This window comes from Heteronotia binoei, chromosome 2 (genome assembly GCF_032191835.1).
Source record: "Heteronotia binoei isolate CCM8104 ecotype False Entrance Well chromosome 2, APGP_CSIRO_Hbin_v1, whole genome shotgun sequence".
Taxonomy (NCBI): domain Eukaryota; kingdom Metazoa; phylum Chordata; class Lepidosauria; order Squamata; family Gekkonidae; genus Heteronotia; species Heteronotia binoei.
In genome coordinates, this window is record NC_083224.1 from 205,323,894 (window position 1) to 205,612,251 (window position 288,358).

At 46.7% G+C, this 288,358-nt stretch overlaps 2 protein-coding genes across 3 annotated transcripts; one reads left to right on the forward strand and one right to left on the reverse strand.

Annotated features, from left to right (window-relative positions):
• The first annotated feature begins 28,746 nt into the window (after positions 1-28,746).
• Positions 28,747-66,009, forward strand: LOC132567765 (repulsive guidance molecule B-like). The gene is made up of 3 exons (XM_060233457.1): positions 28,747-28,907; positions 48,013-48,494; positions 65,085-66,009. Exons 1-3 carry the CDS (start codon positions 28,799-28,801, stop codon positions 65,754-65,756), a joined length of 1,263 nt encoding a protein of 420 aa, XP_060089440.1. The 5' UTR covers positions 28,747-28,798; the 3' UTR covers positions 65,757-66,009.
• Positions 66,010-83,072: 17,063 nt separating this feature from the next.
• On the reverse strand, positions 83,073-242,688 carry CELF5 (CUGBP Elav-like family member 5). 2 transcript variants are annotated; one of them, XM_060232897.1, is made up of 12 exons: positions 242,344-242,688; positions 209,640-209,722; positions 150,703-150,751; positions 127,113-127,241; positions 125,670-125,749; positions 114,401-114,547; positions 92,950-93,091; positions 90,218-90,364; positions 88,789-88,851; positions 85,430-85,513; positions 84,693-84,836; positions 83,073-83,248 (listed from the first exon to the last, which is right to left on the reverse strand). In XM_060232897.1, exons 1-12 carry the CDS (start codon positions 242,594-242,596, stop codon positions 83,121-83,123), a joined length of 1,449 nt encoding a protein of 482 aa, XP_060088880.1. In that variant the 5' UTR covers positions 242,597-242,688; the 3' UTR covers positions 83,073-83,120. The 2 variants fall into 2 exon arrangements, with proteins under 2 accessions (XP_060088880.1, XP_060088879.1); XM_060232896.1 differs by having other exon boundaries at positions 150,700-150,751.
• Positions 242,689-288,358: the final 45,670 nt, after the last annotated feature.

Genomic DNA, 288,358 nt, shown 5'->3' on the forward strand with positions numbered 1-288,358 from the left:
AAAAATTTGGAGGCTCTAACCGGCCACCGTAAACTCACAGAGAAGCAGTTTCGGTGGGCAGGGTTTTTTTCTAAGTTTGACTTCAGCCTGAAGCACATTCCCGGAACAAAAAAATTCTTGGCAGACACCCTCTCATGCCTTCCCCAGCACAATAGCCAAAAGGTGGAGGTGGTAGATTCCCTGATCTCCCCCACCCAAGTAGCTGCTATTGTGACCACCCATTCTAAGTCAAAGCAAAATCTTCAGACAGAGAAGTGGGGGGGGGGGGACGGCTGGCCACAGAAACAGAAAACGAAGGGGAAGACCTGTCAGAACTTGTAACTTTCCTATACGCTGTTAGCCTAAATGACTCCATATTGAAAACAAATACTAAGCCAAGCAGCTTGCCCGAAATGCTAACCAGTCCCCATGTTCTGTGTGCCTGTGCATTTCAAACAAACTGTGATCACTGAAGTGTAACAGATAGCCCAGGGTCAACATCTGCAGATGGCCTTTGAAGCCAGGCCGGCCCGCACTTTCCCAGCGGGATTCCATCCTCCCTGCCTGATAACAAACCCTGAGAAACAGACTGTTGTCTCCACCCATGTGAACGATCGTTTTATTGTTGTCAACAGAATCACATAAAGTGTATTGAATACTGACTGTTGTTATCAGTGTTATTCTGCACCTCAAGCTCTGGAGTTCTCGAATAAATGCCTATACTTGCAACTAAGTCTTGGGCTTTTCTTGAAGTTCTGCCAGTTCTGACAAGACCAGCCAAGCGAGGTGCAAAAGGGGGAGGATGGGTTTTGGTACAAAGATGGCAAACTATACGTCCCCAAGAGCCTCTGGCGGGGCATTTTAGGTATGTAAAGACACTACATTTGATTAACAGGCAATTTTGGTGGCCCTCTATGAAAGAAGACATTTCTGAATTTGTGGCCTCCTGTCCTATATGTCTAATGGCCAAAAGGAGGGGAGGGAAACCACCGGTCTGTTGAAACCTCTGGAAACCGCAACACGGCCATGGTCAGTAGTGTCAATGGATTTTATAGTAGAACTGCCAGCCTCGCAAGGGAAAACCGTAATTCTGGTAGTAGTGGACATCTCAAAACAGGCGCACTTCATCCCATGCACTCAATTGCCAACAGCCAAGAGACTAGCCTATCTGTTTTTCCATCACATTGTGAAAATCCACTCATTCCTAGATAAGATAATTAGCGACCGTGGCCCGCAATTCATTGCCAACTTTTGGCGGGAGTTTTGTAAACTAATGGGTATAGAGCAAGGTTTGAGCTCAGCTTACCATCCCCAAACAGACAGACAGACGGAACGGATGAATGCACTTTTAGAACAATATTTATGGTGTTATGTGAATCACCAACAGTCTAATTGGGTAGATCTGCTGCCGTTTGCTGAGTATGGTTATAATAACTGTGTTCATAGCTCAACCATAGCTTCCCCATTCTAAATTGTAAACGGGTACGAAGGCAAGCCCGTCCCGTTGTTACCAGGGGGAGAGAGAACCAGAGAGCCCACAACATTTGAGCAGTGGTGGGAAAAGTTAGGGAAAAGCTGGAATGGGATACAGGAAAACCTGGAAGCGGCCAAAAAAGCCTATAAGAAACAGTATGACAAATCACACATCCCCATGTGGGACTTTAAAGTGGAGGATACTGTATTTGTATCAACCAAAAATCTCCCGCTGAATCAGCCTTCGAAGAAACTGGCTTATCGGTTTTTGGGCCCATTTAAAATAAAGAGGGCAATCAATAAAGTGACAGTAGAACTAGAATTACCCAAGGTGTTTGGTAAAATACACCCTGTCTTTCATTGCAGTCTTTTGCGAATAGACCCGGGTGGTACTCCTTGGCACCCTTGACCACCAGCTGTCAGAACTTGTAACTTTCCTATATGCTGTTAGCTTAACCGACTCCATATTGTAACCAGATACTAACTCAATGTGCTCTTAGCCAGGCCACTAACCAGACCGCTATGCATTTCAAACAAACTGTGATCACTGAAGGGTGGCAGATAGCCTCTGGCCAACATCTGCAGGTGTCCTTTGAAGCCGGCCGGCCAGGACATCTCAGCAAGACTCCATCCTCCCTTGCTGATAACAGACCCTGGGAAACAGACAGTTGTCTCTAGCCGTGTGAAAGATCGTTTTATTGTTGCTGCCACAACCACATAAAAATGTAACCAATGCTAACTTTATCAGTGTTATTCTGTGCCTTCAGTACTGCAGTTCTCAATAAATGTCTATACTTTTGTAACGAAGTCCTAGGCCTCGTTTGAAGTTCTTCCAGTTCTGACATTATAACACTGATCCCTTTTTGGGAGCTTATCCGAACTGGCAACTTAGCTGGATGGCAGCAAAGGCTCCAGATAACGGAGAGCCCAGCACACCCCCGGGGGAAAGACCACTAGAACCCGGGGTGACTGCGGTGAAACGAAAAGTCAATGACCCAGCGCACTTCTCCACGGCAATTTTCGCCCCGAGGAGCTGGACCCCACAAAAGTCCAGCGCGCTCATGGAAGCCGCGGACGAGAGATACAAGGTGTTGGCGGCTGGAACCGGAGGGGACGACTGGGACCTGGAGAGGGAAGGGGCCCCGATCCCTAGCGGCGGCGAGCCGGCACACGCACTCCGCAACGAGCTCTTCCAGTGGGTGAGAGAAATCCACGATGAGGTTCACGAGACCCGCGTCCAGCTGGCCGCGGAGATGCACTTGCAGCTGGACGCAATCCAGAACCAGATCCGTGCCCTGGAGGGGGACCGATCCCCCTGGCCGCGCCCGCCGATGGAGCACCGGCAGTGCCTGACGGAGGAGCGCCAGGACAACCCGCGGCACCCCCCATCGACGGGGGTGGGGGCCTGACCGGGCCGCCAGCCCCGGCCCTCGTGGGCCCACCCGCCGGGCCACCTCCGGGCCCACCACCGCCGCCACCAGCCAGGCCCCAACCAGCGGGGCCGGCGCCAGCGGCGCCCGCAGCACCGGCAGCCCCGGTGGCGGGGGATGGAGCAAGGGTCCGCGAGCTCCAGATCACATTCGATGGGGATGGAGATGAGGTGGAGTACTTGCACCATCCAGTGCAACAACTTCTTCACCCATTGGGTCCGAGCTACCCGACGGAGGCAAGTTGAGTAGACCACGTCGCCTCCAAGCTAAAGGGGGCCGCGAGGAAGTGGTATGTGGGGCTATACACGGGAAGGAGACCTGAGCTGGCGACAGTGGCGGATTTCCTCCAGGCGATGCTGCGGCAGTACAGTGACCCCCTGAGAGAAGAAAAGGCCATCGAAGCCCTCCAGAGAATCGAGCAGGGGAACCGCACCACCCGAGAGTACGCTACCGTCCATGGCGATTGACGAGGATATTATAACCGTCGCAGAATCGAGCGAGGAGTCGTGGGACCCCGAGTCGGCGGGAAGCGACAGCGACCTGCTTTAATAGGTGCCGCAAAGCAGGTCCGGGAAGCGCCGGCACCAATGACGGTGAGAGTTACCGGGGAACTGTTATTTATGGCTGTGACTTTATTGAACCCCAACTTAAAGCGATTCATGCACGCCCGGGCCCTAATAGACTCAGGGTGCACTAGGGACATTATCACCCCCCGCCTCGTAGAGGCACTCGGGCTAGCCAAGTCCCCGTTACCCCACCCAATCCAGTTTGAACAGATGGACAGGTCAGTGATGAAAGGGGAGCCCTGCACCGAGGAGACCCAAGCGGTGCCAGTAGGGACCGAGGATCACTGGGGGATCGAGACGTTTGTGATAGCCCCCTCTTCCTCCTTCAATGTAGTGGTGGGGGCGGGCTGGTTAGCGAGGCACCAGCCAGATATACAGTGGGAAGCACAGGTTGTGCGCTTCCCAGACTGGCGGTGCGAGCACCACCGCTAGTGGAAAGAATGGGGTCCTAAAGCGCCACCTCAGAACGAACGGCTATGCCTGACCATAGAAGAGGTAAAATCGATTCCCAAAGAATACCGAGACTTGGGAAGGGCTTTTAGCGAGGAGGAGGCGGACGAACTGCCCCCCCCCCCACTGCCCGACTGACTGCGCCATCGAACTAATACCAGGGCAGGAACTACCAAAAGCCAAGCTTTACTCGATGGGCTGGGCGGAGAAAGCGGAACTGAAAAAGTTCATAGACAAAAATCTGAAGCGGGGGTTCATCCGCCCCGCCACGGCCCCCCATGCAGCCCCCGTCCTATTCCGCAAGAAGAAGGATGGCAGTTTGAGACTTTGCACAGATTTTTGCGGGATAAACGGGATTTCCATGTCAAATGCTTACCCGATCCCGCTGATAAAAGACTTACTAAGTACGGTGGCGGAGGGCAAAATATTTACCAAGCTCGACCTCTGCGAAGCGTACTTTAGGGTCCGGATCAAGGAGGGAGACGAGTGGAAGACGGCGTTCAACACGCCGATGGGACAGTTTGAATACCTAGTGATGCCATTTGGGTTGCAAGGGGCGCCGGGAGTGTTCATGAATTTTATCAATGAAGTGTTAAGGGAATACCTGTATAAGGGGGGGGTGGTGTACCTGGATGACATCATTATTTACTCCAAAGACCTAGAATCGCATGTACCGTTGGTTAGAAAAGTGTTGACCACCCTGTATCAAAACAAACTGTATGCCAAATTAACCAAATGTGAGTTCCACAAAACGGAACTAGATTACCTGGGGTTCAAAGTGTCGGGAGAAGGGCTAGCAATGGACCCCGCAAAAATCCAGGCAGTACTAGATTGGGAGCCGCCCCGAACCCGACAGCAGTTACAATCTGCCCCTCACGGAACTACTCAAAATAAAAAGGAAGGGGGAGGAAACAAAAAAGCCCGGGGCGCGCCTGGCATGGTCACCAGAGTGCCAACGCGCGTTCGATGAATTGAAAAGACTGTTCACAAGCGAACCAGTATTGGCCCACCCAAATGAGCTAAAGCCGTTCGTGGTGCAATGCGACGCCTCCGACGTCGCGGTGGGGGCAATATTGATGCAGAGGGACGACGAGGGGGGACTGAGACCATGCACATACATTTCCCACAAATTCTCAAACGAGCAGAGAAACTGGTCAGTGTGGGACAAAGAAGCCTTTGCAGTCACATTCGCTCTAAAAACATGGCGATCGTGGCTAGAGGGAGCCCGAGTCCCCTTTGAAATTTGGACAAACCACAAAAACCTTGAGGCGCTAACCGGCCGGCGCAAACTCACCACCAAACAAATATGGTGGGCGGGGTTTTTCGCTAAATTCGACTTTGTGCTCAAGCACATCCCCGGGACTAAGAATTTCTTGGCCGACGCACTCTCATGCATGCCCCAACATGACAGCCAAAGAGAGGAAGTGATAGACTCACTCATTCCCCCCACCCAAGTAGCGGGCGGAGTCACTACCCGGTCGGGGGAAAAGACAGGGACTCCGGAGCCAAAAGAAAAGGAACGCTTCGTGGCCAAAACAGAGGCAGAGGGAGGGGAGAGGCCCGAGGGCGTTCAGAAGGGGGAAGGAGGGCTGTGGTATTACAACGGAAAGATCTATGTGCCGAAAAGCCTGCGGGGCGAGGTCCTAACGCAATGCCACTCCAACCGCCTAGCAGGGCATTTTGGCTATGTAAAAACGCTCAACGTGGTCACCCGACAATTCTGGTGGCCGCACCTAAAAAGGGACGTGTCAGAATTTGTGGGCTCCTGCCCGACATGCATCATGACCAAACGAAGGGGGGGGAACCACCGGGCCACCTGATTCCACTACCCACTGCAACCCGACCATGGGCGGTGGTATCGATGAACTTCATAGTAGAACTGCCCCCTTCCCAAGGGAAAACAGTGATCCTGGTGGTAGTGGACACCTTCTCAAAACAAGCCCATTTCATCCCGTGTAAGCAATTGCCCACAGCCAAGAAGTTAGCCCATTTGTTTTTCAATCATGTGGTCCGGCTCCACTCCTTCCCTGATAAGGTAATTAGTGACCGCGGGCCACAGTTCGTTGCCAACTTCTGGCGGGAGTTTTGTAAAATTGCAGGGATAGAGCAGGGGCTTAGCTCCACTTACCACCCGCAAACGGACGGCCAGACGGAGAGGGTCAACGGGCTTCTAGAGCAGTACCTCAGGTGCTACGTCAACTACCAGCAGTCAAACTGGGTGGAACTCTTGGCATTCGCAGAGTACGGGTACAATAACAGTTTGCACAGCTCCACAAAGACCTCGCCTTTCCAAATAGTCAGCGGGTATGAGGGCAAGCCCTTCCCTCACCTCCCCCTTCCAGCGGGGGCCCCTGGGCAAACCTCTTGTCAGCAGTGGTGGGAGGGAGTCCGCCAAGGGTGGGAAGTAATACAAGAAAACCTGGAAAAGGCCAAGGAAGAGTACAAATGGCATTTTGACTGAAAGCACTCCCCCCAGTGGGAATTTAAGGAAGGGGAAAAGGTGTTCCTGTCAACTAAGAACCTCCCGCTGCCCCAAGCCTGCCGGAAACTAGCCTACAAGTATCTGGGCCCCTTTAAAATAAAGCGGGTGATCAATGAGGTGACCGTGGAGCTAGAGCTGCCCAAGCTACTGAGTAAGATCCACCCTGTTTTTCATTACAGCCTTCTTCGCAAAGATCCTGGAGCTACATCCTGGCACCCTCGCCCTCCAGAGCCACCTCCTACTCGAGTGAAGGGCCAAAGCCACCATGAGGTGCAGGAGATCCTAGACTCCAGGATCAGGCGGGGGGTACTGTACTACCTGATTCGGTGGAAGTACTTTCCCCCGAGCTGTGACGAGTGGGTCAAGGCCAGTGATGTATCAGCCCCGCAGCTGCTTAAGAAATTCCACCTACTGTACCCACACAAGCCCAAGGCGAAGAGCTTAGGGGGGGCAGTATGTCAGAACTTGTAACTTTCCTATATGCTGTTAGCCTAACCGACTCCATATTGTAACCAGATACTAACTCAATGTGCTCTTAGCCAGGCCACTAACCAGACCGCTATGCATTTCAAACAAACTGTGATCACTGAAGGGTGGCAGATAGCCTCTGGCCAACATCTGCAGGTGTCCTTTGAAGCCGGCCGGCCAGGACATCTCAGCAAGACTCCATCCTCCCTTGCTGATAACAGACCCTGGGAAACAGACAGTTGTCTCTAGCCGTGTGAAAGATCGTTTTATTGTTGCTGCCACAACCACATAGAAATGTAACCAATGCTAACTTCGTTATCAGTGTTATTCTGTGCCTTCAGTACTGTAGTTCTCAATAAACGTCTATACTTTTGTAACGAAGTCCTAGGCCCCGTTTGAAGTTCTTCCAGTTCTGACACCAGCTCCACAACCTATCCAGATTGGGAATCAGAGTCATGAAGTTCAAGAAATTTTAGATGCGAAATTTCAGCGTGGAGTATTGTACTATTTGATCAAGTGGAAGCATTTCCCTGCCAGCCAAAATGAATGGGTGGCAGAGCAGAATGTCTTGGTCCCTGATTTGATTAACAGATTTTATAAAGCATTTCCTCAGAAACCCCAGCGTTGAGTAAAGGGGGGGCAGTATGTCAAGCATGGTAAAATTCCAATGGTAATTAATGGTTTTAGGGTCCTCCATAAAGCTGGTCTATGAAATATCATGGAGGACCGAAGTGCTTTGGCTCTGTTATTCTTTCCCCCTTCCCCTTCTTGCTTTATTGCTTGTGAAGTAGAGTAGTGAGAAATGAAACTAGTAAGAGAAAGAATAATCAACACCTTCCCTTACATTCCTACCTGGAAGTGTGAGACATCTGGGAAAAGCAAGGACAAGATACTGTGAGAATGTAGGCAATAATGCTAGTTTATGTGTTAGAGAGCATCCCTCGCCCCCACCTTTGGGAATCCTTTGAAGTATGCCTTAAAAGAATTGTATCAATGTATTTCTAGTATCACTCTCAAGGACCTGTACCAGGAGAGCATATCGGTCTATCAATAAACATAGTTTTGTACCCACTTGACTCGTTCTTTGAAACCGCATGCTTGACATTTTACCCATATCAGCCGTATGCGAAGAGTTTCTTTTTAACAGTAGGAACTGACCATATGGAATATTTTCCCTAAGGTGCTTTGGGAGATATGAGTCAAAATGGAGGTAAGCCCTCTTATCAGTAGGTTTAGAGTCTTATTGAGTGATTGTCAAAAGTCCAATATACTGTTGTGTCTAGGAAGGAGATCTTATTGACATCTATATGACTGGTAAATTTAATTGCTGGATGGATTCCATTGAGCCAGTGAATGAACCATTGAGCCACTGAATGAACCTAGGAAAACTTGGGAAATCATTATAAATTATAAACAAATCATCAATAAAGCACTTGTAGAACACAATGTTTTCAAAAAAACATATTGAGTTGCATTACAGATGAAGTTGTCCTCTAAATGCATTGTAAAGATATTCACAATATTTGGTATGGCTGCACATCCCATCACTACTCCCCCCCCCTTTTTTAATTAAACTATCTTTTAAACCTGAAATATTTTTTCTCTATAACCAAATCTAGAAGATCCATCAAAAAATGAGTAGGAGGTGTTTTGTTTGTTCTCTGATCAAGAACATTGTGGATTGTTAATCTGATGACATCATGTGGGATAGATGTGTACAATGTCTGTACCTCCAATGTTACTAGAACCGATGTGGAAGGAATTGGTAACTTTTCAACCTTCAGAATAAAACCATATGTATTCTTAAGATATGTGGAGCCTTGAGCTACAAAAGGTCTTAGGAAATAATCAAGATGTTTAGCAACTGGATCTAGAGGCAAATTGCATCCAGGAATGATAGCGTGGCCAAGGGGAGGGTAACCTGCCTTATGTGTTTTTGGCAGAATATAAAAGACAGGTGTTTGTGGGAACTCATTTGTTAAATATGCCAAATATGTATCTATGATACATGGAGGCCTTGATTCTGATTGTTTACCACATAAACGGAGGCTTTGACTCTAATTGTTTGCCGCATAAAAATAAACTGTCTCTGTGGTCTGTTTGTGGATGGTCAATCAAGATGATGACAAGCCAGTAGTGTCTCTCAGTCACTCTACAATTCTAGCTGTTTGTATTTGTTTTTAATAGTTCTTCCCTGATTTCTATTCAACCATAATTTAACTGACTATAACTGACTATTTAACTGACTATAAGAATAAAAAAAGTTGTTGCCTGAATGCCTGGCTTTTGATACTGTTACTGCTCCATATTTGAAAGTGCTGTTGCTTATTGTACAGATAATTACAGAGAGTTAAAATAGGGGAAAAGAAAAAAGCAGACCTTTGGACTTCAACTCCCCATTGAAATTAGCAAAACACCTATGTATGGATGATTCTCCTTTGAAGGGAATAGTAAGTGTCATCTCTTCTCATTCTACCTACAATAGGTTTAATGTCTTAAAAGCAGAGGAAAAGGAACTACTACAATCAGCTCTGGACTTACACCTATCTTATAGAACTGATGAAAATAAATTTTCCAATACTACTAAGAAATATCCCCTGCTGTTGCTGCATAACTTTAACAAGCCAATCCCATTTCTCTGGTATTTTTTCTTGCTTCCACAACTGTGCATATAATGTCAAGCAGCTGAAAGCAAGTACCAAATTATAGTTCTATCTTCTTTTGGAAATTATTCCATTTGTAATTCCAACAAAAAAGTCTCTGCAATTTTCTTAAATTCATATCCCAATATCCTAGAAATTTCTTGTTGAATCATCTGCCAATACTTTTTTGCTCTTTCACAAGTCCACCACATATGAACATATGAAGTTGCCTTATACTGAATCAGACCTTTGGTCCATCAAAGTCAGTATTGTCTTCTCAGACTGGCAGTGGCTCTCCAGGGTCTCAAGATGAGATTTTTCACAAGTATTTTTTTCATGCCTAGACCCTTTTTTGGAGATGCCAGGGATTGAACCTACGACCTTCTGCTCCCCAAGCAGATGCTCTACCACTGAACCACCATCCCTCCATAATTCTCCATAGCATACTATTAAGAGTACACTGGTGTTCATAGTGGAAAGAGATTTAACGGATACATAACAGCACTGAGGAGATAGCAACACTTAGTAACTATGTAAACTTATATACCTATAACAAATATCTACTTACTGTTTTTCCATAATTCTACATAGCATTCTATTAAGCTAACAATGTAGATCATAGTGGAAAGCGATTGAACGGATTCATACCAGCACTAAGGAGATATCAAGCAATACTAAATCTATGTAATACCATGAAACCATAACAAAAATTGGCTTAGTATTTTTAGAAGATTAACTGTTTTATTCTAAACACTTTACAATGGCAATCTTTGTGGAAAGAGATTGATGGGTTTCATACGAACAATGATGATATAGAAATACCTAGTAACTATGTAATCTTATATAACTATTACAAACATCTACTTACTATTTTTCCATAATTCTCCATAGCATTCCATTAAGCACTGGTGTTCATAGTGGAAAGCGATTCCACGGATTCATACCAGCGCTGAGGAGATATCAAGAAATACTAAATCTATGTAATTCAATGTAACCATAACTAACATTCGCTTAGTGTTTTTCAAAAATTTACCGTTTAATTCTAATCAGTTTACAATGGCATTCTTTGTGCAAAGAGATTCAATGGATTCATACAAGCACTGAGGAGATAGCAACACTTAGTAACTATGTAATCTTGTATGTCAGAACTTGAAGAACTTCAAACGAGGCCCAGTACTTCGTTACAAAGTATAGGTGTTTATTGAGAACTAAGTTCATGAAGGCACAGAATAACTCTGATAACGGGGTTAGCAATGGTTACAACTTTATGCGGTTGTTACAGAAACAATAAAGCTGGTTCTCACACTTCCAGAGACACTTGTCTGTTCCCAGAGTCTGTTATCAGAAAAGGGAGGAAGGAGTCCTGCTGTGATGTCCTGAGCGGCTGTCTTCAAAGGACACCTGCAAACGACTCTTCCAAAGGTTTGGGCGGACCATAATCCAATATGCTGGTCTACAAAATTGCAAAGGAAATCAAGAAGATGGAGAATTAATGAGGATTTACTACAAAATAAATTAATGAGGATTTACTGCAAAATAAAGACATTGTGTCATTCTTAGAAAAGGAGACTGCAGCATTCTTCCAAATAAATGAAATGGAGGATATGGAATTTCAAACAGTATGGGACACTTATAAAGCAGTAATGAGGGGTATATTAATTACATTGAATAATAAAGACAAAAGAGCAAGAGAAGAAAGGCTGTCAGCACTGCAAAATGAAATAAATAAAAAAGAAAAGGACTTGAAAAAAAGACCAGGGAAGAAAAAATTAATAAAAGAAATTACGATATTACAATCCCAAGTTAAACATTTGCTGAATAAAGAATTAGAATGGAACTTAAAAAATTTGAAACAGAAATCGTTTGAAAGTGCGAACAAACCTGGTAAATATTTGGCCTGGCAACTAAAAAAAAAGAAAGAAAATAAGACTATAAATAAAATCATGGCAAATGGGAAAACAATAGTGGATCAAGAAGGAATTAAAAGAGAATTCTTTAAATACGATGCAAATTTATTCAAAGGTGTGAACATAAGTAAAGAAAAAGTGGAAGAGTATCTACGAAACATTCAGGTGGCACCTTTGACGGAATATATGAAAAAGACATTAAATGATCCAATAGAGAAAATTGAAGTAGAAGCAGCAATAAAAGCAATGCAAGAGGGTAAAGCTCCAGGGCCAGATGGATCTACATCAAAATTTTACAAATCTCTTAAGGATGAATTAACACCCAAACTGTTGAAGTTGTTAAATACGATAAGAGAAGAAGGGAAAATTCCAAAGACCTGGAGGGAAGCTGTAATTTCTTTGATTCCTAAGGAAGATGATAGCACAAATGTAAAAAAATTATAGACCAATCTCATTGTTGAATAATGACTATAAGATCTATACAAGAATTTTAGCAGAGCGATTGAAACAATACTTGATCAACTTTATAAACAAAGACCAAGCGGGATTTCTTCCTAAAAGACAAATAAGGGACAATGTAAGAGCTGTTGTTAATGTCGTGGAATATTATGAGAAGCACCCAGAAAAAGAAGTGGCCTTATTTTTTGTCGACGCAGAGAAAGCCTTTGACAACTTAAATTGGGACTTTATGTTTGCAGTAATGGAAAAAATTAATTTAGGGGAACAATTTATAAAAATGACAAGAGCAATATATACGGATCAGCATGCAAAACTGTGTATAAATGCAGACCTTACCAAAGAATTGAAATTGAGTAAAGGAACAAGGCAAGGATGCCCGCTATCACCATTGTTGTTTATAATGACCCTTGAAATTCTGTTACAACAAATTCAAAAAGATGAAGAAATAGAAGGTCTAAAAATCAGAAGATTCTCTTATAAATACAAAGCTTTTGCAGATGATGTAGTGTTCATAATGGAGAATCCGATTCAAGTGTCACCATTGCTGTTAGCTAAGATAAAAGAGTACGGAGAACTAGCAGGATTATACATAAATAAGGAGAAATCGAAATTCCTTTGTAAAAACATGCAACCAAATAAAATAAAAGAACTACTAAAGGTGACGGGTTGTGAAGTCACAACCAAAGTTAGGTACCTTGGAATAGAGATAACAATGAAGAACATTGATTTATTTAAAAACAATTATGAAAAACTGTGGTGTAAGATGGACAAAGATTTGATGAAATGGAATAAGCTCAACTTGTCTTTACTGGGCAGGATAGCTGCAATTAAAATGAATATTTTGCCAAGGATAATGTATTTGTTTCAAACCATCCCGATTGTAAAAGATGCAAAACAATTTACCAAATGGCAAAGGAAAATTTCTGATTTCATTTGGGCCAGAAAGAAACCAAGGATAAAGATGAATATCTTAACGGATGCCCAAGAGAGAGGAGGTTTCCAACTTCCCGATCTAAGATTGTATCACGATGCAGTTTGTTTGACATGGATAAAAGATTGGATAATGCTGTTAGACAAAAAACCTTTATGGTGAAAAGCACAAGTTCTGACATAATATACCTGTAACAAATATCTTCTTACTGTTTTTCCATAACTCTCCATAGCACTCTATGAAGCTAACATTGGTGTTCATGGTGGAAAGCGATTGATCAGATTCATACCAGCACTGAGGAGATATCAAGCAATACTAAATCTATGTATTTCCATGTAACCATAACAAAAAATTGCTTAGTGTTTTTTGAAAAATAACGGTTTGATTATAATCAGTTTACAATGGCATTCTTTGTGGAAAGAGATTGATCGCATTCATACAAGCAATAATGAGATAGCAATACCGAATAACTATGTAATCTTATATAACTATTACAAACATCTACTTTTTTTCCATAATTCTCCATAGCATTCTATTAAGCGTACACTGGTGTTCATAGTGAAAAGAGATTTAACGGAGTCATAACAGCACTGAGGAGATAGCAACACTTAAGAATTATGTAATCTTATATACCTATAACAAAAATCTACTTACTGTTTTTCCATAATTTTACATAGCATTCTATTAAGCTAACAATGTAGACTTTAGTAGAAAGCGATTGAACGGATTCATACCACCACTAAGGAGATACCAAGCAATACTAAATCTATGTAATACCATGAAACCATAACAAAAACTGGCTTAGTATTTTTTGGAGAGTAACCGTTTTATTTTAAACAGTTTACAATGGCAATCTTTGTGGAAAGAGATTGATGAGATTCATACAAGCAATGATGAGATAGCAATACCTAGTAACTATGTAATCTGATATAATCTTTGTGGAAAGAAATTGATGAGATTCATACAAGCAATGACTAGATAGCAATACCTAGTAACTATGTAATCTGATATAACTATTACAAACATCTACCTACTATTTTTCCATGATTCTCCATAGCATACTATAAAGTGTACACTGGTGTTCATAGTGGAAACCGATTCAACGGATTCCTACCAGGATTGAGGAGATATCAAGAAATACTAAATCTATGAAATTCAATGTAACCATAACTAACATTCGCTTGGTGTTTTTCGAAAATAAAGCATTTAATTCGAATCAGTTTACAATGGCATTCTTTGTGCAAGGAGATTCAACGGATTCATACAAGCACCTAGGAGATAGCAACACTTAGTAACTATGTAATCTTATATAACTATAACAAACATCTACTTAGTATTTTTCCATAATTCTCCATAGCATTCTATTAAGGGTACACTGGTGTGCATACTGGAAAGTGATTCCTCGGATTCATACCAACATTGAGTAGATATCAAGAAATACTAAATCTATGTAATTCAATGTAACCATAACTAACATTCGCTTAGTGTTTTTCGAAAATTTACCATTAATTCTAATCAGTTTACAATGGCATTCTTTGTGCAAAGAGAGTCAACGGATTCATACCAGCACTGAGGAGATATCAAGCAATACTAAATCTATGTATTTCCATGTAACCATAACAAAAATTTGCTTATTGTTTTTCAAAAAATAACGGTTTGATTATAATCAGTTTACTATGGCATTCTTTCTGGAAAGAGATTGATCGGATTCATACAAGCAATTACGAGATTGCAATACCTAATAACTATGTAATCTTATATAACTATTACAAACATCTACTTACTGTTTTTCCATAATTCTCCATAGCATTCTTTTAAGCATACACTGGTGTTCATAGTGGAAAGAGATTTAACGGATTCATAACAGCACTGAGGAGATAGCAACACTTAGTAACTTCGTAATCTTATGTAGGTATAAAAAACATCCACTTACTGTTTTTCCATAATTCTCCATAGCATTCTATTAAGCTAACAATGTAGATCATAGTGGAAAGTGATTGAACGGATTCATACCAGCACTAAGGAGATATCAAGCAATAATAAATCTATGTAATTCCATGTAACCATAGCTAACATTCGCTTAGTGTTTTTCGAAAATTAAGCATTTAATTCTAATCAGTTTACAATGGCATTCTTTGTGCAAAGAGATTCAACGAATTCATACAAACACTGAGGAGATAGAAACACTTAGTAACTATGTAATCTTATATACCTATAACAAATATCTACTTCTTGTTTTTCCATAATTCTCCATAGCATTCTATTAAGCTAATATAGATCATAGTGGAAAGCAATTGAACGGATTCATACCAGCACTAAGCAATACTAAATCTATGTAATTCCATGAAACCATAACAAAAATTGGCTTAGTGTTTTTCAAAGATTAACCGTTTTATTCTAAACAGTTTACATTCTAATCAGTTTAAAATGGCATTTTTTGTGCATAGAGATTCAACAGATTCATACAAGCACTGAGGCGATAGGAACACTTAGGAACATGTAATCTTATATACCTATAACTAACGTCTACTTACTGTTTTTCTATAATTCTCCATAGCATTCTATTAAGCTAATAATGGAGATCATAGTGGAAAGCCATTGAACGAATTCATACCAGCACTAAGGAGATATCAAGAAATACTAAATCTTAAAATCAAAAAGGTGGCAGAGCAATTTTTAAACTAAATCTTGGGGGAAAGCCGACAGGAGATGAAATGTCTCTGGTTCGGGAGGACTCGTCTCAAAGAGATGAAGGGTTGGCTGCTGTTGTTCTACCGGGTAACGGACCAGAGTTGTCCACTGTGAAGGTGACAAACAGTATGGACTGTCTGCCAGAGTCTAGAGGCGGCAGGAGGAAGGTGGCGGGCCTAGCTTGCCTGGGAAATTATAGATGTTTGTATGCAAATGCTAGAAGTGTTCGAAGTAAAATTGGTGAATTGGAATGTTGAGTGTTGGGAGAAAACATAGACATTGTGGGAATTTCAGAAACTTGGTGGAATGAGGAGAATCAGTGGGACACGGTGATTCCTGGATATAAGTTATATTGGAAGGATAGGGAGGGAGGGGTTGGAGGTGGGGTGGCTCTTTACCCCTTTTAAAGTTAAACGTGGTTGTGGCGGTCTTTTTGAACAACTCCCTATTTATACAAACGGTGAAATCAATAACATTATGGTCACTGCTCCCAAGAGGCGCAATCACTTTTACATCTCTCACCAAGTCTTGGGCATTACTTAGGACCAAATCCAGGATCGCCCCACCCCTGGTAGGTTCTGAGACCATCTGCTCCATAGCACAGTCATTGAGAGCATCTAGACCCTGAGGACTTAGTTTCTTTTAAAGAAACTATGTGTTTATGTACTGCTGATCCTAGGTTGATCCTAGGTTGTAACTGCATACCCTCATTATATGTTCTGTTTTTGCCATGTTGAGCACTGTTTCCCTCAGAAGGGAAGACTGAGGAAAAGTAGGAATTGAGCAGTTCCGACCTGTTACAATTTCACTTTCCTGCTCTCGCAATGGACTTACTATGTGTCAGACATTGAACTTCGAAATAGGCATGAATAATTTTGTTTCAAAATTAATCCATTTATTCGAGAACTAGTGGTCTGGGATAGAAGCAGATTGACTTTGATACATTCCAAGGTTACCCCTGGGTTTTTGTAAAAGATAATAACATAACAATAAAACCATTCTCACACTCTGAGAGACAGTTGTCTGTTCCCATACTCTCTTATCTCATTCCCAGGAAGGCTCCCTGCTGGTTACCGTGAAGCATACCATCTTCAAAGGTTTGGGGCGCCTGGAGATGCCAAGTGAGAAATTCATCCCATGGGATTTACAGTCTTCTCTCTGTGTTTGAAATGCACAGCCTTGCTCAGGGTTAGTAATAGCAAACAAGATGGCGTTAGTCAGGTCAAGAAACTAAAAACAGTTTAAAGCAGTTACAATGTCTGAAATACTTCCCCCCCTAAGCTTGTGCTTGGGGTTTGTCTGGGTGCAGTAGGTAAAATTTCTTCAAGAGTTGGGGGGCCCGTAGGTCGGTTGATTTGACCCACTCATCACAACTACTGGGAATATTTCCAGCGGACCAGGTAGTACAGTACCCCCCTTTGGACCCTGGAGTCCAAGATCTCTTGCACCTCATGGTGGCTCTGGCCCTTCACTTGAATAGGATGTGGCTCTGGAGGGCGGGGGTGCCAACACGTGGGTCCAGGAGCCTTGCGAAGAAGGCTGCAATGAAAAACAGGGTGGATCTTACTAAACAACTTGGGCAATTCTAGTTCTACTGTCACCTTGTTGATTACCCTTTTGATTTTAAAAGGCTCTAGGAACTTGTATGCTAGTTTCCTACAAATTTGAGGCAGGGGAAGATTCTTGGTTGACAGGAACACGCTCTCTCCCTCTTTGAACTCCCATTGCGGGAGTGTTTTTTGTCAAACTGGGCCTTGTAGTCTCTTTTTGCAGCCCCGAGGTTTTCCTGGATCACCTCCCACCCTTTTCCACACTCTCTGGCCTCCCTTCTCCCTCCTTTTCTGCCTCCTCTTTGAGTCGATTGCCCCCCCACGGCTCCGGCGGGTCCGTTTTTTCCCCCGACTTGGTAGTCACTCTACCCGCTACCGCTGAGGGGGGAATGAGGGAATCAATGACTTCGTCTTTCTGGCTCTTGTGCTGCGGGAGGTGGGATAGAGCGTCCGCTAAAATGTTTCTCGAGCCGGGTATGTGTTTCAGCACAAAATCGAATTTGGCAAAGAACCCTGCCCAGCGGATTTGTTTGGCTGTTAGTTTCCGCCGCCCGGTCAGGGCTTCCAGATTCTTATGGTCTGTCCAGATCTCAAATGGGCCCCGGGCCCCTTCTAGCCATGACCTCCACGTTTTTAAGGCATAGGTCACTGCAAAAGCCTCCTTGTCCCACACTGACCAATTTCGTTGCTCGTTCGAGAATTTGCGGGACACGTAGGCGCAGGGTCTGAGTCTCCCCTCTGGGTCTTTTTGCATTAATATTGCTCTGATGGCTACATCAGAAGCGTCACATTGCACCACGAAGGGCTTTAGCTCGTTGGGGTGGGCCAGCACGGGTTTGCTCGTGAACGCTCTTTTTAGTTTCTCGAATGCTGCTTGGCATTGTGGAGTCCAGGGAAGGCATGCCCCGGCCTTTTTCGCCTTCAGCCCCTTCCCCTTGGTCTTTAGCAGGTCGGTTAGGGGTAGCATTATTTGGGCGAACCCCTTAATGAACCCCCTGTAGAAACTTGCGAACCCGAGGAAAGATTGTAGCTGCCGTCGGGTTCTTGGGGCCTCCCAGTCTAGTACCGCTTGAATTTTCGCTGGATCCATCACCAAACCCTCCCCCGAGACCCGGAACCCCAGGTAGTCTAGTTCCGTCTGGTGGAATTCACATTTGGACAGTTTGGCGTACAGTTTGTTCTGGTATAGGGTGGTTAGCACCTTCTGTACCAGCGGCACGTGGGACTCTAGGTTCTTTGAATAAATAATGATCATCCAGGTACACCACCACCGCCTTGTACAGGTACTCCCGTAACACTTCGTTTATAAAGTTCATAAACACCCCCGGCGCCCCTTGCAACCTTGCATTACTTGGTACTCAAACTGGTCCATCAGGGTGTTAAACGCCGTTTTCCACTCATCCCCTTTCTTGATTCTAACTCAAAAGTATGCATCTCTGAGATCGAGTTTCGTAAATACCCTCCCCTCTGACACCGTGCTCAATAGGTCTTTGATCAGGGGGATAGGGTAGGTATTAGACATTGAAATCGCATTAATCCCGCGAAAGTCTGTGCAAAGTCTCAAACTCCCGTCCTTCTTCTTCCTGAAGAGGACTGGGGCGGCATGTGGTGCCGTGGTGGGTCTTATGAAGCCCCTTTTCAAGTTTTTGTCTATGAACTTTCTTAGCTCTTCCTTCTCTGCCCACCCCATGGAGTACAGTTTGGCGCGAGGAAGCTCCTGCCCTGGGATTAGTTCAATGGCACAGTCAGTGTCCCGGTGGGGCGGCAGTTCGTCAGCTTCCTCTTCGCTGAACACACGCCTAAGGTCTCGGTACTCCTTGGGGATGGACCTGATTTCCTCTACGGTTACACACAATTTCTCGTTCTGTGGTGGAGAGTTGGGGCCCCACTCCTTCCGCCAATGGTGGTGGTTGCACCGCCAGTCAGTGAAGTCTATTGTCTGAGCCTCCCACTGGATGTCCAGTTGGTGCCTGGCTAGCCACCCGACCCCCACCACTACATCGAAGGAGGATGAGGGGGCTATCTCAAATACCTCCACCCCCCAGTGGCCCAGGGTCCTGACCAGCACTTCCTGCGTCTCTTCCAGGCACGGTTCCCCCCTCATCGCTGTCCCGTCCATCTGTTCGAATTGAATGGGGTTGGGGAGCGGGACCTTAGCGAACCCCAGGGCTTCCACCAGGTGGGGGGGGGGTGATAATTTCCTGGGTGCAGCCCAAATTGATTCAGGTGTGCATGAACCTCTTCAATTTGGGGTTCAGCAATGTCACGTGCATGAATAGCAGTTCCCCTGTTATTCTCACCCTCAATGGTGCCCTCAGCTCCACGACCTGCCGCTCGGCACCCTTCAGTGCAGGTCGCTGTCATTTCCCGGCGACTCCGGGTCCCACAATTCCTCTCCCGAGTCCTCGACGGTTATAATATCCTCGTCAATCGCCAGGGACATGGCAACGTTGCCCCGACGGGGCTCTTTCCCCTTGCCTCCACTTTTCTTCGGGCCTCCAGGGGTGACTTTCGGCGTTTGCGGGAGCACTCGCGGTTTCTCCGGGCAGTTAGCAGCCAGGTGCCCTGGTTCTCCGCTATGGAAGCATCGCCTCCCAGGGGTTGGCGCCAGGCTGGTTCCCGAGGTTGTGGGTTTCTTCCCTTCTGGTTTCGCGGCGGCCTTTGGTGTTCGCCCCCCTTTCCCCGCTTGTTGTTGTTGGCGGCGCAGCATGAGGTGCTGCAAGTTGGTCTCGACTTCTCCCGCCAGCTGGATCCACCCCACCAACATCTCCGGACACCCCTGTTGGTAGCAACAGTCGAGGATGCTTGCATTGAGGCCTCGCACTTCATGCGCTCGCTCCACCCTCGGACCTTTGCGCAATGGCTCTGGAAGTCTGCTGCGTACTCGTGGATCGTTCTCGACCCTTGCTCTATTCCTCGTAGTGCCGCGAGCGCCTTCACCTCTTGGAGCGGGTCCCCATACTGCCTGGAGAAAGTCTGCCACCGTTGCGAGTGCCGGCCCTCGGGTTGCATAGATGCTTAAGAACCACTTTCTTGCAGCGCCCTTCAGTTTGGACGCCAGGTAGTCAACCCGGCTCGCTTCGGTCGGGAACATCACTCCCCAGTGGGTCATGAAGCTGTTGCACTGGATCGTGAAGTACTCCATCTCCTCCAGGTCCCGGTCGAATGTGATCTGCAGCTCCCTGCCCCTCGTGCCATCCCACGGGGCTGGGGAAAAAGGCGCTGCCAGCCCGGCTGGCCATCCCAGTGGTAGGGCGGGTTGGGGTCCCAGAGCGCGCGGCGGCCCTGGTACGGGGGCACCTGGCTGGTTGGGTTGAGGCCCACGGGTGGCCCCGCCGGCTCTCCCCCTGCCGGCGGCCCCGCCGGGTCGCCTCCGCCTGGTGGCCCCGCCGGGTCGCCTACCGCCGGCAGTCCCGCTGGGTCGCCTCCAGCCAGTGGGTTAACTGGTGGTCCTTCGCCTGGCGCTCCCCGTATCTGTTCCCGGATCGCGTCCAGCTGTCTTTGCAATTCTCGGGTGATCTGTACGTGGCTGGCTTGGACCTCGTTGTGGATCTCTCTCGCCCAGATGAACATCTCGTTACGCAGTAGTTCAGTCCCCTTCGCCGGCTGGCTCCTGTCTTCATCTTGGCCCCCTCTCTCGATCCCCGTTGCCGCATCCTCCTCCTCCTCGGTGCCTGCTCTGGCCAGCAGTTTGGTGAAGTGCCCTGCCGCCTCATGCATCAGGGCCGTCGAGGTTCGTGGCTTCCACTGCTTTGGGGTGTAGAGGAGTGTGGAAAAATGCACGGGTGATTTCGCTCTCCTCCGAGTTACTGTTACTCCCCGTGGTACGGTCGGTTCTTCTACTGGTTCAGTGGGCTCTCCGTTATCTGGTGCTTTGGCGGCCATCCAGCCGAAGTTACCAGTCTCAGATAAGCTCCAAAAAGATCAAACTCAAAATGTCAGACATTGAACTTCGAAATAAGCATGAATCATTTTGTTTCAAAATTAATCCATTTATTCGAGAACTAGTGGTCTGGGAAAGAAGCAGATTGAGTTTGATACATTCCAAGGTTACCCCTGGGTTTTTGTAGAAGATAATAACATAACAATAAAACCATTCTCACACTCTGAGAGACAGTTGTCTGTTCCCATACTCCCTTATCTCATTTCCAGGAAGGCTCCCTGCTGGTTACCTTGAAGCATACCATCTTCAAAGGTTTGGGGCGCCTGGGGATGCCAAGTGAGAAATTCCTCCCATGGGATTTACAATCTTCTCTCTGTGTTTGAAATGCACAGCCTTGCTCAGGGTTAGTAATAGCAAACAAGATGGCGTTAGTCAGGTCAAGAAACTAAAAACAGTCATCCAGCAAGCTTCCAGGGCATAATGGGGATTCAAATCTGGGGCTCCCAGATCCGACTAACTGCTTCACAATAGATTTTTTTAAAAAATCAATAGCTGGTTGGGTTTTTTTAATTGTTGTGTTTTGAATGGCTGCTGCAGGGTTCTGGGGCAAAGAACCTGACAGAGATGTTATCAGCCCAATCCTGAGAACCGCTGTGTAGCTGCGCTCAAGCATAGAACTAGCGTAGGCAGCTAAAGTCAGCTCTTAAAGGGGAGACGTTATGCCAGGCAGGAAGGGGGAGCGCGGGCGGACAAGCAAGAGAGAAGCCGTCATCATGGTGATTCCGCCCATGCCATGCCATTGGCTCGCTGTCAAGGCAGGGGTGGGGGAAAGACAGGGTCGCACAGGACCATGGGATTGGCCAGCCCATTGCATGTGACTGGGAGAGGGGGTGGAAAGCCTGCATCTGAGAGGCCGTTAATCCCCTCACACCCTCCCGCTGTCAGAGACTCTGTCAATGGCAGGCAGATGGGCAGAGGCATGTGCAGACATACAGGAAGCACAAACTGCAGGAGTTTGCTGCCATAGACAGTGGCCGGAATGTGTGTCTGGGAGTGAGCAGACCACCAAGTCCAACAGACAACCCCCCCCCCCAGAGACCTCCTGTGTTGCCCTAATGCCTCCTGCCATGTGTACGGAACACCTCCTTCAGGGGCCACAGAACTCAGCTGGATATGAGCTGCTGGGCATGCATCCACTTCATCAGCCCCCCCTTGTGAACTGCGCACAACAGCCCTCTGGGGTCAGGTAGGCCGTTAGCCTGGCCAGGCTGAGAGGCAACAACCCCCCCTCCCCATTCCAGCCACGCAGGGGTGCGTGGCGGCTCATAGCTCTCTCCCCACCCACTCCCAAGAACCAAGTGTGCCCACCCTCCCAGGCATTCCCTCGGAGGCCACTGACAGAGTGGCGGGGAGGAGGTGCCCAGGGAGCATGCAGCAGATGCCAAGCAGGAGAGACAACAGAGGGCACAGCTCATACTTTATTTTTACAAAACAGAGTGTAATGGTTTCCCCGGTGCATGTTGGGCAGTCTCGCTGGGGGTGGGGTCCATTCAGAGCAGCGGGCAGGAACAGCTGAGGGAGGGGGTGGGGTGCCACACACAGAAGCCTCTGTCTTGGATTCCCACCTGCAAAACAGAGACAGAGATCAAGAACACCTGCAGGGGCAGCAGCTGGAGAAGCGGGCTGCATTTCAGCCGGGAGCTCTCTTAAAAGGACGGTCCCTGACCCACCTCCCTGCTTCGGGGCAGCTGCCAGACCCACCCACCCCCTGTGCCCTGCCAGGGGTGGGAACGTGGCAGTGGACAGACCAAGGAAAGGGAGCAGGCAGCAGCACAGGGGAGCAGGACCAGCAAATGCCCCCTGCCTGAGCCCGCTGCCTGGTTCAAGTGCCAGAGAAGCCTGCACACCACCCGGTCTTGAGCGAGGGGAGAGGGAGGACAGTGGGGGTGCACAGTTGCACTTACCTAGCCATGGGCAACAGTCCTCGCACGCTGAGCCTCCAGGAGCCACGAATCTTTGGAGACCTGGAAACAAGAGCAATTAGCCCCAGGGGAGAGCTCTCACTCTCCCCCTCGCAAGTCAAAGATACTGTCAAAGCAATTGCACAGTGAGAGCCTATCACCAACGTGCCTGTCCCTTGCTCTAAGTCCACATGGCAGGGAGCTCCCTAGCAGAACATCTCACTGCGCAGGGCTGACCCTAACAACTGAGTTGTGCGAGGCCAGAGCGGAATTATTTCTAGGAGGGGGGGAACGGTGATTGGCTGCTAGGGAGGTAGCTTGTCAGCCCGGGGCGCAAGAGGATTGGTGAAGCAATTACACCACTTCCTAAGGGGTTTGCAAGCTCCCACGGCGGGGGCAACCTTTGTTTTTGGTTTCAATGAGTGCCTATATGCCACTGTTTTCGGAGACGTAACTTTGCACCTCTGGGGGGGGGGGCGTGTCATGACCTGAACTCCTTAGGGAGCTGCCTAAGCCTGGCCATGCCCCTGACTCGTCCTTCTCTTGCGCTGGAGCCTCACTCCATCGCACTTCTGCCAACACTCGGGCGCAGCTCTCAGGCACCGCTGCTCTCAGGTGGGATGGCGCTCTGGCAGCCCCACACCAGCGTAAGTCCCCTCCGCCATGGCGGAGCTGGATTTATGCCAGCGCAACTGCTACTTGCGCCAACGTAGTGGATCGTCTGCTCCCAAAACACTTTCTGCCCCCCCTTTAGGATTGTGCTCTGTATCACTTTATCGTTTAATTTCATTTATACCCCACTTTTTAAAATGTCATTTATACCTTAGTATGGATTCAAAGTGGCTTACATAATTCTTCTTTCCCTTATTTTTCTGATTTTCCAATATAATAGGTTCTCAGAATTTGCAGCTTTTTTTACAGAAGACTCTAGCCCCTGTCATTACAGATATAGCCCTTTCTTCTTATATCCTCACAAAGAAAAAGGAAGGAAGGAAGGAAGGAAGGAAGGAAGGAAGGAAGGAAGGAAGGAAGGAAGGAAGGAAGGAAGGAAGGAAGGAAGGAAGGAAGGAAGGAAGGAAGGACAGTTAGATTGTTATAACTTTTTAAAAATATAGCAATGTAACAATATGGTTGTTATAAAAAAAAAGAAAGATGTGGCTGGTCACTGCAGTGGGCTGGGGTGGGAAAACTGCTATGAGCTTGTTGCTGCTGTGTGGCAACAGGAGGACCCCTCAAGGCTAGTCTACTCTGAGCCCTGTCTCACCAGGGGATGTGGAAGGTACATGTGGCTTTCGAGGGAAGGAGGCAGAAGGCATTTTCCATGAAGAATTGTTTTAAAGATTCACCAACTGCAATTCTGGAATTAAGGGCAGCAAAGCTGTGTTGGATTTGTTGTTGCTCCATGACATGCCCATTTGTCGCTTGGTGCCCCCTCACACAAACAATGGCTTCATGTGTGAATGCACCACCACAACTGTTTTCAGGAGACACATGCATCTTCCACATCATATATGGGGCCTGAAGGGAGCTCACAAAATGCCTCCCAGAATCTCTGAAGCAGGATAGTAACCATGATGGCCTCCCTCAGCATCAGCTTACTTAGAGATAGACTGTGTCTACAGGCGGAGGATCTATTTACCTGTTTGTTTCTTTCATTTGTAAATTGGCTTTCTTACTGAGACCCCAAGGTAGATAATATAATTAAAACAAATTTAAATTAAAGTAGATTACATTATGTAATTAAAGGTATATTATGTAATTAAAACTGGGTTAAAATTAGACAGCAATATAAAAATAAAAATGCAATGCAATGAAAGAAGTCTGCAAAACTGGAGAGGAAAGGAATGTTCCCCTGTGCAAGCACCAGTAATTTCCGATTCTGGGGTGATGTTGCTTTCACAACGTTTTCACGGCAGACTTTTTACAGGGCAGTTTGCCATTGCCTTCCCCAGACTTTTACACTTTCCCCCCAGCAAGCTGGGTACTCATTTTACCGACCTCGGAAGGATGGAAGGCTGAGTCAACCTTGGGTCGGCTACCTGAATCCAGCTTCTGACGGAATCGAACTCAGGTCATGAGCAGAGAGTTCAGATCACAGTACTGCTGCTTTACCATTCTGCGCCATGGGGCTGCTAAATCTGGAGAACAAGGCAACATATGGAAGAAACAATGCAAAAAACGGAATTACAAAATTAGAAAACTACAAAAAAAAATGGTATGATGCGTACAATAAAAACACAATTAAAATTGTTTACACAGGGGATGTACTAAAATGAATTACAAGATTGCCCATAAGAAATAATGGGAGAGCCTGGATTCCCCATTGGATATAATTGGAAGATTGCCAATTGACTTGCATGGGCTCCATTGAAATACATTGAAGTACAAAAATGGCTGCAAGAAAAACCTGGAATGGATTTTCTAGGAAAGTCAAAACCCCCTACAAGTCTCCTGGAATGGGATTGCCAGCCCTGGGACTGGAACAGATGTTCTGGGTTTCAAATGACAGGGGGAAGGGTGGGTTGCCACCCTCTGAGACTGGATTGCAAGGGGACAGGGCACAATGCCAGGCTCTGGGACTGGATTGTCAGGGCGAAAGGCAGTCTGCCAACCTCCAGGACTGGATTGCCAAAGAAAAAGGGACTTTGCCAGCCTCCAGGCTTTACCCCTGGCAATCGAGTCCTGGAGGTTAGCAAACTACCTTTTCCCCTGGCAATACAATCCTGAGAATTGGCAGACTACCTTTTCCCCTGGCAATCCAGTCCTAGAGGTTGGCAGACTACTTTTTCCCTATGACAATCCAGTCCTGGAGGCTGACAAACTACCTTTTCCCCTGGCAATCCAGTCCTGGAAGCTAACAAACTACCTTTTCCCCTGGCAATCCAGTTTTAGAGGCTAACAAACTACCTTTCCCCTGCCAATCCAGTCCTGGAGGCTGGCAGACTAGTTTTTCCCCTGGCAGTTCAGTCCTGGAGGCTGGCAAACTACCTTTCCCCCTAGGAATCCGGTCCTGCAGATGGCAGACTACCTTTTCCCCTGACAATCCATTCCTAGAGGCTGGCAATCTACCTTTTCCCCTGGCAATCCATTCCTGGAGGCTGGCAAACTACCTTTCCCCCTGGCAATCCAGTCCCAGAGGCTGGCAAAGTACATTTTTCCCTGGCAATCTAGGCCTGGAGGCTGGCAAACTACCTTTTCCTATGACAATCCAGTCCTGGAGGCTGGCAAACTACCTTTCCCCCTGGCAATCCAGTCCCAGAGGCTGGCAAAGTACATTTTTCCCTGGCAATCTAGTCCTGGAGTTTGGCAGACTACCTTTTCCTATGACAATCCAGTCCTGGAGGCTGGCAAACTACCTTTACCCCTGACAATCCATTCCTGGAGTTTGGCAAACTACCTTTTCCCCTGACAGTCCTGTCCTGGAGGCTGGCAGACTTGCTTTTCCCCTGGCAATCTAGTCCTGGAGTTTGGCAGACTACCTTTTCCTATGACAATCCAGTCCTGGAGGCTGGCAAACTACCTTTCCCCCTGGCAATCCAGCCCTAGAGGTTGGCAGACTACTCCCCCCCCCCCGGCAATCCACTCCTGGTGGATGGCAAATTACCTTATCCCCTGACAATCCAGTCCTGGAGGCTGGCAGAGTAGCTTTCCCCTGGCAATCCAGTCCTGGAGGCTGGCAAACTACCTTTTCCCCTGGCAATCCAGTCCTGGAAGCTAACAAACTACCTTTTCCCCTGGCAATCCAGTTTTAGAGGCTAACAAACTACCTTTCCCCTGCCAATCCAGTCCTGGAGGCTGGCAGACTAGTTTTTCCCCTGGCAGTTCAGTCCTGGAGGCTGGCAAACTACCTTTCCCCCTAGGAATCCGGTCCTGCAGATGGCAGACTACCTTTTCCCCTGACAATCCATTCCTAGAGGCTGGCAATCTACCTTTTCCCCTGACAATCCATTCCTGGAGGCTGGCAAACTACCTTTCCCCCTGGCAATCCAGTCCCAGAGGCTGGCAAAGTACATTTTTCCCTGGCAATCTAGGCCTGGAGGCTGGCAAACTACCTTTTCCCCTGCCAATCCAGTCCTGGAGGCTGGCAAATTACCTTTCTTCTGGCAATCCAGTCCTGGAGTTTGGCAAGCTACTTTTTCCCATGACAATCCAGTTCTGGAGGCTGGCAAACTACCTTTACCCCTGACAATCCATTCCTGGAGGTTGGCAAACTACCTTTTCCCCTGACAGTCCTGTCCTGGAGGCTGGCAGACTACCTTTTCCTATGACAATCCAGTCCTGGAGGCTGGCAAACTACCTTTCCCCCTGGCAATCCAGCCCTAGAGGTTGGCAGACTACTCCCCCCCCCCCCGGCAATCCACTCCTGGTGGATGGCAAATTACCTTATCCCCTGACAATCCAGTCCTGGAGGCTGGCAGAGTAGCTTTCCCCTGGCAATCCAGTCCTGGAGGCTGGCAAACTACCTTTTCCCCTGGCAATCCAGTCCTGGAGACTGGCAGACTACTTTTTCCCCTGGCAATCCAGTCCTAGAGGTTGGCAGACTACTTTTTTCCCATGACAATCCAGTCCTGGAGGCTGGCAATGTCAAGTCTGCTCATAACTCTGGTCAAGCCTGCACCTAATCACTGGTTCAGGAGAAAAGCATCCTGGGTAAAGCCATACTGTATTCCATTGCTGCTAGCTTGAACTCTCCTCACCACCTCCTTTTCTTTGTTATGTAGTATTGCTTTGAAATGGGAATATGTGAACGGTTTATCTGTGCCTTCTCAGGCTTGGCACCGGGGGAGGTTGGAGCCAGAGACGCTCAAGGCCAAACCAGGCCCGAGAAAGAAATTGTAACATCGATGTGTGAATGTGCCCTGCATAGTACCCCTCCCTCAAGAATCCCTTTGATGTGTACCTTATATGAGTGCATTCTACTGTATGATCTTTAGTCTTTCAATCTTACTGTAATCGAGAGCCATGATATCAATAAACTAGTTACTTTGTTTCAACGAAGACTCGTTATTGAATCTACCGACTTGACAGGCAAACTACCTTTTCCCCTAGGAATCCAGTCCTGCAGATTGGCAGACTACCTTTTCCCCTGACAATCCAGTCCTGGAGGCTGGCAAACTACCTTTTCCCCCTGGCAATCCAGTCCTGGAGGTTGGCAATCTACCTTTTCCTATGACAATCCAGGGGCTGGCAGTCTCAATGGAACCCATGCAAGTCAATTGACAATCTTCTCTCCCATTATATCCAGTGGGCAATCCAGGTTTTCTCGTTGTTTTGTATGGGCAATTTTGTCATTCGTTTTAGTAGATCCTCACAGCCAGGGCTTTTTTTGAGCAGGAATGCACAGGAATGCAGTTCCAGCTAGCTTGAAGCCAGGGGTGTGGCTTAATATGCAAATGAGTTCCTTGTGGGCGTTTTGTATAAAAACCTGCGCGAAATAATAGCGACGTCAGGGGTGTGGTCTAATATGCAAATGAGTTCCTACTGGGCTTTTTGTGTTTATGTTTCCACAGAATCTGCGGAAGAGATCACTGTTAGTTTTTAGCTTTCTTTTTAATTTCATTTTAATTTGTATTTTATGATAAATTAAGTGCAGGCAGACTGATTTTACCAGGCCCTACAGGATTGACTAAAGCTCCGAGATCAACACGGCTTGCTTTATCATTGGCTAACCGCTATTCGATATGCAAATTAATGCAGGAACTCGCCAAAACTTTCAGAAGTATTGGCTGAAGATGCCTCCTTCCCCCGCCCCATCGCTCATTAGCGGCTTTTCTCAGATATGCCGTCCGATTGGCCGAAGGGTCCAGATTATGTAGATGAGGAAAGGGCTCCCGGTGCCTGGGTTAAGGTCTCACTCAGTCTCGCTTTCGCGGCAGCGTGTTTGGCGGGCGGAGGCGCTTCCTGCGAGGCTGATGGCTGTGGGGTTATGGGGCCGGGCAGCCTCCCCCGGGCGGTGGCGGCGGCGGCTCGAGGGTGGCTGCGGCGGCCGCCGTTGGCCGCGCTGTTCGCCTTGTGCTGCCTGCGGCTGTGGGCAGGTAGGCTGCAGCGGTGGAGGGAGGCGGGGAGGGCGTGAGTGGAGCTGCCGCGGATGGAACCGGGGGGCGGGGGCGGCTTTTGTTGCCGTTTGTGCGGCTTTGATCTCCACCTTTCGCGGCGTAGGATGGGGGGGGTGTTTCTGCGCGCATTTGCAGAATAGCTGGATTGGTTGGTTTGTTTGCCCTGAAGTCGCAACTGACTTATGGCGAGCCCTCATGGGGCAAGAGATGCATAGAGGTGGTTTGCCATCGCCTGCCTCTGCATAGCAGCCCCAGACTCCCTTGGACGTTCTGGCCAGCGCCGACCCTGTTTAGCTTCTCGGATCTGACCAGATCAGGCGAACCGCCCTGCGTGGTCTCAAACCCACCCTCTGGTGTATTTTTCAAACTTTTCTGATGGGGCGGGGTCCTCTGCTTGCCAGCAGGATTTGGGGGCAGTGTGGGTCTTTGTGTCTGCAGTTGAAAGGGGTGCAGACTGCCCTCTGCTTTCTTTCCACTGTTAGAGGGTTCTTCAGTGTGATCGGCTGGCCTGGCTTTCATTTTGGACACAGGATTGCTAACTCAGGAGTTGGGAATTCGCGTGGGGAGGGAAGAGCCTGGGGGAAGAGGAAGGACCTGAGTGAGTTAAAAGGCCATCGTCCATCCTCCACGGCTGGTGTTTTTCTCCAGGGAAGCACGGAAGTGTAGATCAGTTGTAATTCCTAGAGATCCCCAAACCCCACCAGGAGGTTGGCAAGCACAGGTGGATGGAGGACCTCGAGGGCAACTGTTAAATGGGACAGTTGTTAGTTTGGGGGGAGGCACCTGGAACCTGCTGGTTACTGGGCTTCTTGCAAAAACACCAAAAACTCTCTGTGCGGGCTCTCCTGATCTGGGAGCTGGAATAGAGGGACCCAGGAAGGCTGTAGTTAGGAAAGGGGGGAATGGGAGAAGGCAACCCATGGGAAGCTGTAACCAGCGAAATGGAACCTCCATATTTAGAAGTAGTCTATCTAAGAATATTGGGCTGGGGAAGATGAACAGTATTCTTAGAAGCACTTAACAGAGATGAATTATGATTTAATACTTGAGAGATGTGGGGGTCTGTGCTCTTCTTTTGTAAACTGAACACCATTTTGTGGGAAGCCAAATGTGGTGCCAAATGCCTGAAGATTTTGGGCTGGAGCCTTGGGGGGGGGGGTTAGAGAGGAGTGGGACTTCAGCAGGGTATAATGCCATGGAGTCCCCCCCTCCCAAGCTGCAGGTTCCTCCAGGGGAACTGACCCGGGGATTCATTGTGATTCCAAGAGATCTCCAGACACTTCTCCCCCCAGGGGTTAGCAGCCATAGACATCATGGTATGCAGGAGTCAAAGAGTCTCTTGAAGGGTCTGAGGGGAGGGGTCCTAGCCTGTGGGAACTGGGAGGGCTGGCAAAGAAAGAGTGGTGGTGGGCTTTTAGTTTTGTAAGTTGTGTCATTGTGCCCCAGGAGCGTGATGGAGTGACTGGAGTGGCAGAATAGGAGACCTGTGTTCAAGTCCCCAGCCCACCGTGGAAGCTTGAGATCTTCTTATTATGGAGCAGAGATCCATCAGTGGCTATTATTGTGTGTGTGTGTGTGTGTGTATTGGCCACTGTGTGTTGGACTGGATGGGCCATTGGCCTGATCCAACATGACTTCCCTTATGTTCTTACGCAAGGCTGTTGCTTGTGAGAGTAAAAGGGAGGAGGAGGAGGGAAGGCTGCTGTCAGCCGCTTTGGGTTTCCAAAGAGAGAGGGAAACAGGTTATAAGTATCTAGAGGAGGAACAAAATCTTTGGCTGTTGTGTTGTTTCCTGACATGGGAAGGGAAAGAGGGCAAAGCAAAGGAAACGGAATTTTTAGATTTTGGATTTTTTTTGAGAGGAGGATTGATTGGGGGTCTTGATATTTTCATCTTTGGGGGAGGGCCCTTGGTCCTTGAAGGAGGGTGGGGTGACAGCTTCTGAGGCTTTGGGGAAGGCAGCCATTTGAAATCAGGGTGCTGCATGAGACATTGGGGGGGGGGTCACTGCTCCATGGAACTGCCTGGAGGACAGTAAGCAGGATGGACCCCCCCTCCAATCTTCCGGGTGGACCTTTATTCGGGTGGACCCAATCTTCTGAGAGGCTGGTCTGTGTCTGGAAGTTTTGGGGTGCCCTTCCAGGGGGCATGGCCAAAGGAGGAAGTGGACTGTGGGGGGGGGGAGATTGGAAAGTTTAGCTTGAGGGATGTTATTCTTGCCCCCAAGGTGCTCCTCTGTTTATTGGCAACCCACTTTTCTCTCCACTTGGGACCAACTGGCTCTGGGCGTTTTCGCACTAACCTTAATCAGCAGCGACGCCGCTCTTCACCGCGCAGGATCGGCGCGGATTTCGCACTAATTGCCGTGGAGCACCCGGAAGAGCCGGAAAGTCCCGCGGCTTTTGCGGCGCAAACGGAAACCGCCAAAAACCAGTTTCCATTTGCGCCGCAAAAGCCACGGGACTTTCCGGCTCTTCCGGGTGCTCCACGGCAATTAGTGCGAAATCCGCGCCGATCCTGCGCGGTGAAGAGGGGCGTCGCTGCCGATTAAGGTCAGTGCGAAAACGCCCTCTGAGTTGGGAAACACTTGGAAGTTGGGGGGGTGGAGCCTGAGAAGGGCAGGGTTTGGGGAGGGGCCTCAGTGGGGGATTCTAGGGGGACTGATCTCTGTTGCCTGGAGTTAGTTGTAATCCCAGAAGATCACCAGCCGCCACCTGGAGGGTTGGCAACCCTATTTGCGACATGTTTCTCTCTTCCTCTGCTCCCTGCTGATAACAAGGAGACTGAGAGGTTGGTGAAGGTGAGCAAGAGTGCCCAGCTGCAGGGCACGCTGTGTGTTTCCATGGCAGACCAGAGATTCAAAGCGGGACTCCCGCATCCTTGTCTATGGCCACTGTACCAACCTTGTCTCTCTGGGTTAGAAGGAGGGGCATGGAGGGGGGTTCACTGGAGTCTAATATGCCAGGAAGTGGGGCAGGGTTCCCAGCCTCCAGGTGGGGTTTGGAGAGCTCCTGGAATCACAGCTGCTCTCCAGACTGCAAAGTTCAGTTCCCCTGGACAAATGGCTGCATTGGAGAGTGGACTCTATGGGACTACTTACCCCAGGTGCCACCCCCAGATCTTCAGGCATTTCTTAACTCAGAGTCGGCAGCCCTAAAGTGGGGCGGGGAAAATGTGGGGAAACTTGCTGTGCAGAAACCCTGTTGCCAGAGTGCTTGTATCAGCAGCCACAACAAGGAGACCGCATGAGCCAGGTACTTGAGGAAAACACCTAGTCTTGAATGGCAAAAGAACTAAGGACAGATCTGAGGATGGTTACACGGCAGCCGCTCTACTTGTGAGATTCCCAGAGGCATCCATCCCCAGTGAAAAAAGAACCACCCAAATTGGTAATTAATAAATAGTGGTTATTGATCTGATTCAGCAATAGCAACTGCAGCATTCATGTCAGTCTAATCTATCATGAGTAGAACACAGTTTGTGTCCTGTGGCACCATTAATACCAACAAAATTTACTTATGTGTGTGTGCACACAAAAAGCTTTGTTGGTTTTAAAGGTGCCAGTGGATTCAAACTTTGTTCTGTTGCTTCAGATCAACATGACTACCTGCCTGAATATATATCAAGAATAGGCACTCTGTATAATCTCAGAAGTACCATGGTCTTGCCAAAGGCATTTAAAACCAAGCTGCATGAAGTGAGCTGAAACCCCATTTGGGGGCTTGGTTCTAACAGTGAAAGTCATGCTGTGCCCCCTCCAATGGCTGGGGCCCCTTTCTGAGAATATGGGGGTGGACCATCCTGCAGATGAGGAGGTTTGTTTTTCTAGCACACAAGCAAGGAGAAAGAAAACAAGTCAAACGTGTTTGCAGCACAAAGACCCTTTCTGCCTCCCACCAGCTGGGCCGGCAAGCTGGCCTGGCACCCCTGCTTCTCACTGGACCGCAGGCCCCTCCTTCTCCAGGACAGGGTGCGACTGTGCGCTGCCCCCTAGGTGGGTGCTGTGTGGGCTGTGGCTCAGTGGCAGAGCCTCTGCTTGGCATGTGGAAGGTCGCAGGTCCAATCCCCGGCTTCTCCAGTTGAAATATCTGGCAGTAGGGGATGGGAAAAACCATTCTCTGCCTGAGACTCTGGAGAGCTGCTGCCAGACTGACCTTGATGGACCAAGGCAGTTCATGTGTGACTATGTGTTTTTGGGGGGAGGGGCTGTGGCTTAGTGGAATAGCCCCTGCTTGGAATGCAGAAGGTCCCAGGTTCAGTTCCCAACATCCCCAGTGAAAAGGCTCCAGCAAGAGGTGATGGGAAAGACCCTAGCCTGAGACATGGAGAGGAGTTGCCAGTCCAAGTAGGCCAGACTGACCTTGATGGACTGAGGGTATGATTCATGTGTCCCCAGACACCTGGTGTGGTTTCCTGGTTGCTCTGTGCTTGCAGTTATGTAAGTTTTTATTCCCATCCTCCTTCTATAGAGCACCCAGCAAAGTTCATTGTTCTTTGGGATGCCTGGAGGAGCTTAGTTTGTGAAAAGGGAGAAAGCAGGTGCTGTGAGTGGGGGGGGGGGGTCAACCCTGCATTACAACCACCCTCTGTTGCTCCTTGTAGGGAAGAGGAAGGTACTCTGCACATGCACTGTTGCACCATTGTTTATGATTAGAGTTTATGAGACTGAGAAACCATTCAGGAACATTGCTCTGTTTTTAACAGACAGATTTGTGGTCCAATTAGCAGTTATTAGCTGCAATGGTTCCATGTTCAGAGACAGCCTATTGGTCTAGTGCCAGAGCCTGGGTGGCAGAGGGAGGGAAACAAATGTAATTTTTGCATCATTTTAACATATCCTGTTAATGCTTCTGATTTGCTTTGGTTCTCTTTTCAGATGTCTGGTTGGTTCCAGACTTCTAGAATCCAAACACCACTGCATCATTTAATTGGTATCCAATTGTGTTGATTGTCTTGACTCATTCGGCCTAATCCACCTTGAGTGAGAAAGGTGGACTACAAAGAAGTTTTGGAGGCTTTCTAAGGTTGGCTTCAAACAGGATGGTTGGATCCAACAGGGTTCTTCTGATGTGTTCTACCACACTTGTTTGAGAGCTAATTTTCCCCACCACTGAAAACAAGAACATAAGAGAAACCATGTTGGAGCCTGCCAACAGCCCATCCATTCCAATACTGTGTACTGGTAGTAGCCAAAACCCAGATGCCATTAGAAAGTCCACCAGAAGGATCAGAACTCCAGAAGCCCTCCAGAAGCTGTCAAGAATCACTCCATCTTGTTCCTCTTGCCATATGTATTCAATTGTACAATGCTATGCTGTGCTTCAATGCTATGCTGCTTGCTATACCTTTGATATAACTGTAACTTGTTGCTTATCTGGAGGGAGGATGGCATGTCTGGGAATTGGCTAGTTGCTAGGTAACCAAGGTCAAAGGGCTGGAGGAGATGTGAACCATGAATTGATAGTGGGCACCTGCGATGATGAGAGCTTAGCAAAAACCCTGCACAAAACTCCCGCTTTTGCTTGGCGCGCTTTGGCTTGAATTATAACGGTCAGGGCAAAGGTTTATAAATTGGGGGAACTGACAGAGGGGTCAGTTCCGACAACGTGTGTGTATGCCCATGAAGCTGGAATAAAGATCTTGAACTTCAATTGTCTTTTCCTTGACCCTGGGTCTGACATTTTGTCGGAACTGTCTTATCATCCTGGCCTAGCTTAACCCCAGACTCACGATGGCTGATGAACAGGACTAGGCTACGGGGATTACTAAAACAGACAGTGAGGAAGAACCCAAGCCCGAAGGGTCACCCTGGTCACCGTGACGGTGCGAAGGAAATCCATGGATTTCCGGGACAGTATTATTGGAGATCTGAGAGAGGACCCCCAGCAACACCACCAACTTTTGGGGCTGCAACGCTCCTATCACCCCTGGGGGTTCCAGGGTGACAAAAGTCAAGGAGAGGACCCCTGGACTGGTGGGCCAGGAGATGCGACTGTGGAGTGGATGCAAGAAGCTTTAGCCACTCAAAGCATCCAGTTCCGGGAGGAAATGCAAGCCATGCACACCTTCATGATCCAAGAGATGCAGAACCTTGCCTGGCAAGTGTGAGTGATGGGGGAGTGAATCGCAGCTGCACCCCCCCGCAACCAACCCCTGAGGGGGGGGGGAAGACCCCTGATTCCTGCTGGGAGGGGAGCCCCTGCGGGAGGTGAACAACCCATGGGTGGCGACTGGATACCACAACCTCAACCTGAGCCAGAGGAGCCGATGGCGATGCCAGGGGGCCCCCGAGTAAGTGAAGCAACATTTGATGGGGACCCATCGGAACTAGCCTACTTTATTGTGACTATACGAGGGCACCTCAGCGTCTGGGCCTGTAACTTCCCGACGGGACAGTCGCGAGTAATGTACATTGGCAGCTGCCTCCGGGGCCCGGTGGACCAGTGGTATGTCATCCTATTTGAGAAGCAATCCCCTGCGCTGAACTCGGCCACGGACCTCCTGAGGGCTCTACGACGCCACTTTGAAGACCCTCTACAGGAGACCAGCGTGATAGCGGCCCTACAAGACCTGAAGAAGAAGATGAAGATGATATTGGATTTATATCCTGCCCTCCACTCTGAAGAGTCTCAGAGCAGCTCACAATCTCCTTTACGTTCCTCCCCCACAGACACCCCATGAGGTGGGTGGGGCTGGAGAGGGCTCTCACAGCAGCTGCCCTTTCAAGGACAACCTCTGCCAGAGCTATGGTTGACCCAAGGCCATGCTAGCAGGTGCAAGTGGAGGAGTGGGGAATCAAAACCCGGTTCTCCCAGATAAGAGTCCGCACACTTAACCACTACACCAAACTGGCTCTCCAGGGCGCTGGGTCGGTCCAAGAGTACCTCAGCGAGTTCAGGGTGCTGAATTCCAAGGTTCAGCGATGGGGCGACGTGGCCAGGATCGAGCAATTCAAGAGGGGCCTCAACTCTCACATATATAGAGAGGCCCTGAAGCTGGGGGAGCCTCGAGATCTGGTCAGGAGAACCCAGCTAGCTTGCGAAATAGAGGATCACAACAAGATGATTGCCCTCCATAAGAAGCAACAAGGGGGCCCCCCAAAAGAAGCTCGGGAGAAGACACCTCGATCCAATCTACCCAAGCACGCCCCTGAGCAGCTTTCGTGTGAGAAGCATGACCGGAGAGCCAAAGCAAAGTTGTGCTTCAAGTGTGTGTGGGGGGGAAAATCACATTTTCAGTGAATGCCCCAGCAAGCCAAAGGAGCCGCGGACCTCCACACCCCTGAAGCTGGAGGCTAAGAAGAAAACCAGCGGCGCCAGAGCCCCAACAGCCAAGGCCAAGCAGTTCCAAGAACCGATCCCTGAGGAATCCGAGGAGGAGGATGGAGGGGCCCAGCTGCCGGGAAACGACCCAGACCTGCAGGTCAGAGCCACGGCCGCACTACTACAGGTGAGATTATCCGGGACTTTGTATTATGTACCCATAACACTAGTACACCCCGTTATGAAATGATTTTCTTGCATCAGGGCCCTACTGGACTCAGGATGCTCCAAATACTTATTATCCCTGAGCTTGGTGGAAGTGCTAGGTAAAAACGGTGCCCCTTCAAGAATCCTATGTGGGGGGGGGGGGGGCGTGGCGTCGCACGCATAGGGAATGGACGCCTGAAAACAGAGCTCCATACTTACCCCTGCCAAATCCACTTAAGCAAGCGCCCAGCGTTGTTTGTTTTCTTTTTTTTCTTTAATTAGTATAGGAACAGTAGATGGTCAAAAACCCAGATCAAAAAGAAATTCAAGGAACTCTGTTAAAGACTATTTTCCAAAAAAGCCGAAGGCTAAGGCCTCAGGAAAAGCAAGCAGCCCTGCAAGCAAGTTGGCGTCGGGAGGAGGGGAAAACACAGCAGCAGACCTAGCTTCATTTCGTTCTGAGGTAATGGAGGCTTTTCAAAAACTGGAACAAAATATGACTGACAAAATATCTGCCATGATCCAGCCCCTTTCTGCTCAAATGGAGGGTTTCAAAACGTCCTTAGAGAAGGTGGCAGAGACGGCAGATTCTGCTTTTAACATGGCAAGTGCTGTGCAGGAGGACACTCAGTATTTTTATAAAAGAGATGAATGGGCCACTGATAAAATTATTGCACTTGAGAACCAACTGAAAATGGGGAATGTTAAAATTCATGGGCTCCCCGAGAATTCTGCCTCCCCCTCTGATCTAAAAACTCTTATAGCCTCCTGGCTATCGAAGGCATTGGGTTTTTCTGAATCTGATCTCTGTGCCCTGGAGACAGTATATAGAATTGGCCCATTGCGCAGACAGAAAACTTCGTTGCCTAGGGACATTTTAGTCCGTTTCTCTTCTGCCTCAGTTAAATCCAAGTTGCTGCAAAAAGCCCGGGCTATAAATCCTCTTCTGCTAGGAGATTACAACGTCCAAATTCTACAGGATTTGTCTTCTGAAACCTTGCAAAGGCGGAAAAATCTGAAGCCAATTATAGAAATCCTGAACAGGGAAAACATCAGATATCAATGGGTTGCTTCGTACAAGCTGCAAGTTACAGTACAGGATCAGTCATTTGTAGCTGCAGACCTTGACTCAGGCCTAAGCATGCTGTGCGATATGAATCTTCCTGTTCCCACCGGCCTTATGGAAGCAGCCTCCCATGCTCACTCAATAACTTCAGACACTAGATGGCGTCGTGTGCCTATGAACCGTCCTGATCGGCCTGTTTCTTCTAGAAGCTAAACGCTGGAACTGTTGCTATGCAGAAATCTTCCCCTTTTTTTTTGTTGAGGATTCCTGACATCCTTTTCCCCCCCTGACATATAAGCTTTGCCTACTGAACTGCTGATTTATAAGCTTTGCCTATGTGGTGCTTATGAAGCAGTGTCTATATACGAAATTGGGGGGTTCCCCCCCTTTTTTTCCCTTGTTATTTATATTTTTTGAAAGCAATGTTATGAATGTGAGGGAGTTATTAATTTAAATCAACTCATTAAAGGAAATCTTCTTGGTTGATTGGGTATGCATGATTGGAAGAATGGAGTGACTTGGAATATATGGTTTAAAAAGTAAGTGGAAGTAGGTGTTTGAATGGGGAGGCTGGGTGACGAGAGAGGGTGTGGGAGTGAGTGAGAGAGTGAGAGAGAGAGGGGGGGTAGATCTGAGTGAGAAACTTGAATAGTATGATCAGGGTTTTATATCAATATATTTCTTTCTACTGTGAGTTAATGAATTGTCAGGACCTTTTCCCTTCCTTTGTGAATTCTTGAATGGAAATGAGTGTGTGAGACAGAGGGTTGGTAGGGAATGTATGTGTGTGTCAGTTTGTGCCTTATGCTATTATGAAGGTTTGGAAATTTGTTTCCCTTACTATCACATCTCCCTACATAGGCTTATAAGTGGCTGAAGGATAGTTGGTGGGGAGTGTTTGGGGAGATCAGTATTTAATAGTGTTCATAATTCTGTTTAAAGTTTCATTGTATTTTTATCATAGTGTCTTAAGTCTCACTATAACTTTGTGATCGAGATCTGATGCTGTTACACATGGTATATTAGTTTGCCTGTACTTATCTTTAATTCACTAATCTGAGTTGATAAAAGGCACAGATTTTATTATATGTGGCTTTCTAGGCATTTTAGCCTTGATTCAATCAGCTTTATGTGGCCTTTCATTATAAAACTCTCTATACATTCGGCTCTGTTATTCTGTTTATAAATTTTAATTTTGCTGGGTTGATATTGTTAAATATAAGCATTTTTGGCAGAGAGGGAGAATGGAGAACTTCGGGGTTTTTTAAATAGCTCCATTTGGTAGTTGTTGCTAGTTGTGTGGTGTCTTCAGTAACGAAGACTTCCGCTTCAAATTTAACCTTTTAAGTAAGTAGTTGTTGTTTTCCCAAGTTTGGGTTAACAGAGTTGGAGGGTGAGTTAGTGGCTAGTGTCTGTTAATGCTAGACCATTGGTGTTGGTTATGGTTTTTTGTTTTTGTTATGGGCAGCATAACTGTATTGAATTATTATGGTTTTAGCTGGAAGTTTTTTAAAGCCTTTGATTTGAAATCTGTCCTCATACCTTTGAAATTTGATCTACAGGATTCATCTCGAGCTATCCTGGTGGCACCTGGGTTAAATGCTATAAATTGTAATAATTTTGATAACCTTGGTTATTTCCTCTTTCAATTATGGCAGAGTGCCACTTGAAATTTCTTTCTCTAAACTGTAACGGGCTAAATAATTTAATTAAGAAAAAACGGGTTGCCTCTGCCATCTCTCGTCAGAAACCAGGTATAATTTTTTTTGCAAGAAACTCACCTTAAGGGTAACCAGCCCAGGGTCTTCCAGTCCAAATTTTTTGCTCATCAATTTCAAGCTTATGGGTCTTCCAAAGCAAGAGGTGTGGCCATCCTAATAGGTAAATCAGTCCAATTCACTTTTGAAAATTCCTCAATTGACCCTAGGGGTCGGTATATTTTTATCAATGGGGTCTTTAATGGTAGCCCTTATACTCTGGCATCGGTGTATGCTCCAAATGATGGGCAAATTGCATTTATTAAAGATACGTTGTCACAACTTCAAACCTTTCATACAGGGCCCATTATCTTGGGAGGAGATCTCAACTATGTTGTCAATCCTTCTTTAGATAGATCTCAAAAAAGCCTGCTACCTCTATCTGCCAATAAACGGTCTCAATCAAAAGATTTGAATGGCCAAAATGATTTAGCTCAAGTTTTTCAATCCTATAATCTGTCAGACATTTGGAGAAGCAGACATCCAAAAGAAAGAGATTATACCTTTTTTTTCTTCTCGTCATCAAACTTATTCCAGAATAGATTTTCTTTTAGTTTCAGATTCTATTTCTAATCTTTTTTCTAAAGTAGAAATTGGCCCAATGATTTGGTCTGATCATGCATGGTTGGAAGGGTATATGTCAGGCGTTACTGACAGATCTTTTTCTTTTAATTGGAGATTGGATAGTAAACTTCTGTCTATGAAATCGGTTACAGATTCCATTGAAAAAGACATTAAAGAATTTTTTCAATTCAATATGGAGTGTGGAGTACCCCAGCATATAGTTCGGGATTCTTTCAAAGCTGTAATTCGTGGCAGATTTATGGCTATTGCCTCTTCGTATAAAAAAGAAAAAGAAAAAATTAGATCTGATTTGGTTGCCAACATTACCAAATTGGAAGAGAAATTTAAAAAATTTGGTAGCAAAAAAACTTATTCAAAACTTCTTATAGAAAGAAAAAAATTAGAATCTTTTGATGTCTCCAAGATTGAAAAACAAATGGCTTTTATAAAACAAAAATATTGGTTTCGAACTCCTCAATCTCTTAAACTCCTATCTTGGAAGGTTAAAAAGAGAGTATCCTCAATGGCTATTTCTTCCATTCGTTCTAAATCTGGTACCTTGAAACATTCCACTAAGGATATTGTAGGAGTGTTTAAAAAGTACTATTCATCTCTATATTCCTCTCAGCATCCAGCATCAGACCTTATTTCATCTTTCTTAGACACTCACTCAGTTATTAAGCCTGTCTCTCCTGAGGTTAAATCCTTTTTGGACAAACCTTTTACTGCACTTGAAATACAGGAGACTATCAAGTCTATGAAATCCAATAAATCTCCAGCCCGAGATGGCTTTATACCAGAATTTTATAATTTTTTTAACATTTTGTTGGCTCCCATCTTGGCAGACGCCTGTAATCAGTTTGTACAGTCTGGTTCTTTCCCTGTTACTTGGTCACAGGCAAAAATCATACTTCTTCCAAAGAAGGACAAAGACTTACTAGACCCTAGTTCATACAGGCCGATATCGCTCCTTAATTGTGATTATAAGATTTTTACAGCAGCCCTGGTGGCTAGGCTTAATACCTTTATAGGGAACTACATTCATCCTGACCAATCGGGCTTTATCCCACACCGTGAGTTAACGGACAATACTAGAATGGTCCTTGATGTTATTCAATACTGCTGGAAATTTAATATTGAGTCTTCTTTTATCTTGTCTATTGATTTTGAAAAAGCCTTTGACTCCGTTGAAGTTCCTTATCTTACAACCTTACTGCAGAAAATGAACTTCGGACCGAATTTTCTGAAGATAATCCATTCTTTATATAAATCGCCTTCTGCTATTCTTTCTATTAATAATTTGGATTCTGAAGAATTTAATCTTTTCAGAGGGACGAGGCAAGGTTGCCCCTTGTCTCCTCTGCTTTTTGCGATCGCAATAGAACCTCTTGCTAATGCTATCCGTGATACCAATATTATCGCTGGTATCCCTATTAGAAAGAAACAAATTAAGGTGTCTTTGTTTGCAGATGACCTAGTGCTTTTTGTTACAAAACCTAAGTCTTCTTTACCGGCTGTCTTTGATTTATTATCTGTATTTTCTTCTATATCAGGCCTTCGAGTAAACCCATCCAAAACCATTCTTTATCCCATCACAATTTTGGATGCTCTCCAAGACTCCATCTACTCTAATTATCACTTTAAAAAAATTGATAGATATTGGACATATTTGGGGATCAATATACCTTTGAAATTGGGAGATATTTTTAAAGTTAATCATCATTTATTGATTAAGGACATTCTTACCCTGCAAAAGAATAAAAATTCTTCACTCATTCCCTGGAATGAAAAAATTCAGATTATTAAATCTTTTATTTTCCCCAAATTTCTGTTTTTATTTCGAGCCATTCCTATTCTTATTCCTGAGGATTTATTTGTGGGTTGGCGTCGTTCGTTCTTAAGATATATTTGCAACAAGGGCTTGTCTAGAATAGGGTATGCAACTCTTATTCGTTCTAAATCCTCAGAGGGTCTGGCTCTTCCGGATCTGCATAAATTTTATGAAGCTGCCATTTTAGGTAGCCTTATTAGATACCATGATGCTGACTTAAATTCAGGTTGGAAGGCCCTAGAAGATACCTATCTAAATAACAAATCGTTTCACTCTATATTATGGGAATTTCCGAAGAATAGACCTCCTATTATCTCCTCCAACCTTTTTCTTAAAGCTATTTTTCAGATTTGGGACAAACGTCGCCTCTCTTTAGCCCCTCCAATATCTCCACTATCTCATTTTGTGGATGTTTCTTGGTTTCAACCGGGGGTTTTTTACAAGTCTTTTCCAATTTGGAAAAAATATAACCTTTATAGGTTTGTGGATATTTTGTCCAATGGAAAAATGCTCGACAAAAAATCTTTGGAAGAGAAAACTGGTGGGACAAAAATCCCATGGTTTGAATACTTGCAAACTAACAACTTGGTGACATCACTCTTAAAGAAATACAATTTCAATCGACCTCTTACTTTCTTTGAACACTTGCTATATTCTCCTTTTTTAAAGCGGAAGGGACTGATTTCATTTATTTATAAGGGTTTGCTAGACATTGATGCTGTTGATTTGTTATCCTATCAAGAAATTTGGCAAAGGAATAGTTCAATTAATTTTCAGGAGGATGTTTGGCAACAAATCTGGTCATCTCCTTCGTTTGTTTCAAAATCATTGAATATACAATTACAAACTCAAAAAATTTTGTTTTGGTGGTATTTAACACCTCAGAGATTAAGCCATATGGCGATAAATCATTCCTCCAAATGTTGAAAAAATTGTGGAGAGGTGGGCACATTTATACACTGCTGGTGGTCTTGCCCGAGGGTGCAGTCGTTTTGGGCAGTAATTGTGGCAAAAATCAAGGATATCACGGGCTATAGTTTACCCTTAAGATTGGAACTCATTTTGCTTGACTGTTGGAAAGATATTTCTATTACTTCTCTCAATAAATCCCTGATATCCCTTTTACTAGCTGCTGCTAAAATGGTGTTAGCCCAATTTTGGAAATCTCCCAATATTCCTCCAGTTAAAGCCTGGTATGCTAAAATCTGGGAGGTCTATGCTATTTGTCCAGATAGTTTATGCAATATAAACAATTCAGAAAGTAACGAATCTCTGATGTACAAGTGGCTTCCATTTCTTAAATTTTCTTTTGGTCCTGTAGATCAGATGCATACATGTATACCTGGTAGATATTATGACATTATTAATTTGATGTAATTAATATATGGACAGAGTACTTATTTTTTAATTCAGCTGCCAATTATGTATGTGTGTGTGAATGTATTTTGTTTTCTGCTGGTATGCTATGCTTATACACAAAGAATGATTGCAGATACAGTCATTGATTGCTTTATTTGTATGTTTATTAAATTCAATAAAAAAGTTTTTGGACAAAAAAAAAAGAATCCTATGTGTTTGAGCAAATGGATGAGAGCCCAATGAAGGGGGAGCCATGTAGGATGGGAACCTAAGTGTGCACCTTGGATGTGGGGGAACATCAGGAACCTCGCACATTCATTATCGCCCCGGCCGCCAAGTTCCAAGCCATCCTCAGCCTGGAGTGGCTGGCTGACCACAACCCGCTTGTTCAGTGGAGTAGGAGCACCATTTACTTTTTGGATCTGGTGTGCGAGAGTCACTGGTGGAATAAAAAATGGGGCCCACACCCCCCTCCCCAACTTGAGAAACTTTGTGTCACCCAAGTGCCCAGTTTGCCCCCCAAGTATCAAGACTCGCAAAAGGTGTTTGATGCCCAGGAGCCAGATGAGCTTCTCCCCCACAGACCCACTGACTGTGCCATTGAACTGGTGGAGGGAGAGCCACTTCCCAAAGCCAAGCTATATTCAATGAGTTGGGGGGAGAGGGAGGAATTAGAGATTCCTGGAACTCAACCTGCGTAGGGGGTTCATCTGACCCGCCAAGTCCCCACACGCCGCTCTGGTACTATTCAGAAAGAAAAAAGATGGCAGTTTATGGCTTTGAACTGACTTCTGCAGCTTGAACGCGATTTCCATGAGTAATGTGTACCCCCTCCCCCTTATACGGGATCTGTTAGGGGAGGTGCCCCAAGGGAAAATCTTCACTAAACTTGACCTCAGAGATGCTTACTTCCGTGCATCAAGTAAGGGGAGATGAGTGGAAAACAACCTTCAACACACCCCTGGGTCAATATGAGTACTTGGTCATGCCGTTCGGCCTTAAGGGGGCGCCAGGGGTATTTATGAACTTAATGAAGTATTGCACAAATATTTATATAAGGGCGTGGTCTGTTACCTGGATGAAATTTTGATATACTCATAAGACCTGCCATCACACATCCAGTTGGTAAGGGATGTGCTGCAAACACTGTACGAGCACAAGTTATTTGCCAAACTGTCCAAGTGTGAGTTCCACAAGATGGAGCTTGACTTTTTGGGATACTGCATTTCCATGGGGGCCCTGGGAATGGATCCTACCAAAGTACAAGCCGTGGTGGAGTGGGAGCCCCCTCGAACCCGTAAACAACTCCAGAGTTTCCTTGGGATGGCACATTTTTATAGGGGTTCATCAATAACTTTGCCGAGATCACCCTATCCCTGTTGAAAACCAAGGGGAAGGGGCCGCAAGCCACTAAGGGTAACTCTAGCCTCCTGTGGATGGGGGAGCCAAAAGGCATTTGATGAACTTAAGGCCTGGTTCACATCCGATCCCTGCCTAATATATCCCAATGAAAACAAAAGGTTTGCGGTCCAATGTGACGCGAGCAACGTCGCCCACGCAGCCATGTTACTCCAGGAGGGGCCAGAAGGCCAGTTGCACCCCGGCACATACCTGTCTCAAAAGTTCAGCCCGGCTGAACGTAACTGGTCAGTGTGGAACAAGGAAGCCTCCGCCATCAAACTGGCCCTAGAAAAGTGGACACACTACCTAGAAGGGACGTGGGAAGCATTTGAACTCTGGGCAGATCATAAAAACTTGGCCGCCCTCATTGCCACCCACAACCTCAACAATAAGCAAGTAAGGTGGGCGGGGCTATTTTGGCGGTTCAATTTCAAGCTGGGGCACATCTCCGGAAAACTGAACTTTTGGGCGGACGCATTGTCCCTCCTCCTTCAACACGATAGCAAGAGGGAGGAAGTTATCGACTCATTGTTCATGCCTTCCCAACTAAGCGCATTGGTAACCATGCATGAGCAAAGCCGGAAGGAAAGGGAGCCCCCTGACAGGTTCCTAACCGAACTAAAACAAGCTTTCCTCGACAGTCCCCCAGAGGAGGATTTACAATTAACAAAGATGGAGGATGGGTTTTGGCGCCGAGGGGAGAAATTCTATGTGCCCCCTCTTTATTCAGAGGGCGCATGACTCCAAACTGGGGAGGGCATTTTGAGTTTGTAAAGACAGTGCATTTGATTCAACGACAATTCTGGTGGCCAGGTTTACGTAAGTGGGAGAATATACAACAAGGTTCCCCACCTGTATCATGGCACAAAAGAGGGGGGGGGGTTGCCGCTGGGGTACTTACAAGCAACTCCCCATGGCCAAGCAGCTGACTCTGTTGTTTATCCAGCACATCTTTTGGCTATATGCCTTCCCTGCTAAAGTGGTCTCTGACCGTGGCCCACAATTCGTTGCCAAATTTTGGTCACACCTCTGTGAACTAGCGAGAATGGAGCTGGACAGATGGACGGACAGAAGGAACGCACCAACGCGATTCTTGAACAGTTCTTACGTTGCTGTACACCCTTCCAACAGGATAATTGAATGACTCTGCTACCCTTTGCAGAGTATGCTTACAACAACGGCGTGCATAGCGCCACTGAAGTGAGCCCCTTCCAAGCGGTGTATAGATATGAAAGCAAACCGTTCCCTGAACTTGCACCCCTCTCGTCAGCCCCCGCGGACTTTACCAAATGGTGACAAGGGATAGCAGGAGGTTGGGAGGTTATTAGTAAACAACTACAGCGGGCACAAAAAGCCTACACAACCCAATATGATAAAAAAAACACTCTGAACTTTGGGACTTAGCAGTGGGAGACAAGGTGTACATTTTGACCAAACACTTGCCTATTACACAAAACTTTAAAAAACCAGGGATGAAATATTTGGGACCTTCCCAATCAAAAGGATTATAAACAAGTTAACTGTTGAACTGGAACTGCCAAAAAATCATAAACATGTCCAGCCTTGTTTCCACGCCAGCTACTTGAAGAAGGACCCTGGACCCTTGCTTTGGCACCCCAAACGAAACCATCACCCCTGACTGGTTCGTGGTCAGATTCATCATGAAGTGCAGGAAATCCTTGATGCCAAAATCAAATGTGGTGAACTGTTTTATCGCATCAAATGACTCACTTTCCATTAAGTCAAGCCGAATGGGTCAGTTCCAAACTGTAAAGATTTAATTAAAGACTTTTACAACAAACATCCTAATAAGCCCAGGGGAAGAGGGTCTTGGGGGGGGCAGAATGTCAAGAGTCACTCCATCTTGTTCCTCTTGCCATATGTATTCAATTGTACAATGCTATGCTGTGCTTCAATGCTATGCTGCTTGCTATGCCTTTGATACAACTGTAACTTGTTGCTTATCTGGAGGCAGGATGGCATGTCTGGGAATTGGCTAGTTGCTAGGTAACCAAGGTCAAAGAGCTGGAGGAGATGCCCATGAACTGATAGTGGGCACCTGCGGTGATGAGAGCTTAGCAAAAACCCCACGCAAAACCCCCGCTTTTGCTTGGCGTGCTTTGGCTTGAATTATAACGGTCAGGGCAAAGGTTTATAAGTTGGGAAAACTTACAGAGAGATCAGTTCCAACAACGTGTATGTATGTCCATAAAGCTGGAATAAAGATCTTGAACTTCAATTGTCTTTTCCTTGACTATGGGTCTGACAGTTCCCCGAGCACCAAGAATACAGAGCAACATTGCCCAAGACACATAAGAGAAGCCATGTTGGATCAGGCCAAGGGCTCATCTAGTCCAACTGATCCACAGTGGCCAAAACCCAGGGGCTCTCAGGAGGCTAGCAGCAGGGCCAGAATTCCAGAAGCCCTTCCAACCGTCTACCCCCCCCCCCCCAAGCACCAAGAAAACAGAGCATCACTGCCTTAGACGGAGTGTTCCATCTGCCTTCTGGCTAGTAGCTACTGATGAACCTCTGCTTCAGATGTTCTCAATATGGATTCAAATTGTCCCGTAGGCATACAGTGAAGATCATTTGAAAGGAGGTTTTAAGACCAGTTCATTAACAGTTCCGGGTAGGGTTGTCAACTCCAGATTGTGGAGATGGAGCCTGAGGATGGTGGGGTTTGGGGAAGGGAGGGACTTCAGCAGAGTCCCCTCTCTAAAGCAGCCATTTTCTCCAGGGTAATGGATCTCTGACATCTGGAGAGCATTGTGATTTTGGAAGATCTTCAGGCCCCACCTGGAGGTTGGCAGCCCTTATGCTAGGCCAGATTCATGGAGCAGAAGCGTGAATCCAAGAAGGCAGCTTCATATGCTGTCTTGTCCTTGGCAATTGTGTGTTCTGAGGGTGTCATTTTTCAAACCACCATGGCAAAAAATCAGAACAAGCCAATGGCTTTCACCCTGTAGCTTGTAGGACTGAAGTCAACAACTTTGAGCAGGACTTGGTTGGGCTGATCTGAGACCTCCTCTATAGTCCTGGCACCAGTGGTACAAAGGGCCTTGTTCCTTGCCTGGCCTCCCTGCATGAAGCCCCCCCCCCGGTTGCTTTTCCATTGAGGGAACCACTAAAGCCGGCCGCCTTGTCAGGGTGGTGCGTGACTGGAGTCTCAGCTGATCCCTTTGGTGTTTCGTTCTCCTGCCTCTTTAAGCTGACAGTGGAACAGGGAGAACGCAGGATTATATGCTGGTCACGGCTGCTGTGGCGGGGCCATGGCTTGGCTTGGAGGAAAGTCCAAGGTTCAATTCCTGGGAGCATCTCCAGTTAAAAGATCTGGCAAGTAGGTGGTGGGAAGGGCCTCTGCCAGTCTGAGTAGACAATGTTGACTTTAATGGACCAAGGGGGGTCTGATTCAGTATAAGACAGTTTCATGTGATGCATTCAGGAGCAGTTCTAGCCCAGGCCAAAGGCATCTCTCACAGAATCTCATTGTTGTAAAACTGCCAGAATTGGTATGAAGGGACAGCAAGGTTGCCCTGGGTGGAGGAGAGTGGCTTGGTCAGTAGGCAAAGCTTGTACTACTGGTACTGCTGGATATCTCTGTGATCCTCATTGTGCTCTCTCTCTCTCATCACAGTGGATGGCCAGCCGTGCCACATCCAGCGCTGCAACACGGACTACGTAGTAGCCACCTCTTCGACAGAGGACACTCTGCCTCACACAGACTACTGCATGGCTTTGCGGACCTACTCCCTCTGCACCCAGAAGATGGCCCGCTTGTGCCGGGGTGATCTGGTGTACCACTCAGCGGTCTTCCGGATCAAAGAACTCTTTGGGCAGCGCAACTGCTCCAGTGAAGGGCCAGCCTCTTCCGCCAGAGCGCCCGGAGCCACTGACCCCCTGGTTTCTGAGATGTGCAACTACCAAGCCCGATTGGGTTTCCAGACAAAATTTGTTCACTGTGGGCTCTTTGGAGACCCCCACCTGCGGACATTTAAAGATGAATTCCAGACTTGTCAAGTGGAGGGGGCTTGGCCCCTCATTGATAACCAGTACTTGTCGGTTCAGGTGACCAATGTCCCTGTCGGGCTTGGATCTGGTGCCACAGCAACCAGCACGGTAAACAGCTTCTTTTTTTAAAAAAAAAAACTTCCCTGGGGATCTGGCATTCATTTGAGCACTTTGCAGGCAGACAAATGATGTCCTTTGATTTGGAATGCAGCCTTTCAGTCTAAATCAAAAGGAAGGTGGCGCCTGATACAGCCTGCTTGATAGGTGTGTGAGTAGATCACTCCAATCACATTGATGACTTTTGCTGTTGAACTTCCTTTGGCCCACTTTATGCATTCAGCAAAGCTATGAGTCATATTGTCTTCAGGAGGCAAAGCCTGTGCATGTTGAGAAGAAAGATTGTCAGTCTAGGTGTTATTTGGGGTGTTATTTTCCAATGTGCACTTCTTTTGGAGGGGGAAGAGGGGACAATGCCACACGAATACCCTCTGCTTTAAGGAATATGATGCTTGTGCATTTTTGCCCTCTGCTTCCTGCAGACATCTCAGGGTGGCATCTCTGTTTCTCATGAGCAGACTGACTGTGATGGCAACTGGGGCTTTTCCTGGTGGGCCAGTGACCTCCCTGCCTCCCCCCCAAGCTGCCCGGATCTGACCCAGTAGCAAAATGGCCGTGTCGGGCCCCTTTGATCTTTGTGTAGCACAGCAAAGTCTGTCCCCAGCCTGCCTCTCCTTTTAAGGGGCGGAATGTGTCTGCTTTGAGGACTGTTCCCCTCCCCACATATTGATGGTTTTGTAATATCAGTCCCTCATATTCTGTTCTGTGTGTTTGAATGTGCAGCTTTCATTCAAAGGATGTTGGGGTCGCTTAGGCCCCAGCTGCTCTCCAGAGCAAACAGAAACCTTTTGCCACCTCTCTTGTGAGTGGGCCTGTGGATAGGGGATAAATCCAGAGAGGGCCACAACTGAAAAGGCCCTGCATCATCACTCCTGAATGTGGGAATGGCACTTCAGCGAATAAGTTAGACATTTATTTGAAGATCTGTCTCCTTCCTTATATAATTGTGCACCAGCTACTGCCATCAGCCAGCCATCTCTTGCCTGTGCCACAATTTTGGGGGGTCCTGTCTAACATCAGTCAGAGCCTCGGCCTTTTCTGTCATGGCTCTGGCTCTGTGGGAGGGGCTCCCTGAAGAGGTGGGGGGGGGAGGCTCATTGGAGACCTTCAGGAAGTGCAGCAAGACCTCTCTGTTTGCCAGGATTTTGGAGGCAGTCTAAGTTGGCAGGTACCTTTTAAGAAGAGGAGAGATTTGCTACATTGTTGTTGGTTTTAATTTTTTTTTTTTACATTATTATTGTAAACTGCCTTGAACCATGAAGAAAAGGCTGCATATAAATACTGTAATACATAAATAAAGGCAGGAAGAGTTGTCCCGGAACCCATTAGGAACGTGAGTGCTGATACAATCGCAAGACATTTTGCATCCAATATACCTATTATTGTTACATTAATCCTTTAAAAAACCCCAAACACTTGGCTGGCATTGAATTCTGACTATGTTTTTGCAGTGGCTCTAATGGGATTTTGAAAATATGATCCTATATTGACCCTGGGTGATCCGGGCTGGCTGATTTAATAATAATAATAATAATAATTAATAATAATTAATAATAATAACTTTATTTTTATATCCCGCCCTCCCCCGCCGAAGCGGGCTCAGGGCGGCTAACAGACATGGAAATCCCACGATTCATATAAAACAATGTAAACAATTTTAATATCTCAATTATATAATAAATTAATTTAAAATAGATAAAATATATAAATGGGTGCTAAAATACTGCTCTTGGAAGCGAAGCAGAGTTGGCCCTGATTAATATTGGGACAGGAGACCACTCAGGAAGCCCAGGGTTGCTCTGCAGAGGCAGGCAAGGGCAAACCACCTCTGAATGTCTCTTGCCTTGAAAACCCTTGATGGCAAATATACATTTTGAGCTTCATTTTACAGTGACTTCTCTGGTTCCCTCATTTATTTATTTATTTAATTTATATCCTGCCCTCCGCACAAAAGCAGGCTCAGGGCTGCTGGTGGTGCCCCCTCAGTGCAGTGAAACTGTGCCTCTACATGGTGCATTTTCCTGCATCCCCCATTCCCCCTACCACTTGCAGGTGGCCTTTTTGTGTCCTGTTAAAATCAGTATTTGGCTAAATCGCTATATTCTTCTCCCTTCCTCCTTTTACCCTGGCAAGAGCCCTGTGAAGTAGACGATGCTGAGCAAAAGCAGCTGGCTATCTGAGCAAGAGCAACTGATTTGTGAATTAGAAAGGAAAGAGTCCTTTGGTTGTGGAATGGTGATTGCAGGAGGACTAGGGCACTGGAAATGCTGCCACTGAAGGTGATCTATACTGTTTTCGCACACAGCTTACCTCGCAGTCACAATCCTGTTCCCTCCACAGTGTCCGGTTGGATTTCCCACCATCTGCGCCGGAGTTGCAGGAAGTGCCGCGACTTTTGCATAGCAAACGTAAACTGCTAAAACCCATATTATTATTGGATATTATGCCTTTGTTGATACACCCTAAGATGGCATGTGCCTTTTTTTGTCACTGCATCACACTGGCTGCTCATATTTAACTTATGGCCTTGTTCACACACACTGCTACCCAGAAGTGTATCTCCCCATGCAGTATGTGTGTTTCTTATTTTTCTTACCCAGTTGTAGAACTCAGCGCTCATCCTTCTTAAATTGCATCTTGTTCACATCTACCCACTTTTCCAGTGTGTAGTGTATCAGTAAATAATATGCGACCTGGCGCAGGGGCAACTGGGCCGTCCCAGAAGCCCCAGCGCAGGGCGCGAATCTCCCCGCCCATCAACAGCTGTGGCGGGAAGTTCAACGGGTCAGGATTGGCCTGACCAACCCTGTAGGCTGTACCGGGGATTGTATATAAGTGGGACCCGGCCCGCGTGTTCCCTCTCTTGCAACGTGCTCCTAATAAACAATGTTGCCCTACTCTCGTCTCCGCTTCGAGTACGTTACACTGGCGACGAGGATGGGATTCTAACCTTATCGGCTACGACGGAGATCTTGGGCAACGAACGACCGGTCACGACCGCCGCCGCCACCATGGCCAACCAGGGCGGAATCACCGGCTACCTCGAGGCCTTCGACCCTGCAAATCCAGAGGGCTGGGAGTCCTACTCGGAACGGGTCGAGTTCTACCTCCGGGCCAACAAGGTCACCGACGCCGGAGCAAAGAGGGATGTTCTCCTGAGCGTATGCGGGCCTGCCACGTTCGAGATCGCAAAGGGTCTCTCGGCGCCCGCCCGCCTGGCGGAGAAATCCTACGAGGAGATCATCAGACTCCTCACGGGCCATTTCTTGCCACAGCCCTCACGGGTGGCTCGCAGATTCCTGTTCCACAGGAGGGACCAGGCGGCAGGAGAATCGGCCGCCGACTATCTGGCAGCCCTCCGCAAGATCGCCGGGAACTGCAACTTCCCCCAGCTGGAAGACACCCTGGCCGACCGATTCACGTGGGGCCTCCGCGACGAGAGGCTCCAGCAGAAGCTCTTCGCCAAAGAAGAGCTCACCCTCCAGAGCGCCTTCAGCGAAGCGGTGGCGTTCGAGAGGACCTCCAGGACCTTTCCCAAGACCCGGTCAGACGCCGTCCACCACGAGGAGCTGGACCACGACCGCATGGAGGAGGGAGAAGCCTACCAGCTGCATCGCCCCGCCGGCCCACCCAACAGAGCGGCCCAACGCCCCCGAGCGGCCGATCGACCACCGGCGTCGGAGAGGGTTCCAGCCACCAAGTGCGCCAGCTGCGGCGACTCCCACGATCGGAGAGACTGCCAGTACCGGACCTGGGACTGCCGGAGCTGCGGAAAGACCGGCCACATCGCCAGGGCTTGCCGGGCCAAGCTCAACCGCCGGAGGCCGACCACGCACCACGAGTCAGCGGAGTCCCACTCAGCAGACTCCACGTCCCTACAGGTACTGAACTTGCCCCTCGCCACCCCCGATAAAATTAAAGTGGCAGTCCTCATCGAAGGGAGCCCCTGCCAAATGGAGGTGGACTCAGGTTCCTCCATTTCCCTCATAGCGGAGGAGACCTTGAGGGAACTGTGCCCCCGGCAGCGGCTGCAACTACGGCCGGCGAACTTCATACTCCGGGACTTTCAGAAGAACCCGGTGCAAATTGCGGGGTGGGCGCGGGTGCAAGTCGAGAGGGGGTCCTTCTACGGGCCGCTGGACATCCTGGTGGTAAAGCGCCAACTTGCCACCCTGCTAGGGCTGGCTTGGTTCAAACCCTTGGGGATACGCGTGGAGGGGGTGGGGCAAACCTTAACGCCCAGTGGGTTCGGGGAGATTTGCAAAGAGTTCCCCGAAGTATTCGACGGGTCCCTGGGAAGCTACAAGGGGCCGGCCATCTCACTGCCCCTAGACCCCACGGTCAGGCCGATTCGGCTCAAGGCAAGGAGGGTTCCGTTCGCCTTGAAGCCCAAAATAGAGGCCGAACTAGACCGCCTCACAGCCCAGGGAGTCCTGGAGCCTGTGGACTACGCCCCCTGGGAGACCCCCATCGTAACCCCACTAAAGCCAAACGGGGAGGTGCGGATCTGTGCAGACTACAAATGCACGATAAACCGGGCACTGCAGGATAACCCCTACCCAGTGCCGGTGGTGAGCCACGTCCTGGCTGCCCTCGCGGGGTCTAAAATCTTCGGGAAGCTGGATCTGGCCCAGGCCTACCAACAGCTCCCGGTAGACAACAAGACGGCCGAGGCCCAGACGATAGTAACGCACAGGGGGGCCTTCCGGGTGAGGAGGCTACAGTTCGGGGTAAGCGTCGCTCCGGGGATCTTCCAGAGTATAATGGACGCTCTCCTTAAAGGGATCCCCGGAGTCCAGCCGTTCTTCGATGACGTTTTAGTCGCCGCCCCGGACCCCGAAGAATTCGGCAACCGCCTAAGAGAGGTGCTCCGCCGGTTCCAGGCTGCGGGGCTCAAAGTCAAGAGGGAGAAGTGCCTGCTGGGGGTTCCGTGGGTGGAGTTCCTGGGGTTCGCCGTGGACGCAGCGGGAATCCACCCCACGGAAGAAAAGACACGGGCCATCGTGCAAGCTCCGGCCCCCACCTGCAAAGCGGAGCTACAAAGCTTCTTGGGGGTCCTTAACTTTTATCACTCATTCCTCCCCCACAAGGCAGCCCTAGCAGAGCCCCTTCACCGCCTACTGGATAAAAAAGCCCCTTGGGTTTGGGGCAAACGACAAGCCGCCGCGTTTCAGGCGGTCAAGGACGTTCTGGTGTCCAACGCAGTGCTCCACCATTTTGACGAGGGCCTCCCCGTCATCTTGGCTTGCGATGCGTCGCCGTATGGGGTGGGTGCAGTCCTGGGGCACCAACTCCCGGACGGGAGGGAGGTGCCGGTAGCGTACTACTCCCGCACACTGACACCGGCTGAGCGCAATTACGCGCAGATAGACAAAGAGGCTCTGGCGATCGTGGCGGGGGTCCGCAAGTTCCATGAGTATCTGTACGGGCGGAGGTTCACCATAGCCACGGACCACAAGCCCCTCTTAGGTCTGCTGGCCCCAGATCGACAAACCCCCCAAATCCTGTCACAGCGCGTGTTGAGGTGGAATCAATTCCTCAACTCCTACACTTACACACTGGTACACCGGGCCGGCAAGGCTATGGGTCACGCAGACGCGCTCAGCCGCTTGCCGCTCCCGGAAGTGGGTCCAGACCCCGCCCCCGCACACCAGGTCATGCTGATGGAAAGCCTCCCAGAGCCGCCCCTTCACGCAGCGGAGGTCGCCAAGGCCACCCAGAAACATAAGACACTTGCACGGGTGCTCGACTGGGTGGTGAGGGGGTGGCCAGAGGGGAACATGGGGGAGGATTTCAAACCCTATAAGGCCAGGAGGGAGGAACTAGCGGCCCACAAGGGGTGCCTACTATGGGGAAGTAGGGTGGTGATTCCGCCCCCGCTGCAAAGGCGTGTTCTAGAATCCCTCCACGAGACCCACCCCGGCATAGTTCGTATGAAGGCCCTGGCCAGAAGCTACGTCTGGTGGCCGGGAATGGACGGGGAAATAGAGAGTTGGGTCCGCAGGTGCCAGACATGCCAGGAGTCACGGCCTGAGCCTCCCAGCGCCCCCGCCACTAGGTGGGAGTCCACCATGAAACCATGGTCGAGACTCCACCTCGACTTCGCGGGGCCATTCCAGGGGCAGATCTTCATGATAATTGTGGACGCCTACACCAAATGGCTCGAGGTCATCCCCGTAGGGTCCACCTCGTCCGCAGCCGCAATCCGAGCATTACGCAGGGTCTTAAGCACACACGGTATCCCGGACACCATAGTCTCGGACAATGGGACCGCTTTCACGTCCGCAGACTTCCAGGCGTTCCTCCAGCGATACCTTATTAGGCACATAAGGTCGGCCCCCTTCCACCCAGCCACCAACGGTCAGGCAGAGCGGATGGTCCGCACCACCAAGGAAGCCCTGGGCCGTATTGTACAGGGAGACTGGGACCACCGATTAGCGGCATTCCTATTCGACAATAGGATCACCCCCAACCCGGTCACAGGGGTTAGCCCGGCCGAGCTCCTCATGGGACGAAAGCTCATAACCCGGCTGGACAGACTACACCCTGACCGGGCGTCAGACACCCGCGAGAGCCCCGAGGTCCGGGATGCAGTCAGGGGTTTCTTCGCGGGCGACCCGGTTTACGCCCGGAACTACGCAAGAGGGCCCAATTGGGTGGCGGGCCGAGTGCTACGAGTCACCGGGTCCCGCCACTACGACATATCAACTGAGGGGGGCCAGGTACTAAGGCGGCACGTAGACCAATTGAGGCGCCGCACGCTACCAGAGGAACTGGCGGACACAGAAGAGGCAAGAGCCGGAGAGGAGCTCGTCGGGGACCGACCGGAGGACGCGGCCCCATCACCCCTCACGCCGGCCCAGGTAGCACCGGAACCGCCAGAGCCCGAAGGTGCCGAAGAACCAGTCCGGCCGCCACCGTCCGCACCAGGGTCCCCCGCAGCATCAGATGCGGTGGCGGCGCCTCCCCCACAGGACCTCCCCAGACGGTCCACCAGAGAGCTCCGACCTCCCGCATATCTGCAAGACTATGTTCATTAACCAGGGGGGGAGGGGTGTAGTGTATCAGTAAATAATATGCGACCTGGCGCAGGGGCAACTGGGCCGTCCCAGAAGCCCCAGCGCAGGGCGCGAATCTCCCCGCCCATCAACAGCTGTGGCGGGAAGTTCAACGGGTCAGGATTGGCCTGACCAACCCTGTAGGCTGTACCGGGGATTGTATATAAGTGGGACCCGGCCCGCGTGTTCCCTCTCTTGCAACGTGCTCCTAATAAACAATGTTGCCCTACTCTCGTCTCCGCTTCGAGTACGTTACACAGTGTTTTCAGATCTTGTTGAATTCTGTCTCTGTCTTCTGATATGTTCGCTGCTCCTCCAAGTTAGATGTCCTCTGCAGATTTAATGAGTAGCTCCTCCACACTAGGTCCAGAACTGAGCCCTGTAGCATCTCACTGGAACCTCCTTCTATTCAGATGAAATGCCAGATAAATGGAGATAAGATATGGGGTGTGTTGGGGGGGGGGTGACAATAGTCACACGGACACAAAAGCTCAGCATTCCTTTTGTTTGCAGTGCATTTTTGCCACCTTTTCCTGTAATATTCAGCTCTGCAGTGCTTAGCATCAGTGTGAGATTGTGGCATGATTGGGGGTGTTTTTCCCTGCCTTGGTTGTGTTATGGTATGCCATAGAGTATGTGCCTCAAGGTGACCGTTTTCTGTAGGGGAATTGATCTGAACTTCAGCTTTCCATCTCCTCCCCCCCTCCCTGCAGCTTCTACCTAGGAATAGGACAGTCTTTCTCCACAGTGTAGACTGAAGCAGGAGTGAAGTGACCTCAGCAGGTTATAATGACACAGAGTCCACCCTGCAAAGCAGTTGTTTTCTCCAAAGGAGCTGATCTCTGACATTTGGAGAACTGTTGTAATTCTGAGTGATCTCAAATCTCCAGGAATTTCCTAACCTGGAGTTGGCAACCCTATCCCCTTAGCCAACCATCTTGGGGTGAGACAGAGGGGAGGCAGGACAGAGACAGTGACAGGAATGACAGGAAAAGTGAGCCATGGCTCTGAGGAAATGCTTCCTGCGGGGCAAGGCCTTGCCGCCTAGTTGCATTATGGTGATGGCGGCAGCTCTTGGCTATTTTGGCAGCCTTCAGAGGCTGCCTGTGCTGGGAGGCTATCTCTGTAGGCCATTGATGGGGCAGCAGAGGTTTGTTGCCAGTGGTGACTGCAGCACCTTTCGTGAGGCATAGTACAGCGGCAGCCCTTTCTGAGGCCGGTCAACACAGTCCGTCTCTGAGGTAAGACTGTTTTGGCAGTTTGTTCAACATTCGCAGGTCTGCAGTAGGTGGGGGACAGGGGTGTCAGCCATTGGGAATCTAGAGGTGGTGATTGATGCATGATGGGCCAGTGGTTTGTAGAGTGCATGGAATAAACCCCTGAGCCAATAATTCCACCATCGGGGGATTATTTTATATTATGATGGTGATATGTGTGTGTGTGTATAGTAAAAAAAAAAAGGTAAAGATAGTCCTCTGTGCAAGCACCAGTCATTTTCGACTCTGGGGTAACGTCGCATCACAACGTTTTCATGGCAGACTTTTTACGGGGTGGTTTGCCATTGCCTTCCCCAGTCATCTACAATTTCCCCCCAGCAAGGTGGGTACTCATTTTACTGACCTCAGAAGGATGGAAGGCTGAGTCAACCTGGAGCCAGCTACCTGAACCAGCTTCCGCTGGGATCGAACTCAGGTTGTGAGCAGAGGGCAGCTTTACCATTCTGCGCCATGGGGCTCTGTTACTGAGTGTCACTGAGCCATAGTGGCACTGTGTATGCCACAGCTTGGTGTGGGGAGAGCCTCAAAAGCCCCCCAATAGGACCACAATGTTCAGAGGGGGCCAAGCTGGCCAACGATCACTCTGCCAAACCCCTTAGCCTTGTATAACTGTCAAATCCTGGCTGCTGTGATTGCTAGAAGTGCCAGTCAGAAGTGGATGAAAATCTCCAAGTTTCCAAAATGTGACCAGACTTTCCTTGGCTTCCCCATTGGCTACAGGGGTCTGTGACACCCAACTGGTGAAGGTCTGGATTGTGCCCTTGGGTATTTTGATCCACAGGCGGTGACACCCATTTTACATTGGTGCTCCTTTCATCTTAAAGCAGATGTACCCTTTAAAGGAATTCTTGTTTTTAGTCTGCTTTTTAAAAACAATTTTTAAAAAAGCTATTTAAATGTATTTGCAATTTGTTTAGCATGCCTTTCTCCCAAAAGAATTTAAACTGAGGTGACCCTTTAAAAAGATTCAAAATATATAAATAAGCCTATCAGAAAACAAAGTATATTCTACCAAAAGGTAACCCACTTCTGCTTCAGTACCTAAAATAAGCCAGAATAAACTGCAAGGGTTTTTGGGAGAGTCAGATTCCCCCCACCCACCCACTCCCACTGGAAGGGAGTTCTGCAGGAAGGTCTTGTGAACCTTCTCCACCTGAAGCTACTTGGCTCCCAAATATTTTCTGAATACTTGACTATTCATTGAATAGCAGTCAGATCCTTTGTGTCTGCATGAGGCATCTCCTGTACAAGAGAGGACACGCAGTGGTGCTTTAGAGCTGGTCTGGCATTGCAGGTCCTGTTGGCATCACCAGGGAGGTCTAGGCTCAGCTAGGTGGGTGATCTAGGAGGAGGTGCACATTTGGCACTGCCTCCCTCCCAGGGCTGCGGCAAGTGCAAAATGAAGGCAGGAGTAAACAGTGTATGGCACTTTAGAGGATGAAGGGTGTTTGATTGGCTGGGCTTTGGGGGCTTCTACATGACACCATAATCTGGTTGTCTCTCCTCCCAGGTTTCCAAAACCCATTTAGGTACTCTCTTTCCTAAAAGACTGAACCCAAAGTGAGTTTGAGAGGAGGGGGTGGGGTGAGGAAGGGCCTTCTCACCCACTGATATGCTGTTAGGTAGGAACGTAGGATTAATAATGAACAAAAGGAAAATGACTTAGAGGAACAATAAAATTACATGTTCCTACCTAAAGAAAGGAAAGGTCCCCTGTGCAAGCACCAGTCGTTTCCGACTCTGGGGTGACATTGCTATCACAACGTTTTCACGGCAGACTTTTTAAGGGGTGGTTTGCCATTGCCTTCCCCAGTCTTTTACACTTCCCCCCCACAGCAAGCTCCCCCCCCCCATTTTACCACCCTCGGAAGGATGGAAGGCTGAGTCAACCTTGGACCAGCTACCTGAATCCAGCTTCCGACAGAATTGAATTCAGGTTGTGAGCAGAGAGTTCAGACCACAGTACTGCAGTACTGCTGCTTTACCACTCTGCGCCACGGGGCCATGTTCCTGCCTAAAAGTCTTCCAAAAAAATCATCAGTAGGAGATATCTAGTAGTAGTACATATATTTTAAAAAAGAAGAAATGACAAGCCAGGACGAAACAAGGCGTGACGAGTAGGAGGGGAAAGAATGAGGGTTGCTTCCCATTCAGCACAGCAATGAGAGTGAAACTGGGAATTACACCCATGTGGAAGCAGCCAGGATTTGGTAGACAACATAGAACAGAACTTAATATTTGCAGGAAATTTTGTATAGGATCCTTGTCAAAACGATGAAGAGGATGGGCCTAAGTCTTTAAAATCTGTCAGTGAAAGTTTGCCTTGACCAAGTTTGACCAAGTGGTGTAAAACTTTCAATGCTGTTCAGTGTTGACTTCAGCAGTGTTCAGTGCACAGGGCCATTCATGGTCCATGTGTTCTCAGAACACATATGGTAAGCTTCTGTGCTTAAGGGGCACCCAAGAATATGTCCCAAAATCCATTGCAGTGCACAGGGGGAGGGGCCCCCGGCCCCCATGCATCAAGTCATCATGGAAGGGTTCCCCCCTCCACCCACCACAAAGATGTTCTGGAAGCTTCTTTGGAGAGTATGATGTACAGCAGTGGCTATCTGCTGCCATCTTGTGGCAATCAGTAATAGTTGCTTAAACATTTAGTGATTTTGCAACCCAGTGGCCTTAAGAGCAAGATACGCTATCCTGGAGGGCGATGATTGGACAGTGCATGAGACTGTAGCCTTGCTGAAGCAAAGAGAGTCTAGATCTGGTCAATAGCTGAACTGGAAACCTCCCAGGAGTCCTGCCTACAATTCCAAAGTGAAAGAAAGGCAGAAAAGAGATGCCAAATATTGAAACCTGTTCTTTGATGTTAATTTCTTCATTGAGTTGCATCTCATCAGGTTTCGTGTGTCACTGTTGCTCACAGAGATGGTGCCATCCAGAGTGAGAATTTTCCCAGAAATCAAGCAGCAGTTTCCTCGCTTAAAAGTCCTGTTGCTCCATTCACAAGTAAGGTCCCTGAGCCTCTGGTGTGGCAATAATTGATTGTTAAAATATGCGCAATCAGTTATGAAAAGAAGCCATGTTGCCAAAGTGAAAACAGTGTTAATTTATTTAGTTTTTATTTAGAATATGTGTAGGCCACCTCTTCAGAGACCGGCTAACAGAATGAATCAGTTAAACATTAGAAAGAACAAAAGCCATTGATAACCCAGAATTAAAACATGCAAGAAAAGCAGTTTCAGTTCAGTTCAGTTCAGTTTATTGTAGAACCATTGACCCTCACAAGTTTGCAGAAACCTCAGCTAAAAGGAATGCATACTATAGATCAGCAAATAGACAAAAAAATCATATGAAACCAGGATTAGGTAAGAAGATACAACTACAAATACTATGTGATGGCAAAAGTGGTAAGAACAAATATCTAAGTAGCATCCCCTCTCGTTGCCACATCACCTTATCTTCTTTGCAATGTAATTTCCTCAGCAGCTGGATATATATAAGATTCCTGCCAAAATTTGGCTCTGGTGTTGGAATATAATGGACAAAAAAGGATGTAATGAGGCAAGTCCTCAGGTACATGGGATCCACATGAACATACATATTGTGCCATTGGATCTGATTAAGGTGGCCTTCCAGAAGCGCTACTGGCATTGACTGAAAGCGTAACAAGGTAAAGACTGCTTTGAGTACATAATTAGAAATGTTAACTAGATAAGGAGTTCTAGTATGATCGAATTTCATTTGTAACATGGTGCTGCTTTTGATTTTAATATTAGAGAATGGTTGATCCTTGCGTCATAGATCTAGTTTCTGAGTTAAGAGTTATCAATTGGAATTCATAAAAGATCACTGCTGATGGAGTATCTTAAGAATATGCTCTTGAGAAATGCAGGGCACTGCGGGGTCTTTGGATAACCAGTTGAAAGATTGTTGACTAATTTTATTTTTATTTATTTTATTTTATTTTGCAGATTTATAGGCCGCCCTTTCCCATAGTAGGGCGGCTTCCAACATAATAAAACAATCAAAACAGTTTAAAACAATTAAAACAGTTAAAACAATTTAAACTTAAAGTGATTAAGCCACTGCTCACATTAAGGCGGCATGGATGGTGTGGACAGATCAGTGCAATCAGTGCAGGGAGCCCAGTTTAGATGGTAAGGACATCCGTCCACCTCAGCCATAGGCCTGGCGGAACAGCTGCATTTTACAGGCCCTCCGGAATGATAACAAATCTGGGAGGACCCAAACCTCCATAGAGAGCTGATTTCACCAGGTCGGGGCCGGGGCTGAAAAAGCCCTGGCCCTGGTTGAGGCAAGCCGGACGTCCCTTGGGCCAGGGATGGTCAGAAGATGGTGACTGGCTGATCGTAGTGACCTCCGGGGCTCATATGGGGAGAGACGGTCCCCCAGGTATGCCAGATCCAGGCCACGCAAGCCTTTAAATGTCCATTATAAAACCCTGAAGCGGATACGGTACTCGATTGGTAGCCAGTGCAGACTGCGCAGCATCGGCCGACTGCTCACCCGTACAGGCGATTCAGACAGCAATCATGCTGCCGCATTCTGCACCAGCTGGAGCTTTCGGATCAGCCTCAAGGGCAAGCCTGCGTAGAGCAAGTTACAGTAGTCCAACCTGGAAGTGACTGTTGCATGGATCACTGTAGCTAAGTCCCAAGGGACCAGATAGGGTGCTAGTTGTTTGGCCTGCTGAAGATGGTAAAAGGCAGATCATGCAACAGCTGTGACCTGGGCCTCATAGAAAGGGTGGCATCCACTATCATACCCAAGCTCCTCATCTTCTGAGCTGGCACAAGAAATGCACTATCCAGAGTGGGGAGCTGAATGCCTGATCTTAGCCTCCCCACGACCCATGTACAGAACTTACATATTAGTTGGATTAAGCTTCCGTCGGCTCAGTTGCAGCCAACCAGCGACTGCTTCCACTGCCCTGGTTAGATGGTCTGGGGCAGAGTCTGAGTTGCTGTCCATCAAGAGATAGAGCTGGGTGTCATCTGTGTACTGGTGACAACCCAGCCCAAAACCTCTGGCAATCTGCGCAGGGGGCGCATATAGATGTTAAACATCGTCGATGAGAGAATACACCACACTCTAGTGGGTGATGCAGAGAAGTCTGCTCGCCGATTGTCACCCTTTGTTCCCAACCAAGGAGTCTTGAGTTTTCAGTTCTTTTTCAGTATTTTCCGTATTCTTGTGAGCCGCCCTGAGCCTGCCTTGGCGGGGAGGGCGGGATATAAATAAAAGTTTATTATTATTATTATTTTATAATAGATGAGCCCAAGCCCTAAGTTTCAGCTCTTATCAAAGCAACTGGAGACCCCTTGGGGAGGGCTAAAATGTGCCGTATGAATTGATTCTGAATTACTTCAAGGCTGGTCAAATTACCATTCTTCTATCCCCACACTAGAGATAAGGTATAACCTTGCTATTGTATAGCTTCAGAGTTGGATCTGTAAGTCGTGTGTCCTTTGAGTAATAAAAGTTCAAGATAGACCCAACCATTCTTAATGCTGATGATTAGGGTCTCTCTAAATCAGGGGTGTCAAGCTCATTTGTTATGAGGGCTGAATTGGAAATAAATGAGACATTATTGGGCAGGGCCATGTGTGTACCTATTTAAGATTAGGTAGCAGAAATATAAACTTTGTCTGTGTCCTTTATAAAGTTTATATTTCTGCTACCTAATCTTAATTAACACAATTAAAGATTTTTTTTTTAAAAAAAATAAAACTTTAAACATCCTTAAAACATTAGCACTCATTGGTCTTAAAGGTGCTTTCTTGGTATTTCTCCCACGGGATTCAGGGAACTGGGCAAAGGAAGCTCTGGCTCTTTCCTTCCTTCCCCAGGGGACATGAAGGGAGAGGAGCTTAAGATGGAAGAGAGGCTTGGCTCAGTAGCTCTGCTGTGTGATTGAGAGAGCTGGCAAAGCAATCTCTGCCTCCCACCCCTTCCTCTCCAAGGAGCCTCAGAAAATTGAGAAAACAAAGGTTTTGTTCTGTAGCTCCTGTGTGATTGATGTTATGCAGAAGGAAGCAAAGAGAGAGAGAGAAGGAAGCAGATGACAGCCAGTTGCTCGGGGGCCTGATAGGAGCCCTCCGGGAGCCTGATTTGGCCCCTTGGCCACATGTTTGACACCTCTGTTCTAATGGATAACTATTGAAGGAGCTTGACAATTCATTTGGAACTTGGCTAGTGCTGTGAGAACGTGGTGGGGCAATAAAGAGTTCACCGGATTCACTACAAGTTCACTGGATTCTCAGCAAGAATTTTGAATTCATATTCCCCTGATGAAGCTATGAAATGGACTTATGTAGTCATAAAAATCCATCAGGAGGAATAATGTTGTGCACTGCCTTTATTATATTTGGAAACTGAATGGTTCAGCATTTGTAATAATTATATGTCTAAGCTCTGTATTTCTTTAGTCACTGGTATTTGGATATTGATGTTATTTACACTTGTATGAATTGTATATATAGATAAATTGTGATATATAAATTTTCTAACCATATTATAAGTTCACAGAATCAGCATTGCTGTCAGATGGCCATCTAGCCTCTGTTTAAAAACCTCCAAAGAACTCACCACCTCTCAAGCCTGTTTCACTCAGGAACTGCTCTGTCAGGAAGTTCTTCCTAATGTTTAGTCAAAAACTCTTCTGCTTTAAGTGGTTCTGGTCTGACCTTCTGGGGCCATAGAAAACAACTTTGCACCATCTTTTATATGACAGCCTTTCAAATACTTGAAGATAGTGATCGTATCACCTCTCAGTCATCTCCTCTCCAGGCTAAACATTCCCAGCTCCGTCAGCCTTTCTTTGTAAGACTTGATCTCCACACCCCTCACTATCTTCATTGCAGATGGTGTGCTGTTATCATTTTTAATGAAGATTACCAATGTTTACTATTGACATTTGGCATCTGAAATCACTCCAGTCTCCAAGGTATAAGGACCGATCCAGGTTCTCTCTTAATCAGGGTCTTTTTGAAAGAAAATAAAATCCAAATAAGGAACAGAAAAATCCAGTCTTCTTATTTAAAAAAAAACTTTTTAGAATAAGCTAAAATAATTTCCTCAATAATTGTGCTTGGCAGAAGAATCCACCCATGCTCCCTCCCTCCCAAGCAAAAGAAATCAGCAAGGCTGATTCTGTGAACTTAAGCAGATCATGTGGAGGAGGGCAGGAAGGGTTGCATCAGTGCTTAATTCTTGTGACCCTTTCTTACATGTCCAGGGAAATGCTGATTGCCACTTTGGGATCAGGCAGCATTTTTCTCCAGGTCAGTTTGGTCAGAGGTCCTGGAGGGTATTTTTGCCATCTTCTGAGCAGGTGTCACTGGGGATTTGTGTGGAGAGGTATTTGTGAATTTCCTGCAGGAACCTTGCAACTCTGTGAGTCTTTAGAAGTGTGCTTACACACAAAAGCTTATACCTGGAATAAAGCGTTGTTGGTCTTAAAGCTGCCATGGAACTCCACCTTTGTTTTCTCTCTCCCCTCTCCCCAAAAGAGGAGGAACTGCCCTAAAGAAGGAAACAGAAGGGGTTTGTGTGTGTGTTAGTAAGAGAAGGAGGGGAAAGGCTGCAAAAGTTGGCTCTTGTTTGGGACTTTAAAAATACTATCAACAGAAACCTTAAAGGTAGGATCTCTCAAAGGCTGGAATGTCAGCAGTGCCTTATCTGGGCACTGATCCTTTTGAACTCTGTAAATGTTGAAAATGAAGTGCCTTCTCTGAACACATTAAAGGACCATCAGTGGCTCTCAGCCACAAGGTCAAGTGGGAATACTCTGAGGCAGTCATACTCTGTATGTTTGGTGCTTGGGGGGGCCACAGTGGGAGTGTTTCTGGAGTTCTGGCCTTGCTGGTGGACCTCTTGGTGGCCCCTGGGTTTGGACTACTGTGTGACACAGAGTGTTGGACTAGATGGGCCATTGGCCAGATCCAACATAGCTTCTCATATGTTCTTATGACTGGGTGTTGGAGGTGTTACTTAAGATAGGTTTGGCATGGGAAAAGGCCATGGCTTAGTGGCAGAGCATCTGCTTGGCACTCAAGTTCAATCCCTGGCAGCATCTCCAGTTGAAAAGATTGGGTAGGAGGTAATGTGAAAGACCTCTGAGAGCTGCTGCCAGTAATGACCTTGGTGGACAGATGCTCAAACACTGTTATGTGCTCAACCCTCATTTTCAAAGGTGTAATGTCCCTTTCCCCCTTCTGTAGATCACAATGATTTTCAAGAGCTTCCCGGGCTGTTCTGAGCAGAGGGTGTACCAGGCAACCACAGAAGATTTACCTCTGGCTTTCACTGATGGCACGAGGAGTGGAGGAGGGCTGCGGGAAGGCTCCGGCAGTCTGTGTATCCTGGAGAAGCCGGACAGGAGGCAGGTAGAGATCCAGGCTCACCACATTGGCAGCACCATCATCATCCGGCAGGTGGGCCACTATCTCACCTTTGCTATCCGTGTGCCAGAGGACATTCTGGGCCCCTCTGAACACAGTGCTGACCTGCAGCTCTGTCTCCATGGCTGCCCCCAGAGCGAACGGATCCAGGAGCACTGGCTGAGCCCAGCCAGCTCCGGCATGTTCTGGCCGAGTTCCCGACGAGCCTACACAATGGAGACTGCCACCGAGGAGTGCAGCCATCTTCTGCCCATGGAGGACACGTACTTCCAGTCTTGCATCTTTGACTTACTGACCACAGGAGATTCTGACTTCTCCCTGGCTGCTTATGGAGCCCTGGAGGATATGAAGGCCCTCTACCACAGCCGGCTCCAATTGCTGCTTGCCTTCAGGGCTGCCAGTTCAGGGGGCAGGAGGTCCAGGCTGGGAAGAATCACTGCTCTTTTACTGCCTGGACTTCTTGCCCTCCTCTTCCTTCCTGTTCAGCTCTGAGAGCCATGGCCTTATCAGCATTGGGTCACAGCAGCACCATGTCTCAAATGGTTTGTGGCATGCCCTGCCTCCCTAAGTGGAAGGGGGGGGGAGACAAGGAGTTCTCCTCTCAGGGAGGAGTCTGGCAGTTACAAGTCTCTCCCCCCTCTACTCACCCAGAGTCTGTTCAGAACCATGAAGCCCTCAGTGTAGAAGGTGGACTTTATTCTGTAGGTTCTTAAAAAAATAAATTGGAATGGAATCATCTGACTGATGCCCGCTTGGGGACTTTGCACTCATTTTACTGGGCTGCTTTTTGTGCAAAGTTATGTTGCAAGTCAGTTAGCAAGGCGGACAGGGATAGATCAGGACCTTACAACAGCCTAGGAATAGTCCTATCCCAATGTTGAAAGCTGTGGCCTTCTTGTTGGAGCACATGGGTGTGATTTCTTTCCTTGCTTACAGTTCCACAAGAGTTCAGCAGCATCTTCAAGACTAACACAATTTGTGGCTGGGTAGGAGCTTTTGTGAGTCACTGTGCACTTCTTCATATACTCACAAAAGCTCCTACCTGGCCACAAATGTTAGTCTGAAAGGCGCTGCTGGACTCTGGCTCTTTTCTACTGCTCCAGACAGATGAACATGGCCACCCATCTTGATCTACAGTTCTACAGCTGTTGATCTGTGGTGCAATGGAGGAACAGGGATGAGGGGGAGGGACGGTGGCTTTGGGGAGGGACAGTGGCTCAGTGGTAGAGTATCTGCTTGGGAAGCAGAAGGTCCCAGGTTCAATCCCTGGCATCTCCAAAAAAGGGTCCAGGCAAATAGGTGTGAAAAACCTCAGCTTGAGACCCTGGAGAGCCGCTGCCAGTCTGAGAAGACAATACTGGCTTTGATGGACCAAAGGTCTGATTCAGTATAAGGCAGCTTCATATGTTCATATGTTCAGATATAGGTAAGAATGTGCTGCTGTTCAGAAGGTAGCTGGTTCAAATACCACTACTGACACCAATTAGACAGGGCCTCTGTCTCAGGCTCCTCCCTCCCTGCAGTATGAAAAGGTGTGATCAGGCCTGCAGAACTGAAGTGAGCCTGGGGAAGAAGGAGGAGGCAGATTTGCACCCAAACATGTTCAGAAATTGAACACTGAAAACAATGACCAGAGTTCTGGTTTTGCGTGGATGCTAGATTCCAATCTTTTGCTCACCTTGCTTCTGTGTGTTAGAAAAGGGGGCCAGTTTAATCTGCTGTGGAATGATATTTGCTGCAAACAGGGAAAAGATGTATATTTTTGTTCTAATGTCTGTAAATGTGTCTGTACATTTTGTGCAGTGTGTTGTCTCCCCGTCCTCCCCTAACATACCACATTGTGGCATGTTCTCTTTTAATAAGTTTAATTGATTTGCTCTATTCCCCCCTTCCCAATTCAGCTAAAAACAAGTACAAATTCCCATGGCATCTTATTTAAGTGCTGCAAATCCAGATTTCCAGGTGCTGTATCAGAGGTGCGGGGGGGACTCCTGAAGAGGGGATGAAAAAGAGATATGCCAGCTCAGTTACTTTCACTGTCCTTAGGCCCTGCAATATACTCTTTCTGAATGCCCTGCACAGACCTTGCATCACAGCAAATGCTTGTTGGGGAACTTTTTGTTCATAGAATCATAGAGTTGGCAGGGACATCCAGGGTCATCTAGTCCAACCCCCTGCACAATGCAGGAAACCCACAAATATGTACCCCAAATTCACAGGATCTTCATCGCTATCAGATGGCCATCTAGCCTCTGTTTAAAAACCTCCAAGGAAGGAGAGCCCACCGCCTCCTGAGGAAGCCTGTTCCACTGAGGAACTGCTCTAACGGTTGAGCTGGAAACTCTTTTGATTTAATTTCAACTCATTGGTTCTGGTCCTACCTTCTGGGGCCACAGAAAACAATTCCACACCATCCTCTAGATGACAGCCCTTCAAGTACTTGAAGATGGTGATCATATCACCTCTCAGCCGCCTCCTCTCCAAGCTAAACATCCCCAGCTCTTTCAATTTTTTCTTCATAGGACTTGGTCTCCAGAACCCTCACCATCTTCATCGCCCTCCTCTGGACCCGTTCCAGCTTGTCTATATCCTTCTTAAAATGTGGTGCCCAAAACTGAACACAATACTGCAGGTGAGGTCTTACCAGACCTTCATTGCCCAGTGACCTGTGAAGCATTAAGTATTTGTGAGCCAGTTTGAGTTCACCCTTTGCTTGAGTTCAGACCAACTCAAATTTTGGATTGTAATGATGTTGTGGTGGCCACAGGAATAAACAGTTTCAGAAGAGGATTAGATAGATTCAAAGAGATGTCTATCAGTGGCTGCTAGTCATGGTGACTGAGGGGAACTTCCAAATGCAGTCAGTCAGCCTCTGAACCCCAGTACCAAGAGGCAACATCAGGGGAAGGCCTCAGTCTCTGTGCCCTGTTGTTGGCTGACCACTGTGTGAGACAGGAGGGGGGACTAGATGGACCACTGGTCTGATTCATCAGGGCTCTTCTGATGTTAGCTTCTTATGTAGGCAAAACAGATGTTCATAAAATTATGTATAGTACAGAGAAAGCAGATAGCACAACCTTTTTCTCTTCCCATAATAGCCACCTTGGTGGTGCTTATGGGTATACATTTTACAAAATGTTACTAAAACTTCTGGGCACTCAAAGAAATGGATGGCTTATAAGATTCAAGACCTACAAAAGAAACACAATGCAGGTAAGGGATAGAGAACGTAGCCACCAATGAAACAATGGCCATTAGCTTCAGTGGCTCCAAAAGATACATTCATGGATAACATTCATTACTGTTAGACAGGATTATTGAATTAAGGCTCCATGTTCAGAAGTGGTATACCTGCAACAAGAGAGAGAGGCTTTGGCTTCCACACCTGGCTTCTGCACCTTCTGGGCTATCAGGATGGGCCTATAAGAAAGAAGACTCTAGACATGGCAGACCAAGGCCTTCATAAGCATGGCCTTGGGTCAGCCATAGCTCTGGCAGAGGTTGTCCTTGAAAGGGCAGCTGCTGTGAGAGCCCTCTCCAGCCCCACCCACCTCACAGGGTGTCTGTTGTGGGGGAGGAAGGTAAAGGAGATTGTGAGCCGCTCTGAGACTCTTTGGAGTGGAGGGCGGGATATAAATCCAATATCATCATCATCTTTTAAATTAAAAGTTGTTTTTTGTGATGGCCGCTAGCTTAGGAGGCTTACTCCAACATGTTTCTTTCAATGCTGTTCCAGTGCCATCCTAAATCTCTTACTCTTCTTATGAAGGCCTTGGTCTCTATGCCCTATTGTTGACCCTCCAGAGGAACTGGCTGGCCACTGTGTGAGACAGGCTGGACTAGACAGACCCTCATGGCTGGTCTGATCCAGCAGGGCTCTTCTGATGTTCTTATGAAAGTCTTGGCCTCTCTGCCCTGTTGTTGGCCCTCCAGAAGAACTGGTTGGCCACTATATGAGACAGGATGCTGGAATAGATGGACCCTTACTTGCCTGATCCAACAGGGTTCTTCTGATGTTCTTATGAAGGCTTGGGTCTCTATGCCCTGTTGCTGGCCCTCCAGAGGAACTGGCTGGCCACTGTGTGAGACAGGAGGCAGGACTAGATGGACCACTGGTCTGATCCAGCAGGGCTCTCCACCAAAGGAGGTTCCCTCCCCACTGCCTCATCCCAGTATTTACCAGAATGGACTGCCATCCCAGATAAGAAGGATGAGTACTTTGGACTTGCCACCTGCAGTACATGTGTTGAAAAAAATTAACCTGATGCTCAGTTAATTGGGTGGTGGTGGTCTTGGAGAGCCAGTTTGGTGTAGTGGTTAAGTATGCAGACTCTTAACTGGGAGAACCAGGTTTGATTCCCCACTCCTCCACTTGCACCTGCTAGCATGGCCTTGGGTCAGCCATATCTCTGGCAGAGGTGGTCCTTGAAAGGGTAGCTGCTGTGAGAGCCCTCTCCAGCCCCACCCACCTCACAGGGTGTCTATTGTGGGGGAGGAAGGTAAAGGAGATTGTGAGCCGCTCTGAGACTCTTCGGAGTGGAGGGTGGGATATAAATCCAATATCATCATCTTCTTCTTTTAAATTAAAAGTTGTTTTTTGTGATGGCCGCTAGCTTAGGTGGCTCTTGAAAAGGATTAGATAAGCTGACCGTGGTCTGTCATGCTAAATGGAACCTCCATGTTCAGGGCTGTAGCCTCCATCCAGTTTGTGGGTTTTCTGAAGGCCTTCTGGGAAGTAGTGGGCTGAGAGCTCATCTTAATTTTAGGTTAATCAACTAAACATTGCTTGCCTGACTGCTTTCCACTATCTTAAAATACATCAGGAGTTCCCAACACAATGCCCCTGGGCAACATGGTGCTTTCTGATGCCTTCCCTGCTACATGCCAGCTGTTTTCAGAAGGTAGATGGGGAAAGGTGGAGCTTCATTTTAAAAATGAAGATTTTTAAAAAGTTGTTGCAGCAGTTGTCAAGATCGACTAATAACGACTTGCTACAAGATAAAGACATCGTGACGTTTTTAGAAAAGGAAACTGCAGCTTTTTTCCAAATAAATGAAACTGATTATATGGGATTTCAAACAGTATGGGACACTTACAAAGCAGTAATGAGAAGACTATTAATCACATTGAACAATAAAGATAAGAGGGCCAAAGAAGAACGGTTGTTAGCATTACAAAATGAAATAAATAAAAAAGAAAGGGATTTGAAAAAAAGGCCAGGAAAAAAGAAGTTAATAAAAGAAATCACAATATTACAATCTCAAGTCAGACATTTGTTGAACAAAGAACTAGAATGGAATTTAAAAAGTCTGAAACAGAAATCGTTCAAAAGTGCAAATAAACCTGGAAAATATTTGGCCTGGCAACTGAAGAAAAAGAAAGAAAATAAAACCATTAATAAAATTATGGCAAATGGAAAAGCAATAGTAGATCAAGAAGGAATCAAAAGAGAATTTTTTTAAATATTATGCAAATTTATTCAAAGGTGTGAAAATTAGGAAAGAAAAAATGGAAAAGTGTCTACAGAATATCCAAGTGGCACCTTTGACTGAGTATATGAAAAAGATTTAAAATGACCCAATAGAGAAAATTGAAATTGAAGCAGCAATAAAAGCAATGAAAAAAGGTAAAGCTCCTGGGCCAGATGCATTTACATCTAAATTTTACAAAACCCTTAAAGATGAGATAACACCCAAACTGATGAAATTGTTAAATATGATAAGAGAAAAAGGAAAAATTCCAAATACCTGGAAGGAAGCTGTAATTTCTTTGATTCCTAAAGAAGACAAAGATGTCACAAATGTAAAGAACTACAGACCAATTTCACTGCTGAATAATGATTATAAGATCTATACAAGAATTTTGGCAGAACGATTGAAGCAATATTTGATTAACTTTATAAAAAAAGACCAAGCCGGATTTCTTCCTAAAAGACAAATAAGAGACAATGTAAGAGACAATGTTATTAATGTTGTGGAATACTATGAGAAGCATCCAGAAAAGGAAGCGGCCTTATTTTTTGTAGACGCAGAAAAAACCTTTGATAATTTGAGTTGGGACTTTATGTTTGCAGTAATGGAAAAAATAAATTTAGGGGAACATTTTATAAAGATGACGAAAGCAATATATACAGAACAACAAGCAAAATTGTGTATAAATGCAGATCTTACAAAAGAATTGAAGGTAAGCAAAGGTACAAGACAAGATGTCCGTTATCACCATTGTTATTTATAATGACTCTTGAAATTTTATTACAACAAATACAAAATGATAAAGAAATAGAAGGATTAAAAATCAGAGGATTCTCTTATAAATATAAAGCTTTCGCAGATGATATTGTGTTCATAATAGAGAATCCGATCCAAATGTCATCATTGCTGTTAGCTAAGATAAAAGAATATGGAGAGTTAGCAGGACTATATATAAATAAAGAGAAATCAAAATTTTTATGCAAAAATATGCAACCAAATAGAATTAAAGAATTGCAAACTGTGACGAGCTGTGAAGTCACTACTAAAGTTAAATATCTTGGACTAGAAATAACCATGAAGAATATTGACTTGTTCAAAAATAATTATGAAAAATTATGGTGTAAGATGGACAAAGATTTGATGAAATGGAATAGACTTAACTTGTACTTATTGGGCAGGATAGCTGCAATTAAGATGAATATTTTGCCAAGAATAATGTATTTGTTCCAAACTATCCCGATCGTGAAGGATACCAAACAATTTAATAAATGGCAAAGGAAGATTTCGGATTTTGAATGGGCTGGAAAGAAACCAAGGATTAAGATGAAGATTTTAATAGATGCCAAAGAGAGAGGTGGTTTTCAGCTCCCGGATTTAAGATTGTATCATGATGCGGTTTGTTTGACATGGATCAAAGATTGGATAATGCTGTTAGATAAAAAACCTTTATGGTTAGAAGCTCATGGGAATAAATTCGGCTGGCACGCGTATTTGTGTTATGGGAAGAATAAGATGGACGGTTTTTTCTCTCACCACTATATCAGAAATAGTTTATTAAACACTTGGATAAAATATAAGAAATATGGTGGCGAGAGAAAACCGCTCTGGATAGTGCCAGCAGAAGTAATAAAAATAACAGCTGAATCTGATGAAGAAAGAGCGATGTCATATAATCAACTGCTCAAGATTCAAGGAGACAAAATTGAATTAAAATCTGCAGAAGAGTTAAATAATAAGTATGACTGGTTTCAAATGCAACAAATTAAAAGCTTGATGGAAAATGATATTAAATCGGATGGAATCAGACGTGAGCAAACAGAACTGGAAAGGGTCCTGCTTGGAGATAATGAAAAATTAATATTGAAAGTATATAAATTATTACTGAAATGGTCTACAGAAGACGTAGTAAAGTCTCAAATGGTTAAATGGGCATAGCCTACTGCTATTTTATGTCATTTAACTTTTGCTGGTTTGGTGGATCATTGGTGGATCTGTATAATATGGCATGTATAATATGTATAATATTATCTGTATAATATAATAATATGTATTATCTGTATAATATGGCATGTAAAAGGAAGATACAAATGATCCTAAGGGACCATACACATCTGGGCCATTTGCTTTTTGAGATCTTACCGTCAGGTAGACGATATAGAGTGTTGAAGGCTAGGACAAACAGATTTAAGGACAGTTTCTATCCAAGTGCTGTGGTTAGGTTAAATGCAGGGTTATGAAGGATTATCTGTCTTAGATGTATTTAATGGTTTAAATGGTTTTAATGGTTTTATGAATGCTTATCCGTTTTAGATGTATTTAAATGGTTTTAATGGTTTAAATGGTTTAATGGTTTTAGATGTATTTAAATGGTTTATGAATATGTGTGTTTGATGTGTTGGTATGTTTGTGGAAGAGCACCTCATTTCGTTGCTCTCTTTTTGTTGAGAACAATGACAATAAATTCATCTATCTATCTATCTATCTATCTTTTTTAAGGTTTTATTATATTCTATAGCTAAGATGAGTAAAAAGATGTCGGATAGATGTTGGAAATGTAGAAAACACGAAGGTTCTTTCTTTCACATGTGGTGGACTTGTGAAAAAGCGAAAGAGTTTTGGAAGATGATACAACAAGAAATCTCCAAAATTTTGGGTTATGACTTTAAGAAAACTGCAGAGACTTTTTTGCTTGGATTACAATTAGAAAAATTTCCAAAGGAAGACAGGACTTTAATTTGGTACTTGCTCTCAGCTGCTAGGACATTGTATGCGCAGCTGTGGAAGCAGGGAAAAATACCAGAGAAATGGGATTGGATTGTGAAAGTTTTATCGTGGAGTGAGATGGACAAATTAACTAAAACTTTAAGAGACTATGATTTAGATATATTCAAAAAGGAGTGGAAGAAATTTAAAGGATATATGGAGAAAGAGTGGAATGTAAAAAGACATTGGACAATTTTCTAGTATTAATGAGAAAAGAAAAGTATTGAACTTTGATTGGTTAGCGGTACCTTTATAATTGAATTTAAATTTATAACTTCGGGGAAGTCAAATATTGGAGGGAGGGGGGGCTGAAATATCATATGGGTTAGTATAGAAAAGAGACAATTAAATATTGTAACCATATGTTATTAATAAATTGTTAAAACATGATAAATTGAAGCGGCTTTTCACAAGTGAGCTGGTCCTGAGCCACCCCAATGAACTCAAACCCTTCGTTGTACAATGCAACGCCTCCGATGTAGCCGTTGGGGCCATTCTCATGCAGAAGGATGAGAAGGGAAACTGAGGCCATGTGCTTACATCTCAAAAAAGTTTGTGGCAGAACAAAGGAATTGGTCAGTGTGGGACAAGGAGACGTTTGCAGTAATGTTTGCATTAAAAACATGGCGGTCTTGGTTAGAAGGGGCAAAAGTGCCGTTCAAAATATGGACCGACCACAAAAACCTCGAGGCCCTCACAGGGAAGAGGAAATTGAGTGAAAAACAAATCAGGTGGGCCGGTTTCCTCTCTAAATTCGATTTTGTGCTGAAGCACATCCCCGGCACGGAGAATTTTCTAGCAGACGCTTTATCTCGCTTGCCCCAGCACAACAGTCAAAGGGAGGAGATAGTGGACTCTTTAGTTCTGCCCACCAAAGTGGCCACCGTTGTAACTACACGGTCACAAAAGAAACGCCAACTACAGGGGTGGGGAATGGAAAGAATGGCAGCAGAGATCAAAAAGGAGTGGGACGAACGGCCAGGGGAAATCCAGAAAAGGGAGGATGGGCTATGATACAAGGGAGGAAAACTATACGTTCCTAAGGCCATGAGATTAGAAGTATTACAGTTCTGTCACTCCAACAAACTGGCTGGGCATTTTGGGTACATCAAGACCTTGCATCTGGTAAACAGGCAGTTTTGGTGGCCTTCCATGAAAACGGATATATCTGAATTTGTATCTACCTGCCCTATTTGTATAATGGCTAAAAGAAGGGGAGGGAAACCCCCAGGACTACTCAAACCGCTGGAGACCACCTCTAGACCCGGGTCGATAGTCTCCATGGACTTTATTGTAGAGCTACCGCCCTCTCATGGCAAAACCGTAATATTGGTGGTAGTAGATACTTTTTCCAAGCAAGCCCACTTTATTCCTTGCGCCCAACTCCTCACCGCAAAGAAGCTGGCTTATTTATTCTTCAACCATGTAGCCAAGCTACACTCAATCCCCGACAAGGTGATTAGTGACCGCGGCCTGCAATTCGTTGCCAACTTCTGGAGGGAGTTCTGTAAACTGATGGGCATGGAGCAGGGGTTGAGTTCCGCCTACCACCCACAGACGGACGGATAGACTGAGCATGTGAACGGGCTTCTAGAGCAGTACTTAAGGTGCTATATAAACCATCAACAATCCAACTGGGTGGATCTATTGCCCTTTGCAGAGTACTGCTATAACAACAGTGTCCACAGCTCCACCAAAGCCTCCCCCTTTCAGACCGTGAGTGGGTATGAGGGAAAGCCCCTCCTGCTGCTACCAGGGGGGGAAGTAAAGAAAGAGGCGAGCCCTTTTGATCAGTGGTGGGGCACGCTGACTAAGAGTTGGAAGGAAATACAGGAGAACTTTGAAGTAGCCAAAGAAGCTTACAAAAAGCAATATGACAAAAGCCATGTCCCTGTCTGGGATTTCAAAGTAGGAGACTCAGTGTTTGTGTCTACAAAAAACCTTCCACTCACTCAACCATCCAAAAAGTTGGCTTACAAATACCTGGGTCCTTTTAAAATCAAGAGGGTGATAAATAAAGTTACAGTAGAACTGGAGTTGCCAAAGATGTTCAGTAAAGTGCACCCTGTCTTTCATTGCAGTCTTCTTCAGAAAGACCCTGGTTGTTCCCCTTGGCATCCTTGGCCAGAAGCACTCCAACCTATCCAGGTGAGGAGCCAGAGTCACCATGAGATCCAGGAAATCTTGGACTCAAAGATTAAACATGGGAAGCTGTATTATCTAATTAGATGGAAATATTTCCCTCCTAGTGAAAATGAGTGGGTAGCAGAGAAAGATCTGTCAGCCCCTGACCTTATCAGGAAATTTCTATCTAAACACCCTCAGAGACCGAGAGGGTCAGCTTAGGGGGGGCAGTATGTCAAGATCGACTAATAACGACTTAAGACTGGGAGATCATGGCCTAAGCAATAGGCCCTGTTAAAATCATAATGGATCCACTGCTGCTAATGTTCTACCTTAGTTGCTCCCCTTCCCCCTTTTTCTTATTTTGATTTGTAACTGGTGTAAAGGAACTAGCCAGCACCTTCTCAGGGCCTGAGGTGGCAGGAGGCCTTGCATAACAATTCAAGAGCATTTGCTAGCCATCGTCTGAGAAAGTATCTAGTAGTTGTATGTGAATGTTTCCTCCTGTAAACCCCCCCCCCCCGTAGGAATGTTTTTGAAGTGTACCTTAAAACCCATGTATCAATGTATTGCTTTCATTCTTAGCAAGCTAGAGGCTTGGGTCAGAGTACCGGTTATCAATAAATGGGAACTTAGTATCAACTTTGACTCATTCTTGAATCCGTCGACTTGACAGCAGTAACTGCCACTGCAGCACAAGGATCTTCATTGAAGGTAAGCTGTGTGTATGCAAGAGAACATTTTTAAACAATGTTCCTTTTCAAAAAATATCTCTATTGAGCTTCTGCCTGAAATTTTGAAGAGTTACTGTAAGAGTTATGCAAGGCCTCATTCCCTGACACCTTGTTCCACCTCATATGGCAGCCATTTTGTGGTTTTGTACACCATACTGTGCCAAAATTCCAACAATGACCTCTGGTTCAAACGGGTTGGGAACCTGCTGTACTACATCTTCTTGAGCTAACCCCTCAGTCTATCCAAAGAAAAACAGTACAGAAATATAAAAAAAATCAATACTGTGGTGGGTGGGGAGCGTTTTCAAATAAAGCAATTCAGACAGGGCTACAGTTCAGTCCCAATATATTCAAATAAATGCAAATTTATTTACTAAAAGACATAAAGTTCTTTTTTCAGACCAGAACAAGGAGCTGGACACAGATGTCTGTTGGTATATTTCACCTGAAAACAGTTGCAGCAATAATTGTGGGGAAGGGGAGGAGGGGGCACTGAATGTTCCTCTTGGTTCTACTTAATATTTCAAATGTCTTTTTTTTTCTATTGGGAAGGAAGGAAAGTGAGAGGAACAGGTTATAGGTATATCTGTTTCCTTTTCAGAGTTCAAAATTAAGGTTCAGCTGTCATGTAGTTTATTCCATAGAAGAAATAGAATGACATTGTACAAATCACGTATAGAATCAACAGGAAGTGTAAAAAAACCCTATCTACAGTTGTAAACGTGGACTTTAGAAAACTCACAAACCATTCACACCTCATCATTCATTCTCCTCCTCCCCCCTGCCAGGATGGCAGCTGCCCCCCACCCCCATAGACCCTCTGCCCCAAGCAGGATGAATGATAGTTGAAGTGGACCAGGAGGGGCGGGAGGACCATTTTGGATGCATCTCCATCCCCATTCCATAAGGGCTGCTAACTGGTCTTCTACTTGTAATGCTTTTGGTATTTAAAAAAGGCTTTTCATTATATCTGGGATATAACCAGTATTCCTCACATGTTCTGCAAAATAACACAGTACTAAGACCCCAGGTTCAATTGCTGGCCTCTTGGGTAGCAGAATCTAGCCAAGGCAACTATTTGCAAGAGCTGTAAGAGAAAAACACCCTGACCTGGATGGCCCAGGCCAGCCTGAGCTCATCAGATCTCAGTTCAGCAGGTTCATCTCTTGTTAGTCGGATGGGAAACCACCCAGGAAGTCCAGGGTTGCTATGCAGTGGCAGGCAATTAGCAAACCACCTCTGCTCATCTCTTGCCTTGAAAACCCCACAAAGGGTCACTGTAGGCTGGCTGTGACTGGATGGCACTTTCTGCCACCGTCACCAGAGCAATAGTTTTAGTGTATTCATGGCCAAGGCAAGATTGGAACTTCTGCATTGCTCTTGTAACTGAGCGCTGGAAGGACCAAGACCCAAAGAACTCTCCGTGTGCTCACAGGACAACTTCTGGCCTTAGCATTTCCCAAATGGCAGCCCCACCCCTTGCTATGCTACTGAAGCCAAAGGGGAGTCCTTCAAGATCAGTTTCTGAAATGGGAAGCAGGTATCTTGCCCTTCAAAGGAATGAAGTCACAGATTCCATATGAATTCCTTGAACATGGCTCTTCAGTCACGCCCGTGTTCTGTGGTCAAAGGCTTTCTCTGCTGCTGATTTTAGGGATCCCTAGGGGGATTCTGAATTTGACCTGCCTCTGGAATACATTTTGACCCACAGTTCCTTCCAAGAAGATCAGAACAGTTGCTCTTGACTAGATTTCTAGTTTATTGTATTTGCTGCTCTAAACAAATCATATTAGCTTCAGGAGGGCAGTGGCGCTGGTCTGCAGGAGAAGAGACCAGCAAGATTTTTTTTTATTGTGAACTTTCAGCTGGAGCTTTGACTCATAAAAGCTTATCTTCCCCCACCCCAAACAATGCTCCTGGACTTGCATCTAGCTCTTATATTTTGGAAAAGTGAAGTATAAATCTTTGTGGTGAAATACAGGGAAGCACTGAGCCACAATTCAGCATACTATGAAGGACGGGTAACCGGCTAGAACCAGTGGATCTAAACAGGGCTGGGTGCCCTCTCTAAAAATGTTAAATCCCACATCAAGATAACCCAACTACTGCTGTATTCTGCAACCTGGGTAAATTACACAAATAATGCAAATTTGCATAATTTACGCTGCTACTCCTAGAGAGGGGAGGGGAGCGAAGCTATACATTGCCCTCAATTAAACACTGAAAATCTATTCAGTGAGATGGTCTCTTGTTTTGTATTTTAACAGGACATAGGCTATGCTTGTCTTCATGCCCATAGGGGTTAGAATTGTGGCGCACACACATAGTGAAGGTGAGTGATAAGGTTTATGCCTGCATGATTTTAAAATCCTGGGCTCTTCACAAGCCTTTTAGATCAGTTGCTGTTTAGGCTGGTGCTAAAATGAAATTGGGGGAAGAGCTGAAATCTGTCAAGCATGGCTAATTCTGATCAATAACTGATGGGTTTCTGGCCTGACACAAGCAGGCCTGGGTAAGATCATACAGAACCAAATGCTGTTAGTTTATTATCTTTTCCTGGCCCCTCTTTGTTTTATGACTGTTAATTACAGGGACCAAAGCAATCAGCACCTTCCCATGAATCCTCCTGTGGAAGGAAGCGCCATCTGGGCAATGCAGGGCTGAATGCCCGATAACGCCCTGGGAATGTATGTAGTTTTGATACTTTATGTGTGAACGCTCCCTTGCTTCCCCTCCCCATAGGAATCCCTTTGAAGTGTATCTTAAAACTTGTGTATCAATGTATTGGTTTCATTCTTCTCAAGCCAAGGCTTGAGCCAAAGTAGCGGTCTATCAATAAACGTAGTCTTTGTATCAACTTCGACTCGTCAGTGAATCCGCCTGCTTGACAAAATCTCCCAATTTTAGATTGCATCTATCCCACCAGCCTTCTGTTAATTGGCATTTAAAAAAAAAAAAAAAGCCCATGAGTTGAGATTTTTAAGACTGGAAAATTGACAAACTTCTCTTCCCAGGGTACGAGGTCTTTTTTTTTTTTTTAATGCTCCTTAAAAACAACTAGGAGAGTAATGGAACATGAAGACCTCCCTAATTTTCCCCTGGTTTTATAATCATCCATCCTGACCACTGGCCCAGAAGGAATGGAAATATCCAGCCACCTGACCCCAGCACAAAAAAAGTTTCATACTAGAAGACCTATTTTGAATGCATGCATGCTCCAGGTTCAGTCCCTGGTAATTCTCATGGCAGGATGAGGAAAGACCTCAGAAATGTGCCCCTGGTTAAAGCACACCAAACTGGCTCCACTGAGCCCTATTCTCAGTCAGTTTAGTGAAGCCCTATTTTTCAACCAATAGAAGCCCTTTTAGCCTTACAGCTCAATTGTCTTCAGTGCATCAATGGATCCACTTCTGATGCTTTCATGGCCCAGAGAACAGCTTGCAGGCACACAGGCACACACTCTCATGCACACAACAGGAATGTCTGAAGTATATAATCAAGTTCTGGCATATTTCAGATTAGCTGAGCGGAAGATTACGCCTAGCAATTGTTTTGTAAAGAGATCTTTTGGTCAAATGATTACTCTTGGCATATTGGGCATCCTAACCACAGAAACAATACAGTGTGCTTTATATCTGATATGGGACTTTGGAACAAGAGGACTGGGGGGGGGGCGGGGAGAGAAAGAGGGCAAGGCCTTCTCAACTGGGGCCTGAGCGGTGGGATATAAATCCAATAAAATAAAATCCAGGCATCCTATCTGCCCCATGGTGTTCCACCAAAAGCCTTACCAATGGCAGTACAGCTTGTAAAGCACAGTAGGACAGGGGAGGGGGACCCTCAGGTCCAGGATAAGAAGCTGTAACAGCATTGGGACAGGAGTAAAGTCAAGAGCTACTAAAGGACTCCCCCCCACGCACACACACATGGCCTGCACAGAGTCATGTGGCTGGCCATTTTGGGAACATACTAAGAAGGACCTTAGTAAAACATTTCTTAGTAGAACATACTAAGAAGGACCTTAGCAAAACATTTCTTCAGATTCCAGGATTAGCCTCAAAATATGGTTAGTCTACCAGCTTTGATGGCTTTTAAAGACAGTTAGGCTAATTGGTAGGGAAAAGGAGAAGAGAGGGTCTATCCAGGATAAGACAACAAATGGAATCTCGCTGGACTGAAGCAGTAGAACCCCAAGTCCTAGAGACTGGGGAGAACCAACCAGGGAAAGCTGCCTCCCTGAAGCCTCACATGTGAGACTCTGTCCTTTGCTGGCAACAAAAGGCTGTTCTTATCCAGGACTGAGGACTGGAGCTGGTTCATCTGTTCTGAAGCAAAGTGGGTGGGGCTGGTAGAGAGTGGGAAGCAAGGATCCAAAAGAGCTAAAGGGAGGGGAGAAATCTCACCTAGAAGGTGCAGAGGTCTGTCAGTGGGAAGGGGAGGCAAAGTGACAGGGAGGCTGACATTTCAGAGAAACAGTTCAAAAATAACCAGCCGGATCTTTGGCTGTGCAGGTCTTGACAGTTTGCAGTAGAGAGATGGATAGATAAAGATATCTGTTGCATACTGGTTGATTTGTCCATTGAAGAGGATTCTTCTGCAGCAAGAGGTTGCTTACATCAGCATGTTTTTTTAAGCATTCCCACTGGAAATGTCTAGCTGTGGAATAGTCACAGGAGTTTGAGTCTGTTTGGCAGTGTTGCAAGCCTTTTGTCTGTCTGTCTGTCTTCCTTATATGGAAACATTTGCACAGTTTGCCCTCTGTGAGATCCAGAGAATTTGGTGGCGGAGTAGAGGGCTCTTTCCTCCCCCCTCTTCTTTGCTTTCCAGAGCCAGGAGGCAAAGCCACATCATCGTCCTACAAAGGCACTTCCCATCCACGTCAGTTTCGGCTCGGAGGAGGATGGTGCTTTCTCTGCCTTATTCCGCCCTTGGTGATGGCAAAATGCTTCTGTTCTCATGGCAAGCCCTTGGCTGTCCAGGGAAATGTGATCAGGCGCTATTCTACTTCCCCCCAGCCAACCACTGAAGTTCAGTCCTGCAATTTTGTCTTCACTTTTAAAAAAAATAGAGTTACTGTAATATATGTTATATTATATATATATAGAATTTTCTATGTATATACATCTATTTTAAATATAACTCAGTGTTTGGTGGGTGCAGAGAGGTGCATCCGAGTCGTTTGATTGGTCCACTTACGCCATTCCTAAGCGGGGGTGGGGGGGAAGCTGTCTGTGGTCCTGAAAGGCCTGTGGGTTGTGTGTCCCCCCCCCCCCAACAAGTGGTGGCTCCTTTCCCAGTGGATGAAATTTAATTCCCCCACTCCCCGTTCTGAGAGGAGGTGGGGGATAACAGTTCTTGGATCTCTTCTTTAAATGAAAGAAATTAAGTAGAAGAGGAAGGTGACCTTCACCTAGATGGTAAAGAGAAGAAAGGTCAAAATGGTTCATGTTCCAAAAGCAGCAGGATGGGAGGAGGGGTAATTTTCCTTGCTAACAATTATGAGGAAGGCACTGTGGCTCCAGAAGAAGGCAACAAGGGATCCTGTATGGGATCTTGTTTACCACCACTGAACAATGGTTCTCAGGAAGCAGGGTAGGGAAGCTCTCTCTGAGCCTGAGCCCTTGGAGAGCCAGTCAGTTGCCATCTCTGACCTAAGGCCTGCAGCTCAGGAAGGGTCACCTCACCTCTTGTGTGTGTTCCTCTGGAGGCAGCTGTTTCAAAGTGGAAACCCCTCTGCCCCTCTTTCCAGAAACATGGGGCAGCTGCCGCTACACTGGGGAACTGTGCTGTGGGTGGCTCCCAAGTCCCTGAGTAGAATTGAGAATGCCCAGCTTCACACACCTCATCTCATTGAGCCTTGCTTGAGTTTCTCCAGGTAGATGAGCCATCTTCTCTTTCTGTTCTGCTGCATCGCTCTATCTTTTTAAAGTGCAAGATCTTTCCATCCCCAGCCCACCTGCCATGGGGGATTGGGGCATGGGAGAGGGAACTGTGTGAAATCACTTTCATGCAGCAACTGGTTTGTGTCCTCCACTTCCCAACAGAGGGAGAGGAGCAGCGTCTTGCCTTAAGAACCTAGAAGGTTAAATGAATCCAAATCAAAGAGCCCAATATTTAAATAATTGAATATGGAATATAAGTATACATGAATTATATAAAAATATATGTAATGATTACAAAATATTAAAAATTATTATAGGCCCTAATATAATTTCAATTTAGATTAAAATCATACAGTACTTTCAAACAAAGACCTTATCTGACCCTGACTCAAACACATTTTGGCCTCATGGCCTTCTTTGGTGGTCATAGAATCTCAGAGTTGGAAGAAACCTCCAGAATCATCTATCCCAACCCCCCCCCCCCCGAACAATGCAGGAAACTCACAAATACCTCCCCCCCACACACACACACCCCCAGTGATACCTGCTCCACGCTCAGAAGCATAATCACACCATGGTACCAGACTTCGCAAAAATATTACAATAAAAGTTGGAATGATGAATTAATCAATATCTGTGAATTTGGTAGTTCAGTTGTGAAATCTGGCCCATGGAAATCAATCACACCACATTGAATTTATTTTTTAATAATTGATGTATACTTATATTCTATATTCCTTTATTTAAATATTGGGCCCTTTGATTTGGATTCATTTAATTTTCTAGATTCTTAATCTTAAGGTTTTTTCCCCTTCTTTTTTTTGTTGGAGCTTCTTGCCTTACCTGTGTGAGGAGAGAGTCTGTCTCAAAGGCAGGCCCTCATCAGTAGGGCTGGCTGCTGTCCTTGGGCCGTTTCAGCTGCACCTTCAGTCTCTTCATGCCAATCTGGAAACCGTTCATGGCCTGGATGGCCGTTTGGGCACTGGATGGATTGTCAAAACTCACAAAGCCTAAATGACAGGATGGGACGAGAGAATTCCAATTCAATATATATTTATCTGCATTATCCATAGACTGCCTTTCCCACTGGGCTCAAGATGGACCACACCGAATGAGTCAATACAATCAACAAGATGGAACACTCATTAAACAATGCAATGGAACTTGAATTCTAGAAGCTGGGAACCAACCAGACATCTGAAAACAGAACTGAAGCAAAGCAAAAGTGTCAACATGACACATTAAAAGATGCAAAATCCCACAGTGGGATTTTAGTTTCAATAAGCTATACACAGTAGTACAGACCATAGTTCCTAATAAGTTTTCGAAGTAACTTTCTGAATCATTGCTAGATTCAAGTGGGTAGCCGTAACGGTCTGAGGCAACAGATCAAAGTTTGAGTCCAGTGGCACCTTTAAGACCAACGAAGTTTAATTCTGGCACACTTTCTATACCCAGAATTATACTTCACTTCTGCGGGGCCTTTAGCTGAGGCAGTGGGCATCCCCTTGCTACTCAGCCTTGCTACTCAGCCTTTCAGGGCCCTGAAAGGACTAATTGCATCTGCTGCAGTCTATGTCGAGGCACTGATTACTATGCTGAATTTTTAGATGGTTTTAATCTATGAATTTTAAATGTTGTGATTTTACCTGTTATTAACATATGATGAAACCCACAATGAGCCCACTTGCGGGAAGGGAGGAATACAAAACTTTGTTGGTCTTAAAAGTGCTACTGGACTTGCACCTTCTTTTATGAACAATCAAGCCTATTGCTTGTGTAGAAAAGCCCCCATTGAATAATTCCATTTCGCAGGAAGCCAGAAGAGTGGGAACCTTTCCAGCCTCCTCAGGCAGGCCACAATGGAGAAGGCACCTGGCAATTTTGCCCATTGTTGCTACAGTTAATCTTCAACAGAAATATCCTTTCCAGGCCTGCATTAGGGGTAAAATTTGCAGATGGGGTCCAAGATTGACTGGTGAAAACACTGCCGGAAAATCTACTGTAAACTCCTGGCCCTTGTAATCCTAGGAGTGAAACAGTCTGCAGACACTCGGAAGTGTGAAAATAAGAGGAATTGCTGGCCCTGAATTCCTGCAAGTGTTCCAGTTCACTAGAATGACTCATTATGCTTTCTGCAAGTCCTGACTGGATTCCATGCAATCAGATGTGTGTTATGAGTTATGTGCTGCTTAATTCCAGTCGCATGCAGGTGTGATTTGAATTGGCACCATGGCAAACAGGGAAGAAAGGGTCCTGTCTCCCCCTCCCTCTATTTTGCCAACCTAAAATGGCCCCAGGCTGCTGTGCACTGTCAGAGTACACCAAGGTTCCCTTTTGGAGTGAATACTACCCGCTTGGGACCATTTCAGGTTGGCAAAACAGAGGAAGGAGGAGACTCTTCCATGATGGTCTCCTATGCAACATGACATATACCCTCTCTTCCTTGCTTACCAAAACATTTGCTCTGGTTTGTAGCCCGGTCCATAAACACTTTGGAAGAGATGATGTTCCCAAAAGGAAGAAACATTTGCATCAGCTCATTGTCCCCAAACTCTTGAGGGAGGTGATAGATGAAGAGGTTGCAGCCTTCAGGGCCTGTCGTCAGAATGCAACGGGTTGTGGGGGAGCAAAACCCCACCCAGGACAGGAAGAGGAAAACAAACAGAAGATACATCATTATGCTCACATACATACATGCACCAGGCTCATGACTGAAACTGCAGAGGCAACGGGTGGAGGCGCCTCGCACCCTTTAATGGTCTCCCTAGTGTATTCCATCTTGCTAGGGTTGCCAGACACTCCCCCCCCTGGAGGCGGGGTCCCCTGCTACCAAGTCCTACATCCCCTTCCCCAATCAGCTGGCCGGCAAAGAGGAACTTACCCCCACAAAGAGCGGGAGCAACAGGGAAGCCCAGCCAACATGCAGCTACATGTCTATGTCACAGCCCACGTGACATGGAAATGACTTCATCACTTCTGGGATGTCAGGGCAATGATCTGGTATTTGGGCAAAAACTCTAAAGTAAAAGCCAATACCATGGAGTTTTTGCCCAAATACCAGAGCATCACCGCATACATTCTGGAAGTGAAGATGTCCCTTCCAGGAGACCTGGGCAATGACATGTTGGCTGGGCTTCCCTGCTGCTCCTGGTAAGCCCACACCCCCACCCCAAGCAGCAGAGACTAACCTTCTCGTTGCTGGTGCTGTAGTATCGGCAGTGGCTGTGGAATTGCCTGAGCTACTGGAGTAATGGTTGCTGTTGGGTACACAGCTGTGCAGGGTAAGACAGGACAGGAAGGGTTAGTGGGAGAGAGAGCATCATGAAAGGGACTGAGAGCAGAGACGGCCTAGACAGCATCCAGCACATCTTAGAGCTTTTAGCCCAGGGGTCTCCAGCCTGTGAGCACCTTTGGAATTCTGACATAGCATGGTGGGTGCAACCACAAAATGGCTGCCATGGGAAGTGGAGCCAGCTACAAAATGGCTGCCATAGCTTTCCTTTAGCTACCCAGTGACGACCTTGGGCTGTGGTTGCAGCTGCTACCAAAAAAACCTATTCAAAATATGTACAGCCAAATCTCTATCTGAAAGTTTGCTCAGCAAAAGTCTCACTTAGCTGTGCCCATGTTCTAAACACACTTGTTGGATGTCATGGGCACCAAATTGTGGACCACTGTTTTAGCCCTTAATTTGTTTAAGGCTCTCAATATTTAACCTTCTCTTTGAGTTAACAGAAAACAATTGAAATACTTAAAAAGCTATTTAAAAACCCACAAAAATTTAATCAAAATATTCTTGTTTTGCACCTGTGGCAGATTGCACAAGTCTGGATGATGGTACTTTGAATGCAGTGGCCTCCTATCCTCTGTGTGGCCTGAATTCTTGAATTAGAATCTTCAAGTACTTGAAGGGCTGTCATCTAGAGGATGGTTTGGAATTATTTTCTGTGGCCCCAGAAGGTAGGACCAGAACCAATGGGTTGAAATTAAATCAAAAGAATTTCCAGCTCAATATTAGGAAGAACTTCCTGACCGTTAGAGCAGTTCCTCAGTGGAACAGGCTTCCTCAGGAGGTGGTGGGCTCTCCTTCCTTGGAGGTTTTTAAACAGAGGCTAGACTGCCATCTGACAGCAATGAAGACCCTGTGAATTTAGGGGGAGGTATTTGTGAGTTTCCTGCATTGTGGAGGGGGTTGGACTAGATGACCCTGGAGATCCCTTCCAACTCTATGATTCTATGAATTCCACCCTTGGCCAAGGACAGATGGCAATCAGACAGTCCCTAGTCAAGATGTGCCTGAGCTACAGTTTATATTTGGGATCATGTTTAGCTTGTTGTTCTTCATTAAGTGTTTCCTGACAGGTGCTGGGCTGTTCCAGCATTCAAGATGCCACTTACACATTGCTTTCACTGGGAAACATGCTCCCACCCATAACTTCCTCCACTCCACACACACACACCTGGGCCAAACTTCATGCCCAGGAATTAAGAGCACAGGGAGAGGCCCTCCTGACTGTCCCACCAATCAAAGAAGCTAATCTGGTAGGTACTCAGAGAAGACCTTTTCAGTGTGGAACTACCTCCTCAGGAAGGTGCACCTGGTCCCTTCAGAGTCAGACTTCAGGAGGCAGTTGATGACAGTTTTATTTCAGTCTGCATTTAATTAAAGCAGACTGAGATTGTAATGTTAATTTTTGGTTTTATGTATTTTTATGTACTTCCTGCATTTTATTTTATATTGTAAGGTGCCTTGAGCTCCACGAGGAAGAAAGATGGCTAAAAAATGTTTTAAATAAATAGTAAACTAACTTCCCCTTTCCAAGAGAGCCTCCCTGCAGATGTGCCAACAGACAGGAGAAATTCCAGGGGAGGTCATTCTGCAGAACTGAAAGCAAAAAGTGCTTTGCGGCACTTGAAAGACTGACACAAACACTGGGGGAAGAAATTTTGGTGAGCCAGGGAGGAGGAAAAAATACTGATTTACGGATTGTTAAAATTCTGCCTTGCAGAGCAAGCACAAAGAGGTGTGTCCAGGAGATTTTTCCTGTATTTTTTCTTTCCACTGGGATCCTAAAAGTTGTGTGCAGATTGGGTGATGGGGGGCACATATTCATAAACAAAAGGGTCACTAAATTCTGCATACACAAAATGCTTTGCTAGATTTGCACATGTCAGCATTTATTTAAGCCAGTGCCCAACCCTGGCTGAAGATTTTTAAAATGAATTAAAAATGAAATGGTTCTTCATGTAAAAAATGAAAATGCACTTGGGGGGGGGAGTTGTTTGTTTGGATTCCTTTCCTTGGCTGTCTGAGTTAGAAAGAATTGGTGCAGAGCAGACTTCAGAGGGACGGAAAGAGTCAGCAGAGATGAAACTGACATTGAAGCTTTCCAGTCATCAAAGTCAAAGGACATGATGAAGGGCTCTCCCCCAACACACACACATAATGTTCTGACCAATCAGAGAACTGGGGACAGTTTTCCTGATTCTATGTAAATTGCAGTTTCCCAAATATCCTTTTCCTGCACTAGTAGAGCACCTTTTTAGCAGAGCACCTTTCCTCCTTGAAGGGAGGAAACGCAGGCAAAGATACAATTGTTATCTTCTGCTTAGTTAGTTATACAGATGCCTTTGATCATGCATGGGGCACATTCCAGCTTTTTATATGGGGAAGAAGCTGACCTAAGGTTTTTCTGCATTCTCATTTTCCTTGCTTGTGTGTTCCTGTCACTTTGGGGGCAGAGGGCCTGGTCTGCATGTGTTTCCCCCCTCCACTAGTGATCAGTTCAATACTGCATCACTGTATGTCCAGCATGAAAACCTGAGGTTTAAATCTGCAGGGATATATGCTGGACATAAATTGAAATACTGAATTGACCACTAGAGGAAACAAAACATGTGCAGAACAGGGGAAAAAACCCAAGGCAATAGGAACACAGAACACACAAGCGAGGGAAATGAGAATGTGGGAAAGTCCCTATTCTGATCACTCACAAGTGAAGTACCATTTTATAGTGTGGAGCTGAAAAGCGATCAGGAAGTCCCAAGATGAAACCCACCCATCACCATAGAATCAGGTGCATAATGTGCTGAATAGCACAGGGGCTTTGCAAGAAGTCATTCAAGCCACATGTACCACCACCTCTTCCATGGAAATGGGTGCTGACCAGAAACTTCAGGAGCTCTCAAAGGGACCCCACCCCCAAATACTTGCTTCTGGGCGCCATTGTTCAAACCCCCTGTGAGAATTTGACAAACTTTCAAACTCTAAGATTTGACAAACTTGCTAATATTTCCCCCCACAAAAAAATGGGAAAAGCAATAAAATTTAGAAGTTCTAGAGCTCTGCTCCTGTGAGCTCCTGCCCAAAATGAGGCCTGAACATGAGGATGTGAGAAAGCTCAGAGCAAAAATTGCCCTGAAGTCCACAAAAGCCAGCTGACCCAGAAGTCCCCAGAACCACGGGAAAGTATTTCATCTTGCAATTCAACTATTATGGAGACTGGCTGTACAATCCAAAGGAAGAGCACTGATTCAGCACTGGTACCTGCATACTGCTGTACTCCAGTGAACGCTGGATGCAGAGTCTCTGCTACTGAAGGGTTCTGAGCTAAAGAAGGAGATATTTAAGGGTGGGGGGGAAATGAAGGGTTTGAGAAGAAAGGGAAAATGGGCCTGCCTTGGAAGAACTGGAAGCTTTAAAATTAAAACTAAAACTGCAATGAAATTTCACACCAATGTCCAAAATTAGCCCTGGAGATAGTGAAGAGAGCTGGTATTTAAATACCAGGTGCTGTCTTATTTTAACCCCACCTCCCTTCCTCCAGAGAGTGCAGGACTCTCTCCATTTTATCCTCCCAACAATGGTAAGTTAGGCTAAGAGAACATCATTTCTCTCATGAGAGAGTGGGCATTCAAACCCAGGTCTCCCAGGCTCTGCTCCCTCACTCTGACCATGGTCCCAGGCCTCTTCTGGTCTGCACCTCAAATTATTAGAATACTGGGGGAAGGAAGGAAGGAATTTATCTGGATAAAAGAGGTATATGTGGGTATTTCTTGGGCACCTTTATTGCCCCAGTCCACCGATGGGTGCAGAAGTCATGATGTGCACAACAAACATTGGCATCTCCAATCCCTGACAGTGCTGGCCAGAGAAAGCAGAACTGCGTGCAATCTGCGGATTCCTCTTGACATGAATGGGGCAGTCCCCACTCCCATGCAAGAGATCTGGTTGCGCCACAGACCCATCCAGAACTCTGGCTCAAGGATCTGTGTCTTCTGGTACAAGCGTACCAAGTCTTTTGCTTAGTAAAGCAAATATTTTGTTGCTCCAATCTCTGCTCAGTCCTCTTGCCTAACAGCAAAACCTTCAAAACACAATGCTCAGATATTCAGCTTTGTAGCCCAGGTGTCAATGTTCAGAATTTTAGAATTCAAACTTTGATGCTCTGGATTCCAAGACACTGAACTGCCACCATCTAGCTGACTGGATTTTTATCTCACAGGAGGGAAAATGTGGCTCTCCCTTCTGTTTTATCCTCACAACAGTATCTTTGAGGTAGATGTGGATGAGAGAGATGCTGAGTAGTCCTAGGTCACCCAGCCGGTTTGCCAACTGCCCTGGTACAAAACCTGTCCTTTTAACAGATGTTTGAAGGAGTGTTATTTACCAAGTTATTTACCTCCATGCCATGAAAAGGTTCTGCTCTACATATGAAGGACAGGGCATTTTGCACCAGGCTTGTTGGCAACCTATCCTCCAGTGAGTTTCACTGAGTGGGCATTTGTACCTTGGTCTCCTCAGAACAGTTTCATTGATCCCCGGGGCCAGAATGGGGTGGTTTAGCTGGCAAGCAGCAGGCTGGAAAAATGGCCCAAAACAGAAACCAAACAGATGGGCCCGTAAGAGAGACCAAAAGGACAGAGGAAAGTCCTTTTCACCCAACAGACTGCCCCTTTCTCCTACTTGAGTTTACCTGCACAAGGCATAAGCCCATTGGTATAAACTGCCTCCAGGGTGGGATGAGCACTAGGGATAGGCACCACTCCAGTGAAGCTGTTGGTAATCGGTGTGACCAACCCCTGGACGGCAGTTGTTCCCAAGAGGGGAGGAGAGTGTAACCCTGCAGATTGGAGGAAGAGACACCAAGTATGAGGACAGATACTTTTTTTTTAAAGCAAGGGAGACAACCTGGAATCACTTCTGCAGGGTCCAGTGCAAACACACATTTCCTCTGTGGAGACAAACAATGAAAAACCTGTTTTTTAAAGATGCCATGTATGGTGTTTATTGGCTAACCTCCCTGCAAAGTCATCCAGGAAGCTCCCCTCATCTCCCACCCCCGAACAGTTTTACACTTTAAGAATAAAGTTTCCTTAAAAAACAAACAAATCTGAAGTAATAAAATAATGCCCTGACCTAGATAGCCCAGGCTAGGCCAAGCTAAGAGGGTCAGCCCTGGTCAGTACTTGTATGGGAAACCACTGAGGAAGCCCAGAGTTGCTACACAGAGGCAGGCAATTGGCAAAGCACCTGTGTTCATCTCTGTCTTAACCTGGATCGCCCAGGCTAGCCTGATCTCATCAGATCTCAAAAGTTAAGCAGGGTTGGCCCTGGGGAGTACTTGGACAGGAGACCACCAAGGAAGTCCAGGGTTGCTACAGAGAAGCAAGCAACAGCAAACCACCTCTGAACATCTCTTGCCTTGAAAACCCATGAGGGGTCAACCATAAGTCAACTGTAAATTGACAGCACTTTACACACAATTTAAAAAGACAGGCAATCTAGGGAAGCATGGGGCCAGACAGGTGTCTGAGCTGAGGTTCAGTTCCCTAGGGTCTTTGTCATTTCAACTGTGAGGCTGGAGTCTCTCTCTCTCTCTCTCTCTCTCAGCCTGACCTACTTTACAAGGCTGTTGTGCTGCCAACATAGGAGCAGGAGACTACATATGCCACTTCAATTTTTTGTGCAATATTTTTTTTAAAAAATCTAACAAATAGATGCATACCACCTCTGAGTTCCAACTTTAGGAATTATAAATCATTCTCACTAGGCTTGGATCTGCCGGAGTGTTAAGGTGGACAGAAGGATTTTCACCCACAATGCAGGACTTTTTTCTCCTCTACTATCTCATTGCAATCCCATATGCTCTCTAAAATGAATATCCTTGTTTTTCCAGTGCAGTATTTCGCAGGGGGGGGGGGAATGGATGGATGGGACTGAAGTCAGTGGGGGGGAAGGGGAGACGAGAAAGCCATTTCCCACAGGTGAAAATCCTTCCATCTGCAGAAACATGCTGGATCCAAGCCACTGTCTTGACCCCAACTTCCACCAAGGGATGTCCAGATAACCAGGAGGGAAGATACCATCTGTCCTACAGAGACAGGACAGAGTAGGCAATGCTGGACTAGGAGGGTTGAAGCTTTCTATTCATCAGAAGGCAGGTGCATGGAGGTTCTTCCACCCTCAAAAAGATGTCACACTGGAACATGCATGAACATTTCATAAAATCTCGGTAGCTTGGCCTATCTATCTACTTATACATTTTTATCTCTTAATTTATGCAAGGAGTTTATTTATTTCGATTTGCAGGGCTCAGGGCAGCTTACATCAAGGGCAAATACAATACATAGTAAAAATAATAGAACAAGCAATCAGAAAAGCAATACTGTCTCCAAAATGACAGATAATTTCAGTGTCCAACCAACCCCCTGGGTGGAGGGAATATGGGAGGGAAGGAGGAGGTGAGAGTGCCAGACTGTTGCTGTCCTCAACCAGCTGCCTGGTAGAACACCTCTGCCTTGCAAGCCCCAGGGAAAGGTAATAAATCTCATAGGGTAGGCAAAGAGTTCCAACAGGTAGGGGTCAGGGCAGCTGTTCAGGTTGGCTTATGTCCACTAATCTGTTCTCACAATCAGGGTTGGCACACCCACTAGGCAGCCTTAAGCAGTCGCCTAGGGTGGTAGCCCTGAGGAGGAAGTGAATTGGGTGCCCCCTGGGAGGGTGGGGACCGCCCCCTCCCTTCTGGGCAATTTAAATCGCATGAGAGTAGTTGCTGCCCTTCCCACAACCAGGAAAGGTCCTTCCCATCAGCTGATCGACAGGGGCTTTAAATTGCCTGGGAGGCTGGCACCTGTTCCTGGGCACTCTCCTGATCACATGGGAGCACTGGCACCATTCTGCCTCCCCTCCATTTAAAGAACCCGCCAACCAGCTGGTCAGCAGGGTCTTTAAATTGCACAGAAAGGGCAGTGGCTGCTCCTGCCAGTCTTCTCGTGCGATTTGAATGGAGGGACAGGCTGGCCCAGCTGCTCCTGCCAGAGGTCCCACGTGATCAGGAGAGCACCCTGGAACAGGTGCCAGCCTCCTGGGTGATTTAAAGGCCACTCCGAACAGCTGATCAGTGGGACCTTTCCCAGGAGAGGGAAGGGCAGCGGCTGCTCCTGGGTGCCCTCCCGTGTGATTTAAATTGCCCAGGAGGAAAGACATGGCCCCCCACCCTCCCAGCCTAGGGCACCTGCAAACCTGGCACCAGGCCTGCTCACAATTACCCTGCAAAATAGGTTAGGCTAAGAGAGAGAGAGCAACTGGCTTGGATTTTCACAGTGAGTTTCATGGCAGGGATCCAAACTCAGATCCTGAACTGACACCAGAACTGCTACATCCTGCGGGCTCTCTCCCCGCTGGCCTTCATACACAGACGCCTACCTGAGGTTTGTGCAATAGGAGTAACCGGCAGGCCGTTTAAGCTGACCGTGCCAATTTGTTGGATGTGGCACGGGGAGAAGGGGAGGCTCGGGCTCACGAAGCTGCCATGGGAAGCCGAGAGGACCGTTTGCTGCTGCATCAGCTGCAGAAGTAATAGTAAAGAAGTAAATACATGTGGGGAGACCAGAGAAAAGTCAGGGAGGTGGGTGCTTGCAAGTAGCCCTCTTTTCATATCCATTTCCCTTCCCACTGTCTTTGCCAAACTAGACAAAAGAGTGTTTGAACTGGGAAATACCAGCCAAAGGAAGTCTGGCTTTGCCTTAGGTGAAGTATAGAGAAGAGCAAGAGTCCAGCAGCACCTTCCAGACTAACAACATTTGTGGCTGCAGGGGAGGAGCTGTTGTGAGTCACTGCTCACTCCTTCAGAGAGATCAAGATAGGTGGGCATGTTAGTGTATCTGTAGCAGAAGGAAAGAGAAAGAGTCCAGGAACACTTAAAAGACTAACACATTTTGTGGCAGGGAAGGAGCTTTCATATGTTCAGATAGATCAAGATGGGCGGCTGTGTCAGTCTGTCTGCAGCAGGAGAAAAGAGCAATAGTCCAGCAGCACCTTCCAGAATAACATTTGTGGAAATGGAGCAACTTTCATGAGCCATGGCTCACTTCTTTAGGTGAAGTGGTGGTGGGGTTTGGGGGGGATTTTTCCTACATTTAACCAAACCTCCAGAGCAGTTATTCACTCTCTTTGAGAGAAACACATGGGAGGCACATGGGAAATGGGCATCAGGAGGAAGGATCTATTAGTTGAAATAATTTCTCTCCTATTCTTCCCACCAGAGAAAACTTTCAGGCAATTCAGAAAACAACCTCCACATATCACTCATCACTTCACTTTGCATTCATCAACAGAAAGACTGCTAGGAGCTTTTAACTGAAACTCAGTGCCAGACAGACATCTAGAGAAGGGTATGCCACCACAGTCATGGTGCCACCACAGGAAAAACCCTATCTTGTGTGGAGGAGTAGCACAAGTAGCACCCCTTGTACCATGGCCAATCCCGTATCAGGACTCCCTGTGGCTGCTGTCCACTAAAAGAACATGGTCCATAAGAACATAAGATCAGGCCAATGACCTATCCAGTCCAACTCTGTGTCAGACAATGGCCAAAACCCAGGTTCCTTCAAGAGGTCCACCAGTGGGGCCAGAACTCCAGAAGCCCTCCCACTGTGCCCCACAAGCACCAAGAATACAGAGCATCCCCCCCCCCTCAGACAGAGTGTTCCTTCTAGACTAGGGCTGCCAACCCCCTGGTCCGGGCAGGGTATCTCCCCCTGCGTTGCTGGCGCGATGACATTACCCAGAAGTGACGTAATCAAAATGGCGGCACCCGTGCGGGGCAGCTCCAAGCTTTTCTGGGAAAACTCTATCGTTTCCCTGGATGCTCTAGGCATTGGGAGGTAAAACTCAATAGGTACCACTTCCGGGTTCCGTCATTTTGTCACGCGGTGCACAGTGTGTGTGTAATGTACTGAGAACCGAGATGGTTTGAAGGCAACATAGTTTATTCAGTAGCACATTACAAGAGAGAGGACACGTGGGCCGGGCCCCGCTTATATACATGTCCCAGAACAGCCCCCTCATCCGACCAGGCCAATCCTGGTCGGTCAAACTTCCCGCCACAGATCTTGATGGGCGGGGCGACTGGCGAGCTCCATCCGGGGACCCGGGGGTTGCCTTCAGTAGCGATCGCTATGCGGCCTGATCCTTTATGTTCAATACATAACAGTGTGCATGAATGTCCCCCGCTGGGGGATGAAGAAAACTTGGCAACCCTACTCCAGACATTGTGGCTAATAGCCACTGATGGATCTCTGCTCATATGTTCATTCAGTCACCTCTTGATGTTGTTTATGCTTGTAGCTGCCACCACATCCTGTTAATTGCTCTTTTGGTGAAGGACTTCCTTTTATCTGTTTTAAGCGTACTGCTTATTAATTGGTCTCACTGTTCATGGATCTCATTGATCTCTGAGCACTGTGCTGAGTCTGGCCTTGTCCCACTTTAAGTAAGTAGTGCTGCCTACCCTGTTTCTATCAACAGCAGATCTGTCCAAAGGCATGCTGTGCTAGCATATCCTGCTTCTAAATCACTTGGGCATGCATGAACGTTCTGTAATACCTTGGCAGCTTAGCCAATGGCAATGAAGACCTGGGGAGTTTTTTTATATTCAGAACCCAGAGTTTGGCAGACATTTTGAAGGCTGTGACCAGTGCCAGCACTGGGGTCTCTGGCACCCCACACAGTGCCCCCACCCTGCTCTCCAACACATTGGGGCCTGACCAGGAACCGTGGCACATTTGCTCATGTTGGAGGCATTCAGAGCTGCTCCGATGCCATGCCCCGCCCCTTCAGTGCAGACTCAGAAGGGGTGGGGCAGGAGCAGAGTGCAACACATTCTCTCACATCTGAGATGTTCGGAGCTGCTCCAAATGCCTCCAAGCCATGAACTGGCCAAAATTTGTCATGAACTTTAATTTATGAGCTGGTTCATGCCCATCCCTAGTTCAGACTAGGATATGGGAGACCTGAGTTCTTGGCAGTCAGTTCCCAAGCACTGAAATCAGTTTAGGCAGCACAGTTATTCTACATGTCTGTCCTCCCTCTACATTTTCACAGTTGTGGAGTCAATCTGCACATGCCTCAAATAATCAGGATTTTCAAGGGAGGGTGCTGTTGTCTTCAGTGATGGCATTGTTGAAATCACAGCACACAAAACCCTTTTAATTTTTTGTGCATACCTGTATCAATATATTAAGATCATAGCTGCATTTTAAAAAACAAACTGGAACAAAAATAGCATTATATCAATACACTATTGTAAGCAAGATTCTGTTGTAAGCAGAATCTTAGCAGTTTCTCTGAATTCCCAGTTTTCTTTTCTTTTTTTTTAAGAAAAAAAAGTATTTACCTTCTTCCCTCACAGACATATAAGGGAAAAGGCGTATGTCTGTAACGGAAGAGGTTAGAGACTTATTTTATTAAAATGAAAGCTGGGAGAACTTGCTAAATCTTCTTTTTTCCTGCATGCTCATATTGATGTGAGGGTTGTATTTTCTTTTTTTTAATAAAAAATGAAACCATTCATTTTTGGGGTGGAGATGATGAAAGGGAATGATTTTGGAAGGGAGATATAGGATCGCATACTCTGAGAGGATTTGCCCTGCCCTCTAGCAGAGGTGAACACAACATGACATGTTTTTCTCCGCTGCCCTTTCTATAAACAAATTTGAGATAAGACAATCCTTCCCTTGTAGACAGTCCTGTAGTAGGGGCTTAGATAAATTATTAACAGATGATATCTCAGTTATTACCAAGCTAACTGCTAGATTCTGTGCACAGGCAATTAAAGTGTGCAATAAATTTCAGTTCTGCCCTTTTGAGCCTTGATTTGGTGATATCACTAACATCTAGTTGCCAGATTTAAAGCATAGTAATACGAATCATGTGAGCAGATGACAACAAGTCTAAGTTGAATTACAACAGGTTTACAGCAAGAGGGCTGATCATATCATATGTTTATGGCTTCAATTTAAAAACCTTGTGGAAGAGCTTCATCTTACAGGCCCTGCAGTACTACAGGGCCCTGATCTTCATAGGGTATATTTTATTCTCTTTTTAATATGTAATTTTATCTAGATTTTTGTTAAATTTTCTATTTCTATTTTAGCTGTGTACCTTATAATGTTCTTGTCAGCTGGATCTGTTCACTGACCATAATAAACCTGAACTGATTCAGTAGCAAGTGCACTTGTTGCTTCCACAAACTGCTGCTTCTCCTGGCTGAATTTATAGTCAGTCTTAATGAGCTAAACTCCCAGCCAATTCCTTTGCAGTCATCCTGAAATTACTCACTCATCTCTTCAACTGACAGCTGATGGCAGGTCACGAGTCTAGCACTTCTCCTCCTCTTGCAACCCTAAGCGTCTCTGACAACATCAGCGCAGCAAGAGTATTGATGATCTAGGTGGGCTGGGAGTGGCTTCTGAAGACTTCTTTACTGCTTCAGAGCTACAAGGTGTTCACTCAGTTTCAGCTGTAGGCTGTGACTTCTGATCAGCTGCTAATCTGATCTCTTCTTGTTCTTCTGGTTTAGAGTCAGCTGCAGCTGAATGTTCAATTAATGGCTGGCAGCTGGCTGCAGGCAGCTCTTTGTCTGATAAATCCATCCTATCACTGAGCACAGACTCCCCTTGGAGATGGAATGGGCCCTGGCTTCCAGGGGTAGGCTGCCTGGAACTGCTGGACTAATACTGGGCATGGACAACTGGCAGATTTCCATGATTGGTCTTCAGGCTCATAACCTTTCCAGTGCACCAGCTACTGTAGACGGCCCCAGTGCATTTGGGAATCTAGGATCCATGCCATTTCATATTCCTCCCGGCTGTCTAACAAGAGTGGTGGGGTCTAATGGCAAAGCAGGGACAAGGAGGGACTGGTAGAAGACAAGGTGTATCCACAGGGAGGCAGGAAGAACCAATAGAGAAGACTGATCTGTTTGGTGACCTGGAAGGAACCAATGAATCAGGCATCCAGCTTCTGGGAAGGCTGCTGGCACTGTGGGTACTGAATGGATAACCAGACTTTATGATATCTGCACCAGCCTTTCGTCTTTGGTCTTTCACCCTCTTATACGCCTGCTTGGCATGTTGTAACTGCTTCTGCAGCTAGATCCTGGATGGTGGGGATGGTAGAGGCTGGTAGTACCCAAGGCAGGAACCAGGGATGAAAGCCATAGTTGGCCTTGAATGGTGTCTGACAGTTGAAGGTGTGCATGGCATTATTGTACACAGACTCAGCAGTAGCTCGGTCCAGTTATCTTGCTGATGGTTCACATTGCAACAGAGATATTGTTCCAAGGTGGCATTAATTTGCTTGGTCTGACCATCAGACTGGGGATGTTGGGCAGAGGACAAGTGGACCTGCGTTCCCAATAAGGCACACAGAACCTGCCAGAAATGGGATGTAAATTGAACTCCTCTGTCTGAATGCCATGGAGGCAAAAGACATTTGTAAATACAACTGGGCGCTCTGGCAAGCTGTAGGCAATCCGCTACAGGGGATGAAGTGAGCCATCTTGGAAAACAGGTCCATGGTTACTAGGATGCTGGTGCAATCTGCAGAAGGGAGTAGGTCTCTGACAAAGTCCAAGGACATGGTTTGCCAGGGTGCAGGCTGTGTAGGCAATGGATGCAAGAGACCTGCTGGTTTTCCAGGCTGCTCTTTGGCGCATCTACAGGCCACACAGGAAGCGATGTATTGAACCACATCTGCTTGCACTTGTGGCCACCAAAACTCTCAGGTCAGCAAATGGAGAATTTTGTAGTGTCCAAAGTGCCCAGTAGGTTTGACATCATGAGAGAGCTGTAGAGCTTCCGACCATAGGAATCCTGGCATGACATAGAATTGGTTCAGATACGTGAGCACCCCTTGATGCTCTTGAGTATTGTCCTACAAACTCTGGCATTGCTGCTGAGCCCAGGGGTCTGTTCGCTGTTGCTCTTGTATTCTATCTCCAAGCAGGGTGGTTGCAGATAGTGTGGCAAAGACCTCTGGTGGCAATACTGTCAACAGGGGTTCATGTATTGTGGCATATTCCAGTTTTTAGGACAGGGCATCTGCTTTTTTGTTCTGTGAGCTGGAGATATATGTGATGGTGAAGTAGAAGCTAGAAAAGAGCAGAGACCACCAAATCTCAGTTTTTGTGCCTTTTGCAAGTATTCCAGATTGCAATGGCCAGTTTGGACCTGCACTGGGTGACAAGCTCCAGATGATGATGTTAGGTCTCAAAAGCTACTTTGATAGCTAGGAGCTCCTTTACCCAGATGGTACAATTACACTCAACGGTGGGTGAGTGCTGAGCTGTGGCAGCCCAATGGCTAGAGGCATCTGTCTCAACAACAAAGGGTAAATCTGGGTCAGGGTAACACAGTGTTAGTTCAGAAGCATAGGCTTCCTTCAGAGTCTGGAAGGCCTGTTATATTTCCAGGGCTCACTGGAATGGTTCCTGAGGTCAAAGCAAGGGCACAGCTAGGTCAGTGTAGCTGGCAATAAATGATCAGTAATAATTTGTGAACCCCAGGAAGCACTGGACATCCTTCTGATTTTGTGCAGTTGCTACCTTCCCAGGATCCATCGTAATTCCCTGGAGTGAGAGGCAGTGACTTAAAAGTCCACCCTGGGCAGATGGAAGCCACATTTCTCAATTTTAGTGTACAAACCAAGCCACCCTGAGCCTGCCTCAGCGGGGAGGGCGGGATATAAATAAAAATTTATTATTATTATTATTATGGAAGCATAGCACAGCTCGGACGTGTTCCAGGTGTTTTGTCAGGTCACGGGAATAAATCAGGGTGTCATCCAATTATATTACCATGAATCTGCCCAAAAGGTCATGGAAGACATTGTTCATTAAGCGTTGGAACTTGGAAGACAGCAGGGATGTTGCATAGGCTGAAGGGTATTATTTGGTACTCATACTACCCATAGCGGATCCCAAAAGCTGTCTTTCACTCATCACCCTCTTTTATACGTACCATATTATAAGCTCCATGGAGATCTAGTATGGTGTACAATCTAGCCCCTTTTACCCATTCAAGCAGTTCTGGGATTCAAAATAGCAGTCTCAAATTGTGATCTTATTGAGAGCCCAGTAGTCATTACACAGGTGCAACTCCCCCCCCCCATTTTTTTGACAAAAAGTACTGGAGCAGATGTTGGGGTGGTGGAGAGCCGGATGAAGCCCCATTATAGGTTCTTGGCTAAGACGTCTCTTAGTGCCTCCTGCTATGGTTCTGTCAAGGAGTACAGCTTCCCATTTGGTAGAAGGACCCCAGGGACCAAGTTGATTGTGCAATCATCAGGAACAAGCAGACAAGTTGCCTCTCCATCACCTGTATGACTGTGCAATACAGGTGATGGAGAGGCAACTTGTCTGCTCCTTTTTCTTCAAAAACATCACTGAAGTCAGCATACTCCATCAGAAGTGAAATCAAGGCCAGGACGGCAGCTGCTCTGAGCACTGGGGCCACATGGTTGTATGGACATGGAACCTGGAAACACACCTCCAAGCAAGTCCAAACTATTCCTAGGATCAATGGGAGCCAGGCCATGCTGGCCACATCAAAGCACAGGTGTTCCTGATGATGCTGTACAATCATGGTCAGCCATGCAGTTTCCTGTACTACAAGGCCTGATTAGAGTGGGCAGCCATCAATGCTCTCCACCTGCATAGAAGTTGACTTGTCCTGTAGCAGGATCTGATTTTGTCTGGTGAAGCCAGGAGGTCCCCAGGACAAGTTGCACTTGTGCTAACAACCAGCACTCATCAGGTAACTGGATTCTTACATGGACCAGGAGGTGCTGGGGTCCTGTGGCATTGGGCCTTCTAATGTCTGCAGCTGTCCCCAGGTAGCCAGGCCCATGTTGCCCTGGGGTTCGGATAACTGCTGTGGTTAGCACTTCTTCTTCTCTGAACAGGCAACTGTAAAGTGCCCTGGTTCCTCACAGTAGAAGCTCAAGTTCTTTTTCTTCATGGGATACTCAGGGATGGGTGTCCCCTAACTGCATGGGTTCACCATCCCCCTCCCCAGAAGTGCAGGGAGCAGGACCCAAGGGGGTTCCAGTCCAGGGTCTTGGTGTAGGGACCTGTGGGTGCCCCCCCCCCCATGAGCCAGCCTTCAGTCTTCCAGCCAGCCATTGATTTGCAGACACAGCTGGATTAGGGCTACTAATGTGGTGGGCTGTGCTGTCCAGGTTATCTCAGCTCTAGGCTGGGGATCCCAGTTATCCAGGAAAGGGGGAGGTACAGCAGTGGGAGAAGGTCTTGGCATGGAAGGGGACAGAGATATGGACATGCCCAGTCCCTTTCCAACCTTTGTCCTATCCCACAAAACATCAGTGAGGGAGCTCGGATTGTATATTTCCCTCAACATTGATGTTGTCCAATGCCAGGTCCATAAACAGCAAGACCAAGACACTGCAAGGCTATCTTGCAGCTCAGTTGGTTGTCCTGGCTTGCATGACTGAGACCTGAGTCTGGGAGGGCAAAACAGTTGCCATGAAAGAACTTGTCCTACCAGGTTTGTTGGTCCTAAATCAGTTTTGAACTTGGGGCTGGAGGGGTGGGATGGCTTTGCTCATCCAGGAGGCTTTCTCCTTCAAATCACTACCCATTCTGAGTCTGAAGTGAGTCTGGCCATCTGTCTGGTGTACCAACCACCTAGTGCACCAGTAGATGGCCTTCTGAGCCTGTTGGAGGCGGTGGCCAGGTGGGTCCTAGAGTACCCACAGGTGTTGGGACTTCGGTGTCCATGCAGACGGACCTGCTGCCTCTGTCCAGGCCTCAGAACTAGTGTCTTCCGTGGTGGCACTCAACCAAATTGTCTTGGGCCCCAAACAGGAAGCAGGCCACACATCGGATTTTATCTTTGGCATGGATTTGAATGTGGATCTGACCACAAAGGTAGAGGTGCCATGGTCGGAACACTTGGTTTTGAAGGTTCAGCTGGACATCCCCACTCATCCCTGTCTAGGTGGTGAGCTGATTTTTGCTCACCTGCAGAGACTAATGGAACCTATTGGGTTCCAAAATGCTCTGTGGGATCCATAGCCCTCCTGCATCTCTTTAGATGAGCTGATAGGACACTGGAATTCCCATCTCACTGAAGCCATCAAGGAGATTGCACCCCAATGTCATCTACGCTCCTGTAGGAAATCATCCCCTGGTATACAGAAGAACTCAGGGGGATGAAATGGGAGCTCCAAAACTAGAGCGGGTTTGGCAGCGTACTTGTGATGAGGTGGCACAAACATCTCATGGGATGGTGGTGAAGGCTGCAAAGACGGAGTTCTACTCAGCCTCCATCAAATCTGTAGGCTCACATCAAACTCCGTTGTTTAGGAAACTTGGTCATTAACATCCCTCATGATAAGGGGCTCAAAGAGAGGGAACAATTCAGCTATGGATTCAGAGGAGTTTGAGTTTGTTTGTTTTTTAAAAACAATTTTTATTATTCTGCAATATATTGTAGTAATACCCATCTATTATTAAAAATTTAGTACCAATACATTACATTTTTCTCCTCCCTCTCCCCCTTTTCGTGACTTTCGATGGTGCATTTTACTTAAAATAATAAGAAAAAATAAAAGGTAATTTTATCAAATTAAGAATCTTCATAAAAAGTCTTATATCCAAAATATACTAAAAATAAGGAAAAAACCATATACTATAATTATAATCCATTTTCATTATGATCCTTATCATAAAAATAAAATTGAAGAGATAATGTATTCCCATAGTCTCATTTTAAAACTATAATCCTTAACAAAATAAGTTGAAAAAAGATATATTCACATAGTCTCATTTTTAACTGTAGTCCATTTATTATTCTTCTGACATTCAACTATTGTCAAAAATCACCAAATATCCTTTTACCTTCCATTGTTTTTCAACATATTTTTGAAATTTTTCCCATTCATTTTTAAATTTCTCTAGATCATATTCTTTTAAGATTCTTGTAAGCTTGTCCATTTCACTCCAATGCATAACTTTTACAGTCCAGTCCCACTTTTCTGGTATTTTGTCTTGCTTCCACATCTGCGCATATAATGTCCATGCAGCTGAAAGCATGTATATATTGAAAGCATGTACCAAATTATCGTTCTATCTTGTTTCAGAAATTTTTCCATTTGTAATCCCAACCAAAAGATGTCTGGTGCCTTCTTGATGTTGTAACCCAAAATTTTTGAAATCTCTTGCTGAATAATTTGCCAAAATTGCTTTGCCTTTTCACAAGTCCACCACATATGGTAGAAAGATCCCTCATATTTTTTTACATTTCCAGCATCTATCCAATACCTGATTGTTCATTTTTGACAGTTTCTTAGGTATCATATACCACCTATATAGCATTTTAAAACAGAGAGGGAACAATTCAGCTATGGATTCAGAGGAGTTTGAGCTTTTTCACACATAAAGTCCTGTTGCTCCATCATGACCTACCTGCCAATTTTAGAACTAGAGGCTCCTTGGCCGTCTTTGGGTTAAGTTTGTGATTATTTTGATGGACTTCTGGTTTTGAGTCATGGAGGATTGAGGTGCTTCTCAATAGAGGAGCAGACCAGAGCCTCTGTTCTGGGCAGAGAAGGTGATTTTAACGCCTGCTGCCTACATCTTCCAGATAGGGAGATGGCCAAGGCATGCTTATAAAATTCTGAGGGGATTTACTTTGGCTGACGAGGCATACCAGTGAGGTTCCTTTTTGGCTTTGAAGAGTCCCCAGAGAAAAATTGCATTCCAACATCTACAGAGGACTTTTGGAGTCATTAAATCGACTTAAATTCATCATGATCCAAAGCTTCTTTGGGACTAATTAACATCTACCCTGGACGAGAATGGTGCTTGAAAGGATCACGATTTTTAAAGGTAAAGATCTTTATCTATCACTCTGGGACTAAAATAAGACATTTGAAGTAAATACAAAGGTCTGGATTCATCTATATTATTCTAAAGTAAAGAAGACAAAGGAGAGGGTAAATTTGGGACTAAGAAAATTGGAGAAACAAGATTAAAAGAGGAAAAATAAATATTGTTATGCATACCTGTGGTCGGGCTAGACAACCCCCTCCTAAACAGAACTGCTGATCAGGAGGACGTCACAAGAAGTGACGTCATAGAAGTAACGTGAGACTTCTCAACCATAGAAAACGAGACTTCGTGGCAACAAAGGAAGGAAGCAGCCATTAAGAGAAGGGAAAACTGCAAGCCTCCTAGCCCTCTCTAGGACTATAATCATAGAGAAACATCGGCAGCCATTGAAAAAAGGTCAAAAGTTTAAAATTTTTTAAAAAGACAACGGGACTTTAAAAATTAGCAGAGCCGGCAAATATCATCATTAGAAGATTAGATTTATTGGACTATAGGATTTGAACTAATTTTAGAGCACTCTAGAAGAAAAAGAAATTTTAATTTTTTTTTAAAAGGGGGGGCAGAAAAGCTGAGAATGCCATTTTGAAGAAAATAAAATTTTAAAAAATTAATGTCTCAACTTAGGAGCTTCTGGGAACGGCGATTTTGGGCTCATCTGAAAGGGCATGCCAGGAAAAATAAACTACCAAGGGATGTGGTAGTGAGATTTGTAACAAGAGATATGGTGGGAAGGATTCTAAGTAAACAATTTGAAAATACACTGGAGGTGGATGGCAGTAGTGTAAGAATCATGAAAGAATTGCCAAGGAAAGTTATAAATGACAGAAGATTGTATAAAAAACTGACTGACAAGCTGAGAGAAAGTGATATTTCCACAGGGTCTAAGTGTCAAGCATGGGAATTTCAAGTAATCCAGCAGTTGTTGAATACAAAGTCTCAGTTTATTGATTATCCATTGTTGCTTCAAGGTGGAACACCTTGAAAGTGATACAGATTTGACCATAGTATGGGGTTTTAAGGATTACATCAAAGAGCATAAGGAAGACAGCTTGCAGACATAACAAGGATGTGTGAACTATGGTAACTATGCAAACTACTATCTTTGCAGTTAAAACTTCCCTCGGTCCCATGAATTCTTGTTACTGTTGATAAGCAATGAATGGGAATTGTTCAAGGGAGGCGCCTCCTTCTCCTCCTCTACTGCATTCCTACATTTGCTACTCAAAGGTGAGAAAAGGGAAAGGGAAGTGAGAAAGTAAAGGGGGTTCCTAGCTTTGATATGCAGCTATGGAAAAGGAAAGAGCGGCTAAATGAAAAGCAATCAGAATTCAATAATGCATAAAAATAACAAGCTTGACACTAAGTTTTGAATTCAAAGGAAAGAGATTTACCATTACAAACACTCAAGATATGACGAAATTTTTGGAGGAACATAAAGAATTTGGGGTTACAGATTAAGAAATAGAAAACCATGATGGATTACAAATTAATATCTTGGAATGTAAATGGACTTAATTCACTACAAAAAAGGGCAACTTTTCATTGGATTGGGAAGCAAAAATGTAATATAATTTGCCTACAAGAAGTACACATCAAACAAATGGATTATAAATTTTTAGGGAATAAACAACTTGGTGTGGAATTTTGTTCATTGGCTAAGGAGGAAAAAAAAAGGGTGTGATTTTTTATGTGAAGCCAGAATTAGACCCAAAATTGATTTTTAAAGATGATGATGTTAGATTTATTGCGGTGGAAGCGATGTTGAATCATAAAAGAACTTTGTTTTGGGGATTGTATGCCCCAAATGGAGCAAAAGACTCTTTCTTTAAGGACATTATGCAACAAAGTGACATATGAGCAAATTATGTTAATGGGAGACTTTAATGGAACGGTTAAAAATATTTTTGGACAGATCTGGGAAAAAAAATAATGAAGAAAAACTACCAAAGTCATTTTTTGAACTAGTTAAACATGAAAGTCTGGAAGACGTATGGAGGGAATTTAACCCCAAAGAACGTGACTACACTCTCTTTTCAGCAAGACATAACTCTTTCTCAAGAATTGATATGTTATGGATTACAAAAAATCTGGGACTTATAATGAAAAAAATAGAGATTCTTCCTAAAATAGGGGCAGACCATAATCCATTAATGTGGTCTGCAAAACCCATAAAAAAGACTTTAAGATGGCAGATAAATGAAGATTTGCTGCAGAAAAAGGTAAACATATTATATAAAATTTATATATAAAATTTTTATATATATAAATTTTTTTGCCACTGTGTGACACAGAGTGTTGGACTGGATGGGCCGTTGGCCTGATCCAACATGGCTTCTCTTATGTTCTTAAGGTAGTAGTAGAGTCTCTGGAAAGGGAGACCAAATCTTTCTTTCAAATAAATGAAAATGAGGACATTCAATTTCAAACAGTGTGGGATGCATATAAAGCGGTAATGAGGGGCATCCTAATTACATTGAACAATAAAGATAAAAAAGCCAAAGACAAACAAATGATGGACTTACAAAAAGAGACTGGAAAGAAGGAGAAGGAGCTTAAAAAGAGGCCTGGGAAAAAGAAAATTATAAGGGAGATTACAATACTACAAAGTCAATTGAGACATTTGTTAAATAAAGAAGTGGAATGGAATCTAAAAAGACTTCAACAGAAATCTTTTGAAGGAGCGAATAAGCCTGGAAAATACTTGGCCTGGCAAATAAAAAAAAAAGGGAGAATAAAGTTATTAATAAAATTATATTGGGAGGCAAGGAAATTGTCGACCTGGAAGGAATCAAAAGAGAATTTTATAAATACTATGCCAAGTTGTTTAAATGTCAAGAGGTGGACAAGGAAAAGATTGACGCATATGTACAGAAAATCAATGTAAATCCCTTAACTGAAAATATGGAGAAGGTATTAAATGAACCAACTGGAAAGGAAGAAATAGAGGCGGCAATTAATTCAATGAAATTAGAAAAGGCACCTGGTCAAGATGGCTTCACAGCAAAATTTTATAAAGTCCTCATGGAGGCCCTACTACCCAAACTTCAGAAGTTGATGAATACTATAAGAATAGATGGGAAAATACCTAATACTTGGAAAGAAGCAGTAATTTCGCTGATACCAAAAGAACATAAAAAAATTACAGACCAATTTCATTACTTAACAATGACTACAAAAGATATGCTAGAATATTAGCAGAATGCCTTAAACAGCATTTGAATAATTTTATTAAAGAAGAACAAGCAGGATTTCTTCCCAGGAGGCAAATTAGAGATAACATCAGAACGCTTATAGACATTATTGAATATTATGAGAAACATTAGGGTGGCCATAATGTCTGAAGGTCAGCCAGAGACACCTTGGGGGGGGGAAGGTAGGGGTGTGTGCGCGCTCTGCGTGCGCACCGCCGGAAACAGGAAGTGACATCACTTCCTGTGACATCATTTCCCCCACACCACCTGCTGGAAACAGGAAGTGACATCACTTCCTGTGACATCATTTCCCCAAATGACATCATTTCCCCCAAATGCCACTGCCGGAAACAGGAAGTGACTTCACAGCACTTCCTGTGACGTCCCCAAAAATCCCCCAAATATCACCGCCGTAAACACCAAGATTATTTATAGAGAGGGAAAGGGGGAAGTCAAGTTAAATGAAACTCTTTTTTTACTTTTTTCAAAGTGAGAAGACTAGAGAGAACGGGTTCCATGCTGAGAAGCCAGTCAGATTCCAGTGAGACTGTGCTGCATAATGCAGCCTATTTATTTTGTCCTGTTTGCTCTGTTGGCTCTATCTGCGCCACCTTCATCACTTTCGGGGTGTGGATCCCCCAGTGGGGTGGTCTCCTGACTCCCTCCTCCGGCTGTTTCTGATAGCCCTGCACCCCCTCTTTCATTTGATATGTGTCCCGTGCGGGTGCCACCCTCCCGCCGGGAGATGCCGCAAAATGAGCCCCCTTGAGGCTTACGGTGGCAGGGCTCGGGGAAGAGAGCTAGACTGCTGTTCTTTTGAGGGGTTATAGTGTTTCGAGCCCGTCCCTGTGGCATCGGTCCCATCGTTGTGGGACCCAGGGGGCCGGCGCAGCGGCACGCCGAAGCAGCCTGTCACTAATAACACAGGTCGAGATGCAGGACAGGAACCCGGAAGTGACCGACAGGCTGCTTCAGCGTGCCGCTGCGCCGGCCCCCTGGGCCCCACAACGATGGGACCGATGCCACAGGGACGGGCTCGAAACACTCTATAACCCCTCAAAAGAACAGCAGTCTAGCTCGCTTCCCCGAGCCCTGCCGCCATAAGCCTCAAGGGGGCTCATTTTGCGGCATCTCCCGGCGGGAGGGTGGCACCCACATGGGACACATATCAAATGAAAGAGGGGGCGCAGGGCTATCAGAAACAGCCGGCGGAGGGAGTCGGGAGACCACCCCACTGGGGGATCCACACCCCGAAAGTGATGAAGGTGGCACAGATAGAGCCAACAGAGCAAACAGGACAAAATAAATAGGCTGCATTATGCAGCACAGTTGAGAAAGTGCCTTATCCCATATACTGATGAAGTAAATACAGGATCTGAGAACAAAATTGCACCAGAAGACACAAATTGAAATGTTATTGGTTTTAAGGTTTTACTGTTTTATGAAATTGAAACGTACTGGTTTTTAAGGTTTTATCTGTTTAATTATTTAATTGCTTATACTTAAAATTGTTTAATTTTATGCTTGATAAACTGTTGGAAGCCGCCCTGAGCCACTCGTGGGAAGGGCGGGATATAAGTCCCGAATAAATAAATAAATAAATAAATAAATAAATAAAATAAGAACACAAAGCTCCCTTACACTGAATCAGTGCTTGGGTCCACGAAAGTCAGTATTGTCTAGTCCAGTCACAAACACAAAGCTCCCTTACACTGAATCAGTGCTTGGGTCCACCAAAGTCAGTATTGTCTAGTCCAGTCACAAACACAAAGCTCCCTTACACTGAATCAGTGCTTGGGTCCACCAAAGTCAGTATTGTCTACTCCAGGGGTGGCCAGAGGGAGAGAGGGAAGGAAGGAAGGAAGGAAGGAAGAAAGGAAGGAAGGAAGGAAGGAAGGAAGGAAGGAAGGAAGGAAGGAAGGAAGGAAGGAAGGAAGGAAGGAAGGAAGGAAGGAAGGAAGGAAGGAAGGAAGGAAGGAAGGAAGGAGGGAGGAGGGAGGGAAGGGAGGAGGGAGGGAAGGAAGGAAGGGAGGAGGGAGGGAAGGAAGGAAGGAGGGAAGGAAGAAAGGGAGGAGGGAGGGAGGGAAGGAGGGAAGGAAGAAAGGGAGGAAGGGAGGAGGGAGGGAGGGAAGGAGGGAAGGAAGGAAGGAAGGAAGGAGAGAGGGAAGGAGGGAAGGAAGGGAGGAGGAAGGAAGGGAGGGAAGGAAGGATGGAGGGAGGGAAGGAAGGAAGGAGGGAAGGAGGGAGGGAAGGAAGGAGGAAGGAAGGAAGGAAGGAAGGAAGGAAGGAAGAAAGAAAGAAAGAAAGAAAGAAAGAAAGAAAGAAAGAAAGAAAGAAAGAAAGAAAGAAAGAAAGAAAGAAAGAAAGAAAGAAGGGAGGGAAGGAGGGAAGGAAGAAAGGAAGGAGGGAGGGAGGGAAGGAGGGAGGAAGGAAGAAAGGAAGGAAGGAAGGAAGGAAGGAAGGGAGGAGGGAGGGAAGGAAGGGAGGAGGGAGGGAGGGAAGGAGGAAGGAAGGAGGAAGGAAGGAGGAGGGAAGGGAGGAGGGAAGGAAGGAAGGAAGGCCGCCCCCCTCGCTTTCGGCCCCCTCCCTCCCTGCTTACCTTCATCCAGGGCGGGTGGCGGCCTCTCCTCCGGGCGGCTGGTGCTGCTGGCGGGGCTGGCGGCGGCTGCGGAGGCCGGGGAGGGCCTCCGCTGGTCTCTGGAGGGCCTCCAGGGACCAGCGCCGGCCTCTCCGTGGCCTCCGCTGGTCGGCGCTGGTTGCTAGAGGCCCTCCAGAGTCTCTGGAGGGCCTCCAAGGACCAGCGCCGGCCTCTCCGCGGCCTCCGCTGGTCGGCGCTGGTCGCTAGAGGCCCTCCAGAGTCTCTGGAGGGCCTCCAACGACCAGCGGAGGCCACGGAGAGGCCTCCGCTGGTCGGCGCTGGTCGCTGGAGGCCCTCCAGAGACCAGCGCCGGCCTCTCCGCGGCCTCTCTGCGGCCTCCGCTGGTCGCTGGAGGTCCTCCAGAGTCTCTGGAGGGCCTCCAGCGACCAGCGGAGGCCACAGAGAGGCCTCCGCCACCGCCGCCGGGCCCCGTGGGCGGGGAAGGTGGCGAGTGAGGGAGGGAGTGTCCCTGCGCACACGCAGGGACGCTCCCTCCCTCACTCGCCGCCTTCCCCGCCGGCGCCCGCGGCCCACCGCCTCCGGGGCTGGCTAAACCGGGACCTCTAATGGTCCCGGTATAGCCAGCCCGGGAGGCGGGAATAGGGGGCCAGAACCGGGACATTCCCGGGTGCCCGGGACGGTCTGGCCATCCTAAGAAACATCCTGAAAAAGAAGTAGCATTATTTTTTGCAGATGAAGAGAAAGCATTTGATAATGTGTATTGGGATTTCATGTTTGCAGTGATGGAGAAATTGAGATTGGGAGAAGATTTTGTAAAAATGGTGAAGGCGATATATACTGAACAACAAGCAAGACTCTGTATAAATGCAGATTTGACAGAAAAAATTATAATTAGTAAAGGAACAAGACAAGGTTGCCCTCTTTCTCCATTGATATTTATAATGACTTTAGAGGCATTGCTTATGCAATCCAAGAAGATAAAGAGATAGAGGGACTGAAATTGAAAGGTTTTTCCTGTAAATACAGAGCGTTTGCAGATGATGTAATGTTTATAAATGAAAATCCCACGCACCGTTGTTGCTTCGTAAGATACAAGAATATGGAGAATTGGCAGGCTTTTACATAAACAAAGAGAAGTCAAAAATTTTGTGCAAAAATATGTCAAAGAATAAACAGAAAGAACTACAAAGTTTAACAGAGTGTGTAGTGACTTCCACAGTAAAATATCTAGGGGCAGAAATTACAACAAAAAACATTGACTTGCATAAAAACAATTATGAGAAGCTTTGGCGAAAAATTTATGGAGACTTATTAAAATGGAATAAATTGAAACTGTCTATACTGGGCAGAATTTCCGCAATTAAAATGAATGTTTTACCAAGAATTATGTTCTTGTTTCAAACAATTCCAATAGTGAAGGACAATAAATAGCAATAAACAATTTAATAAATGGCAAAGGAAACTTTCAGAATTTGTATGGGCTGGCAAGAAACCAAGAATTAAAATGAAAATTTTGACCGATGCAAAAGAAAGGGGAGGTTTCCAATTGCTGGATTTAAAGTTGTACCATGATGCAGTTTGTTTGGTGTGGATCAAGGAATGGATGACGTTACTAAATAGAAAATTATTAACCTTAGAAGGTCATGGAAATGTTTTTGGTTGGCATGCTTATCTGTGTTATGGGAAAAGTAAGATGGATGGCTTCTTCTTACATCATTATATAAGAAGTAACTTGTTTAATACCTGGTCGAAATACAAAAGATATGGGGACAAGAGGAAACCGCTCTGGATTGTGCCAACAGAAGATTGTGCCAACAGATTGTACCAAATTTTCAGGGCTTTTCCTGGAGTTCAAGAGACAACATTTTTGGCCAACAATGAAGATTGTCCAAATAAAATTTCAGAAAGAGAAAGTTAATTCCTTGTGTGTGTCCACGCATGCTCTATCTCATACAGCCTGTGGCAAAAAAAAATTGGCCAGTGCTCTCAAGTGTGACATTTAATTACATTGTTCTGACTCTGCACTGTTGTGCAGAGTCAGAACAATGTAATTAAATGTCACAAAAGTTTGTTGGAGGCAAAAAGAAAGAAAAACGAAAAATTCTTTAGCTGCCAGTCTTTGTTCTCATTCTCCCCTTTTTCTTTTTCTTCTCTCCAAATCAAAGCCCTAACAGTTCCACCCCCACACACTTCTGTCACGTCTCACAATCAGGAATGTCACACAGGGAAATGGTATGAAATTGTGAAAAATTTCAAATAAGAGAAGACCAGACAGTGTCTTTAAAGGGAGGGGGGATTTGAACAAAGCAGGAGTGAAGTTGCACCTTTAAGAACAGCTGATGCCATCTACCGTTTTTATACCTCCAAAGGGGCCAAATTCTTGCCTGCAGCATTAAGGTTGCATACTGCAAAAACCAGGGTCCAGTTGCTCTATGGCGCTGAAATTGCCCCTTATTTAACCACCAAGCCGTTGGAGATTGTACAAACTAAACTCCTGCGCAAGCTTCTGTTTGTTCCCAGTTGTGTGCCAAACACTGCCATCAGGTTGGAATCTGGCGTCCCAAGCATCGAGACGTCTATGTGGTTAAACACCCTTTGTTACTTTTTGAAGGTTCTCTCAAAGCCAGGTGGCCTTCCCCATCTGATTTTTTTTTATTCTTTGGGGGAACTTGGGAGAAAAGGTGTTTAGATCATTTTAGACTCTGTGATCTCTCCCCTGAGTCCCTAGTAATGATGGAACTGAGGGATGCGAAAGAACTTCTGCGCCTGAGGTTGGTGGAGCTTGAACTGAGATCTGCTAGAGCTAGTCTTTCTGCACACATTTTCTTAGGGAAGCAAGCCGAAGTACTGTCCCCAGCCAGGTACCTTTTCAACATCACTATCCCAAAATATCGGATAGCTTTCTCAAAAGCACGACTCAATGCACTTTTCTCTTCGGTGCTTTTGGGATGTTACACTGGGTACCCATATCTGGAAAGATTGTGCCCCTGCAATTGCAATGAGGTTGAAACAACTCTCCACATCGTTTTGCACTGCCCTAATTACAATGACTTGAGGGCAAGATTAATCTCTCCGATTCTTGGGTCCTTGGCAGGCAGGCAGGAGGATGAGCAAATTGCCTTCCTCCTGTCTGACGCTTATTCTGATGTTTCATCTAAGATTGCCCGTTTCTGTTATGCTGCTCAGTTGGAAAGGAGGGAAATTGAGAATGTAAATCTTGGTTATGAGTTTTAACAATATGTGTAATAGTAGGAGTCAGGAATTTTGTGTAAGAGGTGATGGGTTTGTTTTTATGATTTTGTTTTTGTTTGTATTAAGCTGGTCGGATGACCGTGAATAAAGAACTACTACACCTTTAAAACCAACAAAGTTTTATTCAGAACATAAGCTTTCATGTGCTAAAAGCACACTTCTTCAGACGAGGGGATCAGGATTTGCTAGCAAAGATGGCTTTAACAAAGATCACACTTCTTCAATAGGGCTCCTTTTGAACTCTGGAATCTGCAAGATTCAGCCCTACAGCCAGTTTACAACTTCAGGGGTCCTCTGATTAGGCAGTCACAAAGCTATAACTAGCTCTGGGCAGATGCACAATCTATTTGTCTTAGATCTGTGACCAGGCTAGCTCTTTTGATTCACTCAGGGCTTCATGGGGCCTGGAGATCTCCCAGTTTTACAACTGGCAGAGATCAGCTCCCCAAGAGAAGCTTTGGAGGCTTGGCACGTATCCTGCGGATGTATCCTCCCTCCCCTCTCCAAGCCCCAACCTCTCCTGGATCCACCCCTAAAGTCTCCAGGGATTTTCCAACACAGACCTGGCAATCCTAGCCAGGGACACAGACACTGACATGAAGGCCCAGTCCTGATCAGAAGAAGATATTGGATTTATATCCTGCCCTATACTCTGAATCTCAGAGTCTCAGAGCAGTCACAGTCGCCTTTACCTCCCCCCTCCCCCCGCCAACAACCAACACCCTGTGAGCAATGTTCCCTCTAAGCTACAGAGTCTCATGAGCAAATATTCTACTTTGTGAGCTACTGGTATTAAAGTTGTGAGCTACTGGCATTAAAATTGTGAGCTACTGCATAAATTATTGTGCTCTGGGTTCATCCTTCCTGAGCTAAGACAAAATGTGTGAGCTGGAGGCTAAAAAATCTGTGAGCTAGCTCACACTAACCCAGTTTAGAGGGAACACTGCCTGTGAGGTAGGTGGGGCTGAGAGAGTGCTATGGCTGACCCAAGGCCATTCCAGCACCTGCAAGTGGAGGAGTGGGGAATCAAACCCAGTTCTTCCAGTTAACAGTCAGCGCACTTAACCACTACACCAAACTGGCTCTCACTCAGGCCCACAGTCCAATGGGCTTGTTACCTCCCACATGCCTTCTCAAGTGCCAATATGTCAGCTGTTTTGGCACTTGAAAAGTAGCACAGTGTGGGGAACAAGTAGGGTTGTCAGGTCCAATTCAAGAAATATCTGGGGACTTTGGGGGTGGAGCCAGGAGCAAGGTTCCTATGGTGTACGCAAAGACTTTGTTTAGTTTGGTCCTAAGATGGTTACCATGTATGTAGGGATCTAATGCATACATTACATGAAAAACCATCTTTGAAGTATACCTGAAACAAAACGTAATGTGTGATTTCGCCTTTATATATATGTCTGAACCCCAACAAAGGCAATAAAAGAAATAAGATACGTGCATTTGCATTTTTGCATTAATATGTTGCTTTTCTCCCCCACTGGGATTCAAGATGGCTTGTCGAACCCTGTTCTCCCCTCCTCCATTTTTTCACAACAACCCTGTGTGGTAGGCCAGGCTGAGAGTTTGTGACAGGCCCAAGAACACCCAGCAAGTTTCCACGGTAGAAGTGGGGATTCAAACCCAGGTTTGCTCAGGTTCCCAGTCCATTTCTGTACCCACTACACCACACTGTGGTAAGCTGCCTGGTGGCTCTGAATGAATTGAGCACGGCAGGTTTGCCAAAAAAGATACCTAAAGGGAGGGAGAACTGTTGCGGAACAGAGGTTCCTGCAGGTATCTCCTGAGTGGGCCATTTCACAGAGCTGACCATTCCACAGGGGAAGCTGAATCCTCCACTGGAATTTGCTACCAAAAGCCACAGCCTCAAGTAGCTGCATGGTGAGGCCATCCCGTTCTCTGGCAAATACTCACAGCCTGGGCATAGGCACTATATGGGCTAAACGGCAAAGCCAGTGATGGCGTCAGGATCCCCAGCTGCCCCACCATCTGCTGCATGCGACGCAAGGTCCGCTCCTTGTCCGTGTCAGCAAATTTCACCACGAGGCTGGAGGAAGCACCCTAGACAAAGAGAGAAGAAGGAAGGAGATTGGGGAAGGGGAGCAACCTGGAAAGAGGCAGGATTGGCATTAAGACTGGCAGGGTCTGCAAGGTCCCCAGAAACCCATGGTTTCCTTCGCCATCACTGCTCTCTCACTGGCCTCAGAGAGCAAGCAAAGGAGCAGAGATGGAAGAGGAAGAGTTTGAGGGTGGGGGAGGAGAAGGCAGATCCTTGGAAGTCCTGGCACAGAGGATGCCCACTGCAAAATTGAGCCCCTCTCCTCAAAACCCAGCACCAGAAGGAAGGAGAAGAAGAATGGTGAGTAACTATTTATTTATTTGGAACCTTATTATTATTATTATTATTATTATTATTATTATTATTATTATTATTATTATTATTATTTACTTCATTTGTTCTTCACTTGTCTCTTCATCCTGTCTCCTACATCCTTCTCCTCTCTTCCAATTTTTCCCCTTCTAACAACCCTGTGAGGCTGAGAGTGTGACTGGCCCAAGGTCAATCAGCAAGCTTCCATGGCACAAATGGGGATCTGAACACAGGTCTCTCAAATACTAGATACTTAACCACTACAACCATACTTGTGGAACTCAAGTAGCTTGCAATTGAAACTTAGTAATTAGATCTGCTGTATACATTTTGGGAAATTTTAAATGAATCTAGTTTTTATGGTAGTGTTGTGCTACTGCTTCATGGGTGCGGGGAGGGAGAGGAGAACAAAATGGTTCTGATTAACATCGAGAATGCCAGTATTGGGCTGGGGATCCCAGTGACTGAGGCAGAGGGAGGTATGGAAGTGGGAAGAGGTTTGGAATGGAAGGAGATAGAGATATGGTCATTTTCAGTCTTCCAACTTTTGTCCCATCCCAAGACACATCAGTGAGAGGGCTAGACACACAAACACACACCCCAACACTGATGCTATGCAATGGGCCAGGGAGTTCTCAAGACTGATGATCTTGGACGGCTAGAACGAATCGGTTGAAATTAAATCAAAAGAGTTTTCAGCTAAACATTAGGAAGAACTTCCTGACAGAGCGATTCCTTGGGAGATGATGGGCTCTCTTTCTTTGGAAGTTTTCAAACAGAGGCTAGATGGTGATTCTGTGAATTTAGGTGGGTTGCATCAGTGCTTAGTTTTCGTGGCCCTTTCTTAACGCCCAGGGAAATGCTGATTGACACTTTGGGGTCAGTCAGCAATTTTTCTCCAGGCCAGCTTGGCCAGGGATCCTGGAGGTTTTTTCCATCTTCTGGGCATGGAGCAGGGGTCACTGAGGATGTATGTGGCAGGGGGAGGTATTTGTGAATTTCCTGCATTGTGCAGGGGATTGAACTAGATGACCGTGGAGGTCCCTTCCAACTCTAGGATTCTAATGCCAGGTCCATCAATAATAAGACCATGACACTGCAAAATTATATTGCAGCACAAGATGTGGACCTGGCATGTGTGACCAAGACCAGGACAAGGGAGGGCAAAACAGTCGCTTTAAAAGAACTGACCCACCAGGCATCTTGGTCCTCCATCAATCCCGAACTGAGGAGCAGAGAGGGGTGGTGATACTCATCAATGAGGATTTTTCTTCAGGGCACTCGCTGTCCCAAAGATATCCAGTATTGATTGTGTAGGCCTGGTCTGCAACACTGAGGAGAGTTTAGCTTTCTGTCTGGTTTACCTAGCAGCAGACAGCCTACTGAGCCTGCTGGAGGTGGTAGCAGGCTGGGGTCATAGAGGTCTCAAGGCTGATAATCTTGGAGGGCTTCAATGTCCATGCTGATGCCTCCTCACAACATCACATCAAACCTGGTGTCTTCCATGGCAGCACTAGGACTCCCCCAGGTTGTATCAGGCTCCACACATCAAGCAGACCACGTGCTGGGCTTGATCTTTGGCATTTTATTATTTATTTATTTGATTTATATCCTGCCCTCCCTGTACAGGCTCAGAGCAGCTAACAACCAATAATAATATATAAAACATTAAAACAATAATATTCAATAAAATCAATGGAAATGGATCTGATCACTAAAAATGTGCCACTTTGCCCTGAAGGCCCGGTTGGGTGTCCCAGCCCCCTCCTGGGTTCCAGAATGCTCCTCAGTATCCATTCATTAGATGCTCTGATAAAGGACTGGAATTCCCATCTCTCTGAAGCCATGGATGAAATCGCTCCACAATGTCCTCTTTGCTCCTGATCTAAATTATTCCCCTGGTACACTAATGGAACTCAGGGGAATGAAATGGGAACTTAGACAACCAGAGCGAGTTTGGAGGCGTACTCATGATGAAGCTGCAAGAACATCTTAAAGAACATAAGAACATAAGAACATAAGAGAAGCCATGTCAGATCAGGCCAATGGCCCATCCAGTCCAACATTCTGTGTCACACAGCGGCCAAATATATATATATATATATATATATATATATATATATATATATATACACACACACACACACACACACACACACTGTGGCTAATAGCCACTGATGGACCTCTGCTCCATATTTTTATCTAACCCCTTCTTGAAGGTGGCTATGCTTGTGGACGCCACCACCTCCTGTGGCAGTGAATTCCACATGTTAATCACCCTTTGGGTGAAGAAGAATGTTTATGAAATCCTATGAGATGGCGGTGAAGTCTGCTAAAAAGAAGTTTTATACAGCTTTCATAGCATCTGCAAGTTCTCACCCAGCACAATTGTTTAGGGTTATGAGATCTCTAACTTCTCTCACTGAGAGAATTAAAAATGTTAGTTAATTTAGCTATTAGTTGTGAGGGTTTTAAGAGTTTTTTTTGTAGATAGTCTTGTCTCTCCGCCAAGACCTGCTGGGCCAACATTGATACATTGGTACATGAACCCTTGGCCATCTTTGGATTCTATATTTGACAGCTTCAGTTGAGTCTCCCAGGCTGATGTTGATAGGATTCTGGGTGCTGTTAGGCCAACCACATGCCTCCTAGACCGGTGTCCCTCATAGCTAGTGAAAGCTAGTTGTGAGAGAACACCAGAGGCTCCCTGGTAGACATTATCAGTCTGTTCCTGGATTTGGGGGAAAGCCGACAAAAGATGAAATATCTCTGGTTCGGGAGGACTCGTCTCAAAGAGATGAAGGGTTGGCTGCTATTTTTCTACTGGGTAACGGATCAGAGTTGTCCACTGTGATGGTGACAAACAGTATGGACTGTCTGCCAGAGTTTCGAGGCAGCAGGAGGAAGGTGGCGGGCCTAGCTTGCCTGGGAAAGTATAGATGTTTGTATGCAAATGCTAGAAGTGTTTGAAGTAAAATTGGTGAATTGGAATGTTTAGTGTTGGGAGAAAACATAGACATTGTGGGCATTTCAGAAACTTGGTGGAATGAGGAGAATCAGTGGGATAGGGAGGGAAGGGTTGGAGGTGGGGTGGCTCTGTATTTCAGAGAGGATATATGGTCCAGTAAGACTGAGGTCAGCGAATTAGATTCCCTTTTAGAAATGCTTTGGGTTGAAATAGAGGGCCCAAAAGGAAATTTAACTATGGGAGTTTGTTATCGCCCACCAAATCAAAAGACAGAGGACGATTATAATATGATGGAAGGCTTAAAGATAGTGGCTAAACGTAAAAACTGTGTCGTAATAGGTGATTTTAACTACCCGCAGATTGATTGGGTCAATATGTGTTCTGGTCGAGAGAAAGAGATTGAGTTTCTTGATGCTCTCAATGACTGTGCTATGGAGCAGATGGTCTCAGAACCTACCAGGGGTGGGGCGATCCTGGATTTGGTCCTAAGTAATGCCCAAGACTTGGTGATGTAAAAGTGATTGCGCCACTTGGGAGCAGTGACCATAATGTTATTGATTTCACCGTTTGTATAAATAGGGAGTTGCCCAAAAAGACCGCCACAACCACATTTAACTTTAAAAGGGGTAAATTCACTGAGATGAGGAGGCATGTGAGGAGGAAACTGAAAGGAAAGGTAAATACGGTCAAAACCCTTGGGGAAGCATGGAGACTATTTAAAACTATAATCCTAGAAGCTCAGATAAAATACATACCACAAGTTAGGAAAGGCACAAACAGGCATAAGAAAAGGCCTGCAAGGTTAACAAACAAAGTAATGGAAGCTGTAAAAGGTAAGAAGGACTCCTTTAAGCGGTGCAAAACCAGTCCAAGTGAGATTAGTAAAAAGGAACACAGGCTGTGGCAAATCAAATGCAAGACTGTGATCAGACAGGCAAAAAGGGACTATGAGAAGCATATTGCAAAAAACATAAAGACCAACAATAAAAATTTCTTCAAATATATTAGAAGTAGGAAACCAGCCAGGGAGGCAGTGGGGCCCTTGGATGACCATGGGGTACAAGGATTACTGAAGGAGGATAGGGAAATGGCTGAGAAGCTGAATGCATTTTTTGCCTCCGTCTTCACTGTGGAAAATGAGAACTTTTTGCCCGCCCCAGAATCACTAATTTTGGAAGGGGTGTTGAAAGACCTGAGTCAGATTGAGGTGACAAAAGAGGAAGACCTACAACTGATGGTTGAATTAAAAACTAATAAGTCACCGGGTCCGGATGGCATACATCCAAGAGTTCTGAAAGAACTCAAAGTTGAACTTGTGGATCTTCTAACAAAAATCTGTAATCTTTCATTGAAATCTGCCTCCATTCCTGAGGACTGGAAGGTAGCAAATGTCACCCCCATCTTTAAAAAGGGTTCCAGAGGAGATCCGGGAAATTACAGGCCAGTCAGTCTGACTTCAATACCGGGAAAGTTGGTAGAAAGCATTATCAAGGACTGAATGAGTAGGCACATTGATGAACACGGGTTATTGAGGAAGACTCAGCATGGGTTCTGAAAGGGAATATCTTGCCTCACTAACCTGTTACATTTCTTTGAGAGGGTGAACAAACATGTGGACAAAGGAGACCCAATAGATGTTGTTTATCTTGACTTCCAGAAAGCTTTTCATAAAGTTCCTCATCAAAGGCTCCTTAGAAAGCTTGAGAGTCATGGAGTAAAAGGACAGGTCCTCTTACGGATCAAAAACTGGCTGAGTAATAGGAAGCAGAGAGTGAGTATAAATGGGCAGTCTTCGCAGTGGAGGACAGTAAGCAGTGGGGTGCTGCAGGGCTCGGTACTGGGTTCCATGCTGTTTAACTTGTTCATTAATGATTTACAGTTGGGAGTGAGCAGTGAAGTGGCCAAGTTTGCGGATGACACTAAATTGTTCAGGGTGGTGAAAACCAGAGAGGATTGTGAGGAACTCCAAAGGGATCTGTTGAGGCTGGGTGAGTGGGAGTCAACGTGGCAGATGCGGTTCAATGTGGCCAAGTGCAAAGTAATGCACATTGGGGCCAAGAATCCCAGCTACAAATACAAGTTGATGGGGTGTGAACTGGCAGAGACTGACCAAGAGAGAGATCTTGGGGTCGTGGTAGATAACTCACTGAAAATGTCAAGACAGTGTGCAATTGCAATAAAAAAGGCCAACGCCATGCTGGGAATTATTAGGAAGGGAATTGAAAACAAATCAGCCAGTATCATAATGCCTCTGTATAAATCGATGGTGCGGTCTCATTTGGAGTACTGTGTGCAGTTCTGGTCGCCGCACCTCAAAAAGGATATTATAGCATTGGAGAAAGTCCAGAAAAGGGCAACTAGAATGATTAAAGGGCTGGAACACTTTCCCTATGCAGAAAGGTTGAAACGCTTGGGACTTTTTAGCTTGGAGAAACGTCGACTGCGGGGTGACAAGATAGAGGTTTACAAGATAATGCATGGGATGGAGAAAGTAGAGAAAGAAGTACTTTTCTCCCTTTCTCACAATACAAGAACTTGTGGGCATTCAATGAAATTGCTGAGCAGACAGGTTAAAACGGATAAAAGAGAGTACTTCTTCACCCAAAGGGTGATTAACATGTGGAATTCACTGCCACAGGAGGTGGTGGCAGCTATGAGCATAGCCAGCTTCAAGAGGAAGTTAGATAAAAATATGGAGCAGAGGTCCATCAGTGGCTATTAGCCACAGTGTGTGTATATATGTATATATAATTTTTTTGCCACTGTGTGACACAGAGTGTTGGACTGGATGGGCCATTGGCCTGATCTAACATGGCTTCTCTTATGTTCTTATGGGGGTCTACCCAGAGGGATTAAAAGAAGCAGTGGTAGTACCACTCTTAAAGAAGCCATCCTTGGATCCCATGGATCCTTCTGATCTTTCATTTCTGGGCAATTGAAAGAGCAGTGGCAGAACAGCTCCAGACCTTCCTGGAGGGGACATTGGTGCTGGACCCCTTCCAGTCCAGCTTCTGCCGGGCCACGGGATGGAGATGGCACTTGTCACCTTCACAGAAATCTCTGCAAGCAGCTGGATCAAGGCAGGTTGGAGTTACTGCTATTGCTTGATCTTAAGCAGTGTGTGACGTGGTCAATCACAATCTTTGACCCACCACCTCGCCAACATAGGAGTTCATCTTGAAGTTGCTTACCTCTTTTCTCCAACATCAGGGACACAGGGTGCCAACTAGGGGTCCCCCAGGGGACAATCCTCTCTCCAATGTGCCTCCTTCCCCAACTTGTGAAGTTTCAGGCTGATGTGTCATCTGATGCTGATGACATCAGTGTCATCACTGAATATGCCCTGAACATTGATGACACCCAGCTTTATCTGTTGATGAGCAGTCAGTGGGATAGTGCCCCCTCAAGCATGGCTGAGGGTTTGGAGGCCATGGTGGAATGGTTAAGACAGAGCCAGCTGAGATTGAATCCTTTCAAGACAGAGGTTCTGTGGTTGGGGAGAGGGATTCAGGCTTGGGGTGCCAATTTCTGGCTCTTGACACTGTGCCCCTAATACCAGCACTAACTATCAAGAGCTTGGGTGTGATTCTGGATGTTTCCTTATCAATGGAGGTCCAGATTACAAATGTTACCAGACTGATGCTTTTCAAGCTATGCCAGGTAAGGGAACTGGCCCTCTACCTGTCTTGCCCCCACCTAGCCACAGTAATCCATGCAAAAGTCACCTCCAGATTAGACCACTGTAACTCACTCTCTTGAGATTAGACCACTGTAACTCACTCTCTTGAGATTGATCTGGAAACTCCAACTGGTCCAGAATGCAGTGGTGCGGATCCTTACAGGAATCCTGCAAACAGCATACATTCAATCTGTGCTGCACTGGCTCCAGGTGGAGTACCGGATGAAGTTCAAGGTTCTGATATTAACCTTTAAGGCCCTGACTGGTCTGGGATCCATGTTTCTTCAAGATCACCTCTTCTGGTATACTTCCCCCAGACAACTGTGTTCTGCAGACAAGATCTTAACTGGCCTAAGAGATATCCAGCTGTCCTTGACCAGATATCCGGCTGTCCAACCTGGTGGAATGCTCTGCTGAACAACATCTGTGCCCTGCAGGACTTAATGCAGTTCTGCATGGCTTGTAAGGTAGAGCTGTTCCACCAGATATTTAGTTGAGGATAGCAATTGCCTCCCCCTCCCCATTGGACAGTGGCACAGGCTTTTAATTGATCCAGCGGGTGTCCCCTGAAGTCATTGCTTCCCCTAGCGCCTTTCTATGTAGGTGCATAATTTATGCCGAATACTACCAGCCTATACGCAGTTTTTATGACTGGTAACCTATGACGTGGATCCTGGTTTTTGATCTAATATGAAAATCCTGTAATTATGATATTGTTTTGTTTGGATGTGGTTTATTTAATGTCGTTGTAAAGTTTTTAATGTTGTAAGCCGCCCTGAGTCCGCTTGCGGGACAGGGATGAGCATAAATTGGAAAATTAAATTAAATTAAATCTGGAGTCTCTCAGTGCCATCCGATTAGATCAATTGTTGTATTTTTGTTGTTTCAACTGTGACTTTTAAATTATGATTGTGCTTAATTACTGTTGTACATTGCCATGAACCCTGTTTGCAGAGAAGGGCAGTCTAGAAATTTAATTTAATAAATAATAAACAAAATATAAATAAAACATTATAAAAACACAAAAGCAGCAATGATAAAAACTATTAAAAGTTTTAATAGTTTAATTTAAAAGCTCCAGTTAGCTCTGCCAATAAATGACAACTAAATCAATCAAATGCAGTCCTGAATAAAACCATATCCAGCTGTCTCCTTAAGACTGACAGTAAGGGGGGTAGGTGCACCTTCCCGGGGAGATTGTGCCACTGAAAAGGCCCTCTCCTGTGACCCCCAGAGGAGCTTCTTTGATTGGTGGGACAATCAGAGAAGGACCTCTCCCTGTAGAGAAGGAAAGTATGGGAGACAACTGGCCTTCAGGTTCTCTGCTCCCAAGCCATGTCAAAAGAGCTGGAACATAAAGTGGGAACAGAGCCACAGTTCTGAGATTAACTGCTCAAGTAGATAGATAGATAGATAGATAGATAGATAGATAGATAGATAGATAGATAGATAGATAGATAGATAGATAGATAGATAGATAGATAGATAGATAGATAGATAGATAGATAGATAGATGTTTTATTTATATTTTATTTATTATTTATATATATTCTGCACCAATGCAATTCAAAAGCAAGTTAGCTTAATTTGTGGAAGCATGTCTCCCGTAATGACAAACGTCTGTATAGAATTCCATTTGAGGAAGAAACAGACAAGAATTTTTGTACTGAAGTTGCTGAACACAATTGCTTTCTATCTGCCCTTTTTCTTTCTATTTCAGAGAAAATACTGGCCTCCAAAGGGTGATCTTCAGAAGCCAGCAGATGTGGTCACAGGGAAATTGAAAAGAAAGAGCTACATAAAGGAATCTCAAAGGGCTCTCTCTCTCTCTCTGAGCACACAGAGAGGGTAGCTTCCTCTTCCTCCTGACCACTGGAGGATCCCCAGTCTCAGATATACAGCTCTCCATCTTAAAAGTTCTTAACACAAGGGCAACACGAACACTAATGCAGTTGCAAACAAAGCCTAGCTTCATTAGGGTTTGTAGAATCTTTCGGGATCAAGTGCCGTGTTCTACTGGAGAAAGTTTTCCTTCCAGACGTTTTGTTCTCAGCTGCGGAGAACATCCTCAGTGGCGTTGCAGCCGGAGCAGGCGCTCAGACCTTCTTGGCTGCTGTGCATTGAGTGGGGCCAGGGCTGCTGGAGAGCTGCTATTTGTAGGCTGGAGGGGGTGTGATGAAAGGGCAATTGGCTTGTGGATGTGTCCATTGTTTGGTGGGGCTTCCTGGAAGGGTAGTGATAAGGAAACTGGCTGTTGAATGTGACCATTGTTCTGTGTTAATTGCTGGGAAGGTTGGAAGGGGTTTGAAGATAAGGAAGATGGTTGTTGACTGTGCTGATTGTTCTGTGGAATTTGCTGGTTGTTCTGAGACTTTCTGCAATTTATAGTCTGTAGGGTGTTTTGCAGAGCTGGGTACCAAGATTGGTGGATGAAAATGCCTTCTTCCTTTCTGTTAAAATTGTGCTGGTGTTTGTAAATCTCAATAGCTTCTCTGTTCAGCCGGGTATGATAATGTGAGACCGTAGAAAGGACGTCAGTTCTTTCAAAGTGGATGACGTGGTCTCCTTCTTGAAGTGCATGTTCAGCTACAGCTGGTTTTTCTGGCTGAAACAAGTGACAGTGTCTCTTGTGTTCGGTGAGACGGGTGTTGATACTGCGTTGGGTAGTGCCAATGTAGACTGCACCACAGGAGCAGGGTATTTTGTAGACTCCAGGGGTTGAAAGTGGATCTCGCATATCTTTGGCCGAGCGCAGCATGTGGCGGATCTGTTGTGTGGGCTTGAAGACTGTGTCAACATTATGGCGTTTGAGAATTTTGCCAATGCGGTCGGTGACAGATTTTATGTAGGGCAGGAAGGCTGTACCCACATTTGTGTGTTGCTCGGGATTTGGTGTGGATGGTCTCCTTGGTACCCAGCTCTGCAAAACACCCTACAGACTATAAATTGCAGAAAGTCTCAGAACAACCAGCAAATTCCACAGAACAATCAGCACAGTCAACAACCATCTTCCTTATCTTCAAACACCTTCCAACCTTCCCAGCAATTAACACAGAACAATGGTCACATTCAACAGCCAGTTTCCTTATCACTACCCTTCCAGGAAGCCCCATCAAACAATGGGCACATCCACAAACCAATTGCCCTTTCATCACACCCACTCCAGCCTACAAATAGCAGCTCTCCAGCAGCCCTGGCCCCACTCAATGCACAGCAGCCAAGAAGGTCTGAGCACCTGCTCCAGCTGCAACGCCACTGAGGATGTTCTCCGCAGCTGAGAACGAAACGTCTGGAAGGAAAACTTTCTCCAGTAGAACACGGCACTTGATCCCGAAAGATTCTACAAACCCTAATGATGTTACCAGCTGTGAAAACCTGAAATCTTTGAAAGCCTAGCTTCTCTGTAAAAATTACATCAAGAGAACTGTGTTGATGAAGCCACTGCAGAACTGCTCTAGCTCTAATGCAGTTGCAAACAAAGCCTAGCTTCTCTATAAAAATTAAATCAAGAGAACTGTGCTGATGTAGCCACTGCAGTACTGCTCTAGCTAGCTCTGAGTTGTTTGCCTCCAGGTGGTTTCTGCTCACCTCAGGCAAGTGGCAGATTGATTCAGTGAACAGAACATAGGGAAAAGGCCACTAGCAATGTAGGAAAAGAGAGAACTGTGCTGACATAGCCACCCTAAGGCTGCTCAGCCCATCACTTGGTTGCTCACCCCTGGCTGGCTTTTACTCTCTCTGGGTGACATGGCATAGAACAGGGGTGTCAAATATAAGGCCCAGGGGCTGGAACCAGCCTACCCAGGGCTCTTACCCAGCCTGCAATCAACTGATATGTATTCCCCCTTTTATGGGATCTCTTGGAAACAACCTAGTCTTGCATATTATTAAATACATTTACTGGGCCTTTTTGGTTCCCCAGTAAATTAACTGCTTTTGTTTGCATTTTGAGTAACAAATAATAGCATTAATTGGGTTTGCCTGTGTCCTTTATAAGGTTTCTCTCTCTGGTGCCTGACATTACATTTTATGGCACATGTGGCCTGGCCCAACAAAGTGACATTTATGTCAGATCCAGCCCTCATAACATGAGTTCGACACCTCTGGCATAGAACCATGGAGAAAGGCCACCCACAAGATGGCAGTGCCTCAGACTTTTACTCACAGGCATAGTTTGGCTGCCATGGAGGGCGTGGATTGCAGCTTGAGCCTCCGTGTGAGAAGAGAATTTGACAAAGGCGCAGCCTGGAGAACAACAGAGTTGAAAAGGAGAAAACAAGACAGACAGAGAGAAGGGGCAGGAAGAAATACGGCACATGAGAGCAAAGTAGATAGTCTAAGCAACATTGCTTTCCTATTCTGTATTCCACACACACACACCTGGCTTTCACCAAAAGCCCCTTTCACAGCTTTGTTGTCTTTATTCACAGTCCTGTTCTTTACCATCACAATGGGTCTATGTACAACTTGCAGTGCATACCAAAAGCACAATGTCCTTTGCAAAAAAAAACCTGTACAAAATAATTGATCCCTAAAATCAACATCATTAATACAATTGCAACCTGTTGATAATGATGCTACAGTCCACGTAACATTTAAAACCACTTTTTAAATTCATTTTTTTCATGCAATATCCTTCCAAGAACAAACTGGGTGGATTAAAAGAATCAAAAGAACAATTCAAAACATTTTTAAAAGACAGTGTCCATTCAGATTTTTTTTCTCTTCATTTAAAAACTTTTCTTTAGTGTATTTTCCCATCATGACCGGTTATTAGGATATCTGAAGAAAAACTATCCACTACAAATGTTCTTAAAAGAGGTTCCTGCCAATGCAGTTGAGATATTCAGCTTTGGTTTGGGTTTTTTTTAAAGAATCCACAGGTTTCTAGCCCTTCTGGCTGAAAAGGAGAGACATATCACCAATATAAATTCAAACTGGTTTCAGACATGTCAAAAGGCAGAGGTGAGAAAATGATCCCTGTTTATTTGAATTTATATTTTTATCAGCAGTTTTGATTCTCTGCTTCTCATAGTTGGCTTTATAGATGTGTTTGCATCATTGTGCAGATTTCATATGACATTTATAGCTATGATGCACATCATTTGTAAAATAGATTCAGGTTGGTCTGACACAGCAGAACAAAGTCCAGTTGTACCTTTAAGACCTACAAAGTTTAATTCTGGGTATAAGCTTTGCACATAAAAGTTTATACCTTAAATAAAACTTGTTGATCATTTACAAAATGTTTATATTTTATGGACAACATCTGGGGAGAAGAAACAGGATATGTTCAGTAGTAAGGATTTGCACAAAGGGAGAATGGAAATCATTTCTCAGGTTGAAACCAGAGGAAGGAAAAATCTGAAATTATCCCAGAAGCCAAAAGCAAACACCGAGAACTGTAGCTTTGCTGAAAGGGTCAGGTTAGTAAACTTGTAAGGAATTCACAACAGCCTTAGCAAACAAGTCCCAGAATTCTTTGGGAGGGATTATCTGGAGTGAAACTGTCTTGCAACCAGATTGAATTTTGTAGTGTAGACAGGTTCAGTTCTATATGGGACTGAGTCTTTCTCATCACTAGAAAGCCAAAGGATATTAGGCAGACCTTTGCTGTTCCCATCTGGCCCTCTGAGCACTGTGCACTCGTCAATCACGCCAAACGGTTCAAAAAGCCGCAGAATGTCATCTTCTGATTGCTGTTTATTCAGCATGCCCACAAAGAGTTTCCTGTCCCCTAGAAGCAAAACAGAACCATCAACCTTCTGGGGGTTTCTTAAGAATTCAGAGAAACTAACAGAGGCAGGAAATGGGGGGGGGGGGAGTATTTCTCAAAGACCAGTGAGCCCGGGGGAGAGCAACAGTTTCAGTTTTTTATTCAGACTTTTGTTCATCCATCATTTATTCTTATTCTGCTTCATTTGTACTAAGTCTGTATATTATTATCAGCATAATATATATATATATATATATATATCTCAAGAGCCAGTGTGGTGTAATGGTTAAGAGTGCCAGACCAAGAGTATCTTGGTTCCAATCCCTCCTCTGCCACAGAAGCTTGAGCCAGTCAAACACTCTCAGCTAGGGTTGCCAGGTCCTACCTGGCTTCTGGTGGGGGATGATCCTTGTGCACACAAAGCATGACGGGTGTGATGATGTTACCCAGAAGTGACATCATCACGTCAGGTGCGTTGAGCAGGGGATGCTCTAGGAATTTGGGTAAAAACTCTATGGCACCATAGAGTTTTTACTCAAATTGCTAGACCATCCCCCACATGGTGTGCCTGGTGCAATGATGTCACTTCCAGGTGACATTTTGCCAGGCACATTGCATGCAACTGAGCTTATTGGGGGCAGGGATCCCCATATCACCAGGGAGCCAACTCCGTGCCAGCAGGGGCCAACTCCATGTCAGTGGGTTGGTGCCCTCAAACTGGGGGAAACTCCACCCCCAGTGGGAGGCTGGGGACCCTACTCTCAGCCTAGCCTACCTGTCAGACTAGAATCTGGGAGATCCAGATTCAAATTCTTGCTCTGCTGTGGAAGATCACTGGGTAGCCTTGGGCCAATCACACACTTATAGTCCTACCTGTCACACAGCAGGGGACCAGGAAGGGCAGCTACTGGTTGCCACAACTCTGGTTAGGGTTTGTCTGGGACGGCCCAGAGCACCCACCCATCCCTGTCTTCTTTCTTAACAAAACCTTTTATCTGTGACCAAAGAGGCATGCAGACCCAATGTTACAATGTCCTGGTGCATCCCCACGCAATGTGCCTGGCACAATTATTTCGCTTCCGGTTGATGTCATTGTGCCACATGTGCAAGGGAAGTCCCCCTATCGGCAGCCAGGCAAGACACGGTAACCCTAAGTAAATAAGATAAATATTTATTTTACTTATTTTCAGGCCACCTTTCCACCCATTTTAAGAATCCCCAAGGCTGCAAAGAAAAAAAAAATTAAAACACTATGAATGCCTGGGGAGGGTGGGGCTGCAGGAAGGGAGGGACTTCAGCAGAGTATAAAGTATTCATTCATTTATTTACTTTTAAAGGCCGCATAATATCATGATAGGAACAGATATAGGGTTTAAAATCCAAACACCTAAGATTTAAAATCCATACTTAAAACCAGAATAGAATTGCCACAATAATAACATACAGATAAAACCCTTTCTGAGCAATATCGTAGGTTCTCAACTACAGGCTGGAGGTGTGAGCACCCACTGGCTCAACTGAAAGCCCAGCTCCATTTTGCAAGCCCAGCTCCATTTTGCAGAATTGTAAAAAATTCCGCAGGGCCCTGATCTCAAGCGGGAACTTGTTCCACCAGGCTGGGGCCAGGGCAAAAAAGCCCTGGCCTTTGTTGAGGCTAGTTGGACATCCTTCGGCCCAGGGGTAACCAGAAGTTGAGTGTAAAGCTCTGTGGGACATGTACAGAAAAAGATGGTCCCTGAGATACGCAGGTCCGTGGCTGCATAAGGCTTCAGCACTAGAACTCTGACTGGATCTGGTACTCTATAGGCAGCTGGTGCAGTTGGTGGAGCACTGGCTGAATATGAGCCTGCACAGGCATCACTGTCAGCACACATGCTACCGCATTCTGCACCAGCTGCAGTTTCCAGGTCAAGCTCAAGGGCAGCCATGCATAGAGGTGGTACAATAATCAAGCCTGGAAGTGAGATAGGGAACCAGTTGCTTGGCCAGCCAAAGATGATAAAAGGCTGATCTTGCAAGTGGGTAACCCTAGCCTCCATAGAAAAGGAGGGATCCAGGATGATCCCTATGCTCTTCACCACATCACCAGCACTAAAGATTGTGAGCTGGATTCCCATTCTCAAATCCCCACTACTCAGGTACAGGACCTCCATCTTTGCTGGATTAAGTTTCAGTCAGCTGATTAAGCCAATGCACCACAGCCTGTAATACCTCTGAGGCAAAGTCTGGCCATCCATCCATCAACAGATAGAGCTAGGTATCATCCTGACAACCAAGCCCATAACTCTGGACCAACTGGACAAGGAAGCACATTTAGATGCTGAATAACACTGGGGGAAGGATTGCTCCCTGTGGCTCACCACATGTGAGTAGGTGCCATTGTAACTGCTCCTCCCCAAGTGCCACCCTTTGTCCCCTATGCTGAAGGAAGGAGAGCCATTGCAAGGGTAGTCTCTGTATCCCAATGTTGGCAAGGCAGTGGTTCAAAATATTGTAACAAATGCTTCTGTTAGGTCAATCTAGATGTCTCTGAAGGTCTTCTGGGAAGGCAATCAGTGTGGTCTCCATTCCATGGCCTGAGCAAAAGCCAGACTGGAATGGGTCCAGGATAGCAGTTTCATCCAAGAAAATCTGTTGTTCCGCCACCACTCTTTCCACTACCTTGCCCAAGAATGGTAAGTTCAATAATGGATGATAGTTCATAAGAACCAATGGATCTAAAGATGGCTTCTTCAAGAGCAGATGCACCACTGGCTTCTTTAGATTAGCTGGACAGTCCCTGATGATAGGAATAGATTGATAATATCTCCCAGAATAGTCCCCATGCTTTCCCGGGAAGCCCTAATCAACCAGGAAGGGCAAGGAAGTCAAAGAACAAAATGTTCTAAACAACTGGGCTGGGAGAAAGCTAGCAGATGCAATGGAGGGCACATGGAAAGCTTTCTTGGTGGGTGTTATGTCTTGAAACGTAAACTAATGTACCGCATGGTGATTGCTACAGAGGCAACCAGGGGAAACCCACTGGTCCCCGGATGTAGCTCGCTAGACTCTCCGCCCATCAAGAGCTGTGGCGGGAAGTTTAACTGGCCAGGATTGGACTGGTCAGACTGGGGGGCAGTTCCAGGGAATGTATATAAGCGGGACCCGGCCTGCGTGTTCTCTTTCTTGTAATGTACCATCGAATAAAGCATGTTGACTTCAACCCGTCTCGTCACTCAGGATATTACAGTGGGCTTCACTGCCATCTCGTAGATCAAGGGTGGATAAACTTGCTTAAGAACCAGGATGCTTATGAAAGTCTATGACAAGGGCTAAGCTCTGGCTTGGGAGCCATATGTGGCTCTTTCACACATATTGTGTGGCTCTCAAAGCCCCCACAACTTTTAAAACCACTTCTCCAAGCCAAGCCAGTTGGCAGCTTGCAGAATGCATTTAAAGTTAACATTGCTTTCTTTTCACCTCCCCCTCCCTTCTATTTCCCTCCCTCCCTTCCTTTGTGCAGATGTTTGGCATAAAACTGCTTGACTAGTAATGGAGCTCTTACGTCCGTCCCAGCCATCGTGTGATTGCAGAAAATGCTTCCATCTAATCAAGAAGTACAATACCCCCCTTTTCATTTTAGCATCTAAATTTTCCCCCACTTTGTGATGATTTTGGTTCCTAACTGGGAACTGGGATATACCTAAGATGTTTAGTAAAATTCACTGGGAACCAAAATCGGGTCCATGCTGGAGGTTGAGGGTGCCAACGCGTTGCACCAGGGTCCCTCCGTAGTAAACTGGAATGGAAGACATGGTGAATTTTACTAAACATCTTAGGTATATCCAATTCTACAGTCACTACAGTCACTTTAATCTGTTTTATATGAAAAGGTTCCAAGAACTTGTATGCTAACTCCTTAGACGGCTGCGGGAGAGGCAGATTCTTGGTGGACAAAAATACTGTGTCCCCCACTTTAAAGTCCCAAGTGGGGGAATGGGTTTTATCATAATGTTTCTTATAGGACTCCTTGGCAGCATCCAGGTTTTCCTGGATGTTAGTCCAGGCCTGCCCCAATTTAGTCCACCATTGCTCAAATGACGAGGGTGGCTCCGGCGACTCTCCTCCCGGCAGTAGAGGAGAGATGTCCTTTCCCACATACCCAATATACCACTAAGAATGGAGTAGTCTTTGTGGAGCTGTGCACACTATTATTGTATCCATACTCCACAAACGGGAGCAACTCTACCCAGTTAGATTGTTGATGATTCACAAAACACTGTAAATATTGTTCTAGCACCACGTTCATGTGTTCTGTCTGTCCGTTTGTCTGGAGGTGGTATGCTGAGCTAAGCCCCTGCTCTATGTGAGCTAGTTTGCAGAACTCCCGCCAGAAGTTGGCAATGAATTGAGACCCTCTGTCACTAATTAACTTATCTGGGAATTAATATAGTTTCACAACATGTTGGAAAAATAAATGCACCAGTTTTTTGGCTGTTGGTATCTTAGAACAGGGCGAACAGGGGTGGCAGTGGGAACAAAGCGGCGAGCATGAGAAAGGCAGTGGGGAAAAGAGAGAAAAAGGAAAGCAGGAGAAAGGCAGTGGGGCCGAGAGAGAGAAGAGGCGAGCAGGAGAAAGGCAGTGGTGAAGACGAAGAGACGGGTCGATAAGGAGAAAGGCAGTGGGGAAGAGATAGAGAGAATGGTTGAGCAGGAGATAGGCAGTGAGGAAGAGAGAGAGAAGGGGCGAGGAGAAAGGCAGTGGGGAAGAGACAAATACGGGGGGGATCAGGAGCAAGGCAGTGGGAAGAGCGACAGAAGAGGTGAGCATGAGAAAGGCAGTGGGGAAGAGAGATAGAAGAGGCGAGCAGGAGAAAGGCAGTGGTGAAGAGAGAGAGAAGAGGCGAGAAGGAGAAAGGCAGTGTTGAAAAGAGAGAAAAGAGGCGAGCAGGAGAAAGGCAGTGGGAAAGAGAGTGAGAAGGGGAGAGCAGGAGAAAGGCAGTAGTGAAGAGAGAGAAGTGGCGATCAGAAGAAAGGAAGGGGACGAGAGAGAGAAGGGGCGAGCATGAGAAAGGCAGCAAGGAAAGAGAGAGAGACGGGGCGATCTGAAGAAAGGCAGTGGGAAGAAACAGAGAAGGGGCGAGCATGAGAAAGGCATTGGGGAAGAGAGAGATAAGTGGTGATCAGGAGAAAGGCAGTGGGGAAGGGAGAGAGACAAGGCAAGTAGGAGAAAGGCAGTGGGTAAGTTAGAGAAACGGGGCGAGAAGGAGAAAGGCAGTGGGAAAGAGAGTGAGAAGAGGCGAGCAGGAGAAAGGCAGTGGTGAAGAGAGAGAGACTGGGCGAGAAGGAGAAAGGCAGTGGTGAAGAGAGAGAAGGGGCGAGCAGGAGAAAGTCAGTGGGGAAGACAGAGAGAAAGGGGAGTAGGAGAAAGGCAGTGGGGCAGAGAGAGAGAAGAGGCAAGCAGGAGAAAGGCAGTGGTGAAGAGAGAGAGAAGAGTCGATAAGAAGAAAGGCAGTGGGGAAGAGAAAGAGAGAAGGGGTCAGCAGGATGAAGGCAGTGGGGAAGAGAGAGAAGGAGCGAGCAGGAAAAAGGTAGTGGTGAAGAGAGAGAGAAGGAGCAAGAAGGAGAAAGGCAGTGGTGAAGAGAGAGAAGAGGCAAGCAGGAGAAAGTCAGTGGTGAAGAGATAGAGACGGGGTGATCAGAAGAAAGACAGTGGGAAGAGAAGGGGCGAGCATGAGAAAGGCAGTGGGGAAGAGAGAGAGATGGGGCAAGCAGGAGAAAGGCAGTGGGAAAGATAGAGAGACGGGGCGAGAAGGAGAAAGGCAGTGGGGAAGAGAGTGAGAAGAGGCGAGCAAGAGAAAGGCAGTGGTGAAGAGAGAGGGAAGGGGCGAGAAGAAGAAAGGCAGTGGGGAAGAGAGAGAGAGAAGGGGTCAGCAGGATGAAGGCAGTGGGGAAGAGAGAGAGAGACGGGGCAAGCAGGAGAAAGGCAGTGGGAAAGATAGAGAGACGGGGCGAGCAGGAGAAAGGCAGTGGTGAAGAGAGAGAGAACGGACGAGAAGGAGAAAGGCAGTGGTGAAGAGATAAAGATGGGGTGGCAGTGGGAACAAAGGAGCAGGCATGAGAAAGGCAGTGGTGAAGAAAGAGCGAAAGGGGAGCAGGAGAAAGGCAGTGGGGCAGAGAGAGAGAAGAGGCGAGCAGGAGAAAAAGGCAGTGGTGAAGAGAAACAGAAGAGTTGATAAGGAGAAAGGCAGTGGGGAAGAGAGAGAAGAGGCAAGCAGGAGAAAGGAAGTTGGGAAAAAAGAGAGAAGAGGCGAGAAGGAGAAAGGCAGTGAAAAAGAGGGAGAGACGGGGCGATCAGAAGAAAGTCAGTGGGAACAGAAGGGCGAGCATGAGAAAGGCAGTGGGGAAGAGATAGAGAAGGAGCGAGCAGGAAAAATGCAGTGGGGAAGAGAGAGAGAAGAGGCGAGCAGGAGAAAGGAAGTTGGGAAAAAAGAGAGAAGAGGCGAGAAGAAGAAAGGCAGTGGTGAAGAGAGAGAGAAGAGGCGAGAAGGAGAAAGGCAGTGGTGAAGAGAAAGAGAAGAGTCGATAAGGAGAAAGGCAGTGGGGAAGAGATAGAGAGAAGGGTTGAGCAGGAGATAGGCAGTGGGGAAGATAGAGAGGAGCGAGCAGGAATGCAGTGGGGAAGAGAGAGAGAAAGGGCGAGCAGGAAAAGGGCAGTGGAAAAGAAAGAGAGAAGGGGCGAGCAGGAGAAAGGCAGTAAGGAAGAGAGTGAGAAGAGGTGAGCAGGAGAAAGGCAGTTGTGAAGAGAGAGAGAAGAGATGAGAATGAGAAAAACAGTGGTGAAGAGAGAGAGAAGGGGCGAGCAGGAGAAAGGCAGTGGGGAAGAGAGAGAAGGGGCGAGCAGGAGAAAGGCAGTGGTGAAGAGAGAGAGACTGGGTGATCAGAAGAAAGGCAGTGGGAAGAGAGAGAGAAGGGGCGAGCTTGAGAAAGGCAGTGGGGAAGAGAGAGAGAAGAGGTGAGTAGGAGAAAGGCAGTGGGGAAGGGAGAGAGATGGGGCGAGCAATAGAACGGCAGTGGGGAAGAGCGAGAGAAGGGGCGATCAGAAGAAAGGCACTGGGGAATGGAGAGAGATGGGGCGAGCATGAGAAAGGCAGTGGGGAAGAGAGAGAGAAGAGGTGAGCAGGAGAAAGGCAGTGGGGCAGAGAGAGAGAAGAGGCGAGCAGGAGAAAAAGGCAGTGGTGAAGAGAAAAAGAAGAGTCGATAAGGAGAAAGGCAGTGGGGAAGAGATAGAGAAGGAGCGAGCAGGAAAAATGCAGTGGGGAAGAGAGAGAGAAGAGGCGAGCAGGAGAAAGGAAGTTGGGGAAAAAGAGAGAAGAGGTGAGAAGGAGAAAGGCAGTGGTGAAGAGAGAGAGAAGAGGCGAGAAGGAGAAAGGCAGTGAAAAAGAGAGAGAGATGGGGGGATCAGAAGAAAGGCAGTGGGAACAGAAGGGGCGAGCATGAGAAAGGCAGTGGGGAAGAGAGAGAGAAGAGGTGAGTAGGAGAAAGGCAGTGGGGAAGGAAGAGAGATGGGGCGAGCAATAGAAAGGCAGTGGGGAAGAGCGAGAGAAGGGGCGATCAGAAGAAAGGCAGTGGGGAATGGAGAGAGACGGGGGGAGCATGAGAAAGGCAGTGGGGAAGAGAGAGAGAAGAGGTGAGCAGGAGAAAGGCAGTGCGGAAGGGAGATTGACGGGGCGAGTAGGAGAAAGGCAGTGGGGAAGATAGAGCTACGGGGTGAGCAGGAGAAAGGCAGTGGGGAAGAGAGTGAGAAGAGGCGAGCAGGAGAAAGGCAGTGGTGAATAGAGAGAGAAGGGGCGAGCAGGAGAAAGGCAGTGGTGAAGAGAGAGAGAAGGGGCGAGCAGGAGAAAGGCAGTGGGGAAGAGAGAGAGAAGGGGCAAGCAGGAGAAAGGCAGTGGGGAAGAGAGAGAAGGGGCGAGCAGGAGAAAGGCAGCGGTGAAGAGAGAGATACCAGGCGATTAGAAGAAAGGCAGTGGAAAGAGAGAGAGAGAAGGGGCAAGCATGAGAAAGGCAGTGGTGAAGAGAGAGAGATTGGGCGATCAGAAGAAAGGCTGTGGGAAGAGAGAGAGAAGAGGCGAGCAGGAGAAAGGCAGTGGGGAAGAGAGAGAAGGGGCGAGCAGGAGAAAGGCAGTGGGAAGAGAGAGAGAAGGGGTGAGCAATAGAAAGGCAGTGGGGAAGAGCGAGAGAAGGGGCGATCAGAAGAAAGGCAGTGGGGAAGAGCGAGAGAAGGGGCGATCAGAAGAAAGGCAGTGGGGAAGAGAGAGAGAGAAGGGGCAAGCAGGAGAAAGGCAGCGGTGAAGAGAGAGAGAAGAGGTGAGTAGGAAAAAGGCAGTGGGGAAGGGAGAGAGATGGGATGAGCTAGAGAAAGGCAGTGGGGAAGAGAGAGAAAAGAGGTGAGCAGGAGAAAGGCAGTGGGGAATGGAGAGAGACGGGGAGAGAAGGAGAAAGCAGTGTTGAAGAGAGAGAGATGGGGGCCATCGGGAGAAAGGTGGTGGCAAAGAGAAAGAGACGGGGCAAGCAGGAAAAAGACTGCAAAGAAGGCCTCTACCAGTGGGGGGGGGGCGCCGATTTTGTGCCCCCGCAGGGCCAGCACCCTAGGCAAATGCGTAATTTTCCTAGTGGAAGAGCCAGCCCTGTTTCCATGTTACAGAGATCAGTTCACCTAGAGCAGATGGCTGATTTAGAAGCTGGATGCTACAGCATTATACTCCATTGAAGCCCCTCCCCTTTCCAAACCCCACCCTCCTCAAGCTCCCCCCTCCCCCCACAAATCCCCATGTATTTCCCAATCCAGAGCTGGCAACCCTGTGCCCTACCCTTCTGCCAGGGAACATAATTTTCCCTTTGTCTTTTTTTTCTCAGAAAGACACTTTTAGGTAGGTTAGGATTAGTGGAAGAGCAACCACCTGCAGCTCATGATTTCTGAACTGTGACTGACTGTAATTAGTGGAGCAGCCCCCATACAGATAACTCACACAAACTACAGTTATATCTTTATATTCTGTGACAGGACAACTGAGCCTATTCACCCATGAGCCCAAGATCACCCACTGTGGATTGTTGGGATCTGAAACCAAGTCCTTGTTGGGCACACTAACCAGACTTTGGGGTTGCCAGTTCTCACTTGGGAATTCCTTGAGATCTGGGGCCAGTTGTTGTTGTGGAGGGTGGAGTTTGGGGTGGGGATGCCATAGAGTCTGCCCTTTGCAGTCGCCATTTTCTCCAAGAGAACTGGTTTTTGCAGCCTGGAGATTCTGGGAAAACTTCAGGTCCCACCTGGAGGTTGAGAACTCTAAGACCTTCCCTGTGCTGCAATAATAAAGAGAATGAGACCTTGGTCTTTTTTTGTTCTGCAGCTTTTAGATTTCAGAAAAGGAAGTGCAAACAGTAATGACTAGGCTAGAGATGATGACAGAAGAAGGTGGTGGTGGTGGTGATGGTGATGATATTGGGTGTATACCCTGCCCTACACTCTGAATCTCAGAGTCTCAGAGCGGCTAACAATCTCTTTTACCTCCCCCCCCCAACAACAGACACCCTGTGAGGTAGGTGGGGCTGAGAGAGCTCTTACAGCAGTTGTCCTTTCAAGGACAACTCCTGCGATAGCTATGGCTGACCCAAGGCATTCCAGCAGCTGGAAGTGGAGGAGTGGGGAATCAAACCCGGTTCTTCCAGATAAGAGTCCTCACACTTAACCACTACACCAAACTGGCTCTCTAGAAGCATTCCCAGATCTTGGGAAGATTTCTGGTTCAATCAGGTAGCCTTTAATACACACATATCTAAATATGGGGATATAGTATCTCCACCCACAAAATACCCAGCCTTTCTTTCAAATATAGGGGTCCTCTCAGCAAAACAATTAAAACATGACAGGCCAACAGTAGGAATAATCAGAGGAGTGACAAGGTAACAGAGAAGAGGATGTGTCAAGCAATCGCTTCTATGGAACTGCACAAGAAGTTCCCTTATTGCATGCGACAGAATCAGAGGTGCTGGCTTCAGATGGAAACCAATTTAACATGACGTATGTCAGGAGAAATAGCACAAGGGGCGCTATATGTCGGTGGGTGCAGTGACCTGGAAATAAATATATTTTTCAAAGGACTTCAAGGCAAGAGACAAATGCATCTGTCTGTTGGATCTGTGCAGGAGTTACTGCTCCAGGCATGCAAAAACACTAAATCACAGCATTGGAAGGGACCTCCAGGGTCATCTAGTCCAATCCCCTGCACAATGCAGGAGGGCGGCTAACAACAAAGTTCAATAAACATAGTACAAAAACATTATAAACAATAATAATTAAAACTATTAAAATTCTAAAACAGTAAAATTACATTGTGCTATTATCTAGATGGCGAACTTAATTAGCAGTTCTAGTCTGTGAAGGCCATTCGAAACAAACTAGTCTTACAGGCCCTGTGGAATTGCTCAAGGTCCCGCAGGGCTCGCATTTCTTCTGGAAGTTGGTTCCATAACTATGGGGTCATAACAGAAAAAGCCCGGTTACGGGTACTTTGAAGTTTTACTTCTTTTGGCCCGGGGATAGTCAGCAGGTTCTTCCCTGCTGACCTCAGTGATCTCTGGTAGGCAGGTCCTCGGCCATATAGGGCTTTAAAGGTGATGACCAGCACTTTGTAATGAATCCGGTAAGTAACTGGCAGCCAGTGCAGTTCACGCAGTCCTGGCCGTATGTGCTCCCACTTTGGGAGCCCCAGCAGTAGTCTAGCGGCCGCGTTCTGCACTAGCTGCAGCTTCCGGGTTCGGCACAGAGGCAGCCCCATGTAGAGGGCATTACAGTAATCTGATCTCGAGGTGACCGTTGCATGGATCACTGTTGCCAGGTCCTGACGCTCTAGGAAGGGAGCCAGCTGCCTCGCCCGCCTCAGATGAAAAAAGGCTGACTTGGCTGTGGCTGCTATCTGGGCCTCCACTGATAATGAAGGCTCCAGTAGAACTCCCAGGCTCTTGACCCAGTGCGCCACCATCAGCGGCGCCCCGTCAAAAACCGGGAGAGATATTTCTCCTCCCAGAGGGCCCCGACTCAAGCAAAGGACCTCTGTCTTCGCTGGATTCAGTTTCAGCCGACTCAGTCTTAACCAAGTTGCCACATCCTGCAGTGCCAGGTCCAAATTCCCTGGGACGCATCCAGGCCGGTCGTCCATTAGCAAATAGAGCTGGGTGTCATCTGCATATTGGTGACACCCAATATAGATATAGATATTAAATAGCATCGGCAATAGAACTGCTCCCTGAGGCACCCCACAGTGTAGTGTGCGTCTCTGGGAAAGCTCTCCCCCGATTGCCACCCTTTGTCCCCGATCCTCGAGGAAGGAGGAAAGCCATTGTAAGGCCAACCCCCGAACCCCGACATCGGTGAGGCGGCGGGTCAGTAGCCGGTGGTCGACCATGTCGAACGCAGCCGACAGGTCTAACAACATCAGCACCGCCACACCGCCTCGATCCAGATGCTGCTGGAGGTCATCCGCTAAGGCAACCAGCACTGTCTCCGTCCCATGACCTGGGCGAAAGCTGGACTGGCAAGGGTCCAGGATGGAAGCGTCATCCAGAAAGCCCTGCAACTGCAACGCCACTGCCCTCTCTATAATTTTACCTAAAAACGGTAACTTGGAGTTCGCCGGTAGTTCGCCAATTCGGCCGGGTCTGCTGTAATCTTTTTCAGGAGGGGGCGGACCAGGGCCTCTTTTAGGGGTGTTGGAAAGCGCCCCTCCAAGAGGGATCTATTTATGTCCCGTAAAGGGCATCCAAGCTCCCTCAGGCAAGGTTTAATCAGCCAAGAGGGGCACGGGTCCAAATCACAAGTTGTTGGGCATGCAGAAGAGAAAATTCCATCGACTTCCTCCAGGCTGAGTGGGTCGAAATGATCCAAGACTAAACCAGAAGACAGGCACGGAGCCTTCAGTTCATGTACTGTATCCAATGTGATGGGCAGGTCCTGGCGGAGCGACGTGATTTTGTCTGCAAAAAATTTCGCAAAAGCCTCACAGCCTATTTCCAATTCTCTAACATTTGGCCTGCCCTGAGGCAGTGTAGTTAAATCTCCAATTATTCTAAACAATTGAGCCGGGTGCGAATTTGCAGACGCTATCTTGGCTGCAAAGTAGTCTTTCTTCGCAGCCTTGAGTGCCATCTCATAAGACCTCATAAACGATCTATAGGATGTTCTCGCCACTTCATCACGAGTGCGCCGCCACTGCCTCTCTAGTCGTCTAAGCCCTTGTTTTAGCTGGTGTAACTCCAAGGTATACCATGGAGCCAGCTTCGAACGAGGGTGCAGAGGACGTAAAGGTGCGATCTCGTTGATTGCCCCAGACAGCCAATCTTGCCAGGCCTCGACTAGGGCGTCAAGGGAATCGCCAGAGGACCAGGGGTCCCGAAGGGCTATCTGGAACCATTCCGGGTCCACCAGGCCCTGCGGGCGAGCCAAAATAGGCTCCCCGCCCTTACAGGGTTGGTGTGGCATCTCCATACGAGCCTTGAGAACTAAGTGATCCGACCATGGCACCGCCTCCGTTGCGATATCGTTCACTTGAAAGATCAGGTCCAATGTGTGTCCCGCCTGATGCGTAGGAGTCGTAACAAGTTGAGAGAGTCCCAGTGTCGCCATGGAAGACACTAGGTCCATTGCCCGATTAGAGGCCGCGTCATCGGCGTGGACATTGAAGTCGCCCAAGACTACCAGCCTCGGGTACTCCAACGCCCAGCCCGACGCCGCCTCCATCAGGGATGGTAAGGCGCTGGCTGGTGCGTTAGGTACACCAGCCAGATCGCCAACCCCTCTCCGACATCCCACGCTAGGCCAACACATTCAACGCCATCGATCGTTGGGGCCGGGAGAGCCCAGAAGGAGTAATCCTCCCGTATGAATACCGCCACCCCTCCCCCCCACCCGCTAGCCCATGATTGGTGAAAGACCGAGTAACCTGGGGGAGTCATCTGGGAGAGAGCCACTGTCTCTCCCTCTTGTACCCAGGTCTCGGTCACGCAAGCCAGGTCTGCGTCCTGCCGAAGCAGGAAGTCTCTCAGAGTCTCGGTCTTATTATTTATAGACCTGGCATTGCATAACACCAATGACGGGCGCGGGCAATCCCTCCTGGTTCCACTACCTGTCACCGTTGGGATGGGAAGTAGACTGGAAGGGGGCCGAGCACTGTTTTGTCTCGGTCCCCTTCCCTTGCTCCTCCGTTCCCTTCCACCGTCATACCTTCCCCTCCCCAGGAGCACTGGAATCCCTTGGCCAGGCATCCACAGCTATGTTCCAGTATGATCTTATAATCTATAATAGGCCGTTCTCCCCTGACTAGTTATCTAAAATCAAAGTGCAAATAATCCCTAATCCACCCTCCACCCTCAGTTCCCAATTATCTGACTCACTGTAATCTAATCGGGTCAATTTATCCCTCTCTAACTGATTGGTCAATTTAATAATCTTTTAGCACATCGTAAAATTGAGTCCCCCCTTCTAATCCAAACTGAAGTGCTAATACAAATAAGTAAATAATCAATCAATATGTATTTAAATAAATAAATACATACATAATACATAATAACCTGATTGCTAATCAATATACCAATTCCTAATAAAGTTAATAATAAATCCAATTAGTAGTCATTGAACAAGGGAAGTGAGGCTAAAAGCAGGCAGGTGGAATGGGATATTGCACTTAGATACTATTGACTGATGTTAAGAGTCAAAACTGGTTGCCAAGGTGCATAAATGTCTATGACGTATCACAGCGTTCATAAAGTGCTGGTGCGATGTTTAAAGTGCCAGGGCAGTTCCTAGGTATAGACCTTAAAGTGCGGGGCGATTTTTATATACAGTTCTCAGATGGAGTTTCTTAGGGCAGAGATGACGGCTGCAATTTTCCCCCACACATCAGGCATCTGAGCTGTATAGGACTTCACGGTCAGGGCATCCAGTTGTTCTCTGTTGCTGGTCTCGCCACGGGGGGCGGGGGAGGGTGGGAAGGAGCCGAGGGTAAGGACGGGATCAGGAGCGAGAGTGGGGAGGGGGGGGTGGGGTGGTGGGGGGCAGGACAGAACAGAGGCTAGGATGCTCGCCAAGGCCTACGCCCCGGGACCACCCACTCCTCCGCTCAACCCGCCAACCCCAGAAACTTTCCACCTCTGCTCACAACAGCCCCAACCACACTACACGCTCCGCTCACCACCTCCTCCTCGTCACACCGACCCACGCTGTCCTTTCTTCGGCCCCTCTCTTATGCCAGCCCGCGGCCGCGCCTCGGCTCTACCCCGGCGTCAGCCCAAGCGGCTGCGGTAATCCTCGCACCCCGGCACCAAAAGCCTCCCGTCGCGCTGGCCCGCACCACGCCGTGCTCCTCTCTCCGGCGTCGGCCCGGCCTCCGCACTGCCCTCTCCGGTCGGCTCGACCATTCCAATCAGGACAGCTAAGTCTCAGGCACATTTGCAGAGAAAAATCATTTGCAGAGAAAGAAAGAAAGAAAGAAAGAAAGAAAGAAAGAAAGAAAGAAAGAAAGAAAGAAAGAAAGAAAGAAAGAAAGAAAGAAAGAAAGAAAGAAAGAAAGAAAGAAAGAAAGAAAGAAAGAAAGAAAGAAAGAAAGAAAGAAAGAAAGAAAGATGACAACAACTGGCATTGAGAAAAATTGCTGGCTGATCCCAAAGTGGCAATCAGCATTTCCTTAGGCATGTATGAAAGGGTCACAAGAATGAAGCACTGATACATCCCTTCCCAAACCCATTCTCATGATCTGCCGAATTCACAGAATCAGCATTGCTGTCAGATGGCCATGTAGCCTCTGTTTAAAAACCTCCAAGGAAGCAGAGCCCACCACCTCCCAAGGAAGAAGCGTGTTCCACTAAGGAACCATTGCAACTGTCAGGAAGTTCTTCCTAATGTTTAGCAAGAAACTCTTTTGATTTAATTTCAACAGGCCAACAGAAAACAATTCTGCATCATCCAAGTATTTGAAGATAGTGATCATATCACCTCTCATTCACCACCTCTCCAGGCTAAATATACCCAACTCCTTCAACCTTTCCTCATAGTACTTGGTCTCCAGACCCCTCACCATCTTTGTTGCCCTCCTCTGGACATGTTCCAGCTTGCCTATATCCTTCTTAAATTGTTCAAAATGGAACACAATATTTTAGTCTACTTTACAGGGTTATTGTAAGGATAAATTAGGACAGAAAAAACCACAGATGCTGCCCTGAGCTCATTATTGGAAAAGTGCAACAGCATTAGACAGATTCTGCAGACTGGCAGCAAAAATTGCCAGTCTGGATAACCAACAGAAAAGGCAGCCAAGGCCAGACAGGAGGAAAAATGGCCTTCTGGCTTGGTTATAGGACAGGGTCAGTCAAAGATCCTACAGGAGAAAGTGGGCTTCCAGGAGAATCCCAGCCTTTATGATCCTGATTTATTTACAGCATGGTCCATTTCTTTTTCTCAAGCCAACTGCAGTTCAATGCCTCTCCCCCCCCCGCCTACTCTGAATTCCCGCCACCCAACCGCAGGGCCATGGGGTCATAAAGTTATAAAAGCCTCTGGGAAATAAAGGGTTTCCATGGAAATACTACTCCAACAATCAGGCAGAGAGAGATGTGGGGTAGAAAGGATACTTCGTAGTGTCTGGGGAAAGGGAAGCCACTGAAATCAATGGCTGCCTGTTCCTGGGTCCCTCTTGGGTTCCCTTTGGCCACATCCAAAGGCAAATAATTTCATTAAATTAAAATGGCAGACCTATTTATTTAATTTACTTCACTGTAGAAATGAGGCCCAGGGGGAAAAAAAAACACAGAAAAGTGAGAGGGCCATTTCCCCCCTGAAAAATGGGGGGGGGGGATGGATTATGGAATATTTTCTTTTACAACGGGAGGCTTACTCCTTCAGGGCGCTCCCGGCCCCAAAGATTGAGGGTATTGAATGTGCCGGTCTGGCGTAGGAGGATAGAGAGGGGTTGGCGATCTGGCTGGTGTACCGTACGCCTAACGCACCAGCCAACGCCTTACCGTCCCTGCTTGAGGCGGCGACAGGCTGGGCGCTGGAGCACCCAAGGTTGATAATCCTGGGTGACTTCAACGTCCATGCTGATGACCCATCCTCCAGTCAGGCAGCGGACCTAGTGTCTTCCATGGCGACACTGGGACTCTCTCAATTTGTTGTAACCCCCACCCACCAGGCCGGACACATGTTAGACCTGATCTTTGCGGCTGGGATAGTAGTGAGCGATATAACTGCAGAGGCGGTGCCATGGTCGGATCACTTCGCCCTCAAGGCCCGTGTAGATATGCCTCCCCAAACCTGTTCAGGCGAGGAGCCGATTATGGCTCGCCCACGGAGCCAAATGGACCCGGAACGGTTCCAGATGGCTCTGCGGGATCCCTGGCCCTCTGGCGACTCCCTCAATGACCTGATTGAGACCTGGAATAGCCGGCTCTCTAGGGCCATCGAGGAGATCGCACCTCGGCGCCCTCTGCGACCTCAGACTAAGCTGGCCCCGTGGTATACCCCGGAATTACGCCAGCTGAAACAAGGCCTTAGACGGCTAGAGAGGCAATGGCGGCGTACTCGTGACGAAGCGACTAGAACATCTTATAGGAAGTTTATGAAGTCCTATGAGATGGCAATCAAGGCCGCAAAGAAAACATACTTTGCGGCCAAGATCGCATCTGCAAATTAGCGCCCGGCCCAATTATTTAGAATAATTCGGAACCTTACTACATTGCCACAGGGCAACTCAAAAGCTAAGGAATTGGAGATTGACTGTGAGGCTTTTGCGAAATTCTTTGCTGATAAGGTCCAATCGCTCTGCCACGACTGCCCTGCCAACTTGGATGCAGTAAGCGAACTCGAAGCCCAATGCGTGTCTTCTGATTTAACCCTGGATTGCTTCAACCCGCTCAGCTTGGAGGAGGTTGACAGAATTCTTGGCACTGCACGATCCACAACTTGCGATCTGGACCCATGCCCCTCCTGGCTAATTAAGGCCTGCCAGGAGGAATTAAGATATCCTATATGGGATATTATAAATCTATCTCTTTCAGAGGGTGCTTTCCCAACACCCCTGAAAGAGGCATTGGTCCGCCCTCTCCTGAAAAAAGCTTCATCAGACCTGGCCGAATTGGCACACTACCGACCGGTCTCAAATTTGCCCTTTTGGGGCAAAATTATTGAGAGGGCTGTGGCGCTGCAGTTACAGGATTTTTTGGAGGACGCTTCCACCTTAGACCCATGCCAGTCCGGCTTTCGCCCGGGCCATGGGACGGAAACAGTCTTGGTCGCCCTCATGGATGACCTCCGACGACAACTGGACCGAGGCGGCTCGGCAGTATTGCTGTTGCTAGACCTATCGGCTGCGTTCGATATGGTCGACCATCGGCTGCTGACCCGCCGCCTCGCTGACGCAGGAATTCGGGGGCTAGCCTTACAGTGGCTCTCCTCCTTTCTTGAAGGTCGGGGACAAAGGGTGGCAATTGGGGGGGAGCTGTCTCAGAGGCACCCACTTCACTGTGGGGTGCCTCAGGGGGCAGTTCTCTCCCCGATGTTGTTCAACATCTTTATGCGCCCCCTTGCCCAGATTGCACGGAGGTATGGGCTGGGTTGTCATCAATATGCAGATGACACCCAGCTCTATCTACTGATGGACGGCCGGGCTGGCGATGTCCCTATAAATTTGGACCGGGCGTTGCAAGCCGTGGCTGACTGGCTCAGACTGAGCGGGCTGAAGTTGAATCCAGCGAAGACTGAGGTCCTTTGCGTGGGCCGCGGCGGACCGGGAGGGGAGATTACCCTACCGGCTTTCGACGGTGCGCCACTGATACCAGTGCGCAAAGTCAAGAGCCTGGGAGTGCTACTGGAATCCTCTTTATCGATGGAGGCCCAGATAGCTGCCACTGCTAGATCCGCCTTCTTTCACCTCAAGAGGGCGAGGCAGTTGGCTCCCTTCTTGGAGCGCAGCGACCTAGCAACTGTGATCCATGCAACGGTCACCTCGAGACTAGACTACTGCAATGCCCTCTACATGGGGCTGCCCTTATACCGAACACGGAAACTTCAGGTAGTCCAGAACGCGGCGGCCAGGCTGCTAGTGGGACTACCACGGTGGGAACATGTGCGGCCTGGGCTGCGGGATCTGTATTGGCTGCCGGTTGTGTACCGTGTTCACTATAAAGTGCTGGTCATTACCTTTAAAGCCCTATATGGCCAAGGACCTGCCTACCTAAGGGACCGCCTCTCCCCATATGTTCCCCAGAGAGCACTGAGATCTAGCTCTCAAAATCTTCTAACAATCCCTGGGCCAAGAGAGGCTAGATTGAAGACAACCAGGGAGCAAGCCTTCTCAGTAATGGCCCCTCGATGGTGGAATCATCTTCCAGAGATGGTACGAGCCCTGCGGGACTTGAACCAATTCCGCAGGGCTTGCAAAACATTTCTTTTCCAGCTTGCCTTTGAGACAGAACCTGACTAATCTGACGTGTAGCCATTTAACCATCTTGTGGATATTATGACTTATAGTAATTTATAGCACCTATCTTATCTATTTTAGCTATTTTAAATAATTTATTATGTAATTGTTTATATTTAAAATTGTTGTTTACATTGTTTTACTTGAATCATGGAATTCCATGTCTGTGAGCCGCCCTGAGCCCGCCTTTGGCGGGGGAGGGCGGGATACAAAAATAAATTTATTATTATTATTATTATTATTATTATTATTATTATTATTATTACAATGATAAATAACATGTTTATGAGAATAGAACCAAGTTTGAGTCAGTTTGAGTCCAGTGACATCTTTAAGACCAACAAAGTTTAAATCGGATATAAGCTTTCTTGTGTGTCACATTTCTTCAGATACTTAGATATATGCTCTGTATTTGACAAAGTGTGTGTGCACACAAAAATTTATACCCAAATAAAACTTTGTTGGTCTAACAAGTACCACTGTCCTCATACTTAGTTCTATTGCTACAGACTACCACAGCTACCCATCTGAATCTATGTTTATGACAAGGTTTTCATATATATTGTTGTGCCCCTACCTACTATCATACATGGTAGAGCAATCCTGAGTTACACCTACGTTGGAGTGCTCAGCCACCATGGAACTCAGGTGCCACTAGTCCAAATTTTGCTGGGGCGGAGGGAAGGCTGCTTGCAAGAAAGCATAGCTGGATGCTTGCAAGGCTGTCACTATGGTGATTCTGCTATAGCATGGCCTCCTGGTGTACTGTTGAGGTAGGGGCAGCAGCATGGGGGCACTTTGGAACAATAGGATTGGTCAGTCCTGGGGCAAATGCCATTGCACATGACAGTCAGGGCAAAGAGAGGCAGCTCCAGAAAGCTCAATCGCCTCTCCCACCCTGCCCCCTGACAGAGACCTGGGCCAATGACAGGCACATGGCCAAAGTAATCCACTTTCCCTGCATGCCAGCATGTTCTACGGGTAAGCTCCTGGCAAATACTTTGAGTCCTCCCCCTGCCATGGCTCCCCCCAACACTGACTCAGTGCCATCCCCTGTTATGTGTGCAGATGCTCTCCCCCACCAGGTGCCAGAGAAGCCCTAGCCTGGAGCAGACAAAGAGTTAGGAGCCTCTGCAGACTGCAATGCCCTCACTCCATCAGCGACCCGCACCCCCCCAGTGCATCATTCCCCTCTCCTCTGTTCTGCAAGCACAACAACCCCAGGAAGTCGGTCACGCTGAGGGGATGCATCTGTCCCAAGGCCACCCCCTAGCTCCCAGACTGTAATATACTGAGAACCGGGACGGTTTGAAGGCAACATAGTTTATTCAGTAGCACATTACAAGAGAGAGAACACGCAGGCCGGGCCCCGCTTATATACAGTACCCGGAACAACCCCCTCATCCGACCAGGCCAATCCTGGTCGATCAAACTTCCTGCCACAGATCTAGATGGGCAGGGCGAATGGCGAGCTCCATCCGGGGACCCAGGGGGTTGCCTTCAGTAGCGATCGCCATGCGGCCGGGTAACTTATGTTCAATACATAACACAGACCATAGCTAGTGCAATGAGGCAGCTCATTCACCTTCTGGACACTCCCCCCCCCAATCACACAGCAGCTCACAAGGCAAGCCAGTCCTCCCTCTTAGACATTCCCTTGGGCAGCCCACAGGAGTGGCAGATGGGGTGGGGAGAGGTATGGAGCTCTGGCTATGTAGCAGAAACCACGCAGCAGAGACAGAGTTGGACCACAACACAGACTTTATTGCACTGGAATCCATGACAATGGGTGACACCACGATCCCCTGGGGACTGAGGATAGCTGGCATGGCCGGAGCCTAAGTGGGACAGTGTCCCAGGTGGAACTCAGGTAGGCTTTCTAGGGGAGGACTGGAACAGCTGACTGAGTAGAGTGTGGGGGGTGAGACTCATCACACTTGGAAGCCTCTCTGTTGAATCTCCACCTGCAAGACAGCGACATAGATCCATGGCAGGCAGGAGTTCCATGCCAGCCTCAGCCACAGATGTTCTGTCCTAACAGGGTTGGCAAAGGCAGCCCCAAGGGGGAGAGGTTGCCACACACACACACACACACACACACGCCTATGAGACACACAATGGAAGCAGCCAACTCAGACTCACCAGTCCTGGGTTGAAGTGCTACTGGGTTGCTTGCAATCCATCAGCTGTGCAGCTGTGGCCCAAGGCTGTGTTTTGGCAAGGGGATGATTTAAAGGGACAGGTGCTGAGCTGGCTCAGCACAAGCAGCAGAGCAGCTGCAAGTCCCCCCACCCACCCACCCACCCATAGACACACCCTGTGCCCTGCCAAAGGTGGGGACCAGGCAAAGGACAGACCATCTCATGGAAAACTTCCTGGGGAGGTTTTCCCATAGCATAAAGAGGCTGAGGCAACAAGTGGCCATGGCTTGTGCTGCTCCATGCCTGAAGTTTATGCCAGGTTTGAGTGCTGGAAGCACTGTCACACAACCCAACCTCAAATGAGGGGAGTGGAGATGCAAGTCTGGGTTGATTGCCTGTGCGAACCTGTCTGTAAGCAAGTGCCCTTGTGCATTAAACCTCTGAAGATCTGGTACCTGTTGGGATTCTGAAATGGGAGAAGTTAGCCACAGAGTATAGACCTCACTCTCCTCCTTATCTGTCAAAGTGCTTGCCCTGTAGTGCTAAGTGCCCTCTCTGTGCATCAATCACTACCTAAGTGCCTTGTCCCTTGCTCTAAGTCCACATGGCAGGGAGCTCCAAGACAGAGTTCTGTGCCATGTACCCTGTGAGGCACAAGCAGATGTTTTTGTAGAATGCTGGGGAGGGGGCTTGGCTCCCCCAGGGAGCAGGGAGATTGGCTGAGCCCACAGTTGGCTTTCTCAGGATATCCAAGGCTAATGGCAGGGATTCCGCAGCAGGGGAAGATTTTATTTTCGTGATCCATGGGCACCAATGGACTACACCATGCTTTTTGTTGTTGTAACTTTCCATCTCTTGCAGGGGGCATTCCAGGGATGAAAGGATTCAAGAAGCCAACTAACTTTGGCCACGCCCCCAACACCTCCCCATCCTACAATGCCATGGCGACCTGCACCTCTGTCATGCTGATGGCCAGCCACTCTGCCCTTCTGCCAGCACTTGTGAGCAACAGGCCATTCCAGTAGCCCTGTGCCAACATAAGTGCCATTTACATCCATGTGATTGGACTTACATTGATGTAACTGTAATACACCAGTGTGCGGGTAAGTCAGCTCCCACATCACTTTTGTGCCCTCCCTTAGGATTGCATTGTACAAAAAATATTATTTTCAAAAACAAAAAAGTCCATGAAGATCTTTACATAAAATATCAAATCAATCCAAATGATGGACAATACTGAGGAGGATACAATGCAGTTTTTCTAGGAGGGGTTGCCTGCTATTAGGGTTGCCAAGTCCAATTCAAGAAACATCTGGGGACTTTGGGGGTGGAGGCAGGAGACACTGGGGATAGAGTCAGGAGCAAGGGCATGATAAGCATAATTGAACTCCCAAGGGAGTTCTGGCCATCACATTTAAAAGGACAGCACACCTTTTAAATGTCTTCCCTCCATTTGGATAGGAGCACCTTCTTTTGGGGCTCATAGAATTGGACCCCCTGGTCCAATCTTCTTGAAACTTGGAGGGTGTTTTGGGGAGAGGTACTGGATGGTATGTTGAAAATTTGGTATGTCTACCTTAAAAAAACAGCCCCCCAGAGCCTCTCCCCCGCTTTCTGATGACCCTGAAGCGGGGGGAGGATCTCCAAACCAGGGGACCCCCTGCCCCCACCTGTCAGGCAATGCTTCATTGAAGTCTCTTTGCTTTATGGATATATTTAATCCATGCTTACTAACATCATCACTGAATAAAATGCTATGCCACTAACCTATGTGCCCTGCAAGAAAGGAAAGAGGAGTGGGAATGGAGGCTGCCAAAACTCCAGAGGCCAGTAGGGCCTTTGAAGTGCAAAACGCTCAGCTAGCCGCTCTGGCGCCTCCCGAGCAAAGCAAGGACATCACCAAGGGGGAGAATGTAACCATCACCGGTGGGAGATAAGTTGGCGGGTGAAAGTGTTACTTGCAGGAGCAACTGTAGTTTTATTATGAGAAGTAGTTTAAAGCCAAAGCCTTTGAAGTGTATACATAAATGCCAATGGTTCGAGCTATCTGTTATCAGTTTCAATGAATCCATGTAGAGAGTAACATTGTTGTAATCAATAAATGAAACTTAGTTTTTAACAAAGACAAGTCTGATCATTTTGAAACTTCAATGAACCCTTTGCTGACCCCACCTGGAGATTGGCAGCCCTACCTTCTATCATAAATTAGCAAAAGAGGTTCCTTATAGTTCAAGTGTTCTTTACATTTCAGGATCTTGTTGTTCCTTTTGTAACAAAAATATAAAATTTTAGAAGTAAATTTTAGAAGTAAATTTGATTTGCTATTTTTTTCTGAATAAGCTGTACTTTTAATACATCCAACCTGATATTTTTATGTCAAACCAATTTATGTGTGCTGCATTTTATGTTCCCAAAGTAACAAAGCAACTTTCAGTCTTCAAAGAATACTAATATTGCATATATATTTTTTTAAAAAACCAAAAATGTATGTTTCTTTCTTTTTAAAAAAATTAAACCCCCACAGTTTCTTCCCATGGCTTCAAAATTTCTGGAACTTTGACATTGATCCCCCTGCATTTCTCCCCAGTGGGCACCCAGAGCAGCTGGCATGAGTCTCTTCTCCATTTTACCCTCACAACAACCTCGGGTGGCAAACTGGAATGAACAGATGTGACTGGCCCAGGGTCACCCTGCCAGTTTCCATGGCAGAAAGGGGGATTCAAACCTGTGTCTCTCAGATCCTAGCCTGACACTCTGACCACTACACCATGCAGGATCTTGATGGCGGGAGGTGGGGTTACGATAACAGCACTAACGAGGACAGAAGACAACTACCTCCACGGCTTTCACTGTCCGCAGGCTTCACCTGGATTGGACGTGCCATCTGCAGAGAGAGAGAGATTAAATGTCATAAAGATGGGCTACATCACTCAGGCACATCTGTTCAAATTTCATTCATGCAGCACCAGTAGCTGCATTGTCTGTAAAATCACATAACTCAAAGCTGACTCATTCAAAGCTGAATTTAGCCAAATCAGACATAACACAAAACCAGGATTTAATTAAACTAGGGTCAGCATTTTCACTGAGACATGAGTCACTCCTCACACTTTGTCAAAACAGAATAGTTTGGAGATGGTTGTTTAACCAGACTTAAGAGTACGATCACACAAAGGCATTTGTGCATGATTTAATGTGCATGCCCCCCATGGCCCACCTATCCTTACTTCATTGTAGCAGGGGCTGGGACCAGAGTAAATAGCCACCAGGAACTTCAAGGTAGCAAATGGCTGAAGTGCATGTATGGCACTTTTCTGGCCGTCTGACCAGCTGAGCTGTGCCATGCATGCACCCCACGTGAGCAAGAGCAGTATAAATGCTCCTCTCAATGCACATGCAGCCCATGCCTTTTGTGGGGGCATCTGATCGCTGCAGTGCACCTCCACCTGGGGTGACTTTTTCAATGCTGGATCCCCATCTGATTGCACCCTTAGATTCTGTTTGGACATAATGTGAAACCAGGAAGCAGTTAATCTATGGCAAGCCCAGAGCTTCCCAAACCTTTAAAGCTCACAAGCCCCCTTTGAATTCTGACACAAGGGTGGTGGGTGCAATGAAAATTCCAGCCATAGAAGGAGACTTGGAACTTCAAAGCAAACGGACCATAGTTTGTAGCAGCTTAATCCATTTTATTTGAGAACTAGTTGTCTGTAGCAAAGACAAATTGGAATTGATACATTTCAAAGCGATACATGCCATTTTAACCTCTAACATAAAAAGCTAAACAATAAAGTCCATGGACACCACTGACCAGGGCCGGGACGCGGTAGGCAGGGGTTGTAGTAGGCTGGGGGGCTTTCCCCCTCGCTGCCCTGAGCCGCCTGGGCGGGGAGGGCGGGGTAGAAATAAAATCTATTATTATTATTTTTGGCCATTATGCAAGTCGGGCAGGATCCGACAAACTCTGATATGTCTTTTTTCATCTGGGGCCACCAGAATTGGCGGTTCACTAGGTGCAGCGTTTTCACATACCCAAAGTGGCCGGCTAGCTTACTGCAGTGGCAGTGCTGCAAGATTTCGGTGCGGAGGGCTTTGGGCACATAGAATTTCCCATCGTAGTACCAAACCCCCCCTTCCCCTTTCACTATGCCTTCTAGTCTCCCCCCCTCTTCTTTTTCGGTCTCTTCTATCAGTTTGTTGCCCCCCCACGGGTCTGGACACCTGGTTTTCTTCCTGGACCAGGTTGTCACTCCCCCCCGCAACGGCGGAGGGGGGAATGATTGAGTCAACAACCTCTTCCCGCTGGCTCTCATGTTGGGGCAATCAGGAGAGTGCGTCCGCTAAAAAGTTTTTTGAGCCGGGGATGAGCTTGAGCACAAAGTCAAATTTGGCAAAGAACCCTGCCCACCAGATCTGTTTGGCCGTTAATTTTCGCCGACCGGTGAGGGCCTCCAAGTTTTTGTGGTCGGTCCAAATTTCGAACGGCTCTCGGGCCCCCTCCAACCAGGACTGCCAGGTTTTCAGTGCATAGGTTACTGTGAATGCCTCTTTGTCCCAAACCGACCAATTTCTTTGCTCATTAGAGAATTTCCTAGAGATTTAGGCGCAGGTTCTGAGCCTCCCCTCCCCGTCTTTCTGCATTAATATGGCTCCGACAGCTACATCGGAGGCGTCGCATTGAACCACGAAGGGTTTGAGTTTGTTAGGATGGGCTAACACGGGTTCGCTCGTGAACAACCGTTTAAGCTTCTCGAAAGCCGCCTGACACTGCGGGGTCCAGTGGAGGCTCGGCCCCGGTTTTTTGGCTTCGAGTCCCTTTCCCTTTGTTTTCAATAGGTCTGTAAGGGGTAGTATCACTTGGGCGAACCCCTTAATGAACCCCCCATAAAAATTTGCGAACCCAAGGAAAGATTGTAGCTGCTGTTGGGTTCTTGGGGCCTCCCAATCTAACACCGCCTGTATTTTGGCTGGGTCCATCGCTAATCCTTCCCCAGACACCCGGAACCCCAGGTAATCTAGTTCTGTCTGGTGGAACTCGCACTTCGATAATTTCGCGTACAGTTTGTGCTCATAGAGGGTCGTTAAAACTTTTCGAACCAATGGCACATGTGACTCAAGATCCTTGGAGTAAATAATGATGTCATCCAGGTATACCACCACCCCCTTGTACAGATATTCACACAGTACATCATTTATAAAGTTCATGAACACTCCCGGCGCTCCCTGCAGCACAAACGGCATCACCAAATACTCAAACTGTCCCATCGGTGTGTTGAAAGCCTTTTTCCACTCACCCCCCTCCTTGATTCTGACCCGGAAATAAGAGTCCCTCAGATCGAGTTTGGTAAAAACTCACCCCTCCGACACCATACTTAGCAAGTCCTTGATCAGGGGGATGGGGTAAGCGTTGGACATGGAAATCCCATTAATCCCACAAAAGTCCATGCAAGTCTCAGGCTCCTGTCCTTCTTCTTTCTGAAGAGGACCGGGGTGGTGTGAGGGGCTGTGACGGGTCTTATAAACCCCCGCTTCAAGTTTTTGTCTATGAATTTTCTTAGTTCGTCCTTCTCTGCCCACCCCATCGAGTATAATTTAGCCCTGGGGAGCTCTTGCCCTGGGATAAGTTCGATTGCACAGTCCGTGTCTCGATGGGGTGGCAGCTCGTTGGCCTCCTCCTCACTGAACACGCGTTGGAGGTCACGGTACTCTACGGGGATCGACCGGATCTCCTCCACGGTTACACACATCTTTTCGTTTGCTGGGGGTGGTGCGGGGCCCCACTCCTCCCTCCAGTGGTGGTGCTTGCACCGCCAGTCTGTAAAGTCTATTGTTCTGGCTTCCCATTGAATGTCCGGCTGGTGTCGGGCTAGCCAGCCGACTCCCACTACTACGTCGAAGGAGGATGAGGGGGCCACCACAAAAATCTCTACCCCCCAATGGTCTTGGGTCCCCACCGGCACCCTCTGAGTCTCTTCGGTGCACGGCTCCCCTCTCATTGTGGTCCCGTCCATCTGTTCAAACTGGATGGGGTGAGGGAGCGGTGTCTTGGCCAGTCCTAGGGCTTCCACTAACCGGGGGGTAATGATCTCCCGGGTGCACCCGGAGTCTATTAAGGCTCGGGTGTGCATGAACCGCTTTAATTTGGGGTTCAACAGCATTATTGGCACAAAAAGTAGTTCTCCCGTTATGCTCACCCGTAGTGGAGCCGTCAGCTCCACGACCTGCCGCTTGGCACCTTTCAGCTTTCCCGCCGACTCTGAATCCCACGATTCCTCTCCTGAGTCGTCAACCATTATAATATCCTCGTCAATCGCCAGGGATGTGGCGACGTTGCCCCAACTGGGCTCCTTCGGCTTGCTCCCCCCTTTCTTGGGACCTCCTGCTGGGGCTTTTGCCACTGGGGTAGACGTGCACGGCTTCTCGGGGCAATTGGCGGCCAGGTGTCCAGGGTCGCCGCAGCAGAAGCATCGCCTTCCGGAGGCCTGAGCCGGGCTGCTCCCAGGCCCCGCCGGTTTCTTCGCCTCTGGTTTCGCGGCTGCCTTTGGTGTGCGTCCCCCCTTTCCCACCTGCTGTTGCTGGCGCTTTATCACCACATGCTGCAGATTGGTCTCGACCTCTCCCGCTAGTTGGATCCACCCCATCAGCATCTTGGGGTGCCCTTGTTGGTAGCAGCGGTCGAGAATGCCCATATTGAGGCTGTTCTGGAAAGCCTCGTACTTCATGCGCACACTCCAGCCCCTCACTTTGGCGCAGTGGGCCTGGAAGTCAGCGGCATACTCCCGGATTGTTCTCAACCCCTGCTCCATCCCCCGTAAAGCCGCGAGGGCCTTTACTTCTTGCAGGGGGTCTCCATGCTGGTGCAGCATGGCTTGTAGGAACCCCACCACTGTGGCCAACTCGGGGCCCCGGGTTGCGTACAGGCTCATGAACCCCCTCCTCGCCGCCCCCTTCAGCTTAGAGCCTAGGTAGTCCACTCGGCTCACCTCTGTCGGGAAGGTGCATCATGAAGCTGTTGCACTGAATGGTGAAATACTCGACTTCCTCCGGATCCCCGTCGAAAGTTATCATCAGCTCCCTGCCCCGCGCCCCATCCCAGGGTTGGGGCCCTGGGGGGGCACCGGCCACCCCGGTGGTAGTGCTGGCATGGGGGCGGGTGCAGGTGCTGGCGCCGGGACCGCCGGCTGCTCGGGGGCAGACTTGGCTGGGCCCGCCGGTTGATCTGGGGCAGGCTCGGCTGGCTCCTCTGGTCCTCCTGCCGGCGGCCCCGCCGGTGGTCCATCGCCCGGGGCTCTCGGCAGTTGCTCCCGGATCAGATCCAGTTGTCTCTGGAGTTCGTGAGGGATCTGCATGTGGCTGGCTTGGACCTCGTTCCGGATCTCTCTCGCCCATAGCAGCATCTCATTTCTGAGCAGGAGGGCCTCATCGCTTCCCCTCGGGATTTGGCCGTCCCCGTCCTCTGGGCTACCTCCTCTCTCGCCTCCTGCCGCTCCGTTCTCCCCCTCGGCTCCCGTGCCGGTGAGCAGGGTGGTGAATCGCCCGGCCGCCTCATCCATGAGGGCCGTCGATTTGCACGGTTGCCACTGCTTTGGGGTATAAAGCAGCGTGGAGAAGTGCACGGGTGACTTCGCCCTCCTCCGAGTCACAGTGCCTCCGCGTAGGACTGCCCGTTCATCTATCGGTTCGGTGGGCTCTCCGTTATCCGGCACTTTGGCGGCCATCCAGCTGAAAGTTGCCGGTTCGGATAAGCTCCAAAGGCGATCAATTCCAAAATGTCAGACTTGGAACTTCAAAGCAAACGGACCATAGTTTGTAGCAGCTTAATCCATTTTATTTGAGAACTAGTTGTCTGTAGCAAAGACAAATTGGAATTGATACATTTCAAAGTGACACATGCCATTTTAACCTCTAACATCAAAAGCTAAACAATAAAGTCATTCTCACACATTTGGGAGGCAATAGATGGTTCTCAGGCTCCCTTATCTCTTTCCCAAGGAAGGGCCCCTGCTGGTTACATTGAAGCGTATAGCTATCTTCAAAGCCCAGCTACATTTGTTGGGGCTATGTGAAGAATTCCCATGGGAGCTGTTTATTGTTGCAACAGTATTTGAAACGTAAACTCTTAAGCAAAGGGTTAGTAGAGCCGTTCAAAATGGAGTTAGTTAGGGCAAAGGAACAAGCACAGTTCAAGGCATTTTAAATCAGTAAGTTACAATGTCTGACAGGAGCCGAGGCCTCAGATTCAGTGGGAGCTCACAGGAGCACAGCTCCTGAACCTTTCTGAGAGTACCACCTCCTTCTTCTGATAGTTCCACCTCCTTGTCCATTGAATAGTAGGTGCAGCTGTATAACAATCCCTGGATGAGCTCTACCACCTATTTTTTTACAAAACGATCCCTGGAGGAGCCAGACACAAAATGTCAGGGAGCAAAAACTCTAATAGTAATGGAACAAAGTTTGACTCCAGTTGCACCTTTAATTCTGGGTATACGCTTTCTTCTTCAAAGAAGGGAATATGCACACAAAAACTCATACCCAGAATAAAACTTTGTTGGTCTTCTATTAAAGCATATGAACATATATATGAACATATGAAGCTGCCATATACTGAATCAGACCCTTGGTCCATCAAAGTCAGTATTGTCTTCTCAGACTGGCAGTGGCTCTCCAGGGTCTCAAGCTGAGGTTTTTCACACCTATTTGCCTGGACCCTTTTTTGGAGATGCCAGGGATTGAACCTGGGACCTTCTGCTTCCCAAGCAGATGCTCTACCATTGAGCCACCGTCCCTCCAATTTTATTGGTAACATATGGTAGTAAATCTATATCTTACATCTTTAAAAACTTCTTTTATCTACACCATATATTACTTTCTACCCACCCCTCCCCCCGTTACTTGACCTCCCAGTGTTATTTACTTAAAAAGCAAATATTTAAAGGTACCCTTAACTATTAAAACAAAAATTTATAATATTCTTCTTTTTAAAACATTATCAAAAATTGTCCAATGTCCTTTTATTTTCCACTCTTTTTCTACATATCTTCTAAACTTTTTCCACTCTGTCTTAAAAACTTCCAAATCATAGTCTCTTAATATTCTTGTTAATTTGTCCATTTCACTCCATGTCATAACTTTTATAATCCATCCCATTTCTCTGGTATTTTTTCTTGCTTCCACAACTGCACATACAATGTCCTAGCAGCTGAGAGCAAGTACCAGATTAAAATTCTATCTTCTTTTGGAAATTTTTCCATTTGTAATCCCAACAAAAAAGTCTCTGCAACTTTATTAAACTCATATCCCAAGATCTTAGAAATCGCTTGCTGAATCAACTGTCAAAACATTTTAGCTCTTTCACAAGTCCACCACATATGGTAGAAAGAACCTTCATGCTTTTTACATTTCCAACATCTGTCTGGCATCTTGTTATTCATCTTTGCCAATTTTTTAGGAGTCATATACCATCTATACATCATCTTAAAACAGTTTTCTTTAATACTTTGTTGGTCTTAAAGGTGCCACTGGACTCTAACTTTGTTCTGTTGCTTCAGACCAATACCGCTACCCATTTCTAATTCAGACCCTCTGTTTAACAAGATGCCTTTTAATCTGCACAGTCAAGGAGCCCTGCTGGGCAAAAGCCCTAGCTAGCCTGTTCATATTCTAAAAGCACTTGGTGAGCATCAGGAAATGCATTAGTGGGAGCCTTGGTAGACTGATCTCATCAGAGCTTGGAAGCTAAGCAGGGTCTGAACTTGGATGGGAGACTACACCAAGGAAGACTCTGCAGAGGAAGGCCTTGAAAACACCTTTCTGGGGACACTGTTAGTCAGCTGTGACTTGATGGCACATATATACATACGGTAAGCATGAACCACTCCATGAATCACAGTTATGCCAAACCAGGACTGGAAACCACAGTTCAGATATAATTGTAAAATTAGGGGTTAATGGCAGTTACTGTGGCGATTTGAACATGAGCCAATCTGATAATGGTTAGTTAGGGTCTGTGAAAAAACTAGCTGAAGCTGGATTAGTAACAAGTCTTATGGTTTGACCAAATATGAAAACACAGGCATGTGTGTTCCCTGGCACCACTAATGCTGCTGTGCAGATTGCAAACCTGCCTTCGTAGATGCAAAACCAGGACTCAAAGGATCATCTGAGCCTCATTTCACAAACTAGACAGAATCAGCATAAAACATGGTTCTCCATCACGTCTGAATCAAGCCACTTCCATAGAGTCATGCCACCATTACCTCAGCCACTCTTGTCTGCAAAATGATGGCCTACCTTATAGGACTGTTGTGAGGATTCCTAAGATGGTGTCTGAGAATCACACAACTGAAAACTGCCGATAGCAGATGTTGAGAGCATGCATTGATCTGTGTTATAGAAAAAAGTACTGTGGCTCCGTGTAACATCGGGAGAAAAGGCTGAGGAAGAACTTGTTGTTAGCCACCCTGAGCCCAACTGGGGAGGGCTGGGTAGAAATGCAAATAATAAATAAATAATAAACTTGATAAGCGAAACTGTGAGGAGTCCTTTAATAAGCAGTTCCTTATTCTCGTCGTCTAAATCACACACAGAACACCAAAAGGCTCCACCCACATCTACAGTTTATTTTGAAGAGGCAATTGCCAGTGAGAGACTGATGCAGTGACTTTGTGGGGGTTTTCAAACAATGCATGTTCCCTTGTCTTATTTTATTTTGCCCTAAACAAGAACGCATTTACACACTTACAGTATGATAGTATTATTGCAGCTGTATACACTGGTCCCAGTTGTTCTAATCCTTTAGTGAAAATGGCTGCTCTGGAAGGTCTCTCTCCTCCCCTGTCCTTTCCTGGCTCTACCTCAACTAAGGTTGCCAGTTCCCTCCTGGCCACCAGCTCAGGATGGGGGGGGGGGGGTTAGGACTGCCAGATCTAGGTTAGGAAACTCCTGGAGCTTTGAGCATGGAGTCTGGGGTAGAGTCCACCCTGAAAAGCAGCCATTTCACCCAGGGGAACTCTGTAGTCTGAGCTGTAATTCCAGGGAATCCCCAGGTCCCACCTGGAGGCTAGAATCCCCAAGTCCCCAACATCTCCACGAATTTCACAACTTGGAGCTGGCGACCCTAGCAAGCAGGTGTCACAAGCTAGCACAGTGCGATAGCTGACACCAAGGATGCTACCTTCTAATGGCAGCTCTGAGTGCAATGCTGGAAGGTTCTTTGCCTTCTGGGAGACAGTGTGGTGTAGGGCTTAGAGTGCAGAATTAGAACCTGGTTCTAACTCAGTCATGAAGCAGGCTGCGGGAGCTCACTCTCTCGCTCTCATCCTAACCTCCACCAAATGAGAAGAGGGCAACCTTGGGAGAAGGCAGGGAAGAAACACATGAGATACATTTGTGCAGTCCTTTGCAAATCAGTACTCAGTCTCTGAAGAGGCAGGATGTTCAGATCTGACCTCCACCCCAAGAAGATGTTGGGTGATCTGCCCTCTCTGACCTCTGCAATGTGGAGAGAATGCCCTGGCCTACTTTATAAGGCTGTTGAGAGAGGAGCACAGAAAGAGCACTGGACACTGAAAAATGCTGTGGTTGGCTTTCAGCTCACTTGACTAGTGCTTCTGGAGTCTGAATTGTAAACCGCCTTGAATGCAGTGGCATGAAGGGAGAGCATCCGAACACATTCAGTGCATAAACAAGGCAGAAGAGCTGCGGCTTAAAGACAGCTGGCCAAACCTGCCACCACAGAGGCAAAAGAGGCAAATATCTGCACATGTGTGCACAGAGCCTAAAATGCACATGGTTCCTCCCTCTCCTTGAGAGATTTCACTTCTAGAACAACTAGGGAGGGCCTTGAAACACTATTTTTAAAAAGCCTCTCTCCAAGAAGAAAAACAAAAGCAGATACCAGAAAGCAGAAAGCAGACAGCATCCTTGGCCAGGAAATGTGTAACTTGTAGCAGTGGTTGCCTAAACCCAATCCCCTCAATGGCACATCTTCCTTCTTTCTCCTCCCCTCCCCCCCTTCTTCTTCCCAGTAGGCTTGTCACTCTACTTGGGTTAACAGGGGGGAATGTCACCATGGCAACAGTCCTGTTACGACATTTGTGGTTGCCATGGCAACTGGCTCTTGGGGCCTTTCTCTGGCTTTGAGGAGGAAAAGTGGCGGGAAGGGGGGGGGAGAGACAGAATATTAGCTGTTTCACAAGGTCTTACCAAGAACAGGGCAGAATGGAAAGATTTCAGAGTTGTCAACCTCATCTGATCCACTGGGGGGGTTGCTTGTGGGTGTGTGTTGTGTGTGTGTAGGAGCCCCATGGCACAGAGTGGTAAACTGCAATATTGCAGTCCACGTTCTGCTCACAATCTGAGTTTAATCCCGGCAGAAGCTGGGTTCAGGTAGCGGCTCAAAGTTGACTCAGCCTTCCATCCTTCTGAGGTCAGTAAAATGAGTACCCAGCTTGCTGGGGGGGGGGGGGGCGTAGATGACTGGGGAAGGCAATGGTAAACCACCCCATAAAAAGTCTGCCATGAAAACATCCAGAGTCAGAACCGACTGGTGCTTGCACAGGGGACTCCCTTTATCTTTTTATATAAAAGTGCATTTTGTATTAGTACCCAAGCCATTAAGCCCCCATCTTCATCCCTTACTCCATATACCAGACTTTCTGTTATCATCAATGTATTATCATCTTATCTAGGGTAGCCAACTCTGGGTTGTGAAATTCCTGGAGATTTTGGGATGGAATCTGGGGAGAGTGGGTTTTGGGAGGGAAGAGAGCATGAGTGGGTACAATTCCATAGAGTCCACCGTCCAAAGTAGCAATTTTCACAATTGTCTTTGTAGACAGGACATTGGTTTAGGGCTGCCAGGTCCCCCTGGCCACTGGTAGGGGATGAGGGGGCAGGGCTGCCACTTCTGGGTTGAGAAATGTCTGGAGATTTGGGGGTGGAACATGGGGGAGGATGGGGAACTTGGTGAGGAGCAATGCCCTCAAAGTCCACCCTCCAAAGCATCCATTTTCTTCAGGGGAACTGACCTCTGCAGTCTGTAGATGAGTTGTAATTCCAGAGGATCCTCAGTTCCCTTCTGGATGCTGGCATCCATAGATCAGCTGTGACTCCAGGCCCCACACAGAAGATGGCAACTGTCTTTTGTCTTGTCCTTCCTCTAAGGAGGTTCAGTGGGCACTCTGGGCTGGGCCTGCCCTTCTTTGACCCTTATAACAACCCGTGGCTTAGGCTAGAGGGAGGGAGAGCACAGCTGACAGAAAGCACAAGGGAGCTTCAAGCCCTGTTTTTGTCACTGAAAAGGAAAGGAAAGGTCCCCTGTGCAAGCACCAGTCGTTTCCGACTCTGGGGTGACGTTACTTTCACAACGTTTTCACGGCAGACTTTTTAAGGGATGCTTTTTCATTGCCTTCTCCAGTCTTTTACACTTTCCCCCCAGGCAAGCTGGGTACTCATTTTACCAATGTCGGAAGGATGGAAGGCTGAGTCAACCTTGGGCCAGCTGTCAAGCATGCGGGTTCAATGACGAGTTGAAGTTGATACAAAGACTACGTTTATTGCTAGACCAATACTTCTGTACACAGGTTCTTGAGAGTAATGCTGCCAATACATCGATACAATACTTTTAAGGCTTACTTCAAAAGGATTCCAAGGGATCGGGGTGCGGGGTTAGGGTCAGCACTCACACATAAACTATCATAAATGTCTACGTTCCCATAGTGTTATCAGGACTTCATCCTTGCTTTCCCCAGATGTCTCGTACTCCCTTACAGGAATGTATGGGAAGGTGCTGATTACTTAGTTTCCGTTCTCACTACTTCTAATTTTAAGCCATAAAGCAAGACGGGGGGAAGGGAAAGAATAACAAATCTGGATCCTCCATGATACTTCACAGACCAGGTTTAGGCAGGACCTTATAATAATCAATTATCAATGGAATTTCACCATGCTTGACATCCTGCCCCCCCTAAAGTCAGCCTCAGGGCTTCTGAGGAAACGCTCTATGAAAATCACCAAATCAGGGGCTAAAACATCTTTTTCTGCTACCCATTCATTTTCACTGGCTGGGAAATGTTTCCACTTAATCAAATAATACAGAACTCTACGTTTCATCTTTGAATCTAATATCTCTTGTACTTCATGATGACTCTGATTTCCAATCTGGATAGGTAGTGGAGCTGGTGGTCGAGGGTGCCAAGGGGAACCACCCGGGTCTCTTCGCAAAAGACTGCAATGAAAGACAGGGTGTATTTTACTAAACATCTTGGGCAACTCCAATTCCACTGTTACCTTGTTAATCACCCTCTTGATCTTAAAAGGACCCAAAAACCTGTACACCAGCTTCTTACAAGGTTGATGCAGTGGGAGGTTTTTTGTTGACACAAACACCGAATCCCCCACTTTGAAATCCCAAGTGGGCACATGGGATTTGTCATACTGTTTTTTGTACACCTCCTTGGCGGCTTCTAAGTTCTCTTGAATTCCCTTCCAACCGCTCCCTAACTTTCTCCACCATTGTTTGAACAAGATGGGTTCTCTGGTTCGCTCTCCCCCCGGCAACAATGGAACAGGCTTCCCCTCATAGCCATTTACAATCTGAAACGGGGAAGCCTTGGTTGAGCTGTGCACACTGTTGTTGTAGCCATATTCAGCAAATGGCAGAAGATCCACCCAGTTAGATTGTTGGTGGTTCACATAACACCGTAAATATTGCTCCAACAGCACGTTCATGCGTTCCGTCCGTCTGTCTGGGGATGGTAGGCTGAGCACAACTCTTGTTCGATATCCAATAATTTGCAAAACTCCCGCCAGAAGTTGGCAACAAACTGTGGCCCTCTGTCACTAACGATATTATTGGGGAACGAGTGTAGTTTCACAATGTGATGGAAAAACAGATAAGCTAGTCTCTTAGTGGTTGGTAGCTGCGCGCAAGGAATGAAATGTGCTTGCTTGGAAAAGGTGTCCACTACTACCAGAATTACGGTCTTGCCCTGCGAGACTAGTAGCTCGACTATGAAATCCATTGACACCACAGACCAAGGATGTGTAGCTGTCTCTAGAGGTTTTAACAGCCCGGGGGGCTTTCCTCCCCTCCTTTTTGCCATTAAACAAATGGGGCAGGAAGCCACGAACTCAGAAACGTCCTTTTTCATGGAAGGCCACCAAAACTGTCTATTAATTAAATGCAGCATCTTCACGTACCCAAAGTGGCCATCTAACTTGTTCGAATGACAGTATTGTAGGACCTCTGATCGTAGGCTCTTAGGGACATACAGCTTGTCACCTTTATACCAAAACCCATTCTCCCCCTTTTGTACTTCCCCCGGTCTGTCCTCTCCCTCCTTCTCAATTTCTGTGGCCAGGCGCTCTCCCCCACCACTTTTCCATTTGCAGATTCCACCGTGTTTTGGACCGTGTGGATACCATGGCGGCCACTTGAGAGGGAGAGATCAGAGAGTCTACCACCTCCTCTTTTTGACTATTATGCTGAGGAAGGCGTGAAAGGGCGTCTGCCAAAAAATTCTTTGTCCCGGGGATGTGCCTCAGCACGAAGTCAAATTTGGAAAAGAATCCCGCCCACCTGATTTGCTTTTTATTGAGTTTACGCCGGCCGGTGAGCGCCTCCAAATTCTTGTGATTGGTCCAAATTTCAAATTGCACTTTAGTGCCTTCTAGCCCTGACCTCCAAGTCTTTAAAGCATAAACCACAGCAAAAGGTTCCTTATCCCACACTGACCAATTTCTCTGTTCCTGGGGAAAAAATTCTGAAATATAGGCACAGGGCTTTAGTCTCCCCTCCTCACCTATCTGCATGAGGATGGCTCCGACAGCGACGTCGGAAGCGTCACATTGCACAATGAAGGGCTTCAGCTCATTAGGGTGGCTTAGAACCGGCTCACTGGTTCAGAATATCAAGGAGAACTGTTTTAAAATGATGTATAGGTGGTATATGACGCCGAAGAAACTGGCAAAGATGAGTAAAAAGATGTCAGACAGATGTTGGAAATGTAAACACCATGAGGGTTCTTTTTTTCATATGTGGTGGACTTGTGAAAAAGCAAAAAACTTTTGGCGGATGATACAACAAGAAATTTCTAAAATTCTGGGTTATGATTTCAAGAAAGTTGCAGAGACTTTTCTGCTAGGATTACAAATAGAAAAATTTCCAAAAGAAGATAGGACTTTAATTTGGTATCTGCTCTCAGCTGCTAGGACATTGTATGTGCAGTTGTGGAAACAAGAAAAAATACCAGAGAAATGGGATTGGATTGTGAAAGTTTTATCGTGGAGTGAGATGGATAAATTAACAAGAACTTTGAGAGACTATGATTTGGAAGTGTTTAAAAAGGAGTGGAAGAAATTTAAAAAATATATAGAGTTAGAGTGGAACGTAAAAAGACATTGGACAATTTTTTAATATGAATGAGAAGAAAAAGACATTGTATTTTGATGGGTTTGGGTTACCTTTATATTCGGATTTAAATACATAACTTCGGGGTAAGTCTAATAATGGAGGGAGGGGGGATTGAAAATATCATATGGGTTAGGGATAGAAAAGATATAACTAAACATTGTAACCGTATGTTATTAATAAATTGTTAAAACACAGAACCGGCTCACTGGTGAACAACCATTTGAGCTTATTGAATGCCTCTTGGCACTTCGGTGTCCAATTTAGCTTTGCCCCCGGTTTTTTGGAATCCAGACCCTTCCTCTTGGTTTTCAGTAACTCCATGAGGGGTAGCATGATTTGGGCGAACCCCAGTATGAAGGTTCGGTAAAAATTGGTGAACTCGAGGAAAGACTGGAGCTGTCTACATGTCCTCGGGGGAGCCCAATCCAGTACCACCTAAACCTTGCTCGGGTCCATAGCCAGCCCCTGCGCTGATACCCTAAAGCCCAAATAGTCAAGTTCGGTCTTATGGAACTCACATTTTGACAATTTAGCATACAGCTAATGCTTCAACAATGTGCTGAGAACCTCCCTCACTAACTTCACATGTGACTGGAGATCTTGCGAATAGATAATTATGTCATCCAGGTACACCACCACCCCTTTAAACAGTCTCTCAACACTTCACTGATAAAGTTCATGAACACTCCCGGTGCTCCCTGTAACCCAAATGGCATTACTAGGTACTCAAATTGTCCCATGGGTGTATTGAACGCCGTTTGTCCATTCATCCCCCTCCTTGATGTGCACTCTAAAATACGCAGTTTTGTGAAGACCTTCCCCTCCGACACTGTGCTGAGTAAGTCCTTGATGAGGTTCCTGTCGAAGGTGGCTTCAAACTCTCTCCTGCGGCCCCCTTCTCAAGGGGCCGGGGGCGCCGCCGGTTGCGGTTGCAGTGGTGCTACCAAGAGTCTAGCCGCAGGCAGTTGCAGGGCTCTTCTTGGGTCGGTCATTCCCAGGACTTGATCGATTTGCCTGTTGAACTCTCCAGCCATCATGGTGGTCATTGCCTGCATCTCATCCCGCAACCCCTTGGTGACCTCTTCAACTTCCCTTCGGATCATCGCTCAGAATTCTCGAGCCATCTCGTCTTCCTCGTCTCTTGGGCCCGGTACTTCAGGGTTCCCAACCCCCACACCCAGAGGAGGGTCGGCTTCCGGACCGGGTACTACTACGGCCACTGCACCCTCTTCCTCTCCCGGTCCCGGGTTCTCACCCCCTTCATTGCCCATCTTCACCTGGCACATGTGCCTGGTTAGGATGGCCTCTCGGCATGCCAGGGCCTCATCCATCATGGTGGTAGAGGTGCGTGGCTGCCACTGCCGCGGGGAGACCAAGAGTTGTTGAATGTGGAGAGGGGAACTCGGTCCAGCGACTCTCCGGGCGTCCAGCACGTGCCACGGTGGGGTTGGTGCTCTCGCCCCTTCTTCAGGTTTTGGAAGTTCACTGCTTACTGGAATCTTTTCAGCCATTTGGTTATAAAGTTGCCAGGGCGGTTAAACTTCTTGTAAGATTATTCTCAAAATGTCAAGCATGCGGGTTCAATGAGGAGTCGAAGTTGATACAAAGACTACGTTTATTGATAGACCGATACTTTCTGTATACAGGTTCTTGAGAGTAATGCTGCCAATACATTGATACAATACTTTTAAGGCTTACTTCAAAAGGATTCCAAGGGATGGGGGTGCAGGGTAGCACACACACATAAACTATCATAAATGTCTACATTCCCATAGTGTTACCAGGACTTCATCCTTGCTTTCCCCAGATGTCTCATACTCCCTTACAGGAATGTATGGGAAGGTGCTGATTACTTAGTTTCATTTCTCACTACTTCTAATTTTAAGCCATAAAGCAAGATGGGGGGAAGAAAAAGAATAGCAAAGCTAACAAATCTGGATCCTCCATGATACTTCACAGACCAGGTTTAGGCAGGACTCTATAACTCTCTCTCTCTCGGCTTGACTTCGCGAATGAAGATTTAAGAAAGGTGCAGTAGTCCACGTCTGCTGCAGGCTCGCAGGTGGCTGACAAGACCAATGCGGGACAGGCCACAGTGGCTGCAGGGAAAAGTCTGATTTGGGGTTGGTGCAGTAGCAGTACGATTCTTCCTCGATCTCCTTTTGTCCTCAAGACCAGCTATGCATGCGTTCTCAAAGGAAGAGACAGCCTGGTGGATGGTGTGCCTCCATGCTTTGCATCTGAGGCTAGGTCAGACCACTGGTGATGGTTAATGCAACAGGTACCAAGGGATTTCTTCAAGGAATCCTTGTACCTCTTCTTTGGTGCCCCTCTATTTCAATGGCCGGTGGAAAGTTCGCCATACAGGGCAATCTTGGGAAGGCGGTGGTTTTCCATCCTGGAGATATGCCCTGCCCAGTGCAGCTGCGTCTTCAACAACAATGCCTCGATGCTTGTAACCTCCGCCCACTTGAGGACTTCAGTGTTGGTCACAAAGTCACTCCAGTGGATGTTGAGGATGGTGCAAAGGCAGCGCTGATGAAAGAGCTCAAGGAGTCGCAGATGATGACGGTATAAAACCCACGATTTGGAGCCGTAGATGAGGGTTGTCATCACAACCGCTTTGTAAACATTGATCTTTGTGCCTTTTTTCAGATGCTTGTTGCTCCACGCCCTTTTATGCAGTCGGCCAAATGCACGGTTTGCCTTTGCCAGTCTATTGTCAATCTCCTTGTCGATCTTGGCGTCTGAGGAGATGATGCAACCCAGGTAGCTGAACTGCTGGACTGTCTTCAAAACTGATTCACCCACAGTGATGCAGGGAGGGTGATAATCTTCCTGGGGTGCAGGCTGGTGGAGAATTTCTGTCTTCTTCAGACTAACTTCTAGGCCGAATAGCTTGGCAGCCTCTGCAAAGCAGGACGTCATATGCTGCAGAGCTGATACCAAGTGGGAGACAAGTGCAGCAGCATCAGCAAACAGTAGCTCTCGGATAAGTTTTTCCATTGTCTTTGAGTGGGCCTTCAGTCGCCTCAGGTTGAACAGGCTGCCATCGGTGCGATAGCGAATGTAGACACCATCGTCGTCATCTAAATCTACTGCGGCTCTTTGAAGCATCATGCTAAAGAAGATCGTAAAGAGAGTTGGCGCGAGAACACAGCCTTGCTTTACACCTGTGCCTATTGGGAAGGGCTCCGAGAGATCGTTGCAGTGTCTAACTTGGCCTCGCTGGTCTTCATGTAGCTGGATGACCATACTGAGGAACCTTGGGGGACATCCTAAACGTTCCAAGATTTGAGGACTCTATAACAATCAATTATCAATGGAATTTCACCATGCTTGACACTGGCTACCTGAATCCAGCTTCTGCCAGAATCGAACTCAGGTCGTGAGCAGAGAGTTCAGACCACAGTACTGCAGTGCTGCTGCTTTACCACTCTGTGCCACGGGGCCGCTTTTTGTCACTGAAGGGAGCCTCAAACAAGCTGGCACTTCCACCTTGCTATGGTTCTGTGGGAATGCGAGAAAAGCACACCACAAAGGGCCAAGCTAAATTTGATGGGGCACATGCAATATATTCTTATGTACACTGGTTCACAATGGATGGCTGATCTATTTTTTGTTTTCCAGAAATGGAACACACAGGTGGTGGTGGTGGTGGGGGACTGAATGCTGCTTCCTTCCTTTCCTTGCATCGCTGCATGCAGCCTGGCGCTATTTTTGCTCCCAGACCCATTCCAAGCCCAGAATGCAGCTAGGCAAAGAGCTACAGAATGAGGAGGGGGAGGGAACAGTAGATTGCTCCCATCAGCTGTGCCAGGCCTGCAGTCAGAAACATTACAGCAATAAGGCTGGCAACCTCAAAGAGGGGCCTGGAATTACAACTGAGAGACCCAGGCTACAGAGGTTGGTTCCCCTGAAGGAAATGCCAGCTTAGAAGGCTGGACTCTACAGCAGCAAATCTCTACTGAGCTCCCTCCAAAACTCCAGGAATTTCTCAAAGCAAAGTTTTGAACTCTCCAGGTGGTAGTTGGAGATCTCCCGCTATTACAACTGATCTCCAGGTAGGAATGCCAGACACACACATACACCCCAGTTGAGGCTGGGGTCTTCCACTGTCAGCCTCCACCTGTTCACCCCCCCTCCCAAAAAAAGTTGGGAGGAATGCTGGAATTTAACTCAACTTGCCTACGTAACCCAGAAGGGACAACACTCTGGTTTGGGGGCAAAGGAAAAAGGAAAGGCCCTCTGTGCAAGCACCAATCATTTTCAACTCTGGGGTGACATTGCTTTCACAACGTTTTCATGGCAGACTTTTTACCATATCATATATCAATCATATCATATCAATTTTATTTATATCCCGCCCTCCCCGCCGAAGCAGGCTCAGGGCGGCTAACAACACAGTCAATACATTAGTTTACAAGGTATTTAGACAAACTAATTAACACATTAATTAAAATTCTGCTAAAACTCTAAAATCAATAAATTTAATAAAATTAACATATTGGTGCTATACAGGTGGCGAATTTCATTAGCAGTTTCCCTCTTAGCCGGTGAAGGCCAATCGAAAAAAGGTGGTCTTGCAGGCCCTGCGGAACTGTTCAAGTTTCCGCAGGGCCCGCATATCCTCTGGAAGCTGGTTCCATAGGCGTGGAGCCATAGCAGAGAAAGCCCGATCACGGGTGCTCTGCAGCTTTACCTCTCTCGGCTCGGGGATAGTCAGCAAGTTCTTCCCAGCTGACCTCAGTGCTCTCTGGGGTTCATATGGGGAGAGACGGTCCCTAAGGTAGGCAGGTCCTCGGCCATATAGGGCTTTAAAGGTAATAACCAGCACTTTGTAACAAATCCGGTATATGACTGGCAGCCAGTGCAGTTTATGCAGCCCCGGCTGTATGTGCTCCCACTTTGGGAGCCCTAACAGCAGTCTAGCAGCCGCGTTCTGCACCAGATGCAGCCTCCGGGTTCAGCACAAAGGCAGCCCCATGTAGAGGGCATTACAGTAATCCAATCTCGAGGTTGCATGAATCATCTGTTGCCAGATCCCGACGCTCTAGGAAGGGAGCCAACTGCCTTGCCCGCCTCAGATGAAAAAAGGCTGACTTGGCAGTGGCTGCTATCTGGGCCTCCATTGATAGTGAAGGCTCCAGTAAAACTCCCAGGCTCCTGACCCTGCACGCCGCTTTCAGTGGCGCCCCGTCAAAGACCGGGAGAGGTATCTCCCCTCCCAGAGTGCCCCGACCCAGGCAAAGGACTTCTGTCTTCGCTGGATTCAATTTCAGCCCACTCAGCCTTAACCAGGTTGCCACAGCCTGCAGAGCCAGATCTAAGTTCTTTGGGATGCAGTCAGGTCGGCCATCCATTAACAGATAGAGCTGGGTGTCATCCGCATATTGGTGACACCCAAGCCCATACCTCCTGGCAATCTGGGCAAGGGGGCGCATATAGATATTACATAGTATCGGTGAGAGAACTGCTCCCTGGGGCACCCCACAATTTAGTGTATGCCTCTGGGACAGCTCGCCCCCGATTGCCACCCTTTGTCCCCGATCCTCGAGGAAGGAGGAGAGCCATTGTAAGGCTGACCCCTTAACCCCAACATCGGTGAGACGGAGGGTCAGTAGCCGATGGTCGACCGTGTCGAACGCAGCCGACAGGTCTAATAACATCAGCACCGCCACACTGCCCCGATCCAGATGCCGCTGGAGGTCATCTGTCAAGGCGACCAGCACTGTCTCCGTTCCATGGCCCCAACGGAAGCCAGACTTGCAAGGGTCTAGGACGGAAGCGTCATCCAGAAAACCCTGCAACTGCAACGCCACTGCCCTCTCTATAATTTTACCTAAAAATGGTAAATTAGAGACCGGTCGGTAATTTGCCAATTCGGCCGGGTCTGCTGTACTTTTTTTCAGGAGGGGGCGGACCAAAGTTAGGGTGAACTAGCTCACAGTTTTTTTACCTTTTGGCTCACACATTTTGTCTTAGCTCAGGAAGGATGGCCCCAGAGCAAACTAATAGATGCAGTAGGCAATTCACTTGCTCACAACTTTCATGCAAGTAGCTCACAAAGTAGAATTTCTGCTCACAAGACTCCACAGCCTAGAGGGAGCATTACTACCCACCTGAATCCCACTTCTAGGTATCATTCAAGTGGTGTCAGTGGGTGGTCACAGTACTGTAACTTGAAAGGCATGGGCTAAAAGAATAGCATAACATAGAAATTAGCTGTGTACTTGTTATGCACTTGTTATGTATCCAGGCAGGGCCACTGCCACAGATCCAGGCGTATACGGGGTCTCCCGGGAAGAACCCTCTTGGTGCATCCTGGTACTCCAGTGACGGCCGAGGTTCAGGGGCTCTATTTGGGTGAAGATGGTCCAGTCGGGTTGTTAGGTGGCGGCCCATGAGGAGCTCTGCTGGCCTGCAACCCATGGTAGCACTTGGAGTCACCCAATGACCAAAAAGAAACGCTGCTAGGCCCCGTGAATCAGTCGCCGGAGAGACTCTTTAGTGGCGCACACTATCTATTCGGCTTGTCCATTTGTGGCCTGGTGGAACAGGGCAGAGCAGACGTGCCTTATGAGGTAACGACCCAGAAACTCTTAGAACTCTTCCAATGTGAAGGCCATTCCGTTGTTGGTGACTACTTAGGAAAGTAGACAGCTGGGTGGCAAAACCGCGTATTGACCGTATGGTGACTTGCCTGCCTGGTGCGAAGGTAGCGGACATTACACGTGTAGTAGATAGGCTGATAGACAGTGCTGGGGAGGAGCCTGTGGTCGTGGTGCATGTTGGCACCAACGATGTGGGGAAATGCAGTCGTGAGGTCCTGGAGGAAAAATTTAGGCTGCTAGGCGGGAGACTTAAGGCCAGGACCTCCAAGGTGGCCTTCTCGGAAGTGCTACCTGTTCCACGTGCAGGGCAGGAGAGACAGGCGCAAATTAGAAGTCTCAATGTGTGGATGAGACGATGGTGTAAGGAGGAAGGGTTTAAGTTTGTTAGGCACTGAGATGCTTTCTGGAACAAGCGGGAGCTGTACAAAAGAGACGGTCTCCACTTGTCTCCGGATGGAACCAGGCTGCTGGCGCTTAAAATCAAAAAGGTGGCAGAGCAGTTTTTAAACTAAATCTTGGGGGAAAGCCGACAGGAGATGGAATGTCTCTGGTTCGGGAGGACTCATCTCAAAGAGATGAAGGGTTGGCTTCTATTTTTCTACCGAGTAACGGATCAGAGTTGTCCACTGTGATGGTGACAAACAGTATGGACTGTCTGCCAGAGTCTCGAGGCGGCAGGACAGAGGTGGCGGGCCTAGCTTGCCTGGGAAATTATAAATGTTTGTATGCAAATGCTAGAAGTGTCTGAAGTAAAATTGGTGAATTGGAATGTTTAGTGTTGGGAGAAAACATAGACATTGTGGAATTTCAGAAACTTGGTGGAATGAGGAGAATCAGTGGGACACGGTGATTCCTGGATATAAGTTGTAACGGAAGGATAGGGAGGGAAGGGTTGGAGGTGGGGTGGCTCTGTATGTCAGAGAGGATATACGGTCCAGTAAAACTGAGGTCAGAGAATTAGATTCCCTTTTAGAAATGCTTTGGGTTGAAATAGAGGGCCCAAAAGGAAATTTAACTATGGGAGTTTGTTATCGCCCACCAAATCAAAAGAGAGAGGACGATTATAATATGATGGAAGGATTAAAGATAGCGGCTAAACGTAAAAACTGCGTCGTAATAGGTGATTTTAACTACCCGCAGATTGATTGGGTCAATATGTGTTCTGGTCGAGAGAAAGAGATTGAGTTTCTTGATGCTCTCAATGACTATGCTATGGAGCAGATGGTCTCAGAACCTACCAGAGGTGGGGCGATCCTGGATCTGGTCCTAAGTAATGCCCAAGACTTAGTGAGAGACGTAAAAGTGATTGCGCCGCTTGGGAACAGTGACCATAATGTTATTGATTTCACCGTTTGTATAAATAGGGAGTTGCCCAAAAAGACCGCCACAACCACATTTAACTTTAAAAGGGGTAAATTCTCTGAGATGAGGAGGCATGTGAGGAGGAAACTGAAAGGAAAGGTAAATACGGTCAAAACCCTTGGGGAAGCTTGGAGACTATTTAAAACTATAATCCTAGAAGCTCAGATAAAATACATACCACAGGTTAGGAAAGGCACAAACAGGTATAAGAAGAGGCCAGCATGGTTAACAAACAAAGTAATGGAAGCTGTAAAAGGTAAGAAGGACTCCTTTAAGCGGTGGAAAACCAGTCCAAGTGAGATTAATAAAAGGGAACACAGGCAGTGGCAAATCAAATGCAAGACTGTGATCAGGCAGGCAAAAAGGGACTATGAGGAGCATATTGCAAAAAACATAAAGACCAACAATAAAAATTTCTTCAAATATATTAGAAGTAGGAAACCAGCCAGGGAAGCAGTGGGGCCCTTGGATGACCATGGGGTAAAAGGATTACTGAAGGAGGATGGGGAAATGGCTGAGAAGCTGAATGCATTTTTTGCCTCCGTCTTCACCGTGGAAGATGAGAAGTGTTTGCCCGCCCCAGAACCACTAATATTGGAAGGGGTGTTGAAAGACCTGAGTCAGATTGAGGTGACAAAAGAGGAGGTCCTACAACTGATAGACAAATTAAAAACTAATAAGTCACCGGGTCCAGATGGCATACATCCGAGAGTTCTGAAAGAACTCAAAGTTGAACTTGTGGATCTTCTAACAAAGATCTGTAATCTTTCATTGAAATCTGCCTCTGTTCCTGAGGACTGGAAGGTAGCAAATGTCACCCCCATCTTTAAAAAGGGTTCCAGAGGAGATCCAGGAAATTACAGGCCAGTCAGTCTGACTTCAATACCGGGAAAGTTGGTAGAAACCATTATCAAGGACAGAATGAGTAGGCACATTGATGAACACAGGTTATTGAGGAAGACTCAGCATGGGTTCTGTAAGGGAAAATCTTGCCTCACTAACCTGTTACATTTCTTTGAGGGGGTAAACAAACTTGTGGACAAAGGAGACCCGATAGATGTTGTTTACCTTGACTTCCAGAAAGCTTTTGATAAAGTTCCTCATCAAAGGCTCCTTAGAAAGCTTGAGAGTCATGGAGTAAAAGGACAGGTCCTCTTGTGGATCAAAAACTGGCTGAGTAATAGGAAGCAGAGAGTGAGTATAAATGGGCAGTCTTCGCAGTGGAGGACGGTAAGCAGTGGGGTGCCGCAGGGCTCGGTACTGGGTCCCATGCTCTTTAACTTGTTCATAAATGATTTAGAGTTGGGAGTGAGCAGTGAAGTGGCCAAATTTGCGGATGACACTAAATTGTTCAGGGTGGTGAGAACCAGAGAGGATTGTGAGGAACTCCAAAGGGATCTGTTGAGGCTGGGTGAGTGGGCGTCAACATGGCAGATGCGGTTCAATGTGGCCAAGTGCAAAGTAATGCACATTGGGGGCAAGAATCCCAGCTACAAATTCAAGTTGATGGGGTGTGAACTGGCAGAGACTGACCAAGAGAGAGATCTTGGGGTCGTGGTAGATAATTCACTGAAAATGTCAAGGCAGTGTGAGTTTGCAATAAAAAAGGCCAACGCCATGCTGGGAATTTTTAGGAAGGGAATTGAAAACAAATCAGCCAGTATCATAATGCCCCTGTATAAATCGATGGTGCGGTCTCATTTGGAGTACTGTGTGCAGTTCTGGTCGCCGCACCTCAAAAAGGATATTATAGCATTGGAGAAAGTTCAGAAAAGGGCAACTAGAATGATTAAAGGGCTGGAACACCTTCCTTATGAAGAAAGGTTGAAACGCTTAGGGCTCTTTAGCTTGGAGAAACGTCGACTGAGGGGTGACATGATAGAGGTTTACAAGATAATGCATGGGATGGAGAAAGTAGAGAAAGAAGTACTTTTCTCCCTTTCTCACAATACGAGAACTCGTGGGCATTCGATGAAATTGCTGAGCAGACAGGTTAAAACGGATAAAAGGAAGTACTTCTTCACCCAAAGGGTGATTAACATGTGGAATTCACTGCCACAGGAGGTGGTGGCGGCCACAAGCATGGCCACCTTCAAGAGGGGGTTAGATAAAAATATGGAGCAGAGGTCCATCAGTGGCTTTTAGCCACAGTGTGTATGTGTGTGTGTGTGTATATATATATATATATATATATATATATATATATATATATTTGGCCGCTGTGTGACACAGAATGTTGGACTGGATGGGCCATTGGCCTGATCTAACATGGCTTCTCTTATGTTCTTATGTACCATGTCTGGGATGCTGTGGGTGCAGAAAATCTTTTGGAGAGCTTGGATTGCCACTTGGGAAGAGGTGGAAGCGACCAGAACTACCTCCAACCACTTGGTGTATGAGTCCACCAGAATAAAGAATATTTGCCCTTGGAATAGGCCTGCAAAGTCCAAGTGTAGCCGGGACAAGGGGTTGCGGGTGGACTCCTAGTGTTGCATGGTGGCACAGGGTGGTTCTGGCCAGGTTTCCTGGTAGGCCTGGCATCGCTTGACCCAGGCCTCAATTTCACTGTCCATTCCCGGCCACCACACATAGCTGCAGGCAAGCGCTTTCATTCTCATTATGCCTGGGTGTGTCTCGTGCAGGGCTTCCAAGACTCAATGGTGCAAAAATTCAGGAACCACCACCCTGCTCCCTTAGAGTAGAGAGTTCATCCCAGCCCGAGGAAAAAGCTGTAAATTCTGGGCCCACCCAGCTGGTGGGCCACCCCCTCCCCACCCAGTCAAGGATGCAAGAAAGGATGCAGTCCTTGCCCAAGTGGTGGGCGATGTCTGCAGCTTGCAAAGGTTGGTCGGGGAGATCCTCAATGAGTAAGATCTGGGGGCCGCTGCTGGGTCAGGGTCTTCAGTTTGCAACGGCAGGTGACTGAGGGCGTCAGCATGCCCCATTGCCTTTCCCGACCTGTACTGCAGGGAGTATTGGTAGCCTGTGAGGAAAATGGACCAGCACTGGACCTGGGAGGATAGCGTCTGGGGGGTCTGCTGGTCGGAAGCAAGTAGGCCCAGCAGAGGCTTGTGGTCTGTAGCAATGGTGAATGACTGCCCATTGAGTTAGTTATGGAATTTTTTACTTCTGCAATGATGGCCAGTGCTTCTTTGTCAATTTGCATGTAGTTGTGCTTGGCCAAGGTCAGGGTGCAGGAGTAATAAGCCATCGGCACCTCCCTGCCACCCGGAAGGCAATGACCAAGGATGACGCTGACATCATACGGGGATGCGTATTAGGCGAGGATGACTGGCAGTGATTCATCAAAGTGCTCCAGGACCTTGTTGGAGATCAGGAGGTCTTTGACGGCCCGGAAAGCAGAGGCTTGCTTCTGACCCCAGACCCATGGAGCTTTCTGGTTGAAGAGACGGTGAAGCGGTTCCATAAACATAGCTTTAAGGGGCAAGAAGGAATTATAAAAGTTCAGGAGTCCCAAGAATGCCTGTAGCTCTGGTTTAGATTTGGGTTCCAGAGCATCTACTACGGCACTAATTTTGCTGAGTGCCAGATGGATGCCCCTGCGTCCATCAAGAATCCCAGAAACTTGACCTGAAAAACTCCCAGGAGGCATTTTTCCTGCTTCACCTTCAGCCCTGCCGAGTCAAAATGCTGTAGGACAGCACGGAGTTGACTGATGAAGTTCTCTTCCATTGGGGCAGCAATCAGAACATCATCGAAGAAGGGCTGGACCCTGGGGATACCTTTTAAAAGCAAGTCCATTAAGTTCTGGAAGATCCCTGGGGCCACACTGATCCCAAACTGCAGTCTCTTAACCCTGAATGCTTCCCTGTGGGTTACAATAGTTTGCACCTCTGCGGTGGCTTCATTGACTGGCAATTGTTGATATGCCTAGGCCAGATCCAATTTGCCAAAAACATTCATACCAGCAAGAGAAGCTAAAACATGACTGACCACGGGCCATGTCCTGGAAGGCATGGTCCTGTAGCGCCTTGTTCAGCATACACTTGTAGTCTGTGTAGATGTAGACGTCTCCATTTGGCTTCATGGGGGTGACTATTGGGGTTTCCCAGGTTGCGTGGGGCACCAGTTCTAGCACCCCTTGGGCCACCAGGCGGTCTAGTTCTGCCTCAGTTTTGGGTTTGAGTGCAAATGGGATGCTCCTGGCCTTAATTCTAATTGGCTGCAGTTGGGGGTCAAGATCTAGGGACACAGTGGTCCCGTGTAACAACCCAAGGTTCCGTTGAAGAACGGATGGGAATCCATCGCAAACCCTCCCCAAGTCTTAAGGTTTAAGTTATACACTCCTGTGACAGCATACCCCAAGGGCACAAACTATGCTAGACTTAGCAAACTCATGCGTTGCCCTCCCACCACCGGCAAGTCCATCAAACTGCCTGTACTGAATCTGGAACTTTCCCCACCCCTTTATCTATACATCGTTCCGTGAAAAGTCTCTGAGGATGAACCCTGCGGGTCGGAGGCTAGGCCATCCATTGGGACAGAGTACCCTGAGGGTCTCCTCCAAAATAATAGAAATGGAGGAACCCGTGTCCAATTTCATTAGGCAAGGGGCTCCCTCTATCTTTACAGTCACCTTAATTTTATCTGGGATGTCCTGGGGCAGATGCAGTACCTGTAGTGGTTCGAGTGAAGTGGTGTGGAGCTCCATCTCATGCATTGACTCTTGGTGCGTAGTTTGGCGCCCTCAGGTCTCCTTGGAGTGGCTGACTCTGGCAATGTGACCGATCTTTCCACAGTTCCAGCAGGAGGCACCTTGGAACCAGCAAGACCTCTGCTCATGGAGCTCTCTGCAACTGGTGCATGGAGTCAAGATGGCGGCATAAGGTGGCGTGTTGGTCGGGCGTGAGGCGTGGCAAGTAGGTCAAGGCAGCTATAAGACCTCTTCAGCTTCATTGGCTGATTCCACGTGGTGGGCCGTGGTGGTGGGCCTTTGGGAAACCGGTGGGCTTGGCGCCTAGCGGACCTCCATAGTGAACTGGTCTGCTGCTTTGGCGGCAAGGTCCTCTTCCATTGCGACCTGGAACGTGGGGTCCTTCTTGGCGAGGAACCTCCATTGGATTCTTTCATCCCTGAGGCTGCACACTAGCTGGTCCCAGAGGGCTTCCTCCAGGTTGCTGAAACTGCAGTGGTGGGCTGCCCTTCGGAGAGCCATAACAAAAGCAGTAACTGACTCACCCACTGCCTGGTTCCTTCCGTACAACTCGTGGTGGGCCACTATGATGAAGGATTTGGGAGCGAAATGCTCTTGAAGCTGTTTCAGGATATTCCAGTACGATGTGTCTTTGAGGTCGGCCAGAGCCATCAGGCAACAAGCAATCTCGAATGTCGAGAGACCGCAGACCTGGAAGAAAGTGGCCCACTTCTTCACATCTTCCGTGATGTCGGAGGATTCCAGGAAGAAAGCGAAGTGGGAGGCATAGGACTCCCAGTCCTTGGTGGTGCCATCGAACTCATTGAAGTGTCCCGGAGTGGCAGCCATGTCATCCAGCAGTGCGATGCATGGGGCTGGATGCAGACTGCAGCAATGCGCGGTGCGGTGCTGATTGCCAGGGCTTCTCACTCACCAGGATCTCATCCTCGTCACCAGTGAAATGTACTGGGTTCAAAGCATGAGGATGCTCAGGTGATAGTGAATTCAGCTCTTTATTCAGTGATTCAGTATAATAATAATAATAATAATAATAATAATAATAATAATAATAATAATAATAATAATAATAATAATAATACTTTTTATTTGTATCCCGCCCTCCCCGCAAGCAGGCTCAGGGAGGCTCACAACACTCTTCCAGCTGCCGGAAGAGGTAAGGGCCCTGTGGGATCTTGTTCAATTCCGCAGGGCCTGTAAGACAGCCCTCTTCCGGCTGGCTTTTTCACTAACCAGCACTGAAATCTGAAACTGAGTGTAGTGTTATAAGATCGCTGTATGTTTTAATAATCTTAATCTGTAAATTGCCTGAACTGTCTTAATTGTTTAATTTTAATCCATGTAAATTTTATGAAATGTTTAAACTTTATATTTTAATGTTAGATTTTATATGTTGTAAGCTGCCCTGAGCCACTTGGTGGGAAGGGCGGGATATAAATTACAAATAAATAAATAAAAATAAATGCAGTGTACAACAAAACCATATACAATAATTACAATTTCAGTTATAAAATCATCCTTAAAATCATTAAAATTACATTAGGATTAAGATTATGGTGCTATAGTTAAGATCTTCCATAAAATCCAGTGACTAAAACATAAAACATATCCAGCAGGACTTTCTTGGCTTGGTATTAAGTGAAGGCTATTTTAAAGAGGTGGGTCTTACAGGCCCTGCGGAATTGGTCTAAACATCGCAGGGCCCGTACCTCCTCCGGAAGTTGGTTCCACAGTAGGGGAGCTGCTATGGAGAAGGCCCGATCCCGGGTGGACTTCAATCTGGCCTCCCTTGGCCCAGGGATATTCAGCTGGTTCTTTCCAGCTGACCTCAGCGCTCTCTGGGGTTCATACGGGGAAAGACGGTCCCTCAAGTAGACAGGTCCTCGGCCATATAGGGCTTTAAAGGTAATAACCAGCACCTTGTAATGAACTCGGTACACCACCGGCAGCCAGTGCACTCCACGCAGCCCCGGCTGTATGTGCTCCCATCTTGGGAGCCCCAACAACAGCCTAGCCACTGCGTTCTGCACCAGCTGCAGCCGCTGAGTATGCCGCCACCGCCTCTCTAGTCATCTGAGTCCCTGTTTCAGCTGCCGTAGCTCCAAGGTGTACCATGGAGCCAGCCTGCTACGGGGGCACAGAGGACGCCGGGGAGCGATCATGTTGATGGCCCTGGATAGCCTGTCATGCCAAGCCTCTACCAGGTCATCAAGGAAGTCGTTGGAGGGCCAGGGATCCCGCAGAGCCATTTGGAACCGTTCCGGGTCCATCAGACTCCGCGGGCGAGCCAAAATAGGCTCGCCGCCCATACAGGGTTGAGGGCTAGGTGATCTGACCATGGCACCGCTTCTACAGTGATATCGTCCACCAAAATCCCGGATGCAAAGATCAAGTCTAACGTGTCCGGCTTGATGTGTGGGGGTGGTAACAAATTGGGAGAGTCCCAGTGTCGCCATGGAAGACACTAGGTCCATCGCCCGATTGGAGGCCGCGTCGTCCGCATGGACATTGAAATCATCCAAGACTATAAGCCTTGGGAACTCCAACGCCCAGCTCGCCACGGCCTCCATCAGGGATGGTAAGGCGCTGGCCGGTGCGTTAGGCGGACGGTACACCAAGCAGATTGCCAACCCCTCCCCCACTTCCCACACCAAACCGGTACATTCCAAGCCATCGATCGTTGGGCCGGGAGAGCCCTAAAGGAGTAATCCTCCCATATGAGTAGCGCCACCCCTCCCCCCCCGCCCGTTTGTCCGTGATTGGTGAAAGACCGAGTAACCCGGGGGTGTCATCTGGGAGAGAGCCACTGTCTCCCCATCTTGCACCCAGGTCTCGGTCACGCAAGCCAGGTCCATGTCCTGCTTAAGCAGGAATTCCCTAAGGATTGAGGTCTTATTGTTTATAGACCTGGCATTACATAACACCAATGATGGAGACAGGCTCCTCTTAGCCCCACTACCTGCCACTGTCGGGATGGGACGCAGGCTGGAAGGGGGCCGAGCACTGTTTTGTCTCCGCCTCCTTCCTTTATCATACTGTCTGCTCCCACCGTCATACCTTCCCCTCCCCATGAGCACTGCGATCCCCAGGCCAGACATCCCCCTCTGTGTTCGGTATGTCCTCCACTAATACCAGGTTGTTGTCTCTTCTCTCCTCGCTTATTTATTCTAATCTTAACCTCCCTCCCTGAGATTGCTTTTACTCTATCCCTGAGATTGCTGGTTCACTATTAATTAATCCAAAGTTAATTAATTAAAATCCCTAATCCTAACCTACTCCAATTGCTTAGCTAACTTTAAAAACATCAGTAGCACATTAACAAATAACCCCCCAATTTCACCCCTCAAAATTAATCTGCTAATAAATATATAAATAATCCTTAGTGCTAAACAATTAATGATCGCTTGTTAATTAACTAAAATAGTTCAGTCTTTCTAGTTACCAGCGATGTAAGCTATTTGTCTCAGTGGAGAGTGGGAGTTTAGCTGCCAGTTAGGTGGAAGTCTTTTGGATACAGTTCTTAAAGTGCAAGTGATTGTCAGTATTCTCGGTCTGTGGCCAGAGTTCCCGCTGATGCGCTCTGCTGTCCAAGGGTCCAGGAGGAGATGGAACTTCCCCCTGTGTCCTCCCAGCAGTCTGGGCTGAGCCCTCGTAGATCCCAAGGGGTGGGGGGATTCCAGCTCCACCGTCGCCACTCCGGGATGGATGCCGCCCCCTGCACCCGGCGCACAGGCCTCCACACGCCGTTCGCCCCGTACAGGGCTTCTTGGTCGTGGGGCTCCTGGCAGTCGGGCCGGGCTAAACCTTTGCAGTGGCTGCAGCCTCGTCACCCCCACACTCCCGTCGGTTCTGTGTGCGGCGATCACCGGTCGCACCGCACTGCACACTCGTTGTTTCGAGCACAGCGTCCTCCAGGCTCTCATCGCCATACACAGCGGCTCTCTCCTCGATCTCCCGGCCCTCTCTGGTCGCCCTGGGTACCTCAGCCTGCGGCCGCGCCCGACTTCTGCGCCGGCCTACCCGTTCTGGGTGCCTCTCGCCTCGGTCTCCCGGCCCTCTCCGGCTGCTCTCCATACTTGTACAGAATTCAGCGTTGCCCACCCGCAAGCTCCGGTTGCTTTCTGGCCATCTCTGTCGAGGCCGGCGCTGCTCAAGCACTGGGTCTGAAGAGCCGCGCGGAGGGAGAAGGATGTGGTTGAAGACGGAGAGAGGCTGAGGGTGGTGGGAGATGAACAGACGGAAACAGGAACCCGCCGCCACGGAGTCTCCTGTTTAACGGAACCCTGAGCAGACCGAGGAAGCACGAGAGACCAACAGAGTATAGAAAGGTAGAAACTGGACTGTTTAAAAGCATGCAAGTAACTCCACCCCAAAACCCATCACCCACAACTATAGGTTTATGGCTGGTCTAACGACCCCAGATTGGCTTTCTTCCAGAAACCAGGTGGCTATTGTTATGGAGCCTCAAGCTCAGCCAGGTCCCTGTTTGGCCCTAAGGCCAAGTTCCAGTCTCAATACATAACAGTACTAATGCCAAATGTACATGCCTCCCATGAATGTGTACAGTAGCTACAAGGAACAAGTCAATGGAGAAGCCATACATCCTCAGTGTGGCACACTATCCAGGGAAAAGTTATCTGCTCATGATCCTGCCAAGAGTCTTTTGTTGATTTTAATTAGCACACCTACAATTCTCTCAAGAGAGACTGCAGGGTGAAAGACTGTCTGCATGTGTTGGGGGTGGGGGATGATAATATTTTTTAAAACCTGCTAGGAAAGCTGAGGGGGGAGGAAGATTAAAAGGTTTTTCATTTTTAACTACTGAACTGGGAAGATCTCAAGTTATATCTGCCTAGAAACCATTCTCTCTCCAACCTAGAAATCCACCCCCTGATACCACATCCACCCCCTGATACCAGAGTATCTGCTAGTAATCCCCGGGGCTGAAGGAGGCCCATCTGAAGTCAACCAGAGATAGCGCCTTTTCAATCACAGCCCCCTGCTGGTGGAATCAGCTACCGGAGGAGGTGAGGGCCTTGCAGAACCTTGGGCAGTTCCGCAAGGCCTGTAAGACCGTCCTCTTCCGGTTGGCATACAACTGACCGGTATTTAAGAACTGCGGAGGAAGGCCATCAGAATAGCACCAAACTGTTAAACTGTTTTTTCTGGTTTTATAGTTTTAATTATAGTAAATTATTGAATGTGTTTTAATATTTACTAATTTTATTGTTCTGGTATTTTATGTTGTGAGCCGCCCTGAGCCCGTCTCCGTGGGGAGGGCAGGATATAAATCGAATAAATAAATAAATAAATAAATCTTTTAAGGTTCCAGCCTGTGGCTTCTGTGCAGCGAGGGGGAAAGCATTCTGCACATGCAGAGCATTTGATGTCTCAGCATTCAGGGCAAGTTCTATTCTGGGCTCAGTTTTATTTAAAATCTCTCAACAGCCTTATTTATTTATTTATTTGCATTAAAAGATGGTGGGGTCAAAGACTGCCAGGATATCATATCCTCTCAGTCTTTTGGTTTCTGCAGTGTAGAATTTTTCTAAATTTTGTAATAACAGATTCTACAGTTTAAACCTCCCTGAGCATTATGCAGCTCCAGTAATTTAACCCAAACCCGTTTTGTGGAGAGGTCAGGGCAGGATCCTGACTCTGGTGACTGAAAGGCATTCTGTCTGTGCTCAGAGCATGGGTCATTTTGTTAAAAAAAAAAAAGTGTGCTGGACAGGGTTGCCAAGTCTTATTAAAAAAATATCTGAGGACTTTGGGGCTGGAGACTGGAGACTTTGGGGGTGGAGACTGGAGACTTTGGGGGTGGAGCCAGGATACACTGGGTGTGGGGCTAGGACAAGCATAATTGAACTCCAAAGGGAGTTCTGGCTGTCACATTTAAAGGGACTGCACACTTTTAAAATACCTTCCCTCCATTGGAAATAGTGAAGGATGGGGCACCTTCTTTTGGGGCTCATAGAATTGGACCCCTAGTCCAATTTTTTTTTTAAACTTGGAGGGTGTTTTGAGGAGAGGCACTGGATGCTATGCTGAAAATGCAGTGCCTCCATCTAAAAAAACAGCCCCCCAAAGCTGTTTCAATCAATCCTCCATTATACCCTATGGAAATTGGTCGCCATATAAAATAATGGAGTGCCCAGCAGACATTTCCCTCTCCAACCCCCTCCACGCTTTCTGATGACCTTGAAGTGGGGAGAGGGCCTCCAAACTGAGGGATCCCCTGCCCCCACCTGGGGATTGGCAACCCTAGTGCTGGAGCTCATTAGCATAACATTTATGCAAATGAGTTATGCTAGCAAAGCAGCCATTCCTGCAAGATCAGCAGTTCTACGGGCTCTGCTCTGTTGAAACTGGGCAGCCCAGCAGAGCTTGAACTGAGCCCATGGGGAGGGGTCTCCCAAATCTTACTTTGCTGCCCCAACCAGCCTGCCAGGGCTGGCTGGGAAAGGAAAGAAAGATTGAGGCGAGATCTCTCCATCCTATTGTATGGGCCTATAGGATAGAATGCAGAGTCATGGATACGATGCCTATAGGATAGAATGCAGGGTCATGGATACGATGCTACAGAAGAGGATTTAAACTTTAAACCCCTTCTCTGGGGTTGTGCCACAGCAGCAACCCAATCCCTCCATTCTATCCTATGGGCCCATAGGACAGAATGGAGAGATCGGGTTTGGAGTTTCCAGAGCGCTGCTCTGGAGAGCTCCAGCCCCAACTAAGGCCTGGCTCCGATGCTTGAAATGTATTATGAGAAATGGATGCCAGGTTGAGGGAAACCAGGCATTTATTTTTCTGCTTCTCTCCCCTCCACACCCAAAGCAAATTTCCCTTTGCAAACAGATGAGGCAACCCCCACCAAAAGTATAAATATGACTGCTTTTTGCCCAGTGTTTTCACTCATCACTGTGAACATTAAAGAAAAAGAGATAGAAACAAGGAAGAAACAAAAGACCCAGGAAGAAGAGGAGATGCAACAGAGCCATTGAGAATTAATTTCATCAGGAAAGGTTTAACCAACTCAGTTCCAGCCCTCTTGCCATTTTCTTCCCATAACTCTTTCCTTCCAGACAAAAACTACTTGCACATTTCCCCTTGTATATTCACAACAAAATGAGATAGAGACTTCAATTTTTAAAAAACAAACTATAACTAGGAATTCATGGAGGGGTCACAGGCTTCATATTTCCGAAGGGGCATTACCCCCATATGCCCCCTGCAGCTACAGCCTGGCCTGCACTCTCTTAGCTTTAAATAAAAACTTGACTCCCTTTCATCAGCTTTGTACAGAATCACTCAGTTTGGCACTCCATTTATGATATTTAAAATAGAGCTCATATCCTTTATTTATGCTGAAAACATTAGTCCTCAGATCAGTGGCTAGCAATAAAAATTAATAAGATAATTAGAACAAAATCTGAAACATTTCTGAGACCATCTAGCTTCTAGTGTTCTTTTTTTAGAATCGAGTTTCTGGTCTTTAAGTCTAGTCCTAGCTAATGTGTGAGTAATTCCTGCTAAAAGGTCTGAGGTTAGTGGGTCTGCAAAAATTTGCCATGCCCTGTGACTCTACACCCATCCCCACTTCAACCAGACACAGGATAAATTCTGCACAATGGAAAACACTGAAATAAGCAATGGTGAAGTGGAAACATTCTGCAAACATTCGTCTCTATTTTCAAAGACATTTAGCAACAATTATCCTATCACTTTGGTCAGTAAATGTAGCGGCCTTCCTCTGAGTTAGGCAGCTCTGGATCCTCAGGTTTACTGAGCAGCATCCCAAGACAGGAGAGACTCACCAATAATTCTACAATGGTCTGGCCTGATAGTCCCCTAGGAAATTTGCCATCATATTGAACAGAAACCCAAAAGCACACTGGAGCCATTCACAGTGCAAGGACCTGCCAGATAACCTAGCCAGAGTCCAAAGGAGCCAGGAAAGATGCCCTGTAAGTATGTTGCCTCCACATGATCAGGGGTGGGGTTGTCCTATGTTTTTTTGGAAATGCTGCAACTACAACCAGGCATACCATGCAGGGCGGCAAGATGTTGAGCTGATCTCAAGCACATTTTATTCATAAACTGCAGGCATGGGAGCCCCAACGTATGTTGGTTCTTGGTGCACTGTGTATGTCCTCCATTTTGCCCTCACAACAACCCTGCAAGGTAGGGAAGGAGGCTGTCACTCAGTGGTAGAGCATGCTGAAGGTCCCAGGTTCAGCCCTCAGCATCTCCAGTTAAAAGGATTAGGTGATGGAGAAGATCTCAGCCTGAGAACCTGAGAAGCAGCCTCCAGTCCAAGCAGACAAGATTGCCCTCAGAATGATCAATGGTCTGATTCAGTTTCATGCGTTTGATATGGGAGTTTAGGCTGAGAGTGAGTAACCAGCCCACAGTCCCCAGCCCTATGACAACATGGGGAAGACCTGCAGATTGCTTTCATGTTGCCCATAAGTTTACCCCAATGGATCAAGCAGCAGATTGAGGGGGACTCCTGAGGATAAAGAGCTATCCCCACCCTTCCAGTGAGATACTATTCTGCAACAGTGTGACCCTCCACTGCTATTAAGGAATAAACTCCTCACTGGAGTCTTCTATCACCTCACTGGAATTCACTTTGGGATTCTTCTAACTAGACAAGTCAAAACTTGAATCTGGGACCTTGTGTATGCACAATATGCACACTACCACCAAGTTATGGACTCCATCATAAGAAATTGCCTTATGTGATGGTGGGTCATTGGTCTCCCTGGCATGACACTGTCCTCCCTGGCCAACAGCCGCTTGGTCCAGCATCTCCAATAAAGGATCCTTGGAAGAAGATTTTCTACTCCAGGGACCTCAAACAGCCACTGCTGGTCAGACAGACAATTCTGAGCTTGGTAAACCAAGGGTCTTACCCAAAATAAAACATCATCACACATTCCTGTGACACAAGCTGAGCAAAGCCATCTTTGCAGAGCCAAAACTCGGTCTCCCTAGCTTCAACACTGTCAATTCTCACTAGTGGTCCTTCCCAGCAACAAATATCCTCTAGCTGAAAATGCTGAAGATTTGAACCTGGACCTTTCAGTAGGTCAAAAGAGTGATCCATCACTGAAACTCAGAGTATCAGTCCACCTAGCCCAGTGGTGCTTATGCTAAAAGACAATGTTGTATAGTGATTAGGGTATCTAACTAGCATCTGGGAGACTCAAGGCTTGAATTCTCCCTCTAGAACAGAAGCTCACTGGATCACATGGGTCCTAGCCTGCCTTGCAGGATTGTTGTGAAAATAAATTTAGGAGAGAAAAATGATGTAAGCCAGTTTTGGACTCCATTGGGGGCAAATACAGGGTAGAAAGTAAATTAATAAAACATGTCAGTAAAAGCACATCAGTAAGCAAATTTTATCCCAAAAACACACTAAAATCAACCATCAATTTAATGAACAGCAGCCTAGATAATAAACATAAAAACACATATTCTCTCAGTCAAACCCACTTCAGAGGCTTGTTGTGAAGATAAAATGGAGTAGGAGAGAGCAAAGTAAGTAGGGTTGCCAAGTCCAATTCAAGAAGTATCTGGGGACTTTGGGGGTGGAGCCAGGAGACATTGGGGCGGAGCCAGGAGCAAGGGTGTGACAAGCATAATTGAACTTCAAGGGAGTTCTGGACATCACATTTAAAGGGACCACACATCTTTAAATCCCTTCCCTCCATAGGAAATAATGAAGGATAGGGGCACCTTCTTTTGGGGCTCATAGAATAGGACCGCCCGGTCCAATCTTTTTGAAACCTGGGGGATTATTTTGGGGAGAGGTACTGGATGCTATGCTGCAAATCTGGTGCCTCAACCTCAAAAAATAGCCCCCCCCAGAGCCCCAGATACCCGCAGATCAATTTTCCATTATTTCCTATGAGAATAAGTCTCCATAGGGAATAATAGAGTTCTCTCCCTTCCCCCCGTTTTCTCTCTCACACTCACACACGCTTAACTGTCTCTGGTGCAAGTGGGCAGCCTGTTGGTCTGAAGCAGTAGAACAAAGCAGAAGTCTCTGGTGCCTCCACAACCATGTCTGGAAAGTACGCTGCTCTTTTACACACACATTCACTTGTCCGAAAGGAAAGCAAAACAAGCAGAGGGGCTGCACTCTCAGGAGGTCTGCTATTGCTAACCCTTCCCCATGAAGTACTTCCTGCTCCAATTAAAGGCACACACACATTTTAAAACTGTACCTTTTGCAGGTCCTGCCCAAGATCTAGCTGGCCAGCTGGCTGGGGAAAGCCTGTAAAACCCGGGAATCCCCCGCTGGGACCTGGGGATTGGGAAGCCTAAGGGGAAGGGAAGGGGCGAGGAGAAGCTGCTGCAATTAGGGCTGGGTGGGAAGGAAAGGGAAGGGGTGAGGAGAAGCTGCTGCGATTGGGGCTGGGTGGGAGGGGAAAGGAAGGGAAGGGAAGGGGCGAGGAGAAGCTGCTGCGATGGGGCTGGGTGCGAAGGGAAGGGGTGAGGAGAAGCTGCTGCGATGGGACTGGGTGGGAAGGGAAGGGGCGAGGAGAAGCTGCTGCGATGGTGCTGGGTGGGAGGGGAAGGGAAGGGGCAAGGAGAAGCTGCTGCAATTGGGGCTGGGTGGGAGGGGAAGGGAAGGGGCAAGGAAAAGCTGCTGTGATCGGGGCTAGATGGGAAGGGGAGGGGAGGGGTGAGGAGACGCTGCTGCGATGGGGTTGGGTGGGAAGGGATGGGGAGAGGAGAAGCTGCTGCGATGGGGCTGGGTGGGAAGGGAAGGGGCGAGGAGAAGCTGCTGCGATCGGGGCTGGGTGGGAAGGGAAGGGGCGAGGAGAATCTGCTGTGATGGGGCTGGTGGGAAGGGAAGGGGCAAGGAGAAGCTGCTGCAATCAGGGCTGGGTGGGAAGGGAAGGGCCGCCATTTCCCCCCCCCCTTTTGGATTTTTGGCGAGTGGGGAAGGAGGCTCCAAATCGGGGGTCCCCCTCCCAGGGCGGGGGATTGGGAAGCCTAAAAGTAAGCCACATTGGGTCCCCATTGGTGGGGTATAAATGAAGTAAATCAATAATTGGCAGCATCTCTTTGGGGACTCCGACCTAAAAATAGCAGTTCCCCAACAGAGAAGATTCAACGGAAGATTACAACATGAGATTGGTGTACTTGAGTTCATTCACACTTCCATAAGAATGAAAACCCCCCCCCAGATGAATACGTACATAGGATTCTTATTTCAGTTATAGATGCAAATTTTCTGACCCAAAACATTACAATCTCTATTGTACCTTTGCATCCATTACAAATATTATTTACAACATCCCACCCACTTTCTGACTAGGTTAGAAGGACTCAGAGATCTCCATTTGCAATCTTTCCATCTGGCACTGAACTTGTCTGCCCACCTCCTCTCAGCTTTAGTTCCATCTACCTGTATACACACATAGGGAGCCTGGGAGTAGTTGTATTATTGTGTTATTGGTGTCATCAATAATGAACTATTAGTATAGTATAAATTGAGATATCAGATTTTAAATTGTTTATTATGTTTTAATTGGTTCGTTTTATCCCACCCTGAGCCTGCTGGTGGTGGAGGGAAGGCTAGAAGCCAAATAAAACCAAATAAATAAAATAATGCAGGCAGAAAGGCAGGGTATATGTTTTGTAAAATAAATTAAATCAAGTAATGATACTGAAACTTCTGGGCACTCAAAGAAATGGATGGCTTATAAGATTCAAAACCTACAATGCAGGTAAGGGATAGAGAACGTGGCCACCAATGAAACAATGGCCATTAGCTTCTAAAAGATACATTCATGGATAACATTCATGACTGTTAGACAGGATGGCCAAATTAAGGCTCCATGTTCAGAAGTGGTATACCTGCAACAAGAGAGGGAGGCTTTGGCTTCCACACCTGGCTTCTGCACCTTCTGGGCTATCAGGATGGGCCCATAAGAAAGAAGACTCTAGACATGGCAGACCTTTGGCCTACTCCAGCATGTTTCTTCTAATGCTGTTCCAGTGCCATCCTGAACAGAGTTACACTTTTAGAAGCCCATTGACTTCAGTGGATGTAGAATTATGCTTAGGACGGCACCAATTATACACTGCCAAACATTATGTGGTGGTGGAAAGTGCTATCATGCCACAGTCGACTTATGGCAACCCCTCATGGAGTTTTCAAGGCAAAAGATGAACTGAGGTCGTTTGCCATGACCTGCTCTGTATAGCAAGTGAAACTGGGCTTTCTTGGTGGTCTCCCATCCAAGTACAAGCCAGGGCTGACCTTGCTTAACTTCTGAGATGAGATTGAGCTAGCCAGGCCAGGACAAAACAGCAGCAGAAAGTGCCATCAAGGTGATCCTGTAGGGTTTTCAAGGCAAGAGGTGAACAGAAGTGATTTGTCCTTGTCTGCCTCTTAGTAGCAACCCTAGATTTTGTTAGCGGTCTGCCATACAAATACTAACTAGGACCAATCCTGTTTAGCTTCCAAGATCTCCAGAGATCAGGCTAACCTGGGCCATTCAAGTCAGGCAAACTAAACTAAAGTTCCCTTTTAAAACTTTTAAAACTTACTCCAAGAGGGAGGCAGAGCTCTGCCAGCTTCCCCCAAAGTTGCTGCCACCAGACTGGATATTCTTCCAGGGCCTAGTCCACCTTGTTCCCTCTAAAGGGTCAAATTTCCCTAAATGGGCAAAAGATATTTAAGGCATCCACTAGGGTTGCCAAGTCCAATTAAAGAAAAATCTGGGGACTTTGGGGGCAGAGCCAGGAGACTTTGGAGGTGGAGCCAGGAACAAGGATGTGACAAGCATAATTGAACTCCAAGGGAGTTCTGGCCATCACATTTAAAGGGACAGCACACCTTTTTAAATGCCTTTCTTCCATAGGAAATAATTAAGGATAGGGGCACCATCTTTTGGGGCCCATAGAATTGGACCCTCTAGTCCAATATTTTTGAAACTTGGGGGGTATTTTGGGGAGAGGCACTAGCTGCTATACTAAAAATCTGGTGCCTCTACCTCAAAAAATAGCCCCCCCCCCAGAGCCCCCAATACCCATGGATCAATTCCCTATTATTCTCTATGGGAATCGTTCTCCATAGGAAATAATAGAGTGCCTAGTAGACATTTCCCTCCCCCCCCATGCTTTCTAATGGGGGGAGGGCCTCCATACCAGGGAATCCCCCCCTCCCTGCCCCCTCCCTCTCTCTCACACACACACACAAATACTTACCGTACTTGGTCTTCTTTCAGCAGAATTTGCTCGCTGTGAAAACGAAAGCAAGGCTGCACAGGAAAAGAAAGGGAGGGGCCGTTCCTGTTTCCTGTTTCCTGTGCAGCCTTAAAGGGACACATTTTAAAAATGGATCCCAAGCTGTAAAACTACATGATGCCTACAGGTATGTTCTCTCTCCCCCCGCCCCCAGATTTTTTAAGAGCGGGGGAGGAGGCTGAAAATTCGGGGGTCCCCCGCCAGGGCGGGAGGGTTGGGAAGCCCAGCATCCAGACACTCCTTAGTAAGATTGAAAGGTCACTTCTGCAAGCCACAGACATAAACTCCAAAACAAGAGTTAGAATAAGATTTATTTTGGGTACACAGGTATCTTCCCAACACCATGCAAAGTAAATTTAAAAGCTTTAAAAGCTGACTAATTACCTTGGCCACAGGCCAATTGCAGGTAGATAAAAGTCCAGAGCTTCACAGGCACTTCCCTCTAAGACTGTCTGATCGAATCTTCCAGGATTCACAATTGCTCTCTTCACAATAGCCCCTTGCCTTAGGAAGCAAGCTAAACTAAGATCAGTTCTTACTTATTTTTTGAAAATGCCAACTATTATATTTTGAAATCAAAGTTGGTTGCAGTCATCCAAGACCTGAGCACACATCTGGCAAACATTTGCACATCTGGAGACTACTGGAGGGAGAATGTGTGGGAAGCCACAACTGCTTGGGCTTTAACAGAAACCAGAAAGGGTTGAGCCTTCCTATCAATCCCATGGGGTTGGTCATCTTTTCTAAAAGAATCAGCATTGATGCAGGAAAAAGGTCTTTGTGAGGGGCAGAGTGAGAGATGGCCAGCAACAGCCCATCAGTGTTATGAGTCAGTCACAAGCACGGAAGCATCATCTCTGCTCCATGGCCACAGATGCCCTGAGAAAATGACTATGTTCAGAAACACTCAGCTCTCCACAAAGACAGAGCCATTACACTGCATTAAAATCACACAACCACACAAGGTGGGGGCAGATCCGGTCCATCAGAGCAATTATGGGGATGCTGTGCATGGAGAAGTCTTGGGTGGACACCCACCAGGAAGGAGCCTCTCTAAATGGATGTATCGCAGGCCCTTCTGGTCCAACAAGTGTCTTTCCTCATTGTCTTGATTTCCTGCCCAGAGGCTGTGAGCATCAAGAAGCTGGTTTGTTCTAAACCAAGTCCTCTCTTGCATATTCTATTGTGCCTTCTGCTACAGAGTCTATCAATCCCAAACCATTAGAAATAAATAAATGAAACAGTGAACAGTTTCTGTGAGCAGAAGCTATAGAGGAGGTTGCCAGTCCTGACTTTGTACTATGCTTCCATTCCAGTCAGCCTCCATGAAGACAAGTAACTCAAAACTTATATTTACATTGGATAATTCAATCACTCCCAGGGTGGATACACAACAGAATTACTGATATTTGGAGGATCCTGCCCATAATATTTCTGCATGAGTCACTGCTCTGACTTCACTTCAAGCAAATCCATAGTTTTACACCATCTCTGTATTGAGAATGATTGAATCATCCAATCATTGAATCATTCAGTCTCCCTGTTGCAGGATAAATCATCTCCCCTTTAGAGGGAGCTGCTTTCTGCACCCTTGCATGTGCCTCTACAGATGATTTGGTATCTTTCCAGCTAGGAAAGAGCAGAGTGCACTTCTTTTTTGTGAAGGGGATGCTTCATTAACCTATCTGGAAATGTTGTGAAATCTGATGCCCTATATCTATCAGACTGAGGGTACTTGCATAGGATGGGCTGTACTCTCTAGGATTCTGCCCAAATAAAGAAGGAGAAATGGTAAAGAACCAGCAATCTACAATATATATATATATATATATATATATATATATATATATATATATATATATACACATGCTCTGGCCACACTGGCTCATTTGCCAGAGCCACCCATCCAGGAGTCTAAAACCTGTGCATGCCATGGTAGCAAATGTGCTGTGCAAAATGCCTCCAGCCACCACAACAACATGCAACTTTTCCCAAGCCCATGCAAGCATCAGCTGGCAGGTCCTGGCTCTGCCTACCCCTCCTTGAATTCACTCCACTCCACTGCCTCAAGGTATTGCCACCGCCACTGTCCCTGTCTTGGGCCCTAGTTAGGCAGGACAGCCTCCTAACTTCTCTCCTATGCCACCAGGAACCAACTTTATGGCTTCTCAGGGATTTTTGGAGCTCTCCTGGAGAGTTGGCAACTTTAAGGCTTTCCTTACCCATTTCCAAGTGGGTCCACTTCTATGAGCCCCCTATCCTTCATTATTTCCAATGGAGAGAAGACATTTAAAAGGCGTGCGGTCCCTTAAATGTGATAGCCAGTTTGGAGTTCAATTATGCTTGTCACAACCTTATTCCTGGCTCCACCTCCAATGTCTCCTAGCTCCATCCCCAAAGTGGAGGCTGCAAAATCAGGAAGAAAACCCAGCAAACTCCAGGTTAGTACCTTGCTTCTGGCACAGCACACAAGGTGTGAATAGCATCCAGGCACCTTCTTCTGGTCTTGAAAGGTAGTTGGGAATGTACCCCATTTCATTTTGCCAAGCAAGATTCTCTCCCCCTCCTTTAGTGCCAGGTAGGTTTGGGGACTTCCAAAAGAGAAGCTCCAGCAGGTCTGACTTGTCAGCATGTGCCCTGAGTTGCCATGGGAACTGTGAAGTTAATTAAGGCCTCTACGCTAGCTTCTCGTCACAGCAGAGCTCCAGAGAGCCTGACTTCCAGTAGCCACCCATTCCTCAGCAACAAAAGAACATTCAATTAGCAGAGACCCACTTCATCATCAAATGACTGTCATTAAGCCATGGATAGAGCTCTTCTCCATCAGTTCTCCCTCCCTCAATGGAGACTCAAAACAGCCACAACTGTACATGGCAGTTTTTGACACTGCTGGTTGTTCTGGTGCAAGGAAGGGCACTTCACTACAACATGCCCACACATCTGTTAATGGGAGACACAAGGGTTTTGCACCTGTGACACCACATGTTCTTTTAGTTTAAAAGACACACTGGTTAGGTTACTTCCAGTGCTGAGTGCAAGCCAGCAAAAGTTGTTGAGAATCCTAAGTGGTCTAAAATGCAATTTGCAAACATTTCATCAAGAACAGATTTTTCCCACCTCCCTCTAGCACTGTGCAGCTTTTAGCATTTCCCGAAAAGAAGTCACAGCCTATGTATACCCATATGTTCTTTTGTTTTAGACTTTAATTGGGAGGGAGACGTAATTGTCCTAGAACGTTAAGTCCAATTCCAAAGAGAGCACAGACACAAAATTCATGCACAGATTTAAATTCTAGAAACTCAGGCGAGGGGGCAAAGACACACATGTCCTTTTAGATCCCTTCTGCATCTCATTGCCCGAGTTCCATGATGACAAATGAAACCATCAATGACAGAGTGTTGACAAAAAGTGCAACTGTGCTGATGGTACTGGAAGATCAGTTGAGTTAGAAGAAGAGGAGATTGGAGTCATACCTCGTTCTTCACTCAGACTCTCAGAAAGGCTTACAATCTCCTTTCCCTTCCCCTCCCCACAAAAGACACCCTGTGAGGTAGGTGGGGCTGAGAGAGCTCTGAAATAACTGCTCTTGAAAGAACAGCTCTGAGAGAACTTGCCCAAAGTCACCCAGCTGACTTCATGTCAAGGAGGAGTGGGGAATCAAACTCAGTTCTCCTAGATTAGAGTTCACGGTCTTAACTATTATACCAAACTGTCTCTCACAGCTGTAACAGTCAACATTTTTTTCCTTAGGCATGACAGTTATGATTTGCCAGGGACCAAGAACCAGAAAATCAGGACTGAGCCTAGTAAAAAGGGGCCCCTGAGGTGTATGCCAGACTTGCCCTTCCTTCTGCCATGATCAGTCTACACTACTGCCCATAAGTAGTAGCAATGACAGCTCTCAACAGCTCCTGCTTTGACAAGAGGAACCTGAGGAATTCAACCTGCAGCAATGTGAAATGGCACTTTTCCTGTTGAACCTGCAGACCAGCAATCTGGAGTCGACAGAGGACTTCTCAGAGATGTTCTAAAAGTTCAATGTCAGAGCCTCTGGTGATCAATATGTCATCAAAATAGGGAATCACTGCCGAAATTCCTTTGAGCAGTCTTTCCATCAGGCTTTGGAAGATTCCTGGGGCTATGCTAACCCCAAATTGTTTTAAAGCACCTCAGTGTGTGATGATGGCCTGAGCCTCCACTGTGGCATCATCTATGGGCAACTGCTGATAGGCCTGGGTGAGATCAATCTTGGCAAAGGTTCTCCCACCAGACAAGGATGCAAGCAGATGACTCGCCACAGGCACTGGATATACATGTGGTTGGAGAGCTTTGTTGATGGTACAGATGTGGATGGCCCATTTGGCTTGATCGAGGTTTCAGTGGGCATCTCCCACTGAGTGTTGGACCCATTGTGCGATTAACTGGTCCAGTTCGGCCTCCATCTTCAGTTTAAGTGCAAAAGGCACCCGGCGAACCTTGGGACGCACTGGTGTCACCGATGGATGTAGATTGAACTACACTGGATGCCCATATATGTCAAGTCGACGGATTCAAGAATGAGTCAAAGTTGATACTTAGTTCCCATTTATTGATAACCGGTACTCTGGCGCAAGCCTCTAGCTTGCTAAGAATGAAACCAATAGATTGATACATGGGTTTTAAGATACACTTCAAAAACATTCCTACGGGGGCGGGTTTACAGGAGGGAACATTCACACATAACTACTAGATACTTTCTCAGGCGATATCCAGCAAATGCCCTTGAATTGTTATGCAAGGCTTCCTCCCACCTCAGGCCCTGAGAAGGCGTTGACTAGTTCCTTCACACAAGTTGCAAATCAAAATAAGAAAAGGGGGAAGGGAAGTAACTAAGGTAAAAGATCAGCAGCAGTGGATCCATTATGATTTTAACAGGGCCTATTGCTTAGGCCATGATCCCCCAGTCTTAAGCCGTTATTAGTCGATCTCGACTTGACATTTTGCTAAGAATCAACTTTGAAGCTTAACCACCCTGGCCACTTTGTAGCAAATGGCTGAAAAGATACCAGAAGGCGGTGAGCTCCCTGATACTGAAGAAGGGCCATCCATTCCCTGGCACATCTTGGACTCCCGGAGAGTAGCAGCATCTCCTCCACAGTTCCAGCAGCTGCTTGTCACCCCGAGGCAGTGGCAGCCCCAGACCTCCACCAGTACAATGGAGAAGGTCCCGGCGAGACGCGAAGCTATCCTAACCTGGCACATGCGGAGGATGCGGATGGCGAACACCGAAGGGCCCAATCCGGGACCCATAGAGCCGGAGGAAATCGACACCATTGTGGTGGTCCCGCTACACGAAGAGGGCCCGGAGCCGGACGAGGGAGAGCTGGGCACAGCGGCTCCCAAGGACGAGGAGCATGAAACAGCCAGGGAATTTCGAGCCATGGTCCGCAACGAAGTGGAGAGCGTGGTCAAGGGCCTGAAGGCGGAGGTGCAGGCCATGACCAACCGCATGGCGGGAGAAATCACCCGGGAGATCTCTCGCTCTCTAGGGCTGCCCGGGCCTAGAAGGGCGACTCAACCCCCCTTGATCCGGCAGCAACCAGCACCAGCGATCCCTGTGCCAGCGGCTCCGGCTGTGGCGCCAGCACCGCCCGCAGCGCCCCGGCAGGCGGCTCCCCCTCCAGCACCTTGAGACAGAGGGAGAGGAAGGGAGCTCGATGCTACCTTTGATGGGGACCCCGACGAAGTAGAATACTTCACAATCCAGGTGAACAGCTACATGCATTATTGGGGGAACACCTTCCCGGATGAGTTCAGCCGAGTGGATTACCTGGGGTTGAAACTGAAAGGGGCAGCTAAAAGATGGTACGTGAGTCTGTACAAAGCCATGAGCCCAGAACTGGACTATGTGGCAACATTCCTACAGGCTCTGTTGGCCCAGTACAAAGACCCCCTCCAGGAGACCCAAGCTTTGGCGGCCCTGCGTGACATGCAACAGGGGCAGAAGTCAATCCGGGAGTATGCTGCAGACTTTTGAGCCAACGCAGCGAAGGCGTGAGGGTGGAGTGAGCTAATGAAGATCGAGCACTTCACCCGGGGGCTGAATGCGGGCATATTGGATCGGGCCCTCACCCAAGCCCGACCTACCACGTTGGTAGGATCCAGTTAGCGGGGGAGGTTGAGACCAATATGAAGCGCGTCGCCATGCAACGCCAGCAACAGAGCGGGAGAGGGGGACGAGACCCAAAGGCAGCCCCAAAAGCAGAGGCGAAGAAACCGGCAGGGAGTTCCAGTGGGGGCAAGCTCGCCGGGCCCCGAAAGTGCTTTTGGTGTGGAGACCCTGGGCACCTAGCAAGCAGCTGCCCGAACCCGCCGCAAGCACCACCAAGTACCCCGAAGCAGAGCACTCCTGTGCCGAAGAAGGCTCCCAGCCGCCCTAAGGATGCAGCAAAAGGCAGCGGGGCGACCATCGAGGAGGCAGAAGAGGACCCGTTCCTGAGCAATGAGCCGAGCGAGCTGGGCTGGATGGAAGAGCCGTCAGGAAACGAGAACGACCTGCTCTGAAGGGTGCCCACCAGCAGGTCGCAGAGGAGCCGGCACCAGTGAGAGTGACTGGATCACTATACTTTGTACCAGTAAGACTGTTGAACCCCAAACTCAAGAGATTCATGCAAGTGAGGGCTTTAATTGACTCGGGGTGCAACCAGGAATTAATAACGCCCAAAATAGTAGAGGCCTTAGGCCTGGCTACTACCCCCCTCTCCCGCTCCCTACAATTCGAGCAGATGGATGGGTCAGTGATAAGGGGGAGCCTTGTGCTTCAGAGACTCAATTTCTGCCAATGGGGATTGAGGAACATTGGGAGCAGGAGTCTTTCGTAATCGCCCCCTCCTGCTCTTACCCAGTAGTGTTGGGGGTGGGGTGGCCTGGCCAGGCACTAACCAGACATTCGGTGGGGGAGGCAAACCATAAGGTTCATAGACCCGCTGTGCAAAGATCACCTATGGAACTCAGAGTGGGGGCCTAGCCCTCCGCCCTCCACCGAGAGGGTGTGCCTGACACTGGAAGAAGTTCCGGAAATCCCCCGGGCATACCAGGACTTGATGCGGGTGTTCAGAGAGCAGGGCGCCAATGAGCTGCCGCCCCATAGGGACACGGACTGTGCCATCAAATTAATACCAGGAGAATCGCTCCCCAAAGCCAAACTGTACCCAATGGGATGGGCGGAGAAGGCGGAGCTGCGCAAATTTCTGGGCAAGAACTTAAAACGGGGGTTTATTAGGCTGGCCATGTCCCCCCATGCAGCCCCGGTCCTGTTCTGGAAAAAGAAAGATGGCTCGCTTAGACTTGGCACAGATTTTCGCGGATAAACGCAATTTCAACCTCCAACGCCTACCCCATCCCCCTCATTAAAGACTTATTGAGTACTGTATCAGAGGGGAAAATTTTTACAAAGTTGGATTTGAGAGATGCGTATTTCCGGGTGCGCATTGAGGAGGGGGATGAGTGGAAAACGGCGTTCAACACACCACTGGGGCAGTTTGAATACCTAGTGATGCCGTTTGGACTGCAAGGGGCCCCTGGGGTGTTCATGAGTTTCAGAAACAATGTATTGAGAAAGTTTTTTTAAGGGAGTGGCGGTGTACCTGGATGACATCATTATTTACTCGCAAGATGAGCGGTCTCATGTGAAACTGGTGCGGGAGGTGTTGAGCACCCTGTTGAGTCATAAACTGTATGCTAAGCTATCCAAATGTGATTTTCACAAAAAATAGCTGGACTACTTGGGTTTCCGAGTGTCCACTAGGGGGCTGGCAATGGACCCGGCAAAAGTGCAGGTCATGCTAGATTGGGCTCCCCCGAGGACACGTAGACAACTCCAATCATTCTTCGGGTTCGCAAATTTCTATAGGACGTTTATACCGGGGTTTGCACAAATCATGCTCCCCTTAACTGAGTTGTTAAAAACGAAGGGGAAGGGCCCGGAAGCCAAGCGACCGGGAGCCCGGTTAAATTGGACTTCAAACTGCCAGTCAGCGTTTGATAAATTGAAGCGGCTATTCACAAGTGAGCCGGTCCTGAGCCACCCCAACAAGCTCAAACCCTTCGTTGTGCAATGCGACGCCTCCGATGTAGCCGTCGGGGCCATTCTCATGCAAAAGGGGGAAGGGAAGTAACTTAGGTAAAACATCAACAGCAGTGGATCCATTATGATTTTAACAGGGCCTATCGCTTAGGCCATGATCCCCCAGTCTTAAGCTGTTATTAGTCGATCTTGACAAGGAGAAGTCAAATATGTCTGCAAATTTGGAATAGATGGACTCGAAGGTGGACTACTTGATTTAATGGACACCTGTGACTTGGATGCCCAATGCCTTGAACCCGTCGAGTCCCAATAGGCTGGCACAGTGACCTTCAGTCATGACCAAGTTCAACAGCCCGCAAAAGTCTTTGAAATGGACATTGAAGGAACTGATGCCTGCTCCTGGCACCCATTACCCTTGAAAATCCATTAAGTGGACATTGCAATGTTCAAGGTGTTGATTGGCCCTCCTCAGGCAAAATTGGTGGAAGGTGTCCCTAGAGACGATGGAGAGTATTGAACCAGAGTCCATCTCCATTTTGTGAGGAAAAGCCCCCTACTTTTCATACACGTGAACATCATGATTACCAGCATGGTTGCCAGGGCGCCTGGAGAAGTAAGCTTGCATCCGCCTGGCCAGTGAATGCGAGTGACGCTACCCAGGAACTACATAAGACTCCCGTGTACCTATTAACAAGTATATAAGCGCTTGAGTCAGGCACAGAGTGTCTGCAGCCGCGCTCTAATGTTTCCCCGCCATCGCGTGAAACCCGCCATGGTAAGGAGGAGGCTACGCCGCCACGGAGCTGTCCAGGCGAACAGTGTGAAGCGCTAAGCATGGAAACCACTGTGTTTTGCTAACACCACATGTAGCCATCTTCCTGCCTGGATGGGATTCATTCCTTCGATGTGGAAACCTCACGTACACACCTTGAGTCATTCCTAGCCCGCAAGCAACCCACCTAGTCTATGAATGGATTAATGGCTCCACTATTAATCCTGATTGCCCAGTGATTTCCTAAACAACTGTCTTCACCCCGGAGAGTTGAGAAAGAGGAAGGATCTCTCCTGATACCACCAAGCCCTTTTGTCTACACCGGAATACCTAGGTGCATATCTGATTCTCTATTGTCCCTTTCCCAGTTAATCCCATCTCCTCCCAATCACCCAACCATTCCCACATTGATACCAACGGAGCCGCCCCAGGCCCTGTCGCAACCTGGAAGTTTCCAGGATGCCCAGGATGAAGGTGATGTTCATTGGTTGAAGCACACACCCAATCAGGTGTCGCCATTGACCCACCATTGGTCCAGCCGATGTCCAGCCTTCCTGGTCATCAGCAGAACCTCCCATTACCACTCCCAGTCACCTCCCATCCCCTCAGGACTAAGGTGACTCTATATAACCTGTGGACTAGCTACCCACAGGTGTGCCTTCTACTCAGTAACCCCCATTCCCGCTGTGTAGTTACACCCCCGATTCCTGATCAGTTTCGGGACCTTTCCCCCATTCCCTCATTCGTCGCCATCGGAGCCTTCCATTGGAGTCTGCGAGAGGTAGTATTACCCTGTATGTCCATTCCTTTTATGTTCCCCTATCGATCTCTCTATATTTCCTAGACCTGTATGAATGTGTGATTGATTTTGTACCTTGTGTGAACGAACTATTGTTTCAAAATAAACCACAATTGATTTTATTAAATTAGAGTCTTTTTATTGAGCATTGACTCTCTGATCGGTTGAGCCTCGTATACACAGATAATAAAAGATTCCTTTTTAGGGCCAGCTGTCTCTCAATCTAATTCCCCAATCTCATTTGAGAGCAGTTTCCCTAACAATTTCACAGGGTATACCTTCAATGAAGATGGTAATCTTGATCTTTCTTTGTGGCTGAAGTTGGATCTTTTGGATGGCCATAGCACAAATACTGGCAGTTGATTCACAAACTGAATCTTAAGGTCCTAAATGGAGTAATTCAGGGAGATCATCCTGGGCAATACACCTTCTGGTCTGGTAGCAGACATTCTACTATTCTACTACATTCTACCTGATAACCACCAATGATATGCTTGCAAGGTTAAAGTGCCTTCATATTGAAGAGAGAGCTGAGAGTTACCATCTGCCTCTCAATTTAAGTTGGGATGTAGGGGCGGTCCCCCTACATAATGCCCATGGTACCTTTCTAGAAACAGATAATATACCAGGTAGGCGGAAAATCAACTGGTGTTCCAAGCTGAATGATAAATTTCTATTATGGACAAAGTCTGATATAGGGAGAGTTATTCATAGAAATGTATCTTCACTGATGGTGGAGGAAGGCTCTAACCATGAGGACTCTATTATTGATAACTATGCTCAACTAACAGCCCATTTATCCTCATTCCTATCACAGGAGATTAGTAACTCCCAATCTGTGTGCTTCCATAATAAAAGCTGGTTTGACAAGGAGTGTGTGCAAGCAAAACAGAGACTTATTAGGAGCCTTAAAGAATTTCATAGAGCACCCATGATTGAAAATAAGTTAGAAGTACAAGCTAATAAAAGGGCCTATAAAAATCTTTTGAGAAGTAAGAAGAACACTGCCACACAGCTTAAATGGAAGATATTAATAGAGGCAGCTAAGAACAAGGATCATAGGTGATTCTGGAAAATAGTTGCAGGTGCTGAGAAAGTAGGTAATGCCAACAGGGAGTATATAATCCCCGCAAGAATATGGGAAAATCGTTTTGAAGGACTATATAAAGGAGATGACTGGGAACCTTTCCCATTGAGGGATCTGAATACTACTACAACTTGGGATCCACTTTCATCCGAGGAGGTGGAATTTTATATTAAAAATCTTAAAAGCGGAAAAGCCCCAGGTTATGATTATATTACAGCAGAGCTTCTAAAAGCTAATTTAGACTGGTGGACCCCAATTTTGGCTAACCTCTTTACATATATTGATCAAACAGGACAAATTCCAGAGGGATGGGGGCTGGCCATAATAATTCCAATATTTAAGAAAAATGACAGATCAGATCCCAATAATTATAGACCTATTAGCTTGATAAATATAATATGTAAACTGTACACCAAACATTTATGTATGAAATTATGTAGATGGCTAGAGCAGGAAAAGATCCTTAAACCTGAACGGGGGGGGGGGGGGGGGGGGTTATAAAAAGCCGTTCCACCCTAGAGCATTGTCTTGTTCTAGATTATTTAATTCAAAAATACATGCATAACCATAAGGGAGTTTTATATGCTGCATTTATCGATCTGAAAGCAGCCTTTGATTCGGTTGTGAGGGAAAGATTATGGTCTAAATTAAATCAGACTACTATAAACAAGAGATTACTACTGTTGATGGTTAATTTATATAAAAACACAGCTCTACAAATACGATATACTGCTGATGGTAAGCTATCGAAACCCATTCAAGCGCAAAAAGGTGTAAGGCAGGGTTGCCTTCTCGCTCCCTTTCTATTTAACTTGTATGTCAACTGTTTGATAACCCACCTGCATGAAATTGACAGTTTAGCTCCCATTTTAGGCAGAGGAAGAAAGATTCCTGTCCTAATGTACGCAGACGATGCCGTGCTCCTCTCATTATCTAGAGAGGGTCTAAATAGGGCATTGGAAAAATTTAGCACGCAATGCCAAAAAGAGTCAGTTGCAATAAATTACTCAAAAACAAAGATTATGCGCTTCCATAAAAAATACAAAGAAATGAAATGGATAATGGATGGGGTCCGGTTAGATCAGGTTAAAATTTTTAAATATCTGGGATTAACTTTTACATTTAATGGCAGGGCTTCCAGTCATATTCAATATACAGCATGTTCAGCACAAAAGAGCGCAAATGCTATATTGCGCTTCTTTAGGAATGAGGGAACCCAGTATGTGCCGGCTGCTCTTAAACTTTATTTGAGAAAAAATCTCCCTCAGATGATTTATGGAACGCAAATATTGTCTGTGAGTAAAATTAAAGAATTGGAGTTTGTGCAATCGAAATTTCTTAGAGCACTTTTTTATACCCCGAAAGGTACACCAAGTTTGATATTGAGACAGGAAGCTGGTTTATTTACAGTCACATTGAATGTCTGGATTCAGAGGTGTAACTATTGGGTTAAGACTCATCTGAACCCGTTGGGCCTTATCCCTGATTTTCTGACATCAACTCCTTATCCCCAATGGTCTCATAGAGTAGTTGATAAGCTGAAATCAACTGGGTTAGATCCTGAAAATTTATTAGAGGGAGGGCAGAAGTATGCAAGGAGTTTGATTTCTCAAAGATTTAAGGATATCGAAGCACAAAATGATTATGCAGCCCTACTTTGTTATTACAAGAAACTGAAACTGGGACCAAGCCTAAGATCCGCATCTTATTTTGGATTTATAAAAAATCCTAATTATAGATGGGCATTTACTAGAGCCCGTTTCGATGCGCCCCCATCAGCAGTCCTTTTTGGTAGATATACCCGGACTCCCAGGCACCAGAGGATTTGTTTTTGTGCGTCGAATCAGGTGGAGTCAGCTGCCCATATATTTCTTCATTGTCCTATGTATGATGAAGAGAGACAGCAGCAGCTGATACCTTCTCTCACATTTTAAACCATTGGCAAATTATTGTAAATATGTCGAGGAACAAGTGATGAAGTTTTTATTGGCTGACAATTATAAATCCGTTTCACGCAAGTTTGCTAGGTATTGTTATCTGGTAATTTAAAAGCGTAGATCGTACTGTAAGTTGAGTTATTAGTGAAGGATTAGTTCGGTCCGGAATTTTAGGAATTATGGCTATAACTGTCTATTGCCATGTTCTTATACTGTATTATCTTATATTAATTTGTATGCTGGTCTTATGACTGTTTTTAATAAACTTTGGCAGTTGGGCCGGAGCACTGCAAAACTGTGTGGCAATCTTCCATTTTTCCATGCCCCTTGTGGGCCGGTTGAGAATGCAAAGATGATGGTTGCCTGCAGTCCTTTGGCTTGGCTCCTTGACAGGCTTGAGAGATGTGTCCAGTTTTGTCACAGTCATGGCATCGGGCCTCTTGGAACTGGTAGGTCTTGCAAAAAGGAGAGCTGCCACAGCTGGCACAGGGCTCTACTGTGGATGGTCGCTCATTGGCCTTCTTGCATTAATAAGAACATTAATAAGAACATTAATAAGCAGCCACATAAGAGAAGCCATGTTAGATCAGACCAATGGCCCATCCAGTCCAACACTCTGTTACACAGTGGGAAAAAAATTTTATATATATTTATAATAAATATATAAATATGAAAGGAAAATTTTCTCCAGTAGAACACGGCACTTGAGCCTGAAAGATTCTACAAACCCTAAAGATGGATTAGGTTTGACATCCCTGTTTTAAATTGTCTGCCTCTCTCCTGAAGGCTAACTGATGGTCAATGGACCCTCTGTGTTCATACTGCAGGTAACAGAATTGTGGTCAGGGCTTTTTTCCTGCCAGAACCCACAGGAGTGGAGCTCCACCTGGGCTGGCCAGTGCTCCAGCTGGCTCAACCCACCATGTGGCAGCCACGAGCTCCCATGCCAGGCAGTGTGGCCTATGCAAATAAGCTTCTGCTGGGCTTTTTCTACAAATAAAGCACTGGTTGTAGTACAACATTGGAGAGAGGAATGCCCACCTCCTGTAAATCAAGGGATCATGGACCTTACAACTTCATCAGTATTTGAACACGTGGCATATAGATAACAACTGTATGGGTTTTTAAAAATATTTTTGGAAATATGTTATAGAAACTTATGCATAGATCTGCCACTGTTATGTGTTTCTACCTTATGTGTTTCTACCTTATATATGTATTCTCCTTTTTAATTTTTTGCAGGATTTTAATTTTTTTCCCCTTCTTGTTCTTTTTTATTTTTTTTTAAGTAAGAAATATTTTTTAAAATAAATTGTCAGGTGAATTCAGACACTGGCATGCATATTACTTGGCCTGTTCCTTGCAAAGCTGAAGCTGATGCATCTCCAAAGTACTTTTTTAAAAAGTATTTTTTAAAAAAATCATCTATTTATTTACCTTTGGACAACATCTTCCTTCCCACCATAACAGGCCTGCACAATTGATTGTAATTAGGGCTTTTTTTGAGCAGGAACTCACAGGAACACAGTTCCAGCTGGCTCGGCATCAGAGGGTGCGGCTTAATATGCAAATGAGTTCCTGCTGGGCTTATTCTATAAAAAGCCCTGTGTCAAACAATGGTTATGTCAGGGGGTGTGGCCTAATATGCAAATGAGTTCCTAAGAACTTAAGAGAAGCCATGTTGGATCAAGCCAATGGCCCATCCAGTCCAACACTATATGGGGATTCAGGGATCTGCCTTGCAGTGGCTGACCTCCTTTCTCCAAGATCGGAGACAAAGGGTGGTGATAGGGGAGGAAGCATCCCAGAGACACTCTCTTAACTGTGGGGTGCCGCAGGGAGCAGTCCTATCCCCGATGCTATTTAATATCTATATGCGCCCCCTTGCCCAGATTGTCAGGAGGTACGGACTGGGTTGCCATCAATATGCGGATGACACCCAGCTCTACCTATTGATGGGTGGCCAGTCTGACTGTACCCTGGAAAATCTAGACCTGGTGTTACAAGCCGTGGCTTCTTGGCTCAGACTGAGTCGGCTGAAATTGAATCCGACGAAGACAGAGGTTCTCTACCTGGGTCGGGGTGGTCCGGGGAGAGAGATCCAGCTGCCGGCCCTTGACGGGGTACCACTGATACCGGTCCCTAAGGTCAAGATTTTAGGCGTGCTCCTTGAGTCCTCCCTTACAATGGAGGCTCAGGTAGCAGCCACCGTTAGATCTGCCTTCTTTCATCTTCGGCAAGCGCGGCAGCTGGCCCCTTACCTGGAACGCAACGACTTAGCAACGGTAATCCATGCTACGGTCACCTCAAGAATAGATCACTGTAATGCTCTCTACATGGGGCTACCCCTGACGCTAACCCGGAGACTGCAACTGGTGCAGAACGCTGCGGCATGGCTGTTAATGGGGCTGTCACGACGGGAGCACATTCAGCCAGTGTTGAGAGAGCTGCACTGGTTGCCTGTTGTGTTCCGAGTTCGCTTCAAGGTGTTGGTACTAACCTTTAAAGCCCTCAATGGTCAGGGACCTGCCTATCTACGGGACCGCCTTTCCCCATATATCCCCCAGAGAGCACTGCGATCAGGGACAAAAAATCTGTTGTCTGCCCCTGGCCCAAAAGAAGCCAGGTTATGCATAACAAGATCTAGGGCTTTTTCGGTGGCAGCACCAGAACTTTGGAACACCCTCCCAGAAGCTATAAGGGCCCTGCGGGACTTGTCGGCGTTCCGCAGGGCCTGTAAGACCGAACTGTTTAAACAGGCTTTTGCGGTTTGATTGGAAAAGGGCTGCCACTAGGACATCCACAGAGTGCTGGCGATCATAGTCGGAAAGTCAATACCGCCTATATTGGATTGAAACAGCGCTAGAATGTTTTTAAAAATTGATAAGTAAATTATGGTTTTATATGTTTTATTGAATTGTTTTTAAGATGTTGTAAGCCGCCCTGAGTCCGCTTGCGGAGAGGGCGGGATATAAATGTGAAGTAATAAATAAATAAATAAATATCTACACACACACACACTGTGGCTAATAGCCACTGATGGACCTCTGCTCCATATTTTTATCTAACCCCCTCTTGAAGCTGGCTATGCTTGTAGCCACCACCACCTCCTGTGGCAGTGGATTCCACATGTTAATCACCCTTTGGGTGAAGATGTACCTCCTTTTATTCGTTCTAACCCGACTGCTCAGCAATTTCATTGAATGCCCACAAGTTCTTGTATTGTGAGAAAGGGAGAAAAGGACTTCTTTCTCTACCTTCTCCATCCATGCATAATCTTGTAAACCTCTATCATGTCACCCCGCAGTCGACATTTCTCCAGGCTAAAGAGCCCCAAGCGTTTTAACCTTTCTTCATAGGGAAAGTATTCCAAACCTGTAATCATTCTAGTTGCCCTTTTCTGCACTTTTTCCAATGCTATAATATCCTTTTTGAGGTGCAGTGACCAGAATTGCACACAGTATTCCAAATGAATACTGTGCTCTTTCTACAAAAAAGCCCTGATTGTAATAAAAGTAGGCTTGCCAATCCCCAGGTCCCAGCAGGGGTTCTCTGGCTTTCCCAGGCTCCTTCCCACTCCCAGTCAGCTTCCTCTTGGGATGGTGTCTGTGTCTTTAAGGCTGAATGGGGGCGGGGGGAACAGGCAGAACAATATGGCTGCTCCCTGTGGCTGTGAAAACAACCCAGACACTCCCTTGGCTGCACAATCTTTTACATGGACCTAGCAATGGTGATCCATGCGACGGTCACCTCAAGACTGGACTACTGTAACGCTCTCTACATGGGGCTGCCTCTGTACCGGACCCGGGAGCTGCAGCTAGTGCAGAATGCGGCAGCCAGGCTGTTACTTGGTCTTCCAAGATGGGAGCATATACGGCCGGGGCTGCGCGGACTGCACTGGCTGCCGATTGTATACCGGATCCAGTACAAAGTGCTGGTCATAACCTTTAAAGCCCTATATGGCCAAGGACCGACCTACCTGAGGGACCGTCTCTCCCTATATGAGCCCCAGAGAGCACTGAGGTCAGTAGGCAAAAACAGACTGAATATCCCTGGGCCAAAAGAAGTAAAACTGCAAAGCACCCGCACTCGGGCCTTTTCCGCCGCAGCCCCACAACTCTGGAACCAGCTCCCAGAGGAGGTGCGGGCCCTGCGGAACTTAGACCAGTTCCGCAGGGCCTGCAAGACCGCCCTCTTCAGACAGGCGTTTACTAATGATTGTACTAATGTTTACGGCTAGATTAATAATACTTACCGCCACTGTTAGTTTAGGAATGTTTTAATTACTGATTGGTTTTAATGTGATTTTAATGTTTTATTATTGTATTGTTCATTTTAAATGTTGTAAGCCGCCCTGAGCCTGCTTTGGCGGAGGAGGGTGGGATATAAATAAAATTTTACATTACATTACATTACATAGGAAAGGTAAACTTTAACCTTTGGTTGCTCTGTGTTACTTTGAAGAAGTTGGAAGTTCAGCAACTCGTAAGTAGAGATGCCAGTCCCCAGGTGGGAGCAGGCCCTCCCCCGCTTCAGAGTCATCAGAAACGGGGGGGGGGAGGGAAATGTCTGCTGGGCGCTTCATTATTTCCTATGGATATTGATTCCCATAGGGTAGAATGGAGAATTGATCTGGGGTGCTCAGGATGGGCTGTTTTTTGAGTAGAGGCACTAAATTTCAGCATAGCATCTGATGACGCTCTTCAAAATGCTCTCCAGGTTTCAAAAAGATTGGACCAGGGGGTCCAATTCTATGAGCCCTGAAAGTAGGTGCCCCTATCCTTCATTATTTCTAATGTAGGGAAGGCATTTAAAAGGTGTGTGGTTCCTTTAAATGTGATGGCCAGAACTACCTTTGGAGTTCAATTGTGTTTGTCACAACTGTGCTTATGGCTCCACCCCCAAAGTCTCCTGGCTCCACCCCCAAAGTCCCCAGATATTTCTTGAATTGGACTTGGCAACCCTAAATAAAAGCACAGCAGAGATTTCCCAAGAAATAGAAGATAATAACCAAAGAAACCAACACAAAATAGTGCTGAGAGAAAACAATGGGTAGCGGGGTGTCACAATTGCAATTAAAATAAACTGGTCTCAAAACAGAGACTTAAAGGGAAACAGAAGAGGCACCTTGCAGATGTACCTGGGGAAGGCATTCCACAGGGTGGGGAGTCGGGGACCATCACAGAAAAAGCCTTGCTTCTACACACACACACACACACACACACACGGCCACTCACCTCAATTCTGAATGTGTAAAAACAATTTTATTATTTTACAACATATTATATCACTATTTCATTTACTTCTCAAATAAAAGTCAATATGTTGCATCACATTTCCACCTCCCCTCCTCCCTTTCAAGACTTCCCCAGTGTTACTTACAATATAAAAGCAATAAAGGTAATTTAACATTTTAAAAAAAAGTTTAAAAAGAAAAAAGGAACTTATACTTTATGGTTATTACCTCATTCGATTAATGATCCAACAGTAAGTCATATTATCTATCTTATTAAAATCTTTTAAGAAAGAACAAAATATTTTCTCATACTCTCATTTTAACTATCATTCTTGTCTCAGTAAATTAAAAATAGCTGATAAACAAGTTATCCATTATCAAATATCACCAAGTGTCCTTTCTCTCTCCAATGTTCTTCCATATAGTTCTGAAACTTTCACCATTTATTATTAAATTTTTCCATATCAAGTTTCTTTAGTGTTCTTGTTAATTTGTCCATTTCACTCCAGTGCATAGTTTTCATAACCCAGTCCCATTTTTCTGGAATTTTATTTTGCTTCCACAACTGTGCATATCGGCCTTTTGGCTAAGATCACGTGTAGTATCTGTTTTTATCACCTCAATTCTGAATGTGGAAGAAGTCTGCAGTGCTCTTGCACAGCCAAGTTTACAGCATGAAGCCTCATTCACTGCCGGCCCCACTCACCATATTACACCAGCTCTTTTTGGGGAGAGGGTGGGTGCTACAAGCAAGACTGGAGGAGCAGATCAGGCAGAGGTCAATGGATTTCTCAGATCCAATTGGATTTCTCTCAGATTTCTCTCTTTGCTTCCAGACTGCACCCTGAGCCTCAAAGCTGTCTCTCCTTGAAGGCCAAGTCAGTTACTGGCACTTCCTTTGATGGAACAAAGTGCCCCATTTGGCCTGTGTTGGGTCCCCAGTACAAGAGAGTGCCCCCACATGGACACTGGAACCAGGACTTTAGCGGACAATTGTGAAGCACAGGGTAGGGTAGTGGTTTTCGGTGTGGCCTGTTGCCAACCATTCAGGGATATAAGGCCAAAACCACCACTAGCAAATAAAACTGCAAGCAAGGAAATCCAGTTCTTCAAGATCCAGTTTTTTTAAACATTCCCTTTTCTGGGAATGTTTAAAATTTGCAAACATTTTCTGCAACCAGCCTCAGATAAGAGAGGTTGAAGCAGTCTATGGGAGTCACCAACTTATTTATTTATTGCTTTACTTAGTTCATTTGTTTTATTTATTTCTTTGAGTTACCAATTTATTTGCTTCATTTATTTAGTATCCCACCTTTCTCCTCAAGGGTAGAGTTTCCTGAAGGCAGATGAGAGCCTTCTCCTCTCCTCTGTTTTGTCCTCACAACTACCCGATGAGGTAAGTGAGGCTGGGAGTGTGACTGGTCCAAGGTCACCTGGAGAGTTTCCAAGGCATGACTGAGGCTTTGAACCCAGGTCTCCCAGATCCAAGTCCAACGCTCTTCACCACTATACCACGTTAGCCTGGAGAACATCTGGACTTACCCCAGGGAGCGTCTTCTGTTCATGAAGGGCTGTCTGCGCTTTGATCGCGGAATCTCGGGCACAGTACGTAAGGAACGCGCAGCCTGCAACAGGGGGAGATCATTCCACATCAGTCCATGCACAGACAGGGCTCTTCTGCTGCTGCTTCTGGACTGACCTTCTGCCTGTTTTTATTCCCCTTTTACACAACCCTCCCCCTTGTCAGATTCCTCCAGGGTGATTTGCTTGCAAAACATTCAGACAAGCAGGGTGTTCACAGCATTTCTTTTGTGTTTCCTATAAACCTGTGGGAGAAAAATTAGAAATCTGCAAAGGGAGAAGTGGGCAATCAAAAGGCAGTTCAGGGGATGTCTTAAGAATGCGAGCAGAACTTGTTCTAACCAGGAGTGCTAGGGCTGCCAGCCTCGAGGTGGGACCTGGAGCTCTCCTGCAATTACAACTCTTAGGTGTCACATACCTGCTTAGCTCAGCTCCCCTCCCTGGGAGATTCCTGGAGATTTGGGAGGTGAAGCCAGGGTGAGGAGGGCAGGATTTGGGAACGGGAGGGACCTCCATCAGGTACAATGCCATATGGTCCACCCTTCAAAGCAGCCACTTCCCCCAGGGGAAGGGATCTCTGTTGCTTGGAGATCAATTGTAATTCTGGTAGATCTCCAGGCCTCAGCAAGAGGTTGGTAACCCTCCCCTCTCAAAATGCCACCCTCTGCAAACTCTGCTCCAACTTCCCAGGAATTTCCTAAACCAGAGCTGGAAACTCTAGGTGACACCCAAAGAAATAAGAAATACTATTGGCAATTAGCTCCTTGGAGGGATAAAACTGAAGCCCCTGAAGAAAAAGGAAATCCCTGCTGCTTTGCCCCAGTAATCGGAGGTAGGTTGCGTCTGCACATCGGGGTTTGCTTCTCAACTGCAGCCAGACCTTAGAAAGCACCAACAGCACCCAAAACAGCAGAAGCTGCCCTCAGTCCTCCATGCAGGGAGCCATCAGTTTCTCTACCGCAGGGGTGGCCAACGGTAGCGCTCCAGATGTTTTTTGCCTACAACTCCCATCAGCCCCAGCCATTGGCCATGCTGGCTGGGGCTGATGGGAGTTGTAGGCAAAAAACATCTGGAGAACTACCGTTGGCCACCCCGCTCTACTGCACCACAAAAATGCCCACAGTGCTCTGCTGTAAATTTTTAATTCTAATTAAGAGGCCCCCAGGGCAAGTGAGTGCAGAGCCAATCTAGTGATAATTTGGAGTGGCGTACTATTTATTTTCATTTTCAACAAGGGGGTGGAGGATACACTACTTCACTCCTGTGTTTATTTTTAGCTTCCAGCAAAGGAGAAGGCAAAAGGACAGGAAGCAGTGAAAGATTATCCACCTCCACCCCAAAAAACCATTCAAAATCCAGCAAACTTTAACTGGAAATAAACCAAGCAAGGGTGATAAAACTGGACATTGGCGGGCTAAATGCCAAAGACAGTAAGGGGTGCCAGCCTCCATATGGGACCCGAAGACCCTCTGGAATTACAGCTCATCTCCAGACTACAGAGATCAGTTCCCCAGGAGAAAATGGATGCTGGGGGGAGTGGGTAGACTCTATGGCATTGTACCCCAATGTAATCCCAGTCTTCCCCACACTCCATCCTCATATCTCCAGTTTTCCAGCCTGGATCCGGCAACTCTACGCCCCCCATCTCCCACCTGTGGCTGGGGGTGAGGCAGGATCTGCAACCCTACTTATAGACTCCTTGTTTTACCACAGAGGGTATTTACCCAGCTGGCTCAGATCCTCCCAAGCTACTAGATCTCACAGAGGAATTTGCTTCTCCAGCCTTTATTACATCACCTCCCTCAACAGAAATAAGATGTCTTTTCCCATGGCCATCACATCATGAATAAGAGACATGTCTGCTCAGCCTTTTAGATGCGGGACTCTCTATTTGTGTCCCCCTTCTCACATTAAGAACCACCAGCTTTCCTGGCCACCTACTCCTTTGCCCTTGGCTTCACTTCAGCCAAGTTAGGATGTTGAGTGGGTGCCAATGGACCACCATAGTGCTCCGACCTGGGATGTTCCTGGAGATTTGAGGTGCAGCAAAGGGAAAATAGGGAGGGACTTCAAGGAGTCCACCCTCCAAAGCAGCCATTCTCTCCAGGGGAACTGACCTCTGCCATCAGTTGTAATCCAGGTAGATCCCTGGAAGTTGACAACCCGAGACCACCATCACATCACACCATCCTCAGTTTGCATAAAACACCCCAGATGGCCAGAGGCCACAGGAGAGCATTTGGCATTTGCATATCGCTCCTCCCCTACCCCCCCCCTAGTTGAGGGCGGAGTTTGCTGAGGGTGCCTTAGTCAAGATGAAGAAGGGAATGAAAGAACAAAGCGGGGGCACCTTTAAGAGAGCCAGCTTGGTGTAGTGGTTAAGTGTGTGGACTGTTATCCGGGAGAACCGGGTTGGATTCCCCACTCCTCCACTTGCACCTGTTGGAATGGCCTTGGGTTAGCCGTAGCTATGTTAGGAGTTGTCCTTGAAAGGGCAGCTGCTGTGAGAGCCCTCTCAGCCCCACCCACCTCCCAGGGTGTCTGTTGCGGGGGAGGGAGATAAAGGAGATTGTGAGCTGCTCTAAGTCTCTGATTCAGAGAGAAGGGCGGGGTATACATCTGCAGTCTTCTTCTTAACAAAATTTTATTCTTCAGATAAGGCTATGACTTACTTTAGTTTCTATAAAGAAATTTGGGCTATCTTTATGCCCCCTTATCTTGCTGTTTTAAATTATTTTCTGAATTACGATGTATTATTTGTACTGCTATCCTGTTGACCTGTATAACTTGTTATATGCGATTTCTTTTTTTAAAAAAAACTTATTTTAAAAAGGGGGGTCTTTACTCTTTTAAGTGCCGGTTTCAGGCCCATTGTTGAATGGAACTTGTATATTCAAGCCCCCAGAATAAACTGTTTTCTTTGACTGGCCTGACAAACAGCCATGTGGCTGGGCTTTTTTAGAGCCACAGCAAACACTGAGGGTGGGGTTGCCATCTCTGGCTTGGGAAATTCCTGGAGATCTGGGGGCAGTGTCAGGGGAAGGAGGAGTCTGGGGACAGAGCTTAGAGGGGCTATGATGCCCTAAGAGCCTGTCCCTGAAGCTGCCATTCTCTCTAGGGGACCTACTCTCTGTCATCTGGAGGTCTGTTGCAATTTCAGAAACACCAAGAGCTGCCAGGTCCCCCCTGGCCATCAGTGGGAGATTTGGGGTGGTGGTGGTGTAGAGTCCCACATTCAGATTTGGAAACCTCTATAGCTTTGGGGATGGAGCCTGGAAAGGACTGAGACCTCAGTGGAGTCCACCACCACCGCCAAAGCACCCATTGTCTCCTAGAGAACTAATCTCTGTATTCTGGAGATGAGCTGGGATACTGGGGGATCCCCAGGTTCCACCTGGAGGCTGACAACCCTAACTAGGAGTTCCAGCTGTAGAAATTCAAAGTAATTTATAGCTCAGCCTGAGAAGCAGACAATTGCTTACAAATGAAGAAGTCTTTCTTTTTCCTAGTAAAATCTAAATATATCCATAGAGGGGAAAAATACGTGGATTCTAAGATTATGCTGCAATTCTGCACCAGCCCATTCAGTGTCGCACTGGGGCACACACAAAGGACATGGCAGCATATAGCACAACAAGCTGTAAGTCCTACCACAACATTTTGATCTAACAAATTCTGCCTCACTGAAAAAACAGGTCTGGATTGGGTCTGTCCCTGGATGGGAAATACCAGCAGATGTTCTATATGCCACTTTGAGATCCATGGTGGAAGAAAGGGGGAAGTGGGTCTAAATTATTTATCAACAACATTGGCATCCTACATGTTCAATCAATTGAACCCCAGGGGGCCTGCTAATTGGAAACAATTAAGTCCTGTGAACAATAGCAATCAAGATATATTCAAGTGGGTGGCTGTGTTGGGCTGAAGCAATAGAAGAATGCATATTGCCAGAATTAAACTTTTTTGGTCTTAAAGGTGCCACTAGACTCAAACTTTGTTCAATAGCAATCTAGTCGAAAGCATTCCATCAACAGCACTAAAAACAACCAATTTTTTCCCTCCAGGACTGCACAATCACTAGTGCACACCATAACTGTACACCAGAGTTTGCCACACATGCTTCACCTGCATTCACTACCTGGGCAGCACATAATACCCACAGCTGTCACACCAGACAGGAAGATACTCTGGAGTCAAGCCCTCCATCAAAGACTCACTTCTTTATGTTCCTAAGGATCAGATTTTCCACTACTAGTGAGACCCCCATTCCCAACTACAGTGAAGTATCCTTGAGGAAGAGGAATGTTATATAGTGGGTTAAAAGCATCAAGGAGATGAGGTAGCAGTGATAACAGCTCTTTATTAGAAGCAGCATGGTAGATGGCTGCACTAATAAGACTGAATAACGGGCCACGGAGCTGTAATTATATACAACTCTGGGTTCCCGCGCTAGCAGGTTATTGGTCTGTTCAAACTGGCCAGGGCCCTATGATTGGCACAGGGCAGCAGGTATCAGGATCCTGCTGACCGTTGTCCCTAGTTCCCCAAACTTCATTCTTCCAGCTCCAATGAGCTAAATAGGAATACCCAAATATTAGACATAATTCTACATACAAGTAGTAGATAGGGGGCCCCTATCATCATCATACCGCATTCCAAAGTGACAGCTGCCCCGCCCACACATGCATGCGCACACACAAAAAACGAACGCAGTCTGTTTCCTTATGGGGGAGTGACGCAACAGTCCCCAAGGGGGTGGCTAGGGATCCGCCCCCCTCCCCGCCCCAAGGAATGCCAGCTGTTTCCTAAGGGGGAAAGGAGGGGCAGCCACTGGTGTAGCAGGCTTCATATTGTTTGGGGGAAAGCGTGTTTTGCAACACAGACGTTATTTAGAGAATTGTGGAGATGCAACGTTTCTAAGCAGCCATAGTTTGGAGAGGAGACATACCCAACGGATAAAATGATGGCTTTAAAACTGAGCACGGCTAACCTTATATGAGTAACACGTCCCTTTAACATCAGGTTGCATCAGGTTGCATGTTGATACAACTCATGCTCTTTAACTTGTTCATTAATGATCTGGAGTCGGGAGTAAGCAGCAATAGTAGCCAGGTTTGCAGATGACACTAAATTGTTCAGGGTGGTGAGAACCAGAGAGGATTGCGAGGCACTCCAAAGGGGTCTGTTGAGGCTGGGTGAGTGGGACAACAACGTGGCAGATGAGGTTCAACGTGACCAAGTGCAAAATAATGCACATAGGGGTCAAGAATCCCTGCTACAAATACAAGTTGATGGGGGGGGGGTTGAACTGGTAGAGACTGACCAAGAGAGAGAGAGAGAACTTGGGGTCGTGGTAGATAACTCACTGAAAAAAAATGTCAAGACAGTGTGCGACTGCAATAAAAAAGGCCAAAGTCACGCTGGGAATTATTAGGAAGGGGATTGAAAACAAAGCAGCCGGTATCATAATGCCCCCCTGTATAAATCGATGGTGCGGATTCATTTGGAATACTGTGTACAGTTCTGGTCACCGTACCTCAAAGAGGGTATTATAGCATTGGAAAAAAGTGTAGAAAAGGGCAACTAGAAAGATTAAAGGTTTGGAACACTTTCCCTATGAAGAAAGGTTAAAACGCTTGGGGCTCTTTAGCTCGGAGAAACATCGACTGCGGGGTGACATGATAGAAGTTTACAAGATTATGCATGGGAGAAAGAGGTACTTTTCTCCCTTTCTCACAATACAAGAACTCGTGGGCATTCAATGAAATTGCTGATCAGTCAGGTTAAAACAAATAAAAGGAAGTACTTCTTCACCCAAAGGGTGATTAACATGCGGAATTCACCAACGCAGGAGGTGGTGGCAGCTACAAGCATAGACTGCTTCAAGAGGGGATTGGTTAAAATTATGGAGCAGAGGTCCAACAGCGGCTATTAGCCACAGTTTATATATGTGTGTGTGTGTGTGCATACACACACACATATATTGGGCACTGTGTGACACAGAGTGTTGGCCTGATCCAACACGGCTTCTCTTACGTTCTTATCATGATCTGCAACTTGTGTTTCACAACTTGGTGCACGCTTAAAGTCACTGTTAATTACTTTTTAAGATTGGCAATGTGTGGTGACTGGTGATTAACACGTGGAATTCACCGCCGCAGGAGGTGGTGGAGGCTACCAGCATAGCCAGCTTCAAGAGGGGATTGGATAAAAATATGGAGCAGAGGTCCATCAGCGGCTATTAGCCAAAGCATTTTATTGGAACAGTGGGGGCAGTGATGCTCTGTATTCTTGGTGCTTGGGGGGGGGGGCAAAGTGGAAGGGCTTCTAGTGCCACTTCTGAACCTTCTGATGGAACATGGGTTTTGTTTTGGGGTTTTTTTGCCACTGTGTGATACAGAGTGTTGGCCTGATCCAACACGGCTTCTCTCATGTTCTTATTATGATCTGGAACTTGTGTTCCACAACTTGGTGCACGCTTAAAGTCACTGTTACTTATTTGATCCCTTTTCACGATTGGCAATGTGTGGTGATTAACAGGTGGAATTCACCACTGCAGGATGTGGTGGCAGCTACAAGCATAGCTTGCTCTAAGAGGGGATTGGATGAAAATACGGAGCAGAGGCTATTAGCCACAAAGTGTGTGTGTTTGTGTGTATCGCACCGATGGCAGCCTGTTCAACCTGAGGCGACTAAAGGCCCACTCCAAGACAATGCAAAAACTTATCCGAGAGCTACTGTTTGCTGATGATGCTGCACTTGTCTCCCACTTGGTATCAGCTCTGCAGCATATGACGTCCTGCTTTGCAGAGGCTGCCAAGCTATTTGGCCTAGAAGTTAGTCTGAAGAAGACAGAAGTTCTCCACCAGCCTGCACCCCAGGAAGATTATCACCCTCCTTGCCTCACTGTGGGTGAATCAGTTTTGAAGACAGTCCAGCAGTTCAGCTACCTGGGGTGCATCATCTCCTCAGACGCCAAGATCGACAAGGAGATTGACAATAGGCTGGCAAAGGCAAACCGTGCATTTGGCCGACTGCATAAAAGAGTGTGGAGCAACAAGCATCTGAAAAAAGGCAACCCTCATCTACGGCTCCAAATCGTGGGTTTTATACCATCATCACCTGCGACTCCTTGAGCGCTTTCATCAGCGCTGCCTTCGCACCATCCTCAACATCCACTGGAGTGACTTTGTGACCAACACTGAAGTCCTCAAGTGGGCGGAGGTTACAAGCATCGAAGCATTGCTGTTGAATACGCAGCTGCGCTGGGCAGGGCATATCTCCAGGATGGAAAACCACCGCCTTCCCAAGATTTCCCTGTATGGCGAACTTTCCACCGGCCATCAAAATAGAGGGGCACCAAAGAAGAGATACAAGGACTCCTTGAAGAAATCCCTTGATACTTGCTGCATTAACCATCACCAGTGGTCTGACCTAGCCTCAGATCGCAAAGCATGGAGGCACACCATCCACCAGGCTGTCTCTTCCTTTGAGAACGCACGCATAGCTGGTCTTGAGGACAAAAGGAGATCGAGGAAGAATCGTACTGCTACAGCACCAACCCCAAATCAGACTTTTCCCTGCAGCCACTGTGGCCGGACCTGCCTGTCCCGCATTGGTCTTGTCAGCCACCAGCAAGCCTGCAGCAGACGTGGACTACTGCACCTTTCTTAAATCTTCGTTCGTGAAGTCAAGCCGAGAGGTGTGTGTGTGTGTGTGTGTGTGTGTGTGTGTATATATATATATATATATATATACACACACACACACACATATATATATATATAGGCCACTGTGTGACACAGAGTGTTGGATTGGATGAGCCAGCGTGGCTTTGGCCTTTTTTATTGCAATCGCACACTGTCTTGACATTTTTTTTCAGTGAGTTATCTACCACGACCCCAAGATCTCTCTCTCTCTTGGTCAGTCTCTACCAGTTCACCCCCCCCCCATCATCTTGTATTTGTAGCAGGGATTCTTGGCCCCTATGTGCATTATTTTGCACTTGGTCACGTTGAACTTCATCTGCCACATTGTTGCCCCACTCACCCAGCCTTAACAGACCCCTTTGGAGTGCCTCGCAATCCTCTCTGGTTCTCACCACCCTGAACAATTTAGTGTCATCTGCAAACCTGGCCACTTTGCTGCTTACTCCCGACTCCGGATCATTAATGAACAAGTTAAAGAGCATGAGTTGTATCGACACGCAACCTGATGCAACCTGCTGTTAAAGGGATGTGTTACACGTATAAGGTTAGCCGTGCTCAGTTTTAAAGCCATCATTTTATCTGTTGGGTATGTCTCCTCTCCAAACTATGGCCGCTTAGAAACGTTGCATCTCCACAATTCTCTAAATAACATCTGTGTTGCAAAACCCGCTTTCCCCAAAAAAATATGAGGCCTGCTACACCAGTGGCTGCCCCTCTTGTCCATTGCAAGTATGTCCAACAGGTAGATCATGATCTACCAGTAGATCGCGGAGGGGTCAGAGGTAGATCACCAGCCCCACTTGGTCTCATGGTTTGCTGGACAGGTTTTTGGATTTTTTTGATGATTGTTTGGTGTGGTGGTACTTGATTATTGGTGCCAGTATGATGAATTCTTATTTTTACTTTTAGAACTGCATGTGTGGCTTTGGCATCAGCCAGAGGTCTTCAGTTCCTGTTGATCTTTAATACTTTGGGACAGTGATAGTTTTGGACCAGATTCAGTCAGTGTTAACTCAGCATCCCAGCCACCCCAGTATAACGAAGATGAGTGTTCCAAAGAAGAGCAAAACCTACTACTTTCATGATGTATGGGAAATGGACTACTACTTCATCATGGTGAAAGACAAGTGTTGTTGTCTACTTTGTAACGCCGCTGTATCCTTGCCCAAAAAGGGTAATCTGGAGCGTCATTATAAGGATCTGCATAGCAATGTTTGATGCTGATTTTCCACCCAAAAGTGAAATTCGTAAATTGAAGCTCAAAGAACTAAAATCTAAATTGGCTGCACAGCAACAGTTGATGGCATCATTCAAGGTCAGCAACCTGTTCGCAAAGAAATGCAAAACTTTCAGTGAAGGAGAATTTGTAAAAGATTGTTTTCTTGAAGCAGCAGACAATCTTTTTGAAGGATTTAAGAATAAGAAAGAGATCATAGCTGCTGTTCAAGATGTACAATTGTCAAGAAACACCGTCGTGCAGCAAATAGAAAAGATGTGTGGAGACACAACAATTGTTGGAGGATGTTTCAGTTTGTGTTGCTTTCTCACTTCAACGGGATGAATCTACAGACATAAGAGACATAGCCCAGTTACTAGTCCTTATCCGAATGGTTTTTGAAGACTTCAGTGTTAAAGAAGAACTACTTGGAATGATTTCTTTAAAAGGGAGAACTACCAGTCAGGAAATATTCAGCTCTTTCCATTCTTTTGTGACAAAGTGTAATCTTCCATTGCATAAACTTGTTTCCATCACTACTGATGGAGCGAGAGAAATGACAGGTGAGGTTAGCCGTTTCATAGGCCTCTGTAGACAGCATGACAGATTTCCTTTCTTACCATTGCATCATTCACTAGCAAGTTTTGGCAAGCAAGAGACTCAATACAAAGACTGTCATGGACATCACTTTCAAAATTGTAAATTCAGCTCGTGGAAGATCACTTCAAAGACAGATTTTCAATCTTACTCTTGATGAAAGGGCAGCGGAAATCATTTTGCACACAGATGAAATGTGGCTAAGTAGGCACAAATTTCTGCAAAGATTTCATGGTTTGCTGAATGAAATAAGAAGTTTTTGAAGGAGAGGGGAGATGACAAAGCAGAGTTGGAAGATGAGGAATGGTTATGCGATCTGGCATTTCTTGCTGACTTTACAGGTGAACTAAGTGATATGAACATTGAACTACAAGATAAAAACAAATGCATTGGCAAGATGATGAGTACAGTTTCATCCTACAAGAGCAAATTTGAGCTAATGATGACTGACCTTGCAAACAACACTTTTGATCAGTTTCCTAATACGCAGGACCATCTGGGACAATATCCAAATTTTGTTTTTCAGAACAAGAAGTATGTGACAGAAATCTGCTCTGTTATCCAGGAATTCGAAAAAAGATTTTGTGACTTCCAAAGAATTGAAAAAGTTGTAGAGTACTTGTCATGCCCAATCAAAGCAGATATGGACATTAAGGAAACCGCAGCTGCTATCAGTAAAAATTACTCATTGAACAAGGCATCTCTTGAAAACGAAATAGTAACCCTTAAAAATGACATTTTTCTCAAGACCCGAGCTGAGCAAGAATCGTTTTGGAAGCTAGTGCCTAGAGACAAATTTCTCAACTTGAGAAGATGCAGTGAAGATGTACACTCCTGTTTTGGTTCAACTTATTTGTGTGAATCTGTGTTTTCCCATCTGAAAATGACAAAGAGTACACAGTGTTCCAACATGACAGATGAACATCTCCAGAATTCCTTGAGACTGGCCCTCATGCAATATTCACCCAACTTCAAAAAGCTGGTGGATGAAAAGCACTAATTAGCAAGAGCGAAGTTTTAAAGATTGCGCAAGGTCAGCCTGGATCAATACTTGACCTACATTTAACACAAATTACTCAATAAAAGTTAAAAAAAAGTTATTAAGACAGTTTTAAAAAGTTATAACAATAAAAAATTAAGAAAACTTGTTTGCAGTTCTTTTTGGATCTTCGTCTCTCTGTTTTGTTTTTGCCTATTTTGCTTACCAGTAAATGACAGAGGGTGCATTGTAAATGGGAGGGGGGGCAGTGGAACCCAACTTTGGTAGGTTAAAATCTAATTCGAAACTAATTTGAAACTTAATTTTCATGGTGGAAGATCACCAGCACTTTTGTCCGGAAAAAATAGATCACGACCTGTTGGAAGTTGGGCATGCCTGATGTATTGGACTGGTGGCCTAGAAGACTTTTTTGCAATTTGAGGACTCTGGGACCAAATTTTTCTATTTTGAGAAAGAGAAAGCAAGTTCCTATTCCATGGGCTGGAATAAGAACATAAGAGAAGCCATGTTGGATCAGGCCAGTGGCCCATCCAGTCCAACACTCTGTGTCACACAGTGACCAAAAAAAACAGGGGCAGTCAGGAGACCCACCAGTGGGGCCAGGTCACTAGAAGCCCTCCCACTGTTGCCTCCCCCTCAAGCACCAAGAATAAAGAGCATCATGTGCCCCAGACAGAGTTCCATCTATGCCTTGTGGCTAATAGTCACTGATTGATTTCTGCTCCATGTATTTATCCAATCCCCTCTTGAAGCTGTCTATGCTTGCAGCAGCTGCCACCTCCTATGGCAGTAGTACTTCCTTTTATCTGTTCTAACCTGACTGCTTAGCAATTTCATTGAATGAATTTGAGCTCACCTTTGCTCAAAGGAACTCAGGAGGGCATAGCTGGATCCTTTACCCTCACAACAGCCTTATGAGGTAACCTAGGCTGAAAGAGCACAGCAGGCCCTGTGCACAGCAATCAACTTCATGCCAGGGCAAGAATAAAATCCAGCTCTTTCTGGTCTGAGGAGAAAGCTCTAACCCCTGCACCACACTGCCTGCTAAGATCAACTCCAACCCCATGAAATCTCACAAACCAAAGGCATTGCTCTAAAAGATGACCAGGATTAAGGAAAGTGGTGCTGTGTGACATGCCCTCCCAATGGAAATAACACAGGTTTGCCATGCCAGGCTGGAAAATTCCTGAATATTTTATGGTGGGGCCTGAGGAGAACAGGGTTTGGAGAGCAAAAAGAACACAGCAGGGTATAATGCCACAAAGTCAATCTTCCAAAGCAGCCATTTTCTCCAGAGAACTGATCTCTCTCTTCTGGAAATAAGTTAAGGTGGGTAGCTGTGTTGGTCTGAAGCAATAGAACAAAGTTTATACCCAGAATTAAACTTGTTGGTCTTAAAGGTGCCACTAAACTCAAACTTTGTTCTGGAGATAAGTTGTAATTCTGGGAGATCTCCAGGTCCCTCCTGGACATTTCCAGCCTTAAATCTACACATTTTTTAAAAACCAACAACAACACAGAACACCCAATGGAATACAAGGTTTGATTTGTAGAATTCCATTTCTAGCTATATAGAGATTAGCTTTTGCATCACAGCATCAATGCCATCTTTCTGGCCTTGCTTCAGCTTTACCTGGGGATTCAAAATGGAGGGGGGGGGTCCCCTTGATTTACAGAAAATAATTCAAAGCAGATTAACAAAAATAATAGCACTAATTTATTAACAATAAAAACAGCAGGTTGAAACCAAGAAACAATTAAAAAAAATAAGGAAAGAGAGGAACAAGGGCAGACATCGAACTGCCAGCTATGTGCCTCTCCCTCTGCCAGATAAGTGTCAAGATCTCTTGCCAAGAGTGTCAAGATTGTATTGTATTCATATGTTGTGAGCCGCCCTGAGCCTGCCCATGTGGGAAGGGCGGGATACAAATAAAAAGTATTATTATTATTATTGCCATGAACTCTCATTCTTTCCCTGGCTCATGTTTGGTTTAAGTAGGGTTGCCAAGTCCAATTCAAGAAATATCTGGAGACTTTCGGGGTGGATTCAGGAGACATTAGGGGTGGAGCCAAGTTCAAGGCTGTGACAAGCATAATTGAACTCCAAAGGGAGTTCTGGCCATCACATTTAAAGGGACAGCACATCTTTTCAATTCCTTCCTTCCATAGGAAATAATGAAGGATAGGGGCACCTTTTTGGGAGGCTCATAGAATTGGACCCCCTGGTCCAATCTTTTTGAAACTTGGGGGGTATTTTGGGGAGAAACACTAGATGCTATACTGAAAATTGGGTGCCTCTGCCCCCCAAAATAGCCCCCCCCCAGAGCCCCAGATACCCGCAGATCAATTCTCCATGATTTTCTATGGAAATAAATCTCCATAGGGAATAATAGAGTTCCCAGCAAATATTTCCCTCCCCTTCCCCCGCTTTCTGACGACCCTGAAGCGGCGGGAGGATTTCCAAACCGGGAACCCCCTGCTCCCACCTGGGGATTGGCAACCCTAGGTTTAAGCTGGCCTGTGTAATTTTGCTTTGGCTTGCATGGTACTGTTTGTAATACACAGGGCTTTTTTTTGAGCAGGAACACACAGGGATGCAGTTCCGGCTGGCTTGGTGTCAGGGTGTGTGGCCTAATATGCAAATGAGTTCATGCTGGGTTTTTTCTACAAAAAAAAAGCCCTGGTAATTTATACGTCATCTCTCAGCCCTGTGGGGGAGGCCTGGGAAGCCAAGGTCACTTGGGCGCCTCTTTAGAGACTATCTCGCACCTGGCTTGGGAATCACACCTTTGTGTGAACTTGCATTGGTGGAAGTAATGGTTTGGGGAAAGGATATAAAGAACTGGCTCACCTGTCAGTTGCAAGATCCGATACACAAAGTTATGCTGCCTTTGTCTATCAAATAAACTACCTTTTCTGAACTACAGAGAGGCCGCTCCCCCCCCCCATTTTTTTAGAGGGGGGGCCTACTGTAAGCTCCAGGAGGATTGGCTGCATCAGGGGTGTGGCCTAATATGCAAAGGAGTTCCTGCTACAAAAAAAGCCCTGCACTTTCCTAATTCAGAGATTGTAATGCAGCTGTACCTACTATTCAATGGACAAGGTAGGTGGGAAGAAGGAGGGGGAACCCTCAGTAAGGCTCAGGAGCTGTGTTTTTGTGAGCTCCTGCTGAATTTAAGGCCTGGATGCAGGAGAGAAACAATACCCATATCCCCCCACTACTGTGGCAAATCTGGCTGGACTATCTGCCCCAGTTACCGCTGAAAAGAGTCTTAAACCAGACTGGGTTTCTCATCTAGCCCTTCCAGAATTGCACACACAGGTCTCCCTTTTGAGTTCTATCTTCACAGCAACCCTGTGAGATAGATCGGATTTAGGGCTGCCAACCCCCCGATCCGGCGGAGAATCTCCCGCCCATGAAGTTCTCAACCCACTGGCCCACACTGGGCTGGTGTGGGGAACCTCCCTCTGCATCACTGGCACAATGACGTCACCCAGAAGTGATGTCATCAAAATGGTGGGGCCCGTGTGGGGCCGCTCTAGGTATTTCCAGGAAAACTCTATGGTTTTCCCGGATGCTCTAGCCATTTGGGATGTAAAACTCTATGGTGCAATAGGTGCCATAAAGCTTTAACCTCCCAAATGGCTAAAGCGTCTGGGAAAACCATAGAGTTTTCCCGAAAACGCCTAGAGCAACCCCACACAGGCACCGCCACTTCTGGGCGACGTCATTTTGTCGTGTGGTGCCCAGCGCGTGCATGACTGTCCCCCACTAGGGGATGAAGAGAACTTGGCAACCCTAGTCGGATTGCCAACCTGCAGACTGGGCCTGGAGATCTCCTGGAATTACAACAGATATTCTAGTTACAGAGGTCAGTTCTCCTGGAGAAAATGGCTGCTCTGGAGGGTGGAATCTGTGGTATTAGACTCCACTGAGGCCACTCCCCTCCCCAGGCTCCACCCTCAAAACTCTAGGAAAATCCCATCCAAGAGCTGATATCCCTAGGGGTAGGTGAAGCTGGCAGATCACCCAGCATGTACTCTGGTAAGGACTGGAAGTACAGAACCTAGTTCAAACTAACCATTGCACTTGACTGGTGCTTTAGTGGGGCTAACAATAGGAAATTCCTAGAGACTGAAGACTGGTGCCTGGGGAGTAGGCTTCCCAAACTTCTGGGTTCACAGCCTCATCTCCGGCTCTTCAAAACTCTGGAAGCGGGGGGTGGGGGTGGAGGGGGGGAGAACATACCTTTAGGCTTCATGTTGTAGAGCTCCTGAGCCGTTTGCAAAATGTCTGCCCCTTTAAGGCTGGGCAGGAAGCAGAAAGGGCTTCTGAGAACGGCCCCTCCCTTTCTTTTGCTTTCGTTTTCACAGGAAGTAGAGTTGTCCGGAGGAAGATCTGGTAAGTGTGTGTGTGAGAGAGGGAGGGGGCAGGGGATTCCCTAGTTTGGAGGCCCTCCCCCCCCTTTAGAAAGAGTGGGGGGGAGGGAAATGTCTACTAGGCACTCTATTATTCCCTATGGAGAACGATTCCCATAGGGAATAATAGGAAATTGATCCATGGGTATTGGGGGCTCTGGGGGGGCTATTTTTTGAGGTAGAGGCACCAAATTTTTAGTATAGCATCTAGTGCCTCTCCCCAAAATACCCCCCAAGTTTCAAAACGATTGGACCAGAGGGTCCAATTCTATGAGCCCCAAAATATGGTGCCCCTATCCTTAATTATTTCCTATGGAAGAAAGGCATTTTAAAAGGTGTGCTGTCTCTTTAAATGTGATGGCAAGAACTCCCTTGGAGTTCAATTATGCTTGTCACATCCTTGATCTTGGCTCCACCCCCAAAGTCTCCTGGCTCCACCCCCAAAGTCCCCAGATTTTTCTTTAATTGGACTTGGCAACCCTACTGGGGAGGGTAAGGATCAGCAAGGATGCAATGCCACTTGAACTCTATTGTCTGGAGATCAACTGTACACATTACCCACTGGACTCTTTGTTTTGCTGGTTCAGACCAACATGGCTGCCCACCTGGACCTACAACAACTTAGATAGATCCAAGTAGGCAGTCGTGTTGGTCTGAAGTAGTAGAACAAAATAGGAGTCGATTGCACCTTTAAGACCAACTTAGTTTTATTCAGAACATAAGCTTTCCTGTGCTCTCTAAGCACACTTCATCAGATGCGGAATCTGGCACAGTGAACACAGCCATACATAGCTGCTAGGCAGTGGCCCAGAATGCAAAATCTGTACTATTTTGCATTCTGGGCCACTGCCTACCTCTGCTTACTGTGCCAGATTCCTCATCTGATGAAGTGTGCTTAGAGAGCACACGAAAGCTTAAGTTCTGAATGAACTAAGTTGGTCTTAAAGGTGCAATTGACTCCTATTTTGTTCTACTACAACAACTTAGTAAGTTCATTCCAGCAGGAGCTCATTTGCATATTAAGCCATACCCCCTGATGTCACCACTGTTTCACACAGGGCTTTTTTGTAGAAAAAGCCCAGCAGGAACTCATTTGCATATCAGACCACACTCCCTGGTGCCAAGCCAGCCAGAACTGTGTTCCTGTGCGTTCCTTCTAAAAAAAAAGCCCTGGGTGAGCCACGAGGTTTGCCAGGCTCCAGATGGGGCTCGGAGATGGGGCTTTTACAACTGATCTCCAGCTGGTAGAGAACAGCTCCCTGGAGAAAATGGCTGCTTTGAAGAGTGGACTCTATGGCATTGTACCATGCTGAGACCCCTCCCCAAACCCCACACTCTCCTGGATCCAGCCTCAAAGTCTCCAGGTATTTTCCAACACAGACCTGGCAACCATATGTGCCACCCACATAGCTAGATGATTTCACTGACCTGCAAAAGAAGATAAAGAAGACACTATATGAAATCCCCTCTATGTTCCTCTTGAAGAACCAGGTGGAACACCCAACAGATGCTGGGTCCCTGAAGCTCTTTTGTTCCAAAGCATGAGGTTGCCACCAGGAAGCCCCTGCTCCTTGAGCAGTCATCCTGAGCACTGCAGGGAAAAGAAGACCCCACAGGGAATGACACACAATTAGGGCTGCCAATACCAGCTTGTAAAGTGTCTGGAGATCTGGGGGTGGAGCCGAGGGGGGGGTCAGGGTTTAGGAAGTGAGGGAATCTCAGTGGTGTACAATGTGTCGTCTCCACCCTCTGAAGGTGCCTCCAGAGGAACTAACCACCAGGGCCAGTGCTAGGTAGTTGGTGTGGTAGATTGCTGCCTAGAGCGCTATCTGGCCACAGGGGTAGCTCCTGCATGCACATAAAAGTCCCGCCTTGAAGCATTCCGCTCTGCCACCACCCAAAAGCTTGCAGTGCCAGCAGGACCACCTCCTCCATCTTAGGAGTGGAAGGGTTAATGATGTCGCAGTGCAGGAGGAAATGGGGCACATCCTGGTGGCCTCCTGGTTGGCCTGTGCCTCCTCCAGCCCTGCCAGCACAGCCAGGCCCTGTGGACAATCAGGGACTCTGCATGCTCCGTCCCCCTGCTGTCAGAGTGGCAGTGGCTGTGGCCAATGGTGGAGACTGACCCGCCAAGGTGAGGCCACCTTTTCTTTCCCAGCTGGCAGCCAAGAGTGGAGCCTGCCAAGGTGCATGGGCTGCAACCAAATAAAACAAACCACTCTGTGAAAGTGGAAATTCACAGAGTAGAAAGGGAAATTTCACAGAATGGTTTGTTTTATTTGGTTGCAACTTCATTCCTCTGTGTAGCCTATTGTAGGTGCACGGGCTGGCAGGGTTGCCAATCCCCAGTTGAGGACAGGGGATCCCCCAGTTAGGAGGCCCTCCCCCTCCTTCAAGATTATCAGAAAGTGGGGCAGTGGGAGGGAAATGGCTGCTGAGCACTCCATTATACCCTATGGAGACTGATTCCCATAGGGCATAATGGAGAATTGATCTATGAGTAACTGAGGCTCGGGGGGGGATGTTTATTGAAGTAGATGCACCAAATTTCCTACATAGCATCCAGTGCCTCTCCTCAAAACATCCCCCAGGTTTCAAAAAGATTGGACCAGGGAATCTAATTTTAAGAGCCCCAAAAGAAGGTTCCCCTGTCCTTCATTTTTTCCAAATAGAGGGAAGGCATTAAATGTGATGGCCAGAACTCCTTTCAGAGTTCAATCGTGCTTGTCACAGCCTTGCTCCTGGCTCCATCCCCAAAGTCCCCAGATATCACCTGAGTTACATCTGGCAACCCTAACCAGGCCCCACCTCCTGTTACATCTATCTCTGTGCCAGGGAGAACTGTACCCTAGACTGTCTGGCACCCTAGGCTAAATCGTCTAGTGTGCCTAGCGACAGGGCCAGCCCTAACTGTACCTGCTAGAATTCTACCCGCAAGGTCACTTCCAGGGTGAAAAGACTAGCAGCTCCACCCCTGGCTGCTGAGGATAACCAGGCCAAGAAAGCCTCAGAAAGGGGTGGATAGAGAGATGGATGGGAGTCATGTGACTAAACACTGCAGGCTTCTACTCCTAGGAAGTTGGCAAAAGCCTTTTCAGTAGGGTTGCCAGGTCTGGGGTAGGCAATACCTGGAGATCTTGGGAACTTGAGGAGGGTGGAGTTTGGGGGTGGAGCCTGGAAATGGTGGTGAGGGTGGGGATTTTGGCCTGGGTGTGCCTAGTGATCTCTGTGCATTCACTTCCACTTCTAAAAAGAAGACAGAATTAAAGCCTCAGAAAGTCCACTCCCTTCAGAAATGGGGCAGACACAAAAAGGCCTGACATACACCATCCTTCTTTATTGGGTTGCCAGCTCCAGGTTGAGAAATTCCTGGAGATTTAGGGAGGATGGGGGGGGGGTTTCAGTGGGATATAAAGCCATAGAGTTCACCTTCCAGAGCAACTATTTTCTCCAGTGGAATGGATCTCTGCAGCTTGGAGATAACTTTTAAATCCAGGGGGTCTCCAGGCCCCACCTGGAGGCTTGCATTGCTACCACTTCAAAACATAAAATCATCAGAAATGTTGAAATCATGAGAGATTCAGTTGAAAGCAGTCTCTCCTCTCCCACCTTTTATCTGCCTTTTCCCGTCTGGGAAGGAATTTTGGTCAGGGAAAAAACACTGGGGTCTAGGTAGGTTTGCAGGTGGGGCCTGGAATTACAACAGATCTCTAGACTATAAAGCTCAGTTCCCCTGTAGAAAATTGGAGTCTATGGCATTACATCCCTTTGAAGCCCTCCCCTCCCCAGGCATCTCCCCCCACATGTCCAGGAATTGCAGCCCCAACTGGGGAAGATCAGTATTGACCACTTACATACACACACAAACACACACCAGCTTCAGGGGTGCGATCATGGAACATCAGGGGGGTGACTCTCTACATGAAGATAATTTCTAAGAGCGTTCCCCAGGTGCCTCCACATCACCTCCTCCCAAAGATATGCATCACTTCTATCTTCCTCTCCTGCAGCCTGTCTTTCTTATCCACATCTCCTTGACATCCTAATTGGGGGATATGAAAAAAAGAAACAGCTTTTTTTTGGGGGGGGGGGAGTCCATGCAATCAGCACCATCTGCAGACATCTCCATCCCACTCACCATCTGGAAAAAGCAACCCATGGAGAGGAATGAAAAAGCAGGGAAGGAGAGGGGAGAAAAAAATGCAGGGAAATGGAGGAAGGAGGCCTTGTTTCCTGCTCCCACCTGCCCTGCTACCATTGTTCAGGATGGCCAGGCAGTGTTTGAGTGAGGCAGTTCAGCATGCCTGTACATTGGAGGTTCTACATCAGTGTCCTGAGTCTCTTGCCCATCAGCTTCATTGATCACATCTCTCTCTGTAAGGTTGCCAATTACAAGTTGCCAGTTCTGTGGCATTATATGTTGCACAGAACTCTCCTCCTTAGGCCCCCCCCCCAAAAAAATCTCCAGGTATTACTCAAACTGGAGGTGGCAACTTTAATTTATCGTGGAGAACCAGGTTCAAATCCCCACTCTGTTAAGGAAACTTGTTGAGTGACTTTAGGTGGGCAGCTCTCTTCCCCCCACCACTGCATCTCACAGGGCTATTGTTACAAAGATCTGATGGTGGAGGGAGGACTGTTGTATGTTGCTTTGTGTGTCCCATCCCCACCCCCAGGAAAGGAAAGATCCCCTGTGCAAGCACCAGTCATTTCCGACTCTGGGGGGACGTTGCTTTCACAATGTTATCATGGCAGACTTTTTATGGGGCCTTCCCCAGTCATCTACACTTTCCCCCCATCAAGCTGGGTACTCATTTTACCAACCTCGGAAGGATGGAAGGCTGAGTCAACCTCGAGCTGGCTACCTGAAAACCCAGCTTCCACCGGGGATCAAACTCAGGTCATGAGCAGAGCTTAGGACTGCAGTACTGCAGCTTTAACACTCTGTGCCACTTGCCCCCCCCCCCCCAAAAAAACCCAGGATCTAAATAGAATGGTAAATGAGACTCTTGCTCCTGGGCTCCATGCAAATCAAACGCATTGTTCCCCCCATGGGAATGGTTTTTGTCACCCTTCCCCATGGAAAGGATCTTCTCACAGCACTCTCTGCCTCCCCTGCACCTTAGAAGTGAATGGATACTTCTGCTTCAGCCACATGAGGAGCACATGAGAATGGGTGGGTAAAATCAGCCCCATCTGCAGATTTCCCACTTTAGGCCCTGGAATTATATCACCTGGACAGCTCACAGGATTGGAAAAATCCTGCCTGGACATGCCTTGTTCTAAAAGAGAAAACAGCTTATACTCACACACACACACACTATCAAGAGCGCACTTCAGAGAAAAAATGCTCAAGAAAATTTATTCCAGCCAATCCAGGCTTGCCAAATTTGGCATGACTCACCCTGTCCAAGAGCTTCTATACCGTGCTGAGGTCCCTCCTTTCCCCAAGTCCATTCACAAATCTCCAGGAATATTCCAACTCAGATCTGGCCATTTTGAGGGCAACAGACCCTGCCAGCTGCCTTCATTCTGGGTGGTGAAAGACCTGGCCATCAAGGGATGCCAAACTAGTAGGGAGGAGAGTCAAAATGGGCTCTCCACACAGGTGCCTCTCAGCCCCACACATAATTAGCTGGCAGAAGCCCTTGCCTCCAGAGGTTGTGGCCCATTCTAACATATGGTGGCAAGGAACTCTACATGTTAATGTGATATAGAACATAGCAGGTGGGACTTTGACAGGAGAGAGCAGTGACTGAACCTACATATTCTGACACAGGGACAGTTATGGTTTAGCCTACCTTACAGGCTGGGGGGAAGGGTAAAATGCATGGGGAAGAGGTGGCAAATGTAGTAGACCACCTAGAGATTATTCTAAGACAACAAGGACTTAGCCATAGGCCCATTAGAATGCCATCCAAATGCCAAGAGCTTTCCCCCCTCCCCCTCAGATTTCTTTGCATCACTTGGAGTCCAAGGAAAAACAAAGAAGGGAAAGAAACTTAACTCAAAAACTGGAGTAAGAAACCTGAAAGGTTAATATGCAATTGAAGGGCCAAACATTAAAAACAAACTGTAAAATAAATCATAAACCAACATACATGTATTTATTGTAGGAAGCTAAAACCATTTAAGGGCCCATATACAACCACGTGACAGCCACAAGGTATCTTGGTGGTCTCACAGACACTGCTGCCCTTTGGTGCACCACTGTGAGCTCAATGGAGAAAGAGAAGGACTAGGAAACAGACATAATCAGAGTCCATCCATGGCTATAAACTCTGATAGCTAGGAACAGAGCCTCCCCATTGAGGGGCACTGCACTTGCATTTGCTAAATGCTGGCAGTTTCCCTCTCCCTACTACCCTGATTACAAGATTCTATCTGGATTGGTGAGTAAAACTGAGAAAACACCAGCTCTTGTCCTTCCTTCTTGGCTGGGGGGGGGGGGCTCTATTTCCAGGATTATTGTTGCCTCTGATTCCATCAAGCATCCCACTATCACCTTTTGGCCAGCACTGGCCCACAAGACATGAAGCCCCCTCACTAGAACCAGCTCACTATCCCCTACACCCCAATTAGGGTTGGAAGCTTCCAGGGGGGCTGGAGATCTCCCAAAATTACAACTGATCTGCCTGGGGAAAATGGCTGCTTTGGCAGGCAGACTTTATGCCAGGGGTGGCCAAACGTGCTTAATGTTAAGAGCCACAGAGAATAAACATCAGATGTTTGAGACTAAGCTGCAAGATATGAACGTCAGATGTTAGAGGGAGGGAAGAAGATGGGGACTGGAGGTGGATAAAATCAACTTTAACTCTGGAGAAGTGATTTAAAGAGAGAAATGCCTTCTCCAAGCCAGCCAACAGGGCAGTGGGAGTGTCAAGAGCCCACAATATGTGTGAAAGAGCAGCCACATGTGGTTCCGGAGCTGCAGTTTGGCCACACCTGCTTTATGCATTTAAACCCCACTGAGGTCCCTTCCCAAACTCCACCATCCCCATGCTCCACCCTCAATTCTCCAAGAATCTCCAAGAAACTTCAAGGTGGCAGCCCAAAACAGTTAGGCATCTCAGATCTCAGAGCTGGCAGTTCATCTGAAGACTGCAGTGGTGCCAGCTAATCAGTTTCTTCCATGCGTGGCCCTCCACCTGCAGGGACAGCCTCAATTGAAACATGCCATCTGGAATGCATTTGTCCATTGACACATTTTCTTTCACCTTTTGTGAGCAAAGCAATCAAGCCTGCTTTGTGGGGAAACATGGGGTGCTGGTGGACAGAAAATGATCCAGGCAGAACTCCTTTAGGTGGAAGGGAGGGCAGGCCAGAAGGTCGGTCTCAGAGACACCTGGAGAGAAGGGAAGATGCTCCACTTACCCCAGTGCTCTGTGTTACCAGCTTAGAAGCCAAAGTCTTGATCAATGCAAATGGCTCAGACCTCTTGCCACAGACGGAGAGGAAGGGAGGTCTAGGCAAGGACTAGCTGTGATGTTTATTGGCAGCACTTAGGAGAGCAAAATTGATTTTAGTTCAGCCTAGGTTGCCTGTCTCCAGATAGTGGCTGGAGATCTCCTGGGACTAAAATCAATCTCCAGGTGACAGAGATCAGGTCACCTGGAGAAAATGGCTGCTTTAGAAGATGGATTCTATGGCATTATATACCACTGAAGTCACTCCCCTCCACAAACCATGCTCTCCTCAGGCTCCACCCCCAAAATCCCCAGGTATTTCCCATCCCTGACTTTGCAACCCCAGTTCAGCCCTTAAATGAGCCATGCAAATGTTTCTGGGGTGGGGAGAGCCATCACTGGACAAGAATCCCTGCCAGAAGAGGGTACTGAAAAGAGCAAGGATATTGTGGATTGGATAATATGAGTCTACCTTATAGGATCGTTGTAACTCAAAGTATGCTACAGGCAAACTGAGCCGCATAAATGTTTCTGGTGTGGGAAGATTCACTGAACAAGAATCCCTGCCCGTAGAGGTCACCAAAAAGCAGAAAGAACACCATGGATCGGTATATCGGTCTATCTTACAAGATTGTTGTAACACAAAGCACGGAAGCTCGTCTAGCCAAGTCCAGAGGAACAAAGATCCTTGCCTCTAACACACATCTGTTGCCCCTGAGATGCAGCCCAGGCATTGTGGGAACATATTCAAGTTAAGGAGCCAGCTTGCGCTATACAGAGGAAGGCAGCGCTTTGGATGGAAGAGACCACCAGCGTTTCCAGACGAGACCTTTGTGCCCCCGATTGTTACATTCAGGTGGGTAGCTGTGTTGTTGTTGTTCAGTTGCACAGTCAAGTCTGACTCTTTGCGAACCCATGGACAAAGTCACGCTAGGCCCTCCTTTCTTCCACCATCCTCCGAAGTCTGCTCAAATTCGTGTTAGTTACATCAATAATGCTGTCCAGCCATCTCATCTTTTGCCATCCCCTTCTTCTTTTGCCTTCTGTCTTTTCCAGTATCAGGATCTTTCCCAGAGAGTGCTCCCTTCTCATTTGGTGGCCAAAGTATTTCAGCTTCAGCTTCAGCATCTGACCTTCCAGGAAACAGTCAGGGTTGATTTCCCTTAGGACTGACTAATTTGATCTTCTTGCAGTCCAAGGGACTCTCAAGATTCTTCTCCAGAACTACAGCTCAAAAGCATCTATTCTTCTGCACTCGGCCTTCCTTATGGTCCAGCTGTCACAGCCATACATTACTACTGGGAATACCATAGCTTTGACTATACAGACTTTTTTTGGCAGGGTGATGTCTCTACTTTTTATTATACTGCCTAGATTCGCCATAGCTGTCCTCCCAAGGAGCAAACATCTTTTAATTTCATAGCTACTGTCACCATCTGCAGCGATCTTGGATCCCAGAAATGTGAAGTCTGTCACTACTTCCATGTCTTCCCCTTCTATTTGCCAAAGTGTGATGGGGCCAGATGCCATGATCTTAGTTTTTTTGATGTTGAGTTTCAAGCCTACTTTTGTGCTCTCCTCTTTCACCCTCAACGGTTCTTTAGGTCCTCCTCACTTTCTGCCATTGGAGTGGTGTCATCTGCATATCTGAGGTTGTTGATGTTTTTCCCTGCAATCTTAATTCTGGCTTGTGCTTCATCCAGGCCAGCATTCCACATGATGTACACTACATATAAATTAAATAAGCAGGGTGACAATATACATCCTTGTTGAACTCCTTTTCCTATTCTAAACCAATCAGTTGTTCTATATCCTGTTCTGACAGTTACTTCTTGACCCTTATACGGGTTTCTCAGGAGACATGTGAAGTGGGCTGGTACTCCCATCTCTTTAAGGACTTGCCACAGTTTGTTGTGATCCACACAAAGGCTTTAGCGTAGTCAATGAAACAGAAATAGACATTTTTCTGACACTCCAGTGCTTTCTCCACAATCCAGCAAATGTTGGCAGTTTGATCTCTAGTTCCTCTACCTCTCCGAAACCCAGCTTGAACTTCTGGTAGTTCCCGATCTACATACTGCTGAAGCCTAGCTTGTAGAATCTTTAACATCACCTTGCTAGCATGTGAAATGAGTGCAATGGTGCAATAGTTTGAACATTCCTTGGCATTACCCTTCTTTGGAATTGGAATATCAACTGACTTTTTTCCAATCCTGTGGTCACTATTGCATTTTCCAAATATGCTGACATAATGTGTGCATCACTTTAACAGCACCGTCTTTTAAGACTTTGAATAGCTCAACTGAGATACCGTCATCTCCGCTTGCCCATTTGACTTCACACTCCAGGATGTCTGGTTCGAAGTCAGCGATTTCACTGTCAATGGTTGTCAAGGACATTGAGATCCTTTTTGTATAATTCTTCTGTGTATTCTTGCCACCTTTTCCTAATATCTTCTGCTTCTGTTAGGTCCCTACCGTTTTTGTCCTTTATCATGGCCATCTTTGCACAAAACATTCCCTTGATTTCTCCAATTTTCTTGAAGAGATCTCTTGTCCTTCCCGTTCTATTATTTTCCTCTATTGCTTTGCATTGTTCCTTATCTCTACTTGCTGTTCTCTGGAAATCAGCATTCAGTTGGGTGAATCTTTCCTTTTCATCTTTGCCTTTTGCTTTCCTTCTTTCCTCAGCTATTTGTAAAGCCTCATCAGACAGCCACTTTGCTTTCTTGCATTTCTTTTTTTGGGGGGATGGTGCTGATTGCTTTTATTGTTGTTGTTCAGTCGTACAGTCGAGTCCAACTCCTTGCAACCCCATGGACAAAGTCACGCCAGGCCCTCCTGTCTTCCACCATCCTCCGAAGTCTGCTCAAATTCATGTTTGTTACATCAGTAACGCTGTCCAGCCATCTCATCTTTTGCCGTCCCCTTCTTCTTTTGCCTTCTGTCTTTCCCAGCATCAGGGTCTTCTCCAGTGAGTGCTCCCTTCTCATTTGGTGGCCAAAGTATTTGAGCTTCAGCTTCAGCATCTGACCTTTCAGGGAACAGTCAGGGTTCGTTTTCCTTAGGACTGACTGATTTGATCTTCTTGCAGTCCAAGGGACTCTCAAGATTCTTCTCCAGCACCACATCTCCAAAGCATCTATTCTTCTGCACTTGGCCTTCCTTATGGTCTTTCTTCTGTATAATGTCATGAACCTCCACCCATAGTTCTTCAGGTACTCTGTCTATCAACTCTAGCTCCTTAAACCTATTCTTCACCTCCACTGGATATTCATAAGGGATGTGATCGAGGTCAAACCTGAATGGCCTAATGCAGGAGTGTCGAACATGCAGTCCGGGGGCCGAATCAGGCCCCCAAAGGGTTCCTATCAAACTCCCGAGCAATTGGCTGTCATCTGCTTCCTTCTCGCTATATCATGCTTCCTTCTGCATCACAGCTTGCTTTGCTAGGCTTGTTCAATTGGACAGGAGACATTATCAAGGACAGAATGAGTAGGCACATTGATGAACACGGGTTATTGAGGAAGACTCAGCATGGGTTCTGTAAGGGAAGATCTTGCCTCACTAACATGTTACATGTGGACAAAGGAGACCCAATAGATGTTGTTTACCTTGACTTCCAAAAAGCTTTTGATAAAGTTCCTCATCAAAGGCTCCTTAGAATAGCTTGAGAGTCATGGAGTAAAAGGACAGGTCCTCTTGTGGATCAAAAACTGGCTGAGTAATAGGAAGCAGAGAGTGAGTATAAATGGGCAGTCTTCACAGTGGAGGACGGTAAGCAGTGGGGTGCCGCAGGGCTCGGTACTGGGTCCCATGCTCTTTAACTTGTTCATAAATGATTTAGAGTTGGGAGTGAGCAGTGAAGTGGCCAAGTTTGCGGATGACACTAAATTGTTCAGGGTGGTGAGAACCAGAGAGGATTGTGAGGAACTCCAAAGGGATCTGTTGAGGCTGGGTGAATGGGCGTCAACGTGGCAGGTGCGGTTCAATGTGGCCAAGTGCAAAGTAATGCACATTGGGGCCAAGAATCCCAGCTACAAATACAAGTTGATGGGGTGTGAACTGGCAGAGACTGAACAAGAGAGTGATCTTGGGGTCGTGGTAGAGAACTCACTGAAAATGTCAAGACAGTTTGCAATAAAAAAGTTTGCAATAAAAAAGGCCAACACCATGCTGGGAATTATTAGGAAGGAAATTGAAAACAAATCAGCCAGTATCATAATGCCCCTGTATAAATCGATGGTGCGGTCTCGAGTACTGTGTGCAGTTCTGGTTGCCGCACCTCAAAAAGGATATTAAAGCATTGGAGAAAGTCCAGAAAAGGGCAACTAGAATGATTAAAGGGCTGGAACACTTTCCCTATGAAGAAAGGTTGAAATGCTTGGGACTCTAGCTTGGAGAAACGTCGACTGCGGGGTGACATGATAGAGGTTTACAAGATAATGCATGGGATGGAGAAAGTAGAGAAAGAAGTACTTTTCTCCCTTTCTCACAATACAAGAACTCATGGGCATTCGATGAAATTGCTGAGCAGACAGGTTAAAACGGATAAAAGGAAGTACTTCTTCACCCAAAGGGTGATTAACATGTGGAATTCACTGCCACAGGAGATGGTGGTGGCCACAAGCATAGCCACCTTCAAGAGGGGTTTAGATAAAAATATGGAGCAGAGGTCCATCAGTGGCTATTAGCCACAGTGTGTGTGTATATATAAAAATTTTTGCCATTGTGTGACACAGAGCGTTGGACTGGATGGGCCATTGGCCTGATCCAACATGGCTTCTCTTATGTTCTTAGGAGCTACAGAGTAAAACCTCTATTTTCTCCATTGGCTGAGGCTCCTCCCTTGGGGAGGAAGGGGGGAGGGAGAACTTGCTTTGCTAGGCTCTCTCAATTGCACAGCAGAGATACAGAGCCAAGCTTCTCTTCCATTGGCTGAGGCTTTCCCCCCAAGTCCTCTGGGGAAGGAAGGAAAGAGCCAGAGCTTCCTTTGCCCAGTTCCCTGGATCCCATGGGAGAAATACAAAGAAAGCATCTTTAAAACCAGTGACTGCTAACGTTTTAAGCATGTTTTAAAATTTATATATATATGGGTTTGTCTGTGTTCTTTATAAAATTTATATCTCTGCTGCCTAATCTTAAATAGGTACACACGGCCCAGCCCACCATGGCTTGGCCCAACCAGGTCACCTTTATGTCAGATCTGGCTCTCATAACAAATGAGATGGATACCTCTGTCCTAATGGCTTCCCCAGTTTTCTTCAGTTTAAGCCTGAATTTTACAATGAGTTGCTCATGATCTGAGCCACAGTCAGCTCCAGGTCTTGTTTTTGCTGACTGTAAGGAGCTTCTCCATCTTTGACTGCAGAGTATATAATCAATCTGATTTCTGTGTTGCCCATCAGGTGATGTCCACGTATAGAGTTGCCTTTTAGGTTGTTGGAAGAGGGTTTTCGCTATTACCAGCTTGTTCTCTTGACACAATTCTATTAGCCTTTGCCCGGCTTCATTTTGTTCTCCAAGGCCAAGCTTGTCAGTTGCTCCAGTTACCTTTTGACTTCCAACTTTGGCATTCCAGTCCCCTATGATGAGGAGGACATCTTTTTTGGTGTTAGTTCTAGAAGGTGTTGTAGAACTTCATAGAACTGGTCCACTTCAGCCTCTTCTGCATCAGTGGTTGGGGCAAGGATTACTGTGATATTGAATGGTTTGCCTTGGATATGGACCAAGATTATTCAGTCATTTTCAAGATTGTATCCCATTACTGCCTTCCTCACTCTCTTATTAAGGCCACACCATTTCTTCTATAATACTCTTGCCCACAGTAATAGATGTAGTGATCCTCTGAGTTAAATTCACCCATTCTTGCCATTTTAGTTCACTGATTCCCAAGATGTTGATGTTCAGTCTTGCCATCTCTTGTTTGACCACATCCAGCTTACCTTGATTCGTAGATCTTACATTCCACGTTCCAATGCAGTATTCTTCTTTTTCAGCATCAGACTTTCCTTTCACCATCAGACACATCCACAGCTGAGCATCCTTTCGGCTTTGGCCCAGCCACTTCACACTCTCTGTGGTTACTTGTACCTGCCCTCCGCTTTTCCCTAGTAGCATATTGGGCACCTTCCAACCTGAGGGGCTCATCTTCCAGTGCCATATCTTTTAGCCTTCTGTTACTGTCCATAGGGTTTTCTTGGCAGGGATACTGGAGTGAGTTGCCATTTCCTTCTCCATTGGATCGCATTTTGTCTAGGTTCTCAGCTGTGGCCTGTCCATCTTGGGTGGCCCTGCATGGCATAGCCCACAGCCTCACTGAACTGTGCAAGCCCTCTCGCCCCAGCAACTCTGGGTATAAGCTTTCCTGTGCACATACTCTTCCAGACTCAAACTTTGCCCTGTTTTTACAGTTAGACATGATAACAAATTACAGCAATACTGGCCTACCCTGCAGAGTCAAAAATATTAAGGACCATTGGAACTGTGATGTGGCAGGTGAAGCCACTGCTGAGTTCATGATAAATTCCTCCATCCACCTCAGCACAGCAGTAAAGGAAGCTGCTTAGGGCAGAGCTTCAAGTGGTCAGAGCCTTGAAGCACATGACCAGAGTTGAAATCTTCACTTGGTCATCATGCTCACCAAAAGAACTGGGGCCTGATAACTTTCTCAGACTGACATATATCACAGGGCTGTATGAGGAATCAACTCTATGTATATCGACTGAACTCCTTGGAGGAAGAGGAAAAATTAGATAGGACCCAAAGAGGTGTACAACATTCTCTTCTTCTCCATTTTATACTCACAACAACCCTGTGAGGTAGGTTAGGCTGAGAGTGTGTGACTGGCCCAAGGGTGACCCAGCAAGCTTCCATGGCAAGGCAGGGATTTAAACATGAGTTTCCCAGATCCTAGTTCAATACTTGTTCAATAACCACTACCCCATGCTGGCTTTCATGTTACAAATTATAGTCCTGATCATGCTTGCAGAGAGAGAAAGCATCATAGAAATGGGGAGGGGATCCCAAAGTTGAGCCTGTTTCCTATTAGGTCCTCTCCTTCATTTTCCATAGAGTCATAAAAGTTGGAAGGGACCTCCAGGGTCATCTAGTCCAACCCCCTGTACAATGCAGGAAACTCACAAATACCTCCCCCTAAATCCACAGGATCCACATTGCTTTCAGATGGCCATCTAGCCTCTGCTTAAAAACCTCCAAGGAAGGAGAGCCCACAACCTCCTGAGGAAGCCTGTTCCACTGAGGAACTGCTCTAACCATCAGGAAGGTCTTCCTAATGTTGAGCTGGAAACTCTTCTGATTTAATTTCAACCCATTGGTACTGGTTGAATTTCAACTCATTGGTACCTTCTGGGGCCACCAAAAACAATTCCACACCATCCTCTAGATGACAGCCCTTCAGGTACTTGAAGATGGTGATCATATCACCTCTCAGCCACCTCCTCTTCAGGCTAAACATGTCCTGCTCCTTCAACTGTTCTTCATAGGACTTGGTCTCCTTCTTAAAATGTGGTGCCCAAAACTGAACACAATACTCCAGGTGAGGTCTTACCAGAGCAAAATAAAGCGATACCATCACTTCACGTGATCTGGACACTATACTTCTATTGATACAGCACAAAATTGCATTTGCCTTTTTAGCCACCACATCACACTGTTGACTCATGTTCACCAAATGGTCCACTAAGACCCCTAGATCCTTTTCGCACATTCTACTGCTAAGACAAGTCTCCCCCATCCTATAACCATGCATTGGATTTTTCCTACCTAAATGCAGAACTTTACATTTATCCCTGTTAAAATTCATTTTATTGGTTCTAGCCCAGTTTTCCAGCCTGTCAAAGTCATCCTGTTTCTGTCTTCTACTGTATTTGCAACCCCTCCCAATTTAGTATCATCTGCAAATTTAATAAGCATTCCCTCTATTCCTTCATCCAAATAATTGATAAAGATGTTGAACAAAACAGGTCCCAGGACAGATCTTTGACGCACTCCACATTACTTCTCTCCAAGAGGATGAGGAACCATTTACAAGCGCTCTTTGGGTGCGATTTGTCAACCAGTTACAGATCCACCTAACGGTAACTGCAAACCATATTTTACCAACTTGTCAACATGGATAGTATGTGGAACCTTATCAAAAGTCTCCTGAAATCAAGATAAACAATGTCTACAGCATTCCCCTGATCTAGCAAAGTAGTCATTTTTTCAAAAAAAGAGATCAGATTAGTTTGACATGACTTGTTCTTGAGAAACCCATGCTGGCTCTTAGTGATCACAGCCATCCTTTTTAAATGTTCCAGGGTTGATTATTTGTTCTAAAACTTTTCCAGGTATAGACGTCAAACTGACGGGTTGGTAGTTACCAGGATCCTCCTTTTTCCCCTTCTTGAAGATGGGGACAACATCGCCCACCTCCAGTCTTCCAGCACCTCTCCTGTTCTCCAAGAATTCTCAAAAATAATAGCCAGAGGCTCAGAAATTACATCTGCAAGCTCTTTTAGAACTCTTGGATGCAGTTCATCTGGCCCTGAGGACTTAGTTTCATTTAAAGAAAGTAGGTGTTTATGTATTACCCCTATGCTGATCCTAGGTTGCAACTCCATACCCTCATTATATGTTCTGTTTTTGCCATGAGGGGCATTTGAATTTTGGAAAAGGGAGATTCAGATGTTGTTCCTTTAAAAACAGCAACAAAGCAAGGAACTGTTTTTTATTATTAGGGATTGTAGAATCTTTCAGGCTCAAGTGCCGTGTTCTACTGGAGAAAGTTTTTCTTCCAGACGTTTCATTCTCGGCTGCGGAGAACATCCTCAGTGGTGTTGCAGCCGGAGCAGGCGCTCTGACCTTCTTGGCTGCTGTGCATTGAGTGTTTTTTATTAGTTCAGTTGAATACTCCAAGACAAACGGAGGCTGCACAAGCCTTATATCATATACGTTCCTCTAGCCTATTTGAACTCAGGAGGTGACTCCGATCCCCCCATGGTCTTAGTGCACTGCACTGATTTCTCTGACGTCCACTGTCTCCTACAGAATGGGTCTAAAGGAAGGAAGGGAAGACCTGGAGGAGACAGAGTGGCTGTCAGCCTAGCCTACCTCACAAAGAGAACACCAGAGTAGGGTGAAAAAAAGGTCTGATCTGCACATGTTCAGAGGTACTAATGTTTCTCAGAGGAGTCTAAGCCATGCTTCAGAAGTTTTCACAACTGCTGGCTCATTTTATCTATGAAAGCGTCATGGGGGGAAACCTTACCACATGTTCCTCCCCTTGTACATTTTAATCATCATATATTATAATTAAGAGAAATTTGATTTAAAGCAAAAATAGAAGCATGGAAATATTTCTGCCTTTGACCTCCCTCTCTGATTTTTGATTTCTCAGATCAGCATAAGCACACAGTTATTTAACCTCATGAAGGCTGTAAGGAACATTTAACAGTCACAGGCCTCATTTTAGGCAAGAAGGTACAATGAAGAATCCACAGTTCAGATCTCTCCTCATGAACCCCAGTAGACAAGTTCTCCCACACACACACACAAACACACATTCAGACAGGCTGCATGGGCAGATGCTATATCCCAAAAGGCATCCCCTCTGTCAGGAAATTAAACCTTTCAAAGCAATTACACTCTCCTCCTAGGACTAGATGGGGAGGCAGGTCAAAGCAATCGTGCATAACCCAGGCAGATTCTCTCTCACTCTTTTTTTTAATCAAACGCAATTGCATCCAGCAGATTTAAAGTTCCCACGGCTGCTTCCGTTAAAAGCTTAAATGGGAGGGAAGCTGCCTACAGAAGAGAAAAATAAGAGCAGGGATGTAACTGTTGGGGGGTGGGCACAGTGGAAGGAAGGGGAAATGGAACCAGGAATGCAAAAAAGGGTATGAGAAGGAGGTTGGGAAGGAACAGAAAAAAGAGGGCAGTTTCACCATGAAAAGGGAGGGGGAATTTGCATATTTTGATGCAAAAATAGGGAGGGGTGGGTGGGGAAAGTAGAGGGTTTTTTAAGAAGGAGGAAACGAGTGGTGTGAAGATGGCAAAGGATGGATGGAGAAGACACACAGGGAGGGAAAGTATTGATAAAATTTTAAGAGGAAGAATTTTAAGCAAGCATGGGAGAAAAATCAGGGGGGAGGGGAGAAAGACAAATGATAACGCAGCTGAGGGGATGCAAGGAGAAAGGGAAGAGTATAGCTAGCAGGATGGAGAGAGGAAAATGGAACAAGCAAAAGGGAAGGGAAAGAAGAGCAGGAGAGTGGAAGAACAGAGAAGGAATGGATGCCTGGCTGCCAGAATCTCACCCTTGTGCATGCCGGTGTAGCGGTCTTTGAGCACGGTGAGCTCGTAGATCTGGCCAAACTGCTCAAAAAGGGGCTTCAGGTCTTTCTCCTCCAAGTTCCGAGGAATCTGGCCCACAAACAGCTTGATTGCATCCAAGTCCTTCATGCCCCCCTCGGGCTCAGAGCTGCAGCCACCACTGTTCATGGGGGAGGTGTGGGGCGGCTGCTGTGGCTGTGCCTGCTGCCTGGGCTCACTCACTGGGAGTCTGGCCATTCCCTGAGCCCCAGTGCAGGCTGCGCAGCAGAAGATACTGCAGGGAGAAGATGCAGGCAGACAGGAAAACAGGCTGGCGGCTGCAGCATCAGGACCACAAAAGGCAGGTGCTCTGCAGTGACACCTGCTGGCTGAGGTTTGAAGTACATAATGTTTGAGAAGAGGGGGGAGGATGGGGGCAGCTCGGGTTTGGTCGTGGGAGAGGAAGGAGAGATAAAAAAACATGCTCCAAAACAAGGATGGTTATGCAACCCAATGAAAAGAGGGAGACAATGGAGATACTGAGCTGGATCAGATGAGCAAACCATATTTTGTGTCTAGTCCATTTCCCCATAGAAGCCCCATTTGCCCTTAGCTCACAAGGGATACACTGCTTCTACACATGGAAGTACCATTGACCATGCCCCATCCTGCAAGACCAAAACTGCCAAACTTATGGTATAAATAACAATGGGGGAACACTGGAATGATTTTCTCATCGCCCTGACAAAGATTGAAATTATCCAGCATCTCAAAATCTGTTAATCTAAGAACAGGCATCTAGTCCAGCATCCTGTTTCCCACCAGGACATGGACATACTATCACCACCAATGAGGCCAAAGTATTCCCCTGTGGGTGCCTACAAGCAGTAAGCATTGAAGTACTCTTTCTCTGACTATGGAGGTTCCATTTAGCAGTCATGGCCAAAAGCCTATCAATGAACCTATCCTGTTAGACTTCTTTCAGCACAGGAAAGCCATTACCCCTTTCTCTATGCTACAAGTAGGAACAGGGCAAAAAGTAACCATTAAGTCAATCCTACACAAGCATGGTCACAGAAGTTTCTGGGAAATTGAGACTTTGCACCTCTTAGATTCATTTAGGCTTTAGTAGATTCTCCTTTGAAAAAAATAAAAACACTTTTGACCCTTTTAAAACGACTTTTTTTAAAAGAAGACTGCAGATTTATACCCTGCCCTTCTCTCTGGATCAGAGTCTCAGAGCGGCTTACAATCGCCTATATCTTCTCCCCCCACACAGACACCCTGTGAGGTGGGTGGAACTGAGAGGGCTCTCACAGCAGCTGCCCTTTCAAGGACAACTCCTGCGATAGCTATGGCTGACCCAAGGCCATTCCAGCAGCTGTAAATGGAGGAGTGGGGAATCAAACCTACCCAAAGCATACAATGCTCAGTACTTAAGACCTAGGGGTCTTAGTTGACCATACACCGAACATGAATCAGCAGTGTGATGCAGTAGCTAAAAAGGCAAATGCAATTTTGGACTGTAGCAACAGAAGTCTAGTGTCCAGATCATGTGATGAGACAGTATCACTTCACTCTGCTCTGGTTAGACCTCAGCTAGAATACTGTGTTCAGTTTTGGGCCCTACGATTTAGGAAGGATATAGGCAAGCTGGAATGTGTCCAAAGGAGGGTAAAGAAGATGGTTGAGGGGTCTAGAGACCAAGTCCTAGCAGGAAAGGGTGAAGGCTCCAGGATGTTTAGCCTGGAGAGGAGACGATTGAGTGGTGATATGATCACCATCTTCAAGTACTTGAAGGGCTGTCATACAGTGGATGGTGCAAAATTGTTTTCTGATGCCCTAGAAAGTTGGACCAGAACCAATGGGTTGAAATTAAATCAAAAGAGTTTCCAGCTCAACATCAGGAAGAACTTTCTGACCATTACACCAGTTCCTCAGTGGAACAGGCTTCCTCGGAAGGTGGTGGGCTCTCATTCCTTGGAGATTTTTAAGCAGAGGCTAGATGGCCATCTGACAGCAATGCTAATTCTGTGAATTAGGCAGGTCATAAGAAGGGGGGCAGGAAGGCTTGCATCAGTGCTTAGTTCTTGTGGCCCTTTCTTACACACCTGAGGAAATGCTCCCCACTCCAAAGATCACCAATACTGATTGTGTTGGCCTCGTGTGGGATGCTAAGGTGAGCCTGGCTGTTTGTCTGGTGTACCGATCACCTAGTATGCCAGCTGACAGCCTGCTGAAACTTTTGGTGGTGGTAGCTAGGTGGGCCTTGGAACACCAATTCTTGGTGATTTCAACATCCATGTAGATGAGGCTGCTGCCTCCATTCAAGCTTCAGACCTGGTGTCTTCCATGGCACCACTAGCTTTCCCAATTTGTATCAGGCCCCACACATCAAGCAGGTCAGTCACACATTGGATTTGATCTGATTTCAAAGGAGGAAGTGCCATTGTCAGATCACTCAGTCTTGAAGGCCCCGTTGGGTGTTCCTACCCCCTCCTTTCTAAGCAGAAAGCTAATTTATATTCACCTGCAGAGACTAATGGAGCCAACTGGATTCCAGGATACTCTGTGGGATCTGATACCTTCTGGCGCCTCATTAGATGAGTTGAAGCAGGACTGGAATAGGGGTGTGCAAAAAAAAAAAATTGGAATTAATCGGATTCGGAAATATCCAGGGCCAAAATATTCGGCATACCGGTAATCGGAATAGCCATATATACAGGAGATATACGGCTATTTCCGAATATACGGCCCCATTATACCCTATGGGCTATTGAAATCAATGGCAACATAGGGCATAATCAGAGGCTACTGGGGGGCAGGGGGTTTGAGGGAGAGCCCCCAAAACTGCAGGCAACCCGCAGGGGACTTTCCCCTACAAAATTCCCAAGTCTCAGAAAGATTGGACCAGGGGGTCCCTGTCTTTGGGCTCCCCAAAAGACTCATTGCCACCAATGCTGGGGAAAACCCAATTAGCCACTTCCTCCACTATAATTGCTGTGGGGAAAGTGGCTCCGGCCAGAGGGGGGTTTGAGAGAGAGGCCCCAAAGCTGCAGGTCAGCTTCAGGGGACTTTCCACATGCAACCCCCCTGGCCCAAAAAGACTGCACCCATCTGTGGGCACCCTAAAAAGAACACTGTTCCCAATGGTGAGAAAAAAACAATTAGAGCCACTTCCCCCACTGTAGTTATCATGGGAAAAGTGGCTCTGGAGAGCAGAGGGTTTTGAGGAGAGCCCCCCAAACTGCTGTGCAGCTTCAGGGCACTGTGTCAAGTCTGAATATGACTCTGGCTCAACCAGAGAGCATGCTGGGTAGAACCAAAGTAGAACCAAATGCTGCTAGTGCCTCTCTACTGTCCCCCTCCCTTTTCTTAGAAGCTCTCCCTGCTTTGAAATGGTGATGTGCGAAAAGTCTTATCTGAACCTTCTCGGCCCAGGCCCATGGGAGTCGTAGGAGCCTAGTAAAACATCAAGGCCACTACGCCTAATCAACATGAGAATGTACTAGTAACATCTATGTGTGAATGTCCCCTGCACAATTTCCCTGCCCGTAGGAATGCTTTTGAAGTGCTCTTTATATGCAATGTATTTACTGCATGGTTTTAGTCTCTTCAAACCCTGGCTCAGGCCACAAGCATCCAGTATCAATTGGACCAGGGGGTCCAATTCCTGAGGCACCCAAAGCCAAACCTAACTTCATACCACAGAATCTCTATAGGACCCAAATGAACTACATCCATCTATCTACTCTATGAACCCTGCTGGCCTGGAACCAATATAAACCCAGTTGCCAACGTCACTGCCACACAAAACACAATCTGCTCAAGGTCTGCTCTGCCCAATGCATCCTTAACCACGAGATGGAGAAGGTGGGCCAAGCAAGGAAGGTGTTTTAGGCCCTGACGCTGGACAGCCACCTTGATGTTGGAGCCACCGTCAGTCGCCCTGCTGCCTACCCAGCCCTCTAACTGCTGTGAGAGGATGGGTCTGAGAGTGTCCGCCGTGTGCGGCGCATCAACTGCTTTGGCGTGCAGCAAGGCCCAGCAATAGCTGGCCTGGTGGCCCTGACTCTGCCTGCCGCTACTGCCACCCTCACCCTGCAGCTTGCTGGGTTGAGAGATACCCCTTGAACGCATGTTGGGAGCTCCAGATATCTGAGGTGAAATGAACAGTCCCCCCAGCAGAATGGGACAAATGCTCTTTCACCACAGATCTGGTTGCCCTGAATACGGATGGCACAATAGTCCTGCTACTGGTGGTTCTAGCAGGAACTTTGTACCAGGGCACCAGGTACTCGAGCAACCCTAGCACCCCAGGATTCTCAACCACTGAAAATGGAAGCCCATGAGTGACCGACCTGGCAAGGTTTCAGGAGATCACCCTCCTGCCGTACCTGATTCCCCCTCTTGGCACACAGGTGCCATCCCCACCAAACATCTCAGGCAGAGATGGCTGGCATTCCTGTACTCCCACGGAATGCTCCTGGAGAGCTCCGAAGGTAGTCGCAATGGGACTGACCACCTGGCTGGGTGATGTTGGTCGCTTGGGCACCGCAGCACCAGCTTGCTTCTCCCCCTTAAGATGCACCACCGGGTGGTGCTTCCGCAGGTGGTTCCACATCCCCCTCGGAGTCAGGTGGGCAGGATCCCGCCCACGACTGATCTGGACCCTGCACAGCTGGCACTGTGCATAGCGTGGATCCTCCATAAGTTTGAAATACTTCCAGACTTCAGAGGTGTATGGATGCCCAAGCTGACTGGCAGCTTTGGTGTCCGGAGCCACCTCGGGGTGGCTCGGGGCAGACACATTGTGTCTTGGGGTTGCAGGAGGTGTTGGCCATCAGGGGGAAGTGGGCAGAGATGGAGGCACCTCTTGTGTCTCCATCTCTTCTCCCTCCACCCCATGCGGCCTCCCCTCCTGGCCATCCCCTGAAAGACTGCTAGTGCCCGAAGGAGCTGAAGAAGGGGGCTGGTCCTCCTCAACTAGCTTCTCCTCCAGCTCCTGCACAACACTCTGCACCCTCCTTGGGGTGATCGTTTTGGACACCTCTGCTGGGGGCGCCCCAGCAGCAGCCTCGATGAAGGGCCCAAGGCAGGCCTTCTTCATCATACTCTGACCAGTGGTCGGAGTGCTGATAGGCAGCTGTGGAGTGGCCCTACGCACAGGTGGGGGAGAGACCTAGGTTCTCTCCCTCCCCTCCACCCCTCTAGTCTTCTCCTTGGCCTTGCCTCCAGGGCCCCTCTTCTGCTGCCTGTCACTCATGTCACCCTTGGCCAGTCTCACACAACCTGAACTGAGAGTGGGTTTTTTTATAAACCTAACTCGCTGCACTGTACCCTGAACCAACAGGTGCCCTGACTTCTTTTTAAAAACCCTCCCACCATAACTTGTTTGTTTTTTTCTTTGGTCCCTAACCTGTCCTGCTTTGGGTTGGGGTAGTAGTGATCTGTTAAAGTTTAGGAGACTAGGTGATCCTGCCTCTACCTGGCTATAGTTTTTAAAAGGCTACCTTGAGATGAAGGCAATCCTTGTTATATCCTCCTAGTGTAATTTCTCCTAACTAGATCCTGGGACAAACCAGATTTCCTTGCAAACTATAAATCAGGTGTCCCCTAACTTGAGAGAAGCTGTGGTTTACCCTATGGAAATCTAAGGGTGCACCAGCTTTCAGTGGCTGAAAGCAAGATGCACTGCAACCCTAGTCTCTTTAAAAGGGAGCCTGATGTGGCCTAGTAGTCACGCTGCCTTTTATGAGAAACCTAAAATCTTTTAAAATCACCCCTATCTGGCCTAGTTGAATTTTGAAAGAAGATAAAGCCCTAAACTAGATTTTTTTAAAAAAAAATAAAAAAAAAATCCTTAAAAACACCCTTATTAGCGGGGCAGCCTATTTAATGACCCTAGGCAAACCAAAAGCAGCCTCAGACTCCAAAAACAACTCTATAAAAACCCCACCCCACACAGCCCATGCACCAACCCTCTCACACCAACCAGAGGTAACTTAAAAAAACCAAAACGTGACAGAAAGAAACTTAACTTTGAACCCCCCCCCCTTTTCACCAATAAGAAACCGCAGGCCAAATCAGTCAACACCCCCCCCCCCCAAAAAAAAACCCAGAATGAGGAAAAGGGACAACAGGAGAAGGCCAAGAAACTCAACTGTTTAAAAAGTGGCATTTTCACCAATAAGAAACCTCAGGCCAAATCAGTCAACAACACCCCCCCCCCCCCCTAAAACCAAAACAGGAGGATGCAAAACCTACAACAATAGATCCAAACAGAAGGCCAACTAACTCAACTGTTTTAAAAAGTGGCCTTTTAAACAATGAAAATGAGGCCAAATAGCACCCCCCCCCCAAGAACCAGAAACAGAAGAGAAAAGGGACAACAGCAACACAACACAGACAGCAGCAACAAATCAAACACAGAAGCCTTTTAAAACAGTAAAAAACTTAACTTTTAACAATACAGGAACTTTACCAACCTCTCCCCCCCAAAAAAAAACCTTCACCCTAACCCCAAGAAATCCAAGCCACCCAAATCAAGAAAAGTAAAAGGACACTGCACTTTTAAAAGTTTTCTCACTAAAGTAAGATACAGGCAGAATGGCAAACCCCCCACCCCACCCCAGGCCCCCACCCCCAGCAGAACCCCCTAACCCTAAATAAACTACCCAGTACTCGCCCACCCAAATCTGGATAAGTAAAGGGACTCTGAGTCTTAAAAAGTCCTTTTACTAACTAAAATAAAAACAAGGACCCCAAGACTGTCTTACCTTTAGACGTCTTCTCTTCTCCAGGCACTGTCTGGCAGGTCAGGCAAGGCTGAGAGAGCAGCAGCAGCTGAGGCCAAGGGCCAGCGCAGCACAATCTCTCTCTCACACCAACACACCAACACAACAGCAATGGAGGAGTCCAGCCAGGCAGACTCCTTAAAAAGGTTCTCTGACCCACAGAGCAGTTTCAAAAAATAGCACTGCTCTGTGATTGGCCAGAAAACACTGTTTACTAGGATACCCAAGTAAACAAAAGAACAACAATGTTGCTGATGGCTGAGGGATTAGCTCAGCCATCAGCTACACAACAGCCCTGCAAAGCATGCATTTGCAATGCATTTTGCAAATGAATGCTTTGGATTGGCTGCTGGGGCTCCTATCCCCCTCCCCCTCCCTCCCTGCTTCCAGGGAGGCTATGGGAGAGGCGAAAAAAGGCTTCCAAAGGCAGGAAAGGAAGCAAGCAGGTCCCCTGAGGCTGCAGAAGCCCCTTTCCTGCCTTTTCCATTGACTTCCGTATACTTCCAAATATCTATACGGAAGTATATGGGGAGCCATATACGGCTCCCGTTTAATGGCCTGAAAATGGGATTGGTAGTATACGGTGCCGTATACTATCGAATCAGGGGTGATTCGGTGCTCTATGCGGTTTGGCCGAACCAAATGCACACCCCTAGCCCAGATGACAGCTCTCAACTCCAGGAGATTGATTGGTAGCTTGGACTCTTCCGAAGATTAGTGGCCCTGGGCTATCTGGGACTGACAGGTAGCCCCCCAACCTGACAGACTGGCATTTGTGAAGAGTTGAATCTAATCCCTGATTCAGAAATGTTTCTCTTGGGATAGGTTGTTTGCCTTTGTCCACCATCGGAGACTGGTCTTTACTTTTAGGGGAACCCGAAGTCGAATATCTGATCTCCTGGAAATCTGATGCTGGTAGGGTAATAGAAAATTCTGCAGCAGTCGAGCGTGAAACCTTGCCCACTGAATCACATCCAAGGAGGCTATCATTAACCTGTGCAGGGAAGCCAATGACATCAGGGAGGAATGGCAACTCCGGATTACTCGGGAGGCAGTTTCCTTGATCTTTTGCACTTTCCCCCCGGAAGAAGCAACCACTGAGAACCAGTGTCTATCACCATCCCCAGGTGTACAAGTCTGCAAGTGGGGACAAGGGAGCTTTTCTGAGTATTGACCACAAATCCTAAACTCTGTAAATGTCTGATTGTTTGCTCCGTCACCTGGACAGCCTTTTCTACCAAAGGAGCCCTGATGAGATGTCATCCAGGTATGGATGAATAAGTAATCCCTGCTCCCGAAGAGGGACAATCACATTGATGAGGACCTTAGTGACGATGTGTGGAGCTGAGGCCAGACCAAAGGGAAGGACTCTGTACTGATAATGCCCTCTACATGGGGCTCCCCTGTGCCGGACCCGGAAATTGCAGCTGGTGCAGAATGCCGCGGCCCGGCTGTTATTGGGCCTCCCAAGGTGGGGGCACATTCGGCCGGGTCTTCGGGCTCTGCACTGGCTTCCAATAACATACCGAGTCCGGTACAAGGTGCTGGTCATTACCTTTAAAGCCCTATATGGCCTGGGACCTGCCTACCTGAAGGACCGTCTCTCCCCACACGTTCCCCAGAGAGTACTGAGGTCTGGGACTCAAAACCTTCTCACCATCCCCGGGCCCAAGGAAGTCCGTCTCAAGACAACCAGAGACAGGGCCTTTTCTACAATGGCCCCCACATGGTGGAACCAGCTGCCGGAAGAGGTGAGGGCCCTGCGGGATCTTACTCAGTTCCGCAGGGCCTGTAAGACAACCCTCTTCCGGTTAGCCTACGCCGACTAGATAAATGTAGCTTATCAGATTTTAGTGAAATATACTGGATAGTTTTAATGTTAAGATTTTAAGGTTTTTAGGGGGTTTTTAAAAATGTTTTGACTTTTAAATGTATTAACTTTGTACCTTGTTTATTGTTTTGTCGTTTGCTGTGAGCCGCCCTGAGCCACTTTGTGGGAAGGGCGGGATATAAGTTATAGAATAAATTAAATAAATAAATAAATAATGGCAATTGCTGTAAAAGAAATGCAGAAACTTCTGATGACCCTGGAAGATTGGAATGTGGAGGTAGACCTCCATCAAGTTGATGGATGTCAGAAACTCCTGGAGCTGTAATAATAAACTTTTATTTATATCCCGCCCTCCCCACCAAGGCAGGCTCAGGGCGGCTAAAAAGACATGGTAAGACCATGATACAATAAAACAATATGTAATATAATTAATAATTTAAAGAGTAAAACCAATAAAACAATATAACATTATAATATAAACAAATTGTGTATAAGATGGCACGGTGATTATTGATGTTATCAGGGGTTCCATCTTAAAAAACTAGCTGGAAGAGGACAGTTTTGCAGGCCCTATGGAGCTGTAGAGCTTCTGCTATGGAGCCAGTTTTGCAGGCCCTATGGAGCTGTAGAGCTTCTGCTACAAATTTGTTCAGAAATTTTAAGTCCAGAATTGCTCGCCAGGCCCCGGACCTCTTTGGTACGGTAAAGAAAACTGAGTAAATTCCAAGGGAGGAACTGGTTCGATGGCCCCTATGTCGAGTGAGTGCTGAATAGCCTGTAACGTTCTCAGATGTTTGTCCTGTGATTTGTGATCTGGTGATGGGATGAAACGAGATGGAGGGATGGTCTGCAACTCTATCTTATAACCGTCGGCAACAAGCTCCTGGCACCAGGCCTCTGCCAATGGTGTTGAAAATGAAGCATGATTAACATGTGATTAACATGTGGAATTCACTGCCACAGGAGGTGGTGGCGGCCACAAGCATGGCCACCTTCAAGAGGGGTTTAGATAAAAATATGGAGCAGAGGTCCATCAGTGGCTATTAGCCACAGTGTGTGTGTGTATATACTGGATAGTATATATATAAAAATTTTGGCCACTGTGTGACACAGAGTGTTGGACTGGATGGGCCATTGGCCTGATCCAACATGGCTTCTCTTATGTTCTTAAGCAGATGTGCCCCAATGGGAAGGTGAGCATAGTCATGCCTTGGGGGCCTTTTGGTCCCTGTCTGGCCTGTCAGACTGTTTGACACCTGGTCTGGCGGACTTGGAGAAACCAGGGCAACAAAAGGATGACCTTGAGTTATTCCATGATGTTCTTTTGGAATCTTGACAAAACTGTGGGAGGGTATGTTGAGAACAGAAAGAAGGCTGGTATGTAAATCTCTGAGCTTGATGCCGGATGAACTTGGACATGGCCTTCTTCTTATCCCTGGTCTTGACTAAGATCTTATCCAGGGCTGGTCCAAAGAGCCACCCCCCATGGAAGGGGTAGGCTAAAACAATATTCTTAGAAGAAGTATCAGCCGACCAGGCCCTTAGCCATACTACACGCCTGGCCACTGCTGAGGAAGAAATGACTCTGGAAGTGAAGACCATGGAGTCTAGGGTTGAATCTGCCAGGAAGGAGATTGCCTTCAGAATACAGTTCACCCCTTTCACTGACTGGTGGTCATCCTGAAGAATTTGGCCAATCAGTTTGTGAATCCAGACTATGGTTGCCCTGGCTACCATAGAACTGACAGCAGAGGCCTTGAGGGCCATTGCTGCCGCTTCATGGGTTCTACGTAAGGCAAACTCAGCCTTCTTGTCTAAGGTATCTTTTAAGGCCCCATGGCCATCCTCTGAAACCAGGCCGTAACTCTGAAGGGCTGTAATTGGTGCATCCACTAGGGGGACCTGTAAAAACTCATTAGTAAAATAATAAAGCTGATACATTTTCTTTAGGAAACCTGGATACTATTTATTGGCCAAGGGCCTCCTCCATTCTGCTCTCATTTGCCTTTCAAAATAGGCTGGAAATGGAAAGGCCTTTGCACAAGATGCCCTTTTTGGGAAAAAATTCTGTTTCCCCCTCCTTGTGCTTAATTTTGTATTTCCCCTCCTCCTTGTCCTTCTCAATGTCTGGGTCATCATGGAGGTCCCAGGCAGTGAGGGTTCTAGCTAACAGGTACTGGAGGTCTTCCGTCTTAAAGAATCTCTGGGCTGGCTCTGGAACCTCTATATCTAGGTTTTCATCAGAAGAAAACTCCCCTTCTTCCCTGTTACTTGGTGTTGGAGTGTCACCCCTATTTGGAGAACCTTCCCCTTCCTTTTCCCACTCCTGGGTCTGAGGAGGGATTCGCTTCTGGGCTGCCTTAGTTGGCCATGGGTGCTCCTCTGCGCTGAGGAGGGGAACCCGAGAATGATTCTGAAGGGGGTCTATTGTATCTAGCCCTCTTTCTTCTCAGGGAACTCATATCCTCCCGCACATCACACAGCATGCATAAAAATTTATGGGGACTCAACATGGGAACCAGTTAGCCCTGCGGAAACCCAGCCGGGTCTACTCGCAAATCACGTGTAAGCCGACTCATTCCTTTGCCCACTAATTCATCTGTCCCCGCAGTGGCTCCCAGAACACCATGCTCACAGCCGCTGCTGGTGTGATGGAAGACTCTGCTGGGGACGATGCCATCAGCCACATCTCGCTGAATGAGTGGCCACTTTTGGTGCACTCTCCTTGCATGCCACGAAAAAGCGGCCCCGATGGGGAGTCTCGAGCAAGCAGCTCCAGGGTCTCGCTGGCTCCCTTAGTGTGCACTGGACCAGAGGCTAAATTTTGCTCTCCCCCTCTGATAAGAAACCATCCTCTTCTTCTCTCCGTGTCATAGCCGCCGTTAAAAACTCTTTCCCCTTTGGGGGAAGAAAAAAGGCGCACCAAAAATGGCGGTCAGGGAGCTGAGGCCTGCACCTGACTGGAGAGGGTGACCAGAGAACAAGAAAAAAGAGAAGAAGAAGGTAGGACTCAGCTCAGGAAGAAGTAGAACAGAAAATAGAAACAAAGATAAAAGCAATGGCAATAGAAGATAAAAGGGACTCAAATACTTCGACAATAGGCACAGCCTATAACTAGGTGCTCTCCCTACTGAAGCAGGAAAAGAACTGGCTTGGAGGTGTATCCCAACAGGAAGAGGAAGTCGAAAGTTTGTTCCTGCCTTCCTACAAGTGGGTTGGGAAACACCCACAAGATGGCCTCTGCCTCCAAGGGAGAACGCCTGCCTTTGTCGTCTCCTCACTAGGTGGGGAAATGGCAAAGGCAGTTTCCGGGTTTCCCTCCCAATTTAAACACCCCCAGCATGCTGCTTAAATGGGGGGGAGGCAGATTGCCTGCCTTTGCCATCTCCCCACCAGGTGGGGGGGATGGCAAAGGCAGTTCCCAGGCTTCCCTCCCCATTTAAACACCCCCGGCGTGGTGTTTAAATGGAGGGGAGGCAGATCACCTGCCTTTGCAGTATCCCTGCCTGGTGGGGAGACATCATTTTCTGTCTCCCGGCTCCACCCCCAAAATCTCCTGGCTCCACCCCAAATTTTAGTGGGCCAGGAAGGAGCAGTGTAAAAATAACTGGGCTACGAAGAGGGTAGGGGGAGTTTGGGAAACCCTGGTCTACAGAACTCAACAGAATTTGATGCATTGGTAATTTCCCCCATTATAAAAAGGTCCCATAATTTAATGGACCATTGTTCAATCATGGGTGTTGAAGAATCTTTCCACTTCACTGCAAGTAGAAGTTTTGCAGCTGCTAACAATATCACCAGCCTTTCAGAATCTATTTTATCAAATTGTAGGGCAGGCCAGTATTCTAAAAGAACCATTTCAGGTAGATTATTTAGGTGTACACAGTTAATCTGTTCTATTTGAGAAAGAATTAAATCCCAGAAAGCATAAATTTTAGAATAAGCCCACCACTTATGCAGAAAGTTAAAAGAGCATCCACATAACTTCCAACATTTATCAGAACCAGTTTTGTATATTTTCTGAAGGCAGTGAGGAGATAAATACCATCTATGAGCCAGTTTAAAATATTGATAGCGGGTAGAAAAAATAGGAGATAGATTACTTGGAGCCCTCCAAACACTAAGCCAATCATCTGGATCAGACTAGATTGACAGTCTTGAGTCCATTTATTTTGCATGTGGGAAGAAGTAGGGGAGAGTGCTGGGATTGAACCTAATAAATGATATATACTTCCGGTTCCTGGCGTAGTGAAGCAGAGTGTTCTCACTGAGCTCTGGTGAGTGCTCTGTTTATCTAGCTCTTGGGGGAGTCCTGTTTCTGAGGATACCTCCAAAAGAAGTGTCAGGGGACACTTCATAAACTGGGGAGCTGGTTTGGGATACTTTAGGGGAGGCGGAGGCTTTCCCTATAGATCCCTTACCTTTCCCTTGTCCGGAGCTAGCTAACGCTTTGGCGTCTTACTAGGTCACCGGAGATGAGCTGTTAGAGGAGAAAACTAACTCTCATTCTTGGAACTTTTGGAATTTTTCCGACTGCACTTGTATAATTAGCAGCGGGTAAGGGGCAAACTTTAAGCGGCAGCCTACCTCGGCTGACAAACTTTGGCGAGCATTCGTCTAGGAGGAGAGACGACGGAGACAACAGAAGAAAATGGCGGCGGTGCACAATCATCGGGGCTGAGACCAGCAGCGCAAAGCGAAGCCAGGCTTACCAAATCTCTGGGAAGACGACAGGAGGAGAACAGGAACAGACTGTAAGTGATCGGCTGGCAGTTGTAAGAAGGTTGGAGAAGGGTGCTGAGAGACATAATTGTCAAGAAGGTTAAAAGGAAGTCTGCAGACGTAATTAGAAGGCTACAGGAAGGATGCGGATTTAAATAGAAGGCGAAGGGAAAGTTGAGGGCACAACTGAAAGTAGAACGCAATAGGAGTAAGCTGCTGGCCATTGTGAGACGCCCTCTACTTGTACAGGGAGGAATTGATGTGAACGAGACGTGTTGGGTCGGTTGGTCTGCACTGAGGGAAGAGAGAAGCTGACGGAGCTGGTGGTGAAGATCTTAAAGAAGGAAGGGGCGGTTCTTAGCGACATCTTCCTGGCCACCCCTCCCTTTCATTTGGAATTATATTTACCATCACTGTTACGTTACTTTTTGATTGGTTTTGGGGACGGTGCCTGTTAATAAGTCGCTTAGGTGGATAAAGTTTGTGACTGGGGGTATACGAAGATGGAAGACCTCAGAGGCTGAAGAAAGGAAGTAGAACTCATAGACAGGACAGAATTATATAAGAACAACAAATAATAAGCTAAGAAGAACAGAAGATAAGAAGAAGAGAAGAAAGAAGAAGAGAAGAAAGAAAGGGGACTGAGGGTTGTAACATAAAGTAATGCAATGTATTTGAAGTAATTAATTTAATTAATTGGTGAATTGATTATTATTTGTGTAATTGATTAATTGATCAATATAAGTGGTAATTAGTGATAGTTGATTGATTGATAGTTGATTAGTGATAATAGATTGATTAACGTGATTGATTTGGAGGTATTAATTAAGATTGAATTAATTGTAGTTAAGTAATATCTAATATATAGTATCTATAATAGAACATAACTAGTGGTGGTGGATAGTAGGCAGTAACAATAAGATAATTTTGGTTTAAGATACCTGTCAGAGGAAGGTGGGAACTACTTTTTGCATTAGGAACAACCTTTTGTTTTCCTTGAAATGGAGGCTAAAATTAAAAAGGTTGTTCAATCTACTCCACCTGGGGAGAGCAAACCAATTACCCCAGCAATCAGTCAGGAGGCCTTAGATAAATTGCAAAATTTAATGACAATGAGCTTTCAACAAAATCAAGCAGCATTGCAAGATGTGAAAACTGACCTAATGGGTGAGATCAGGAAAACTAATGAACAACTGGGAGAATTTCAGAGACAACTATTGGCGAATACGCAACAGGTACATGAGCTCTCTGCCAAGTTTGACAAACTTGAAGAGCGAGAGGCTGTTACATCTGCCAACACTAGAGAAAATCTGGCTAGTGTGAGCATGCTTGAAGATCGCATAGCAAGACTGGAGATGGACAAAGCAGCATATCTCTTGAAATTTCAAGATATTCCAGAGGAGAGAGGAGAGGATTTAGGGAGTAAGATTCTTAAGCTGTTAACAACGGATGAAGACAACATTCTAGTCAATGGCAAGGCGGATATCGAATGGGTCAGAAGAGTGGCCTCTTCCCACACTAAGAAACTTAACCTCCCAGGTGAAATCCAGGTCAGATTCACACAAACTTCAACTTGTGAAAGAGTGCTGAAATTGGCAAGAATAAAGGGCTTGAAATGGGGTGACGAGAACATTAAAGTTTTTAAAGACATACCCTGGTCAATAAGGCAGAGACGCATTGGTTACAAGAAGATGACTACCTGGCTAATGAAACACAACATACAATATAGATGGTTGATTCCAGAGGGAGTCTTCTTCTCCTACCAATCAAAGAGATATAATCTAACTACGTTAGAGAAGATGGAAGAATTTTGGACCAAATTCGTGGAACCTGACAGCCAAGTTTCCGGATCCGGAGAAGACCAGGCTGAGAGGCAAGATCATGCCCTTAAAAATACAAATGGAAGAGTTAAGACTAGGGCACAAACACAAAAAGAAAAATCGAAAATATCTGATAGTAAACGCCCTCCAGAATGATGGCAAGAAGGGACCTACAGATTTTCTCGGTCAACGTCAATGGACTAAATGAACCTAAGAAAAGAAAGAAGTTCTTTTTACTGTTACAGTAGACGGGATCCCAAATTGTGTGTCTACAGGAAACGCATATTAAGAAAGATGACACAACATTTTTACAAAACAAAAAATTAGGTCAACTTTACTATTCCTGTGATTAAAAAAAAAAAGAGGGGTTGCGATTTATGTGCAAGCAAATGTTAAATCTAAACTACTATATAACGATGAGATAGGTAGAATCATTCTAATAGAAATAGAAATCAATGGTGGCAAAATAATTCTGGGGAATATCTATGCTCCTAGTGACGGCCAAGAGAAATTCTACACTCTACTACATCAGAAATTGCTGGAATATAGCGCAGACAACTATTGTATTGTGGGGGATTACAATGCAGTCTTCGAGCCCAGTATGGACAAGAAGCACGATCTCATTAAATCGACTAAATCCCGGAATGTATTACCCAAATCTTTTATTGAAATGGTAGATGAACTTAATTTGATTGATGCATGGAGAACCAAAAACCCACAAACTAAGGACTATACCTTTTTTTCTCATGCGCACAAGGGTTGGTCGCAAATCGATATGTGCTGGTTATCAGCTGCCTTAGGTCTATCAATTACTCAAGCACATATATTGCCAAGAACCTATGCAGATCACAACCCCATACAAATCAATTTAGAAGACTCCCGCCCCAAACCACGTTGGACCCTTAATTTGCAAATCTTAAAGGAAAAAACCTTTATTGAAAAAGCCAAAAAAGAAATTCAGATGTTCTTTCAATATAATTTGAAGAAAGATACTTCGATGTTAGTCATATGGGACACCTTCAAAGCCTTTTTTAGGGGGATTGCAATCTGCTATTTAGCTAAGAGAAAGAAGGAAAAGACGAAAACCTATAAAGACCTATTGCTACAATTGAAAGACCAGGAAGAACAACAAAGGATAAGAAATACTAAAGAAGTAAAACTAAAAATTCAAATTATTCAGCATAAAATTAATTTGATTCTTACCGAAGAATTAGAGAAAAATTTGAAATGGGCGAAACAACATTACTTCGAATACGCTAACAAGACCAGCAGATGGCTAGCCTACAAGCTAAGAAAGGAAAGGGCGAAAAATACTATCTCCTCTCTTAAAAATGGAAATAATGAGGAGGTCTCCCAAATCACTCAAATAAAAGAAATAATACACAACTATTATCTATACTCCAAACAGGACATCCCAGAACAACTTCAGGAAGAATACATAGAGCAGGTCCAAATTCAACATTTAACGAAAGCGCAAAAAGACAGATTAGAGGAACCTATTTCAATGCATGAAATTAGTGAAGCTCTTAAGAAACAGAAAATTAATAAATCTCCAGGCCCAGATGGTTTGCCTATTGAATTTTTTAGAGCTTTCGAAGAGGTGTTGTTAATTCCTTACAAGGAGGTAATAGAGGATATCCAAGAAACTGCTAAAATTCCAACATCATGGAGTGAAGCGATAATCTCTCTGATTCATAAGAAGGGAACTGACCCCCAGGAGGTTAAAAATTATTGACCTATATCAGTTTTAAATGCAGACTATAAAGTATATGCCACGATTCTATATAACAGACTTAAAAATGTAATTTCATCTGTAATCCATACTGATCAAACAGGATTCATCCCCAGTAGAAAGATGTGCCAGAACATAAGATACTTACTTAATATGTTGGAATATTATCATGAACATCCAGACAAACAATTCGCAGGCATCATGTTAGATGCTGAAAAAGCTTTCGACAAAGTCAACTGGTCTTTTATATTTAAATCACTAAAGGCAATTGGATGTGGCGAGAAGTTTATTCAACTCGTGCAAGCTATCTATATTTGCAAAAGGCAAATATAAAAATTAATGGTCATCTTACTGAAGCGATTGATATTCAACAAGGCACGAGACAGGGGTGTCCGTTATCACCACTCCTCTTTATTTTGACCTTAGAACCCCTGATTAACAGTATTCGAGATGATGAGGAAATTAAAGGAATTAAAATTAAGGATAACATCTTCAAGATCCAAGCTTTTGCCGATGATGTCCTACTTGCAGTAGAAGATCCCATATACTCCATAGCCCAGCTTAAGAAGAGACTTCAACATTATAGCGCAGTATCCGGCTTTAAGGTAAACGTTCTGAAAACGAAATTCCTATCACAAAACATGACAAGGGACCAAATAACTCATCTGGAAAAAGAATCCGGGTTTAAGCACGAGAAGAAAGTAAAGTATTTGGGCGTATACCTAACCAGTGATTTGAGGTCACTACAAAAGGATAACTATGACAAAATATTAAAAGAAATCCAAGACGATCTGGCTCAGTGGAAAGATCTACAAATCTCATTGTTGGGTAGAGTTGCTTCTATCAAAATGAATCTGCTACCCAGAATACTCTTCCTGTTTCAGATGATCCCAATTTCATTACCTCAAAGTTTTTTCCAACAACTCAATAAGGCCATTTCAGCTTTTATCTGGCAAAACAAAAAGCCAAGAATTAGGCTTGAAATCCTACAAAATAGTAAGCTAAGGGGAGGCTTAGCCCTACCTGACTGGAAACTGTATTATCAAGCCTGCTGCTTGGTTTGGGCCAAGGAATGGTGTCTGCTAGAAAATAAAAGACTTTTACTATTAGAAGGTGCCGGCCTAACCTGAGGCTGGCATTCATATATGTGGTACCAGGCCCCCTTGGGAAACAACATATTTTTAAGACATACAATAAGGAAGCCTATCTTCAAAGTGTGGAGTGAAATAAAAAATATATATTATACACATGTACCCTATTGGGTATCCCCAGTTGAAGCCTCAGTACATCCCAATGTTTATAATTGGGATTTCAATTATAATTATGGAACACTATTAGATAATGCTCACAAACTAAAGTTAGAGGATGAGAACATCAAATTAGATTGGTGGACCAAGATGCAAGTCAATTAAAAATTTCAAGCCGATAAAGTAATGGGGTTTTATAGTAAATTAAATGAATTGGATATGATTTTACAAGATGATGGAAAACTTATTTCTAAGATTTATAATTGGCTGTTGAAGGAAAAATTGCAAGATGAGGTAGTTAAAGAGTGTTGGATTAAGTGGCTTAAAGATTTTGGTTTTAATATAGAACTGAAGGAATGGGATGAAATTTGGCGGCAAAACATATAATTAACTAAATCAACGATTTTTAAAGAAAACCTTTATAAGATGGCATATCGTTGGTATCTGATTCCACCTAGATTGGCAAAGATCTATATGAATTATTCCAACAGATGCTGGAAATGTGGTAGAATAAAGGGTACCCTTTTTCATATATGGTGGCAATGTAAGCACGCAAAAAAAATTTGGGCTCAAATTCATGATTGGTGCCAGAGAATTTTCAAATTAAGATTCTCTCATACGCCAGCGCTTTATTTATTGAGTATTGTTAAAGAGAAAATATCGAAGTCATCGAAAAAACTATTATTGCATGTTGTTACGGCTGCTAGGATGCTATATGCTAAGTATTGGAAATCCCCTAAAATACCGGACAAGAACTAATTTCTATTTAAACTGTTAGAAGCCGCCAAACTAGATATGCTAATGACAAGATTAAGAGAGGGGGACCTACAGATTTTTAAAAAAACATGGGACCCACTATATTTGTGGATAAATAGTATGGGATTGGATATGAGGAACCTGAAATGGTGCTTTGGATAGGCCCCTCCAGCTCAAGGTGAAGGGAGGATGGGTGAGGGGGTTTGATTGCTTATTGTTTCTTGTATGTATATGTATATAGGTATGTATGTTTGTATGGTGCTTGTATTATTGTCTGTGTGTGTTGTTTAATAAAATATATTACTCAAAATTTTTTTTAAAAATGATATATACGGGTCAGCCTGGCGCAATTGTTTAAGGTGATTAGGTCTTTGATATCCCTTATGAAAGACAGCCAAAATAGTAGGAATTCAATTATTAGCTGTGAGGCATTTGAGAGCTTTTTCATGGATAAAGTTACTCTTCTGTGACCTACCCACCAACAGAGCTTGAATTCAGCAGGAGCTCACAGGAGTGCAGCTCCTGAACCTCCAGCCAGGGTCTGCATACAGTGGAGAGTTCTATCCTGGCTGCACACAGATCCCAGGGCATATGCAAATGAAATATGCTACTGAACTCCTGCACCTTTTTTTCCTACAAAATGACCTCTGCCTACCAATATTGATACAGTATGCAAACTGGAGGCCCCTTGACTGCCTTTGGATTCAGTTTTTGATACCTTCAGTCTGCTCTTCTCTGCTGATGTTGACAGGATCCTGGGTGCTGTCAGATGACCATGTGCCTCCTAGATCCATGTCTCTCATGGCTGGTGAAAACCAGCAATGAGAGGATATGGGGCCCATTGATGGATATTGTCAACCTGTCCCCTGAAAACAGGGGTCTATCTGGAGGGTCTTAAGAAGTAACTCCACTCTTTAACCAACTTCAGTTCCTTCTGATCCTGCCAATTACTGCCCAGTTTTGAATTTGATATATTTCTATCATTATTTGATTTTCAGTCCTGGCCCTAATCTGGTGGAACTGTCTGGCAAATAGCATCAGAGACCCGCAGGATCTTATGCAATTCCTCAGGGCCTGTAAGGCAGAGATTTTCCACCAGGCTTTTGGCTGATGCTCTGTTCCTCTCTCCCCCCACCTCTAAAGTGGCTGCAGTCTTGAACAGCAAACTGAAAACTTGCTATCTGACTCTCAGATTTACTGCATTAGTACATCTTTGCGGGGGGTGGGGGGTGGGCTCCCTCTGGGAATCCTACCCCCCCAGGGAAAGTGCATGCGCAATACATAGCCTCTCCTCTCCCGGTGTAGTGAACGCCGCGTGGTCACTGTCTGGCTATGCCTGGCAGATGGTCACTGCAATGGCCTCTCCTGCATTACTGCATCCGTAGCAACACCTTCTCGCTGGTCCCCCCCGTTTTCACAGAGTTTGCTACGTCATGGTGCGACCGAAGTGTCCGGCGGTATAACCGGATGGGCAGGCTGGGCCCACCAACCTCGTCAGCCTAAGAGAAGGAAAACTCTAACATTGAACCCGGGCAGATAGAGCCCGTTAATGTAACACCTACCACCTGGAGGACTCACTGCCGGCGTCCCGGCTTACTGGGCCATGGCAGATGACCCCCAGGTGAAAGGGTGGAGCCAGTACTGCGCACACTGCGCTTCACCTAAAAAATTCCTCTGCGCAGGCCTGAAGGGCATATCCACACACACAACCCACAACGCATCAAGTCCTGCAGCGATAGGCAAGGGGCGAAACGGCAGGTGGAAGGTGCCACTGGAGGCCGCAGTCCCGATCCTGCATGTAGGCGGTTCAGGATATTGGTCGCCTGATGCTAACCCGGAGACGAAAGTATCTTTCGGCAGCACCCTGAACGACCAAGCAGCCTTATCTAGGGACAGCACTGCTTGCTCCACACGGAGAGGGGCCTAGAAAAGGTGGCCTAAACAAAGCTCGTCTCCTCCACCCCAGTTGGCTAGCCGCGGTCAACGGGCATCCTTACTTGCGGTCGAAAAATAACAACAAAGAAAAGGCATGCACCTGCCTCACAAAGTGTGCAAAGACTAAAGCTTGCGTGTTGGAACATCAGAACCATGCTTGACACAGTAGGCAGTGGTCGCCCTGAACGACGCTCTGCTCTAGTTGCCCACGAACTTCTCAGGTTGAATATCGACATAGCAGCTCTCAGTGAGGTCCGTTTCCCTGAGGAAGGTAGTCTTCAAGAACACGGTGCTGGCTATACCCTCTACTGGTCGGGTAAGTCAAAGGCTGAGAGCTGCCTTTCTGGCGTTGGCTTCATGGTCAGGAACTCCATTGCCTCCAAACTCGAAAACCTTCCAACAGGTCACTCAGATCGCATCATGTCCATGCGCCTCCCACTTCAAAACAAGCAGCATGCAACACTCTTCAGTGTGTATGCCCCAACCCCTCAAGCAGATCCTGCAGAAAAGAACAAGTTCTATGCTGATCTACGCAACCTCGTACGGAAGACCCCTACAGAGGACAAGGTGATCATCCTTGGCGACTTCAATGCCAGAGTAGGTAAAGACTCGGAAGCCTGGAAAGGAGTACTTGGCAAACACGGCATTGGCAACTGCAATGACAACGGGCGCCTCCTGCTAGAATTCTGCATGGAGCACCAGCTCACCATCACCAACACTATCTTCCAGCAGAAGAACAGTCTGAAGACAACCTGGATGCACCCACGGTCCAAGCATTGGCACCTTATCGACTACATTCTGGTGCGCCAGAGAGACCTTCGAGATGTCTTACACACCCGAGTAATGCCCAGCGCAGAATGTCATACGGATCATCGTCTTGTACGCTGCAATCTCCGTCTTCACTTTAAACCCACACCCAGGAGAGGAGGTATCCCTCGGAGGAAGTTTCAGGTTGGCAGCCTCCAGTCAGCCGAAGTTAAAGCTGCCTTCCAGGCAAAACTCCAGTCAAGAATTGAGGACCTCAGTTGCCCCACAGACCCTTCTCCAGAAGCACTCTGGGAACACCTAAAAACTACCGTCCTGCAGATCTCTGAAGAAGTCCTCGGGTTCTCCACAAGGAAGAACAAGGACTGGTTTGATGAGAACAATCAAGAGATCCAAGAATTACTGGCAAAAAAGAGATCTGCCTACCAAGCACATCTTGCTCAGCCCTCCTGTCCTGGGAAAAAAGCAACCTTTCGCGCTGCATGTAGCAACCTCCAGCGCAAGCTTCGAGACATTCAGAACGAGTGGTGGACCAAGCTTGCAGAGAGAACCCAGCTGTGTGCAGACACTGGTGATTTAAGAGGGTTCTACGAAGCCCTGAAGGCAGTATATGGTCCATCATATCAGGCTCAGAGTCCCTTGCATAGTGCAGACGGCCAAGTGCTCCTCACAGACAAGGCATCCATATTGAACCGGTGGTCGGAGTATTTTCAGGTTCTCTTCAGTGCCAACCGTGTAGTTCAAGATTCAGCAATCCACCTCACCCCACTTCAACCGGTGAAAACAGAGTTGGATGAGATCCCCACCCTAGAAGAGACTGTTAAAGCCATCAAGCAACTGAAAAGTGGCAAGGCAGCAGGAGTTGATGGAATTCCACCAGAGATCTGGAAGCATGTGGGCACAGTACTACATAGCTCACTTCACAAAGTACTTGTCACCTGCTGGGAACAAGGCAAATTACCACAGGACTTTCGCGATGCAATCATCATCACCCTATACAAGAACAAAGGGGAAAAGTCAGACTGCTCCAACTACCGGGGGATAACCCTGCTCTCCATCGCAGGCAAAATCCTTGCCAGAATACTCCTGAACAGACTGGTGCCCACCATTGCAGAAGAACTCCTTCCAGAGAGCCAGTGCGGCTTCAGAGCTAACAGGAGCACCACCGACATGGTATTTGTTCTCAGGCAGCTCCAAGAGAAATGCAGGGAACAGAACAAGGCTCTGTATGTGACTTTTGTCGACCTTACCAAAGCTTTCGATACCGTTAGCAGGAAAGGCCTGTGGCAGATCTTGGAACGTTTAGGATGTCCCCCAAGGTTCCTCAGCATGATCATCCAGCTACACGAAGACCAGCGAGGCCAAGTCAGACACTGCAACGACCTCTCGGAGCCCTTCCCAATAGGCACAGGTGTAAAGCAAGGCTGCGTTCTCGCGCCAACTCTCTTTACGATCTTCTTTAGCATGATGCTTCAAAGAGCCGCAGTAGATCTAGATGAGGACGATGGTGTCTACATCCGCTATTGCACCGATGGCAGCCTGTTCAACCTGAGGCGACTAAAGGCACACTCCAAGACAATGGAAAAACTCATCCGAGAGCTACTGTTTGCTGATGATGCTGCACTCGTCTCCCACTCGGTATCAGCTCTGCAGCATATGACGTCCTGCTTTGCAGAGGCTGCCAAGCTATTCGGCCTAGAAGTTAGTCTGAAGAAGACAGAAGTTCTCCACCAGCCTGCACCCCAGGAAGATTATCACCCTCCCTGCATCACTGTGGGTGAATCAGTTCTGAAGACAGTCCAGCAGTTCAGCTACCTGGGGTGCATCATCTCCTCAGATGCCAAGATCGACAAGGAGATTGACAACAGGCTGGCAAAGGCAAACCGTGCATTTGGCCGACTGCACAAAAGAGTGTGGAGCAACAAGCATCTGAAAAAAGGCACAAAGATCAATGTTTACAAAGCGGTTGTGATGACAACCCTCATCTATGGCTCCGAATCGTGGGTTTTATACCGTCATCACCTGCGACTCCTTGAGCGCTTTCATCAGCGCTGCCTTCGCACCATCCTCAACATCCACTGGAGTGACTTTGTGACCAACACTGAAGTCCTCAAGCGGGCAGAGGTTACCAGCATCGAGGCACTGCTGTTGAAGACGCAGCTGCGCTGGGCAGGGCATATTTCTAGGATGGAAAACCACCGCCTTCCCAAGATTGCCCTGTATGGCGAGCTCTCCACCGGCCATCGAAATAGAGGGGCACCAAAGAAGAGGTACAAGGACTCCTTGAAGAAATCCCTTAGCACCTGTCACATCAACCATCACCAGTGGTCTGACCTAGCCTCAGATCGCAAAGCATGGAGGCACACCATCCACCAGGCTGTTTCTTCCTTTGAGAACGCACGCATAGCTGGTCTTGAGGACAAAAGGAGATTGAGGAAGAATCGCACTGCTACAGGACCAACCCTAAATCAGACTTTTCCCTGCAGCCGCTGTGGCCGGACCTGCCTGTCCCACATTGGTCTTGTCAGCCACCAGCGAGCCTGCAGCAAACGTGGACTATTGCACCCTTCTTAAATCTTCGTTCGCGAAGCCAAGCCGAGAGAGAGACATCTTTGCATTTTATTTATGGGTTTTGATGTTTTTTATTAAATTATGTACAACCCTCAGAGCCCTGCAGTAGCAAATTTATTAATAATAAATAATAACTATGACCATTGTCTGGTTACTTTGTACTCCACAGAATACAGTCCGCAATGTGGTGCACATCAACACCTTCCCCAAAGCTCATTAAGTGTTCTTAGAAAGTGGAAGAGGCCACTTTATCCAACATGAGGCTTTCACCCAACATGACTCCTAGAAAGGCTTTTACCCAACATGGCTCCTGATTGACTGTACAGATTTTTTAAAACGTTACATTGACAATAGCTGCCACAACAGCACAAGGATCTTCATGCTGTGACTGAAGGTAAGCCATTTTTTTTACTTTTTTATTTAAAAAAAAATCAACATAACATTGAGAAAGTTAAAACTATGAAGAATATTGATTGGTTCAAAAATAATTATGAGTAGCTATGGCATAAAATGGATGAAGATATGTTAAAGTGGAATAAATTTATTTGTCACTGTTGGGTAGAATAGCCGCAATTTAAATGAATATTCTACCAAGAATAATGTATTTGTTTCAAACTATTCCGATTGTGAAAGACAGTAAACAATTTAATAGATGGCAAAGAAAAATTTCAAAGTTTGTGTGAGCGGGGAAGAAACCAAGGATCAGAATGAAAATTTTAACAGATGCAAAAGAGACAGGAGGATTCCAATTACCAGATTTAAAACTATATCATGAAGCAGTCTGCTTAGTGTGGATAAAAGAATGGGTGATGCTACTAAACAGAAAACTTCTGGCATTGGAAGGTCCTGGAAATAAATTTGGCTGACACGCTTATATGTACTATGGAAAAAAGAAAATGGATGGTTTTTTCTCTCACCATTATATAAGAAATAATTTGTTGAATATGTGGATGAAATATAAGAAATATGGTGATGAAAGGAAGCCGTTATGCCAGCAGAAGTGATTAAAATAATGGCTGAAGTGGGTGAAGAAAATTGGTTGTCATATAATCAGATATTAAAAATACAAGGCAGTAAAATTGAGTTGAAAACTGCGAAAGAGTTGAATAAATATGATTGGTTTCAAATGCAACAAATAAAGAGTTTGGTGGAAAATGACATTAAAACTGAAGGAATAAGAAAAGAACAAACAGAAATGGAAATAGTTCTGCTTGGAGATAATGAAAAATTAATTTCAAAACTATATAAACTGCTTTTGAAATGGTCTACAGAAGATAAAGTAGTGAAATCTCAAATGATTAAGTGGGCACTTAATGTCTCTTTCTCTCTCTCGGCTTGGTTTCGCGAACGAAGATTTAAGAAGGGTGCAATAGTCCACGTCTGCTGCAGGCTCGCTGGTGGCTGACAAGACCAATGCGGGACAGGCAGGTCCGGCCACAGTGGCTGCAGGGAAAAGTCTGATTTAGGGTTGGTGCTGTAGCAGTGCGATTCTTCCTCAATCTCCTTTTGTCCTCAAGACCAGCTATGCGTGCGTTCTCAAAGGAAGAGACAGCCTGGTGGATGGTGTGTCTCCATGCTTTGCGATCTGAGGCTAGGTCAGACCACTGGTGATGGTTGATGCGACAGGTGCCAAGGGATTTCTTCAAGGAGTCCTTGTACCTCTTCTTTGGTGCCCCTCTATTTCGATGGCCGGTGGAGAGTTCGCCATACAGGGCAATCTTGGGAAGGCGGTGGTTTTCCATCCTAGAAATATGCCCTGCCCAGTGCAGCTGCGTCTTCAGCAGCAGTGCCTCGATACTGGTAACCTCCGCCCGCTTGAGGACTTCAGTGTTGGTCACAAAGTCACTCCAGTGGATGTTGAGGATGGTGCGAAGGCAGCGCTGATGAAAGCGCTCGAGGAGTCGCAGGTGATGACGGTATAAAACCCACGATTCGGAGCCGTAGATGAGGGTTGTCATCACAACTGCTTTGTAAACATTGATCTTTGTGCCTTTTTTCAGATGCTTGTTGCTCCACACTCTTTTGTGCAGTCGGCCAAATGCACGGTTTGCCTTTGCCAGCCTGTTGTCAATCTCCTTGTCGATCTTGGCATCTGAGGAGATGATGCACCCCAGGTAGCTGAACTGCTGGACTGTCTTCAGAACTGATTCACCCACAGTGATGCAGGGAGGGTGATAATCTTCCTGGGGTGCAGGCTGGTGGAGAACTTCTGTCTTCTTCAGACTAACTTCTAGGCCGAATAGCTTGGCAGCCTCTGCAAAGCAGGACGTCATATGCTGCAGAGCTGATACCGAGTGGGAGACGAGTGCAGCATCATCAGCAAACAGTAGCTCTCGGATGAGTTTTTCCATCGTCTTGGAGTGGGCCTTTAGTCGCCTCAGGTTGAACAGGCTGCCATCAGTGCGATAGCGGATGTAGACACCATCGTCATCATCTAGATCTACTGCGGCTCTTTGAAGCATCATACTAAAGAAGATCGTAAAGAGAGTTGGCGCGAGAACGCAGCCTTGCTTTACACCTGTGCCTATTGGGAAGGGCTCCGAGAGGTCGTTGCAGTGTCTGACTTGGCCTCGCTGGTCTTCGTGTAGCTGGATGATCATGCTGAGGAACCTTGGGGGACATCCTAAACGTTCCAAGATTTGCCACAGGCCTTTCCTGCTAATGGTATCGAAGGCTTTGGTAAGGTCGACAAAAGTCACATACAGAGCCTTGTTCTGTTCCCTGCATTTCTCTTGGAGCTGCCTGAGAACAAATACCATGTCGGTGGTGCTCCTGTTAGCTCTGAAGCCGCACTGGCTCTCTGGGAGGAGTTCTTCTGCAATGGTGGGCACCAGTCTGTTCAGGAGTATTCTGGCAAGGATTTTGCCTGCGATGGAGAGCAGGGCTATCCCCCGGTAGCTGGAGCAGTCTGACTTTTCCCCTTTGTTCTTGTATAGGGTGATGATGATTGCGTCGCGAAAGTCCTGTGGTAATTTGCCTTGTTCCCAGCAGGTGACAAGTACTTTGTGAAGTGAGCTATGTAGTACTGTGCCCCCATGCTTCCAGATCTCTGGTGGAATTCCATCAACTCCTGCTGCCTTGCCACTTCTCAGTTGCTTGATGGCTTTAACAGTCTCTTCTAGGGTGGGGATCTCATCCAACTCTGTTTTCACTGGTTGAAGTGGGGTGAGGTGGATTGCTGAATCTTGAACTACGCGGTTGGCACTGAAGAGAACCTGAAAATACTCTGACCACCGGTTCAGTATGGATGCCTTGTCTGTGAGGAGCACTTGGCCGTCTGCACTACGCAAGGGACTCTGAGCCTGATATGATGGACCATATACTGCCTTCAGGGCTTCGTAGAACCCTCTTAAATCACCAGTGTCTGCACACAGCTGGGTTCTCTCTGCAAGCTTGGTCCACCAATCATTCTGAATGTCTCGAAGCTTGCGCTGGAGGTTGCTACATGCAGCGCGAAAGGTTGCTTTTTTCCCAGGACAGGAGGGCTGAGCAAGATGTGCTTGGTAGGCAGATCTCTTTTTCGCCAGTAAATCTTGGATCTCTTGATTGTTCTCATCAAACCAGTCCTTGTTCTTCCTTGTGGAGAACCCGAGGACTTCTTCAGAGATCTGCAGGACGGTGGATTTTAGGTGTTCCCAGAGTGCTTCTGGAGAAGGGTCTGTGGGGCAACTGGGGTCCTCAATTCTTGACTGGAGTTTTGCCTGGAAGGCAGCTTTAACTTCGGCTGACTGGAGACTGCCAACCTGAAACTTCCTCCGAGGGATACCTCCTCTCCTGGGTGTGGGTTTAAAGTGAAGACGGAGATTGCAGCGTACAAGACGATGATCCGTATGACATTCCGCACTGGGCATTACTCGGGTGTGTAAGACATCTCGAAGGTCTCTCTGGCGCACCAGAATGTAGTCGATAAGGTGCCAGTGCTTGGACCGTGGGTGCATCCAGGTTGTCTTCAGACTGTTCTTCTGCTGGAAGATAGTGTTGGTGATGGTGAGCTGGTGCTCCATGCAGAATTCTAGCAGGAGGCGCCCGTTGTCATTGCAGTTGCCAATGCCGTGTTTGCCAAGTACTCCTTTCCAGGCTTCCGAGTCTTTACCTACTCTGGCATTGAAGTCGCCAAGGATGATCACCTTGTCCTCTGTAGGGGTCTTCCGTACGAGGTTGTGTAGATCAGCATAGAACTTGTTCTTTTCTGCAGGATCTGCTTGAAGGGTTGGGGCATACACACTGAAGAGTGTTGCATGCTGCTTGTTTTGAAGTGGAAGGCGCATGGACATGATGCGATCTGAGTGACCTGTTGGCAGGTTTTCGAGTTTGGAGGCAATGGAGTTCCTGACCATGGAGCCAACGCCAGAAAGGCGGCTCTCAGCCTTTGACTTACCCGACCAGTCGAGGGTATAGCCAGCACCGTGTTCTTGAAGACTACCTTCCTCAGAGAAATGGACCTCACTGAGAGCTGCTATGTCGATATTCAACCTGAGAAGTTCGTGGGCAACTAGAGCAGAGCGTCGTTCAGGGCGACCACTGTCTACTGTGTCAAGCATGGTTCTGATGTTCCAACACGCAAGCTTTAGTCTTTGCACACGTTGTGAGGCAGGTGCATGCCTTTTCTTTGTTGTTATTTTTTGACCCCAAGTAAGGATGCCCGTTGACCGCGGCTAGCCAACTGGGGTGGAGGAGACGAGCTTTGTTTAGGCCACCTTTTCTAGGCCCCTCTCCGTGTGGAGCAAGCAGTGCTGTCCCTAGATAAGGCTGCTTGGTCGTTCAGGGTGCTGCCGAAAAATGCTTTCGTCTCCGGGTTAGCATCAGGCGACCAATACCCTGAACCGCCTACATGCAGGATCAGGACTGCGGCTTCCAGTGGCACCTTCCACCTGCCGTTTCACCCCTTACCCATCGCTGCAGGACTTGATGCATTGTGGGTTGTGTATGTGGATATGCCCTTCAGGCCTGCGCAGAGGAATTTTTTAGGTGAAGCGCAGTGTGCGCGGTACTGGCTCCACCCTTTCACCTGGGGGTCATCTGCCATGGCCCAGTAAGCCGGGACGCCGGCAGCGAGTCCTCCAGGTGGTAGGTGTTACATTAACGAGCTCTATCTGCCAGGGTTTGATGTTAGAGTTTTCTTTCTCTTAGGCTGACGAGGTTGGTGGGCCCAGCCTGCCCATCCGGTTATACCGCCGGACAATTCGGTCGCACCATGACGTAGCAAACTTTGTGAAAAACGGGGGGGGGACCAGCGAGAAGGTGTTGCTACGGATGCAGTAATGCAGGAGAGGCCATTGCAGTGACCATCTGCCAGGCATAGCCAGACAGTGACCACGCGGCGTTCACTACACCGGGAGAGGAGAGGCTATGTATTGCGCATACACTTTCCCTGGGGGGGGTAGGATACCCAGAGGGAGCCCCCCCGCCCCCCCAATTTGAACCACTGAATATTGATTTGATGCTGGGTCGTTCAGACGAGCATCCGAGAATGCTACTCATTCTGTTGTTGAGCGTTCAGACTTCCAATACTATCTGTCAAGTCGGCTGAATTCAATAACGAGTCTCTTGGTGAAACAGAGTAACAAGTTTATTGTAAACAGAACTAGAGACCATGGCAGAAATTGAAGGACTAAAATACATAGGCACTAAACCAGCATTTAAGGTATAGATGAAAGGAATTCTTACGGTGGGGGTAATCTATGCAACATATCTTCGCACTAGGATGCTACTCCCTTCATTCCCAGGCCGAAGCCTCTCCCACAGAGAACAAGGCTGGGAAGGCGCCCTTATCTTATTCACATGTTAGCATTTCAAAGTAGACTACACAACAAAGGCCTCTCTAGTGAGGGGGCAGGAAAGTGAGCTAGCAGCAATCGGTGTACACTGTAAAGTACCCAGACTCCTTCACTTCAGAACCAAACTTAATACAGGTATTGAGTAATTCATAGCAGACTTGACATACTGCCCCCCCTAGGCCCCCTCCCCTGCCGGGCGGCCTTGCGAGGAGGGCGGTTCACATTTATGGCTCAGCAACTCGGGCCCCGAGAGGCTCCGGCACTCCCCCTTCGAGGGGAGGGTTGGTGAATCTTGTGAGTGCCACTTGGACGGCTGCGGAGATCGGCGCAGTAGGCAGCAATGAAAAACAGGGTGGACTTTACTAAGAGCAGGGGGGAGGTCTAGCTCTACTGTCACCAGGTTGATTACCCGCTTGATCTTAAATGGCCCCAGGAACTTAAAAGCCAACTTCCTAGACTGTTGTGCCAGAGGCAGGTTTTTTGTTGACAGAAATACAGAGTCCCCCACCTTCAAGTCCCAGACTGGCACATGGCTTTTATCGTACTGTCTTTTATACGCCTCTTTGGCCAGCTTCAGGTTTTCTTGTATGGCTGGCCAACATTGGCTGGGACCTTGCCACCATTGCTCGAAACTTGAGCCCGTCAATCCCTCCCCCCCTGGCAACATGGGGATCGGCTTCCCCTCATATCCAAACACTGTTGCAAAGGGAGATGCTTTGGTGGAACTCTGAGCGCTGTTGTTGTAAGCGTATTCTGCGAAGGGGAGGAGGTCCACCCAGTCTGATTGGCGTAGGCTTACAAAGCACCGTAGGTACTGCTCTAGCACCCCGTTCACTCTCTCTGTCTGTCCGTCTGACTGGGGATGATAGGCAGAGCTTAGCCCCTGTTCCATCCCTAATAATTTACAAAACTCCCGCCAGAAGGTGGCAACGAACTGAGGGCCCCTGTCACTTATGACCTTGTCAGGGATGGAGTGATGTTTGGCCACGTGGTCGAAAAATAAAGCTGCTAGTTTCTTGGCTGTGGGTAACTGGCTGCAGGGGATGAAGTGGGCTTGTTTTGAAAACGTGTCCACTACCACCAGTATGACTGTTTTCCCCCGGGAGGGTGGCAGCTCGACTATAAAGTCCATGGACACCACGGCCCATGGCCGTTTCGCTGTTTCTAACGGCTGTAGGAGCCCTGGGGTTTTCCCCCCCTCTTTTTTGCCATCACACACACCGGGCAACCAGCCACAAAGTCCGACACATCTTTCTTTAGAGACGGCCACCAGAACTGCCGGTGCACTAAGTGCAAGGTTTTGACATAGCCGAAGTGCCCAGCTAGCTTGGAGCAGTGACACAGTTGGAGAATTTCTTTCCTTAAGGTTTCCAGGATGTACAGTTTCTCTCCCTTGTACCAAAGACCGTCTTTTCTTTTCTGCAACCCCTCTGGCCGCCCACCTCCCTCCCGTTCGGCCTCTAGGGCGATTCGTTCTTTGCTTAGCCCACTTAATTCCTTTTTTCTCTGTGAGCGGGTGGTAACCATAGCCGCCACTTGCGTGGGGGGGATCAGGGAGTCTACCACCTCCTCCCTCTGGCTCTCATGCTGTGGGAGCCTGGACAGGGCGTCCGCTAGAAAATTGCGGGTCCCCGGGATGTGCTTCAGGGTGAAGTCGAATTTGGAGAAGAAGCCCGCCCACCTGATTTGTTTTTCACTCAATTTTCTTTTCCCTGTTAGGGCCTCTAAATTTTTGTGGTCCGTCCATATCTCAAAGGGCACCCTGGCTCCCTCCAACCAGGACCTCCAAGTTTTTAGTGCAAACATGACAGCGAAAGCCTCTTTGTCCCACACCGACCAGTTCCTCTGCTCCTCCGAGAACTTTCGCGAAATGTAAGCGCAGGGTCTCAGCTTCCCCTCCTCATCCCTCTGCATGAGAATGGCTCCTACGGCGACATCGGAGGCGTCGCATTGGACCACGAACCCCTTCCGCTCATCTGGGTGGCTTAAGACCGGCTCGCTTGTGAACAGTTGTTTAAGCCGGTCGAAAGCCGCCTGACAAGTCGGTGTCCAATTCAGCCTGGCCCCTGGTCGCTTTGCCTCTTCCCCCCTCCCCTTCGTCTTCAGGAGGTCTGTTAGGGGCAGAGCAATTTGGGCGAACCCCTCAATGAATCCCCTATAGAAATTGGAGAATCCGAGGAAACTTTGGAGCTGTCTACGTGTCCTCGGGGGGGCCCACTCTAAAACTGCCTGCACTTTGGCTGGATCCATGGCCAGCCCGTCCCCAGACACCCGGAAGCCCAAATAATCTAGTTCCGTGCGGTGAAACTCGCATTTGGACAACTTGGCGTAGAGCTGGTGCTTCAGCAGGGTGGCCAACACTTCCCTCACTAGTTTCACATGGGACTGTTCATCTTGAGAATAAATAATGATGTCATCAAGGTACACCACCACCCCCTTGTACAGAAATTTCCGCAATACATCATTTATGAAATTCATGAACACCCCAGGTGCCCCTTGCAATCCAAACGGCATGACCAAGTATTCAAATTGTCCCATCGGTGTGTTGAACGCCGTCTTCCACTCATCCCCCTCTTTGATGCGCACTCGGAAGTACGTGTCCCGCAGGTCAAGCTTTGTGAAAATTTCCCCCCCCGCCACCGTGCTTAGCAGGTCTTTGATGAGGGGGATGGGGTAGGCGTTTGACATGGAAATCGCGTTAATCCCGCGAAAGTCAGTGCAAAGCCTAAGGCTGTTGTCCTTTTTCTTTCTAAACAACACGGAGGCCGCGTGGGGGGCCGTCGCGGGTCTGATGAACCCCCTTTTCAAGTTCAAGTCTAGAAATTTACGCAACTCCTTCTTCTCAGCCCACCCCATTTGGTAGAGTTTGCCCCTGGGAAGGCTTTCCCCGGGGATCAGTTCTATCGCACAGTCTGTGCTCCTGTGGGGGGGTAGCTGGTTGGCCTCCCGTTCACTAAACACTTCCATTAGGTCACGGTAGGTTTCCGGGACATGGTGCACCTCTTCCACCAGGACGCACGCCCTCTCCCGAGCGGCTGGTGCTCTTGGCCCCCATGCCGCTTGCCAAAGGTGCTGGCTGCAACTTGGGTCGGGAAATCTGATGGTCTGGGCTCTCCAGCGGATGAGGGGCTCGTGCTTCTCCAACCACCCCACTCCCAGGACCATGGGGTAGCAGCAGGCGGGCGCGATCACAAACGTCTCTGAGTCCCAGTGGTCCTCAATCCCCAGGGGGCACGGCTCAGTCTCTTGCGTGCAGGGTTCCTTCCCCATTACTGACTCATCCATCTGTTCAAAGTGCATGGGGTGGGGCAGTTGAAAGCGTTCCAACCCCAGAGCCTCCACCACCTTGGGGGAAATCAGCTCTCTATTACAGCCCGAGTCTATGAGGGCCCGGATCTGTAGGAACCTTTTTAGCTTTGGGTTCAACAATTTGACCACTATAAAGTACAACCTTCCCGTGGGTCTCACCGTTAGCGGTGCCTCCTCCCGGTCGACCTGCTGGTTGGCACCGTTCAAAGCAGGTCGGCGTCGTTTCCCGCCGGCTCCTCTTCCCACGCCAGCTCGGCCAGCTCCTCGGACAGACGCACCTCCTCCTCTTGCAGGTCCTCTTGCACCAGGAGCGCGCTGCCCTTCGCCGCATCCTTAGGGCGGCCGGTGGTCTTCTTGGGGCCGGGGGTGCCAGGGCGGGTGGCTCCCTGCGGTGGGGCAGCCCCGGTGGCTGGTTGGGGGCAGCCGGAGGCCAGATGGTTGGGGTCCCCACACCGGAAACAACGTCGGGGCCCCCCCGGAGCAGCCGCCGCCGGCTTCTTGACTTTAGGTGGCTCAGCCTTCCCGGGGGCTGCTTTCGGCATTCCCCTGCCGGCGGCTAGTGCTTGGCGCAGCATTGCCACTCGTTTCAGGTTGGTCTCCACCTCCCCCGCCAGCTGAATCCACCCCACCAGGGTATCGGGGCTGGCTTGCGTGAGCGCCCTATCCAGGATGCTCGGGTTCAGCCCATTGGTGAAGTGCTCGATCTTCATCACCTCGTTCCAATTCCGAGCCCGGGCGGCGTTGGCCTGGAAGTCGGCCGCGTACTCTCGGATGGATCGGGCCCCTTGCTTCATGTTCCGCAGCGCCGCCAGCGCTCGGGCTTCTTGCAGGGGGTCCTCGTACTGGGTCAGTAGAGCTTGCACGAAGGTGTTTACGAAGTGGAGGACCGGACTGTTAGTTTCGCATAGGCTCACATACCACTTCTTCGCTGCGCCCCGCAGCTTCGACCCGAGGTAGTCCACGCGGCTCATCTCATCGGGGAATAGGTCCCCCCAGTAGTACATGTAGCTGTTCGCCTGGATCGCGAAGTAGTTCACTTCCTCCGGGTCTCCGTCAAACGTTGCGTCCAGCTCCCGGGCCCCCCCCCAGGTCTCTTTGTCTGACCGGGGCAGGAGGGGGCGCCGCTGGGGCTTGCGGGGCCGCTCCGGGTGGAGGGGCGGCAGGGCCCGGTTGAGCCGGGGGTCCCCGCGGACTCGCCGGGGCTGGCTGCTGCTGGCGAGCCCCGGTCACCCCCAGCGCTCTGCCCAGCTGCACGGTCAGGGTCTGCATCTGGTCCTTGAGGTCTCTCACCGCCCCGTCAATCTCCCTGCGGACCATCGCCCGAAACGTTTCGTAATCCTCATCGGCCTGGTCCTTGGGTCTCGCCCCTCCGTCATCCGCTCCGCACTCGGCCCCTTCGCCTCCACTCCCGGGGTCTTGAGTCCCCGCCGCTCCGGCGCCTTCGCTCGTCTCGCCCGGGTTGGCGGCGGTGGCCTCGGCCAGTTGGACCCGCTTGGTGTGGCGGGTCATGATCGCCTCCCGTCGGATCGGGGCTTGATCCATCAGCGTGGTGGAGGTCCTTGGCTGGTATTGCCGTGGGGTCACCACCAGCTGAAACTGGGGAGGGGAGGCCGCGGTCCTTCTGGCAGTATGGATGTGCCAGGGTGTCTCGGCCCCCTCCACTCTGGTTGGGAGTTCTCCGTTCTCCGGAGACTGTTCGGACATCGCCTTTTCAGTTGCCGGAAAGGTTGAACTCCAAGATAGGGGAGTCCTTCAAAATGTCAAGTTGGCTGAATTCAATAACGAGTCTCTTGGTGAAACAGAGTAACAAGTTTATTGTAAACAGAACTAGAGACCATGGCAGAAATTGAAGGACTAAAATACATAGGCACTAAACCAGCATTTAAGGTATAGATGAAAGGAATTCCTACGGTGGGGGTAATCTATGCAACATATCTTCGCACTAGGATGCTACTCCCTTCATTCCCAGGCCGAAGCCTCTCCCACAGAGAACAAGGCTGGGAAGGCGCCCTTATCTTATTCACATGTTAGCATTTCAAAGCAGACTACACAACAAAGGCCTCTCTAGTGAGGGGGCAGGAAAGTGAGCTAGCAGAAATAGGTGTACACTGTAAAGTACCCAGACTCCTTCACTTCAGAACCAAACTTAATACAGGTATTGAGTAATTCATAGCAGACTTGACACTATCACGATCTTTTCTTGGAGCATGCGTGATCAGATGGTGATTTCTGGGAGGGGGGGGTCCATTGAACATGCGCCCAACTGTTTGGAGGTGGGAAATCAAACATTGCTTCAGAGGCAGGGGGAAAGTTTCCGGAATTAACATTGCCGATTCAAACCAACTGTTTGGAGGTGGGAAATCAAACATTGCTTCAGAGGCAGGGGGAAAGTTTCCGGAATTAACATTGCCGATTCAAACCAAGGAACTGTCAGGAATTACTTTCCTAGAAATTGGCAGTGACAATAATATCTGGAAATCCTCCACATTGAAAAAAAAATTTTTTTTCCTATTCTGAATAGCGGGATAACGTTTCCCACCCCCCTCCGATCCTGTGTTGGAGAAGCAGGAGCGTCACCTCAGATTCCCGAATGATCTGGCAATGCGCATGTCTGCTGGGTTTGTTTTTTTAAAAAAAAAGGTGGGAGGGGTGGTAAACATTCCAAGGGGCAGTATCACGTGTGAGCTGTCCAAACAGGAAAAAGTCGATCTTGTGCTGCTTTTTTGAAAAAGGGCCGGACTTTCTGTGCAGTCAAATTAATGCAGCACTGATCCGCAGCAAGTCGGAATGACCCCGGATGACACTCAATTGCCAGATGTGGATGTGTGGACGAACATATTTAATCCGTCAGGGAGATGGAGCTGTGGTACTAATGGTATGTGTGACCGCACCCTTGGAACAGTTTTATGTTTTAACAATTTATTAATAACACATGGTTACAATATTTAATTAACTCTTTCTTATACTAAACCATATGATATTTCACCCCCCCCCTCCCTCCAATGTTGACATCCCCGAAGTTATAAATTTCCAGTTAATTCTAAAGGTACCACTAATCTATCAAAATGTAATACTTTTGATTAATACTAAAAAATTGTCCAATGTCTTTTTATGTTCCACTCTTTCTCCATATTTCCTTTGAATTTCTTCCACTCCTTTTTGAATAAGTCTAAGTCATAGTCTCTAAGTCATAGTTATGAATGGTTATGTGTTTTTAGATGCATTTAAATGGTTTATGTATATGTCCTTTTGTGGGTGTTGATGTGTTGGTATGTTTGTGGAAGAGCACCTCATTTCGTTGCTCTCATTTTCTTTTTTGAGAACAATGACAATAAATTTATCTATCTATCTATCTATCTTTAAAGTTTTAGTTAATTTGTCCATCTCACTCCACGATAAAACTTTCACAATCCAGTCCCATTTCTCTGGTATTGTTCCTTGTTTCCAAAGCTGCGCATACAATGTCCTAGCAGCTGAGAGCAAATACCAAATTAAAGTCCTGTTTTCCTTTGGAAATTTTTCTAATTGTAATCCAAGCAAAAAGGTCTCTGCAGTTTTTTTGAAGTCGTAACCCAAAATTTTGGAGATTTCTTGTTGTATCATCTTCCAATACTCCTTCGCTTTTTCACAAGTCCACCACATATGAAAGAAAGAACCTTCATGTTTTTTTACATTTCCAACACTTATCCGACATCTTTTTACTCATCTTAGCCAGCTTTTTTGGAGTCATGTACCACCTATACATCATCTTAAAACAATTCTCCTTAATACTCTGACAGGTTGAGATCTTCATCAGTTCTTCCAAAGGTGCTCCCATGCATCCATTTGTATTTCTCTATTCACATTAATTGCCCATTTTACCATTAGAGATTTTACTACTACTTCTTCTGTAAACCATTTCAATAATAATTCATATACTTTTGATATTAATTTTTCATTATCTCCAAGCAGGACCCTTTCCAGTTCTGTTTGCTTGCGTCTAATTCCATCCATTTTAATATCATTTTCCATCAAGCTTTTAATTTGTTGCATTTGAAACCAGTCATATTTATTATTTAACTCTTCTGCAGATTTTAATTCAATTTTGTCTCCTTGAATCTTAAGCAGTTGATTATATGACAGCTGTTATTTTTATTACTTCCACTGGCACTATCCAAAGCGGTTTTCTCTCGTGGCCATATTTCTTATATTTTATCCAAGTGTTTAATAAACTATTTCTGATATAGTGGTGAGAGAAAAAACCATCCATCTTGTTCTTCCCATAATACAGATATGCGTGCCAGCCGAATTTATTCCCATGAGCTTCTAACCATAAGGGTTTTTTATCTAACAGCATTATCCAATCTTTGATCCATGTCAAACAAACCGCATCATGATACAATCTTAAGTCGGGGAGCTGAAAACCACCTCTCTCTTTAGCATCTATTAAAATCTTCATCTTAATCCTTGGTTTCTTTCCAGCCCATACAAAATCAGAAATTTTCCTTTGCCATTTGTTTAATTGTTTGGTATCCTTCACAATCGGGATAGTTTGGAACAAATAAATTATTCTTGGCAAAATATTCATCTTAATTGCAGCTATCCTGCCCAATAAGGACAAGTTAAGTCTATTCCATTTCATCAAATCTTTGTCCATCTTACACCATAATTTTTCATAATTATTTTTGAACAAGTCAATATTCTTCATAGTTATTTCCACTCCAAGATACTTGACTTTAGTCGTGACTTCACAACCCGTCACCGTTTGCAATTCCTTAAGTCTATTTGGTTGCATATTTTTACATAAAAAAATCGATTTCTCTTTATTTATAAATAGTCCTGCTAGCACTCCATATTCTTTTATCTTAGCTAACAGCAACGGTGACACTTGAATCGGATTCTCTATTATGAACACAATATCATCTGCAAAAGCTTTATAATTATAAGAGAATCCTCTGATTTTTAATCCTTCTATTTCATTGTCATTTTGTATTTGTTGTAATAGAATTTCAAGAGTCATTATAAACAACAATGGTGATAACGGACATCCTTGTCTTGTACCTTTGCTTACCTTCAACTCTTTTGTAAGATCTGCATTTATACACAGTTTTGCATATTGTTCCGTATATATTGCTTCCGTCAACTTTATAAAATATTCCCCTAAATTTATTTTTTCCATTACTACAAACATAAAGTCCCAACTCAAATTATCAAAGGCTTTTTCTGCGTCTACAAAAAATAAAGCCGCTTCCTTTTCTGGATGTTTCTCATAATATTCCACAACATTAATAACAGCTCTTACATTGTCTCTTATCTGTCTTTTAGGAAGAAATCCGGCTTGGTCTTTTTTTACAAAATTAATCAAATATTGCTTCAGTCGTTCTGCCAGAATTCTTGTATAGATCTTATAGTCGTTATTTAGCAGTGAAATTGGTCTATAGTTCTTTACATTTGTGACATCTTTATCTTCTTTGGGGATCAAAGAAATTACAGCTTCTTTCCAGGTATTTGGAATTTTTCCATTTTCTCTTATCGTATTTAACAATTTCATCAATTTGGGTGTTATCTCATCTTTAAGGATTTTATAAAATTTAGATGTAAATCCATCTGGCCCAGGAGCCTTACCTTCTTTCATTGCTTTTATTGCTGCTTCAATTTCGATTTTCTCTATTGGTTCGTTTAAAGTCTTTTTCATGTACTCAGTCAAAGGTGCCACATGGAAATTCCGTAGATACTCTTCCATTTTTCCTTTCTTTATTTTCACACCTTTAAATAAATTTGCATAATATTTAAAAAATTCTTTTTTAATTCCATCTACTATTGATTTTCCATCAGCCATAATTTTATTAATGGTTTTATTTTCTTTCTTTTTCTTCATTTGCCAAGCCAAATACTTTCCAGGTTTATTCGCACTTTCAAACTATTTCTGTTTCAGATTTTTTAAGTTCCATTCTAGTTCTTTATTCAGCAAATGTCTTGGGATTGTAATATTGTAATTTCTTTTATTAATTTCTTTTTCCCAGGCCTTTTTTTCAATTCCCTTTCTTTTTTATTATTTCATTTTGTAATGCTGATAACCATTCTTCTTTGGCCCTCTTATCTTTATTGTTCAATGTAATTAATATTCCTCTCATTACTGTTTTATAAGTGTCCTGTACTGTTTGAAATTCCATGTCATCAGTTTCATTTATTTGGAAGAAAGCCACAGTTTCTTTTTCTAAAAATGTCACAATATCTTTATCTTGTAGCAAGTCCTCATTAATTCTCCATCTTCTTGTTTTCGTTTGCAATTTTGTAAGCCAACATATTGGGTTATGGTCTGCACAAACCTTTGGTAGAATCTCTACTTTTTTAGTTATAAGGCCCAAACTCTTGAAACCCCATAACATATCTATTCTAGAAAAAGAATTATGTCTTGCTGAGAAGAAAGTATAGTCTCTTACTTCAGGGTTGAATTTTCTCCATATATCTTCCAAATTTTCTTGTTTAACCAACTCAAAGAAAGAGTTTGGTAGTTTTCCCTCTTTGTCATTCTTCTTTTGACTTGATCTATCAATATTATTTTGTATTGTCCCATTGAAATCGCTCATCATTAAAATCTGGTCATATGTCTTTTCATCTAATTGTCGATTAATTTCTTTTAAAAACTTATCTTTCGCTCCATTGGGCGCATATAGTCCTAATAACGTTTTTTCGCCTCCATTATCACTTCTACTGCAATATATCTTCCTTCTTTATCTTTAAATATTCGTTTTGGTTGCAGTTGTTCTTTAATATAGAAGACTACCCCTCTTTTCTTTTGTTCCGCCAATGAAAAAAATTCCAGTCCCAAATTTTTATTCCACAAAAATTTACGATCTTTTTGTTGTATATGAACTTCCTGTAAACAAATTATGTTACATTTTTGCTTTTTAATCCAATGAAATGTTGTTCTTTATTTTTTGTGGTGAATTTAGTCCATTTATATTCCAAGATAGTAACTTATACTCCATTATGATGTAGACTTTTTATTCTCTTCAAAAAAGCTATGCATCTCTTGTTCACTCTTTATTGTAATCCTTGTTCCATGTTGTTCAAAGCCAAGACCTTCAGGTAATATCCATCTGAATCTTGTGCCCTCTGTACGTAGTTTGTCTGTTAACTTCTTGTATTTTTTTCCTGTCATTGATCACTTGTCTTGGTAGCTCTTTCATTATTTTGACTTTGCTCCCTTTTATAATCCAATCTTTTTGAAAACCTTTGTTTAAGATTTTTCCTGCTATATCTTAAGATCTTAGTCTTATAACACTATCTCTTGGTAGGCCTTTATTCTTTGCATATGCTGAGTTAACTCTGTAAGCTCCATCCAACATACTTCTGAATTTTTCAGGATCTTCTTCCAAATATTCAGTAATAATATTCACCATGTGATCCATTAAGTCTGCCTCCTCCCCTTCAGGTACTCCTCTCAAACGAACTTGTGTTTCCATCAACTTGCAATCATGTATAGTAACCTTCTCTTGGAGTTTTAACAAAGTAGAAGCATGTATATCCACTTTTTCCTCTACCTCCTTGACTCTATCTTTGATCTCATCTTTAAAGCCCTCAATATCTTTCCTAAGATCTCCAACTTCCTTTTTTAAATCTTTTCTCATTGCCAATTGCATTTTGTCCATTGCTTTTAACATTTTAGCCTCTAGGGAATCAAATTGGGATTGCATTTTGTCAAATGAGTGGGCCCTTGCACGGGTTACCCTTCCTTCTGACATAAAACAAACCACCAAAACTTAAAAGTTTTTCCAATCAAAATTCAACACCAAATCCAGTAGCTTAGATCCTGCTGTATCAAACAAAACTAATTCTGTTTTTCTCTTAGCTTCCTAAGCTGAGATATTGATTTTTAACCAATTTGACAGTTTTATTTCCCTTTAAAATGGCACTCGTTCTTTCTCTATGGTTAGAGAGGTCCTTCTTGATCTTTATCTTAATTCCTTCCTGGTTCAAATGTCACAGCTTTTGTAATCCTTTTAGACTTCGTTTAATTGGTCAAAACCTTTTACTTCCTGGTTCAAATTGCTCTGTTCGCGTGTCAAGTATCGCAGCCTTTGGAATGTAGAAATAGCCTGCGTCACCAATCCCAAGCTGCAAACATTCAGAAAGTCTTTTCTCTTTCAAAGCTATTAAAATCAGTTTTGTCAGGCTGTTATCTTCATTTATTCAGTTATATTTCAACTCAGTTCATTTATAAATTCCAGCAATGTTTAAATCTTGTAGGAGTGTATAACATCCACAGAAAAAACACCTGCGTCATCAACCGCAATTATTCAAAACATCTTCCTCTTTTCCTGAGTTTTGCTAAAGCCTTTAAATATACAAAGTTCAAAAAGTTCAAGACTGGCAGGCAATTATCTTTCTTCAGTTACTCCTCAATTCCATCTGTTTATAAACTTCCGCAACTTTTAGATAAGCTTAGAAAGCCTCAAGAGTAGGAATATAAATCAAATCCAGGCGCGCTCAGCCTGGAAGAAGTTGACAGGATCCTCCTATCTGCACGCCCAACAACTTGTAAATTGGACCCATGCCCCTCCTGGCTTATTAAGACCTGCCAGAGGGAGCTAAGATATCCTATACGGGATATCATAAATAGATCCCTATTGGAGGGACATTTTCCATCAGCGCTCAAAGAGGCGGTGGTCCGTCCCCTCTTGAAGAAAACAACGTTAGATCCGACCGAATTGGCACACTATCGGCCGGTATCGAATTTGCCCTTTTTGGGCAAACTTATAGAGAGGGCAGCGGCGTTGCAGCTACAGAGCTTCCTGGAGGATGCTTCTGTCCTTGACCCCTACCAGTCTGGTTTCCGCCCGGGCCACGGGACGGAGACGGTGCTGGTCGCCCTGGTAGATGACCTTCGGCGACATCTGGATCAAGGCGGCTCGGCGGTGCTGATGTTGCTGGACCTATCGGCAGCGTTCGATATGGTCGACCATCGGCTTCTGGCGTGCCGCCTTGCCGACACAGGGATTCAGGGGTTGGCCTTGCAATGGCTTTCCTCTTTCCTTGACGGTCGGGGACAAAGGGTGGCGATTGGGGAGGAACTGTCCCGGAGACACACGCTTGATTGTGGGGTGCCTCAAGGGGCGGTGCTCTCCCCGATGTTATTTAACATCTATATGCGCCCCCTTGCCCAGATGGCCCGGGGGTATGGGCTGGGTTGCCATCAATATGCTGATGACACCCAGCTCTATCTGCTTATGGACGGCCGGCCCGCCTGCGCCCCAGAAAATCTGGACCGGGCGTTACAGGCAGTGGCTAGGTGGCTTAGGCTGAGTGGGCTGAAGCTGAACCCGGCGAAGACAGAGGTCCTTTGCTTGGGTCGCTGCGGCCCGGGAAGGGAACTCCCCCTGCCAGTTTTTGACGGCGCTCCATTAACAGCGTCGGGCAGGGTTAAGAGCCTGGGGGTGCTGTTGGAGCCTTCATTGACGATGGAGGCTCAGATAGCAGCCACTGCCAAGTCTGCTTTTTTTCATCTTAGGCGGGCGAGGCAGTTGGCCCCCTTCCTGGAACATGACGACCTGGCAACAGTGATTCATGCTACGGTCACCTCGAGGCTGGGCTACTGTAATGCCCTCTACATGGGGCTACCCTTGTGCCGGACCCGGAAACTGCAGTTAGTGCAGAACGCTGCTGCCCGGCTGTTATTAGGGCTCCCAAGATGGGAGCACATTCGGCCGGGGCTCCAGGGTCTGCACTGGCTGCCAGTAATATTCCGAGTCCGGTACAAGGTGTTGGTCATTACCTTTAAAGCCCTATATGGCCTAGGACCTGCCTACCTTAGGGACCGTCTCTCCCCACACGTTCCCCAGAGAGTACTACGCTCAGGTTCACAAAACCTGTTGGTAGTCCCCGGGCCAAAGGAGGCCCGTCTAAAATCCACCAGGGATCGGGCCTACTCAATAACGGCACCTTATTGGTGGAACCAGCTGCCGGAGGAGGTGCGGGCCCTGCGGGATCTAGGGCAATTCCGCAGGGCCTGTAAGACAGTCCTCTTCCGGCAGGCCTATGATATTAGCTGACAATGTAAAACATCTTGGATGGAACAAAATGTATCTATAGGCCGCCGGTTTTATTCTATCTTGTTTTTTTACTAATTTATGGTTTAACTGTATTTTTAAATGTTTTAAACTGAAGCTGTTTTAATTATTATGTTGTAAGCCGCCCTGAGACACTTAGGTGAGAAGGGCGGGGTATAAATCTTAATATAAAATAAAATAAATAAAATAAAGTACCTTAATTAGATATTCTTGGCACTTCAGCTTTCCATTATCTTGTAATTATAAGTCCTTTCTTAAGTGTCTGGTTTCCGACAGGCTTAAGTCAAGTTAATGACTTTTTAATCCTATGCAGATGTTGATTAGACGTCCCTCTAATAGCGCCGGACATCAAGATTTAAAAAAGGTAGCTCCCCACCTTTCTAAAATCGATATCAACAACTCAAGGGTCTTGACGTCATCTTGGATTAATCTTTGACTAAGATTAATAGGCATAGACCCCCCCCTGAACAGTTTTAGAACAAATCATCAAACAGTCGGTCCTGGAACATTTAGAAAGGATGGCTGTGATTACTCATGGGTTTCTCAAGAACAAGTCATGTCAGACTAACCTGATCTCTTTTTTTGAGAAAGTGACTACCTTGCTGGATCAGGGGAATGCTGTAGACATCGTTTGTCTTGATTTCAGTAAGGCTTTTGATAAAGTTCCACATACTATCCTTGTTGACAAGTTGGTAAAATGTGGTTTTCAGCCTGTTACCGATAGGTGGATCTGTAATTGGTTGACAGATCGCACCCCAAGAGTGCTTGTGAATGGTTCCTCATCCTCTTGGAGAGAAGTGACAAGTGGAATCCCTCAAGGATCTGTCCTGGGACCTGTTTTGTGCAACATCTTTATCAATGATTTGAATGAAGGAATAGAGGAAATGCTTGTTACATTTGCCAATGATACTAAAATGGGAGGGGTTGCAAGCACAGAAGAAGACAGAAACATGATACAGGATGACCTTGACAGGATGGAAAAAGACAGGTTGCTTACCTGTAACTGTAGATCTTCGAGTGGTCATCTGTGCATTCACACCCATGGGATAGTGGGCCTGCGCCGATCCCCGAATCGGTACCTGAAAAGCCCAGGATTTTTCCGCGCTTGGCACCAGTGGGCATGCGCAGGCGTCCCAGTACGCATGTTCACCAGCGCCAGCGCGGGGATCCCGCCAGTTCCTTCCTGACCACTGGAAGCCCCTACTGGAGGGAGACCGTCAGCAGTGGGGAAGGAGGGCGGGTAGTGTGAATGCACAGATGACCACTCGAAGATCTACAGTTACAGGTAAGCAAACTGTCTGTCTTCTTCATGGTCTCTGTGCTTCACACCCATGGGGGATTAGCAAACAAAGCATACCTGGAGGCGGGAAGACGGTCAACTGGAAGAAACAGCTTGCAGCACCGTGGTCCCCGAGTCCTCTGCTGAGCATGCACGTCCAGCGCGTAGTGCTTCATTAAGGCATGCAGAGAAGACCAGGTAGCAGCCTTGCAGACATCAGAAAGGGACACACCTCTCAGGAACGCCACCGACGTGGCCATCGCTCTTGTGGAGTGTCCACGAACAGGCCCAGGTAAAGGCTTCTTCGCCAACAAATAACAGAGTTTAATCGTCTCAGTGAGCCATTTTGAGAGCCTCTGAGACGAAATCCTGGAACCTAACTTGGGAGCAGCATATGAAACAAAAAGCTGCTTGTCCTTACGAAAAACCTTTGAACAATTCAAATAAAACAGTAAAGCACGCTTAACGTCCAGAGCATGCAACCTACGTTCCTCGTCCGAGGAAGGGCTAGGGTAAAAAGTGGGCAACCAAACTTCTAAATTGAGGTGGAACTGAGAGACCACCTTTGGAAGAAAACTAATGTCCAGAGCCATGGAAACCCCAGCCTCTCTAAACACAAGATAAGGGTAATCACACCGCATTGCCGTGAGCTCCCCAACACGAAGAGCTGATGTGATGGCAACCAAAAATGCAGTCTTCCATGACAAGAGCTGCAAAGAGCACGTGGCCATCGGCTCAAAGGGGCGACGGGTTAGTTTGTCCAGCACCAAAGTCAAGTCCCACAACTGTGGGGGCGATCTCGACGGTGGGTGCAGCCTAAACAATCCCTTCAAAAATTTCTTGGACTGAGGGTGTGCAAAGACAGAGTACCCCTCCACCAGCTCATGGAAGGCAGATATTGCCACCAAATAAACTTTGATGAAGGAGAAAACCAGGCCTGCATCCACTAGGGACAACAAAAAATCAAAAATGGCCGACAATCCCACCCTACTAGGCGAGACTAAAGGGTCCACTAAAAACTTAGTAAACTTCCGCCACTTCCTGTCATAGGAAGCACGGGTGGACGGCTTTCTACTGTTCATAAGGACATGCTGGACTCTGTCAGAGAACCCTACTGGTCGATGAACCACACTGTCAGCTTCAGGTGCGGTACGTTGTGATGGAGAACATACCCTCCCTGAGCTGACAGGAGATCCGGCTCTGCTGGAAACTGGTAGAAACCACCCCCCCCCCCAACTGTTGGAGCAGGATCGAGAACCAGTTCTGGCGGGGCCACCAGGGAGTCACCAGGATGCATCGTGGCCTCTCCCTTGCAATTTTGTTGACCACCTTCGTCAACAACGGCAGGGGCGGGAACATGTAGAGGAATCGACCCTCTCATGGAAGTAGGAGTCCGTCTCCTAGAGAGGCTGGATCCGCCCCCCCCC

Coding starts and splice junctions, on each gene's coding strand:
- LOC132567765 (XM_060233457.1), top strand. CDS start 28,799: ATGGGGCCGGGCAGCCTCCCCCGGGCGGTGGCGGCGGCGGCTCGAGGG. Junction 28,908..48,012: donor CTGCCTGCGGCTGTGGGCAG/GTAGGCTGCAGC, acceptor CTCTCATCACAG/TGGATGGCCAGCCGTGCCAC. Junction 48,495..65,084: donor GTGCCACAGCAACCAGCACG/GTAAACAGCTTC, acceptor CCCCTTCTGTAG/ATCACAATGATTTTCAAGAG.
- CELF5 (XM_060232896.1), bottom strand. CDS start 242,596: ATGGCCAGACTCCCAGTGAGTGAGCCCAGGCAGCAGGCACAGCCACAG. Junction 114,548..125,669: donor ATGGCAGCCAAACTATGCCT/GTGAGTAAAAGT, acceptor CTCTTTGTCTAG/GGTGCTTCCTCCAGCCTCGT. Junction 93,092..114,400: donor ATAGTGCCTATGCCCAGGCT/GTGAGTATTTGC, acceptor TTACTTCTGCAG/CTGATGCAGCAGCAAACGGT.